Genomic DNA, 288,358 nt, shown 5'->3' with positions numbered 1-288,358 from the left:
TCTACTTGAGGAAATGTGATGTTATAGTATGCCAGTTATCTGTGCTTGATTGATTGAGACACTAAGCATTAAACTCTAGCGTACCAATATCAAAGAAAAAATGTCAATGATGATCATTTTTAAATACAAAATGAAACATAGCAGTGGCTTTTTCATTTACTGTTTGCAACATCATAAAACCATACAGCCTACAGTACAGATTGTTCCAGCTGAGCTTTAGACATACAGCTAAGCCCAGATGACTTTTTACAGTATATGAAATAAAGTAATAGAAATATAAAAAAAATAATCAAATATTTTCTAAATACTTTATCAATAATCAACATCCCTGGCATGCATTATGCTCATTATTTCACCTGACAACCATTAACAACATACGATGAGCTCCCAGTCCCTTCTCTCATAGTGCTCCTCAATGATGCTCTTGCACACATTTCCATTTAATTAGACTGGAAATTTTGTATTTCTCACATAAAGTAGAAGTGATGTCTGTTAACTGCCTTTTTGTTTTACTCCTGTGATGTTTGCCATCTGTTATATCAAACATTTTGAGTATATTTCAAGACTGCAATCCTCAGTGAATAACTCAAGTATTTATATATATATATATATAAAGAGAGAGAGAGAGAGAGAGAGAGAACGCCTAAGAAATTCAAGAGATTTATGATAAGAACACAATATTGTTTCAGTCCAATATGAAATTAGTACAATACAACACACAATGGCCTTTGGATTTAATGGCCATAATGCGATAATTTTGTCTGATTTAAAGTCCCTTATCATTACCTAAGAAACTTAGTGGAGATTAATTCAAATCGCATTAATATTTGCTGCTGGCACACTCTTGATAACTTATATGGTTCCTTTTTACAGTTCATACAATGTATTTTATGAAGAGCAATCCTGGACAATCTGCATCCCAATTATGAGTCTTCCCGCAGACAGAGAAGGATGAAGCTTCATTAAATATCCTTGAAGTGAATGTCACTTTACAGGTATGCATCATTATTACAACTCATTAATCTTAATCTGCAAGTATGCGATAAGACCGTTCATTAAAGAGTGCAAGATTCATTCCAGTGGCTAATTTCAGAGGGAGTGACCATCAGCCTCTTTTGATCACCAGCACTGAAAATTACATCATAATGCAGCGTTAAAAATGGCTTCATCCTGAATTGAATGAGGTTGGTACCTTTAGTGCACTGCCAAATGTTCATCTCTCTTTCTTTCTTTCTTTCTTTCTTTCTTTCTTTCTTTCTTTCTTTCTTTCTTTCTTTCTTTCTTTCTTTCTTTCTTTCTTTCTTTCTTTCTTTCTTTCTTTCTTTCTTTCTTTCTTTCTTTCTTTCTTTCTTTCTTTCTTTCTTTCTTTCTTAATTTTCTTATTTCAAATAAGACTTGTGGTATATTATAAAAAAACCTCTTAAAATGAAACTCCTAACTCACAAAGTCCCAGTGTTGAGTGGCACAAAAGACTCTTGAGTGGACTTTCATATTCTTGAAATTAAGATGAAAAGCTTCTGTGACATCCTTAGTGAGTTGAGCATTGTCTCTATTTTGTGGAAGAAGCGAAATTCAAGGTTTAAGTGAATACACAGAGGCAAGCACCAGATTAATATTATCAAATTACAAAACTATAAATACGTAAGATATTGCTTTCGATCCAGGTAATAGGCTTGCATGTGAAGATGGATTTGTTTTGTCAGCATTTTACAGAGGGATGCGTTACTTCATATTCCCACCTGTAATATTGTTTTATATACTGACAGAAATATGATGATGGGAAAAAAAATCTGCCCTTTAAAAGTCTCAGCAAGACTGCATTCCTCAGGTTTGAAAAAGAAAAAGAAAGCACACCTTATCACACCCATCACTACATAACAAAGAATCACCTGGTCCTCACCAGGTGTTAAATTTGAGTAAATACAAAGAATGAACAACAACGAATGACACAATACACTGTGTTTATGTTTAACACAGACTATGCCAAAATTCAGAAGTGCAATGTGAAAAACTAAGTAAATCCCATGATTTTAATAGATTATAGAACTCTTTTTAGCAGCAATAATATGAAGTATTTGTTTTCTGTATATAGTTATCAGTCTCACATCAGTTATCACATTCTCACATGTGGTGGAACTTTGGCCTGCTCTTCTCTGCAATATTGCTTCAGATCATTGAGGGTTGCAGGCACTCATTCATGCACAGCTCTCTTATGGTCCCACCACATCATTACAATCACGTTGAGATCTGCACTTTAACTTGGCCTTTGCAAGTTAAAGTGCTTTTCTCAATATTTGCTGCTGTGCTTTGGTTCATTGTCCTCTCGCAAGATCCAGTTTCAGCCATACCTCAGCTGTCTGACAGATGGGCACTTTGGCATCCAGAGGATTTCATGGTCTACTCAGTGACTACAAGGTGTCCCGATCAAGCTCAAATCATCAGTCCTCCACCACCGTGCTTGACAGTCAGTATGAAGTGTTTGTGGTGATATCCTGTGTTCGATGGTAGCCTTGTGATTTATGACCAAACATCACTGCTGTTCTTGTCTGTCCACAGGACATTGTTCCAAAGGTCCTGTGTTCATTCAGATGTAACTTTGCAAATGGATTTTGTCTGATCATACTTGTTCAATCTCAGCATTACATGATTTGAAATTGGAGTGAACTTGCTTCGACACCCAATTCAGTGTTTGCCACTCATGAAAAATCTTACTTCCTTTTTTTTGGAAATGGCATTATATGCCTTCAGAGATTTATAGGCAGCAACAATTGCTTCTTTAAGATCATTGCTGATGTCTTTCCTCTGCGGCATTTTGTTGACACATCTAAATGCTCAAGAATAGCAAACTGACAAAACTTTAGCTTTTATAGAGATATTCACATCTGCTAACGATCAATTAATCAAGTGCATTAAGCAGCATCTGGCTTCTGTTCACCCTCTTAATTCCTATGGAGGCAGTGAGACAATAATTAGTTTATTTACACGCTGCTTCTGCTTTTCATTATTTCATTATTCATGAAATGAATAATTTAACACATTTTATTTTTTCAAATGTTGTTAATCTGAGGTTGTATTTCCATCATTTTAAGGCCTGGTAAGAACCATATTTTCTTTTGATAGTCAAACACAACTAAATCCATTTTTATTTAAATGGATTTATCTATTTATTTTTACTGTGACTGTATACTATTCAGATGTACTGGCGACCTGCCCAGGGTGTACCCCGCCTTTTGCCCGATGACTGCTGGGATAGGCTCCAGCCCACCCGCTACCCGATTAACGGATTGACGGTATAGAAGATGGATGGATGTATACTATTCAGAGTTTTATCTAATTCAGTAGATGGGTGTGTTGTGCTTTGTGATTTCACATTGTATTACCTTTTAAAAAAAATAAAAATCAGCAACCTAAAATAGTTTGTATTATAATAGTCTATGATCATCTAAGGTGAGGTTTCCCTGCCTCCATGCCTAGTGGATATAATGAGCTGCATTTTCCAAACAAATATGGAATTTTGACTTTCCCTTCCCTTCGACCCAAAAGGGGTAACGCCTGTAGAGAATCAACTCACTTAGTGCTTGCTGAAAGACTGACAGACCCATCAAAGAAACAGAAAAGAGAAAATTGGCAGCCTGGCGAAACTGAGTGACGCTTATTGAAAGACTGCTGGAGGTGAGGCCTGATTTCTATGACATCTACAAAATAGCGTACAGCCATTGTCTAACTTTTATGTCGAGGACTCAGTGTGACAAAACGTGTGGACATTTCCAAACAATTTCCTGTTTTGTTCTTAAGTTCATGCAACAATAAGAATGTAACAGTCCGCTTTAGGCCAAAGGTCACCTTGCTTTGCCATGAAAATGAAGTAAAACAAAACACAATTCAACATTGAAGCACACCGGTCGTTTGGAGAGAATAATCACTTGGATGGGTGAAAAATTTTTCCTCTCATCATGTAGGCAGGCTATTAATTCCTACTGCATGGTTCGTTGGTGTGAAGAAATGGTTTGTGTAATTAACAGGTATGCATTTAGTCTTGTTGACAGTGATCGAAGAGAAAAATTATGTCGTTTTTTTCTTTTTTTTTATCTCAGCAGAAAGACTGACAGCTTAGGCAAGCAGGGCAAGTGTGTGGGAGGTATTTTTCAGTATAACTTAATATACATTTCTCAGTCAGCACAAACATCTCTACATCAGACTTAAATAACTATTAGTTTAAATGAAAAAGTGCTTGTTGTATGACCTTTGGTACTTTGAAAAGGTTGACGTCTATCAATACATTTAGCAGTATACACTATAGTGCTCTTTAGATAATTTTATTATCTCTTTCTAGATCATCTTCATTTTGATGGAACCTGTGTTGGCTGATGTTTTTGTCCTTGATGTGAAGCGCTACTGTTAATCATTTTTCAGTCCTTAATGGGCAGCAAGCTGAAAATAAATGAGAAGTAGTTCTGTCAGTGTCTCCTACTGCATCAAAGTAGTTATCTTGTGATTAAGGTGTGCACATGAGCTTCACTGACATGTGTGAATGCTGACCATTATCTTTTAATTAGACCAACAAATTAGAACAGTCCCTTGATGGTTCCCTAGAATTGTGATGACCAAGTGATAGATGCGAGACAGAAATTGCCACACAGTCTACTGATGCCAAATTGACTTGACAGTGAATAGGAGAAAATGTGACTGCACACCGAATCTTGTCTTATTAGCTGTCAATTAAATCTTGTTCAAACCTGCTGCAATTGCGGTTAATGTTGTCAACGTGTTGTCATATCCAACAGATGAAATGCTCAGGGAGGTCAAAGTGAGCCAGGGTAGATTTGTTGGAAGAAGTTTTAAACAGAAAATATAACTTATTTAAAACTGTGTGTATTGTTTGTCTTAAAAAAACCCTGAGTGTTAAATGACTTTACAAGAATGCTTATCTGCTTTATCTCCGAGGACTGAGTGACTGTGTGGTTACCTGATCAACTGCTGAAAGTATCCAAATGTGAACCATCAAGTAATCTTTGTTTGCTATCAAGAGAAAGACTGATTACTGTTCTGTAACACTCAATGTCAGACAATGATAGCTGTATGATGCAATGATCAACTTTGCAAATATTAATCTAAAAACTCACTCTAAGAAAATCAACTATTATTTTATATTAATGATAATTTTTTCACCACAAAGTTTATTCTTTTCTTTTTCCATGTTCAGAAACCACCACAGTATCAAAGTCTTGTAGTGGATAATACTTAGGTTGGATGGGGGGTATTTTGAGTAATTGCTTTGCTTTTACTGCGCTGCACTATGAAATTATTGCAGCCCACAGTATTGACAATGGGACCTGGCTTGGGTCGCATACGGTAAGAAAGGTCCCACGTGGGAACTCATTGTTCACCCCAACTCTCTTAATGAGTAGAGTACTAAAGAGGACAAAAAAAGAAAAGAAATAAGCCCATTTGTGCTGAAGACACCTTCATATGCACATTTCCAATAGTTAAGCTATAACTTGAAATACATCATCATCTATAATTACATCATTATCATTTTTGCTTTAGAACCAGTGAAAAGAATCATTACTATTATACTTCTGATCTCTCTCCTCTTGTCTTGCTCTTGTACATTGTACATGACTCAAACAAGTCCTGGCAAACGCAAAAGGTCACTTCTTCAAGTAGCTGAATGAACACACATAGTTATCTTCAGGTGCAATTAAACCATATACAGCCATATGCATGTATATTATAAAAAAAAAAAAACACGTGATCCTGTAATACCAAGGTTTTATTTATCATAATAATAAAAACAATTATCTGGCCCTTATCAAGTCTTAAACTTAATTACAACGACAGCAAGAACAGCAACAAGTGACCTGTTAAGCTGGATCTTTATTAAGAAAAACTAAAGGTAAAATGTAGAAACTGTGAATGTATGTTCTTACCGCTTCCATTGGAATTAAAAGGGTAAGTAGCAGCCAGGTGCTGCTAATAACATGCACTTGAGTTATTGATCATCAGCAACTGATCTATAAAAAGAGACGTTTTGTCAGCTTGCTGGTCTGGAGCATCCAAGTGTGTATTTACACAATGTCCAGGAGGAAAGAAATCATCTGTGATGATGGAGAAGCTATTGTTGCTGCCCATCAATCAAGCCATTTTCACACAATCATGAGTCCATCATTCTACATTGAGAAAGATTATTCACAAGTGAAAAACAGTTGCTGGGAGTGGGCGTCCCACCAAGTTCAACTCAAGGTCAGACTGTGGAATTCTCAGAGAAATAGCAAAAACCCAAGAGCTACATATCAGACTCTGCAGACCTCAGCTAGATTTTGTATATGTTAAAGTTCATGATAGAATAATTAGAAAAAGACCAAACAAGTATGACTTGTTTATAAGGGTTGCCAGGAGAAAGACACATTTTTTTTCTTCATAAAGAAAATGGCTTCACAGCTTAAGTTTGTAAAGTTACATCTGAACAAACCACATGATATATGGAACAATCTCTTTGGAAAATATGAAACCAATTTGGAGATATATGGCCATAATTCACAGTGTAACATTCAACAATAATCAAACAAAAAATATAAGTGTGAACACCTCATACCAATCCTCAAGCACGATGGTGGAAGGGTAATGATTTGGGTTTGTTTTGTAGGCAAGAGATCTCCTCTGTATGTCCAGGTATTCTAGAGTCAAATGTGAGGCCATCTGTCTGTCACCCAAAACTTTGCTGAAATTGGGTCATACCATAGCACAATCATCCCAGGCACAGCAGCAAATCTACAATAGAATGTCTGAAAAAGAAAATAATCAAGGCGTCGCAATGGCTCATTCAAAGTCTAGACCTCAACTCAATTTAAATGCTATGGGAGGACCTCAGGACAGTTATGCATGAACAAACATCATCAACTTTCATTGAACTGAAGCAATGTGTTTCAGAAAGTGAAACGATATTCCTCACCGTGATGTGAGAGTCAGATAATGTCTTACATAAAACTGTTTCTTTAAAATATTGCTGATATGGGTGGTTTTACAATAGAAAAAATGCTACAATTTCAGCATTTTGGCTTAGTTTTTGTTGAATGAATACTGACATATTCTGGAGTTATCATACCTGAATATAAGCCGCACCCTCTAATTTTTAAAAGAAAATCCATTTTGAACATGTATAGGCTGCACCGGATTATAAGCCGCGGGTTTTCACATTGTAGTATGAGATATTTACAGGGAAAGATAAGGTAACATAAACACATACTACAAATGCTTTTTTTCCCGAACAGTGCCCGTAACACCAATGGTTTTAACTTAAATATAGGTAATATATTGCTGAGGCGTAAATGCTTTTTTTCGAACAGTGCCTGTAACACGGCTGGAAAAAAAAAAGACAGTAGCCTACCAGGAAAAGTCATTGATCGCCTTCTTCATCTTCCTCCCGCGCATTAAAACCATCAAAGTCATCTTCTTCAGTGTCCGAATTGAACAGCCTCAGAACTTCGTCACTCACTTCAGTCTCTTCGTTGCTGCTCTCACAATCTCATCTCAGATTGATCGCCTTTCATTTAAAAGCGGCATCATATGGATTTCTTCATTTGTTTTCCATGTTGAGGGTGAGTACAAATGACCGATTTACTATAATTTAGTAGCGTAAGTGTGTTTGATTTATCGTACAATTTCACTTAATTGCAAAATGTTTTTGGTGGCATGAAAAAAGAGGAAAATAACGTATAATAGCTGCACCGTATTATATGCCGCGGTACTCAAAGCCTGGGAAAAAAGTAGCGGCTTATAGTCTGGAATTTACGGTACCTAATTTTATAATTCTACAAGATAATTTTTTTTTTGGATTGAAATAAGGTAAAGTGAGTGACACTCTTTACCTTGTTCCAATGCATTGTTCTACAGAGAAAATCTGCATCCTAGAATTAAAATGGATGTTATTTTGGCATCTACTTAGACCTAATTGCAAAGCAGTTACACTGCCCCAAGTGGCAATAGTCCCGCCCTGCAGTAGCAGCCTCCTAAACTGCAAAACTTTTGTAAGGGCTCAAACAACACGACAAAGAGCCTGAGATGTCCATGTGGCCTTTGGACTCTCGAGATACATACCAATGGAATCTAGATCTGATATCAGATATTGTCCATACTCTGGCTGTTCTTTTTATGATATGAGGAGGACCTGCCCAGTATTTGGTGGCTCTTGATATTGATGGCTAATAAGTGTATGTTACTGTACTGTCAATACCCTGGAAGAACATTGATAAAGATTGAATCATCAATCATAAATTTTCCCCAAATCAAAACTGGTTTGTAAAAACATTAGCAAGTACAGACAGCTGTACTAAAAACATAAACTGTGCACATTGCAAAGCGTTCTTTCTGTTTTTTAAGAGAATGAATAAATAAATCTGTCATGTGCAACATGATGACCACAGGTCTACTGCAATCTATAAAAGCAATTATTTCTATTGCCCAGAGTGCATGCAGCAATTTAGCTGTGAAAAATCCTGAAGAATACTGGTTGAAAATTCCTGTCCTGAAATAAAAACAGTGAAATATTATTTTATTTTTCTTTCACTAAGAGTCTGGGAGCAGTCAGAGTCTCAAGTGTTTTTCTATTTTCTGATAAAACTCCTCTCCTCTGCAGTTTGTCAAGTTTCAGGCATTTTCAATACATAAATCAGATTGATTCCTTATCTGACCTTCTGTACCTTGCAGGTTCTCCAATAATGGGGCGGCACCTTCAATCATCACTATAAAATCCTTTTTTTTCCAAACTGTTGCAGAGAAGTTCAGACATTTCATTCACATATCCGACTTGGTTACAATGGTCAAACAGAGAGACATTTTGCATGCAAACAGTGCTTGGATTATCCAGCTTTCAGTTCATTCCATCTCAATATCTCTGTCTTCCTAATGGAATCTATGCACATGACATTGTTGGTGACAGCCAAGATTTTGGATACAACTGCTGGCTGTTTGGGAGCCAAATTTAGTGTGAGTTCTTTGAGTAGAAATAAGTACTATCATACACTAATGCAAAATTAGAATATGTTTTGATTTAACCTTGGTGGCGAGACAAATCCATGTGACTAAAGATTGGGTAAGCAGGTTTTGGATAAGAACTGGAAAACTGCTAACTCTCCTCCATTGGAACAGGAGACTGTAGATGAATTGAGCATTTGCTTCAGTTTCGCAGGCTCTACTCTGTCACCACATTTTTTTACATATATGCACATTAGCTGGGTTTCCATTGCTATTTGCGATTCACATTTTAAAAAATATGAATAAAGGTGAATGGAAACAGTAAAAAAAATAAGTGTATATGCTCTCTGGTTCAAAGAATCCATGCTCATTAGATGAATAGAAAAAACTGCATCTGACTGGCACAGATTAGAATGACATGTGTCACGAGCTGTTACTGGCCTGAGCCAGGAAAACAATAAACTCAAGTGACTGACAGTCATCCTCCCTGATATGATATAATATCCGAGACATTTCCCAGGAAAAGTACACTAGTTGATGAAGAAGAGCTCTCCACTTCGTCTCTGGTGGACATCAACCCAAGTTGTTCATGTTTTATTTCACTTCAAGGTTTTGTTTCTGACATCAGCTGGTTTTACTCAATTACAACATCTAGCAACTGTAGCCTAAACCAACACCCAATTCCAGTACAACTGTACAAGGGCAGACACCAATTAATTTGTCAACCATAATTCTTTTGCTGACAACAGACGATGACGTTATCTTAAAAGAACAAAAGTCTATATTTCTACACTGGCAGCAATTCCCATGCAGACCATACAAGTCTCGGTCCATATTCTATGCAGGGCAGTATCAAGAGCGCTGCTTCTTATGCTCGGCATGTTGATGATGTGGGACTTTGCCAAGACAGGAAGTGAGCCAAATCCATAAAAGAATAAAAATAGAACACCTTGCTGTGCCCTTAGGTCCTTTGTATAGGGTTTAGAAAGATTTAACTTTGGCTAAAAAGTTAGGAAGTACCAACTTTATTATATTTTAAAAATTCGAAAATTCTGTTTTATGGTATATGTGTCTTGTTCTCTCCTTCGATCATTATATAGAAGCAAAAAAAAAAAAAACACCCATAACATCCTCTATTTCAGGTAACTACCAAGACGTTGCTGCAGGTTGGAATGTGCTACCACACTATGGTATGTGAAAGCAGCATTTTCTGTACTCCATGACAGAAAATATTCCTTTGGAAACAACACAGTTGCAGATTCGACCTACTCTCACAGATATGTTTACCGAGTGGATGGAAGACCCATGTACACTGAGCTGGCAATTGATTACTCAAAACCCAGATCATCATTTTAGCCAATACTGGTTCACAGCCTCCCAGGCTGTAAAAAAAGCTAGAGGGTATGGAGGATTTGAGTAAGGCGTATTCTCAGGACTAACGCTTTGGAAATGTAAATCTAGGTAAACAAAAGCACCTTCAGCCACTAATCCTTACTTCCCAGTTGTCTATATATAAACAACACGTTTTGTCATTTTTAAAATTGAATTAATTAAATCAAGGCAGAGATTATTCACGTCAGCAAAGCTTTTCCAAAATGCAGTCAGTTAATTTACCTGCTGTATCATAGTTCAGCGAGAAATAATGAAAACTCTCTCAATTGAAGACATGGTTAGCTGGATTTTTTAAATTAAGCCTACTTTGAATTAAAAAACATTCACTTCTGTTCTGTAGCTACTACTTACTCTGGCCTGCCAGTCATTATTAAAGCAGGTCAAACTGAAAATCCCCCATCCCTGGCCACCAGCCCAGCAATTGGTGCGTCCCAAACTAAAATGGATCACTATAATGTCTAATCTATACAGCCATTGAGTGATGTTACTATCAGTGTTATAATTGTGTGCAGCAACTATATTGTATAGATAGAAAAATACACTTATTGAAGGTGAATCATAAGATTAAAAGCAAATACTCTGTCCTTTCAACGTGTTTTGTCTAAATACAATCTTGGATCAAAATTTCACTTCCCTAAAACCTACCCAGACCATAATGGATTGCATTGTTACTTTTTTTTTTGGCTGGGACACAGACTTATAATGCCTTAAGATGAGTCAAAATCCTCTTTTAGCTTTCAAGAGGAAATTTCTTTAAACAGGGCGCAGTTTACTTGGTATTATGAATGAACAGAAATGAAAGACAGTGACAGTTCACAGTACAAGTGAAGTCCTTAAACTGGGGTAAGTCAAGCAGGCTGCAGCAGTTTCTTTGACTTGCCAGTTCATTAGGAGTAATTGTTGCAAAGACTCTGCAAACAATCTTACCTTTGTGAAAGTGTTAATTTACTATTTTGGGGGAGTGTTGTTTTGAATTTCCCTAGGGAGTAATAAAGTAGCACAAACACTGATGTCCTAAACGATTTTCTCCCTATTCTTCCTCTCGTTTTTGCTCGTGCCTGATCCTCATATCTAAACGAAGGGACAAATTCATAACATGGTGGAGCCACAGTTCTGAAAAGTGATGTCAGTCCGAAAGATATTTAAGAACCTATATCCAAACAATGTTTGGCTTCACAAGACTCCCATTCAGTGTTGACTTATTTCATGAAATAGCCTATTTAGTTGATTTTTTTTTTTCACAAGTCATAATCATCGAGATAAATACCCTATATTGCCAAAAGTATTTGCTCATCTGCCTTTACACGCATATGAACTTAAATGACATCCCATTCTTAATCCACTGGGTTTAATATGACGTCATCCTACCTTTTGCAGCTATAACAGCTTCAACTCTTCTGGGAAAGCTTTCCACAAGGTTTAGGAGTGTGTTTTTGGGAATTTTTTGACCATTCTTCCAGAAGCACATTTGTGAGATCAGACACTGATGTTGGACAGAAGGCCTGGCTCACAGTCTCTGCTGTAATTCATCCCAAAGGTGTTCTATCGGGTTGAGGTCAGGATTCTGTGCAGGCCAGCCAAGTTCTTCCACACCAAACTCGCTCATCCATATCTTTATGGACCTTGCTTTGTGCACTGGTGCCCAGTCATTTTGGAAAAGGAAGGGTCCATCCCAAAACTGTTTCCACAAAGTTGGGAGCATGAAATTGTCTAAAATCTCTTGGTATGCTGAAGCATCAGAGTCCCGTTCACTGTAACTAAGGCCCAATCCCAGCTCCTGAAGAACAACCCCACATCATAATCCCCCCTCCACCAAACTTTACACTTAGCATAATGCAGTCAGACAAGTACCGTTCTCCTGGCAACTGCCAAACCCAGACTCGTCCATCAGATTGCCAGAAGAAGCGTGATTCGTCACTCCAAATTACGCATCTCCACTGCCCAAGAGTCCAGTGGCGGCATGCTTTAGACCACTGCATCCGCTTTGCATTGCACTTGGTGATGTATGCCTTGGATACAGCTGCTCGACCATGGAAACTCATTCCATGAAGCTCTCTACGCACTGTTCTTGAGCCAATCTGAAGGCTACATGAAGTTTGGAGGTCTGTTGCGATTGACTCTGTAGAAAGTTGTCGACTTCTGCGCACTCTGCCCCTTAGCATCCACTGACCCTGTTCTGTCATTTTTGGTGGCCTATTACTTTGTGGCTGAGTTGCTGTCATTCCCAATCGCTTCCACTTTGTTTTAATACCACTGACAGTTGACTGTGGAATATTTAGTCGTGAGGAAATTTCAGGACTGGACTTGTTGCACAGGTGGCATCCTATCACGGTACCACGCTGGAATTCACTGAGCTCCTGAGAGCGACCTGTTCTTTCACAGATGTTTGTAGAAGCAGTAGAAGCATAATTAAGTGCGCTCCTGTTCTAGTGACTACAACTTCATAATTAGGTAACCTACCAATCACACTTAAAAAGACGAATGTTTGAGGGTGCAACTGACTTGACTGACATATCCGGGAGCGTTTGGGAGTAACTGATGAGCCGTTTGGGGGTGACGGATCAGGATGCTCATTTAATGGTTAACTCATGTTGTGCGCAAATATGTTTTCATTCACAATTATATGTACATATATTATATATACGTATATTATATTGTCAGAATTTGTCATCACAGTAGAGAAAACATTTTCCACATTGTGTTTTGCTGTTATCTGCTTGTTTTATTGTCTTGTTTTTTGTCAAGTCAATTAACTGCCCTTTAACAAGATTTTGTTAACCACAATTTTTATTTCATGTTTCTTTTCTTAAAAGTGTCCCATTTTAAGGAGCATCACATACAGTTTTAGTGTTAGAATGTTACATAGAAGTATAATGTTTTTATAAAGATGAGATGATCGAAGCATTTTACCAACCATGGTAGCAAACTAGGTGAAGTTAACATTAGCATTAATGTTTGGCATCAACATACAAAGCTATCATTGGCCAAATGCCAAACTGAAGACTTGAAAATGGTAGCTCTTGAAAAAATGGAAACATTTATTTTTCACACAGTTTGTTGGGAAAATGTGGTCTGAATGAATGAAGAAAATACAAACTAAAAGTAGGAATACGAGAAAATTAATTGATTGATGATGAAGGAAGGCTACTGCTATGTCTGTGCTAATATCTGGCAGTGAACACTGATATTTTCTGTTTTACATTAATCCCTGCTTGGCAGTCACCTTTGTGGGGGAACCTTGTTAGCACATCCAACAAAGGTGCTGTTACTCCTTACATCTGTACACTCCAAGGTATATTTTGAAAGATGGAATTGGAACAGTGAACAGGGAACGAGAGAGAATCAGCCAGGGAGACAGTAAAAAAGACCTACAATGAAAAATAACTCCAAAGCCAACGCATCGACAGGCTTATCTGTCACAGTGGGGGTTTTGCAGGCACCACAGACAACAGATGCGAAAACAACACTCTGGTCTGGAATAGTGTCACCCTGTGATTGATTTTCCCAGGCCGGCTGATAAGTTTTCTGGGGAAGGCAATCTGTGAAGAAATGAATCAGTTGAGGAGAAAAAAAAACAACAATGTTTGGACCTGATGCATACCAGCCAATACTTTGACGAGTAACATTTGTTCAGGGGTCAGTCACCTTGGAAAGCCAATCTGTAGAGAACAGTTCTGACTATACTGTAAAGCAACTGCACTTACCTCGAGGCTTGCTTTTCCTATGGGGTCCCCAAGAAGCTGCCACTGACACAGATTTTCTTTGTCTGCTTATAATGCTTTCTTTGGAATATCACCATCATGGCACAGAGCCTGGGTTTTTACTGGCAATTCATTACTTGCATGATAATTTTCCATCCAAAAATGTGTCACATTCCCCAGTAAGGATTACCATATTTCACAAATAAATGTTTTAATATCTTCTTACAGTTATTTTGGTGTTCCCAAATGATTTTTCTTTCAAACGAGACAGCCCGCTGCATATGACTTCATTATCAAGACAAGAGGCTTTGGCCTACTTTATAGGGGAACATTGTGAAATGTCTCCTGGTTGATTCACGTTTGTTCCTGACCAGTCAGGGCAAGCCTGTTTGTGGTCAAATAATCCATTCCAGGAAATATTCATCGTTACCTTTTACTAAGTAGGCTATGTCTGTCTACCAAATGCCAGAGACAGATATTCGAAACCCCTGAGAAAACAAGAATAAAATTAGGACTACACTAATGGGCATTCATTTATCACCCCAAATCTAGTAGCAAGGACATGAAGGAATACTTTTCAAAACCACTTGCAATCTTATACCCGTGCTGCAACAACATTAACAGTCACTCATAAAGAGATTTGTATATCACACAATCTTTGAACATGGAAATGGCAGATTGTCCCACAAACAAATACTCACAATTAGGAGACAGACAATGTTGGCAGGGGATGTAAGGTATTCTGAAGTGCTCATTATGGGGATAGGGTGACAAGGCAAGGTGACTGGAGACAGGCGAGGCAGGATAAGTGAACTGAAAAAGTGATAGTGGATGGACCAGGGGATTGGCGGGGTAGGGGATGGCACCAATACTGATTTATTCAGAGGCTCATTAGTGGAGACAGGCAAGGGCACAGGGGAACAGGGAGTTCACCCTCATTGGGGCTCATTACACACTGGCAGGAAACTGACCCAGCTGGGGTTAAAGTGGCACTCATCTGGGTAAAACTGACTCCCCTTACACAGACAGGACCAGACTTGGTTTCAATCTATGTGGGCAGTGGGTAGACTAGTATCTCTCCTTCTGTAACATACACACACATTTTGCCTCCTTTCAGTTATCAACTTTTACTCCATCTCTGTTGGTTTACTGGCATTCACTAAAATGCTGTGATCTTCCTATGTAAACATCACACAAGATGAATTTAAGTACACAAGGCACAGCTGTCGGCATCGGGTCCTACATTAAGTGAAGGAAATGCAGAGTGCGAATAAATTAGCTTTTACTGAGCGAGGGCATGAGGGTATTGGCTTAAAAGGGAGAAACTTTCCTATTTTTTCTTATATTTTTCTTAAGTGTATTGTGGTTGTTTTGGCAGAAAAATAGCTGTTCAGAAAACTGGCTGAGAGACGACCCATGGGCCCTCTGTCCTAGAATTCATGTGCGAGTGATCACGCATCCATAGCGACACACTGTGTACCTGAACAATAGAATTGGCTGGGTGGCTAAAAGGGAGCCAATTATGATGGGGTTGGGGTATCTTGCTGATGGGAGGCGAGCCAATTAAGGTGCCAGAGCTTAGAGCACTGTGTATAGAGAGAAACTGGCAGGGCGTGCTAGCCTCAGGAGCTAAACAGAACCAATAGGGAGCTTGAACTCACTTTAGCCTACTCAAAAACCATGCTGCGGTGTGAAGTGACATCACACAGCTCCAAAAGAATCCTGTAGCTCTGTGACAAAAAAAAAAGAAAAGGAAAAGGAAAGAAATACACAACAACAATGATGCAGTTGCATTCTATCCAGTTTTTATCTGGATATCTCAAGAGCTACTCAAAATCACGAATCTACAACTTGAAAACTAGGCAAGTTGTAAAAGCAAAGAATGTGTGCTTTCCTTGTAACTTGTAGGTTTATGACTACTGGAAACTAACCACAAGCAAGCAAACCTGCATACAAAGAAAAATAGACAGGTCTGCCAGGAATAAGCCAGCGCACATCGCCCAAAGACAACCAGGCTGAAAACATATAAACAGATAGTTATTCTGTAGCTTTTGAAGGAATAAGGAGCAGGTTATTAAAGAGTAGGCCAAGTTCAGCAGTTGGAGTGGCAAGCTGGAGGTTCATGGCTCAAAATGATATCATGAGAAAACAATTTGTGTTGTGTTTGATGTGTTCATGACAAGGGTCCATAGGGATGCCACTTTCTTGTGGTATCAAAAACACTGTGATTTGAAACTTTTTAAGAGCTCAAAATATTTTGAGTGATATGCTCACATGTCCTGTTCAATTTAAAAGAAACAAAAAATGCTTTATTTGCAATGTATTAGATATGGTTTGTGTGTACTGACACCAGCAGCCTATCTGCAAGTCTTGTTGCTGGATGATGGGGGCAGGAGTAAAAACATGGTTTTTCAGTGATAGGTTCCCTTAAACTTTGCCTGTATGGAGTGCTCCCCTCAGAGTGCCAGACAGGCTATTTGTTTTGAAGTTATGGATCGAGTTCTTCGTTAGGTTTGAGGAAAAAAACATTACTTGAAATTAAATACTTTCACATTCTTTATACCATGAGCACACAATGTTTGAGCTTATCCAGGTTGTATTCACCAGACCATCAACTGGAGTTTTTACATGTACTTGTTGGTGAGGGTGCCTGAGGTAGCTTCAATGACTGAATTAATAAAAGAAAAAAAAAAAAAAAACAGGACGAGATCAGCTATGAGCCATTAATTAACTGGATATGCAAGTCCCCTTAAACAAAAGCACCTTGTCTCTCTCCTTTCATCTCACCAGCTGAAATATTTTAGATGTTTCTATGGATGTCTCATCGTCAGATCTATTATTCATCAATTTTTTTCTTTCTTTTCCAGTGACACGATAAGACACCAGTGAAATAGAAAAATGCTCATTAAACTATCAGAAGTTGAAAATAGATTGCACCTTACAGAGATAGTAAGAAAATGGCACAAAAGCGGGAGTGCGAGTGAGGGTGATACTGAGAATGGGAGCTGGGAGTGACTTTGGAGGGGAAGGGAGTTGAGATAGATGAATTGTGTGTGTTAAAGAGAGTAATAGACATATTAGAAAGGCAAGAAGGAAGCCATAAGTGCTAGCCAAGAAAGAATTACCAGTCATTTAGGCCCTGGACATAAAACATGACGCTGGAATTAAAAAAAACACAGCTTTGGAGATTACTGCACAGTCCCTACCATACATCCTTTAATTAATTAGAACCCCTAAATGCAGGAATTGGGGATTAACAATGATGCGCACATGCTTGGCCGGGCTTTCATTCTTCTTCATCTTAGCTTTTCATGCATCTAATCCTTGACGTACTGTAAGAATTCAGGGATCAGTTCGAATTAACCCTTCAACTCATGAATGATTTCTTTTTTTTTTCTTTTGAGGGTTTGTCAACAGGAAATGTCTAATCAATTCCCATCCTGTTCTAAATTCACATGTTTTCATGTGTTGCCTGATTTTCATCTTCTATACTAGGTACAATTATGTTATAGCATAATTCTAGTTTTGCAGATTCTATAAGATGAATTGAGCACGCAAGAGCTGCAAGTTTTCAGCTCACTTGCAGTCAAATTGCTGACCGGTTAATAACAAGTCCGACATCTGATTTCTTGGAGGCCTCTATCGTTTGAATGGGATTATGTGTGGAAGTGGACTGACTCCTTCTTACACAATCAGGTGAAGGGTAAAATATTCTGTCTTTCTCATTTTCTCCTCTCCTTCCAGTTTTCAGGTGAAAAGTGACACCTGACAAAGGTCTGTAGTAACAAAGTGACACACAGTAACTCGGATTTTCAGTTTTTACTTTTACCCACCACATTTTAACACAGATATCTGTACTGTTGATTATTTGCTATGTCAAAAGAGGCTTTACACTCAGGAGGTAAATTGGTCTCTGCATCATTTTGCATGTCAGTAACAATATACATTTTAGCCCTTTTCTCAAGTTCAATCACATGTAAAGCCACAATTGTCTGGGAGTACTTGTAAACACAACAAGCAATCACAGGGAAGGGGGATTATCCTTCCTGACTGCCGGTACTAGTGGAGAGCAAGCACTCAAAGCGACTCTCTGACTGATTCCCAGCGGTTACGTTCCAAAGCACACAAACACATTCACACCTAAGCAAACCTCTACGGAATCACATTTCTCTGTTAATGGCTCGATGCGGTTTATTCACAGACCAGATGTCTCAGTCGAAGACCGATATCTGAGTGACAGTGGATGGGCAGGCGAGAAAAAAATCTTAAAACTGTACAAAATTACATCATAACTGAAGTGTGAAATATGAGGCAGATTTCCTCCAAAAACTAGGAGTTGTGTGAAGCTCAGTTTCATATTGACCTTCATAGTAAGATAGCTTGAACTCTCTCAGCAGTTTACCATGTCAAGGTGATGTGTGCTAATATGACCGAACTACTACCGAAAATCTTCCTTTTCAAGAGGATTTTCGAGATTGCGATGACTTTAGGGGACTATTAAATCCTGGGATGCTCAAGGTACTTACACTTTACTTTAGTGAACAGTTTGAAATCGTTGAATGTAAGTGATTCTTGGCAAATGCACTGTCAGTGTAGATAATTTTCATTTTATTTTCAAATCTAACTCAGTTCTGTGATCTTTTTTCCGTTCTTTTGCTTATTTGAAGCATTTCAATAACTCATATCCATATGGTTAAATATCGCTCACTCGTCTCATTACACATAGACGTAAGTTGCTTTCTACTTTAAAAAATATTCCACATTCGGTTAAGTTTTTATGAAACACGCAATTTTCACGCTTGAAAATATCATTTTCAGGATTTGGTTTAAGCTTTCAGTAAATATTTAGCATCTGTTTTAATGAATCACTGTTGGACGTTTACTTCTGCAGTACTGTGACTATCCTAAATTAAGAAAATAGTTTGACGTAGTATGTCTACTTTCAACAAAAGTATAAGCAGAGGTTGTGTGTACTTTTGCCACATATAAACACATAGCTTTGGTTCAGTAGCTTTATAGTATTCTCATACATATAATCTTCCAATGAATAGCAATAGTTCTGCAAGACAGACTTGGAACTGCAGTGGTTTGCATGCACAAATGATGTGTGTGTGGGCTGACATAAACTAAGTTTCACCCTTGCAACTTCATCTGTAGCCTCAGGCTACATGTATATTATAAAAAGGCCTTTCACTCCTAGACATGGAGATTTATTGATGACAAGCACTTCAATTTCTTTCACTTCACTTTTGCCTTTTTTTACAAGTCAATTAATCATTTGCTTATCAAATTAATTAGTAGACCTAAAATAACCGAAGCATGGACTACAGTATAATCAGTCTGTGTGTGACAGAATTTAAAATGAAATGAGAAAATACATGCCATTCATTATCCTACCATACTAGATTAAATTATGTTTGATTTTGGGTTCAGGTTAAAGCTTTATTGGTAAATATTTTTAACAGTGAATGGCAGCTAGATGTATGTTTGGCTGATGTAGTCCTGAAATTGATTTGAATACATCTTACAGCAGGAGCAACACCAGGATGGATCGCTGGACAGGAGCCAAACCAAAGCGACCCACACATGTAGCTCATGAGTTGATATGTCAGGGCATGCACATTAACTCACCTATATATGATTCAACTTAAGCAGGTGCTGAGGCACATTTCTGAGTGACTCTTTAATTACTTTGATATGGGTGATGCAAGAAACAGTCAAGAACTTAATCATTGGTTTTGAAAATATAAGATTTTTTTTTTTTCTCATTCCGATTTCCCCGTACACACAGCCGACCTCTTACACTAACTGATGTTTGCTTGGGGCTCATTCTTATCTGGTTTCTGACAATGACCCAAATATGCTGTGGAAGACTTGTCTAGATCATTTTAATGTATAATTTCATTTTGTGATTATAGGAGGCAGGTGGGAAATAAAGGTTGAAATGTTTTGTAATGAGTCAGAGACTTGGAGTTACATTTTTCCTCTTAAATTAATTACTGTCAGGGTAAAAAATGATGTATTCTTTGTCTATATACTGTGTGTAAAATTAACATTATTACCAGCAGATTACTGTACACTATGGGGATTGGTTACAAATGATTTAATAAACTTTTGACCAGCTTTACCCACTTTTGAGGCTTCTCAATTTCCTTTATTGTGTGTTTATCAGAAGAAGGACTACGAGTGGAGCTCATAGAACCAAATCTGGACTCCAACAATAAATCACCATTAGATGCCAAGCATTGGTGTTCTGAAAGTATCTTACTGTAGACAATAATAATGGATCACGATAATAATGGATCATGGTTCACACCATTTTAGTTCATGTACCTTTTCTTTTCAAATCATTTTCAGTGTCATCAACCAACTTAAGTGTATTTAAGTATTAAATGTAACAAGTCTCAGCTGAAAAAACTCACCTGTTCAAACTGGCATTCTCTCTATATCTGGATCCTGTGCACTTCACTTGTTTTTATGTGGATGTTCTGTTTTAATGTTGTTTTTATCTTTCATGCTTTTATCTTTTATCCTGTATTTTTTATTGTAAGGTGACCTTGGGTGATTTGAAAGGCGCCTCCAAATAAAATGTATTATTATTATTTTATTATTATTATTTAGAAAAAGGAAAAAATAAATCAGTAAGTTAATGCCATACACTTGATACATGTTGGGATAGAGGTATGTTTATCATTGTTTTATAGCACCCTTCTTTTTTTTATGATGTTTCAATTGTTTGGATATCTCCTCCTCCTGATGCTCATGTTGTTCATTTTTGTTCATTTTTTATAAGCAAAAGATCTGGACTGCATGCAAGTAACGTCTATGAATAAGTAAATTCACGCTCGTGTAAGTCACCTGGAACAAGGCCTGGTATTATCCTGCTGAAATGACAACAGACTTCTAAGGAAAGGATGTTGCCTTGATGGTCATAAATATTTCTCCAATATACACATCTGCCTCAATAGTACCTTTACACCTTTGCATTATCCATGCCACGACTTAAGTAGCATCACAGAAACAGGCTTTTGCACCTTTTGCTGATAACGGCCTTGATGGTCTTTATCATCACTACCATGTAGAAGCCAACATCCATCTCCCCCAAAAGCTATAACGGAAACTTATCTGACCACTGCACGGGCGCTAAACATCTCTCTGTTCAGTTGTATATATATGGCTTCTTTTTTGCATAATAGAGTCTCAGGTTCCATTTCAGAATGCAGTGGCAGATCGTGTTGGGTGTAGGGCTGCCCTCTTATTGTCGACTAAGGTTTAGCCGACAATAAAAATCTTAGTCGGCGCAATTTTTATTGTTTGGTTAATTGTGGCGTGAGGTAGTTGCCAGTACTTCACCAAGAACTTATAGCATATACAAATGTTTTCAGTTTTTATTAGATTGGAAACAACAGAAGACCTTCATTTTCCTCTTTCTCATTCATGTTCACGTGTTTGTCATCTGTTGTCTTGTCGCTTTGTTTATTGAATTGGGTGCTGCGTGCCTGTAATGTACATATACAAAGTAACAGTGAATGACTGTCATACACAGAACATATAAAATTGGCTAAAAAACCCAGCATTCTTTCATATGTAATCATGTATGCTTTCAAAGTGGGAAAATCCCAAATGCAATCCACTTTCTTTACAATGGAAACTAGTTGTTATCTAAGAGAAAAAAGGGGAGGACCATTTTAGTGACACAAGGTTTCCCATCTCAGCAAGGGCTCATGGGTTGATTTTGTTATTGCATTAGCTTAATAATTGCCACATGAATACATACAGTTGCTCATAAATTTTCAAAATAAGAAATCAAACTGAAATAACAGGGGAAGCAAGTCACAAGTGTTGACCATGTCAGTCGCATAATCTTTGTTTTTTGACATCCCTACTTCACCACAAAGGCAACAAGCATACACAACAGTAACGGAAGAAATGGCTTATTCACCACTTCATGTCAGCACAGAATGAAAAGTCTGTTGTTGCTTTAAAGGTGGTTTGCTTATATAACTCAGCGATTAAAAGACTGTACTTGCAGTCTGCACTTCTTGGCTGGGTATTTTCTCAGTAATGAGTGACATGGTTCATCATTAACTGTCTGGCTGATATCAGAGACAGGGGCAGTGCTAGTTATAGTGTAGCCTGGGGTCAAAACTAGCCCCTGCAATGGAGCTGGCACCTGATCATCCATCATCAACTCATTCCTTCTTGTAGTCAATATAGCAAGCCTATTATTTTTCATTCCTTGTTGCACTGCCCCCTCTATGTTGTACCTCCATTGTTGGCGGTAGAAGGGTCATCCGTCCGGATTTTGAGGTTGTTTATGCTGACAGACGTGAAACTTCTCCATCTTTAGCACACAACTAGACAACAACATTAGCGAAACTGACCACTTTATTATAAAACTTATGTGAAGGGTTGCAGCAGGAGAGTGACCGAGTGATCTGTGAAAATTAGCAGTCAGCAAATTTTATGTTTGACTTTAAGCCAACAAAATAATGTTTTTTCTTAAAACTATCAACAACTGAACAAATTCATTTAGCAATGTTTGTTTTTTTCTGAGCTTTTTTTTCTAATATTTTTTCCAGTTTTAGCCTTGGGGTTGCTTGGCAGTTGCAGGATCAATTCTTGTTACTGTAGCAACTGAGGTATCACCTTATGCCATACAGGGTCACAAAGACCTTTACAGTGTAATCATCCACTATTATCTGCATTCTCTTTTTGTAAGAATCATAGAGATATATGCTTAACAGCACAATGTGTGATGGTACGGATGTTTACACCAGGAAAAAAGATCAAATGTAATGGGCTGCAGCTCATCTGACTGTCCAGATGGAGAGCTGTGGTTAGTCACTCCACCTAAGCAGTACTCCTACTGCCACTACTTGTATCTCTCCTCTCCTACCACGACTGCAGCTTCCACCTTTTGGATTGCTATATTTGTGACTGTGTCCATTGATGTGGAAAAAGCCATCATCTGGGCCAGTAAATCTGGAAATAGAGTACTCGCCGAGGTTGGCCGGAGACAAGCCTTGTACTGTGCAGCTCACTCAGCCAAGGGCATAGGGGGCAATGAGTTCCAGCTTGGGAGAGCTGGGGGTCGCTGCTGGCTATTTTCTCGACATTCACTCAGGACCTGAAGTGTTCTAAAGCTAAGACAACACTTCTGACTGAGGACTTTTCAGGCCCCTATTGTTACGACGCTGTGAGCCATGCACAAAAGCACAGCATGCTAGATGCCAACTACTGCCTGAAAATTTGAATTTCTAAATGATTAGATACAGTAGAGGCTGGAGGCTTAAATCAATAAAGCTGGCTCAATGCAAGGCAGCCAGCCAATTAGGCCAACAGGGGGCTTTTGACAAATAATATGAAGGCTTTAAAGGAAACAGAATCAGAAACATATAGATGGTACAGTGGAGTTCATTGTTTACTGTGTTGCATATGATGGCCTCTGATGGAATTTGTAGAATTTGATATAATTTAACGTATTGCATTGAGCTTGATTTGAAAGATCAACCGTGTTACTGACATAGTTATGTGTCCATCAAGCTCACTTACTTGTTTTTTATACCTGCCAGTCTATTTGTTGAGGCTATAAGCTCAAATATAACCACAGGCCTTTTTTTTTAGATTTTACGTGTTTTTTTTCTATTTGGATGTATTTATCAACTGCTGAGATTCTTGAGCGAAATACTCAAAATATCTGTTGGTTTAAACACATTGACCCTTCTCTCACCCCTGCTGAAACAGCTCTCCTGAGACCAGTCTGTTTTGAGGGACGGAGACAGAGCAACTATTCACCCCACCAACGCCCTCCCTTCTCTTCCCGGGGTTGTTGTTGAGAAGCAGTGCTGCTCCTTACCATGACGACAACAGCTGAGCGAGCCGCGGGTGAGGAGGAAAGTTTCCAAACAGGTAGTGGCGAGTAACTATATCAGTTTGAACCGGAGTCAGACCCGGAGAGGTTCAACCATTCAAGGCTTAGACAGGATGTCAGAGAAGGGTTTGATGTGTGTTTGGTCATTGGTTAAAGACACACTGTCATGCTGGATGTTGCAGACATTAGTCTATATCATACATTGTATGCTACCTATCATCAAAACCTGGGCATCCGGTGTGCAATTAAATGCAGTAAGATATTTATAGATATGAAAACTGATGATCCCTCTTTGTAGCACATGTTCTTGGCCAGCACTGAACTACAAAACTTAATTAGTATTGTAAATTTAAACTTGAAACTTTGAATGGCTCTTTAAGTGAGATATTCTCAAGCCACCAAATCAAAGGGTTGTTTTTTTGTCAGTGTTTTTGAGTTGGTAGTGACTCCATACACCCAAATTAGCTCTCAGTCACAAAAAGAAAAAAGAATGTTCCTTATTATGTCCCCTTTAACTACTAAAAAAAGATGACTAGATAACCTTGTTGCTGTTGATGTGGTTGCCTGCATTTAGTTTAGATCAAATAAAAAGATATATCCCACATACTCTTATAACTAACTAAACATAAGGCAAGTAAATCGGTCTTGCCACATTTAATGCAATATGCCATTATTGGATTTTTTCCCCCTATTATCGTAATTACAGGTCCGTTTTAACCCAGTGGATTCATGGGATCGCAGCACTTAGCTCACTGGGGAGTGAGCTAACCTCTCTCCTCCATCCCACTCTGAAATGGCCCTTAGGCCAATACTGTGGCATAGTTAATGGAGTGTGCCTACATGAATTATTAACAGTGCTAACAGTCCCTTTATACTTGCCATAGTATCGATATTCAACCCCTCACAGACTGATGAGTGTGTGGGCGAATTTTTACACATCAGGGCGAATTGCCCTTTTCACATACATGCTGGTTCCTCTCAGATAAATATCTCTTAAAACGCGGAATGAGCAGACTGTCTTGAATAAAACATTTTGCAGGTTTGCAGTGGAAAAAAAAGAAAATACGTTCATCTTTCCCACAGTTACAGTCAACAAATCTGCATTTAAGTGTTGGTGACAACTGCAAATTGTGTCAATACATCACTCTCCGTTCACCGTTTCTTTTACACTGCAGGGGCACCTTGAGATCTACATTATTAAAGCATACTCGGATTTATAACGTCATCTTCCAAGGAGAGTAATCCAAGTGGTAAAATCAATGGCCAAAGTAAATAAATGAATAAATGAATAGCATCCACAAAACACAAAACAGTCACTCTCTTGCGAAGTCTTTGTAAACCTTTTTTGGAATATCCTTGCTGAACTAACTCAGGGAGCTTCACATTAAGCAAAGTTGGAAAGGGCAACCTCCTTGAATTTTTATAGGGGACATAAGGGAATCATAAGGAAGCTATTACATGGACTTCCTCTTCTGTTAGGGGCAGACCTATAATCAGATTGCTGCTAATGCAGTGAATTGCTTACATGTCTAAGAACCAAATTGTAGTGTCCTCCCAAGGTTTCATCATCCTGGTGGCTCAGTCATAACTGGTATCAATGTCTGTGTGTGTGTGTGTGTCTGTGTGTAGGGGTTCGTTTGTGTGTTTGAGATATAGAGACTCTAAAGCAGATGGCAACTCATTTACTACAGGCAAAGAGACAGAAAGCCTTTAAGCCATTTCATGTAAGCACACAGCCTGTAAACAGTCATGAATTAAGGCATTTCCGGAGGTGCCAAAGATGCCACAGCATTGATTATGTAAAATGTGGAGGGGCAGTGACCTATATCAGCCTGTGCTGTGTCCAGTGTGAATTTAGATTTCACCCGTTTGAGAAAAAGGAGGAGGGCAAAATAAATTTTACTCCACAAATCTAAGAAAAAATGTATTCAGTGTAGACTTCGAGAAACCAAAAACGTAATGAGCCCAAATTTATTCCCATACGCTGTAAAAATGAAAGTTTTGCGCTAATTGCAAAAGACCTTTTTCCTTTAATGTAGCATTGTAAATGTGGACGTTTATGCACTGGGTAGATAGCATGGTGATAAAAAATAGCCTTTTCTTGGCCTTAATAGCAGCTCTGAATTGATTTAGGTAATAATTTATAATAATGAAAATTAGTTAAAGCAAATAATCCTTCCCCCACTCCTCACGTCTCTGTATTTCTCCCTTTCCCTCTGTGTTTCCTATCGCTTTAGTCACCTCTCCATTTTTCCTGTCTGTCTCTACCTCACTCTTTCTCTTTCTTCCTGCCTTTCGAAACAGTCTCCTTTTTGTACTGCCAGTCAATGTTTTTTTCTCTTTCTGAGTCACTCAGCTCATCTTCCCCAAGGGCCCGGGGCATGCAGGTTCTTGGTCTTCTTAACCTCTGCAGTTACCTGTCTGGCTGTATGAAAATGAATTTCTGTAAGCTTCTGATAGACTGCCCACTCCTGCACTCCTGTCATCACTCTCTGCCATCACATAGTTGATTGCGAGCAGTGAATATATTGGTCTTTGCGACACACCCTTCTGCTTCTTATAAATTGTAAAATTACTACATTTTCCAGTCTCCAAAAATGTTACATTTACTTTTTTTCGAATTGTAACATGTTTATTATTTTTCATTACTTGAAACTGTGATTAACGTGATATCAGACAACTCTTAGATGTTCAGAAACACTCAGTAGGAGGTGCTGTCTCATCTGACCCCACACTGTCCAAAAACTTTTTCTGCTTTTCCATTTTGCTGGCAGTTGCAGTTGGTGGGGACTAGTTTACTGATGTGGCTTGCATCATGTCATCTGAATGCTATACAAGACAACAGCCAATGAAAAATGTTACCAACTCACAATTTCTGGGCCTTTATTGTCACACTGCTTAGGTCTGGACATAGGTTTGAGTGACTGGGCTGTTTATAAGGCAGCAGATAAAATGACTTCTATGACTTCATCTGTTTCTCAAACTCATTATCACTATTATATTATTACCACCCAAAAAATCGAATTGCACCGGATTTAGTGCACTGGCAAGATGATATTGATTTATCTATTTATTGTTATTCTACTGTCACCACTATGCTTTACTCCTCTTGATGGATATGATCAAGTCTGTGCTTTCTGCTCAGTAATTAACTGGCTATTTTCCCTGCAGTTAGACGACAGTCTTGAAAAACTGATCAGAGGACATTAGCTAACATTGAATCCTTTGGGTTTCCCTCTGCACAGAGCACTTTTTAAGTGCAGTCTTATATAGATGACTTGCACACGGTAGGTCATTACTGTTTAAATAACCAAAAGAATGATTATGAGATGTGTGGCAATGGAAAGTCATATTGCGCATACTATTAACATATTCCTTCTTAGTGAGCCATCAGCAGATAAGATGCTGTTTTGGTGAGTGAAAAGTGCAGTAAGGGAAGTTCTGCAAAGGTTCACTGTAGGCTGTGATGTTTCTCTTTTTCATCAGATGAAAATGTGTGGTTTCCCCTTTTTTTAAAGAGTATAAACTGTCTGGAGCCAAAACTATTCTTAACTCTCAGCAGGGTACAATTGAGCTATTTTTGTGCTTATGCTAATTTGCCAGTAATTGTTGAAGCCACACATTGACGCAGTAATTCAAATGTCTATATCAATATGCCCTTACAGTAATGATTTCTATTCCCAACATGTCAGCACCTCTTGGCAGAAACGGTATCTTTAAGAAAAGCTCTCCTGCCCTTTTTACAATATACAGAGACGCTAAGATAGAAGATCTATTTATTCAGCAAAAACGCATGAAGGGTATACTGAAAAAGTTATCTCACTAAGATTATATAGTGACACTTTGTGTGGAAGGACATTTTCCAAAGAAAAAGCTTTTGTCCAGTCAAATGTTTAAAGATCCCGAATTTCCTTGACATTACATTGACTGATTATTAGAAAAGAATTCAATAGAAACATTCAAACTCTGAGTTGCAGATTCAAGACGATTCTAAACTTTTTTCGAACGTAATTAAAAACTTGATTACATCCGAAACCTCATGAGGTCAATGTCATCTGTGACAAAATGAGCTCTTTGTGAACCTTGGCAGAAGTGCCACCTGAGAGCGCAGGCTAATGCTAGTGTGCCTGATAAAGTGAAACATTCTCCTTTAAAATATGGAACAATTAAGATAATTAACTTTAGTATTTGGATAAAATCTCTCTTACTTCCCGAGAATTATGCATTATTCAATAGGGGCATTAATCTTCAGCAGGTTGAAATGTCCATAGACGTTCACGAGACAATCATTCGGCAGATGATTTCGCTTAAACTGTTCGGATGTGGTGGTGTCATGTGTCCCGGGCGATCCGATCACATATGGAATGTTCAAAGTAAGTGTGCTCTTACTTTGCATTACAACACATTCCCACATGCATCTTGAGTGATCACATTTGATCCGAGCTCATTAATCTGCTCTTTATACAAAAAAACCCACTGCTTATGTTGCACGATCAGCTTTATTGTCAGTAATACCTCCTTAGGCTGTGTATGCCGTCCCTTAACTCACAGGAATTACATTTGAATAAAAGGAATTCAGGATGGCCATCGCTGTCTTTCAGTTGCTTTTTTGCGCATTTTATTTTCTTCACTTACAATGTTCTGCATAATGGACGTTTTATAGCTAATGCACTTGTGTTAACTGACCAATTGATTTGGATTTTGATTATTCCCCTCATTCATTATATTTTTTTCTCTTTCTTTTAACACAAGGCCATAGCATCAGGTCACCAGCAACGTTTGTGTGGCCATTTGAAAGCATTAAAGTGAAAGCATGCAGCTAGACTGATGAATGACTCATTACTTGGCTCATTGTTGTGAATATACAGAGACATCTTAAAATACTTACATGACCTATGCAACATTATCTAAAACGTGACATGGTTAGGCAGAGTTTTCATTTCCGAATAAAATGATGCGTAGTGCAACTTTCTGTTTTGTTTTTTATCTTTTGAATGGTTTTATGCCTTTTAGGCAGAGCAAACAAATTCCCCCGTCGATCTCAATGGTCTGCTGTGCACCAAAGGCATCAAATAGGCTTCAAAGATTATGCAGTGATTATTTCTATGATTTTAGATCCTCACAGGCAAACTAGTTATCTGTTTGCCGAGCAAGCATCCCTCCAGTCATACCACTCAGCAGGTATCCTCATAAGATCTCCTGGCAGTTATTTTGGATGAAAAAAATCATAGTAATGGATAACAAGCCATAAATTAGGGCATAGGTCATTTGGACACTGAAAATACTTGCTCAGGATTTCCAGTGAATTTTTTTTTAAAACTGCTTAAAAAACTTTGTGTCTGTGTCCTGAAATCAGGCTTAAAACGATTTCTCCCTCCGCTATCAAACACGAGCAAGGTTTTCACAACAGCAGCTTCACGTTCAGGTCAATTTAGTGTACTGCGAACGCTATTTCAGGGATTTAGGTGCACACCTTTCTTGGTAATTATATGCATATCTGCAATATCTTATTCTTAAAAGCCGTGCCTGCAATGTCGAAATTTGTCTGTACCCTGCCGACACACAGTTAGAGCTGTTCTGAACCTCAACTAAGATCTTGTGCCAGTGCAATAACTTGCATGTTTGGGTATGTTTCCCCATTTGGCTGTCATAAATCAGCTTTTTTGAAGGGACAAACAGGACACGGCAGATTGTATGAGAGAAATGATGAGCCAGATCTATGGAAACAAGTCTTGGTTGTGATAAAAAGGAACATATATATATATATATATATATATATATATATATATAATATAACTTTTTTTTACTGAACTTTTATTCTTTTTAAGAAATGATCAAGGAACTTTCTGCAGCAACATGCATGGGAAATCATTTTCATCAGAGCTGGAATTTAGGTTCTTTCATTGCAGACAAAGTGAAATTTCAAGTCTTTTTTATTAATTTCCCTTAATCGATCAATAGCCTCTACTACCACTACGATAGGTCTACAGATTACCAGGGAGTTGAAAACGGACTGAGCTGGAAAAGCAACGCTGAAGGACAAACTAGACCTTACTTCTTGAGAAAGCTAAGGTCCTTCATATTTTCTGTAAGTGGGTGGGGGATTAATTCAAATTTGAAGTTTTGCAGCCATCTATTCGGGCAGCAGCATCACAGCCAGTGGCTTAAGGTAAGTGAACAAACGATAAAGAAGGTAAAGACTGATTATGAAAAGTAAAATGTAGAAAAAGTTGCTGAACATGACAACACTGCACACGCTCGACACAACACAGTGATCGAATAATGACACGAGTTTAGTCTTCTTCAGCTCTGCTACAACAAAGAATGTTCCAGGAGGTCATTCATGCCCACACTAATAACTCAAGACAAAGACTTTTTAATAATGATCAATGACTAATAACTGTGCAAAAATCATTGACCTTTTAGGGACTGAGTATTATAAAAGAGAAAAAAAAAAAGAAAAAAATCAGTTTTCATACATTACCCTTAGACACAGGAAAACAGCAAAAGTTATTATTGCAATACAGTAGCTGATTTTGGGCACAGCAGTATTATTTTTGGCTACTTCATGGTAAGTATATTTAGAAGTCATTAGCTGTAGAAGATTCATTCAATCATTATGATTCAGAGAAACTTTAATTGAAGATGAGGATCCTGTCACATGAGTTAACCTGCACTGAACCTGCAGGATCATGATTATTACCATTACTCTAACTGTGGGAGCCTTTGACTTTTCTTTATTTATCTGTAGTTTTTGGGCTTACTAGATAGATTCCCTGTCCTAGAATTCTTGTTTGAAACTGAGATGGGCAGTGACAAAAGGGGGATATGTAACAGATTAGAGCACATACCAAGGCACTGGCCTCAGCTAACATGCTAATGATGATAAAGTGCTTACATTTGTGATTAATAATGATTGTAGCTTTAAAACGTGCAGTTTGAAGCCCTTCTCCTTTTTCCTCACTGACATTTGACGGGGTTCTTTAAGCACACGACTGACAGCATTAACAGTGGGTTTGGGTAAGTCCTGAAGTTGCTGAATAAAAACATAATATTCAATAATATAAATCGGACAGCACAAGAAGTGTTTGAGCTCACTGAGTGGATGTTTTTCACTTGTAGGTTATTTCTACTGGTGTTGTGCTGTCAGACCTTGTCCAAGTTTGCAAAAGAACCATCCAGCTGAGATACATCAACCTATCAGCTCTAAAACAGCAGTCCCCAAACCTTTATTCCATAGTCGATTGTTTGTCATACTACCAATTTTGATGCAGCATCAGGGCGGAGAGAGGGTGGTTGGATCATTGTTCTGATTATTAGGTATTATTAGCAAGAATCATTTCTCTTATGACCACTAAAAAGTTGCACATTCTTGGAACACATCTAGTTTATATGTTTCTGATAAACAGCTGATGGCTAATTTTGGGGAGGAAGGTAGTCTACAATATAAAGTGACTTGTGTGACTTATAAACATCTACTGTTTACAATAAGAAAAAAAATGACAACTTAAAGGAATTTATTCAAGTCAGTAAATATGTTTTTTTTTTCTCTTTTTGGACCACAGTGCATGAAGACACAACACAGTCATGTTCTTAAATATGCAAAAGCCGTGTTGGTCCACAACACAAAGTGCAGCAGTTCACAATTAAGGGAAGAAAAGAATTTGAAGGTTCTAAAACTGTTGTTACTACATTTGCCTAAAAAATGACGACTACTTGCATTACACTTGCAATTGCTAAGAGTAAGTAACTGAAACACTAAAAAAAACATTATTAAAGAATTATGTTTAGTGGTAGGGTTAGAAATTAAAGATGTGCATGGTCTGAATTTGCCATCACACCACATGACTTGTGCTATACAAAGAAAAAATAGGCTACATAGACTGAATCTAAAAAATCTCGTCTTTATTGTGGCACCATGTTTTGTTTTTTTTGCACTGCTGAAAAACTTTCCTACTTTTAATCTCAGCCTCAGCTGCCTTGTTCACATGTTATAAAAATCTCAGTTTTTAGAAGCTGTAGCTGAGAGCTGAATAATTGATCGATCACTTAACCTCTCCAAAACCCAAGAAGTAATCACCCTGCATTTGCAGTCACAAACTGTACAGTCTTGTGAGGTAACTGTGTCACCACAGGTGACAGCAAAAGGAATTTTGTGAGTCCAGGAAATAGCTCAGTGCATGAACCTGTATAGTGCGTCCTTCTTATTTTTCAGTTTCTGTTTTGTGTAAAATGGTAAAAATGACTTGTTTAACGCTGATACAAACAGATAATAGAATCAGGATGGAAATATTGCCCTTTACACTGATTTAAAGCCTATTTTAGTTGATAGCTCCTTCGGGGCAGTGTTAGCAATAACCCTTCAGAAATGATCAACCTTATAAAGGGTATCTTGCGTAAGGGAGAATATCTTTATTCCAACTTCATCAAATTACAATAATAACTCAAAAGAAAACACACATAAAAGAGCAATGACGTATTAATCAGAATCTCCCCACTGGACCCATTTCAGGCGAAATTTTATGAACATTATCTAAGCACATTTTTCTATCACCCCTTTGGATTACTCCATAGACAGAGGTGTGGCTTAATTGCTCTCATATTTCTACCACTTTTTTCTGCTTTTCTAGCTCAGGGAAACGCCACACTTGATCATGCTTTACATGACATCATGACCACACAAGGCTTTGGATCCTACTGAAAATATTTAACCAAGAGGGGATTCATACTGTAAGCAGAGTCACTGCTGCCAGATGGCAATAGGGGAATGGAAAGCAGCTAGTAAAAGCCTCAGGTTACGATTATGTGAGCTGCGGGATGAGGCACACTACTGCAGATTCTTGTTGCATAGTGATCAACAAATGCTGTGCAGGACAGGAGGGATCAATTTCCTCCCAACAGGTCTCAGGGTACTTGAGATAAACGCGGGGGATTTGATAGAGTTAACACAAGTGTATTTGATGACTGCTGAAACCTAACAGAAACAGACTTTAAAGACATCCTTGTAAATTGTGTCAGTAAACATGCCAGCAATCATTACCCTTGACCAGTGCGTTGGTACATAGCTGGTAGAACAACTGGAGCTTTATCTCGAATGGTAAAAACAACACAAACAGAGCTTGCCCTAGAGCAAACTAGAGTCATTTCTCTCATCGTCAGAGTCGGAGAACCTATTTTAGGCAGATGAATGACTGAGCACGAATGAAAGGAGACAGATTGTGAAACAAAGAGAATATTGTTCTGCAAATATAACATGCAGGTCAGCTTGGCTGCTTCTCACTGCAGTTGTTGCCAAGGAGAATAGGAATGCTTTCAATGAAAAAGAAGATAAGTATTTTAATACTACCACCTCCAATGCTCTCAGGGATTTGCTGAGGTATTTTAATTAATACATTAATCCTAAATTATCTAAATTCTTTACACTGTGAAGCAGGAGCCAAGGGCCTCAAAATGAGTATGTGTTCAGCAATACATGTCTAAGCTTGTGTGGGTGTACATATAGAGTTGAAATAAAAATATATATCTTTTTATTTGTTTATTTCTTTTTCTTTTCCTTTTTTGTTCAACTCTGACTTTGGAATAGAGAGAGTAGAATAAACCTGCCGGTTCCCTCCCATTCCTTGCCCTAACTGCCCGCACCAACCTCCCGAGGAGGTGATCGGACGCGTCTGTTTCCTGGAGATAAAGAGCTGCTCACCACATCCCCAGAGCTGGGAGAAGTTGGCACAGAGCATGCTGGCAGTCTGCTCATGTAACAGACCCTGTCACTGACACTGGGAGAGACACACAGAGAGATTCAGCGTTAGGGTGAGACAGAAGGGTTGAATGCAAAGGTTCTGAATCAGAGTGAAACATAGGTAAGCTATTAAAACACTTTCAGGCTCAACTGTGTGGCAATATTGACCAAATTGCATAACTATCTGATGCAGTGTGATGTATTGCAAATATTCATGATAGATACACCGCTCACTCAAACCACTTTGACATTTTTTAGGTTAAAGATGGTGAAAATATTGCTTTTCTAGCCCCTCTGTTCTGAGTAGCTTTTAGCTTTCCTTCACTCATCCGGAATGTTGTATGTCGAATTCCCCGAACAGAGAGCACTCTGACCGCTGTCTCCTGCAGGTAAGACACTGACTACTCATAAACACTTCACACATCCCCTGGTAAAAATGAAATATCCTTTCAAGACTTTTAATGAAAATCCACACAGTTATTGTTAAGGACACCCCATTGCTAAGTAAGTCAACAGTCACTGTTGATGGAGGTAGAAGAGTGTATTTTGTTTAAATGATGTTTCCAGGATTCGAAGGAGAAATTGTTGGAGGTTTTCTCAATTAGCTATAGGCAATGCAGAAAGAACAGAAGGAAAATTCAATATTGATTTCTGAAATAACGTTTAAAGGGCATATAATGCCGCGCTATCAGCTTAATTTCTACACATTAAAGAGTAATATCATTAATCTTTTATTTTGTTTCTCATTTAAAGCTCCTTAAAACCCCTAAGTTTGTTCATTACTTTGCATCTAGCTCTAATATCAGTTCACTGATTAATTCTCTTAGTTGAGCCATCATTTCCATTGCTTCACATGAATGCATTCAGAGGGCACTTGAATCAAAATGAAGATGAATAAACACAAACACACACACACACAAATCACCCACTTGTACATACAGACCCACTGAGACCAGGCTCAATATCAATCTGTGTACAGGCTTTCCACCATAGCCTTTCTGCTTTCATTTTCCCAAATGCAGGCTGTCCTATATGCTTCACCTCGGGGGATATCAATAGACCAACTATAGCATTCAGAGAGATCAATACTGTAGAATATTGTTTCTTTCTCCTCTTTTCTCTTTCTTTCCCTCTATTTCTCCTCTGATCAATAGAGCCTTTTTTCCCCACACAGAGTCACTTTGACACAAATCCTGTGCCTCTATTTCCCAAAACACAAAATTAGAAGTTTGGTGAGCAGTGGCCTGTGTGACCCAATTAAGAAACATGTCTTTGGGCTGAGGCGGCTGGACTTTTCAGCTGAGATTATTAAAAATTAACCATCTTTAGAGCTGTATACCTACCAAGTTCATTTGATTTTTTTTTTTTTTTATCAAAGCAAAGTTAAAGTTGGCATATATGGAAGTAACCACCAGCCCAATCTCATGAAAGCTATAGCTTCCATATGTTGGTCTATAGCTGAAATGTTAGTTTTACAATTAAGGCTCAAGAATTAGATGACTATGTTTTCCTTGTTAATTTCCCTACACAGACACAGGCAAGCATCTCGGCCCGTCTTGCCACATGATGACGTTCATCATCTGTTATGACTCTGATGTGTTTTTTATTTTCTAATTTTATCCTGTCCTGTCCAGCATCGTGGTAAGAAGAATGATGGTCTGACTACAGAGTTATGCCAAACATACTTGCTTTGCTATGGGAACCTGCAGAGATATAGAGCTAAGTACTATTTATTAATTCATTTTGTTTTTGTTAAAATTATATATTAATGCCGAACCTGACAAGATGAACAAAGAAAGCGGGGAAGCAAAGAAAAGAAAAAGGAGACACAAAGGAATAATAGAAGAAAACAATAGTATAAGTAAAACGAGACAAAACCGGACAGCCAGCTTTCGCATCTGTAGAGAGGCTTAACAGAAAACATCCTACGGCCTCTGTGGAGAAACCAGGTGGAGAATCATCAGAAGCACCGACAGGAAGGCAAACAGAGAAAAACTCAACAGCAACAATATCAGCCACAAGTATGTGAAAACATCCCTGTGGATGTCATGATTAAAACCACAGGACGATATAGCAACTGTGCAATAAGCACGAGAGAGGGTGAATGTGTGTGTGTGCACATGCATATGCATGCAAAATATATGGCTTAGGTTTTACATGAATTGTGCTCAATAATAGGTGCAAAGGCCATCGCACATCCATGAATTAGAAGCAGGAAGAAAGGGCCCCAAGACCCCAGCAACCTGCAGCCCCTACGGAGCAGGAAACCCAGACAGTCCACTACATGACTTTGATGTTTAACTTCTTGTTACATGAAGATGTACTGTGACAATGCTGATTTGGCCAAAAATGCTCATAACGTGGGAAAGAGGAGTGGTCAGATGTGTTATTCTGCTAACTCTCCCCCCAAAACAGGAAATGTTCTCTGGTGAGACTGAGCTCAAGCTTTGTTGTCTCATAAAAATATTACAGCATTTTGCACCGAGGATGTTTTAATGTATATTTGGACAGTAAGTACAGTTAAGTTTAAAATTTTGTCAACATTTAAACAGTTAGAAAGACACAATCAAAATGAGTTTGTTTCAAAAAGTTGGGACGGGGGAAACAAGGGGCTGAAAAGTGGTAATAAAAAGGAAGCAACTGGAAGAATATGTTGTGACTCACAGAGTTAAAAAAAGCATAAAAAGAGCACCCCAGAGAGACGGAGTAAAGATGGAAAAAAAAAAGCCTCTGCAAATTTAAGTGCAATTTCAAAACAACAATTTTCAACATATAACAGTGAAGACCCTGAATGTTTCATCATCTTTAGTGCATAATGTCGTCAAAATATGAATAGAATCTGAAGCCATCGCGGTTTACAAGAAACATGGCCAAAAATCAACATTGGATCCCCTCAGGTCCTACTGCATTAAAAACAGACATGATTCTGTCATGCAAATCACTGCATGGGCTCAGGAACACCTCCAGAAATAACAGCTATTCACACAGGAAACCGTAGCATAAAGCACTTTCATGCAGAGAAGAAGTCATATATGAACAGGAGCCACAGGAAATTTAAAATGGACTGAGTCGAAGTGTAAATCTGCTTGGTGGTCAGACATACATGTGAAGGAAATCATGTATGTTGCAGTCCTCTGGACTAAAGAGGAAGGGACCACTCAGCTCATTATCAGCTCTCATTTTAAAAGCCTGCATCTCTAATGGTATGGCGGTGCATTAGTGCCAATGGAAGTGGAAACTTTCACATCTAGAAAGGCACCATCAGCGCTGCAGAGTAAAAAAAAAACACGGTCCCGTCCGGACTTTTATGAGACGTGCTACAACCATTACGATGAACTCATTTTTCACGTGAAATAATAAAATGTTTCACGTTCAAAATTTCATATATTTAAATTTTTTTCTATTGGCAGGGAAATATCTCATGAGATTTGCTAATCATTGCATTCCGTTTTATTTGACACTTTTATGTCAGTTTTTGTTTTATTTGAGTGCAGGTTTGTCATCAGAAGCAAATGGTTCCCCCCTTAGCAGAGCTTTTGTCCCTGTGTGTGTGTGTGTGTGTGTGTTCTGTTTCCTGTTTTATTGTGGCGTCTCGTTCTGTTTCCTGTTTACCACTTCTCTGTCTCTGTCTTTTCTCCCTAATTAATGCTCATTTACCTCACCTGTGTCTCGCTGTTGTCTCTGTGTTTGATATATATATTCTCCCGGTTTTCATTCATTCTTTTCCAGATTGCCACCTCTGCTCCCATAGTGTCCAGCACTCTCTCAGCCTCTGTTGTTCCTCGTGCTCCGTACTTTGTTTGGTGTAAGTTTATTTCTTACTTTGTGTTTATTACTTGTTTCTTTTACAGGCTTTTTTTTTCCTGCCACCGTGTTTTTCTGTTGTTTCTTTGCCAATCAGGTTTCCAGCATCGCTGTGGTTTTTAGTTCCCCCTGTGGACACCTTTAGTTTATTAAATATTCTGAACTTGTACTGTTGTCGTGCATTTGGATTCTCATCCTGTCTGAGTTCTGCCTGAACCCTGACAGCTTTTAGTAGATATTTCACATCAGCAAAATGGAATTCGTCATAATACTCCCATGCAAATTCCTCTCAGTTGCTAACTGTCAGAGGTTAATCTTTTAATCTTGTACAACTATTCCAAAAAAAATGACTTTTTCGCTCTGAAGCAGACAAGAGATGAACTTCAGATACTGGAATAAAAACAAGTTGGTTGATTTAGATCTTATTATGTTTGCATAACAACCAGAATTTGCCATGTTAATAAAAACTGGTTGGAAAAAAAAGTATGATGGCTTAAATTCAAGATAAATCTTCTGCCTTCATAGACACGCATGCAATAGGAAACATCTGCTGCCAACATGATTGCTTTGATCACACACAATAGGTAATATAATCTGGTTCTAATTACAAATGTTTCCTTCTATTGACTTAAATAGTACCTACCTTACATCAGCCAGCACTGACTGTAGACTGTAGGAAAGAAATATACAGTCACTATGACACCACCATAGATTTGTGAATTGCCATTTTGATGCCTTGAGCTCTGCAGTTTTTGTGCCAGAAATGGTCAAATTTGAATTAAAGAATTGAACTGAAAGAATTTTGACACCTAATGTCTTCTCTGTACCTAATTAATGAACTTAATTTTCTAATGAGTTTAAGAAGACAATGTGGACATTGAACAGATGAAGTACCATTCAGTGCTATCATAATGATTTGTGGGAATAGAAATTATTGACCTAATATTTTAAGGGAGAAGTTCATGCTTTTCGAATGGGAGTCTTTTTAGAACACAGCCCCCAGCAAGTATTACTTAATGCATTGGCTTCGCTTGACAGAACCGGTGCCTACATCCATCTTTTGATGTGATATTGACACGTTGTCCAACTCGCATCCAGGGATAATATATATGGGAATGTTAGGAAGAGGAGCAAACCACTGCAAGATTTACAATCTATGTGTTTAAAAAAAAATTCAAACATTGTTTTACATCTGAAAAATTGTGCGTTCAATACAAATTGTTTAAAAAAAAGTCAGCAATTTGCTCAATTGTATTTTTTAATGGGACTTCACGTTGTGAGAAAATATTTTGAATCTCATGGTTTGTTTGTTTTTTTTCATATTGCTTATGAGTGCACAGTACATCAGAGAGAAAAGCTTTGTCTGAATGAGACAAACAATGAGGTCCAGGTGCCATATTGTTCAACACATCATAAATAAGATTGGAAACAAATTAAATTGTAATTGCAGTTAAATCAAAACCTCACAAAGCATAGAGTAGGCATCCACAGGGGCAGCTTTGTCTGCTTTTAATTCAAAGCAACACTGGAGAGGTTTGAATCTGACTTGTTTTAAAGTACACTGACTTGGGGGCTGATATACTTCAGATTGGTTCTTCAGTTTCCAGCCCCACACCACACTGACTTGCTTTACGGTCGCTTCAGATTTTTGTTGGCTTCTGATCGCGTCTTTGTGGCCTTTTCAACATGACAGCAATTCATTGGACAGCTGTACATGTGCAGGTTTGTGGTTTTTATGTCACACAATTGTAGGGGGAGCCAAAAAGCAAATAAATTGCTAAATTGTCGAGAGCTACTTTCACATAAAATTTCTACAAAAAGAACACTTTAGAACTAATCAAATTCTTCATGCAGTATTCACATCATTTAAAGTGTAACATATCATGTAAAATAATCTTGTGTTCTAATACAACTGTTCACATAATACTTGTGACTAAATACAATTTGTGTTTCAGATCTGGATTACAAGGTTAAGAATCAGTCTGAGAGTCTAATCAGCACATTTACATCCTGAGAAGTGAAACCAAAAGTTAATTAAAATAGTAACATTGCTATTGCTTTATAACAAAGCAGTTAATAGATGGATTTGTAGATCACATAACAATAGAAAAACAACACAAAACAATAAGCACACGATGAAAAAAATAATTAGAATGAAAATTAAATGAATGTAAATGGGTGTCGTTGGTGTTCCGTATCCATCTAACTCAACGTCTGCGTATCATTCATTTTGAGCATGATCCTTCAATACGCTGAAGATCAAAGGATCTCTGTGGGGCCTCTGATACAAAGGATACACATCACCCAGCTAATTATTGATTGGCTGCAACACACTCTGTAACTGAGGGTTGTTTGCGCAGAACAGTGAGGATAAGCAATGCACTATTACCAGTATGTATTTAATAATGACTTTGTTATGACATTTCATGAGTTGGTTCCCTCCTTTTTGTTTGTCTTGTTAAACATTTCTTTCTAATGGCCAGTACAGTGTGCCACTTGCTTCTAAACCTTTCATGTCACAACTTCTCAATTAACTTGCAGCTCCGGTTTCAATCAATACCCCATTATTTGAAGTTCATTAGGAACTTATTATTTGACAGTATACTCATTAAAATTGTGACCTGGGTGGATAATTTGATTTCATGAGTGCTATGTAGGGCAATATTTGTTTATCCGTCTTCTGAAGCTGTGCTCGAGAGAGATATTTAATTTCGGTCTGCGTGAACATTACAATTTTTCTTTTTTTTTTTTTTTTTTTTTAAAAGAGCAAATATTCATGTTTCCATGTATCCCTGTATCACTATCATTTTTACTTTATGCTCAATCTTTTTACAATTTTGCTATTCATAAGTAATTTACAGCTTATTTCACTAATTTTGCTTCCTTCTGCAGGTTATTGTGGGAAGAGTTGCCCCCTCAAAATGTCTTGGGTTTGTCCCAAAATCTCTTCCCAGTCAGTCATACCTGGAACATGGACAGGGGAAGGTGCCGAGGCGTCCATCCTTCTCTCTTGGAATGGGGAAAAGCAACAGCCTTTCAGCCTTGAATCTGGGCCACTTGAATCCATAACACATACAGACTTTGGGTAAGAGCCAGAATGAAGACGAAGTTTGAAATGACTCAGGGATTTTTAGTTGCACTCAACTGGGGCTGCTGTTTTACAGTTTTCAAAACACATTAGCAAGTGTGTCTCTTTGATCTATCTGTATATGAACACATATTCATAGACGAGTGCCTGCACCACACCTGCATCCTCATGGATGCAAATGAACTAAAACCTTTGTAAGATTTCAACATCAATTATGATCATTTTGGATAAAATCCAATAACGGGTCATTTGCAATGTATTGTATTTCAGCATCAAAGGTTATACAAATGCACTTAATTGATGCATAATAGATCAAATATTGTTTTTATAAATCTACTGGCTTGCACCAAAATATTGATTAAACTTAAAAGGACACATTTATGATGGAGTCTGGACTATCCTCTAAAATGTCACATGAATAGATAAAGTCTACAGTCCAAGTAGAAGGTTATTTAAGGCTGGGCTATTGGTCTAAAGGAGGGCTGTGACCATGTGACTGGGTGCATGTGGTTTGAGTCTAATTATATTTAATGGACCCAATTAAGCTTTCAGTTAAGAAGTTTGTTTGTAAGTTGATTTATTTTTCTTTTTGTGTGTTGCAACATGCATCTGAGAATAAACACCTTGGGTCAAGGAATACATCTGACTGCTCCCACCTGATTTACCACTCCGGCTTCACAACCATCTTACAATATCTTTCACATCTAAGCAGTTTGGTGCAGTTAAACAGTGCTCTGATAGCCCTATTTGTGCTTTCAATTGGAAACGATCTGAGATCTTCTAATCACGGTCTTCAGTGGCCACTGAGAGCAGAAAGCACTGCTCAGTTTTTTTTACTTTCTTTTTCAGACCTAATTTTATTAACTGATTGTTTTAATCCTTTGTATTTGGTTGAGTGGTTAATAACCCATTTGTCTGATGTGATAAACTCAGACCTTTATTTCTGTTTTACTTGGATTTAAAGATTCTGGCAGACCCATAAAATGAGATTGTAAACCTGTAAGTGAGTTTATTGCAGAGTGCTTAATTATAACCAAACAAAAAAACGCCTGTTCTGACACTCCAGCACGTCATTTGCAGAAAAAAAATAACGCTTATGCTCGTCCTGTGTGAGCTTACGCTGCAATCTAAGCTTCTCCAAGTAATGAGACTTGATTTTGACACCGCTGGGTAAGGTATAGAGGATCATCAGTGCCCACGTACAGAATGCTCTGACTGGCTCTTTCACCAAAAAGGAGCAACAGCAGAAGCATTTTAATCACTCAACCAATTTTAACATGTGACAGCAATTCGAAAAATGGTGGCTGAATGTTCATGGAAAATCCCAAAACATGACAGATACCAAACACGGGAAGTCCTCTGTTTGATTTGGTGGTGTAAATATGTGCAAAGCGCTTCCTATCATACACACGACTGGTGCCTTCTCAGAAATGTTCCCAGCACTAATCATTTCAAATCACAGTGATTGCTCTCAGCAGAAAATTAATCTAATTTTCTGTCAAAGCTGCTGCCAGTTACTTAAGATCTGATCTCTTTCATTATTTCACACACACTCTTTTCCACTCATGCTTTAGGCTGTGCTTAATTAAAATGGAAAGGGAAAGCTTTGCACTCTGTAATTCAGGACAACTTATAGTGGAAGTTAATTATAGAGTCCAGTGAATCATACAAAGAACATTTTGAGTTGAGGAAAAAAAATCAAATATCAAACCTATTAGATGGGCTAAAATGAAAAGACTATTCAAACAAAGTTTAAAGTTGGTATTTCAAAGGAAAAAACAAACAAAAAGAGACTGGGGAAAACAATAAGGATTTAACAGAGAGAGTGAGTGACAAAGTATCAGCTGCATGGCCACGATCCCGTTGGAAAGAAATCAAAATATTCTGTGTGCTAATCAATACATTCTGTATAAAGGCTGTAATTGCACACAGGCTATTGCTATGTTTGGAAATATTCACCTGGAGTGATGTCTGCCTTTAATGGTCAGAGGTAGAGAGTCGGGCAATGCCAACAATATTATGATGAAAGGAGCCAAATACTGGTAAAAGGGGGGGGGGTCCGGATATTTCAAAAAGATTTGTGCCTTTTTTTATTGAAATTTTTCAAAGACTCGCTTTGAAAGCCAAAGTTGCAGAAATAAAAAAAATAAATAAATAATTCCAAACTCTTATCCACAACGATAAGATGTGACGTTTTATAATACTATGACCATATAACACCACTGACGTTGCAGTATGATTTTTTACATTCTGAAGACACATGTTTCCATGTTGACCTTTTTAACCAGCGGCAACTCAAACTTTGCCCAGTTTCTAGGCATAAATTGTGCGAGTGCCTTATAAAACTGCCTTATAAAACTCCTTATAGGTGAGACACAAACAAACAAATTTTATTTTTATTTTTTTGGTCAGGTCAGTCATCAATGTATTGTGTTTTGTCATTCATTTATTTAGATTTACATTTTTTTTTTTTTTCTTATTCACCGAGTAGATGTTGTGTTCAGTTTCAACATATAAACAAATGATGCCAATATTTGAACCTTCCCAATGATAGACAACTGCACCTCCTTGTGAAAAAACAATGATTTTCCATTAAATGTATTATATGGCATCTAATTTTTTACATCAGTGACCATATTGGGATTTGTATCTGTGCTTATGGAGCACTGATGGTTTGTGAAGCAGCTGATGACAAGGTCTCCAACAACAACACTACATCAACTGTAACATGTTGATTCTATGCTCTCCAGAGGTATAAATAGTCTTTTATTTATTTATTTTTTTCCCCCACAGATTCAGCTTTCCACAAAAAGCTACAAAAAACAGTTTGATTTTATTCTGTATTGGTTATAGTACCTTGAAGTGGATATTAACTATTGTTAACATATATTTTCAAATTTATGCTTTTCAAATTTCCATGCTTCTCTTAGTAGACCCAGACTTTAAGCCCATTGTTCACAGCACAAAATCCAATTTGCACCAATTTCATGCAGTGCTGCACTCTACTTACACCTTGCACAATATCTACCTTCAGCATTTGAATCAATTTTACATTTATTGCATTTTCTAGACCTTACATGATGTGCTGCTGGCAGCTGTAATCACTTTTTTTTTTTTTTGACTGTACGTACAGAAAAGTATTGGCATCTTCACATTTTCAAAGCTGGAGTATGAACCTGGCAGATATACTTAATATTTAATTTATAAACCCAGCAGTCAAATAAATTTGTTGCCTCACCAGATTGTATGACGCCATTGCACAGCTTTTTCCAATTATCAGAGCAACACAAGGAATTCAGAGTGAAAGCGAAAGTATGAGGCGAGAGAAGGAAAACAGTAACACAAAAATAAATTTGAATGCCAGCCAGCCATAAAGACAAAAACAAAAAACTTGTAACTGTACATAACACAGTGGGAGATGGAGTTTGTTCAAATAGATTTATTTTGTAGGTATTTTTGCAACAGATGTGTTTCATCCAAAGCATTTAAACTGAGGGCAAAGCCAGGCTTTGAAACCTTACAGCTGAAAGTCCGTCATCCTTCCCCTTCAGAGCTCCTTCCAAAGCCACGCCTCCATGTGTGCACACATCACCACCCTGGTGAGCTGGGTCGAATCAGCCTTTGGCAAACACTAGAAATTGTGGAAATGTCAGTCATGCTAACACACATAGTAACCACATAGTTGTGCTAACTGTATAGTAATTAAACAAACTCCCCACAAAACAAACCAAAGCTTTGCCTTTGTTAGTTCTTAGCCTCTGATTGCTGGAGCTGGAGCCATTGTGGCAAAGCAATCCTTATGTTGACCTCTTTTGACCTATTTCTTTAAACATTGTTTGTATTTGTAGCCTTTTCTAATAGTCTTTCTTTTCCTGGCTTCTGTAGTGGTGCTTGATGTGGAAGGTGTAAGTGGCTGCTCTTTCTGCCATTACTGTGATGTCTGCTCGTCGCTTTCCCTCTCTGTACCTGCAGCGATCTGTAGACTTGCGTGATGCGCAATAAATGCACCGAAATGGCGTGGGCAGGAGTGACAGTAAAAGGAAGAGGAGTTGGACAGTTGTTCAATCATTGCACTCCAGTGAGATGTAAAGCTGAATGCTGACACAAATGGCAAAAAGTGGCTCTTTAGAGGATCCAATTCTGTGCCTTTAACAGAGGCCTAATTATTTCCACAAATTGTATTGTGGCCTGCCATTGTTTTCATCTTCTGTGCACTTGCATTATTAATGCTGCTGAGGTCATTCAGAGGATAATGTCTATTTGAAATTCAATTATTCGTATATGGAAAATCAACAGCACTGTAGAACCTTTCTGCTATCTTTCAGATAATCAGGGCAAGCATTGCCTTCTTAATGAACCTCTGATTCTTGTACCTAAAAGCAACATGGAAGTCAAGTATGAAAGAAAAGCAGATGTGAACTTCTCAAACATGGGGAATCAAATCCAAAAAGATGTTTAGGATCCGTTCATCAGTTCAGGGGAGATGAGCTGATGTTTCACAGCAATGACTCACTCTTTCAGCTTTCATTGATTCATTGAAGACACTGCTTATTGAGGCGGTCGGGGTCCATTAACTGGGATACTTTTCCTGGATGCTTGTTGTGTGGACCATTATTAAACACCAGTTAACAGCTGCAGAGGACCACATTAGCCAAACAGAAATTCTCTGTTCACGACACACTCGCATATCCCAGCACAGCAAGTGCACTAAGAGACTTTCTGCCATTTTAAGGCATCTGCTTTCAAACATTAGGAATGCTTCATAGCCTCTAATGGAGTCTTCAGGGTAAACACATCCATTTCTAAGAAGCATTACATGCTACCTTATTTGCATCTATTCATTCTATTTTCAATTTGCTTAAAGTTGATACAATTATTAGAAATTTGATTTTTGGTCATAATGAAATGATGAAACACACCACAATAAGGACAGAATATTGATGATTTATCTGGCTTTAACAAATGTGACGTGTAAAGTATCTTTTAAGAATGATTTTTTTTGTTTTCTATTGTCAGATTACTTTTACTTGAATTGAAAGAGAGCCTATGCTTCAATGATCAGCCAATATGTGCAATCATCTATATCTACAATACCTGCCAGCAGCAAGAAAAGGTAAGCAAAAACAAAATCAATGTTGTGACGGCAGTATTGTGTGAACATGTGCAGGACTTCTTTCTGTTTCATGATTGCTATTATTGTAAGACCATAACGTGCCAGATAGCCCTGCACTAAATAACTTGAGACTTTTCCTATGATGGGCTTTGTGATCAAAGGACAGAGACTGGATTTACAAGTAGAAGAGGGAGGACAACAGATAAAACATGGCAAATGAGAAGGTGCTGATAGCACTGAAAGGTAGGTTCTGATAAGATTGACCCTTTGGTGAATTGTATTGATCTGAGAAAAAAGAGGGACAATAAATGTGCCTACACATGGCAACAGAAACCACAGGAAAGCATTTCAATTTATTTCTAAGCAAGCATTTGCAGTGGTGCTGTCTGTACTGTAGGTTTCCTTCAGTAGATACTCGTGCTATATGCTATTACAAATACTGTGGGGGAATTAACAGGCTTCAAGCTTACAGACATTACAGGATGTACAGAAAATGTATTTTCATCAAAATCTTTTTGCTGACTGCTTGGACTGCTTTTCCATTTAAACTTGTCAAAAATGACAACATTTCAAAAGCATTTTACATTGTTTTTGATGGGGTTTTTTTTGCATACTTTTGCTCTCCCTTTTTGACAATATCTGCAGCCTAGAGACTGGGCTTAATATGGAAAAGTGTTCACAAAAAGCTTTACATGGTGATTGGTGTTAGCTTGGACTGTTTATATATCCATAACTTTGCCATCCAATATGCCAAGACATGACCAGATCCCAGAACTACTCTTTACAACAGACATTTTCAAGTGAGTCATAAGAAGTCCAGTGTATGATATAAGAAATAAGTGTGTACAAATTCTTAAATTTATATATATGTATGTATGTGTATATATATATATATATATATTTTTTTTTTATTTTTTTTTGCGCTGTTAAAGAGAAAACGTCTTTACATGGTATTAGAGTTTAGTTTTTTAAGATGCAGAGGCCTTGTTAGGTCCTGAGGTGTTGGCCCCTCTACTGACTCTGATATGCAATAACCTTTCACTCTTGGAAAGGGAATCCAATCCATTCAGAATATTCAACATACATTTTTTTGAATATTTTTTCGTTGTTGCTTTTGTGGTGTGCAGTGCTATCACAGTTAACCGCCTTATAATCTGCGCTTTGGAACTTCGGTGTGCCAAACAAACCAAAATGAACACCGTTCTCTCTCTCCTTGTTACCCGTGCATCTCTGTGACGAAGTTGCATTGGGGACCTGTTTATATTGAAAGCCATTTCCTGAGGTCTGTTGTGACAATGTGACACGGAGTCTAATATCTGTGGTGTTTGTTGCAACAATCACATTTCTTACATCTTGTATGAAAAGCTGCATTCAGTATTATTATAATCTACTTTAATATTAAACTCTGTGCCAAAGTAATTGACTGCTTTCAGATTACATTCTATGCGCTAAACATTATTCATCCAAACTCGTATATTCCCATCACATTCACAGACAAGCGTATAAAAATGGCACATAGAGTTGTAGTTTAGAGCTAATAAGTAGACAGCACAAGGTTTAAAAACCTCTTTAACTTCTTTTTTTAATACAACTGGGAAGAGTGCAAGGACTTTCTAGATAAGAGAATTATGCATCAATCAAATTCAGGGGATACATTTTAAGACTAACCTTTAAAGTCACCCTGTTCTGCACAGTTAATTACAGAGCTGGCAAACTCCAGCAAGGCCCGTAATTCTCAAGATCAGGCCACAGGTCACTGGCTTCAAATAGTTGAGCCAGTATCACTTTATGATTGGCCTCTTTAGTCGTAGATGAAAATGTTACTTACATGAGACAATTTGATATAAAACCCTAAAAGCAGATTGAGGGATGTTTTCATATGAACTTGGACACTTGCAGGCTTTGTACGCCTTATATCCTGTGCAGCTACTTGCTTTGTGTAGATGGTCATTAAAAAAAAAAAAAAAACAGACAAGAGGAGCTGATACAGGCATGTGTTGCTAATTTCTCAAAACTGATCGTTAGTTTTAAATGTTATCCTTTCCAGAGTATTAAGTCATTTCTTGCAGCGCAATAACCCAGTGTGACATATTGATGAAATCATGTCAAGGAGTCAGAATGAAGAGGAGGAAACTGCTTCTCCTTCATCTTTAACCAAGGTTACATATAAACCTACGAGGTAAAGTTTTTATCTAAACCAGCTATATTCTTTCAAATCTGCGTAGTTTACACAATTCCTTTTCAACTAGGACATTTCAGGAACCCTTTCACATTTCAGTTTCTGATATGAACATGCATAGTAAGTCCAAAAAGCATTGTTAGTCTAACAATGTTACTTTAATAAATACCCATCTTTTGAATGCACTGCGAATAGAACAGTGTCAAATCTTTTTCATAGAGTTCATATGAAATGTAAGTACTTACGTTTGTATGTAATACCTTGTCCTTGGAGAGACTACAATTAGACCTGATATAAAGCTGTGCAACACTGACTCACTTTATAGTCTTCTCCTGAAAGCACCTTTGAGTGCAGTGGTGCCATAAACAATGTCCGTTATTTCAACGATAAGGGAGGATGGCATGGAAAAAGCAATGTCTCGCAGTGGTTGTGTGCACTTGGGTCTTTTATTAATTCATTTCCGTATAGAAGAAAGCTCCAGGGAGCTGTATGCTTTAAGAATCCATGATTAATGAAAGATTAATCATGAATTTTGTAGAGAAACAGGAAGAGTTGTCACTCTCTATTTGGACCCCTTTGGACTGCGATGGAAGAAGGAGACAGGCAAAAGGGAAACGGGTGGCAGACTGTGTGGTGAGGGAGAAGATTTCAGAGTGGCTGTCAAGGAGCGAGAGGACGGAGTAAGCACAGCCAATGAAAATGACGGGGGAAAAGGTTTTTTGGAATTCATGAGATGTTGACATAGCAAGAAGCCCGCAACACTGCTACAATGCCTTTGTTGTATGACCCCATTAAATCAGCCATCACACCATGCGGGCAGCGCTAATATGGACACGAATGGGATACAAAAAGCCTGCCTTTACATTTAGACCAATAAGGATGTTAGTATAAGGTTAACAGAAGTTACAGTAGACAAAGGGTGAAAATGCTGCAGGCTTAAGATGGTTTCATGATATTTCAAAACAAAGTACAAGGAGCAAGGGGAAATAAACAAGTAACATGCTTGAGCTTGTGCCTTATGAGAGAGAGAATTAACCATTAGCAAGCCAGCATATAGAGGTTAGAGAGTTGGTAATAGTCTATAATAAGTGGCCAGTTCATCATGCCAGATCCAAATATGATTCAAGTGTTAGATCATTGTTTTTTTTTGTTTTTGTTTTTTCTCAAAGGCACTCTGGTTCCAGGCTCCTGGGATGGAGTTCATTTTTAACGATTTTTTTTTTTCTTTGCCAGGTTCAGGAAGCAAAACAGTTTATTCTGCCTTCATGGTTAAGGTTGAGAAAGGATTAGGGTTTGACAAAAAAGAAAATACAGCTTTTTAAAAAATCTCCCACAGCATAATGAAGTATTGTGGTAGACACACGAGGCTCTTTTGATAGAGAATCTGATATTTTATGCAGAGTCCATAATTTCATAAGCCACACGGCAACATTTTACTGTGATTAGGCAGCAGTATCTTTTTTTCTATTCATTGCTTTAAAAAATCTACTTATAAAAAAAGACATTGTATAAAAAAAATACACATTGAATTGCTTGTGTCACCGTCTCCTTGAAATGAATACACTCTGACATCCCTGAATTTGTGCTCTGACTGCATTAATCTCCCAAGTGTACGCCAGTCATAAAGGCTTAAAGAACTACAATGGCACTTGTCATTATTTGTGCCTGGTATAACAACCCGCTCTTGCCTAACTTTCCGCTGAATGCTAAGTGGCCAAATCAAAGTGAGAGACAGGACAAACAGGAGACTTTTCAACAGCTTTGCCTCTGAGGCGCACATTTCAGCGCATAATAGATAGGAGAGGATGGGTGGAGTGAAGAAATACAAAGAAGTAAACATGACAGCTGCTTCTGTTGCGAACTTCAGCGATTTCACAGTTTTTGGCATTTGCCACTGACAATGCCATTGAGTGTTGCTGATAACAGCGGTGAAGGCTGTGAATGAACAACAAAAGTCACCAGTATTAACACTTCACTAATTCAGTCTGCAAACAGTGTATTATGTCCGAGTTGTTCATTCCATAATTAGACCGAGTTCGAGGCTGAATAAACAAATAATAAAGATTAGTTATTTCTATACATGCGGTAGCTGGTATAGCATAAGCACAATAAATCCCCACATTGGGCTGTGCATGAATTCCATTGTTGTCAAGTGTTCATTGATCCCACTTATTATGCTTGGGTATATGGGAACTGAATGGATGTGGCACAAAATGGGTAACTCATCTATGGCAACCCTGGTTCAGATGGGCAAACCCACATGGGTATTTGGATCCTTGTTGGGGTCATTAATTAACAACTGGCAAAAACATATGGTCCCATTTGTGTTAAGGGAATGAAATGAATGGGGGAAACTCATATGGGGCCCCGTTAACACACAGTAAAAACCTGCATAAATCCCAAATTGCCAACATAGCCATGGCAGAACTTGGAGGCAGTAAACATGGGGCCTATTTTCTTACTCATTTATTGCACACACAAGCCTTACAGATACATTCCATTTTGGCTTTTTATTTGGATGAATTTTAGAAAAATGTTCTTAACCATTTAGAAATATTTCACATTGCTCTATTACAATAAAGACATATGACGTTTAAATGCACTTTATAAACACAACAAAACATGCTGCTCAACCTTCTCAAATTCAAATGCAGCATTTGACTTAAGGATTTATACATACATGCATGCACAGACACTTGCACATATTGTAAATTCAATGCACAGTATCACATTGGAAATGTGTTTTTAAAGGCTTTAACCTCATACCTGGTGTGAAATTAAAATCTCTGAAAGTAGTCTTTATCTTGCAAATAAAGTGGAATATAGATACTTTATACATGACTTTCCTTTGGCTCAGTACAGCATTGGTGTTAGGTGAAAGAGAGAACGTGCTGGGCCACCGCGCAGATAGAACCGAGGGTGATCTAATGCTCTTCTGTAGCAATCAAGAGGTGCAGACAGCCTCATGGTGGAATTGATGCAAGGATTGTTGGTGGCATGCACCAAAATGGAATTTTCCTTCCTGTATTCCTGCCATAATTTGCTCCAGGGGCCAGATAGGGTACAAAAGACAAACTGGCCAGGAGAATTAAGTCATTTCCTCTCTCTGCACCAGTCCAGCCCTTTGGCATGGCTCACATCTGACACTTATCCCACATTTGTCAGAGGCTAAAACCTGCCTGGTATTTGATAGAAAATCTCTGGCCAAGTGGAACTCTTGCTATATGGATGGGCTATGTGTAACTGAGCAACATCAAAGACATGACCTCTTCAGTCTTCTTTAACACAACTTAAGAGGCAAGTTATGGGCAATTTTTTGTAAATACTTCATTTGATTTAATAACAATGCAATTTTGACATTAATTCATCAGAAATGGATATGAATAAATGCAAACGTGTCTGGACAGTGGAGTGATCTATTGCAAGTGAAGCATTGTGTCAGTGTATCAAAGGCCCCTCTCATGTTTTATTAGTGGTATTCACAGTCAGATGTATACCCCCTGGTCCCATCAGCAGCCCCGCTCCATCATGTTGCTCCATTTATCAAAAGCTGAAATAATGTGGCAGGGATTTATTATCTTGTTCAAAAGCCAGGCTTCATTTGCACAACAGAGGCCACAATCTTCAATCTGGCATTGATTTCTTTTGATTTATGTAGAACAAGGAGTGTTGGGAGTGCATGTTCATCGAGTCTGTTGCCCCTCCTAGTCCACTTAGTTTCCTATGACAGTGATGTGGACCATAATGACACACTAAGGTAAATAAACATAACACTTCTATTTTATATACAAACGTGCCTCCCTTCCTGTTAGCTTAGCATATGGTTAGCTCAGCGTAATGTAAAACATTAAATGTTTGTTGATCATGATCTGTCCATCCAAGTCTTGCACTGATGTTTCACTGTCTGGCCAAGAGTAAATTCTTTTTATCTTTTATTTCTTTTTTAACTTCTAACTTTTGAATCAAACTCTCATCACGTTTTCCTTAACCATAACCCCGTGGCTGGTCTGTGGAAGTCATCAAGACAGCTTTGCACCAGTAAAGGTTTTAAGCATGGCTTATCCAGAACACCCCAGATCAGGCAATTATGTTGCCTTTCAGTTCCCCCACTTCAATGGCGTCTACATTCAATGAACCGGAAATTGCTGCCCCTTCGATTAGAGGAAAAAATAACTTCAAAAGAAGGCTCTGACCCTACTGTTTACTCTATGTGAATAGGTGTGAACTCTCTCTGATAGTCAGCATTTTATCTCATAGTACCTTCTCCTTTTAAATAAGAAATAAAAGTGGTAGAAGTTAAAGGAGTATAAGAAACATGCCACTGCCAAGCATTTCTGTACCTCCCGAAGACCCAGCAACCAACAAAGCACTCTTTTTCTTAATTTAATACATTACATAAATACTTTGCAAAATCTATTAACTCATATCAATTATTCCCACCAAAAATATTTTGCTTTGCCCAATTTGAAGTACCATAATGTCTGCTCCCACTGTGTTTGTAGCTTTTTTTCTTTTACTCTGTATCTCATACACAGCCTGTGAAGACAGAGGTTAGAATAACAACAGACATCTCCATAAGTTAAACAATTGCTTTTGCTTGTTGAAGTGCATTTCTGTTGGGATCAGGTAATCCTCTTGGTGCATGCGTGGGTGTAGAGATGTTGTTACACCTTATTTGATATGATGGGTTATCCAAAACCTTCTTGCTCCTCCCATGGTGGGTCAAAAGGGTCGGTCTAACTCTATTGTCTTCCTCCCATTCCCCTGCATAGAAGCAGCTGTACTTGTGAGATCACAGCTAACTCTAAGTGGCAACTCTAATTAAAATCACATGTTTAGCATGACTTTTCAATGTGTTCCTGCTGCTTTGATGGTTTAGAGGCCATTTGCTGGGTTTGAATGTATAATTCATTATGCAGTAAGACATTGTAGTTAACATACAGTCGGAGGAAATGTTGGTTGGAACTGCATGCTGATCTAGAATCCCGGCTTTTGAACTTCGTACTGATTTGAGCTGGTGCTGTTGGAGACAAGCTGTTAAGACCCTTGTTGTACAGAGTTTGCCACTGATTGAAATGCTAATATGTGTGGGTGGTGTTGTGGTATATAAGAGGGTTGTAGGGTTGGTAAGAGGGTTGTAGGGTTAGTAAAGTCCTCTACAGTTTGAGTATACATTGCATCTCATGATGCAAGGAGAATGGAAACTCAGTTTATAATCTAATGAGGATAATTTTCATTGTGCAAGATATAATAGTACTGCATAAGCAGCTGTGACCCGTGGGGGATGAAAAAAGGACCTCTGAGGTATTCCTGTTGTGTTTTTGGTTTCTGTGATTTGTAGTGTGGGTATGTGGAGTACATGTTCTGCTGCATGCTCAGGGGTATTCAGATCAGAAGAATGTGGAAGCAAGGTTGTTGTCTTGGGTTCTTTTTCACTTTATATGAGCAACTGTAGGCTTTACAGTGTGGCGGGTTTCATTTTTCTGTAGGAAAGGCCATTTCCATTGGGATTGTACTTTGTATACAAACTGTGTTTATGGATTTATTATTGTTGCCGTGTTAGATGTGTCAAAGTCACATCCACGTGAATGTCAAAAGCAAAGGTTAAACAGAAGAGCATTCATTTTAACATGATGATCAATTCTATTTACGTGTTTTCAAATGTGGTACCACATAATGCACTGGCATTTAAATTAAAAAAACACTTTTAACATAAGAACTAAATTGAAAAAAAATGTTGGAGGAAAGAAAACACTTATCACTACAAATAAAGTTAAGAAAAAAGTGGCAGATGCAGCAAAGTGGCCCAAGGCAATGGCATTGTAGAAAGTGAGGAAGAAGACAAACATGTACAAGCAAGACAAGAGACAAGAATGAATATCGGATTGCATTTTAGTGCTGGAGAGACCTCGAAGAAAAAGAAAAAGATGAAAGATACAGAGTTAGATTCATTGCTGTAACTGATTAGTTCTCTTGTTCTGTTGAGTTGGCTTTGGTAACTGTCAGTGAAGCTGTTGACTTTAAAATTCATGAAAAGAATCTTTCATCATAATCATCATAATATTATGCCTTGAAATTGGACAATAAGCAGCAAAGCTTGCTTGCTGGACCCTGAATACATTACACTGATTACTTTTTCTACCCGGTCTGTTGCCAGGGGTGTGGCAGACGTTATCAGTGGTTGGCCCAATGACTCCAGCTGCCCAACCTTGCTCTCCTTTAAGTTTTAGTGCAGGGTTTCCCTGAATCCTTGTTTTTCTCATTTTTTTTTTTATCTCAGTGCTGAGTACAGATAAAGTCTTTGCAGTGGCTGACTTTAATATTCATGTAGATGTTGAAAATGATACCTAAATATGAACGGTATTTGCTTATAACCCTGTCTTAACTGACCATTTTTGATAACTTTTGAATGTACATTACTTGACAATCAATTAGGGCCGAGACTTTAACGCGTTAATTAAGATTAATTGATTACACAAAAATGAATGTGTTAAAAAAAATTAACCCATTTTAATCACACACCGATTATACTGGAGCACCAACTAACCTTCATGACTTCAGACAGCAACAAACCACAGTGAACAATAGTCAAACATGAACGACAAAGCTGATGAAACCGCTTTGGTTGGCCCGTGGATGGGAAATTTTGTTTTAAAAAACAGACGGTCGGTAGAGTATTGGTGGGTTTTGCAGGCGCCCCATGTGTAGAGGCCACAGTCCTTGCTGCAGTTGGCCCCAGTTCGAATCCCGCATCGGACAGCCTTTTACTGCGTGTCATTCCCCCTCCCTCTGCTCTCTTTTTATCTGTCCTGTGCATTAAAAGACTTTAAAAAAAAACGACGGATGGTTGGAAGCGTCGATAAGAGCACGGTTGGTTAAGTACCACCTTGAAAAAAAAAAATAGTGTTTTGTTGCTTAAGCTTATGTATTCAGTCATTATTCAATGGTATACTAAAATCCATGTGAAAAAAATTGCTTCTCACTGTTCTCAGGTCAAATATCTATATGTGATTAAACATGTGGTTAATTTAGATTAATTACAAAGCCTCTAATTTATTAGATTAATTTTTTTAATCGAGTCTCGGCCGTACAATTAATATCTATATTAGGTGTCTATCAGAGAATGCTGTTGCCAAATTTAAAGAATTAATTCCATTATCATGTCCTTCACTGCCATGTGCAACGACAGAGAACAGGTATCTAAACTTTACTCTCGTAAAACTTGATTGTCTTGTTGACAGTCCTACCCCTCTGGGGTAGTCCTGGTATAATTCACAGCTGTGTGCTATAGAGCAGACTGCAAGAAAGTTGGAAAGAAAATGGCATTCCTCTAACTTAGAGTATCAAATAGTGTGCAAACATAGTCTAATAACGTATAAGAAAGCCATTTGAAAAGCCAGAACTGCTTATTATTCATCATTGATAGAAGAGGATAAGAATAATCCCAGGTTTCTTTTCAGCACTGTAGCCAGGCTGACGAGGAGTCTGAGCTCTGTTTTGCCATGTATTCCTTTAACTCTCAGCAGTGATGATTTCATGAGCTCATTCACGAATGGAATTGTTTCTGTTAGAAAAAGGATTCATGGAATCCTTCCCACTATTATCACAGATGTATCATCAAGTACAGCAGCTTTAGAAGTATCTTTAGAACCTGATTTGTATTTAGACTGTTTTTGTTCAGTCAAACTCTCTGAGCTAACAACAGCAATAGCCTCATTTAAACTATCAGCTTGTATTTTAGACCCAATCACAAACAGACTGTTCAAGTAGGTTTTCCCCTTAATCGACACTTCCATATTGGATTTGATCAATCTGTCTTTGTTGACAGGATATGTGCCACAGTTTTAAAGTTGCTGTAATTAAATCTTTACTTAAAAAAACCTACTCTTGATCCAGGAGTGTTAGCTTATTATCAACCTATATCCATCCTCCCTTTTATGTTCTTGAGAAAACTGTTGCGGCTCAACTTTGTGATCATTTACACAGAAATAATCAGTTTGAAGAGTTTCAGTCAGGATTCAGAGTGCATCATAGCATTGAAACAGCTCTGGTGAACGTTACCAATGATCTCCTCTTAGCTTCTGATTGTGTCTGTGCTTGGACCCATTCTTTTCAGTTTATACATGCTTCCATTAGGTAATCTTACCAGAAACCAGATGAAACCAATAGGTTGATCAGACTACATGCGTGTCTTACAGACATAAAGACCAGATGACTCTGGACTCTGAACTTTTTGTTCCTAAATCCAGACAAACTGAAATTGTTTCCTTTGGACCTGAGCGCTTCAGGGAGAAACGGTCTAGTTATTTACTTACTCTAGATGGCATTTCCATAACTTCTAGTAATACAGTGAGGAACTGTTATTTTTGACCAGAATCTATCCTTTGCCGCGCAGCATATAAAACCGGTTTCTGGGACTGCCTTCTTTCACATTGGACTTCTGTAATTCTTCATCATTGGGCTGTCCAAAAAATTTCTGAAAAGCCTCCAGCTGATCCAAAATGATGCAGCCAGAGATCTGATGAAAACTAGCAAGAGAGATCCTATTTCTCCAGTTTTAGCTTATCTTCATTAACTCCCTGTTAAATTCAGAAAATAATTTATCATGTTTCTCCTCGCATATAAAGCTCTTAATGACCAAGCTCCATATACTTTGAAGATCTCTCAAAAAAAATTGTAAAACAAAACAGAGTACTTTTCTCTCACACTGCAGGTCTACTTGGGGTTCCTAGAGTTTCAAAAAGTAAAATGGGAAGCAGAGCCTTAGCTCTCGTAGCAGGTATATTTTTACATTATTTTAGTACCATTCATTGGCATATTAACTTATACACTGCGTCTGTGTTTGTATGTCTATATATGTATGAACATAAAGATATATGCAGAACATAAAGAGAAATGGACCACCAGTAATGGATGTTACTCTAAATTAATTTCACCTGTACCTGTACCTGTACATGTTGTCTGACTGGAGAGTTACCCGCGGACTCATCAGCTAAGTTGTTACCAAGTAACATAAATGACACCGCAACCCATTCCTGGTGACCTCTAAAGATGTCAATCATCTATATATATATACATCTGCAACACTTCAACTTACTAAATGTTTGTCAGCTGATTTTTATTTTATTTTTACAATTTAGGAATAATAAAATATCATAAGGGGAACTGAATTAAACTGAATTTGAAAGCAACAACCTGATCACGGGTATTTACAGAAGAGCTTTAATAAGGGCAGCTATCTTCCAAGAAGAAGTCCAGTGACCTGGATGACTGAGAATCTACACCAGCATCTGTATGTTATGCTGGTTCCTCATTCTTTTTATACTAAAACAATATATATCGCACTTCAAAGACTTACAAATTAGATATATAGCAAAGTAACGTCTTTAAGTTAACCGAGCTCCTGTAAACACACGCTTAGCAAACACAAGCAACTAACTTGTGTGCAAAAGTGTCAATATTAAGTTGAACAGTTTTAGCATCCCGATAATCCTGCACATCTTGTCCAGATACAGGCCGCATTATCATCAGCATGTTGATGTAGTGCTGTCAGAATACACCGGAACATGGCTCTATTTTTTTTTCTTTTTTTGGCAATGTATTAAAATCGCCTTTCATCATCATGCACTAAAACCGTTGCGGACTTTTTACAAAGTGAACTGGCTGTTATACAGACTTCATACTGCGGATCGTTGGTGGTGGTGCTACATGGCTAATTAGCAGATCAGTACGTATGCCTTTGCTATTTTTCAGCTTCTTTGTCAATGTGTAGTTATCACAACACACAGTATATTCTGCAGTTAATGTGATGATGGAAGAATTGTTTTGATTCATGCTTTGAAACATTTTGTTGTTGTTGTTGTTTGGGACCCTTGCACAAAAAGTTCCATTCATCACAAAAAAAGACATATATATATATAGAGTGCAGGAGTGTTTCTAAGATGGTATTAAAAAATTGGCCTCAAAGGATTTTCTCTCTGTTTTGGCACCGAAGAGTCACATTGATCCTCAGATGACTTATGCATCATACAATTCTGTGGGCACAAAAAGTAGATTAACAGTGCTTATATAACTTATGAAAGAGGTGTGATTAGTACATGTGCATGCATGTGCACTGATACATTCCAGCACTTTAGACCCTACATTTTACAAGCTTGTGGGTCGCCTCCACAAAAGCCAGACCAAAACTGAGATATAGGATTTTCCACACACTTCTTCAAAGAAAAAATAAAAGTTTAGTTTTTCTCTTGACTATCAAAACCAAAAAAGAAAAAAAAAAACTGAAAACAGATTGGTCTTTGTCTTCCTTTTCATTTGTACTAAATCATAGTCAGGGTCATTTTGTTTTTTGTGTTGTCATCTCAAAATAAAAATCCATTTGGTGTCAAGGACATGACCTCCATCTGGCCATACATCTATCCGTTACCTCTCGAACTCTCCAGAATTCAAGAGGAGGATGCCTTTGAAAAGAAATAAGGAAAAAACACTACAGCACAGCACATTTCATGTTATGACAAGTGATAAAATCAGTTATCAACACACTGTAATAAATCTTCTTAACAGCGACCACTGTGTCCAAAGGTAATTACAGGATGATGGCTATCTGAATGCTCTCCATTCCCCAAGATGGACCTGAGGCAGTTGCTCTACTGTCCTCATCAGATCCAACAGAGGACAAGTCAAACAGGAAAAAAAACACAAGAACTATCGTGTGTTTACTTTTTCTATTTTAGAATTTTCAGAATGTGTGCCATTGCTAAAGCAGATAAGTCATGGAAGTTCAGTAACTGCAGATCTAGCTATCGTCTGCTAACAGATACAAATGGTGTCCAGCGTTATAAACTGTGGCAGCTGCTGCACTGCTTGAGTTGACTTGGATTCAATATCAATTTGGATTGAAAGTCTATTTCACATTCAAATTCACAGGTTTAATACATTACTGAATAAAGCAATCAATGTATCAATAGTCAGTTTCTTAAAGCTTCTATCTTTGAAGTACATCTAAACAAAACCCAGTTTTTGGAGAGTAACAAGCAAATGAGGTCAAAATGAATTAAATCAAACTGCTTGACGTCCTTGCTTGTCATATATTTTTGTTGTTTGAACTTTGAAAAGATATCAGAAAAGATGCCAGAATTGCTGAAATGCTCCTATCGGTCCATATTACAAAAGGCTTCCGATTGGAATCAAATCACCCAAGTCCCTAAAGATGCCACCTGAGAACAAAGTCTTAACATTTATAACTCCTTTTTTTCACTGCAACACACACAACAGATGAAAGAAGGCACTAACTTTCAGTGTGAAGGCAAACCTAAAGGACATTGTGTGGATTCCCTGCCACACCTACCAATTCTATTCCTCCTCCTCCTTCCCTGTCTTCAAAGACAGAGGGGAAAAAAACACCAAGTGATCCCGGGAGACCCTCAAAGAACATTCTCCTCATACTGTTCTATGTAGTATATCACAATTTAACCTCTTAGCTTCATAGCTGAATGTGTATTAGACCACATCAGTATCTGAAATACCATGATTACATTTTTTCTAAATGTACATCACTCTTTTCTTTTCCAATTATCATTAACTAGACCATAACGTAAAACGTGGTGTAGCAGGACTCAATGTCTAAGAATCCAGACAACAGCCAGAAAAAAATGTAAAGCGAGTATGTAAAACTGATCAAACACGACTGTCAAGAACGCTTCACTTGACTTCTAGACACATGGGAATCGAGGCTCTGTCAAATCTTGACAATCTTTTTTTGTACCATTATGTCACTTAATTTCATTTTCTCCACAGAGAGGGGAAAATCTACAGTATGCTATTAATAGATGTGACTGTAGTTTGCCGACAGACACATCTGTAAAATTTGTTTCAAATATATTGAATGCATAATTCTCTTTTGTACGACGTCGATGGCTCTTTTGTAAGCCACCAACCTCTCCAAATTGGTTTGAGAGGTCGGTGGCTTTCTGTCTCTTTTTGCTGAAGTGCACTTTGTCGAACAAAACACTTCTCTGCACTATCTTAGGTGTTGCGAGCACAATAACTGCATTCTCTTTAACTAAAACCTCTGATGTACGGTAACTGGAATCTGTTTGGAGCCTCTCTCCCAGTTTGAGGGTCACAGTATTTCCAATAATGGCCTCTGGGACCACTTTGAGTGTCAACGTTCACGTCTCTTCTAGCTTTTACTTCAGCCCCATATCTTCTCATTCTTGTTAATTCTGATGTCACTCTCAGCACGGAAAGAGTCCAAAGTTGGATTGAGCCATAGCTGAGTTGTTCCAGAGTACCTCCTGCAGTTTGTCCCCTTGGCACTTGGACATTTCTAACCCATGCTTGATACATATTTATCCATCCCATCTACATATCCCACCAACTTAATCATTTTCTTTTAGTACACACAATTCCAGGCTGCATGCACAAGCACAACATGCAACTGCTTAATGCAGGACTGTCTCAAGAGCATCTTTTTTTAGCCATGACTGTAGATCCAGACATTTGTGGCAGACCCCTGACACTATTGATCTGGTTCTTGGGGTCTATTCATGCCTGTGTAGGTGTCAGGGAAGCAATCACTGTTGAGTTTCTAAAGAAAGCTGCCAGTGCGACTGTCCTGATCTAAAAGCAGCAAGCCTCATATACTTCAACACGATCATGTTTTCTTTTTCCAAATGTAGCTGTTCGATCCCTGGAACTGTATCCAACACAATCTGCTAGAGGTTTGTAAATGCTGAGTTGTTCAATCCAGACAGCAGTAAAATAAATCAGTGTGGCTGGAAAGGAGGGGTTCACCAGAGGATGTTGAGTTGCAAGTGAATGTGAAGTGCAAACTGTAAAATTCAGAAGTAATTGTATCAACTGAAACTTGGGGAATAGGCTACCATGGACCATAAGCTGAGCCAGAATTGTACATAATTTAACTTAACTTGTGTATGATGCACAGGTGACCAGCTGTTTCCAGGGATGGAGCCTGTGCTTATTTACAACTGTGCAAGATTAGCTCAGTGAGAGGAGCTGTCAGGCACACTGATCGCAAACTTTCATCAACTTGAATGCGCATTTTCTATTTGTACAAGTGTTAATGACCAACATAATGACATCATGGCAGTTCAGGAAATTTTTAAAAAACAAAGTCTATTGAGAGCTGGCACACAATTGTGTATTTTTTTGTGTACGTGAGTTAAAGACAGTACACAAAGAAATACAATCCTGCAGCATTTTGTGAAAGAAGTGTCACACAGTGAGTGTTTACCACTGTCTCAGGGTGAAAAAAGATATCAGGGCTAGTCTCACACCCACAAAACATGTAGGAGAGTCCGTCTCCTGTACAACCCACAGCTTTTTTTTTTCATGTAAAACCACCATCAGCATTAGAAACTACTTGGTAAAGTTTAGAGAAAAAAATAAAAAATGAAATGCAGACACATATGACCCCCCCCCCCCCCCCCCCCCCCCCTCCCAAAATAAATAAATAAATAAAACTATACAAGTTTTGCTTTTATTTTTTGTTTTGTACATATTTCTTGTTTTAAACACAAGCCTGAGTAGTTTTTACATAGATTTATATAAATTCTGGAGCCATTAGGGTGTATGATATCTCTCTAAGCAAACCATTCCCTCTGCTCCTCCGTCTTTACTCATTGAAACAACAGTAGTTTTAATGTATGGAACTAGCAGCCAGAACACTCTGTTTGGTGAATTAGCAAGGAGCTAAGCTACAAGCTACCCATAAGGAGTCTACAGAAGAAGGAATATCTGACATCCAAAATAACTTTACAAAAATCTTAAAGCAGTTTTAGCAAATACTACATTTAGTGAATCATGTATCACTTTTGTATTTGAAGGCTCTCTACGTGGTCACTATTCTATCAACTGTAGACAGTTTGAGTTGCTCCACACTTTTTCACATATGATGGCTGCCAATCTCCTGCAGCTGATCAGTTGAGTCTGTCAAGAGTTGTGTTAGACTTATAATAGACTTATAACACTTATTAATAATTTGATAGTTTGAGTTGTTGGTGGATTTTTAATTAATTTTCACTGTATTGTCTCTTGCAGCTGATTAGCTGTGACTCTTAAAGTCTGCTGGACAAATCCCAAAATTCCAACTACAAAACAATATAACTTAGATAAAATCCTGGAGAGGCCCAAATAATTTCAAACTTTTAAATCTTTGCCTACCTGTCAGATATCCAACAAGTCTGATACAGTTCCTGTTGGGTAGATGATCAGCTGCAAGATAGTTGGACACCCACTGCGCAGGCAAAAGAACAGATCATCACAGAAGTTCTTCCATAGAGAAAAGGTTAAATGTTTTTATTTATTTAAATATTTTTTGATGAAATGTTGATGGGATTACTTCGGATTACTTAGGATGGATGGGATACTTTAAATTTTGAAACAATTTGCTGATTTGGCATCTTTATCATGGTAGATTGAGACATGTCTACAACGTTTTTATTAAAAAAAAAACATAAACGCTAACATTGGTGATCTTAGCCAGGTTTATCATTTGAAACTCAGAAGGCAAAGGCTGTTCTAGTGGGCAGTCAGTAATCGGATCGTGCACAGTTTGATCCTTGTCATTGGAGAGGATTTATAGTCTCTGGTGTAGAACCTGTTCAAAACATTTCTAAAAGCTCCCAGGTCCTTTGGCTGCTTGGTTCTTTAGCTGGACACCTAGTTACTCTGGAACATTGTCCAAAGGAGCAATGGCCAGTGCTTTTATTGTACATTGCAACTTTTATAACTGTTGCATATTTATTGTGTGCTTTTGTGTCTACTCTTTATGTGATATCTTTTGGATGTTTGAAAACCCAGTTGTCCCCCAGGAACAGGAAAGACTTTCCAATCCAGTTTTGTGTTTCAAATATCAGAGCCTCTGTGCTGTCCTTCAGACTGACCTTTTCAAACCACTGAAAGTCATCTGCTAATGATGCAGCTTATGGAAGGCCTTAGTCTTTAATGATATTCTCTTTCTCTTCACATCCTCCGTTGTCCTCTGCTGCTAGTGGGTCTTGTTTAGAAGTGTATCCCATGTGTCCACCTTACCCTTTAATTCATGGATGCTTCCTGTTTTAAGAAGAATAGTAATGCTCAGTTGTGAGAGACACCCTTTTTATCTGGGTGGATACGCACCTCAGCTCGCTGACCACCCTTGAGGGCTGTCTTCTTGGGTTATAATCTTGCCCTATAGTGGACATGTCATGTCAAGCCAAATATTCTTTGTTGTTTAGGTCACTGTCACGTGGCTTTTTGCTGTGGTAACCATGGAAATGTAGGAAGTTGCATAAAGAAGTTGTATGTTGTTCCACATGTAGTTGGCATTTTAAACCTAACAAAGTAGTTTTGTTGTTAAGATTTTGTACCTAAATGTAATTTCCAAAGGGAAATTTGTATGTCACTATCCACTGCAAAAGGAAAACTGAAAAGCAGATCCCAGTGCATCATGCTTTCAAACTGACCTGAAGGGTTTTTGACCAAGTGTCAGGATGTGACAAGTTGAGAAAGAGAATGTTTGATGACAGAAGTTTTCTGTTTAATGTTCAGTGTTAAAGAAATGATGTACAGGGTGATTTTTATTATTTTTTATTTTTTTATTTTTAACAAGAAGTACTTATGCACTGTTTCTTAATTCAGTAAAGTAACATATTCATACCGGCTGCTCAAAAAGTATCTAAATAATGTGAATATTTAGCCAAAGATGAAAGCTGCTTACTCGTTCAGAAGAAAAAGAAGCAGCGTCTTAAATATGGAAATTAGTACAATTCTCTTTTTCCAAAACACCTAATGAAATCTCTCCAAGTATCTGCCCTAATATATATATATATATATATATATTTTTTTTTTGGCATATAACCTGTTTAAAATAGTGTCTCTTAACCACTATAACTGCCCATTTTAAAACTGCACAGTTTTCTGATGTAAATCAAGTGAAATCAAGCTGTGTCCAGACCTACACATTATTATGGGTATAACATCTTTATTTGTCTACATTCATCTAAATGGCACACTGGAATTGACATGGTGTGGAGAAAATAAATCAAAAATGGTAGGAATAAAACTCTACATGATGCTCAGTTTAACTCACAAAGATCACAACACTGAATGAAATCTATTGAAAACTCTCCCCACCCACCATTAGCTTTTATTGAAAAGTGTCTGAAAGAAATGGGTCCAAGTTGTAACATTCTTGCTTGCTCCTATGAAATAGAATTTTGCAAGAAAGTAATTCACGACATGAAAGTCTATAAAAAAAACTCAAATTCATTTATTACCCCAACAGTAACTCACTTGCAGAGAAAGCCCATTTATTCCCTTTATGAATTCTTATACGAAAACTTAAAAGTTTGGGAGCCTACTGTGAAAAGAATATAACTGACTGATTTCTACTCGCCGCAGAAATAACAGGCTAAATCGAGTTTTTATTTCCTTTTATCACCATAAAATGTTAGAAAATGTAAAATATCTTTTGTTTTCTGATCAAACTTTTTCAACACTGTACCTGCCTAATTTTATTATCTGGGTCCATAATACCATCACGATGAAGGAGACTGAGTGAAATAGATGAAGGGCCCCAGCAAGTGTACTGGCAATTGAAGAAAGGGCAGAACAGAATTAGAGGGCACTTACATAAAGCATTTCTGACACTGGTAAATCAGTTTTCCTCAGCAATTATGAAAAGATAGCTTTTATTTCCTCCGAGGAAGCTGAGAGTGGGTTCAGAATTACATTTTTTTAAGCAAATACAAGCAAAGCCTACAGTAAACCTAACCCTCCAGAGTTTTTGAGGATATTTCAATGACCTACCTTGTCCTTTCCATGGTTCACTGTCTAAATATTAGTAGTGGTGGACAAGAGGTTAATGGAAGTGTCACTCAGCTTAAAAATGATTTCCCTTTTTCTATTTTTCTATTACTATTCCTATTAAGAGGAAAAGCATGTATTTGAATATGTCAACTGCACTTGAAACATGGAGATGGCCAGTGAGTATTTCCTTAAGGCACTCTGAGGGGACAACCATCAGGAATTACAGTGAGCAAAATGTTAAAATGGAAAGTTATCAACCTACACACAGTTCTACTCTATCACAAAGAAAGACTTGTTTGTGATGTATTTGCTAATTTGCACAAGGCTTGATGGTGAACATCACTGCACACATATGTTTATCTTAATTGATTATGATATATTGAATTATAATAGAATAATCTAATTAATCTTCTACACTTTAGATTAAAGTATTTTTGCATTGATGGGTTTTGGAGTCATTTGGCTGCCTTTGTGCCTGTGTCTGACCACTCAACTTTTTCAAAGACCAGGTTATTGGAATATTATACGTAAGATTGTATCGTTGTACCTTCTCCCACTGAAACAAAAAATGTTGCAGGATACGGTGCTTTTGAACAGTGTTGCAGAATCGTCTGTATTCTTGACCACATCTGTGCCTTGACGCAATCGTCTCTTGCAAAACAGTTTTCTGGCCTGGTTTTCACTCTGACATACATAACACACTGTATGTCTTAAGTATGGCCAGCAAATTAAATTAGACACAAGTGAACCATAAATCAAGTGGTATTAGGTCTACCTTGGAAGCTATATAGACCAAGAATTATATTGAAGACCTACTGAAAGGGAGTACATAAAAGACCTTCTTAAAGTATTTTCATATTCTACATTCTCTATTGAATGTATTGTGTTGAATATATTTTATGATATAAAAATGAATATATATATATATTATATTCTCCGTACTTATAACTCCCTGGTGTCACAGATCGTGAAGACACAGGACACAGAGTCAGACTGTTTCTTGAAAATAAATACTTGTTTCTCCAGACAGAGCAAAAACAAGAGGCTGTGAAATACCAGAGGCACTCTCCTCAATAACTATGTTTGAGGATGGTGCAACTATGAAAAATATCAAAATCAAAACACTCTCCACTCCAGGAGGAAAACAGAAAAGACTATAACCGATTACAAAATAAACTTATATGCTCTCCTAATGTGGCGGACTTAAGCAGAAGATGCTCACCTGATAAACCGGGCACAATTGTTACAGAACATAAATCTCTCCACTGAGGGAGGTACTATAAAACCTAACTCTTATAACTAGGCTCTCCTTTAACGGAGGCACACAGATCTCTATAAGCAAAACACAAACTCTCCACTAGCGGAAGAACTATGAAACTTTAATGATAACTGAAATGCAACACTCCTCTAACGGAGGTTCTATGAAACATTGACAAAAACCAAAATCCCTCTTAAACGGAGGAACAAAACCGCCTATGAACAGCTTAAGGAATAAATTACAAACAAAGATAGCTCTGTAGGAGGATCGCTCAACTACAGGCTCAAGGTTACATGGCTATGGATTCTGTGATACAAGGCCCTAGAGTGAAGAACATGGAACGGTTGCAACACACTGGCACAAGACAAGTGGGACGCAGACTATTTGAACACATGTGGAGTCAAGGGGAACAGGTGGAAACACTTTGGAATCAGGGAAGACAATCAGACACTTGACACAGGAGGAAGGGCAAGGTACCTGAAATGAGAGGGAAGTCAGTGTTTCGAAATAGTGTTCTGAGGATATTAAATGAAAACAAAGTTTGATCCGTACAAAATTCTCAGTGAATTATAATAGTTCCTTTTATGCCTTTGGAAAGGATAAATATTCTGGGTCATTGGCCGGTTGACTAATTAGTGCAGACTCTTTTCAGAAAGAGGGCTACAGGCTTTGTCAAGCTGAGGGTGAAAATCTTGCAGCTATGTGAACAAATATATATATGTGTGTGTATATATATATATGTATATATATATATAGGATCTAGTAGCTCAACGGTCCTCAGTCCTTTGCATTCCTTGATTTGCCAAATGTTTTCAATCCATGATTTCCAAAAATAATTTTTATTTATTTAAATCTTCTTGGCAGAAAAGCTTCACACTGGGAAGCTGTACAAACAAAAGATTGATTTACTGGAAAAAGAGGTTAAGGTGTAACACAAACACCATCTAACAGGATTGTCTACACCTGCCAAAGAAACCTTTGGCATCCTTCAAACTGGAGCATACTCTTTTACTTTAAAATATGATTAGCCCAGTCACAGTATCAAGACAGACTAAATCCTGAGCATAAGTGCAGTTAAGTAAAGCCAATCAGCTTGACTGCACATTCAGTAGATACATAAAATGAAAAGTAACTCAGTAATCATGTGTAAATTAAAAAGTAAGTAAATCATCAATTCTAGGTAAATAGAATCCAAATGATTCCTTGTAACCAAAGCAGATTGGCATCCACGAGGGTGACAGTTGTGTTGTAAAACAAATGCATTTCAGCCTAAATCGTAATATTTTTCTGAAACTATCTAAATAAAATACTAAATATTTTAGCTTAAACCGAACCACAATGTGAGAAAAGTGTTTTGGTGAAGTGTTACTGTGTTATCAACTGAATGTAAGTAAAACAAATTTGGCCTCTTAAAAGAAACTTTACAGGACATCCTTATGGATTGTATTTCAGGATGTAAGTGATTTATAGGATAGTATCATTTGGAGGACTTGTTGGAATTACTATAAGTACTATAAATAATTCCAAAGGCGCATGGAACATCTTTTTTTTTTTTTTTTCCTTTTTAACAAATCCATCCATGAAACACTTATTAAAGCCCATGTCTTCTTTCTGTGGGATTCCCTTGTAGATTTTAAAGGGATCATTTTCACTGTTCAACGTAAACTTTTTTTTTACTTCTGATCATGATGCACCCATTTATATAACTCATAAAAGTTTAAAGTTGAATTGATGACTGCATATTTAAGCAGCGAAACAAACCCAAACAATAACTTTTCCAGCTCCACAGTTCTTGGAGCGTATAAGAGTCTTCTGCAGAAAAGCTGGATCTTGTCTGCACCGAACACAACTATTCCTACAGCGGACAAAGAACTCTGCCTTTGCTTAGTTTGATAGTCTGTTCTCTGTATTGGCAAACTGAAATTTTGTTTAATGTCCTTTCTTTGACAACAAAATGTATTTACTTTCATTTCAATTAATTTTTGTTTGAACTTATTAATTTTATTTTTTTGTCTTACTTTATTTTATCATTTTATGGACTGCCCCTCATTTAGGTCACATTTGTGATATTCTAGGGGCAACCAGTCCCAGATAGATTGGTTCTTGTTTGAAATGGACACCGTTTGGAGCAGATTTTCCCTTTCAGTGGAATGACTCAGCTCAAACTATATGGAGATTATTTCAAATCTCTAGTTAAACTCATTCACAGCATTTTTTTTGCTTTATTTGTTTACTATTTTTCCTCTGAGGGCCTTCAAGAGCTCTTTAGATCCTGTTATGGTGACAGCATATATTTAAATAGCAAAGAGGACATCAGAGACGAGATGTTGTACATGCAGAGGTGTACTTATTTTCCCGTGTGTCTGTTTTGTTTTACTTGGATTTGAAGTCGTATCGCTGTCTGAGGAGTACAAATCGACATCATTTTGTATGAATTGTAATATGTCCCCAATGCAACAGCTTTTGACTCATCCACTAACAAAGACAGGAAGATAGTTTCAAGACTCTTTGGCTTTTGCTGTCTGCCTGTTAATGAGTTGTTGTTATTTAAATATTTGGTGAAGATATCGCAACAAAAATCCACAGAACGTATTGCAGTTTTAATAAATCATTCACTCATCTTTTGGAGAGTAAACATTGTACTACTTCAATAGATATGTTCAACAACCAAGCCTGAAAGATTTAAGAAGACACCACAGTAAACACAGTTACAACAGAAAACTCTCTGATGGCTTGTTGAATACAGCAAAAGTAAGTGATCATGTTCAACCTACAAAATCCCCACAAATAGATAATCTTATAAACACAAGATAAAATATATAAATAGACAGACAAATTTGCTAGAGAAACTGCAATCGGAGCCAATGATTTATCAGTCTTATGCAGTGTTAGTTGGGGGCTCTTTCACCTACCTGTAGTTTATCTCACAGAGTAGTTTAACCTCATGAGCTCCCACAGATGTAAAAACTTGCCTCTGATGTACTGCAGTTGGAAATTTAAATTTAAAGCAGCATTGCTTGCATATCATTTTATTATGGTCTCCGCTCTTTCTCAAGAGTAATTTGTGTACGAAGGCAAATGCTTAGCTTTGGGCATCTGGGATGCAAAGACGTTGAGGCTCATTCTGCATTTTCAATCAGAACCACTGGCAAAACACTTACAGTAGGTTAACTGAATATTATTAGTGCAGGCTCTTAATGGGCTGAATCGGCATATATGCTTTTTGTGCACATCAGCATTTTACTTTCTTGAAAAAAAATAAATACATTGAGAAAAATGTTTTTTTCCATGTTTACCCGTTGCACTTCCGAATAACACATTCCCTGCAGGGATGTTTCCCTTCTAGATGTACTCAAAGACACATCATATGTCTTTAAAAGAATAAAAATCTGATTATAATTAAAATTCCTGTAAGAAATTCTTGCTGATACCACGGGCAGCTGTTCATAAAGTGACACATTTTTGGTATACCAAATATGATTGGAAAAACACTGGAACAAATTTAGTGCTTTCGCTTATATCTTCCCTTTAGCTGATGGTTTCACATCTCTTTGACAATGAATCCTAGCCTGAAGGCAAGTCCACGGTTCAGAACACTGCTCTTATTTACTGCACACTGTGTCAGGGAAAAGAAGCAGCAGGGCCAATGCATTTAATGAACACGTCTGAGGTTAACGCATCTGATGTAAAACAACATGTACCTATTTCCCTTGCAATACAGAATCCAGCCTGACTTATTCAAAACCCTGTGACCCCCTGAGCTTTCTTGAGGTGCATACTGCTGAGCATTGCTCTTTACCTAACTCCAGATGAGCAAGGCAAACAAATCTACACCACTGTTTTGCATGTTAAAACCTCATTTCCACGGTGCACTGAAGAAGAAATTCAAATGGGGAAGAGTCAAATGACCCAGCCTGCATGAAGCTGTGTGGATTTAAGTGAGTTAGAGGAACTTGTGGCTAAAGAGGTCTATACACTTTGGTTGTGGGAACATTTGGTCAGATTACATGAACAAAAGGACAAGTTTGCAGAGGAATTCTGCAGACTTAGATGTGAACGGGCTGCACAACATAGCGGGATTCTCTGGTTTGTGATAATCATGTGCATAAATTAGTTGTTTCTGGTGGGCTGACATCTACATGTGATTGATTGAACATTATTTTAGGGCTGATCGTGACAACAAAGGCGTTTCTCAGTGTAATCTATCAAACCGTATAAATCCTGAAAAAAGACATGGTGCGCTTGTAGGTACAATTTAGGGATCAGGAAGCAAATTAATAAAGAAAAGGTATGTGTATGACAGTTGTGTTACAAGGAAACTACATTTTTGTCAACGGCAAAGTGGGAAAGAGTGACATCACAGATGTGCTATCGTTCTTCTTCCTGAACCCTGCAGTTTTCTTTTTCTATTTCATGCTGTGCTGCTAGAATTAAACGGAATTTCAAAGCCTAATTATGTTTTAAGTTTATATCCACAAAGTCTGCAGAGTGCTAGCCCACAGAGAGCAATTGATCTAAGATGTAGATGAGACAAGCAGTAAGAAACAGAAGGTTATAGACAGCCAGCTTTGTCTTGAATTTGATGGCAGCAACACATCTATAAAACTTTAGGACGGGGCCATATTTACCTGTGTTGCATCCTCTCCTCTCTTAACAACGGTCCATAAACGTTGCTGGACCTTGGGTAGAGGACATTTTTGGTTGATTTAAGATTTTAAATGCTCAACAGTCTTGGATCTTGATACCATCGGAGAGTCAGGGTTTGCTCAAGCTCAATAATTCTGCTGCTCTCTAAGTTTCAAGGAGGTGGTAGCCATGATTTCCAAGAAGAATTTCAAATTTGATTTAGTCAACTACACAACAGTTTGCCACTTTTCGTAATGACCTTTGGCCCAGAGAAAACAGCATTGTTTCTGGTTTATGCTCAAATATGGCTTATTTTATGCATGATACAGCTTTAACCTGCATTTGTTGATGACACGGTGAACTGTGTTCACAGATAAAGATTTCTGGAAGCGCTCTTGTGCCCATACAGTGATTTCCATGACAGAGGCACGCCTGCTTTAAATGCATTGCTGTCTAAGGGTGCAAAGGTCACGTCAAACCACTATTGATTTTTTTTTTGGGCCTTTGCCCTTGTTCACAGACATGATCCCAGATTCTCCCAGATAGAATGTACTGTAAGTATTCAAAGTATTTGAAATATTCAATTGAGAAACATTATTCTGAAATTCACAATTTGTGGATGCAGTTTTTTTGGCCGATTGCTGCCCACCTTTACTTCTGAGAGACTCTTCTTCATCAAGGTGCTCTTTGTGCACCCAGTCATCTTACTGACAATTATCTTAATTAACTGCAACATGTTCCTCAAGCTGTTTTTTTTTTAAAGACACCTTGCTTTTCCAGCCTTTTGTTGTTCCTCTAGAGACATTTTTGAGAAGTGTTGCTGCCACCGATTTCAAAATTAACAAATATTTTTCATGAAATAGTATAATGTATCAGTTTCAACATTTGATATGTTTTGTAATGTTCTCTTGTGAATAAAATATTGGTGTGTATGATGTGCAAATTATTGCACTCTGTTTGATTTACAATTTATACAGTGTTACTGTATTTCAACCTTTTCCCAGCACCTCACTGTGCTGAAACTTGCTCTGAATATTGAATAATAAATACTAAGACAGCATAAATTATACAGATATCCATCTAGTGCACACTTAAAGCTTGAATTAGTGATTGAAATAAAAAGGACACGCATTTGTCAATTGTTTTTTAAATTTGATTCTCCAGCTCTTTCTCCCTTGCACTGATTCTGTTATTCAAATGGTCTTTTTTAAAATTTTTATATTGCCATGTATTTGAGCTTCTCCAGCTGACTTTCATTTTGTTCCTGCACTCTGCTGGAAGGCAATTTTTTACCCTTTCCTTAGTCTCTCTTCTGATGAATGGAGAGTGGGCCTCTGCTCTGTTTCTGAGCGTTCAACAAATAACGCATAACGAAGAAGCAGGGACAAAACTGCCATCAGGAAAGTGAGCAGAGTCAGCTCGAACACATGATATCAAGTATCAAAGGAGAAAATAATAATCTCAAAAACTCAGAGAACGAATGAGTTTGCACTGATTTCTGTGTGTCTATGTGAGAGTGTGTGTTGGTTTAATTTTTCTATTTTCCTAAAACATTATCACTCATTTTCCATCAAACATTACTTTATGATACTGGAGTGTGTTAGAAACAAATGTAGTGTTAGAAATCAACAAATCAATCAAAACTTTTCCTTTTGCAGCATCTGGAGCTTCTTAAGATTTTTTTGTGTACTTTTGGATAGGAGGTACTCGACACTCTTCAATTGACTGTAAGAGCAGCGTAAGCTTTATAATTAGGAATTTGTCTCTAATGCTTGAGAAGGTTCATAAAATGTTTTTTTATGAACATATTTGCCTTTTAGATGATGTTTATGAAACAAGGCTATGGACCTTCAGTGAAGAGCATGAAGGAAACAGTGTTAATTGGAATGTATAATGATTACAAAACACATTTCTACTGTGCTTTCCATTTGAAACTAGATGAAATGTAAATGAGCATACCACAGCGCCAGGTGTCTCCCAGCTAGTGTCCTTCTGTTTAAATGTACTCTGGAGGAAAATAAGATGACGTCATTCAACCTCGCTTCCAATACCTCACAGCACTGTTTAATTCCATTCATTTAGACCTCTGCTCTTCCACTTTGCGGACTTGATTGGAATGAGAATCTGAGGCATCAGTGCTAGAGATGTGGCATGTCTCGAGAATCATCTGACTGACAAAGATTGAGTGGGTGTCCTTCTGTGAAAGACAATCGGCTGATTTACTAATTTTGAAATACAAATTGAACGTAACACACTGAACCCACACTTGCACACCGGGACATACACACGGCCACAGATAGCAGTGTTTTAGGCCTTTCAGCGTTTCAACAGCGGATGTGCAGGCCCAGGAGAAATAAACAGATATGTCACTTTCTATTTAGCTCAAAAACAGAGTGCCTGTCCATCATCTTAATGTGTCACTTTTGGAGTGTGAAAATGAGACTTTGCACTTCATCTTAAATAAGAAGAGGGAAAATATTTCATGGGTGCAACAAAAAAGTCAAGCTGTGCAGCTACAGCGCAAAAGTAATTTTTTTTCCCCTCATGGCAAAGAGTTTTGCCTCAATAGTTTATTTTTCTTCATACAAAGATATATATTTTCAATAAACAGGTAAACACAGAGTGCATTGAACGTAACTTATATCTTCTAAATGGTATTATTTCTTTCCTATTAATTTAAAATTGGTTCTAAATCTGTTCCCTGTAATTTTTTGGAGCCTTCCTGTTTCAAAGGTCACTTTGTAACCAGACCTAATTGATTAAATCAGTGAAAGCTACTGCTTTGCTGTTCCCTAAGCTTTGACATGCAGACTTGAGAAATTACGTGATAAATATGATTTAGTGCCATTTTGCACTAGAAAAGAAAGTGCTTACTGCCTCAAATAATCCTGTGCCCTGAAACTTGGACTTGCTTGAAAACCCACTCCTTATACTTGCATTCCTATGTTCTGTAATAGCATAATGCTATTCAAAAAGGGAAGAAAAAAAATAAAAGTCTAAGAAAAAGTCTTCTATGTGGTATTCGGTTGCATGTAGATAAACTTCAGGATTTACGCAATATTACACGCAGCGAAAAACAAATACATTTCACAAGATGGCAAGAATATCATTGCTTTACATTAGCCACCAGTATATACATGGGCCAGCCACTCTGTTATCACTTTAAGTGTTCACATAGAGTTGGGTCAAATTTTCTTTTGCTTGGGAGATTCCTAACTCGGAAACCTGTTAGTATCGAAGTGTCAGCCGTGATAAGAGCTGATCAGTTTCTCAAAACATTAAGGAAAGAAGTTCCAGTGCTTCCTTTATTATGTCCTTTACTATAGGAAACCCAAGACCATCCACATCTAAAACATTTATTGGACAACTGTGGTTTCAGCCCTGCAGAAATATACCACAGCTTAGTGCAGGTGTGATCAAATTATCTTTGCCGCATGGTTGTCTTTTCCCAAACCCTTCTCCAACCAGCTTTCCTGAAAGGGGAACTCCGGTATTTTTAAACCTAGACCTTATTTCTGGCACGAAATATCTACTCACCGAGAACAGTTCGGCGAAAGTCGGCGTCCTTCGGAAGCTATTTAGATAACTCCCGATCGGCGTATATCCATATAACGGAGTGAACAGGGCTGGGACGATGCAGCCTCCTAATAAGGCATTATCTGTCTTTATTTCACCAATTCTTTAAGAAGAATGAATGAACGAACGTGTACTATAGCTCTGTTAGCTCATAGGTGCTGTTATGTGGCTATAGGAGAGCTAACGGAGGGATTTCTACACAAGCACTCTACTGGGACCACTTCAGGAACGCATTCTCTCCCTGCACATACATTGCTTCTGAAATGCTTGAGACGCCTCAGTCCTAATAATAGTTTTTTTTCTTCCTTCCCTTTCCTACATCACAATGAAAAATATTTGCATAATACCTGCCTAGCAGCTAGTTTAGCACCCTCAAACAAAGACAGAGCCGCTGCCTGTCACTCGACCATTTACTTATGTATATTTTTTGTAAAGCTTGGTTTTTATTATGGTATTTAAAAAAGGCACAAGATAAGAAGGAAAAAGTGTCGGGAGGAGCAATGCTGAGTGTGAAGAAAATCATTTTCTTTCTTTAATCACCATATCCTGGAGCCTACAAAAACAAAATTTTGCTCTCAGACAACTGCATTTTATTGGCTTTCACTTAACAAGATATATATGTAACATAAAAAAAAGCTAGAAGGTGGAGGCAGTTGGCCACTGCTGCTGATTTTGATTTGTATCACTTTTCTATACAAACGGAACAAGTGCAGTGCTCTTATGAGATTAAACATTTTCTATAAGGTCATTGTTTTGTTTGCTATTCAGTTCACTAACAGCATCTTGTTAGTTATTTAAGGTATACTGCGCTTTGCACCTAAGGAGATATGAGTGTCTTCAGTGGCCTATTGTCTGTTAGGAACAGAAGCATTACAAAACCACTGCATTGTCACCTGATGAGACAGTGTATGTCACAGGAAGTATAGCTACTTTGCGTAGTTTTAACATGCGTGGCAAACAAATTGACTTTGATAGAAGCCACATGACAAGCACTACCATGTACTGAGATGCTCACATGTAATATATCAGTCACATATCAGCTTTTTCTCACAACCACATCAGAACTTTTAACTGTTTTAAATCAGTTATCTCTTGAGAACAGAATGACATTCAGACAAGTTTTATAACTATTCACTTTTGCTGAGATGACCTGAAAATAGAAGTGTGGCTTATTTTCAGACAGAGCTGACTGATTAATTGTTAACTGGGTTATTTGCTCTCTTTTCATTTCAGTTGTCATTTCAACTAAGGATTATGTTCAAAATAGATATAAGGAGGCTCTTAAACCCTGAAAAACATAGTTCCCCGTCTCTCATGTTATTTACAATCATCTCTAGAGGGTTTAACTACACTGTTAAACTGGGCCCTTTAATTCACTTCTATAAATATACTTGGTGTATTTTCTCTGTGTTAGGACAATGTTATACAGAAAATGTTATCGGGGAATTTGTCTGTTCTCTGTAATAGTGCACAAGCAGTATACTGTACAAAGCTGAATGGACAAACTCTCCACTACATCACTCTCTGGTCTGTGGACTGTCATACCTTGATGGCTTTTTGTGTTGGCTTTTTTTAAGTTAAATTACCATATTTGAACAACAGCTGGAGCTGAAGAGTGACCTTAAAAACGGATTGGAGAAAAGTGCCTTCCTTTGGGAACTTATATCTATTCAGTAATAAAATCATTTTTAAATGACCACCAGACCAAGGATGAAAATCTAGCTAATGAGTCCATAATGACTGGTGGGAAAAATGTATGGACTTATCGTTTCATGAGAGAACTTATGAAAACAGCACCTTTTGAAACTTTTGAAACAGCACCCAGTGGCCAACAGTGGTATTGCAACTGAAGTCGCCTAGGCATAGGTTTCCCATCTGATAGTGGATAAATTTGTCAATCATTTAAATAGTCACTTAGTGTCCAAATACTTCAGATATTTAAAAGAAAAAAAACATGTAATCCAGGCTGAAGGTTTAACCTACAAAATAAATGTTAGACATGCAAATGAGTTTTTCCCTGTTTACCTCGTTTACCCTCACTGCTCAACCTTCAAGCGCATAAGCTGCATTGTTATTCTCTTCCCTCACTCATCATGTTCTTTGGCAGAATGCAAATCTGTTATCCTCTGGTTTGGCCGCAGTGGGGTTGTTTTTGTGTGTACTTGTTAGTTGCGCTGATGAAAAGACCACCTGTCAACCACTGGCCCTTTGATTAAATTAGGAGGTCAGAAGGATGGATTACAGTGATATGAAGAAGACTACACCCTAATGCAGTACTTACTTTGTCATTCCAAGAGCTCTGATCAGAATATATCGGGCATGGCTGTATATCATAAATAAATAGTTTTGTCTGATGTCATACATAATAGAACAAAGATTGTAGTGATATACAATATGACTGCCATATTCATAACTCTAAATGATGACATGTTCCTGATATGTAGAAGTCATTTGGGGGGTGTTAAATGAATCTTTGACCTTCTTTATTTTCTGCCTGTGTCTGCCTCTACAATTGCATCCTGAGATTCTCCTTCATTTTTGTCACTTCTTGCCTCATCTTTCACTTACCCTCAAGACACATAATACATAATATTCATATTTAATTTTAAAAATGAAGCATCAAGCAAACTTTCATGGTGTTAATTATAGTAGCTGTGGATTAACAATTTAATGTGGGGAAAGTATGGATAATGAGCGGTGGAGGTGCTTTGAACTGGAAAGCAGCAACAAAGCTGATAAATTGCACAGTTAAACAGCTTTTTGTAAAGAAAAAATAACTAGGCCTACTTTCCAACTTCTTGCTTTGCCGCATTATTTTGGTGAGGATAACACATGTTTTTGCTTTGAACACAGGGTTTCCATTTGTTGAAAGTCTAGGGTAACAAGAGTGGGTGGTTGATTGATAGCCACTCCATGTTTACACAAATACAGTGGTTCCGACATGTCGATGAGATTCTTCAGTGGTAAACAAAAATGTGTTGGGCTAAAATTGGAGTGAGACAATTCACTAAAGCTAATCTCAACCTCCAGAAAAGTGATTCCAACTTCTCTGGTTATTTCAAGATTTTTCCTCAGTCCCAGAATCACACAGGTTATTGAAAATGATTTCCTACAGAAATCTGTCAACATTTGAAAGCTTATCCACCTGAACATGTACTCAGTGACGGGTCTTCAGCTGTGTTATGAATGACACCGACCCCTCATGATATTTAGTTGGAATTCACAAAGCATTGTGTTTTGAACGTTATATACATTGGAATCCTTTTTATAATACCAGTTATACTGCAAAAATAGCTACAGCAGCAGCAACACTTTCCTACTTTGCAATAAGAGCGTGTACATGGCAAAGGAACAGTTACTTAAATTTGTTGACAACATAATTGCATTACAATAATTATTTAACACGATACTTTACAAAAAAATGTCCTGTTTTAATCTTAAGAATCCGACAAACTAAATGCTACTAAATTTTTCTTTTTTTTTCTGTTAAAGGAGTACTAATCTAAAATATATTTGGTCTTTGGGATCCCTAATGCTACCCACACACCAGAAGACTTTGAAAAGACTCTGAAAGACTATCAGCTCACATCTAAAGACTAGTGTTTGGAGTTTTTAGTCCCAGACTAGCCTCAGACTAAAGATTTTACAAAGACTGTGAATCTTGTAGGGTCACTACTTACAAGACTACAACTAGATTTTTTAGAATTTCTTTCCCATAATGCAATTTTTTCCCCATTATGCTCAGCAGAAGTTTTACATAAATGGAGGAGACGCAGCTTTTAGCGACAGCTGCTCTTGTCTGTGTTGTGGTTTGTAGTGAAAAACCCAACAAAAAGAAGATAAAACGCCACAGAATATCGCTTGTTCTTCTATGTCCGCCGACATGTTTATTGACTGTCTGCTTTCCTGTTTCCGATTTTGTCAGTGCTCATCTATTGGTTGTTGATTGTGTTACGTCACTGCGACGTGCGATAATATTAAACACGTTTGATATGATCCCAAGCCCAAAACTAGGGAAAGACTGGTATGAAACTGCAGATTACCACCTTAAATTTAACGATCGAGATGACGGGAGCGCGCCGAGACTCCTGTTAGACTCCTAAAGACTGTCAGTTTTTAGTCTGGGACTGTGAAAATCGTTTGGTGTAAGCCCAGCATTAGCAGTGTCAACGATCCTTCATCTGAGCCCTGCCTCAAGACAGTCGCTAGCCAAATGATATTGTTTCATGCCAAAGATACTAGCAAAGACACCACCAGAAGCCGAAGAAAACGTCAAGCGATAATCTAGGGTAATGTTACAAGACCCGATAAGAAAAATACTGCGTATTTATTACCCACTGATATAGGTAATGAACAAACACGCACACAAAAAGACAAAAGAACAAGCAAAATATTAAAATGTTGTGGTTTATCTGTAATATGGTTAGCTTTTTCTGATTTACATATTTGAAGCATTCCAATATGGCATATGTGTGAAAGCAATACATGAGCAACTTAATTTGCATTGTTAAGCTTACATTGCCTTGTATTACAAGCTAGCAGAGAAGTTTTTGAAAGGTTGCCAGCATCTGAGATTCTGGTATGTGATTTGCAAAAACTGGGACAATATTTTTATGCGAATAGAAATTATTTGCATGCCAGTCTGAAGAAGTGTGACTGACTTGGTCTTGACCTCATCTGTAATGACGGGGAGATAGCCCTGTGTTAGCTAAGATGAAGATAGGAGGTTATAACTTCCATTTCAGTGTCTGATGAATATCATTACAGGGATGATCACACTGCTCGTAAAGCTGTGGATTTCATGTTTACCATGAGAAAAATGGTCTGGAGTACATAAATATAGCGATGCTCCATTTGAATGCATAAACAATGGACTGTAAAAGTTTGATTTTTAATGATATTTCTTTCAACTTTTGTAGGGATTTTAACCTCTTCTGATTCACATCAGCAGAGCAGAGGGAAAACTTATGGAAACCTTTTCCTGTTAAATAGGGGAAAGGTTGACCATTTTACCTACAGTGCCAAGCAATGGATCCTGTTTTTTTTTTCTCTCTCTAGATTCCAGTCTGATGTTTCTTCTTGTCCGTCCTCTTGCTTGTCCACTTTCTCTTTTCTTCGGTTCCTTCAATAGAGATGTCATGATGATGTAGTACCGTGAAGCAAAACAGTATGTTGTCAGGAAGGAAACCAAAGTGGTGAGCAGTGGCTTTTCAGACCCCAGGCACTCTAGGGCAGATTCTGTTTTGGGAATGTCAATAATGAATGTTAATGTGGCATCAAAATGAGCCTAGAGCACATAGTTTTGACGTTCACACACTTCTTGAGCACTGCTTTAAGGTGTTAAAAGAAGAGATTCTGACACTGTAGTGTAGTGTCACACACATACAGATTAAACACATGGTATTCAACTTAATATCAGTGTTATTCCACTTATTTATTTATTTATTTTTAATTAGTTGTCAAGGAATTGGGAGTATAACAAGTGAAAATAACCCCAGAGACTGTAGATCTTGATGGAGATAAAAAAAAAAGATGCACCTTCATGTTATTTCATCTTATTTAAGCTTTTTGGTGCAGATAAAAAATGTTTCTCAGGCACTTTTCAAATCTAATTTGCATTTAAATAGCCTGTTAAGTGTTAAGTCTGTGGCTCTCTGTATAGTAGCCATGTATCATAGTCATAGCCATTTTATTCCATATATGATGTGGTTTTGAATTTTATTTGATCAATGATTTATTGAATTTAAATCATCGATGCTTGGTCTTTACAGCTGCTATGCTTTGCTTTGTATTCTGCTGCTGTGCTATCTTTAGCAGCTCCTTTAGTTTCCTCAGTCTATAATACAATATCTTGAATTAACTATTACACCTACCCCCCCAAAAAAAGAATTAATGAAATAAAATAATGTACATACAAATTCTTTTGTAATGTTTCTTTACATTTCTGGCTGGGAAAGGTGTTTTAAATATACATAGTATGAAGTACATCTGAGCATATTATAGTGTCCTGCATCTTGGCTCCCTGAGTCTGAGAACTGTGGATCTAGTTTAACCCCAATAAAATTGGATATGAATGCAAGCCTTTGTCTTGAATGCTAATGTGGTTTTTATTCAGCCACAAGGATCCCAAAAATTCAGTTCCATCCATAGAACCCCAAAAGGAAAAGAAAAGGCAAAGGTCTTAAATGGCAGGAGGGGAAAGTGCCCTTTTTGTTTATGTCTGTGTTAAATGTAGCTATAGAGGTCTCAGTCCTATTCTCATTCAAATTGAGCTGCTCCCTTTCTGTTTCTCCCATGGCTGCTCTCGTTCCCAGTGTGGGGACCCCAGCCTCGCAGCCCTGCACTCAGCCACCCAGACAGCCAAGGCTGAGAGGCAGAGAGAGATGGCGAGGGAGGAGTCTGGAGCTCTACCCCCTGACTGCTGAGTGAGTGGGAGAGAAAGAGAGAAAGAGGAGGGAGGGGTGGGGGGGCAAGTGAGGGCTGAAGACGCCGAGAATGGATGAGCAATGAGAAACCGTGTGAGCGAGAGAGGAAGAGTGAGCATGTGTATTCTGAGAGTCAGTAGCGAGGACGCAGAAAGTCTACAAGCTCACATCACCAAGAGAGCGCGTGAGGCAGAGCAGACAGCCGGCTACTCTGAAGAGTGACACACAGAAGAAAGAGCCACAGAAAGAGACAAGGAAGAGACAGAATAGGCACAAGAGGAGAAGGACAGAAGACAGACAACCAGCCTTCCACTGGTAAAAGAGGACACCACTAAGGGACTGTAGCGTCGTCCCCCCAGCAGCACAGAGGAGCTCTGTCTCATCTTGTGCATTTCTTTGTGCCTGCCAACTTCAATTTCACACTCGCCTACTGTTTTTTGTAGGTTTTGCCCTCTACACTTCCCAGTTATGATCCCTTGGGTCCTTCTGCTCCTGTGGATCTCCGGACATGGTAAGTTTTCCAGATGAAGTTGCTAATTTATCACATCTTGCGCGCTTGTGATTGCTATGTGACTTGCTGGCTGAAAGCTGTGTCTCTGGATTCATCTTTTGCTGTGATGTCTGAGCTTGTCATACCATCTATGTTTTTGACTGCTTCTTACACATAGGTCCTATGTGCACAGTGATGTTGAGGCAAAAGAGAAATGGGGGAAATTTGAGGAAAAAGCCAGGGTTTGGGAGCCGTGTATAGTTGTAGCTTACACTTTTCTCTGTCTGTAGTATGATGTTGCCTTCTGTACAGACAAGTTTAATGCTTCCTATGCGAGCTTGATATTCCTGTCACACACGCACACACATACACAAACAAAACTCTCTAACCCCAGTCCAGTTCAGTCAAGCATTCACTCCTGAGTCGCATTGTTTTGAACTGACAGCCCGTCCCCAATGGTACCAACAAGGGGGGTTTAGTTAAAAGACTGGAGAGTGAAAAAGTTAACAGTAAAGGGCTTCAGAAGGCAGACTCATGAGTATATCTTGGCAGCTCCATCCCTTTGGACAGTATCTGTTGTTATTTTTATTCCTAGACAGTCTGTTTGTGGATGGGATGAGGATGGATTAGTTGTTTCCCCAGATTGCCACCAGGTGGTTGTCTTTGGAAAACAATAGAAGTGAGTAAAGTACAGCAGAACTCTACCCCCGTGGTGTCAGTGTGATGTATGGGGCGCACAGGGCTGAATCAGGCAGTGGCTGTTTGTCAGTTCGCAGCATCACTCCGGCTCACAGTGAGCGCCCTGGTTTATGCTGTGCGGGGTCAGGGTCAATGACAAAGCCGACACTTCTTTTCAAAGTTTGACCCCGTCAGTCTGGTATACATCCTAAGGAGGGCACCGATTGAGTGAATGTGTCGATGCATATTCGTGTTGTTTAGTTGTTTCCCAGAGGGAGTTGTAACCTTTTGTTTAGAGGAGGCACAGAAAAGGCTAAATTCTGTCTCTTTAACCCTGACGTGTCAGTTTGTTGACGTGTCGCGCGGTAATTGACAGCTCAGAGTTGGCAGCATGCTGACTAAAACAGCGGCAACAAATGAAAATTGGTAAACAAGATCATTTTCCTCGTGGCTGACTTCAGCTGTTCCGCATTTCGATTTAGAGTTGACATAGATTGACATAGATTGCTGCTCATAAAACATTGCAATTTAGCTGTGAATATGCGCTTTCTGCTGTCTCGTTTTTCACGTAGAAACAAATAGAAAATAAAGCTATCAGAAGACATCAGCTTGAAACTGGCTTTGTTGGTGGAGCTCTTACATTTTTCTCAGCATCTCCGGGGCTTTGGCAGGTGTAGATCAGTTGCAGAGAGGCAGTATTTTAAAGCCCGTTTCCCTCATGACTTTGTAGGTTGATGGACAGTGACACAGAGCAGGGGACGCTTTCCCTCTCTCGTTTGTGTTGCGGTACAATGAAAGTACTTGTTTCTGTTGCTGCTGCTCCGGTTGTTTCTGTTTTGCTGTATTCCGTTCCTCTGACTTCATCACCGAGTCTCTCTGAACCAGCTGTGCTTACTGTGCTGCAGAAATCCTTCATCAGTCATTAGTCTCTCCTCTTCCACTGTGTTAAGCATCTGCTAAGTTTTGCACCAACGGCTGACATTGTTATATTAGACTCCAAAACCGCTGCTTTGATTCATTTATATTTCCATATTTTTCTTTGAGTTATTAGCTTCTATCCATCACATTCTCATTCACCTATCATGATAGGTCGAACCACAGTTCTGGGAACAACAAACTTGAATGAAATGGGATTTCTGTGCTTTTCAGCACAGTTGGTTATTACCATAATGTAGAATGCCACTTTCCCTACCAGGTAAACAGGAGATAACAACCAGCCTTCTCTTTGCATGCCCCTGGAGAGAAAGTAGTGCTTCCCCGAAGCTTACTGTTGTACAAATTATGGCTCTGTTTATGTTTCAAGCCAGTGTCAGCAGAAAGCTGTGGAAAAACAATCTTGTTTTTATGAACAGGGGGAAAGAGGGGAATTGTGGTCATACCAGTCATATACTTTGATGCAGCTGCTTTATCCTATGAGACAATCACAGAGGGTGTGAAAATGAGAGAGGGAGTATAAGAGAGAAGAGTTAGTCGAAACGCAGAAGCACTGAAGAGTTTCTTTCTCACAACTTTGAGAAGTAAGTGTTCCAAAACGAACCAGTCAGAGCGGGAGAATAATAAGAGGGAAAGCTGCTGGGGGCTGCTCTCCATCATCCCTGTGCTGTTGGTACATCCAGGGCACCTCTCCTCTTTGCTGTCACCTCTCCAGCTAGTGACAGATGACACAGCACAAGTCAAGGGGATCAGGGAGTCTCAAGCAACACATCCACGACCACGACCGTGTCCTCTCAGCCGTTCTTCCTTCATCTCACCACACATCTCCCTTTTTTCATCCTCACCCCTTACCCTACAGAGATTACCTTTGCTGCTAACTGCCCCACTTTCTATCCCTTCTCTTTTTCTCTTTTTATGTATTCATCTATTTTCTGTGGGTGATTAAGTGTTTTTGTGAGTGAAAGGGTGAAACACGGAACTTTTTCAGAAAAGTTTGTGTTTCGTACCTGTCCTTTTCTCGCTTTCTCTTCTTCATTTCTGTTTTTGCATCATCATGACACAGTGTCATGCAAACTGTCAAAGATTATCAGTTTGCCTTTAAAACAAACTTCTTCCACTAGGGGCAGAGCTGCAACACAATACAGAATCTTCTTAATCTTCTCCTGCCCCTTGCTGCCCCCCGTCACCTTCATTATCTAACCCCCCCCTCCCATCTATCTCCCGTCAGAACCCCTGGCGACACCACCAAGCCTCACTAAGCTGTTTCTTAGTCCTGAACAGCATATCTGCCCCCACCCTCCAAAACCCTTATCTAATTTACTGTTTATCGGATGCCGTGTGATGACTCTAAATCCGCTTTTCGTGGGCAACAGGCTTTGATACATATTTCTCCACCAAATTGTGATTAAATGTCTTTCCAGTGTCACGTTTGAATGTATAGGTTTTTGTGGACAGAGAAGTCATTCTTGGTTCTCCGCAAAGACAAAATGGAGAGAAAGAAATTGTATGTTTCCCAACAGAAATATCCCTTTTCAGGCTCATCATTATGAGCAGTTTGTAAGCACTTCTCTGTAATGGATGAGTTAGTTAAGTTTTTGTATTCTGATGTAGGAGTGTGGTGAAAGACGATTAATATTGACACAACAGTCACACATTAAGTGATGCATGATGCCATCAGGTCATGATAGGGCCTCGTGGCATGCAGTTTGTTTTCTTGTTTGTGCTGCATGTCCCATCAAGGCTAGCCAGCTTAAGTCACCTCAGTCGCTGTGACCCCTGCTCATTTCTGTGCCACGATAGATTTAAGCCCACTGTAATCCTTCTGAGCCGAGCGCCCCGTTGGATATTTATGGTAATAAGTAAACATATGAATAAATAATCTTAGAGGCTGCCGTTGGACAGCTGGAACTTGTAAGTCCCAATATTTGTCAGTGGCTGTGGTTTTCAAAGGAATCCAATTTCAAAGAAAAATCTGTCTCTGATACTGTGTCAGAAAAAGAAAAAAAAAAACTGTTCTATTTAAATGATGACGCTGATCAACAAATAAATGCAGCGATCATCTTATATTATGTGCTAAATGTGTTTAATCTGTGTGATGTACAGTATGTCCAGTGATTGCAGTGCAAATTAAAGCCTTATTTTGAATCTGCCAGGATTCAGGTCACCCAGGAAAGGAAAAATAATTAGTTTGAAGTCTTCTTGGAAAACCAGGCAACGATCTGCCCCTTGCCATCCTCTCAGTCAACAAAACCAAGCTGTTTACTTTTGGGCTTCATTATCTATCTCGAAGACCCTCTTCCTAGCCCCAACAGTTCCCTTTAATACCAACCAATCAACCCTGAGCCTCTCATCTCCTCTCTCTCAGAGACTCTGCTACTGGATCTCATTCCTCTGGGACAAATTTATCCAGATTGGAGCACTCAGCAAAAGGGCATTATCCTGGATTACATGTCTGTTGGGCGGCAGTGTTAAGTAATTCAACCAGATGCCGTTGTGATCACTGGGTCACCTGTGAAGGCAAGGGTAGCAGCTGCAGTTCTTCTTTCAGCTCTTTATTGTCAAATCTCCATCCTTTTAAGAGCCTTGGGAGACAAGAAAAATTACAGTTTTGGTCCTTTTTTTTTAAAAAAGAAAGAAAACACTTACAAGCAGTCCTACTGTTAAATATAGAGAGGGGTGTGGAAGCCCTCTCTAACCCAGCTCAGGATTTTATTTGGTGAGAGATTACGGTTCGGATTACTGGCTTTTAAATTGCAGTTTAATGCACAGGCAACAACATGCTATGTTTGCCCACTACAGCAACTAAAGGCACCTCCACTGGGCTGTGTGTGCTCCATTGTGGGGGTGCTGGAAGCAGAGCATTGGTGGATCATGTATTATTTTTTTTCTTGGAGAGGACAAAACATTGGCACAGCTGGGCTAGAAGAAATATGTTGGTGGTTTTAACACAACTGTGTCTTTTATCCGCTAATCCAGTGTCTTCTCAGCTGAGGGGGATTTTTTTTTTTCTTTTTTTCTTTACTTGACACTGGCATCTGGGATTGTTTGTAGAACACAGGTGCTGCGTGACGTGGGTTCAAACATTGTAATGATAAGAAGTATTTCACTTTCTAGTTGAAATCTTGCTTGGCAAAGCTGAGACACTAATAAGCCTTTGTTCAAGACATTCTGAAATGTTCTTTTTTTTTGTCTCACATTCAACACTATCGTATCATTTAAAGGTCTCAGCACAGGGATGAGTCAACTCCATGTTATATCCTGCATAGATGCATTTAAGCAACCCATTTCTCTGAATAAAGAAGATCCATGAACCGTATTTATTTTTTTAAAACACGGTGTATGTTTTTTTTGCTGGCATGTGTTACTCCAATGAGCTCCACTCAACATTTGTCAGAAGATATAAACCGAAATGAAAAGAAAATCAAGAAATGCGGTGGAAAGTGTTAAATGTGCTAACAAGACGTGTTAAAGAAGCTTATGTGTTGCACGAACAGTTTGCAGTAGGCATATAATTCTTTAGTCCTCTTTAAAATTATGTTTATGTTGATTCAATGGATAACATAGAGCTGTGTTTAGCCTCTGGCAAAATTTGATAAAACTACGAGTTATTTTGTCTGTAGGCTAATTAAAATACCTTAATGATATCAAATTGTAAGGGGAGACTGTAGTGAAACATACTACAGAACAGGAATGTGGGCTGAATACTACTAAGTGCCGACATTGCCACTGAAAAAAATATTTATCAAAAGCTAATTCGGGCAACCGCAACAAGTAAGGACAGCATACTCTGTCATTGATTGCTTGACTGTGAAAAAAATGACAGATTGTAGCTATATATGAAGATGAAATGGGAACAAGACTATTCTGTTTGTGTTGACACTTCACATGCTTTCTATAGCTGTCTGCTTACATGTTGCCTCTGTGGTGTTACAATTACAGCTGCAATTCTTCAACAGCAATATAAATGCAAATGAGCCTTTTAATGTGTATAAGTAATATATAAGAAGGCAGAAGCTTCTGACATATGGGTGAATGAGGAGGTAGCTCTGCCTGCCCTGGGCACAAAATAGCATGCATTTTCATTTGTAAGCAAATATCAGTGCTGTTGTGCATGTCTTGGACTCAAATACAGTAAAGAGCACTCATGGGAACAGTTGCAAAACGTTGTTTAGAACAGTCTCTTGCAGCCATGTGGCTATGGCATTTCATTAGCTCTCAACTTCGGTGTTTTTCCGTTTTAGCATCTAAATTCTGCAAAGCATTGTTTATTGGAAGGGCTGGGTACCTTCTATTTCTTACAGAGATTGGAAAACTCTTCTCTCTGTGGCACCAGACACCAATGGCGAGAGGCTTGGCTTTTTGAAAGGCCATTTGATGTGGCACTGATACCAAAAGATGTTTTATTCAGCAAAACACATCTGACACAATAGGAGCACAAACTTGCTCCTGATCCAAACTAAACTTTTGAAATCTGCCAGGGGATGTGGAACGGTGGGTGGGGGGGGTTGGGGTTTTGAGAACGAAGGATGTAAAATGCTGACACCCTCCCCCAATACACCCATACACTCTATAGGTGGGTATCTTTTCCTCCCTTTTTTTTTAAAACCTAATGCCCAAAAGGGGGCTTTGAGCCACCTGCCTGTTTCACAAAGATAATTAAACAGTTGGGAAGAAAGTTCCATTCACTATTCATTGTAGTATTGAAATAGGGGCTAGAAACTGTCCTTCACACCACCCCTTTACAAAAAAAAACTCTTTTACAACTTCCAATGTTGGCACTCTGCCAACTTCTAATTGTATTTTGTTGTTTGGAAAGTTTGGACAGCCTTAGAAACTATGCGAGTCGGTATGCGCGGAGGGAATTCAGCGTGGCTCTGTGTCATTATAGACGTTTACAAGGCAAAGCTTAATATAGCAGGACCAGTACATAAGCTGTTTTCACACGTTAATGCCACAGATTTTCAGGAGAAAGCGCAGACAATTTGGTCCAAGCTTTTTCCACAGTTGTTGTTCACACACGCGCAACACAGAAGGAAGCTATCTGGTGATGCGCTGGAAATTCAAGCTCTCTACAGCATGCAGGAGGCAGCACTTGGCACAGAAATTAGGCTGTTGAAATAAAGAGTTTCCTTTGCATGTTGAGAATAGCAGGTCATTTTTGTGTTGATATGTGGACGGCATGTATCTGTAGGCATCCACAATTGCTAGAAGTAAGCAGAAGGCAGCACACGGCTTAGCCGAAAGGAAAAACTCTCACCAGCACACACCTATGCTAACTCGTGCAGTGATAGCTAATGCTCCAAAATATTTGCTGACATGTTCATATATTGTCCCAGCTGTTGATGTTCTAAAGATTTTGCCAGGGAGCTGGTGGAAAATATCTGGTTGGGGAATCTCTGCAAGAAGTCCGAAGCTAACGCTAATATACTGCATTCTCACATGCCACCTGCATGTATCATGTATGAAAACAGCCATACACTGCATACCCTCGCGTGCATTACCAAAGGGAAATCTGTTTGATCACAATACCACATGAGAAACTCTGGACTATGTGAGCAATGACACCTGCTTAGCACTGGTAGATTCCATAACCTGATATGAATAAAGTATTGCATTGATTGAAAATGTTGAAATATCCTAATAAAAGAACATAGTGGTATTGATTGCAGTCCTGCTCCTCTGATGTTTTTTTTTCTTTAATATGGTGCTGCTGGGATTCACTCTCCCCCTGCTTTAATACATGTCCTATTTTTACACACAGTGTTAATTTGGTGTCACAGGCAGGATCAGCTAAAGGCAATCCCTATTTTTTTTTCACTACCCTGGGTCTCTGCGTTTGCATACATCTTAAAGTCTTAGCCCCTCTTCCACTGTATCTTAAGTCCTTTTTTTCATCACTTCACTTCTTCAAGTGAATGTCAGAAAACTAAATAAACAAAGTGCATTAATGTATAATTAACGTTTTTAGTGCCCACTTCAATATTCACTTTACTAATTTGGAGGTTCAAGAGCTCTTTTCGCATTATCTGATTTTTATTTTATTTTATCAAGTGCAATTTGATATTTGAGGCACAAAAACAAAATGCTAATGAGCATTGGGGAAAATTTAAATCATTCGTTATCCTTTCAAATCTGTTGGCAGGGGTTTTCGATTGGACTGGTGTCCTGGGGGAACTCACAGTGGTCATTGCTCAATCCCTGGGGGACATTATTGCAAATCACAAAGGCACACAAAAGTCATTTCAGTTTTCCACTTTCTTTTGGCCACAGCCCAATGCTAAATGGCAGAGGACGGGCTCACAGTTGAAGGAGGAGTAAATGCCTTGCCTCTCTGTGTGTAACCTTTTAAACCTGGTTTAATCAAATCAAAATACCACAGCTCAGACCCATTTGAGACAACCTGAAGACAAACAGTTGAAGAGGAACCAGAGAGCCTTGGGGTGAGCCAAGAGCATGGCCATCCATTATTTCCTGTGCAACCAAGAGCACAGGGACACGAAAAATGCCTGCGGTTCATGATGATGAACCGACTCCACAGCAAAGATTAGATTAGAGTGGCAAGAGCAAGAGCGCCCTAAAAGCTATGCCAGTTTATTGAAGCCTCATCTAAAGCTATAATATTACAACAGAGGAGCACGTGTAATGACAGATGAGCGGTCATCTCCCTGAAAAGGAGTGAGATCAGGCAAGATGGCTACAGAGGGTGGGCAGTTCCGCCACGGTTATGGTTTCGTCTTTCAAGAGCAGAAAGTGAAACCGGTCACAATAAAATGGACTGTCAATTGCTGGCACCCTGGTTCCTCTGCACTGTCATCATCACTGTATCCAGATAAGAAGGGCTCAGTGATCAGCTTCACTGCCATTTAGGTCCCATTTCATCACTGATCCATCTTAACATGTCTTCATGTAATTTTGTGTCTTTTCATGAGGGAGTGTTGAGAGCAGCGGTCACATTGCAAACAGTGCAAACAGTTGGAAAAATGATGATTAAATTATTTTGTGAAGTCACTGGAGGAAGGCACTATTTAGGTTAGAGTCCTATTCTTACATTCCTTTATGAGGATGGCTGGAGGAAAAGTTATCTAATAGTAGACAGATGATAGTAATGCCAACACATGCCCTTCAAGGTAAACAAATGTAACTCGCACTTAGGAAAGGGAATGAGAGGAGAATAAAGAGCAACAAAGACGGGAGGGGGGGGGTCTCGAAAGAAGAGAATTCTTGTCAGAAATTAAAACATATCTGTATCTTGCAGACTCTAAGCCTTAATGCCAGCGTATTTGCAGTCTGAGTAGAGCATTTGTTTGTCTGTGCAAACAAGCATAAATGTGATTATTCCTCACTTTGGTCGCACGCTAATTCTATTACTTTACATTGTTTTCCTATCTCACTCCAAACAGCTTTGGCTCAAACTACTTCACAATGGCTTTTCAAAGGAGACTGCTGTTAGCGCTGGGCAGACTGGCAGAGTCACATAACCAAATATGTTTTTTAAAAATACCCTTCCACAACTTTTAAATTATGTTTCATCTCGTTGGTCGCCCGTGTCCCAGTACTGTGTGACACTGGCACAACAGGGCATGAAAAATGCAGCAGTGCATCTTAAGATGATGGTAGCAGCACCAAGTGGGATGTTCAGTGGTCTCAACTAATCCCCCCATCACCTCCAGTGCACGGCCTCTAATCTTTCCCCAGGTTATGCGTATGAATTATTAACAAGGCTTTCATTAAAAAAATGTAATTTGCTCAGAGCAGCTGTACAAACTCTGACACAGCCTCATTTGGAACATGGAGAAACCATCTCATAAATTTTTGTTGGATCGTATGCCGCCTGAAGAATGTCCTCCAGATGGGTGTGCTTCACACTGAGTGTAAAGTTAATGGAGTTTTCTGTCAGTCTTCACTCTTAGACTGTCTGTAGCTCCCTAATGTTTTTTAGATTTTCCCTCTGAATGTGAAATGAGAGGAAAGGTGAAGAAATCAATTTACTGGATTGCTTAAATGTCGTATACATTGGATCCCATCTATAATTCAAAAACCCCCAAAAAATCGATCCACACTTGTTCTTAGTGTTGCATTATCTCAAATACAGAAATGCGATATGTCCAGCTTTAGCTGAAGGACAGTCCTTGTGTGTGTCTGGGAATTGGAACCGCTGTTGTTTACAACAAAACCAGACATCTTTTAGCTTCTCCCTCAGCTCAGACTCTTTTGATCATCACCTCCATATTGGATATAAAATGGAGAATGAACAGCTCTGCGATACAAGTGACTTTTAGAGTTCTGTGACTCTTTGAAGACTGCCAAACAAGTGTCTTTCATCTCGAAAACCAGCAGCTGCCTTGTACAAAAAGAGAACAGGACAAAATGACAGAGGAAGGCAGCATCCTGGGCTTGGAAATGAAAAAGATTTTTTTTTTTTTCAAATATCTTTTTTTGATTGCATTTCCTCTAAGGCCCCATGTGAAAGAAGTGACATGCACTTTGTGTAGCACTGATCGCAGGACATCTGTCAAACAACAGAGCCCGAAGAGGGGTGAGAAATCAAAAAAGCTCAACTGCATTTAGCAAGCAGATTATTAGTGTTCAAGAAGTCTAATTTCATCCATCAGAGTTGAGTTGATGAACCAAAGGTTTGCTAAAGCAGGAGCTATTGTACAATTTCTTTTCACCAATCAGTGTTATGGCCCTCTATTGTAGTGTATCACGCTTTTAGTGCTCTGGTACTGTTGAGTTGCAAATGCATCAAATCAGTTGAGTGGATTTAAACTAGGGATATTGCAATATGCTGGTAGGGGTGATAATCATGACATTAAAACAAGTTTTCTGTTGCCATTGCAATAATGTTATTATTGTTAATGCTTGTGAACTCTCATTTTGTGACAGCCCTTATTTGAACAGTTAAAAAACTCCAATATATGTAGTATATATAAAAGGAATAAGAACAGAGGCTCTTACTTGGAGAATCTGTTATTCTTAAATTAATGGTGGAACAGGAGCAGTGGTGTGCCCCCACTGAGACATGGTCCAGATTTCAACCCAGGGATCCCTGGAGGTGAGGGCCAGCATCTCTCTTACAGGACATCTGGTCCCCGAGCATGGCCACCAGGGGGCCGATGTCGCCACCTTAATTGTAATGTTTCTCTCTTCCACCCTGTACAAAACTAGGGCAGCTTTCCATAAAAGGAGGAGAGGAAAGGGGTAGACACTATTTGCCAGGCCGTGTCGGCATGCCACATCATTTAAGCTGACAGCCCTAATAAATTTGCAGCAACAGATCGCTGTCAACAAACAAAGCTTAATGGAAATAAAGCGCAAATTATCAGCCGCAAAATAAAAGGAAAACAGACTGAAATTAGTGTAGAGAGAGTTGATGAAAGAATGTAAAGCCCACATGGCACAGGCATTAAATGGACAAATAGCCACTGTTAAAGACAGGAAATTTTTTGTTCTATTTATTGCTTCTGTTCAGAATTGAGAATGGTGAAAAATTGCTGAGCAAAACATCCCTCATTCGACTCCTCATACCCGTCCTTCTCTGTTGCGACTCTCTCACCTTTCTCCTTGTTTTGCCTGCCAGGAAATAATAGAAAAAAAGAAATCCTGTAGATCGCTCTGCTCTTTAGGACCCTTGGTCCAATACAGCCAGAGAAAGCCTTGAAGCCTATGTCATTAAAATGCTTAGACATGTGGAAGAGAACAACAAGAGATGGGAGGAGGGGAAATGGTACGTCAGGGGAAACGTTTGTCAGGTGCTATCAGTATGAGAGCTGTCCAACGACAGGCCTTTTGAAGAAAAGCAGGTCAGAGAGGGTCCACTTTGAAAAAAAGCTAATTGCAGATCGAGGTACAAAAATTCTAACTTTAAAATGCAGAAGAGCCCAAAAGTATGCAACAATCCTATCAGAATTGAAATTCTAATGACAGAATGAAAGTTCCCAGCTTCGTAAAGGGAAAGCATTGCCTCTGAGGATGGACAAGAATGAGTTATACCTGTCTGATTGAATGCAGGTAAAGCTAACTGAAGCGGTAGTTTTCTTTAATAATTTGGCACTATGGAGAATCACGATCAATCACAAAGGGTTTACTCTGCCATGTGAAAATATATCTTTCTTTTACTGCCAGTGGTTCTTCTAATATTTCTGGTCCTGCTTTGCTTCTGCTGTGACCATATAAAAGCTTCCTAAATGCACTCCCATTTGTTTTGATATCCAGAAGATTATATTGATAACATTGTTTTGCTTTCAAAGCCATTGTAAGCTTTAATTTAAAAAAAAGGCTCACGGTCCAGATTCAAACAGGTATCAAAGGATGAAAAATGGTGGTAGGACGAGAACCATTTGCCTTTTCTATACAATTATTATATTTTTATCATTTCTGAGGTTCATGGAGTGCTTTAAGATGCCATGAGGGTGTTGTTGTGTGGTTGAATTGAATAGTAAAGCAGTTTATCCATCCAGGGAGGTCTTTAACAACAAGCTGAAATCTTTTTTAACCCACTTTGTTAGCCGGTGTTTTGGACCTGAGCCAAGGTTGGCCCACACCATGGACGTAGAATCCCACTGCTTTTGTAATAAGAGCTGAAAAATAACTTGAGGGGTCGGACACCACAAGACTCAAATGAAAACTAATTAGGAATTTCACTCAATAACCATAAACCAAAAAGAAGAACGGCTACTTCTTTATGCATGTGAACTGCTTGAGGGCGCACTGGAGATGGAACAAGGAGTGTTGTTATGGAAGAGGTGTGTCGGACACAATACATGTGCCTTGGGGATAACGTACGTCCTGCCACGTTTTTTTTTTTTGCATATTTCTGAGTTTGTGTGTTAGCACGCACACCTGTGTGCAAGATCGCTTGCATTGTGTATGGCGTGTACTTAGTGTTGGTGCGTGTGCATGTGTAAGCGTGTGCGTGTGCGTGGTTGTGTGAAGAAACCATGGAAGGCCGTCCAGGGGAGAGCACTGCATTTCGAAAGGTGCCAGAATGAGTTTGTCACAGAGAGCGTAAACTTGAAGAGAAAGGGGACTGTAGAGAGAGAGAGGCTTTCCCCAGGCACCCACAGTCTGTCAGACTGATTAAGTCACACGGCTAGAGTGAGAGTTTAGAAACTGAACCAGAGCATGCATGGGGGTGCGTATGATGACAGCAAAGAAATAAAGAAATAAATAGCAACATGGAAGTATTAAGATGACGGCATATCACGTGTGCACTTACTTATACCTGACCCTAGAGACTCATGCTGGGACACGACATACCAGCCTACATCCCGTCATCCCACCCCACGGCTTCCCCACCCTGCGGCGACATAAAGCAGGTCAGGGCCATCTTAAAGTTCACTAAATGCGACATGACAGGACAACTCTAACATATGCCTGTATGTCAGTGAAGCAAATAGATGACTGATGGCAGAGCTCCGTGTCTTAAGGGGAAGAGAGAACACACAGACTTAATTTTTGTCTTCATTTTTGCTTTTAGTTTCCTCTCAGATTTGCAATAGAAAATGTAGCACACAAGCGGCAACATTGGACTTGACAATGCATGTCTGTCCTTTTTTTTTTTAAACACTAGCACACAAAACATCATCCCACTTGCAGGCTTGGCCTGTCTGTTACTGTTTCTATATGTGGCAGAAATGCCAAGGACCTTCGAACCCTCTAGAAAGGATGGCAGACCATACCGCGTGGCTGTGTCATCCTCCAGACTAAAAGATGAACTCTTGTTCTTTGTCCCAGCGACCCTGGCTGCTCTGAGAAGCCCCAGTTACCCTCAATCTTTCTCTATCAGTCTCTTTTTGGCTCAGTGAAAAGACAACTGACTTGTTGACATACGGCAGATGGGTAAGATCATTAACAGTACTGAGGGCTGCCCACATGGAAAACTTTGGCATGAAGTGCAAATGAGAGTGGATAGGAACTCACTCTCCGTAATGCCCTCAGTAAATCCAGGTATGTGGTAGATACTGCTCACCAGTTAAAATGTTTTAAAAAAGGCTGGTATATAAACTTTATCCTCCCACGACTGGCCACCCCCGTACTGAAATTAACATCACTCGTCCTCTCCTCCACAGGCTCCACAGTCCCATTGCTATAGCAAAGCACAAACTATAGCACCTCCAGCATCAAATGCTAATTGCTAGGTATTCAGAGAGAAAAGCCCTCACTGAATTAGAAGTCATTTAGCAAGAGACTGAGTTCAGCACAACACTGTGATGCCTAAGAGCTAATGTCTCTGCTATCTGGCAGAGAACTCTGTGAATGTAGCGCCAAATGAAAACATGTCTTTATCTGCATTATAATGCAAATTTAAACCTGGGCCTGGCTTTGACAGTAATCACCACGGCAGAACAGAACAGTTTATAGGTTCAAAGTATTTAAACAATAAACAAGAAAACTACTTTTTATGAGCAAATATGGCTTTTGACAGTGTTCAGGGCCCAAAATCGATGCACACAAAACAGCACTTTGGTCAGTGCAAAGATTCTAATTTGTAAGACAAGAATTTAATTCAGTTGTGTTTCTTCCAAAGGGAAATGATATACATAGATTTCTCTGTATTCTGAGCACTGCAGGAAGTACTTTTTTCTGGCGCAAACAATGAGGGCAATGTGCGTCTTTGATCAAGGGCATGTCTATGTTGATGACAATGAGGAATCTGCTGGCTGTCCCAAGAGTCTTGTAACCTTACCTTCAAAGTTTCCTTCCCAACATCCTCTCTACTGCAGCTGCCTTTAGTGTTGTTTATCACATATTTTATTCATCCATTTATCTATTTATTTATTCATCTTGCCAACATTGGAAACTGATCAGCAGAGAACTGCAACGTCTGATTACAAATATGTGTCCAAATTACTGAACAAATAGAACAAAATCCCTAAAGCAGAAGCTTGACATCTGCAATGAAGTAACTCAGTGCAATGTCATTCTGAAAATTTCATAGTGAGTCTATATGTGTCTGTGTTTTTGGTAGCAATGTGATCTGTGTGAGAGGCCAGTTCATCGCTGCCACTCTATCTCCAGTTTTCTTCAGGCCATTCACTGACACTTCATCGTGCCCTCTGTCTGTGCTGTATCAGCAAGACAGGCATAAAGAGCAATCCTCCATGACTGGGACTGACCTCACTGCTGTGGCTGGGTCAAGGTCTGGGCCAGTGGCACCAGCTGGGGTCCCCCTGCCACTTGCAATACATACTTTGATAGCATCACACTAGTGCAGACAGCATGAGCAGGTCATAGTGACAGACACTTGAAGACTACTGTGTGGAGGTCTCTGATCTATTTATTTATGAGGGGCCTTTTAATTAATTTACCATCACATTTATGTGACTGACTAATGCCTGATATATATTATCAGCAATAATGACGCTGATAGTAATGGTAATAATAATAAAAGTAATAGTAACAACAATAATTTTAACAGAAACCTAGACAATTGAATAAATATCATCATTAAAAATGTAATTTAGTTTACCCAAACATCCAGCCTGTAGAGGCTATTATATTTATTAGTAGACAGCATAACTGCATGAATTGTGTACCGAATTCAAAAGAGCCTTACAAGTAACCTGAAGGAAACTCTTTATTATTATCTCCGTTTTCCTCCTTTTTCTGTATATACTTGATGGAAACTTGCTGGATTTTGCAATCTGTTGTGTTGCATTGTTAATAGAAGTTGATGGCTGTGCGAATGGTGCAGCACTTGTGGCAGCCTGCTCCAATAGCTCTAATAATGTTGTCTTTCTTTGCATTTCTTGAGATTTCCCAATTAGCTTTTTATGCTAATAATAGTGATATTGCAATGAGCTCTTCAGATTTAACATCTGTTATGACACTTAACCGTGGAAACTGACTTTTTTTCATGTTAAAGCAGTTGGTGGCGCTTTCCGAAGCCTAAATGATGCCTAGGACAAGACCCTGAAACGAGGCTGACTGAAGAGGAGATGTTGTGTATGCAGAGCTGAAGCATAATGGAGAGAAATAAGGAGGATGTTTCAACTATTTTTTTTCCCTTGATCACAATGGAAAGTGTGAGGTCACAAGCAGATAAAATGGTTGAGATTAGAGCACTGACAAGGACACAATGGGAATATCAGAAAGATATATCGCAATATTTGGTTCACCGACGCATGGCTGCAGGAACAACTCTAATATCTTTCTTCTCAGCTTTCTGACTACGTTGGCACACAGAACGGTAATAGTGAGATTGGAGGAACTGAAGTGTGTTTAACATCAGAAAGTATAGATAGCAGAGTCCACCTTTATTACCTGCCGATGCTGTGTGTGGCTTCCTCAGCTAAGATGTTGGAAAAGCTACAAAAACAACACCCCAAGGCATTCGTAGAGATCTCTGGAGATTTCTATATCAACCATCTCTGCTGCACTTTAACTTTCTTAATGTTTATCAGTGATTTTTTTTATTTTATTTTCATTCAGCCCTTAACAATAGTACATCTTTAATCATAATTTATACTGAAGCAATATCATTTCTCTAGACTCACTGAACACACACACTGCATGGCTAAATATGGCACATTCGATGAATGACCAAAACTTTACTTTAGGCCGTAGACTGTACACTGAACTGTATTTTCATGTTCAGTCTCACTGTCAGCTGGTCAATAAAACAATAAAACACAACAAAGTAATGAAAAGAATATGCCCACTGAGCCAGACATGGAGCCACAGAGCCAGCTCAGACTCTTTAATCCAGCCAACACTTTTTCTTTTGCTTCTTCTTGCAGAGTGCTCTAAACCTGCTGTGAAATTGAATTTTCCACCTCTGTGTGTACGTGAACCAGCCAAGCACCGCATTGTAAGAGTACTCAATTAGCTCCCAAGGCAGAAGCCAAAATGTTTTTCAACTGCAAATATATTCTTCACAGGGCAAGCTCTCATTAGAATAATGCTTATATCGCTATAGCAAAGAGTGAGAATGCCAAGGCTGAAAATAGAAACAATGTGAAGCTTTGATACAAATTAAAGGTTCCCCCATGCCATAACTTATATGTAGAGATAGAATAGCCTTCGCTATATAAGAAATGTTAACCTCTGCTCGAAAGGTCTCATTAGCAATGGTAAACACCCATCAAATCTGGAGAACAAAAGAGATTCTAATGCTTTCTCAAAGTTAAAAAGTGAAAATGAATCATGTTGTTTACCAAATGTGCCGACAGTGAAACGGTTGACTGAAGCATTAGGAATAATCTGCGCTGACAAGTAGCAAAACATTTAGCTGAGAAACTGACACTGAAGTCACACAAGCATACAAACTTTTCTTTTTTATTCCCAGCTGAATTGCTGAAAAGAGGCCAAAATGAAAAGAGAAAAAAAAAAAAGACGCAAACACAAAAGCAAGTTCCAACAGCTGGAGAAAGACAGTGACAACAGCAGCTACCCCTTCAGAACCCACACATTCAGTGTTGTTTGACTAAAGTGGCTCTGTGGCACTAATGCAGTGGATGTAGAACAGACAGGGTCAGGGGGTTGTCATCATTTGCCGGTGACCCACAGTGCCCCCTCACTCTCATTATTGAGGTGCCAGCGACTCCAAATTTAGAGCTCCTATGTTTGCCACCTGCCCTGGGTCTTGTATATCAGCCCTGATAGACACACACACACACACACACACATACACAGGTTTCAAATGAGAAGAGAGGGGTTTGTTAATAGTTTGTGCTAGTGGGATTCACACTCACAGCCCGAGCTAGTGTAAAATATGCTCAGAGTCTTTTACAAGTAGGGCTCTGTCACATATTTTTGTGGACTGTGATTAAAACCGAGATGATGTGTCGCTCTGCAAGATTTATTGTAAGTGGGATTTTGGGCGATATGAGGTGACATGGGTAAAGGTGTTTCTGTGAGTGATTTTGTTTTCCCCGTTCTCCCGTTTCAATTTGAACTCACTTTCCACAGACAATTATCACATTATATTCTTTCAAATTCATTCCAAGACAATCTAATAATGAAACCCCCATTGGTTTTAAATTGAAGCATCTGTTTTATCTTTCACGCATATATTGTGGTTGACGAAACAATGTTTTGTGCTCCTTGCTTAACACACATAGTGTGAAATAGACTGAAAAAGAAAAACACTGTTAGTTAATTAAACTGATTTACTTCATAGTCCTCTCCCTATTCAATTTGATGCTGAAGCAATTACAGGGATGGATAGATTAAAACGAATTAAATTGGCTGTTTCTTTTTATTTTTCCTTACGTAAAAGTCAAGCTTCAAGAACATGGTTTAACTTTAACATGTTGACCATAGAGGATAAAGATCAAGATCATGCATCAATCTATTGTGCCTGTTTCCCTGACAGCTGAAATGACAACTGGTTATGTAAACACAGGTGAGGTTTGATGTGTGTGCGCCTTTAAAGGTAGGCATTTGTGTCTGCTATAATACCTCTGAGTTAACCTTCCTGGGGCTTTTAACAGAGCACACCGATTAGCACACCCTCTGTAAGGCAGAGACTGCACTGGGATTAACCTTGTTTTGAAAATGGCTCGATCTTAGTGTGACGTAGCTTTGGACATGCCATCACACCCAATATAAACTAGCTGTTAATGGACTTAACGGTGCCAAGAACCACCCTCATGACATATGATCACATTTGAGATTTATATTGTTTGCCTTCGACCACTCACTACTTGCTATTGCTTCAAATTAATGCTAATTCATTGGCAAGTCATTTTGTCTCCTTGTCCCTCTCTGAAACAGAATGTATTTTTTCTCAGAATGGCCTCGATTCAATTTTGCGATGTGCACTGACTTCCCCTACCTTAGGAGAACAAGGGAAGTCTGGTTGTGTCACTTAAGGCAAACCATGGTTACATGGCAGATGTTTCATAATGCTGGTATAAACAGTAATGAACTGAGAGTGGACTTCGTCAGGTCATGTCAGGAGAGAGACACGGATGCAACAGAAAAGAGGGAAGATGTACCTTTAATCCTCCCCATTAACAGACTCCATTGCCTGAGATTGTGGCTGTTGGATTCTCTATTTGAGATGAGCTGTATTTCCTGAGAAATTGAAACAGGATGATGGAGATCAGTGACAATACCGGCTGGATAATCGTGCCCAAATCACAGCCATCTGCTCTCAATCTCCACCACGATCTACAGGCGCTAACGTCAATCCGTCCCCCAATAAATCCTTAAATCCCTACAATCTGTAGCACTCAGCTTAGAACCGCTGTTAATCTACCTAGCGAGTCCACATTACTGAACAGGAAGGTACAACATTCCCTGGACCTTTCATCCATCCAGTAGCCGAATTTGGCCCTCTTTATAGCCCACTTCAGAGATTTATTACTGTTTAATAGCCTCTCAAATCAAGCAGATGCAAACTCATTTTTATGTTGTCAAATCTACACTGAATCAGAGCTAAAGGGGGCTTAACCCAATACAGTTACTTAGTTTTTGCCTGTAGAATTTGTTGATTCAACGAAAACTGGAACATTGAGTAGATACCAGCATTACTGAGTAGAAATGCAAAACAAGCAGACTGACCCATTATGAGATGTTTTAACAGCAAATCTTGTATGGGTGGAATACGTTAGGTTTATGAAATCATGTCTACTTTGGATTGTGTAATTCAAGCAGATTTGCCACAAGATGAAAGCAAATACCCAATGCTACAAAATAAGTGACTTGTTTTCATGAAAACAGCCAGATACAGTCAACAAAACAGTACCACTTAACAGTGTTACCACTTAAGACAAAGGGTCCTGACTTTGTGGTTAAAGGGCAATTTCAAAGACCCGAAGTACCAATTGGCTAGCTGTTGAGTTTGATAGGATGAAAAATCTTGATAAATGAGATGTACCTTGACTTTTCGTGATGAATCCACTTGACCGCAAACCTCAACCCCAGTACCCATTATTGCCTGGAATGCCACGATTTGTGATTACTGTGCCCGCCACAGAGGTCAGCACCAAGGTTTTTCTTCTGAGCACTTACATGGCAAAAGTTAAAAGCAAACAGTAAACTTACAACACCTACGTTTAGCATGGAACAATAAAGCAGTTTCTTCTTGACACCCACTGGATTTGGTAATGTTCTTTAGATCTATGTCTTTAAAACCGATCTCTTGATTTGTGGGTCTTGGAACCCTGCAGTGTGATTAATGCCCACGCCAGCCATTATATTTCTGTAAATGTACATATATTGTAAATCTGTGCTTATGAAACGGTTTTCTGTTGCTTTCCTCCTGGGGCCATGTGAAGGTCTTTCTGGTTATATACATGCCATGGCAACAGAAGAATTTCCTCCACCTTTCTTGATATCTTCCTTTAGTGGAGCATTGAGACAGAGGGCAAAGGACGCTTTCTCACATCTATTATTCTGTCACCTTCAGAATAGAAGCACTAATGGGGCTTAATCTTATTCCTAGTGCTTCACATATTTTTATTTTTTTTGTCAGCACTGCTTCTCATCAGACTTTATCAAAACACAACCAAGTAGTTAGACACTACTAAAAATGGAACTGGTTTTGTTTTGTTTACAGCCTCCAGATATATATTTTTGGTCTGTAATTAGGCATTCACAGTATTCGTGATATTTGGCTATTTTTAAGGCTAACATTCTTACATGTAACCAATCAATAGCTTTGTTGGGCTTTGCTGTGTTTAGATATTGACCAAAATAGAAGAGGACCTCTCCAACTTTCCACGGAAAAAAGAAAGAGCAAAATCATAACAATAACTGTGGTGGGAATTGCATTTACTAGAAAAGCAAATGTGAAGTAATCTTTTTTGAAAAGCCGGAAAAAGAGAAATGTGAATCAGATAGCTCTCGGTTTACTGGTTTGAAGCAAACAAAACTGCATTGTGTGGTTTCACAAGAGGGTGGCAGCATTGGTTATATTGCCAGTGTTTCGATTAAGTAGAGGAAGTTGTAATAACAGAAAACAAAAATTGAGGAGAAAAATATATCTATAATAGCAACAACAACTGTGGTGGATGTCTACAAATGGAAAAAAAAACATTCATTCATTGTTAATTGTTTGACTTTTTTTTTCTTTAGCTTAATTTCAAATCCATAGAACTCAAGAACAGACTGTTTACTTTGAGAAGCTGACTGCGAACTGAAGCACCTCAAATTAAACCTCAAATTAAAGGAGCATTCAATGTAGGCTTTGCTGCACTAATTATGACAGTGGAGTCTCAAAGACGCTGGCAAGCCCCTCCTATTACCCTTTCCAAGAGAAGTACCCCAAAAAGGAGCATTGAACTGAAGTAGAAATACACTGCAGACTTAAATCACATTTGTTTTTGTGAGTTCAGCAGCTTGTGTCTGAATTATAGTGAGCTTTCTTCAATCAGAGAACATCAAGGTCCTTTTGTTGCTATGTTGTTTAAGACAGGATCTTCAGCCACGTTATGCTCTTAAAATAATATTTAATAATTGATCAATATGGACATACAGAATATCAGCATGGGAATTAAAAAAAACAAACAATTAAAATAACATAAAGCTTTAATTACTTTTATTGTCTCTCTTTAGATGTTGGATTTGTGCCTGTTAAATATTGACACAATTTAAAGTTGAGTGATAATAATCACATTTATTGCTAACATGGCTGAGTTATCGAAATAATTTTTTAAAAACTGATTCCGAAGTATTAGTTTTTGTCCTTGTAATTGTTTAGCTGCTGTTGTCATTTTTAGTTCGAACTATAACAAATACAAAATGTAATATTCCATTAAACCGTAAAGTAAAAAAAAACTGCTGTAAATAAAAAACGCAAGTTCACAGATGGCTGTCAAAATTCAGGAATGTACAACATTATGATGGCCAAATTGATTAAACTTGGCATGCCACAGCTCTTTGGTACTTATCCTGTAGAGTTGACACAGTCAGATAACACATTGTTACAATACCAGAAAATGCTTTTTGCCATATCAAATAAAAGCTCATTACTTATGTAACTGTCCAACATACTCCCATTTATCTAAAGCATCCCACTCCTTCAAATTCCTAAAGTCTATCACTTTTCTTTACCTGATATTAATAACCTGAGATGACAACCAAAGTCATTTAATATCTTTTGTCTGATTTTCTTCCAGCATTTGGATTTTTTTTATTTTTTTTTATATATATATTTATATATATATATCAATCGCTGTGCATTTCAAAAACACAATCTGTGCATTCCGAAAACACAATCTGCAACATCTGTGTGCTTAAAATGTAAACAAACAGCACCTGCGGGCATCTGTAGGGGATTAGCCTTCGAAAACACGCTAAATGCAGCATTGCATCAGAGTAAAAGTTGGATAACTCTTTGAAGATATGACCCTTAATCTTCCCTTTTTTCTGTTAATCTTACTCTGTGAAAGTTAGATCAAATATCAATAAAAGTTCATTAGTATTCACCATTTATTGTAAGCGTCAGGTATATTTGCTTTCTGAAAAAAAAAAACATTTTGGAACATGAAGAGTCAAAATGCGTGTCTTCACGAACTGTTAATGTCTGGAGCCTTATTTAGGAATTCGGTGGATAAGCACTTGTTTTCCCTTGGTAAATTGTCAAATGCTTATATAAAAAAGAAGACATGAAACCAAAAAGCCTGGACATAGTCTTTACTGTGTAGACATTAAATCTTCACTGTGAGTTGGGAATACTTAGTGTAAGTTGCTATGGCAATAAGCAAAGCAGGCATGTTGTTGGGGGAATTCAATGTGGGGCTCAGTTATGGATGACTAACGTGCTGTGCTCAACTAGCTTTGCAGTTGCAGAGATCATATCTTTATGCAAGATTGAGCTTTCCTCCATTTAGCATTAGCTGGATGAGATGGATGCACACATGCAGCTCCATCTCATTTGATGGTTCTCAGGGGGGTTGTTGCATGAAAAGCATGGAAAAGGAAAGCTAAAAGCAGAAATATCTAATTTATGATGACACATCCATGTAAATCAGTTCCTCTGCTCACAGTATTAAGTACTCAACATCATAAACACCCTGCAGGTTGATACAGTGCAGTCTAGTGCAGCAGGTAGGTAACATTTAGTACTTTTGCTGTTAACGAGCAGGAATGTCAGCGTGAACGGATGGAATTTAAGTAAAAGCATAATCTTCTCTTAATCATAGCCAAGCAGTTCCTGTTCCTAAACCTAACTACCTCAGGTTCCAGAGACAAACTGAAAAGCTTGTTGAAGAATGTTGAAAGAAATGTGCTATCAGGATTTGATTCTCTCAGGTGAATTGAGTTAAAGCAGCTGCCATCTCATGTTAGATTTAACAAAGGATCAAAACAGTTCCAGAACTTTTTCCAATAAATTGTTGGTAAATAATTTGTTTGTTCCCAGCATCTGATTCTGCTTGGGCAGTGTGCCATGGCAGAGGGCCCATTTCTATTTGCACAGATGTATCTGTCTGCATCGCTCTTACCACTTTCTCATATGAGAACGTTTCCATTGCAGGTGGACGGACGGACGGTCCTTTGCTTGATGTGCAGCTCTCCAAAATGCCAACAGTGCATAGGCTGTGGAGATGACGCTATACTTTGGTCGAATGCTGATTAGCTGAAAGTTAGCTGGAGTTGGATTAAGCCGACAACACTCAATTTCGTAATGAAAAGGATGAAGCAACAAAAATCAACAAGAAAGCAACAAAGCTCACTTGCTAACGCTTCAATCCACAATCCAGCACAAAGTAGATCTTTGTCCATGTTCACATATGTCTGTTACACAGCAGAGCAAAGCTAAAGAACCAGCTACAGTGGCAACATAAAAAAGAGCGGTCCACAGCCCTGACTGTCCACATATCTCATAACACTACCACCAAGTGGCAGAAAAATACAATAGTATGTACACATGTGAATGCAAAGCCCCACTTAAGAGCAGGCAGAAGTTGATCTGGGCTCATCGATGACAAAGGATGGTTTGTGTGTTTTCACAGAGGTGCGACTGCCTTTGTGAAACAGCCAGCATTTGATGCCCTAGGAATGACAACTTGGGAATGAGAGCTTTTTTCTGTTTATTTCACTGAAATAATTTGAATTTTTAAAACTAAACGTGGTGTTTAAAACCAATGTCCCTTTGCAAAGAGGCCAAGTTTCATCCAGCATGCAGAAAGGACAGCGACAACAGTGATGGAAAACAAATTCCATTGACGATATGAAAATTGGTGAACACTGATTTTGTACTAGTTTAATGAAATACTGTGTTACTGTATTAGCATATGTAATTATTTTCTTGTACATTCATACAAAAATGATAATAAAGTCATATTATGGGACATGAGTCAATACATTCAACACCATGACAGTTTTGCAGACTACCGCAAGAGTAGAAATAATTATATCAGCGGTGTTAAGATGTATATTTAATCAAGTTTTGCAAAGATATATAGTAAATCACCAAACCACCATAGTAGTGAATATTAAATCAAATTTAAAAGATATGTGATTAGATTATATAAGAACAGAATAATAATGCATATTTAGGTAGAAAACCAAGTGACTTCAATTCTAATAGGTGTGAATTGACTCCTAAATCCTGTTGGCAACATGCATTACGGTATAGTTACAAAGTCAGGAGAGCATTTTAAGTAGAAGAACACCAATGACTGTTCTTCAGTGAAGATTATCTACAACCAGCCCAAGAGCCATCCATTTAAGTGACTTTATCATTACCAGGCACAAAGTATGGATCCACAGAGCGAAATAGAATAGCTGGGAAACTAATGGCACTTGACAGATACTGGTATGAGATAGCATGCTTATCTTTGTATTATGTGAGAAGAAGGCATTTTCCCAGATCACAGTGTGTGTGGTGGAAATGTGGAGGGAGTTGTGGTGGGGGGGTGGGAAAGGATGATGGTAAAGAAAAGGATGGAACAAGACGGAACAACCCACTTTGTCACTTTCAAACCAGTAATTTGTAACGGCCGGTTAAATGCTACTTCCTATTCTCCCCATGTCTCTTCAGAGCAAATGTGAAATGTGAAAGAAATGTTAAAGCCAAGTTTTGGCTTTAGAACATTTTAATAAATCATCTACGTTACGTTCTTGCCCCCCTCTATCGACTCACTTGAAAGCAATCAAACCTTCACAGTGGCACTACTCAGAGCAATAGATTTATCTCTGTAATACTGGTGTGAAATGGAGGAAAGAGTAATAAGGTAGGGCAACAGTTTCAGGAAGCAACAGATGCTCTTATATAAGTCTTATATAAGTATATAATGTGTGCAATTATGCACTACAGTAGATTTAATTAATTGATATTTGCTCCTAAATCTGTTTTATGTGTAATATGACAGATTCATATTCCATTTCTGAAGGTAGGATTCCAGGCTGACAAGCAAGCATCACGCGAAACACCAGAGTTGTGAGCCTCCCCAGTGATATGCACAGTGCTCTCTACAAGGTGGGTGGTTCCACCCCATGATTGCTAATTACAATTAGTTATGATTCAATTACACAAGGTCAGTGACAAAATCAGTCTTTTACGGACCCAGCTCTGTGTCAGATTATTGACTGTGAGGTACCACTCAACATGCCCAGACCTGTAATTTAATATTTACTCATCAGCAGAGAAGCGTATAGAGTTTTTATTGATAGGCATACGTAAAGAAGGCTGTAATGTATAGCCCTTCCTTTCAACATCACCTTGTGAGGTAGCTATTTAGTCATGAATGATGAATTGGAGAGGAGGAGCTTTTTTCTTGTTTTTTTTTTAAAGTCATTTTTTTGGCACTGATCTGAGACTTGACTGAGCAGCACCGGAGATTGCATTACCTCCCCATAGGCTGTTTACACAGCCTAAGTGATAAGAGAAATTACTTAGTAAATAACTAAGACATCCCTGTAAGCTCTCCTCCTCTGTGCAAGTGTGTTTGTGTGTGCGTGTTTCATACACTTATCTACTAAACTGTTCTTAATTAACTGGGTGATTGTTTTCACCAGATTGGCCCCAGTGATTAGAAAGTGGGTCCTGAGCATGTGTGCATTTGTGTGTGTTCTGAACAGTTTGAAGGTTGCTCTGGTGAAGGTCACGCTGGAAGAGAGTCTCATTAGAGCTGTAGGAGATGATATGTAACATATCATATATCTTTCGCTCTGATGCTGTCAGTCTGGCTTTCTGAACACTTGTCATTAAGGGGAAATCTGCTTGTTTACAGACGCAAACTGATCTGACTTGGATATATTTCATATTATAATCTAAAAAAACTCATAAATCTTACATCCATCCATCCATCCATCATCTGCCGCTTATCCGGGGGTCGGGTCGCGGGGGCAGCAGCTTGAGCAGAGAAACCCAGACGTCTCTGTCCCCGGCCACTTCTTCCAGCTCTTCCGGGGGGACCCCGAGGCGTTCCCAGGCCAGCCGAGAGACATAGTCTCTCCAGCGTGTCCTGGGTCTTCCCCGGGGTCTCCTCCCAGTGGGACGTGCCCGGAACACCTCCCCAGGGAGGCGCCCAGGGGGCATCCTAACCAGATGCCCGAGCCACCTCATCTGACTCCTCTCAATGCGGAGGAGCAGCGGTTCTACTCCGAGCCCCTCCCGGATGACTGAGCTTCTCACCCTATCTCTAAGGGAGAGCCCAGACACCCTGCGGAGGAAACCCATTTCGGCCGCTTGTATTCGCGATTTTGTTCTTTCGGTCACTACCCACAACTCGTGACCATAGGTGAGGATGGGAACGTAGATTGACCAGTAAGTAGAGAGCTTCGCCTTCTGGCTCAGCTCCCTCTTCACAACGACGGGTCGGTGCAGAGCCCGCAACACTGCAGACGCCGCACCGATCCGCCCGTCAATCTCCCGCTCCATTCGTCCCTCACTCGTGAACAAGACCCCGAGATACTTGAACTCCTCCACTTGGGGAAGGATCTCATTCCCGACCCGGAGAGAGCATTCCACCCTTTTCCGGCTGAGAACCATAGTCTCGGATTTGGAGGTGCTGATTCTCATCCCAGCCGCTTCACACTCGGCTGCGAATCGCTCCAGTGAGAGCTGAAGGTCACGGCCTGACGACGCTAACAGAACCACATCATCTGCAAAAAGCAGAGACCCGATTCTGAGGTTGCCAAATCGGACACCCTCAACGCCCTGGCTGCGCCTAGAAATTCTGTCCATAAAAGTTAGGAACAGAATCGGTGACAAAGGGCAGCCCTGACGGAGTCCAACTCTCACCGGAAACGTATCCGACTTACTGCCGGCAATGCGGACCAAACTCTGGCACCGGTCATACAGAGACCGAACGGACCCTATCAAGGGGTCCGGCACTCCATATTCCCGGAGCACCCCCCACAGGACTCCACGAGGGACACGGTCGAACGCTTTCTCCAAGTCCACAAAACACATGTAGACTGGTTGGGCGAACTCCCATGCACCCTCCAGGATCCTGCCGAGGGTATAGAGCTGGTCCACTGTTCCACGGCCAGGACGAAAGCCACACTGCATCTCCTGAATCCGAGGCTCGATTATCCGACGGATCCTCCTCTCCAATACCCCCGAATAGACCTTACCAGGGAGGCTGAGGAGTGTGATACCCCTATAGTTGGAACACACCCTCCGGTCCCCCTTTTTAAAGAGGGGGACCACCACCCCAATCTGCCAGTCCAGAGGCACTGTCCCCGATGTCCACGCGATGCTGCAGAGGCGTGTCAGCCAAGACAGCCCTACAACATCCAGAGCCTTGAGAAACTCAGGACGGACCTCATCCACCCCCGGGGCCTTGCCACCGAGGAGCTTTTTGACCACCTCGGCAACCTCAGCCCCAGAAATGGGAGGCCCCGTCTCCGAGCTCTCCGACTCTGCCTCTTCCGAGCACGTGTTGGTAGGATTGAGGAGTTCCTCGAAGTACTCCCCCCACCGACTCACAACATCCCTAGTTGAGGTCAGCAAAGCCCCGTCCCCACTGTAAACAGTGTTGACTGTGAGCCGCTTCCCCCCCCTGAGACGCCGGATGGTGGACCAGAATCTCTTCGAGGCCGTCCGGAAATCGTTCTCCATGGTCTCACCGAACTCCTCCCAGGCCCGAGTTTTTGCCTCAGCAACCGCCGAAGCCGCAGCCCGTCTGGCCTGTCGGTACCTATCAGCTGCTTCCAGGGTCCCACTGGCCAAAAAGGCCCGATAGGACTCCTTCTTCAGCTTGACGGCTTCCCTCACCACTGGTGTCCACCAGCAGGTTCGAGGGTTGCCGCCACGACAGGCACCGACCACCTTACGGCCACAACTCCGATCAGCTGCCTCGGCAATGGAGTCACGGAACATGGCCCATTCGGGCTCAATGTCCCCCACCTCCCCCGGGATATGGTTGAAGCTCTGCCGGAGGTGGGAGTTAAAGCTCCTTCTGACGGGGGATTCTGACAAACGCTCCCAGCAGACCCTCACAATACGTTTGGGCCTGCCAGGTCTGATCGGCATCCTCCCCCACCAGCGGAGCCAACTCACCACCAGGTGGTGATCAGTTGACAGCTCCGCCCCTCTCTTCGCCCGAGTGTCCAGGACATACGGCCGCAAGTCCGATGATACAACCACAAAGTCGATCATCGAACTGCGGCCAAGGGTGTCCTGGTGCCAAGTGCACATATGGACACCCTTATGTCTGAACATGGTGTTCGTTATGGACAGTCCATGACCAGCACAGAAGTCCAACAACATAACACCACTCTGGTTCAGATCAGGGGGGCCGTTCCTCCCAATCACACCCCTCCAGGTCTCACTGTCATTGCCCACGTGAGCATTGAAGTCCCCCAGCAGAACGAGGGAGTCTCCGGTAGGAGCATTCTCCAGTGCCTCCCCCAGAGACTCCAAAAAGGGTGGGTACTCTGAACTGCTGTTTGGCGCATAGGCACAAACCACAGTCAGGACTCGTCCCCCCACCCGAAGGCGGAGGGAGGCTACCCTCTCGTTCACTGGGGTAAACCCCAATGTACTGGCACACAGCTGGGGGGCAATAAGTATGCCCACACCTGCTCTGCGCCTCTCACCACGGGCAACTCCAGAGTGGAAGAGAGTCCAACCCCTCTCAAGAGGACTGGTTCCAGAGCCCAAGCCGTGTGTCGAGGTGAGTCCGACTATATCTAGCCGGAACCGCTCAGCCTCGCGCACCAGCTCCGGCTCCTTCCCCAACAGAGAGGTGACATTCCACGTCCCAAGAGCTAGCTTCAGTAGCCGAGGATCAGACCGCCAAGGCCTCTGCCTTCGGCCGCTACCCAGCTCACATCGCACCCGACCCCCTTGGCCCCTCCCACGGGTGGTGAGCCCGTCGGAAGGGGGACCCACGTCATCATTTCGGGCTATGCCCGACCGAGCCCCATGGGCACAGACCCGGCCACCAGGCGCCCGCTGCCGGGCCCCACCCCCGGGCCTGGCTCCGGGGGGAGGCCCCGGTGTCCCACATCCGGGCAAGGGATCACGAGGTCCAAATTTTTTGTTCATCATAAGGGGTCTTTTGAGCTGTTCTTTGTCTGGTCCCTCATCTAGGATCTGTTTGCCTTGGGTGACCCTACCAGGGGCTTAAAGCCCCGGGCAACATAGCTCCCAGACTCATTGGGGCACGCAAACTCCCCCACCACGATAAGGTGACAGCTCAGGAGGGAGTACATCCATCTATGAGATAGGGCCATTTAAATGCACCGCAGAACATACGGCTAAACATCCCTACAGTAAATGATTTTCAGGCTCTCAGTGTCTGCAATGCATTATGCACCATCCACTACTTCTGCAGCTGCATGTTACTGGTTCTCTAATATAAAGCTATCAAGATTGGTAGTAGATTTCCTGAGTACTTTCAGCCTGACAAAGTGCTTTTGTATCCTCTGCTTGCGACTCGCCTGCATTAATGGTCTCATTGCAATGCTTTTTAATGTCTTAGCTCTCATGGCCATATGGTTGGAGTTTTGTATGTCCCTGAATGGCACAGGACACTTCCACCCATCATTTCCCACTTCCACCGACTCTGTTTCTTTAGAATTTAAAAAGCAGTGTTGTAACACAGCCCAAAAATCAAAGCTCACCTCACTTTTCCTCACTGCACAGATTAATCTGAGGCACTCAGCATGAAATTAAGAATTGATTATTGTAAGACGACCCTGCTTGGTTAACTCGATTCAGTGGCATTCACTCATACGTACTGACACATCATCCTGTCCTCAGGGTGCTGGCATTAATTCTCTTGAATCTGTGCAGGTGACCTCACTGTTTAAAGATTTACACTTGTGAGACTTTGCCCCCGATGTCCTTGCCAATAAGAGCCTCAGAGCTTGCCAGCAACTGCCACAGCTCTTATTGCTTTAATAGATGAAGAACAGAGGAATCGGCTGAGCAGGCTCTCATACATCTCTTCTACAATTACGGCCGTGCTCCCGTCAGGAACATTTTCTTTCCCATCTCAATTTTGTTTAAGATTTGCTCGAGGCATGGGTAATATGAGAAAAATAAACAACTTATATTCTGATGCACTGAATTGTGGTGGCAGACAGCTTGTCAGTGACAGGTATGACAGCAATGTTCTCACGAGTAAATTTTCCAGGGCAAAGCTATTGTGTCTTTGATGAGATGCGATTTGTTCCTGACTGCTGCTGGCTTGAGCTCAGAATTTCTAGCTGAAGCAGATGTTTCAGTTGTGATGAATAACTGCTGTGATGAATAACTGCAATCAATACATCCTTTATGCCCCCCCCCCAAAAAAGCAATGCAGCTAAACTTTGCCTGAAAAAAGTACATCCAGTACACATCGGCGTGGGTGTGCGCTGGGACAACTGCGAGATCGCAGCTCAAAAATGTAGATATGTATGTCGCTCAGCAATTACTGCACTGCATATGTGTGACACTTTGCCCGCCTGTCTGCCTGCCCATCTCACGCACCTTCGTCATAATCCTACACAACATGTGGTCCAGACAAGAGCAACAAGTCTTGAGGTTTATAGATTAACACATAGATCTGATTGGGGAGCCTAAATGGTTTCTCTCTCTCTCCCAGTTCCCTATTTCAGCATTTCCTTAAATAGCCTTCTTTGAACTAATCTGAGGAAAATCTCTCTGTAAATGATGATAATCAGGTTCTACTCTTCAGTAAGGCAAAGCTGATAAGTGCCGCCAAGCTGAAGCTGACTAATAAGAACCACAGAGGGAGAAGGTACTGGGGAAAAGAGTTTGGTAACTATTTTAACTGTGATTCACTGATTAGCTCATCTTTAAACCTTTTAAAGCCATAGATGGCCTTGCCCCGAAATACATCTCAGGCATATTGACCTGGTTTGTTCCCTCTTGACCTCTGAAATTGTCAGACAGTGTACTGTTAACTATTCCCAGGTCAGGGTTTGTAACAAAGAGCCATTTTTTATTCGAGGCCCCATCTTCTGGAACTCTCTGCCCACTGACATCGAGCTCCCCTCAAATCCCTTTGTGAAGCTTTCCACGTTGAGGAAGCCTTTGGCAATGTTTGATACATATATCACACGTTGTATCGTTTACGCATTTGACTCCAACTCACCTTATCAACTCTACTAAAGCACTTTGGGACGTTTCATCTGTAGTCAAGAGAATATTTTACTGGGCAAAAGTCTCCATACTTTGTTGTTTGTGATATGAATCATTCCAGTAGCAGAGTCATAAGGGATAGAGTACATCTGACTAGATGATTTTACTTCAACACATTTAAAGTTTGTCCCTAGTACACTTTCCCTGCCATCTTCCCACGCTCACATGTCATTAAATAACATCCACCAGAATTAAAAGAAATCAAGATGAAAGAAAAAGTGCTTTCATCTTGATTTCTTTTAATTCTGGTGGATGTTATTTAGTCTTTTTTTTGCAGAGGATTCACAAACAATCAATACTAGCAACTAGTGCGTTGTTCATGCATTTTCTGCTCTTTATTTCTTCTATTCCACATGATGATGGAAATATTTGTATTTTTAACCTCCAACCACAGGGTCTGCTTATTGCTCCTGCGCCTGCATCATCTGTAATACTCACTACTCACCTCACCCACCCAGCGCTCTCTCTGTGCCCATCTCCCTACTATGCTTCTCAGATTTGGGTTTGCCTGCGGCCAAATGACCACTCACTTCGCTACTGTCCCTGATACAATAATTCCACCCAATGCACTGGCCTAATATTTGTCAGCTCAAGTGCTGTAAGGGTGCTCAGTCTGTCTATTAGCATGACAGCACTGCATACTTATTTGCCATTCTATTTTGAGGCTTGATTGACGGGCCGACAGGCTTGACATTCTTGCAGGCGTTGTGGAGCCTGTTATTATGCATACATTAACATTCTGATAAACACATGGTTGGGCATTGAAGAAATAATTACATGCCATCACTCTACTGTCTGGAATAACTGCTTTGTTGTGTGTGTGCTTGCATACACATTCATCTGCATGTTTCATCTCATAAATATAATCTCTGTTCCTCTTGTTCCTCCCAACCCATTAATGACTTCAACAGCAGCACCTCTTATTTGGAAAGTACTCTGCCAGAAATCACTGTGTACCACAATCCTCAGGACCCACGCGACAGCTCTAATACTTTTCTTGCATTGTAAAAATACTTCCCAGCAAGATATAAGAGTTTAACAGTGCAAATCGCTCACATTCTTGTGTCCAAAGCTGTTTGTGTCTAAAACAGAGCGGCAGGAAAACAGCACTAATGCTTGTCTGTGACATTTACAGTCATGTCAATAAGAAACTACCTCTGTATCAGGACATATCCGACAGATTATCTTGTCTTGCCAGGTCTTGAAATTATATGAATGAGTATTTGAAAAAATAAGTAGACCCCATGATACAGAAAATTGTAGAACCAGCTTCAGCATTTGAACTAATAATTTTCTGTATGACATTACCACTTGAGGAATTCTGTGTGAATCTTCTTTACTGGTTTGCTTCAGTTAACTGAGGCTGCAGATGTTCACGTATGCACATCTCTCTCAAGGTCGCACCACAACATCTCAATAAAGATGAGGTCTGGATTTCAACTGGGTCACTGACCAGCTTGATGCTTTTATTTTTGACTCATTCTCATTATTTGATGGTGCACTTGAGATTGTTTTCTTGTTGAACCAATTTCAGCCAAGCTTTAACTGTCAAACAGATGGCCTCATATTTTACCCTAGAATACTTTTGTATACAGGGAAGTCTATGACTGCAAGATGCCCAGATCAATGCCCAGTGGCTGCAAAACAAGCCCAAATCATCACCCCTCCACCACTGTGCTTGACAGCTGGTATGAGGTGTTTGTGCTGATAAACTGTGTTTGGTTTTCTCTCACTGCGAAGATATTATGGTCAAACATCTCCACTTTGGTCACATCTGTCCAAATGGCATTGTTCCAGAAGTCTTGTGGTTTGTTTCAAATAAAATTTTGGCATCCTGTTGTCATCCTCCAGACCAGCAAACTATCAAAACCTCTCATTTTCTAGAAATGATCACACATAACATTTATTAGCAGCACCTGGCTGCTATTTCCCCATTTAATTCCTATGGAACCTGTAAACGCATGCTTAGGTTTTTACCAAGGTGCATTTTTTTCTAAAGTAAACAATGGCAAGGTTTAACATGATGCTGTCTGTCTGAGATTTTATTTGCCTAATTTCTGGATCATGTTTTTTCATGTGCTAACATAATAAAACCTTGGAAAAGGGTGTGCTTTCTATTTCACACGAGTGAATGTCTCCAATAGTTTGTTAAAAAAGGGTATCGATACAGCCGTGCAGAAATCTTTCCAATTACTAAAGAAAAAAAAACTACGCTGTCATGTCTGTGGAAAATGAATAAACTAACTCATCAAAGTAAATACAATTACCGATAAAAAAGCACATGGTGTTAATATATGAAAATGATGTCTAATGAATGTAAGTCCATAACATAGAATTTAATCCTCTATGGCATCTTTGCCAAACAATCAGCTTTAAAATTGAGAATTGGAATTAAAGTTGACAGTTGACTCTCAATGTTACCTTGCCCCACCACAAGGGACCCAGTGGGCTAATTATACACTGGCAAGCAACATATTGACCAACTTCCCGAAGGCTCTCAGTCACCACCTCAATCGAATTCTGTTCATAGCACAGTGACACATAGTATCAATCAGGCAGCCTCTATCTCCTGCCACCTCATATGTGATTGATGGGTCATGGCAGTGAATGATCATCAGTGTGTCAGTGGGTTGTCCTCCCTAATCTGCAAAAGTCTGACATTAACTTCTGAATAGGAGGATATAAACAACTCTCCTCATAGGAAGACGAGAAGCAGCACAGTGCATTAGTCTTGAGACTTACATTATGTGTCATGGTTATTACAACCCCACCCCTCCACTCCCCCATTCTCTTGGTCTGCATATATATAAGCAAATGCAGTGTATGCACACCTCTTAAAGTACCCTTATAAAACCACAAAGCACACAATGGACAAAAACAAGTTGCAAGTCTGGCAGAAGGTGTCAAATTGTGCTACAGTCAGCCAAGCTAATTTAGTGATAACTCTAGAATGCTTTAGGCACTTGGACTTGCTAGCATGCACGTGTGTGTGGGTGAAAGTGTTTACAGATGCAAGTATATGTTATAGTGCTTATATATGTTAGTTTGCTGAGACCTTAAGATTTAGCAGAAAGTTTGCCTTAGAATGTTTACCTTTTTTAAATCTACAATGCCCATGAATTCTTATCCTTGCCATTCTGTTTCTGGCAACCAGGACAGCCCTCTGTGGGCCCCTTAGGGAGGAAAACCCCTTCGGTAAAAGTGCAAATGACAACATGAGCAATGTCAAGCTGACAAGTCAGATCTGCATGTCCTGAGGGAGCTTTGTTGGTTAACTGCTGTCAACTAAGCCTAGTATTTGGAGTAGTTTGACTCGCAAGCTTCTTTTATCTTATGGGGCCTCCATCAGTAAATCAAAGCCTGCAAACACTATCTCCCCTTTGTACAGCCAATAGAGTTCAAGCACTCGTGGGAGAAACAGAGATTACGTGTAAGAATACCAAATGCCTGTGTGCCAACAGAGGCCGCTCGGTACTAGAGCGGAAAGTGACTGGAAAAGTGAAAGCAATGTGATGTGATCGTCAAGCTCTTTTAACACGTAGTCCTACTGAGAGTGGGGGTTTCAATTATTCAACCTTTTTCTCTGCCCTTGAAGTGCGCATTTGTCTTATTTCATTCTCCGCATGTTAACAAGCAGTGTCTGGCCTGCTCCTGCAAGGATGCGGCTGTCAGCGCCATTACACTTCATTGGTTTTTTGGAAAGGACAGATATAAAACCAAAGCAGAGTGTTGTCGTCAGCCAACAGTAGCTCTGCTGATGAATAAAATAAGTGGTTGTCTTTTTTTATGACATAGTCATCAAAAACATGGTAACAAACACTTTGATATACAGACTCTCAAGGTTTCAGACAACGGCCAATGCGTTGGCATGATGCGTTTGGTGGGTGAGTGTGTGCACAGATGTAAATGTCTGCTAATGCATAACAATCTCTTGTCGTTTGATCTCTTTTAGACATCTGTATTCTGAATTGTTAGGATTATTATTGCTTCACTCTGAAAGCGGTACTAGATTTCTTATATCGCACAAAAAATATATTTTGTTGATTTTGTCATTGGACGGATTGTGAAAGCGATTTCTATTGCAAAGTTTACAATATTAAGAAAGTTATTAGTGTGAAAACATTTGACTTATCGCTTACGGTCAGCCCTAATTGCACTATATACGAGACCAAAATAACTTGACTGAAGGATTTAGTCTAAACTAAATAATTTTTTTCCTTAATGGGATGTAAATTAAATTCACTTTTCATAAAGAGTGACCGTCACATGCAATGAGGAATTGAAAAAAGCTAAAGTACATCAGAGCTAAACATAAAAAAATAAATAAAAATGGGCTCATGGACTTGTCAAGAACAGACTAATTATACCCCAGCCTACTCCAGCAAGGTTGTACCGCAACACAGCAGAACAAATATTCATCTCATTCAATCAAATTAATTATTTTCTCATTAATAATTCTAATGTCTGTCTGGCATCTCCTTCAAGTATATTTTAGCATCACTTTAGCAGTTATATACGGTGCTTTAATCGTGTTTAAATCACAGCATAGTTCAGCTTATTGCCTTGAGCAACACTTTTTCCTCCTGACCTGGATTTCAACATTGTCTCAAGACTGGGTCTTCAACATGTGCCAGCCAGCACAGCTTGAGTGCTTATATTTAGACAAGACTGCCGTCTGCCCCAAAATTACTCATGCTGCGGCTCCCCTGGGATTCCTGTTAGCTCATCCACAGCTCCTTTCTTCAAAAAAGGCAAAGGGACTGTGACCTTTCCTTGCCGCCTGTGGTGTTTGTCCTTTTGCATGGTGCCATACCTTGACCTTTTCAGGTCTTTCAGATTTCAGCAGGTAATCAATTAGCTGCTACTTAGATTATCACAGTCAAAGGTGAATAAGAGTGTGGTTGTATGCTTTGAGTGAAATATTGTTTTTGATGATTTCTTGTGTTTTCCTTTTACCTTGGGGATGTCAGATGGGCTGCGGTCTGACATGTGTACACAGGACTTTTTCTTTGTGTATGTGAGGACCGGTACAATGTGGTGATTAGATTTGTCCTTGAGGAGACCAGAAAGACAATGCTTTGAGAGATCTTTAGACTGATATCTGACAAAACCCCTTTTGTTTGTCTTCTTTCTAAAGGTTCAAAGAACAGAAGGAACAAGAAGAAATAGTTTATGATGGACATTTCTATTTCACTGTTTTGTTACTTGTCTGACAAATAATTGTGTCACACCTTGCAAAAAACAAGTTTTTCACCTTTGGGTGATATGCTGTACATGCAGCCTTAAATACACTTGAATGGGAGGGGTTTTTGTTTCTCTCCCTGATGTTCTACCCTCTTAATGCATCTGGAGTGTCTCAAAAGATTTTCATGCAAAAATCCTCGGCTTATCTGGAGGATTAAAATACGCCCTCTGATTGGGGAAGCGGACCTCCCAGGTGACAGTCTGTTGGATGAAGCATCGACCTTCAACCTGTAAAGGAGCCTAGGACTCCACTGGGATGATAAAGCAGATGCTCAAGGCACCCTCCTCTTGGGTAGGTTGACCGGGTTGAGGATTTGCCTGTGTTTATTGTCAAGTACGAAAGTGATTTGGCATGAATAATAGTGTTTGGAGGGGGAGGAAGCTCTGGGTGACTCAAAGATTCAGGTTTGGCAGGAGGTAAAACAAAAGCACTGCTGGAGTTGATGTGAGATGAAAGGTAGGTGGAGACTTCAAGTAGCAACCAGCCTGTTGCTGTCTGAAATCACACAGACAAAATGGGATGCCTGTTCGGCTGAGACTTGAGAGGTGTGACAACAGCAGGAGTGATGGGTAATGGCTTGGACCATTACATCTGCCTTTCCACATCATGACCTTGGCGCCAGTGATGAATGGCATCGATTTAGAACTTGTGAAAAGTGCTATTCCAATAGAGCTGATAGTTCATGTCTAAAATTGGCATTAAAGGCTGATACTTCTCAGCAGTTTGGTGGGTTGATGGATTTCTGAATGGACATTTTGAGTCTCCACGGTATGTGATGCAACAATTAGCTGCAACTAGGAAACAGTGGCAAAAGTTTTCCAACAAGTCCTCCCGTCAGTACGACAAAATCTGTAATCTGTCGACACGCATCCTCTTTACACCAGATAGGAGACAAATAAAACTGATACTGATACTTCTACGTCAGAGTGAGTTTTTTTTTCAAAAGCAGCAAAATTGTCTTAAGGAGGAAGGAGGGTGGGGGGATTGTGCAATTACAAGCAATACATTCAACCATTGGGTGAAAGTTTGACACCCAGCTATGACACTTGATTTATCACGTCTGGGTTATGTTCAATCACTAACACAACAGCAATTTAAGAAAACGCTTCTGTCACATTTGTTTGGTTTAGGCAATAACATCAATTGCTTCGGACTAGAAATAATAATAAAAAAAGCCTAATTAGGGTTAGAAAACATCATGGTTAGTAATTGTCACTATCACAGTGAACTATAGTAAATGGAAAAGGTTATGTTCAATGAGGAGACAAGGAGGCCGATGGTCCCTTTTCAGTTTATGCACCTCTCCCATGTTCTTTTTATTGGTAATGTATTTGTAACTCCTTGTTTGAGTTATCTGATGTATGCCACAGTCATAATGTTTCCTATGATGGATGTGGAACAAGTGCTCTGTGATATTATAGCTGGTGTGATGGTTTCTAATCGGTCTGTCAACAAGATTGCACATAAGTACTTAGTGAAATTACATCAAACTTGGAGGAAAGATTGAGCATGTGCCATGCAATAACTGTTTTAAGAGCTGCCAAATGTTATCAGAGCAAGGATGTCCCTCTCTATCATCAAGAAATTCTTCTGAACGCTCATCTCCTCTGAGAGCATCTTTTGTGCCTAACACCTGCAACACACTGACACACCTAACTTGCAGTTACTTTTCCCTCCCTGTTCTACTTGCACTGTGTCCTTTAAATAGATAGATAGCACTTAATGCTTATACCAGGGTTTCTTCTTGCACTGAAGCTTAACCGCTTCCCCACTCATATGCCTGTTGTAAGGCAAGCTCCTCTTCCTCACCTCTGCCTCTGTTTCTCTATCCCCCACCACCACCCCTCTCTCTTATTTTTTTTTCCTTCCCAAGGCTTTTATTTAAGGAGGACACACACCACTTTATCACACTGATGAATCTGGTAGGCTTTTCAAGGAGAGGCTGTCTGCCCGTAATGCAAAGACAAATGCACCCTGTCCCCCCTCAGGTGCTTCTTATGTTTAAGGTGATGCAGAAAGACAGGTTGATTAAAAGAAGGTTAAGAGATGCGCTGGGGTCGTCACTCAGCCGTCATGATGGATTGGTGACAAGAGGGTCAAGGGTGTTACAGCCCAGAGATGGTGGTAGAAGAGGGAAAACGGTCCCCAAAGAACAACCCCCTCACTTACTTAGACAAGCATACAGTGCACATGAACCTTCCTCTGCTACTTTACCCTTGCTCTCACCGTGCCATCGAAGTTCAGCTGAATTTACAATCATACAGGTGTTCACAGACAGACATCTCGGCTATGTTTTAATTAAGCCAGACGTTTGCTCGTGGACAATGGCAAAGTCACATAGCAGGGGAATAGGACTTGCAGGGATGAGGATGTTGACCTTTTTCTGATTGTCTTTCTGTATGATTAAGATACACTATGTATGCTCTATAAAATATGTTAAATCAGGCCAAGACTTACTTTACATAAGCAGAAGTGAATTTCTATGACAAACAAAAAAAAAAAAACCCTGCATAATTAGACAATGAATGTAACAAACAAATGCCATGTTATCATATTAAACACAAAGCCCATTTTCTCACTTATTTTGCTTGACCTTGAATATTCCATGGGTGTGAAAATAGCTTCAGTAAAGTGAGAAAGAGAGAGGAAGTAATTCCTCCTGTGGCCATTCAACCATATCTGAAGCAGAGATCCAAGCTGTGGCTGCAGAATTATGTATGCTGAGAGTCACACATGTGCCCACAAACTTTGGGTATGTACCGTATTAAAAATCATGCAAACATACAAATAACCATTGGCTGTGAAGGAAATTAATCCTAGTGTGTTGTTCAAATTTTTTTCACTCTTCCAGTATGTTTGGTGGTCTGGAGGACCTAAATCTAAATCTAAATTACTAGGTTCTTAAAACAAACAATTATAAAATAAATGTAAAATGACTTAACAGATCTCAGTTACAGCGTTTACAATTTCATATCTGCCATTTCCTTCAGAAAAAAAATCCCATTTATCCACAGAAGTGCAGTTTTGTTTGTTCATTTAGTCTTTTCCAACTGTAGGACATTTCTTAATACTGCCTGTAAAAGCGTCTGTTAACACAAACAGAACTCAAGACAGAAAATCTTGGTTAAACTCAAGAGAATTACACCGCAAAATTGCTTTATTGAGTTTTAGTTTTACAACAATGGCTCAAAAATTGTACAACCACTACGGTTCCATACACTATACTTGACAAAGATACAGATTATGTTTGAATTCATCAGCATATCAACTTGCTCTGTTTCTGTATGTGTTCCTGTTTGATTGTGTCCACTTTTCATGTGTTGCTCGTGTTTACTTGACCACAAGTAGGTTTGAGTGGTTGGGGAAAAGTGTTAATTCATAGATCCTTGACAACCAGCAGTCCTTTCATCCAAGAGATTACTGGTTTGTGGTCTGTCTTGCCCAATGTTTTCAACTGTTATTGTACTTCTTAATCCCCTCCCACTCATGACTCTTTACACTTCTAAAGCACTCTCACCCATGAATGATTAGTATTTTTCTAGTCTTCTCTCTCAGTTCCTTTCATGTCACGTGGAAGCTACCTCACAGAAAACAGACTAGGGATACGTAATCATCTCACAGTTTACTTTCCGACGAGATCTATGATGAGACTGGCCTAAGTAACAGCAGATTAAGGTAAAGGGTGGACAGAGTAGGATACAATATTTAGTAGTTTTCACTGACAGTTTCTTTTTGTTACCATTAGAAACTGGGTCTTTTTTTAGACATTGTAAAAATCTGAGAAATCATTATATGTAAAGTGAATAAATTTGAGGTTCAATTAAACTAAGCAAACTAAAACTTTTTTTTTTCTCATAGGAACTTGATAAAACAGTGTCAGAAATAAACATCTTACATTTTCTAAGGAGTGCATTAAAACTTAAAAAAGAAATTACATGCAAATTGTGAGCTAAGTATTTTAATCTCATCCTCAATACCTGCATTGCAAAGAACTGCACGCTTAAACAAGCAACTGGTTAAGATGCACCGGGCTGTTGCTCGTAGTCTGTGGCTCCAAAGAAAATGAAAGAAAATCTTGAGTATGCAAAGTTAAACACTAAGCCAAAGCAACCAGCAATGGTAGCCTTGTTTTTCTTTCTAAAGCTAATGTTATTATTGTTGGTGATGTTCTTCATCTGTTTCCGTCCTGTCTTCATAATGCATGAGCAAGACTGTGTGCCAGTTATTATTTTGAAAGTGTTGGCCTTGCAACATCAAATACAGCGACTTAAGGGAGAAAGCAGGCAGCACATCCAGCCAGTATAATCTCAGCTGCCATCTGTCTGTCACAGGGCCTCAGGAGAGAAGAGTCAAAGCACACAAAGAGGGATTTCTACTTTTCTGGTCTCCAGTTTAGATTTTTGAATGCACACTCACATCCTTGTTACACACCTGATAACTACACAGCAAAGTTGGTTTGTTGACTGAAAAGAGTTTCATCCAAGATTTCCATGGCTTTTATTTTCACCCTTGTGTTCTTTTTGTGCTATAAAGTTTAGCTCATTCGAAATAAAATTCAAATTCAGAGACAGGCCACAACTATGCTAGGTAGCAAGATTTTAAACGCTTATGGGGATCATGAGGCAATATAGTCTCCAGCTGCCCACCTCCATCTCAAATGACCACAACAGTGTTCAGTGAGCTTGGTTTAGCAACTGTGATGTGGAACCGACTGTTGGTAGATTTACATTTTTCACTCTTGGCAAAGTCTCTCCGTTTCATTTCGAAATAGGGAAATATGGGGGAAAAGATCCATCTTTCTATATCCTTCTTTTCACCAGTGGCATGTGGGGTATGCTTATCTGAAGCAGCAGATGCACAGAACTCATGGGACCTCATCAGAAGGTCCCTGTGAAGGTATGCGTACCTGCTGCCAGTGAACTGTTGCCTCGTTTCCTTCCCCATTCTTTGAGCCCCCCTCCAACCTCAAGCCCTCTGGGCACATGGGCAGGCACACCAATTACTTAAACTCAGGAAGAGGCTAATGTCATATATAGTAAAGTGACAACTTGCCTCATGTGGGAAATGTCCCATCTAGCCTCAATACGTTGTTGCCCAAGACCATCTGCATAGCAATTGGTGCCTCGAGAGAAACGTTACCAGATACTGGGAAAGAGATGGGGGTGGAAGGGCTGCAGTAAGTACTCATTTGAGACCACTCATTTGTAGATGAAGCCAAAAATTAGAAGACTTTTTTCTTTCTTTTCTGTTTTAGACGGGGAAGTGGTGTTGCGGTCAAAGGCTGGTTATTACTTTGACCTTAGAGGGGAGAAATCTGATGAAATGCGGGTCACTGACACCAAAGCTAATGTCAGGAGGAGACACTTGTAAACACATTTGGTTCGCAGTGCATTAAAATTATAACTAAATAGGGATATTTGAATGCAGAATTTGTTGCTCCATTAAAAACAGCAATTACCTTTCGATATACACTTTTCCATCCCACCGTATTAGGCTTAAACTAAAGCCCCCAAATGGGTTAACATGGTCTGGTATAGGCAATGTTGCTGCATACTGCTGATATGTAGTGCCAGGGAGGTCATGTCGAAATTGGAATACTAATCTGCTCAGAAACGCTGCTATAAGAGCTTCAGAGTATCTCATTCATTTATTTTTAAGGAGAACCTTTGGAGTACACACCAAATAGTAGCCTTGAACCAGACTTTATCGATTGTGCAGTTATTTTGATGATCTTGGAAAGCAGAAGACCGTGAACCTAATATAGAATGATGCATAACAGCATAATGAAAGAATGTCATCAGTAATTGGAGTGTATTCATTACCTTGCACACCGCTACATGGCGAGGAACAATGCTTAGTGTAAATTATGTGTTAAGGTTGATTTTTTTCTGTATTCATGCTGTTTAACACATATAACTGCTAACTGGATTCTGCTAATTTTGCTGTGTCAGACAGAGAATTTGATTAGATGTGTCTTTTCATTTCAGCTGTCAGTTACTCTTATATATATATATATATATATATATATATATATATATATATATATATATTTGTAACTTGGTTGAAACAACTCCAAAAGACTCTTTAAACGGTTTCCTCATGTGGAAGTGTTTGACTGTGTTTCAGATCACCTCAGCTGGCAATGTCTTTGAGCAGCCCTCTATCCACTACTCTTCTTTAGGTTTGCATTTTTAATTAGCAAATCATACAAGCTGCCCAGATTATGACACTGCTCACATTATCCCACCTGGTTTAGTTGTGATAAGGAAACGGTGGTTTTGTTTTCTTTGCCACCATTATCACTCTGGGAGCAGATGTGTTCAATAAATCTCTAAAATCTCTCTTCCCTTTATCAGAAAATTGCAGGTATACAGTTCTCACTGTATGTCAGCAAAGGGTGCAGAGTCTCTAAATGCTTTGTTGCATTTATCCAGTGTTTGGACTGAACTTTTTGTTCTCAGCCCACAGCTTCTGAGAGTGCATTACCTTTTCCATTATCTTGAGCAAAGGTGTCCTATAACAAAAAATTGCCATAATTGAACGAAGACAACAATCTAAAAAGCAAACATAAAAGAATAAACTACTGGAAAATAGCTTTTTTCTTTTTTTTTTTATTTATTTTTTAATGCTTTTGTCAAAGAAAATAACCTTTGTCCAAACTGGTCACACAGTAACAGGTGAAATCAGCATGAACACTATCACAGCAGAGCGGTGGTGGCAGGCAATGTGTTGAATTTACTGCCAGCAAAGCCAGGTAGATATGTCGAGGTGAAAACATGAATACGAGCGCACAAATTCCCGTACTTTCCTGAGGTGGTTGAAATACTGACAAAATGACTGGGATTGGGATTGAGTGGAACAATTTCAAAGCCCAGAAGACTGATGTTTAAATTCTGAGTGTTCTTCAGGTTCAAGAGAAACAGCAATAACACCAGATTTCTGCATGACCAAGGCAATAGGGTGGGTGGGTTTGGCTATATCATTTTTATACATTAACTAATGGGGTGTGAAGACGTTGTGGAGATTTTTTTATATAAATCTGTGAAACTTGACAAAATAAAGCTTTCTTTTTTTTGGCAGCTAAGCAGTTGGTTTAGGTTAGTAGCTCAACTAGAGCTGTTTGAGTTAGGAACTCTGCTTCCATTTCATGCTGAACATTTGCTTTATTTAAATGAGCTGCTCTGTTTTCCCCTTTTTTTCCAGCCCTAGTAGTATGGACAAAAAAAAGCTTGTACAGATGACACACCGTGATGCAGAAATGAGCTTCAGTGAGGTGGGGCAGCAGGGGGTCTGCAGTTTGTATTATTTTTCATGCACTTCAATTACATGCTCCACAGTAATTAAAAGTGACCCTGACAGCAACAGTGAGAGCTTATATGAAGTCAAGATTTTTTTCTGGACTGATGGGTGTTGTCGTATAGCCAAGAAGACGATTATTAATCTGTTATTGACTTTCCGTAGCCTTTTCTGATCCAGTGATCTTTACAATCAAAACTTAGTCCTCCTTCCTTTGAGGCCACAACCAAAATGAAGTCTTTCTGCACAGGTTGTGTCTGCTGGCATGTGGAAAAAAGCTAAGAAAGACAAGCACACTACAAAGCAGCGCTGTATGTACTGAAACCAGTAGATGGAATTAATACAACGGAATTCTAACCTAAGGACATTAAAGTTGGAAATTACAATGGATCCCAGCAAGGTCTACATTTGAAAACAGTTGAAACATCTGCGCTCATAATCGTGTAACTGTGTGTGTGTTTGTGTGTCTAATTGTTCCCTTAAGAGCCCTTTCCACTTAGTACAAGCAAGAGTCTTAATTGCTGAAAATGTTGTGCTGGAGTGCACAAGACTTGTTTAGACATCCGGCTTTTCTGGCAGGTGCTAATTGATCAACCGCTAAAAGTTTTTGACTTAATAGAGAGCAGGCAAGAAAGAAAAACTTGTTACTGTTGGAAGTACAAACTTCCTTTAATTAAAATGTAACTTCACTGGAGTTCTACCTTCATTAAAAACAAGTGGTGCTAAACTGTATCTTGTAAATATTGAAATTCGTTCAATTTGTTGAGCTGGAGCGTGAATGGAGTGAAAATTTGACTCACATTCAGTCGCGACAGGATCTTGAAATGCACAGATTCATTCCCCAACGCGCTTCAGCAGAGCTTTCACCTCTGGGCTTTTCTGTGTCAACTACAGTGATTGTCCCCCGGAGAAAAAGTGTGCAATATTGATTGTCATGTGTAATCTTGACATCACTGTAGATTGAAAGCATTATTTTGTGCAAAGTAGCAAGCCCAACTCATACTTTATTTTGTCTCGGATAATAAATGAAAAGTCAGGAGGAGGTCCATTTGTCTTTGACTTACATAAAATCTAGAAGGAAGAAGATGCCTTGTTTTTTCCTAACGAAGACATTTCTTCTCAGTCATTTACCCAACCAGGTCATACAATTGAACGGCCTTTTTTGGCTCAGAACTTGTTAGGCCCTGACTGCCACTGCCAGTGTTTAATCCAGTATAGAGTGTATATTTTTGGAAACAACCAGGGGATTAACAAATCCAGACCATGTAAAGCCCTTGGAAGGTGGACAGCGGTGGAGCTTGCATTTGCAGAAGGTGAAGCTTAATGGAAGCTGGGGAGGAGGAAGTGGAAAAGCTGTACTTGAGATAGGGCCAAGGAGGAGTTGTCAGCTTTGATTTATTAAGTGCAGCTCCTACTCTGACTGCTGGTAACTTGTCAGTCCCCACATAATGGATGGGGCTCACAGCTCACTGCTCCATGATTGGCTTTTTTTTTCCCCCGGACCCTGTCCGTCGGGCCTCTCATCCATTGCTATCTTGCTCCCATTTCTAATTAATTTGTTATTCGCAACCTCCACTACTTTTCCTGTTTGCTGGGGCACAGAGGACCCAGTAGACCTTTTTTTTCTCACTTTTTCTTTCCTGTCAACATCCTTCATTCAGCTTCCTCGCTTGCGTTTGACAATGCCTCCCAGTGGCATCAAAGTTGGCAGATGACTGCTTCTCTAACAGTACCATTCTTGTAGCAAGGTGGAGGCGATACAGCCATGCTCAACATTCACCCACCAGAGGTTCTTGGAAGTTTTTGTTTTCATCCTTCACCAGGGAGTCAGTGATAGAGCTGTGCAGAGCCTTCTCAATAAACGTATCCAATGTGGCAAGTTCATCCAAAAATACGTGAAAAGCTTCCGTAGCTCTTTTATGTTCTAAATGTACCTGCAATGAATCATCCTTTGTCATCTCAAGCACTCTGAATATTTTGAAACATGGACCTAAAGAATGTGATACGCACTGCTTGATGACAGAAAATGTAGTACAAAAAGAGATTGCATAGTGAAAGAATAGCTCTTTTACTGGTTTTGGTTGGTTGAGAATGGATTTGAATAGCCTACATACAAAATACAGTATGAAATGAGGTACTGTACTTATAATAAACACTTCGTAACACTTTATCCCTGAATTTATATGCGAGTCGTTTTTCTGTGAAGCAAGAAAAGACGGCATGACTATTCACTTTTTACACTGCTAAGATTGCAACTCTGTATTTCTCTTATCTTGCTTTTGGCCATAGTTTGTCTTGTTTTGCTCTACACACAGTCTGAAACCATGACAGCAAAGCTGTGAACAGTGTAAACCGTGTTGCCTTTCTCATTTTTCAAGTTTTTTCTCATTGTCAAGCTTTGATGTAGTTAGAAAACACTCCCTCATACAGTCTGACCTGAATTAGTGCGCCAAAAAGACTAGAAAGGGGGTTGGTTTCCAGAATTTGTTTTTTTCATCTTCTCTAATTAGTGTGATTTAATTTCCACAACACCATTCATTGGCAGGTTCACGCTCAAAATTCTAGTCAACTCAAGTAACAGATGTGCATAAACAAATACAAATCAAGCACAAAGATGAGGGAGTGTGGTTGACTTTATTTGGAATGATATTAAACCAGAGCGATAGCAGCAACTGTCCAGGATGACAAATGTTGTTTGTCTTGTAAACAGACCGCAGAAGATCGGCAAAAGCATCCTTTGTGCTCTGCAAAGTAATCACAGCTTGGGGTGGTTTTAGCTTTTAAATCACACACAGAAGAACGTGAGGACGTGTGTCCTACCGCAGCTGAGACAAAAAAAAGCATGCCAAATGTACAAGTTGTAGAGTTTGAGGTAAGCCTCTGTGATGTGTAAGTTATGACCCCCACACTGAGCTCATGATCAAAGTGGCATACACACACACACACACACACATCACACCCAGCATGAGCCTAGCTGCCCTGCGGAGGACCCATCCACCGCAATCCCTCACATCGCCGTCTTCCGTGATTAGCTTTGTCTTTGGACAGATGCGGTGCAGCAGGCCTGGAGGATCTAACACACTGTGCGGAGCTATTACTCAAAAACAATCAGTTGCAACCCAGTCTGATTTCATTTTTCTTTATTCTTTGTACTTCAACCCATTCTCCAGATCTAAGCACAGCAGGATGTCCTGTTTTGAATTTACAAGTGTTTTATTGTTTTGTTTTTTATTCCTCTTTTTTAAGAAAATCAAAAATAAAGGCTAACTTCATGCTTTACATTGCATACTTTGTTTTTGGTCCATGAATCAACTCCTGCTCTCAGTCTGACCTGGATTATCGAAGAAAGTCTGAGCACTTAGAGAGCTGAACCCGTCAGTCCTGTTGAGCTTTTAGCAGTTTCTTACATATATTACATTTAATCATCCAGATTAGAAGCATTATTTATTATGATGATCAAATATTGACTTCAAACTTCAATATGCACTTCAAACTAAGACATTTTATGTTAACCTGTCTCAGTTTAGATCATATGCTAAAATACTATCTAATCATTCAATTTTATGATGCTGCTCCAATTCATTTATTCATTCACTTATCTTCCAAACCTGCTTGATCCTGTCAGCCATTGGGTGACAGCAGTGTAGAGCCTGGGCTGATCACCAGTCCATCAACACAACACAGAAAAATATCAAACAACAAGCAAAAAAGGGAGAAACCCTAAGGCACATAAATCACACGGGAAGGTTCATAGCACATATTTAGAAGGGGGATTTCAAAATTGACAAGGTAAACAGACCAGAAATGTCATCATTTGACAGGTCTGGACCTCAAGCGAAGGAGGTGGATTCCCTTTACAAGACAGTGTTATTGATTTGAATAACTTCACCCTCCACCTTACGGGGTACGCCGTTTGATGGTACTCCACAACATCCGCGATCCATCGCTTATATAAGGTGTGATATGAGGCTGCAAATGATTATGGGTGTGATTTATGAAAAGTTTCTTTGAAAGGATAGTTTGCCATTGACAAGCATCAATTTGGTATAGCAATAGACCTGTCGTTGTAGGTGAAGAAATGGAGAAGACGTAAAGTATGTGGGATGTTTGTATGGAGAAACTTGCAGAATAAAAACTTTTTTAAAAAAAGGATGTGGAAATCAGCAACTTCTTTTGACAGACTAAAAGAGAGCAGGGTGATGTGGCCCAAATTATCTGATATTTTCTTTTTATCAGATCATAATTCTAATCATTTTCTTTTTTATTCATATTCTCTTCTTCGGTCTTCTTGGCAAAAGAGCAGCTTTGCTAAATTCTATCCTTTTTATGGTCTGTCATGCTGCTACTCTTATGTCAACAGATGTTTTACAGTTTTGTTTTGTTTTTTTATCATCATCATCATGTTTTCCCAGTTGTCCCAAAAACAAACTATTTATTTATCATCTGTCAGTGGTATCACTGTAGCCTTTCCATCGGCTGATGTTAGTGAAGCACAAAGGTGAGGGAGCAGGGAACCGTCTGTGCCTACAAATCTCATCCCCTAATTTGAGATTAAGGAATTTCTCAAATGATTCAAAAACAAACATTTGAATTAACTGAATACAGCCCCAGATGAAAGAGATAAAAATGAGGTTTGAGGTGAAGCTGCCTGATCAAATCATCATTAGTGATTTTTTTTGTAGTCAAAAATCCCCTCTAAAATGTGTTAAGGTTATATTTCCTCCTTTTCCTGTCTTAGATGACTTTTTTTTTTTTAAATTACAGCAGCAACCTGAGAAAACAAAACAAAACCAATAAAAACCCCACAAATTCTTACGAGCATATCCATACAGTTTTAGAGACAGAAAAGCATTCCCTCTGATGTAGGCTTTTTGATGTGTGAAGGTCAGTACATGAATTGCAGATTGCACACTGGTTAGCAGCTTTTGAGGGCTGCCAGTAACTTGTTTGGTTTTCTTTCTTTCATTCCAAGCAAAAACTGCCTGGGAACATACTCGCGCACACGCCCAGATGAAGCATAGTATTGTCAGCGTGGGTAGGCATCACAAAAAACGTGGCCGAATCAAATTCATATTCCCTCTGACAACAATAACACTTCTTACCGTTGACCTTAACTGAACCACAGCCTCTCAAGGTATGTCTGCTTTTGACACCAAGAAGCCTGTTCAATTAGTATGTAGTATAGTATAGTATGTTCAACACCCAACAGCGAACCTGTTGAAGTCTTTGTTGATTTTCTTTTTCCTGTGTCTTGCTTCATTAACTGCATAGCTCTAATGCAATGCTTACTGTGCTCACTTTAAGTGAATTTTATGAGATGAGGCATACAGCCACTGCGTATATCTATTAAAAATGTCAGTGTGCATCCTGCTGTAATTATGACATTCTTTCTATTTTCCTGGACAACCTGTTAGCTATAGAGGCAGCATCAGTTCCAGCCCATGTAGTTTTTACCATCCATTATGTTGGTGTATCAGCTGATAAAAGGGAACATCTGTAGGAAATGTAGCCAATGTGATTATTGTTTTTTTTTTTTTTTTTGTCACGGCTGAATTACGTTCAAGCATTGAGGTAAAACAGCTTCTTAATTAAGTGGGAGAGGAAGGTGTGAGTCATGCAGGGTGGAAGGATGTCTCACAGAAAACTTTAAGATTGAAAAGGATTTTTCTTTAGAGGCAAATATACTCCATAAATATTGACAATAACTATTCCTCAACTTGAGGAAATCTCCCTACAAACAGCACATAAAGATATTGTTTGATTTACAAAACGGATGGAATCTTGTCTAGACTACAGGCAAAAGAGATTAGAATGTATTTCAGTGTCTGTTCTGCATCTTTCAGGCTGAGCACATCCATCATACAAATCTTATCAAAATTTTATGTTATAGTTAATTTATCATCAGCGAGACAAAATTGGCGTGCCAAACTTTTGCATTTCATGAATCTTTGCGAGTTTTATTAGGATATTGCCAAAGCTCCTCAAACCGTTTGGTTAACTGATGATGCAACACGACTTTACCCTAGAGGCTCTCACTGAGGGAAAAAAAAAAAAAAAAGCAATAGAAAAATGATTCTTTGCATTTCCACTTCCATGATGCAATAACGATTTTCTTTGACAAATGGTTGAGCTGTCACTTTGTGTTAAAAGTATCAGAATTCCAAGACAAAAAGAATGGTGTAAATATAAAAAATGTTTAAAAGGACAAGAGACATCTCCAAAAACCTAAATGAGAGTTTTCCTACAAAAGATTCCGTCCTTCATATCTCATCAAGTTGTTTCTCTTTGTTGTTGTCTTTTTCAGCCAAATGAATCTCATGTATCAGTTTAAAATCTGACAAGAGTTCAGACAAAGACCGAGTTAATTTCCCCTACCTCTTCACTTGTTCAAGTGCCCTACAGTTCGATTAGGATATGCCACCCAAATCATTTTGTCCCACCTAACTGTTATTTAGTGGCTCTGAAGTCTTCTGAGGGGCCGATATTATAGAAAAGCAGAATTTATTCCCCTCTCTTAAGTGAACTGTCCACTGGCTGTTGAAGTGAAACGACTTTGTTCAAAGACCAGTTGAAGGACATTTAGTTATTTTTCACTCACATAAAAGAATGCATAGATTTCTAAATATGCTGATGTATCTGTACTGCACAAGTTATTCCTAGTTCCATGTGGACACATTGTCTCTTAATGACTTTCCCATTTAAGGGCTCTAATTCTTTTTTTTTAGTCTCATGCCATACTGTCGGGCTGTTACTCCTACGACTAGGTTCAGTTGATGCAATATGCAGCAGAATGAAGGATGACAGCAAACAAATGGCTTTAATGGCGTGGAGGTTAATGTCTGCAAACTCTCTAGGGGCCAGATTCTTCCAACCCTGGCAAAACTTCCATTAACATAGAGGTTGCTGATGACACTGTATCCAGTGTACACTACAGAGGACCTGGAATTAATCAGAGGGGGATAAGACTGACCCACGTGTTATCGCTTGCTGTTTGTCCTTGACCAGACTTCCTGTTCTCCTTGATTGCCTTGTGTTTTCATCAGGCCACTTTTTATTTATCACAGTAATTCAGTCGCATTTTCCCTACACGGTCAGCAACTATAAGCGGAGTAGTGGTGCAGAGCAAATCATTTCAAGTCCTCTTGAATTTTTGCTGGCGTCTGCTGTTATCTAAAATATTTGTTCCCCAGAATTCAGGAAGAAATGCAAGGGAAAAGGCATTCACTTGTGCGAGGAGGGCGACATACTTTCTTTTGTGTTTTTGTGACAAATATCTACCTTCACACCTTGAAATTAATTGGAAATGTATCATACCAAAGTAAAAACCTGCCTCGAGTGGTTGCGTTTTCTATAATAGATGGGCAAGGGTCTTGTTTTTGATGAACAGAAGTTTCTTTGAATTGATTTGACAGCGGTTGAAGTAAAACTAAACTGACATCATCTAAACCTTTTTGTGACAACCCAGGACGTGACTGTGAACGGTGAGAGTCCGACTGCCATCTCTACAATTTCAGTATTCTCTCCTATACATGCCCTTTTGAACTCCTTTTCATCTCTCCTCTTCTTGTGCTCACTTATTTGCCAGCCCTCGTTTATCTCGACAATCCAATAATTTATACTTAGATGCGACAGGGCCAAAGGGAAGCAGTGGAGGGTGAGCCAAAAGAGCTAGCGATAGCAGCTAATTAGCTACAGCTGCTGATGGGACTGCTCCTCGGCGCCTGCCAGAGGAGCCTTGACAAAATTGTTATCAAATGTAATCAGAAAAGACGAGCCATTTTTCACCACATTAGGATCCTGGGCAAATTGGAGATGGTGGGTGGGAGAGGGATGGCAAAAAAGGAGCTCTGTGAGATGTGTGCATTGGTATGTGTGAGTGAGTGCAGACTGAGAAAACTATGTTTTCTGCATCATAAAGTGCAGCAAGGAAGCAGAGGAAGACACATGGGACCTGACAGTGTGAGTACTAACACTATATAGATCGCTGTAGTTTCACAACACCAGCAAGCCATTTTCTTTTTAAATGAGGCAACAGAGCAGAGAAGTGACAAACACTGAAGAGAGCACTTTTCATCGTAGCATCATTGCACTGAAGTTGCTTTAACATTTAACCTCACGTATCTCATCACCATGTCTCAGTGTTTCCTCTGCAGGTGAAGCATCACTCCATCTGCTGTTGGTTTTATTCACATGATATCAGGGTCCAGTCATTCAAACCTAGCTTTAGATGAAAAATTCTGCAGCCCCAGAATTTAAACGTCTCAGAGTGTAGCAAAACTTTCTGTTTCCTGTTCATGTAAGCGTACAACCACTGTCACTAAGAATGTAATGTAAAAAAAGAAGTATAAATTACAGGTGAGGGACACATCAGGGGCTATGTGCTTTTTGTAATGAGGGCTTCTGGAGGTAGATGGCAGACATCCTGTCTACTGCAATGACAGCGAGGCTTCTTCTTTGTGAGACCTGGCTATAAATAAAGTCTTCACATACCGTGACTCAGAAAGTGAAAAAAGGCGCACAGCATGGCACAATAGATAGCAAAACAAGCAGCGTGTTGCTACAGGATGTTGAGCTCTGAGGTGTAGCAAGGTAATGCCACATGTGACAAATTGTGTCAACTAATGTATGCATCTGCAGAGTGTAGGTGTAGCACCACTTATGGTAGCTTTTGTAGTTTCATTTTATGTTAACTGTGGTCAAATGGATTTGTTTCACTCCCACCTCCGCATGAAATATCTGCATCCTCAGTTAATTTAAAATTGAGCTTTTTCAATTCCTGGGGATCGTTTGCAAAGGATGATTTTTAGGAAACCCTGCATGTTTGTGGTGTGCAAATGTGTCCGTGTGTCTCCAGTGTCTTTCCCAGGTGGTCACTCTGGTGTTAGGTTATGGTCTTGGGGGTGGAGGGGGGGGTTACGAAGGCCAGTCTGCTGGCAGCAGCTGGAAAGTGTCAGCAGATGTGAATTGTCAAGCGTTGTGTTTGCTTCATTAGCTGCTCTTCCACTTGCACCAAACACAGCTGTTGCCTAGCCCACAGAGCAAAGGGGAGTGTGTGTGTGATTTTTGCCTAAGTGCAAATGTGTGTGAGAAATAAAAAAAGGGAAATCCATTTGAATTTGTGTGTATTGTGGATGTACGTGTGTTTTTGAAGTCAGGGTTGATACTTGATAAAGTAAAAGATACACTTTTTTTATTGTTTTGCCTTTTTTCACTCTGCCAAAATCCCTTATTTTAAAGAAAAACAGCAAGTGAACAATATGAGTCCATGAATATATATGAAATATATTGTGGTTTGCAAATGAGCAACTGCCAAACAACAACAGCAATAGATGTGCATGGGCAGAAAATGTGGTGGTGGTGGAAACAAATGTTGAGTCTCACTGCATATACTATATGATTAGAAGACAGAGACAGTACACTGACATTGGATCAGTGGATAGAGTTGTTGTCTTCTAACTGATGGTTCAATCCCCAGCCTTTCCAGGTGTTAAACCAGCCCAGGCTTATGAAATCATGAAAACCTGTAAGTGTGTATTTGTTGATATCTAATCCTTAACTTTCACTGTATTTTCATAGGTATCTAAACCTAACCATGTATTTTCTATGCCTAACCCTAACCCACTGTGACTAACAATAAAGTAGTAAAGTTTGGATGGAACTTGAAAGGCCGACGCAGGCATATAAGGATTTTGTAGCCCAGAAAGTGTTGTAATTGAACTTAAAAAAAGAAAATAATTTGTTCAATGCAGCTATTTCACATTCCAGTACAAGGCTGGGTGAAGTGCCATTGGGCATGACATCAAAACCCAGATTCCCCCCATGATATGTTCCTGCTCATCGGAAAGAAATCACTGTACATATGGGGTGCAAATATCCATAATAAAAAAAACACAGTTTCAGTGTTTGTGTGATAGGATAAATAAGAAACACACTGTAAGGCACTTTGTTGACCTTGGTAAAGTAAAGAGGTGCTACAAGTACAAGTGTGTACCATTTGCATCAAATGCGTGCGACTTACCAATGAAATCATTCTCAACTATTGTTTTTTTTTTCCTAACTTGGCAAGTCAATAAGAAAGCTAACCCATTCTACTAAGATATTCAAGGTAATCTGCATTTGTCACATTTTCCGTTTTTAGTAGTAGCTGTGTGGTGGTAAATGAAAGCACACCGATGTGCTACCCACACATGCATTTTCTGCTGTCATTGCTCTCATCTTTTATTTCTAATGTTGTTTACTTGTTCCATATTCTGCCATTGTCCCAACTGACCAGGCCTTGGCCGCGGACAATATGCATTCAGATTGCTGTATCCTCAGAATAAATATTTAGCTGGAGAAAAGGTCTGTAGTAATTAACAGGAAGGCGGCTGGAGGAATTCCATTATGCTTTTCCCTGGAGTCACCGACAGCTCTGTAAGTCTCAGGTCAGCTGGTCTGGTTATAGAGATGTCTCATTCACACATTTAGACACTGTGTGTGCATTATGTAGCGCCATGAATATTTGTGTATCTGCATACATGTGTGGAAATGTTGGCAGAAAGTAGATAGGGTTCAAGTCAGTCAGCAAATGAAGTAACTGAATTAGACTGGTGTTGTCTCTGCCAGGAGTCTAATTGGATGGTAAATCACAGATGCTTTCAGGAGATAATGCTTGGGATGAAGCACCCATTAAAACTATAAAGGCTGGCAACGGTAGCATTTAATGTAGATGACTCCAATGTGAACAACATAGTAAATCTCAAATATGGTATGCATTGCATGGTTGGATGAGAATAACAAAATGTAATTCCCAAATCAGAACTGCTCAGATTGAAAACATTGTTTTCGAAAAAGCAACTTTTAACTCTTTGGACACAGTTACCATAGCATTAAAATGTTCCAACGCTTGCACATACTCCATAAATTTGATTAGAAATAAGCAAAGAAAAGTGTTAAGTTTGAGAGCTGAAAGAGGGAGCACTGAGCTAGTGTCTGGCTGGAGGTACAGCAGTAGCTTCTTAAGTACTGCCAATGCAAATTGTACCCCCCCACACCCCCCCACCCCCACCCCCCCTTGCCTATGTTTTAGTGAAATCCCTCCAGCCTAATTAGGTGAAAAAGCGCAAGATGTTTATGAAGCATTTTAGGCAGCCAGTGACAGCCACTGAAGAGCTATCGACTGCAAAAACGGTGACAGAGTGGATCAACGTGCCCACAGAAGAATCTGCCATGAGGGTATTTACCCTCAACCTGCAGAGCTTGCACAGATGACATCTTAATAAGCTCAACACTATGATACATTTTTAAGTGAGCCCGTCGGTCTCTCAAGACGACTGTGCACCAGTGCCCACATCTAATTGGGTTTTCCCTTCCTCCGGCACCAGTGTAGCATTATGTTAGTGTTTATAGAGTTATATCCTTATTCCCAAGTACTTCACAGAGGACTGGCCAACCATAAAACCTCCTTTCTCTCCTTTCTTCTCAACTACCTTTTATATCTGTACACTATCTAGTCAAGTTTAAATGACATCACTTTCAAAGAGAAAAATAAACCCCTAAACTTTTATTTGGACACTGTCTCATGAACATGGTAATCAAGTCACTGACCAAAACAAAGTGACTTTTTTTTATTGATCAAGTATTCCATGATACATAGGTCTAGACTAATTAATTTTCAGATGTGCGTTACATCCAGTGTCAGCAGTAGCCTATTGAACTAAATTCTTGGCAAATCAGAACAAAAATGTAAAAATGTGTAGCTCATTTTGCATTAACGAGTGCATGAATGGTTCCCACTTAGTAACACAACCCATGACCTATATTGCATTTTACTTTCACGGCAAAGCTTCTGTGAAGATCAACACGTTTGGATCTTTAACATATTCAGTTTGTTTGAGAATCCACATGACAAGTTGTTAATTCAGTGCTGAGATCTGATCAAAAGAGCTGATTATCGATTCAGATTCAAACTGGTGTCGGTTCAAATATTTAACAGATTAAATGCTGAAACGGTGACACTAAATTAACCTGATATTGTGGCCAAATGTGGCAATTAAAATGCCAGCATTTGATCAACATCGAGGCTAAAAGTGATACACTGACAGACTTTTAAGATAATGGTTGAATGGTTACCAATTCTTTCTAAGTTATGTAAGGATCCAACCTTTATTCAGCTTTAAAATGAGAGCTCAGACGTTAATGTTCAGTGCTACTGACTGAAGATGTTGTTTTAGTCTGATTTTGCTGTCTGGGAGAAAAGTCTGTGAAAAGATGGCCCTTTTATCAGATGAGATGATCTCTGAACATAAAGTATTTCGAGGCAGGTTATGTGTTCTGCCAAACCATGTTACCATGGTGATCTAGCCAGGTTAAAAGAGCTCAACATACCTCATTTAGTCATTTATCTCAATTTGCAGTACTGCCCTCAGAATTGTGGAACTAAAGAAGAAATATCAATAGTACGTTAGTACAGTATAATCTCCTCATAAACTAGTCATTAGTGAAAGTTATTTGTTATTTAGTCAAAGAAATATGTGTGCTGCATTTCAATTGCAACAAGCAGTTAAAGGCTTCTATATGAAATTCTTGTTCTGCATGGAGAACAGTAAGTAGGCACATGTTTCTTCACATAACCCTTGTGTAGGAGTCAGCGAGACTTCAACTAAAAGTGTTTAAGAACAAATGAGGGGATGGTGAGTTTGCAGAAATTGGGTAAAAAAGTTGCTTGCAGCAGACAGTAAATGCATCGCTGTATGTTCTAGGACTGCTATCACGATAGAAATGTTTTCTCACCACTCGTTTTCCTCTGAAACATGAGGTGGACCCAGCTTCCCAGAGAATGCCTCTTTATTTGTTCAGCTAACCAGCATTCAAGAGTTTGGGAACCGTGCCAGAGGACTGCTGCCAGTGTCCCTCCCCCAGTGAGCCACAGTGACGAACAGCATAGCCTTGATGTTTTTATTCACACAGCTTTTGTTTACATGTTTACTGTTTCCGGCCACGCACATCCCATCAAAAGAAGCTGCTGTGACAGTCTGCATCAAACGCAGCTGAGGTCAGTGGAAGAGACAGTCAAGCAAAAACAAGTTATCATTATTTTATCATCTATCTCCTTTGGGGCTAAGCAGCACAATGGCGCTCTCCAAGCTTCACCAAATTGCCCACCTTTTGAAGGAGCGGTGTGGGAGTTGGATCTCTGGAGGCCCGCTGGTTAAGGCAGAGAGGGGGAACCATTTTCAGCCTGCATGAGCTGCCAGCAAATCTGTTAATTAAGCATGCTAATGGTTGTAATTGTGGCTGGTGGTGAACCCAGCTGTTGAGGTAAATTCTAGGTTTAGCCCACTGGTTGTCAGGATACAACTTTGTGTGTGTGTGTGCGTGTGTGTGTGTGTGCGCGCGTTAGGTGAAGGCATACATATATATTATGCACCAGTGAGGAAAAAGGGTGGAGGGGGGAGTGAAAGGTTAGCAATTGGAAGAAAGCATAAGGGGAGATAGAGAGGAGAGAGATGAGGTTTTTTTTTAACCTCATGGCTTACTTTCTTCCTCTAAGCATCAGTCGTCACTTCTGCAGTCACTTCCAGGAAAATGTCTGATAGGTGTTTGCCATCTGCCCAGAGCTTAGGGTTCTGAGGCTCGGCTAATGTCAGCTAATCCCACCTATCTTGGCAGTCATTGTGACTGGCAGGTTCACGGACAGGTGTGGAGATAATCATTTTGTTCATCTGTATTGGTCCTATTTTTAGTTATTGGTATACTCAAAGAAACACTTGCTACATTAAAGATATTTAAGATTAATGTGAAACTAAAGTCCATTCTTAAACCTACAAATTTCCAGAAAATGGAAGTATTGTAACTGTCTTCAGTATTTTCTTTTCAGTGACATTTTACAGGATTCCAGGAGATTTCAAGTAACTGTTGGGGTTTATAATTTACCAGTTAATGAAGATATAAGTACCACAAATTGAAGAGCATTATCTTCTATTATAAAAGTTTCACCAAGGATACAAAAGTGCCACTCAAAAGGGGAGAGTCCAATACCAAAAGCATGAATAAGACTGTCCTCAGACCAAATTCATCCCAGTAAGCCCTATACTCATGTTTGAAGAATATGTGTACTCTGGTGGTCAAGAAAACATTTGTAAAAATTATATCCATGAAGGCAACGGTTGTGTTACAAAACAAATGTAATTTAGTCCTAACCATGATATTCTTTAACAACTTTAACTTTAACAAAGTAGTTTTGGATTGTAACCCTAATTGATGTTATTGGCTCAACAAGTTTAATTGTAACCTGCCATGTTTACATGTAAAAAGAGAAAAGGTTGGTGAGGGTCACATCGTAAAAAGAATGTATTTTAACCCTAACTATAGTCATTTTCTAACTCTAAACAAGTAATGTTGTTGCATAAAAACAACTAAGAAGTCACAACATTTTAGTTCTATTATTATCTGATTATAATGAAGTGCTATAATAAAGTATGTATATATATATATATATATATATATATATATATATATATATATATATATATATATATATATATAGATATAGATAGATATATATATATATATAGATATAGATATAGATATAATAAAAGGTTTCCTCACATCAAACAACACTTCTTCTGCTTGTAGCTGTGCACTAAGCAGAAGTAGCTTCCCTGTGATTATTTCTGTGTATTGTACCATTTGATCTAGTTGGGTTATTGTGATAAAGAATAAACCGTGTTAGCCATGTGGCTACGTCAGTAGGCAGATGGTGTCAGTTAGTGCTTGACAGATTCTAGCTTTGGGGGGAAAACTTCAGTTTGTTCTTTTCTCTTTTCAAAATCAATTCAGTACCTTCTGTCAGATGGAAATTAATCTAGAGTTAGAAGACACCTGCTTGATCTTTTTGAATACTGGTCCAATAGTGATGTTTCCCCAGACAGCATAAAGAAACACGTTTGCATTTATACCCAGTTATGAAAGGGAAAATCTGTGTGAGTCTGGATGTCTTGTCTTTGCTGTTCACTCTTTGATAGCTAGTGAATTTATGATAATTTGCCATGGCTGTATCAAACACATGCCGAGTGGATTGGGTTTCATCAGGACATGGAGTTGTGGAGCATTTTGTAAACCTCCTGTGATTGCTGCAAAGAGTCAAATCGAATAGTGATATGTTCTGTAAAATATCTCTTGGAGTTTTAAAACCAAAGTTCAGAAAAATAACAGACTTTCAGCTGCATTACAACATGATTGCGTTTCTCCTGTGGCTTTTTAAAATTCTTAGCTTATTTTAGTTGTGTTGAACATTTGTATCACCCTAATGCCTAAACTGAAATGTAAATACACTGTGTTACGTGTGCTTTCAGTACAGTTCATACTGTCAATGTCACGGCATTGTGTGCAGCACAATGTTCATATGCAAAATAGGAATTATTGCAATCCAGCATGCAGGAGTGAATGTTTTTGTTGGAGAAAAAAAGAACTGGTGTATTGGCTGAAGCATTAACCTGCCACATGCGCTACGGCATGTGGAGGCCTAAGACATAGAAGGCAATGATGTTATAAATAACCTTTGTTCAAGTCAATAACCAATTTTACGTTACTCGTTTGTTAATCAGAGGGGAGTGATCGAGGCAGGGGGAAGAAGGAAAAAGCTGTGTGTTTAGAGGGGAATAGATGGGACTGTGAGCCGGGCAGGTTTGTGTATCAAAGGTAAGAGAGACAGACATAATCTAGCACTCACTGATGGATAGATAGCACTTTAGCTCGCTTGCCCACACACACACTAACACATAGAATGTCCTTCCTCTGTCCTGTTGTCTGCTGGCCTGTTAGACCCTAATCCTTTTTATCTGTCTGCGCTCGGTTTGAGGGTCTTTGTGTTTGTCCGGGCATGTGGGTGTGTGTGGGACTGTCTGTGTCCGACTGAGCGGTCATGTGAGTTTGACTGTATGTGATGAAGATGTCAGAGGGAGCTGATTAGCTGCGCGTTACTTTCTTTCCCAGGAGGCAGGAGGTCTTGCCATGGACAGAGGGTGACAGATGTGGTCTCCAATGTCATTACTGTAGAAAACGAGGTGGAATTCCTTTCTCCAAAGTATTTCTGAGAGATGGAAATAACATTGACTACTGTTCACTTTAACGTGGGTGTCTGTCTGTTTAAAACATTTTTAGTTTTGTTTATTTATGATTCATAAATGCATGCAGAACAAAATAACAACAAAAAAAATCTCTAGGTAGAAATGGAGGTGTATAATATCCATGTGAACTTATGACCTTGATGGTGCTATGAAGCAAAGGTGCTTTATTCACTCGAAAGTCTCAGAGGTACTGAAGGGAGCCGGAGGACATGGCAACAGTATGAGATCAGAATCTATTTTCTTGGCTTCCGGATAGCTTCTGATATTGAGCTTGGAATTACTTTCTTGTAATCCATTCATTCTCATAGCTGATTCCTGGAGGAAGCCCATTCTGACGATTACTCTTGTAATCTCTTTTAAAGGCTTTGGTCTATAAAACAGTCAGCACTGTTCAGTGGTATGGACATTTCTCAGCGCTTCAAGGAAATAAATGATGTTAAAACAGTGTGAACTTCTAATATTACAAATGATGAACATATTTCTTGTTCAGACACCTGAGATTCTTACATTTTCTTTTGATTTAATGTAACGTTTCGAGTTTTTGTCGGTTTGTTATTTCTCGGAATAAGATTTGGCAACCAATTGTCTGGGCCAAACACGTTCTTCGTAAATATATGGCCTGAAGGGTCATGAGACAGTAAGACGAAGAAAAAACGTTTTCCTGTTGCCTCTGACCCCTCAGCACACCCAATCACAAAAAGAGCAAGAGCAAAATGTGCAAGCAAGGATGCATCCCTACAGCTAGCACATCCTTTGACATCGATCTGTGCCATTACTCCTTTCGACACCTGGTTCCATCTGACTAGATGGCCTACAGGCTGGACAACTAAGACAAGGAACAGAATAGGGGCAGCAGATACAAATGACCCTCCTCGGGCCATTCCTTTCATCCGATGGGAATGTGTGTGGGGGATTATAAAGAGGGGGGCAGACAGAGAGAGGCTCAGTAGGGTTCCGTTTTTGTAGGCTAACTACACACCATGTGGAGCCAGTCAGAGGTAGCAACAGTGTTTCAATAATGGCAATGTGATGTGCTTAGCTCTCACAGGAGAATGATGGACCTCTGGAGGGAAGAAAGGGGTGGTTGAAATAGTGGTTTTATCCACACAGGGATTCAGGGACTAGCTATAGGGGTCTACCCTGCTGTTGTGTCTTTGTTTAGCCCTGCAACTCGTTGTTTTTGCATGTGCAAACAGCCCACCTGACGAGCAGCGAAACTCAGAGAGACATCGGTGAGGCAATAGGCTGAGAGAGGACCCGTTAATGGGATTCACTTTGCCTTAGGAAAACAATATGGTAAAAATAGTTTAGTCTTCGTCAAGGTTGTTTACAGTGGCATTCTATAGTAGGTAAGAGGCATTATTGATAAAGTTGGGGTACAGAGTCTTTCATTGAGAGCCGAGTTTTCTCCCTGCAAGCCTACTAAGCATCATTAGCCAGCTGTAGAGAAAGTAGAGAAAGTAACCAGCACAGAAAGCATGAGTGCCGACAAGCCTGTGCAACAAACAGGTGGCTGTTAGAGGAGTGGGCTTTCAAGTGCCAGCGATGGCTTGGCTACTACCATGTCACCACTGTTCCTAAAAAAGAAACGAATGGCCAATTTGCTACCTCTCTCCAACGATGAAAGGTCATTTGTAGAGAGGCAGCACTTTCAGACAAAATGTGGCAGGCTTTATGGTGGCAATGGTGGAAGCACAAACACAGGGGGCATCTGCACAGGTAAAATTTTTACACTGCTTTCCCTATTTTTTCTCCAGCTTGCATAACATTTTCTAAATAACCTCATTTGAAATAGTTGTGTATGTCACAGGTGTTCTTGTGCTGAAAAACACTCCATCGAGCTCTACACTCCAACAAGGGCGGATAAGGAGACTCTGTGAGTGGGAGTGAGGAGATCTTATGTTTTGTTCATTGCAATTATGAATGCGATGACTGGGACATGGCACCCAGGAAATGAATAAACAAAAATGCTGACCTGTTTGTACTCAACAGGAGTCATCATCTCCTTCAATGTAGTTTCATTCCGAAACATTGTGAAGTCATGGGAGGAAGGTTAAATCTGTCAAGGTGTAAGGACACATATTTTAAAAACTAAAGGTGTAATGAAAACGGAACATATAAATGAATAAAACCCTGTAAATATAAGCAGAGATACATTAATTAATTAGCTATTTCTCTCTTTTTCTTTGCCTTTTTGCTTTTATTCCACAGCACAGTAATGACTAGATGCTATTATAAAGCATTTTTACTGTATACATCCTTATATAACCTACTTTTTTATTTTAGCAAGTCATCTAGTCATTAAGGGATCTAAATCAAGGGGAAGCTGCTTACTGAGTTAATGCATTAGGTTTGTCAGGAGCTTCAGCTGCCACCTCCCTTTGGCCATGCTAAAAAGCTGCCTCCAATATAAGACTTGTGCAGGAACAGAACACACAACTGGGGTAGGAAACTCCATCCACGGCCAGTTGCTTAAATGGTAGGTATTAGCCTGATATATTATGGTACGCTTGTGGATGTTAGCCATGGGGGACTTGGAGAGGTCAGATGCTGGAATCATGTCTCAGTATATTCATGACTGGGAAGTTAAAAGAAAAAAGCTGGATAATATGGAAAACCAAAGGGGGCGCATATTTTTTTTGACCTATCTAGTAGTTTTCTCTTAGGAACGCACACAATTACATTTTTGCCAATAACAAATATGCCGATATTTTCCTGCTAACTGCTGATACTGCTACAGACATATGCTCCTTGAGCTTCTTCTGTCGAGGAATTGACATGTAATTATTTCCACTGTTATTGTGACAGCCCCAAATTTACAGTCAACAAAAATAAAGAACATGTTATATTTAAAACTATATATTTGTCTTTATATAACGCTTCATGTTAAACTGCAGATTTTATCCTACTTTAAGAAGCTCGGAGGATCCTTTCCCAGTAGCAAATCTAAAATGATCTACTACATGGTCATTTTTTACCTTTATCTGCATGTCAGTTTTGATTTTGGTGTCTTTGTTATTTAAAGCCTTCAGTGGCCAATGCTGAGACATGCCAACGACACTTCACTTCACTTCTTCACTTTTTATACTTACACATTTAATTTCTTAAACTTATACTGAGTTAAACGTTTCACAATTATACAATCTCTTATCTCCTATTTGCGAGACAAAGTATAACATTCAATAAAACACCTTGATAGAGTCCAAAGAAAAAATAGATTTCTTTGGACTGACAGATTTCTTTGACTCCAAGTTCACTGACTGTTTTTGCTTTGATTACAGTGAGACAAAAGCCTTCATTGCACTGATATTAGCCCACTCAGGAGGCAAGGTATGCGATGACCATGAGTTAATATGTCAATTAAGGATTCATTGGAGCACTCTCATCCCTTTTGAGGCTGCCCTCTGTCAATGTGACAAACCCGATGATAATTTCCTCCCACTGAGAGCTTATTAGTTGACATATCTGGCAGGTATTCTCATTCTTTTTAACACCACGCCATCCATTACAGAGCAGCAAACAGATACAGTGTGGTGGAATGACTACGATAATCACCAATCATTTTGCTGATCTTTATGTGGAAACATAATCTCAGCTTCATATGCAATTATCTCACCTTGTGTACACCAGTAAAGAACCTAGATGTATATGAATGAACATGGTGTTGGTGTTGAGGTACAGAATAGACTGTTTTATGTGGGGCCCAAATTTCTCAAAATTAATGAGGATGAGGGGAGAAGAGGATTTTTGAGGATGAGTGATTCAGAGAGAGACGAGGGCGTTTTTAATCCGGTGTGTCGCCTCTTAAATCCCAGTCACTTAATTTAACCTCCTTTTGTTTAATTAACCTCAGATTTCAGAGCTAATTAGGTTCAGGTATTAAAGGCAGATTATTTTTTTCCCACTCTGGCTGTTGGCAGAAGTGTGAATGCAGTCTTGCATTAAGTTAGATCTGATTAGGCATCAGATTGAACCTTGAGGGAAACTAGAAATGGGAAGAGAACGTACCTGAGCTCAGTGTTGAAGATGCAGCTGTTCTGACAATCCATCATGTCGAAATGCTATACTTTTTGCATGTGCATTCAAAGGCATTCGGGATACCTTGAAAACTGCTAGCACTTCTGGACAATTGTGAGTGAAACAGAACAAAAGCTTATTTTTCATGTGCACGAAAACTAATTAAGAACAGTAAAAAGGATCAAGGCTGTCTGTTCTGTTTCTTTTCAGCTCTTTAGTTGTGACTTTGTGCCTGTGGATGCTTGAAAGGGCAGTTTCCAATTGAGTTTTGACAAAGTGTATCCTTTTATATGACCACACACAAACACACTCACAAATTCAATTCTTTTGCTTTTTCTCTAAATGCGAAGTGTCTGGTTTTTTATTTTTATTTCTGTGGCTTGGCTATGCTGTTAATGAGTGTCTGCATTGAAAATTATGACCTCTGATTTATTTTATTTTTATAAAGGCAACAGCTTTAAAATGACCAGAATGTAGCGACAGAACGTGTCACAAGTGTTGTCCTGTGTGCACATAATCACCAAAAGCTGCCACACCGTGCCTCATTAGCCTTATGGGAGATCCATGGCAAGTAGGGCCCACGCTAACCTCCCGCAGCCAACAAATCAATGTGCTCACTGCAGGGTGTCGCAGGGAGGGAGGGGCAACAAGAACCTCAGTCTGATCTGTTGGACAATCCTGGGGGTTGATCACTGAGGGTGTGATTGCGAATGGTCAAGTCACTTGTGAGAATAGAGCATAAACAAATCAAATTGCAAACAGGTAGTACACAGTGTCTATATTAGGTAACCTGGAGGGCTTCGTCTGATTACAACAATCACTGCATGTGTCTCTCTGCAAGATAAGTGAGGCACATGAAGTGGTTTTAAAGCACAGGCCTGCACATCTATCCTTCCATCCATCAACCCATCCATTGCTTCTGCTTGATCCTCTACTGCCTCTTATCCGTATTTGAAATTACAAAAGCCTCTCTTATGGGTGGCTTATCACCCATGTAATGACAAAGTTCAAATGTGAATCCATCCGCTCAGCTTAGAAAGCCATTGAAGTCCTCTCTAAAAGGTGCCGGTGGCCACGGGAACTACTGTCAGTTTCCAAAGTAAGTGGAGTCTAAAAAATGGATTAAAATACTGCGGCTAAAGATTGAAAATAAGTTCAACACTTAGTTTCAGACACGAAAGCAAAATCAGTTTTGTAGCATGCCTTTTTGATAGGACAGATTGATTTTTTTAATTTCTGTAAGCACACTGGTTTCCAGCATATCCAAGGAGTGGAATAGGCCTTTAAGCTGCATTAATCTATTTTCAGATGTTAAAACGTTTAAAAGAACCAGCGTGCTTTCACAACATGGCCAGAACACATTTTCTACTTCTGTGGTTCCAGCTCAAAAAGGGTCAGCATCATACATTGGTGCACACCAACATTCTAAGCTGAAGGAAAATGCCAAAGTGAAAGAAAAAAGCTAAATCATTCAGTTTGTAGCTTGGTTGAGGTGACTTTTTTCTTGGAAGGGGCTCTTTTGATTTCTTCAACTTTGCCTCTGCTCATCACAGTGATACTTACCATTTCCCACAAGCGGCAGAGGCCCCGAAAAACTTCCCTTGAACCTGCATGAAGAAAGAGATAGGAGCATATTTTTGATCGAAGGTGTTTATATTTTTATGTAGTTTACTTTCATGCCTCACATCACAAATAAAAAAAACAGCCTCCACACACACCCCCAAACACACACACTAATGCACGTGTGCCCCTTCCACATCCTCGCAGCTACCCACTGAAGAATATTCAACATTTGGTGATTCTCGCTGTAGGAGATCTCTGTGATACTGATGTTTCTTAGCCTTCCTTTTTGAGTTGAAACCACCAAGGCAAACACACGCCTCAGAAAATGAACACAGCACAACAACAACAGAAGCGCAGTGAAGGGCCTCTCATCCAGGGGCGCGGTATAATTAACTGGAGCAGCTGAGTTTAGGGATTACTCCAGGAGGGGCGGTGAATTAAAGCTCAGCTAATGAGTTGAAGTTTCTTAATTTGTTCTCCCCCGTAATTCCAGAATGGATTAGCAGTAGCTTTAGTCGCCTCTTTCCAGCGATTAGCATGGCTCGCTCGGATTCAGCATTTAACAGCAGGGTGGAGGGAGAAAAAGAAGGGAGCAACGGAGATGGTTACACAGCTTATGAGTTAATGTGTTCAAAGGTAAATGCTCAGCAGTGTTTAGCAGACTAGGGTATTCACTTTGTAAGGAGTAAGAGACAATGGCGATGCTTACATGGACATTTTTCTTCAATCCGCTTGAAAGAGTTTTGGTTAGAGTTTCAGACATAAGAGTTTATATGGACATAAAATAAAGAGATTGAATAAGTTCACATGTTCAGAGTTCAGTCAGAAAATTCCAAGATTCCTCAGGATCCCAAGGTTTAAGTTTATATTCAATTGTATTAGCAAGAAGACACATTTGGCATGAGAAGGTAGAAAAAATTTATTTGGGTCATAGCATCTACATAGCTCCATCAGCCCCCCCCCCCCCCCCCCCCCCCCCCCCCCCCCCCTCACTCCATGATTCCTTGGCAACACTAGGAAAGTGGACTTAAGACTGTCAATTAGGGTTAAAAGACTCAGAGGGTTGGTGGAGAGCAGTCAAGCATGATGACTGGACCTGGCACAGCACCTGATGCCTCATAATGAAAATTGGCAGGGCTTATTTTTAATTCTCCTGCATCTCTGTATGATATTGCTCAGGAGCAAAATAATGCTGGAGGGTGGAAAGCCACACCTTCAGGCAAGTTTCTCCATTAGCCTTATGCTCCCTTGCATACATGCCGGAGTGCAAGTATGTCAATAGTTTTCCGCTTCCTGAGTGTCAGTCAAAGCCAGCCGGTGGAAATCTCCCTGCTTTGTCAGGGGTGTTATCAGCACCAATGGAGCATTGTGTTTTTCTTTCCACATTTTCCCCTTGAATTAAATGCAGTCTAAGAATAGAAGGAGATGTGATGATATTGGCACTTATAAAATCAACTTCTACATGCTGTCTCTTTTAAATGCCTTCCCTGAAACCTCTAAGCCAAGTTTAAAGGATCAAAAGACAAGGAACATGTCTTCCATATTGCATTTGATGGGTGCAATTCACTTTCCATTGATGCTAGGCTCTTAAGAGGCTGACAGCAACACAGGATGTGTACACAAAGTTATGTTGTCTTGTTGCTGGTAGACCCTCAAGAATAAAATATACTTCATTCCCTGTATACCTTAAGTCATTGGATTAAATCTGGATCTGATTTACTCCATTCACCATCCCATTCAGTAACAGCCCACAGATCATTCGAGCTATGTTAAAATCTAATTTTAGAAGCAGTGCCATTGATTGAAAAAATAAAATACTTACAGAAGATCAAAACATTTGCCTGATTACATGATTACCCTTCTTAGCCTTTTCATTGCACCTTTTAAGAAAGTGAGAGTGTGGCTCAGTGATCAAAAAAACAAAAAAAAAGGGAAACCTTTCAAGGCTGCTGGCAGTATTTAGGCTCTTACGCTGTCAAAACATCCAATAAAGCAGGTGAGAAGGTCCTGTAGCCAATTAGGGAGCCATAAAAGACTTAGGCTCAGGAGAGGTTTTATTGTGAAACTGCATGACTGCAACGTCCTCAAATTATTTTTAGACCCTGCCCCAGAGCGGAGAGGCTTGTGAAAGGTGTGTGAATATGCCCTTGCCTGGGAAATGTCAACATCAAGTGTTGAATTCAGTCCTAGCTTAAGGAATAAAGTCAGAACCACTCTGAGTCTGGTGCTGAACATGTGCACTCTCATTAGGATCTCTTGTATCTGTAGTGGAGGGGGAAAGCAAGGAAATGTGCAGATTCTAAAGCCCAGGGCTGTCAAATTAGTGGGAAGATGTGGAGCTGTAAGCAGGAACAGGCTGCCTGACCGATTAGAGTGACGTATGCATCTCATCGGTGGACAGCTTTCATCAGGAAACTCAATTGCCATGACGACAGCCAAGAGACTCAGGATGGGAACACTGAGTGGGCTTGTGACATACTGTGTCATATTTGCAGGCACTCAAATTGCTTATGCGGCCACTCATGATGATGCTGCTTTTGTTTATGGCAGTTTTATTTTGTTACGGCGCAGTTAGTGGTGATATTTTTTTGAGCGTTTGGGTCTCAGTGCTTCATTAATAAGCACAGTTTTACTAAGTGAAGTTGACCAGATGTTTATGAACCTGCATATCTACCCCATTATGTGTGTGTTAGGAGTTTAGGTGCCAGCCCATGCTGACTGTTGCATATGTGTACGTTTTCACTAAAGAGGAGGTGAAGCAAGTAAGAGTGAAACAGAGACCTCTGTACATGCTATTAAATGAAGAGACCCATTTCTAAGCCAGAGGGTTCGAGCTCTTCTGACCTCTGCTGCAACTACAGTCGTGTTGACAGGCACTGCACTTCACACTTACTCCCCCAGGCCTGATGTGTTCACTATCCTTCAGAGATGAAACCAGGCTATAGCAAGACATATGGAGTGTAGCCTGGACACTGAAACAACACCACTGAGTGGTGCATTACTTGCAAGGCAAAGCCCCCAACAGGCAGAGCCTGCCTCCCTGAGAGCTTCTTTCATCTCAGTTGGTAAGCTCACCTCTGTCAGCGCAGATATGAAAGCCCACACAGAAAAATAGGGAGACTCTATCATTGCGTTTTAAAAAAACATGTCAAATCATTTGTGTTGAACCCCACCGTGATAAAACCAGCTCTTGCTTCATATTTGTTTTAGATGTTAAGGGCGAGGACGAAAACACTATGAGCTCATTTCACATGCTGTGCTGCTTTTTTATTTAATCTTATTATCAGTTTATTATAAATGAATAGTTCAAATGTTATTTCAGCTGAACACAGGTATTTTTAAACTTTTGTTTTGAAATCATTTTGACCAGTAAGTGAATAGGCATTAATTGTGCCAGTCTACAAAGACACCCAGATTTCTCACACATGTGTCAGCTTGACTTTCAGAGTTTGACCAGGATTAATTCCCATATAGTAATTAGGTTGTGGGTTATTATGTTGTATTAGTATTCCTTGTAGTCCAAGGAAAAGGTATCCTACTACCACAAATTTATGTACATGTTCTTATCATGAATTGGAAGTGGCAGTTAATTTTACGGTAATCAAAACCCCATTTTCCCAAGGATCTTCTGAAAGTCATGCCTATTTTCTATCTTCTTATAATTAAAGTTGTTATCAAGGGTTTTCTTGGGTAATTGGCATCTTTCAGTACAGTAAAACCTACCACAGGTGGGCTAATAGGAACAAAAGTCTATGTTCATTGTGAGTCCAAGTCGGCTCTTTTATGGAGTAGGTGGAATATTGCATGACACATTTGACCATGAGACTCTAATAGAAAAAAAAGTCCTCCACAATTTTTCATTATGCAATTTCATAATTCATCAAACAGGCAGAATTTTTCAAGAGGGATCTGTCATCAGCCTAGATTTTTATCGACAATAGACTCCCTTGTAGTTCACTGATTGGTTTCCACACAGGCTCAGCAGCAGATGAGAAACGAACATGAAAAGCCACGTTAGGATACCTGTCAAATTATGTCAGCTTCCCAAAGCCCGTGTGCATGGCTCTCCTTATGATGAATTAATGATTAATCAGGGTTTTGTGAAAAGTCTTAGTGAATGATGGAAGAATAATGAGATTGGCTTTGATCATTTTATGTAAGCTTGCGCCAGTAATTTGTGGTAAGTCATCTGAATTCATCTATTAAGATTCACTGCGAGCAGGTTAAGCCAAAATGTTCCTCGAAATATTCCACGTCAACAAAGCCACCAGTGGAACCCTGACATCCAGCAAGATTTGAGTTACAGCACTCCTGCACTGCAGCAGTCTCTCAGGCTTGCTCAGACATCCGATCCTCGCTGTGGACAAACCATTATTATGTCCATGATTGGACTCCCTGTGTGGGGAATACGCAGTGCTCTCCTCTCTGACTGTGTGAGCCTAATACTGTGTGGCAGGTCCGGCACTGCACTGCCTAAACACATCTGTCATATTTTGTCATAGTGATACAGCAACCAGCCAACTTCCACCTCTGTAGCAGGGTATGCTATATCGCAGTCCCCATACATCTGTGTACATGAAAGCATGCCAAAGAGACTAAGCTGAAGGTTTGGTAATATAACTTAAAACCAAACACCTCCAAGGCAGAGCGTAAACCACATGTATACCTGCCGGGGGGGTGGGGGGGGGCTAGACACATATAAAAGCACACACTTTGAAGCAAAACCAGCATTTCTCAAAAAGCTAAACATGATATTCATATGTGACCAATTTAGCTGTACTGGCTCTACTGTGCTGCTAAAAAAGACTGTACAAAACAAAATTCAATGCACTAACATTAGATACTCTACAAGAAATATGAAACTATCAGAGAAGAAAACAAGAGCTCTCATCCACCTGCAGCACCCTGCAAAACTATTCTCTTTGATTCACTTTTCTCTCAAGTTGCTCAGCCAGAATTGATCTGCAACAGGAATTGATTAGATCTAACCTAGAAAAGTGAAGCAAATCGGTAAAATGTCTGCCAGCTCGAGCAGCTCATGGCTTGCATGCTCATCTGAGTCTCAGTTTTATGTGTTTGTTCTTTTTATTTCTTTTCATGATCATCACGGATTCTCTTTTCTGTTTTTGCTGCTGCCTCCCAGTGACACACATTACATAAGATCGAATGCAAATTCACGATCAATAACTTATATAAAGCAAAGAATGTGGGCAATCACCCTTCAGCTTTTCCTTTCTGGAAAAATCTAAGTCTGACTCAATATTTCTTTCTCTTTAGGTTTGTCCCTGATAAACACACACACACACACACACAAACTCGGAGCGTAATCAAAATGTGAAAACTTTGCACGGTGAAGCTGACGTAAAAGGAGCCCTTCTGATACACAACTTTGTTGTGGTAAAGCTTCCCTGCGGCGCATTCTGCCTGATATTGATGGGCAGCAACCCCATGGATTATCTAAGCTGGGCTACAGTATGTATTGAGTGTCACTTGAGGCGAAAAATGTCATTAGTGGCTCCTGACATGAGCAGCAGACGTTGTTGGTAATGTGTGTGTCCGCATGCTTCTTGAGCTGTTCCAGTTAACCCATCACAGAGTGGAATCCAGAAATATTCATCAATGGATGTCTGAGTGGACAGCAGCGATGTAAAGTGGTGTTTGGTGGAAATGTGCTCCTATTGTCAGGCTCATATTAACATGTTTGTGTGGCAGCTGGTGATGGCATTGAGTGATGTCACTTTCTGGTGGCACAGATCACTTTTTTGATGTGAATATGAGGTTCTGGGTGTGTTTAGCAGAATTCTGCTTTATGATTTTGTGTTATCCCCTTCAAATAGATATCTTTAAAACTAATCCACGCGTTTTGGTTTGGTTGTCACATTCAGAAATGAATTCCGATCTATTTTTGAAGAAACGAATAGAACAGAAATGCAACATTTCACAGTTTGTTGCAAAGATACCGCAGCACTTTTAGTGAGATTGAGCTCCTGGCGGTTCAGCATGGCAGCGAGAAAACACACAGGTGCCGTGGGCACAGAGATTTGATGGTGGACTTAGAATAGCCAGTTTTAGAGAGGTACGGTAGTGATTTCAGTGGGTCTGTTCAAACTGCAGGACTTTGCCTGCAGTCAATGCAAACCTGCTGGCACAGACTATTTTGATCATTGCAGCATCCATGGGGTCATTTGCTTATTCCGTGGTAGCTTGTAGGCTCCTCTTAATGCCAGCATCAGCCACAGTGTCTCTCACATGTACAGGCATTATTCTCCCCTGTCAGCGCTGAGGAGTTACTTTACACAGATGACGAGCTAAGTTGAAACACTTGCTCCCAGTGGTCAGGATGAGTGACGGCGGATGAAGGAATAAAAGCCACTGTCATTCAAGATTTTCTTGCCTGTCATCAGATATGTGGTGCCTGTCATCACATCGAGCAGACGACAGGGCACAGGTGGAGCTAAAAGTGGGAAGCGCTTTGGAGAGAGTTAAGTGCCACTGACAGGAAGAACGGGGCAATTACGATACCTTCCAACCGAGTTTGAGTTCACAAGGGGAGGTATGTGAATGAATTATGTAACTTATGCCATACATTGTTCCTTTAATTCTTTCATTTTAGTCTCTACGTTCTTTTGTGAGGCTTCTTCAGCCACAGGCTTCTTCAGCTTAGCTGGCATAAGGACCAGAGCAGGAAGTCATTCCTGCCTACAATGTCTTTACACTTATTTGGTGTAAGTCATCAATATTCATGACAACACTGCAACAAAATAATATTGTATTCGACTCTAACCATTAGAGGTGTGTGTAATCTTTTTCTCTGTAGATGTTACTCTGTAAATGCAAATTAAGCAATTCATTCATCTGGTTACAAAGTGCCATGAGTGTGAGCCATCCTGTATGTGTGTGTGTAGGTGCTGTATATGCAGAATGAATTTCACATGCCTCTTTAATTGCTCCTTGTTAAGCTAAAATCATCAAAAGGGTCGTGTTCACAGCAACGGCAAATGTCCAAGTGTACAGGCTCGCTAAACAGCAGGAGGCAAACGTGGCCCCTCTCCAGAAGCACAAGATGGCAGAGGCAGATGGCCAATTATGTCCCATAATGCCTAATTGTAAATGATGAGGCAGGTGTTAAGTCAGGCCTACCTACAAATAAAAGGGAATTCATAACACCTGAGGAAAAACACACAAGATTCCATGATTTGTTGGAGAAGTCGAGATTGGTGAGAATTACTGTAACTTTACACAAGAAAAAGACACGTGTTGACAGAATCATGAAAACGTGTCCGTGAGACATATTAGATTTTTCAAACACCCGGTGAATTTCAGCAGCAACTGGTGAATCCAATTACAGATGACAGGTGGTGCACATGCAGCTCACCGAGATTCGTTTCACTCGGAGAGAAGAGGTTGAGGCACAATAGTAAATATCACACCGAGTTCTTGGGGCGCCGTCCTCTGAAAGTACTGATCTCTGCACTGATGCAAATAAAGAGAGGGTGCTGATTTTTGCAATCAATCTTGCACCAGACGAGCAGCGTTTGCAAAGTTTGCTCAGCCTTGTGAGGAAACCAGATTTTTCTTTCAAAGCTGAATATAAGTTTTCCTCATTTTCTGAATTATATATCATCTTTGCTTCGCAGATTCATTTGCCGCGTGTCACTCTGCCCTATGCGGGAATAGATGGTGATTTCGTGTTTGTCTGTTTATACTCTCTTGTGGCCCACACCTGTTGGTCTGACCAACACAGGCTGTACAATGCTGTGCAAATATTTTGAGTCACCTTTTGCTTCTTGATATTTTTCATGAAATGGGCCAGACTTTCTTATAATCTCTTAAAGTGGTCCTGACCAGTAGTTCTTCAGGCTTTCTTACAGTCTTCCAAAGTTTGACTTTGGACCTTCTTTTTTACACATTTTAATTCCAATACTTACACCTGAATAATATAAAAGATAACCCAATTTGAGAGATATTAAATGTTTTTCCCCAACAAGTGATTCCCAAAGAGCTATTAACTAAAAACTTGGCATATCTCAGCATGGTGTGCAATCGATCCTTAAAAATATCCAAGGAAACTGGACATGCGGAGGACAAACAAAGAAGTGCCAGGGCTTAAAAAAAAAAAGATTACCAGTATCTCAAAGTGATCGTCTTCAGAAATTGTTAGTACGTGATACGAGAAGGGAGGACCCAGATGCGGACTTTCAAAAATAAACAGATTTATTTAACAAAAAAGGCACAAGGCTGAACAAAAGACGCGGCTGAGCCGGATTATCAAAAATACCAAACATTAACAAAACAAGACTATGGATAAATAACAAAACGACTATCAAAACAAGACAATGCTTAAACAAGACTATGAAACAGACAAAGCAAGACAAAAACAAGACAAGATTAATAAAACTGTGAACAGCAAGACTATGGCGGCAAAACCTGACCTGAAGAAACAGACAAAAAAAACTGTGCCGTGAATGGTAAGGTGAGGATTTTGCATTTAGTGCTGGAAACCTGGAAATTAGATACTGTTAGGAGGTGATTGGTGCAGCTGTAGAACAGAAAACAGGTGACTAGAGCAGTGTTTCTCAATTCCGGTCCTCATGACCCACTGCCCTGCATGTTTTCGATGTTTCCACACCTGATCAAATGATCAGCTCGTCATCAAGCTCTGCAGTGGCCTGAGAAGGAGCCATTCATTTGAATCAGGTGTGGTGGAGGAGGGAAACATCGAAAACATGCAGGGCAGTGGGTCATGAGGACCGGAATTGAGAAACACTGGACTAGAGTGAGACTAAGTGACAGGGGATAAAACATGACCAGAACCTGAAAACATAACAAAGAACCAGAAAACAAGAATGTCAAAACATAAAACGTGACAGAAATATGAAAATATATATATATATATCATCTGGTCCTTCAGATGATTCATCTACTGTTCACTGAAGCTTCATCAGAAACTCTCCATGAGAGAGTAACTGTCAGGAAGTCATTTTTAAGGAAGGGAAACAGGGATAAAAAGGCTGAAGTATGCCAAATGACACAAGAACTAGACTGAAAGTAGGTGGCAACAGGTCTTATGGAGCGATGAATCCTCCCCAGAGCCCGGACCTCAACATTCATGAAACAGTGTGGGATCATCTTGATAGAGAACAAAACAAAAGGCTGCCAACATCCAAAGAGGAATTTTGGAGTATACTTCAAAGTTCTGGTGAACTATTTCTGAAAATTGCTTTTTTTTTTTTAAAAAAAGGGTTCAGGCTGTGTTGAAGAATAAGTGTGCAATGCCAAATATTAGCTGTCAAGCTCATTGGAACTGTAGAAAACCTGTTTTTGTCATTATATCCTGTCATTTTGTGTATATTTGCATTTCTTTCAATTAATCACTGCACCTGTTTCCCTTTTCCTGATAAGGTGTGTCTGAATACGGTAATTCTCCTAAAACCGTTAGCCATTACTACTCAGCATCCCATACGAACCAGTATGCCACCTTCAGTCTTTATTTCAGAGCTTTGCCACATGCACCGCCGCACTGCACTAGCAAATTTAAAGCTCAATATGCACAATAGCACAACTTTGGCCTTTTTTCAAAACCTCATGAATGATTAAACACTGGTATGCGTCGCATCAGAGATTAGGTGTTTCTCTATTTCTTCTTTTTCTCAGACAAATCCTCATTTGCAATTCTGTTAAACTATCAAGTCCACTAAATTTAAAAGTTTGTTAATTTGTCATGTACAGAAGTACTTTCTCTGAGATCTCGATTGGTATCCTTTCAAATTTGACCTTTCTTTCTTTGCTTTTTCTCGATTAACCCTCCATTCACGAGTCACAGATCTGAGAAATTAAACTGTGTAGCATATTTGCAAAATTTCTTCTTTGAAAAAGAATATACCAAGAAGTTATGAAATGTGTATATTGTGTTATTTTGCCAAAAAAAAAGGTGAAAACTTGAATAGAAAACAGCCTTTCCGTTCCAATCGAATAACTTCTCATACAGTGAAGAACCAAATAACCCCACGTCGTTTTTTTGCAGTCAACACCTTAAGATATAAGCGAGTCACTGAAGGTCTCTGCAACAAGGTCATTCATTGTCGCAATAAGTGAAACAAGTCTGCGTTGCTTTTCCCCTCCTCTCCCCATTTGCTCATCTCTCACCCCTCAGGAGTCACCGTGTCCCTGTTCTCCTTCTCATCTTTCCAAACCTGATTATTGGCTCTCTATCCAGACACAGTCACTTCTGCTAATTAGAACAAACCTTTTAATCATTGAGTGTACATCTGCTCTTTTCAGACGGGCCAAGGCCAGAGCACACTTACCACAGACCATCATTAATTTGAAGCATCTACTCTTTCTTTCTCCTTCCCTCAGCCCATGTCACCTCTCTGTGGTTGCAGCACAGCGTCTGTCCAGAAGCGCTGAGCAGCTAAATAGCCACGACCAACCGTCCAGAACGACCCGGCGGTGAATATTAAAAATCCATCAAGCTGCAAATCAACAAGCCAGTACATGGCAAACACTATTATTTTCATATGGTGTTGCAGTCACCCTTGGCCCCCCCATTAACGCTGCGGTGTTGTAAAGAAAGTGAATCGACGTCATTACAGCATTTGAGAACCAGCAACCTATTAGGGGCTCTTGACCTGCTGGTTCAACATTCCGTCATGGCCATGCGACAGTGACCATGTTGATGCAGAGTCTGCCTGTGTGAGAAAGACAGAAAGGGAGAGAGTAAACAAAATAATCAGCAAACTTTAGGACACCCACAGCCGAGGAGGAATAGAAACACAGGAATTCTGAGAGCTTTGGACAAAGAAAAGGCGTTGATTGCTTGCACTCACAGCCAAAGGTTGTCTCCATAAAAGCTTGCCCTTTCCAGAGCAGCCTGGCCCCTCTCTCTTATGAGCATGCTCATATGCTTTTAACGATGCTCTCCCTGCTCAGCCTTCACCTCAGGAAGATGCTATTCCATTACTCCCCTCCCCCAGATGAAAGCCCAAACGCACCTGATGAAGCGCGCACAGCTTGTTGAGATATGGAGGTGTTTCCTTGCTCAGTCAGGCCTTAGGTGCTGGATGGGGTCAGTCAGGTGAACTTTTGGGTATTTAGCGTGTTAAGTTTAACTACACCAGTTGCATAAAATGATGGCAAACTGAAACAGAACCTGTTTGATGACGTCAGTGCAAAAGTCTGGAGTACTGGTAGTACCAGTGGTACCAGTACAGAAAGGGAGTCTGGTGTGGTAGCCTCACTCGAAAAGCTTGCTGTCCAGCAGGAGAAAGATGGTGGAAACACTCTTGTTTGTGGTGCATGTTGAAAGTTTGTGGATATTTTCAAACTATTCCAACTTCGTTATCTTTAAGACCCATGTTGAATTAGATTCGATTTTTTTTTCTATCAGTCGGCACAATTCTCTACAATGATGAAGCAAAACAGCCCTTTTGATGTATTTTGTTTTGTTTCTTAAAGATAAAGCGCAGAAATATCCCTATTAGTTTTAGTGCACTATAATTATTTTGTCCTTCTTGAGATGCCTCTACAACTTGAATGGAATTCTCAGTCTCCAAATGAATTAGATAATTCACAAGACACACAACTGCCTTAGGTCGCACAGTCGTTGGTATATTAGTGAAAACAAACCAATTTCCGAAGCTTTTAAAGCTCGCAAAAGCAGTGTGCACCTTCAAGCCAAACTGAGATTGGTGAGGCCTGAACAATGACGCTCAGCATCCAAACTGATTGGGCTTGAAAGAACATGATGTGTCATGCATGGAGGATGTTTCTTCGAACAGGACTGAGGCTGCCATTACTTACCGATGCAGCAAGCTTTTTTTCTTCTATCTTAAAGTAAATGAACAAGTCATTCCAGCAACTGGGCCACATTGTGTAGAATGATGTGGAAAATGAGAGAATCCTTTTAAGTTTGAGTGAGAATGACACTTTTAGCAAAAGTGTGACAATGACCATATACTAATCTGTATAAATGAAGTCTGCTTTTAATCACTTCAATAGTATTTAAGCATCTTTTTGCACACAAAGGACATTTGCTAGGGAAGCCATTTGAACTGTCAAGTAGGCTTCAGAAGAGAATCAGATGAACACTAAAAGAACAGGGCTTGTTCTTGAAAGATTTTTCTTTTTCACCTTTAGCCTGTGTATTATCAGAAAGGTCTTGTGAGACAACTTGTTCTGCTGTTGCCATCTGCACTCCTCATTAACCTCTAATTTAGGCATGCTCTCTCTCTCTCTCTCTCTCTCTCTCTCTCTCTCTCTCTCTCTCCAGTATTACTCTCAACTGTTTGGTTGATATGTGCTTAAAATTTCTGCCAGCCTACTCAGTGCAATACACAACAAAGAAACAGCAAACCCCTCGACAGTCATGGGCAAAGATCCTCCTGACCCTTTCCACATGGCCAGCTGAGCGTCCCACATTGCCTGCCCTCTCTGCAGCATATGGAAGCGATGTGTTGCCAATGGTGCAATTGGTGTTTTAAACCCATCTGAGCACAACTGTCGCAGGGTGGCACCTGGGGCACAAGTCTTCTCAAACTAAACTCCACAATTAGGCCATGGGTGCTTTGAGGAGAAACAGCTGCAATATAAGATTTTTTTGTGCCTCCAGCAAGCTTGATAAGCATTACATCTTATCCAATCTCAGGAGACATCTATTAAAAAACAAAACAAAACAAACAAAAAAAATGATAAGACTGAATTGTGTAAATGCAGGGCTTGATATATACTTCCAAGTCTCATAAAAGGGCATAAATTGGATTTTGAAATCATTACCGTATATGTTTTTTGGCACAAGATTCTTTTTTTCAAATGCAAATAAATGAACAGCAATCGCTTTCTCTAATGCTTCTTCTCTTCCTGCCACAGGGCAGACATTAGTGCCATACTCCCATCAATAGAGGCATGTCATAAAAGACACATCAATAACTAGCAACATCTCAATATTCTCCATTATTATTGTTCTTTAATGGTAGCAGAGGAATGATTTAAAGTCTTGCATATTTTTCTCCTGCCTGTCATTGCTTATCTCCGGCGTTTCATTAGCATACAAAGCTCTGTTTTAGTTGTGCAGCGGGGGTGGGAAGGTTGTGGTAGATGGCAGCCAGCCAGTTTAGCTCATCTTACTAACCCCTTTTGTGTTTGTTTCTTGGTAGCAGAGCTCAAGACGATGATTTTGTGGCGCGTTTGGGTGGCTCTGTCACGTTAATCCTCCCCATGCACTGCTTTAAACCCCAGCAGAGCACAGTTCCACTGCAGGGTGGCTCAGATGGCCCCGAAAGACTATAAGCGTTAAAGTTGAAGGCAAACAACATCTGGCAGGGGAAAAAGAGAAGTTGGGCAAAGGTAAAAAGTCATTCAGGCATCTGTGCTTACTCAGCTCAGCTGAGTTTATAAGTGTGTGAGAGAAGGGAAACAGAGATGCAGCAAGAATATAAACTCTGCTTAGATGGGCGGTTTTATTTTTGGGAAATCATTGCATGCCTTTCATAACAGGACTCAGAAGCATCTCCTACTATTCCATCTGGGAATTTGTGCTTCTTTTTTCTTTTGTATGCCAAGCCTGTCATGCGTTCAGGGGCGGCAGTGTAAACTCACTGCCAGGCTTGGCCTGAAAAACACATTGCCATGCAGCGAGCTACCGCCTTCAGCAGCACAGTTGATGTCTGCCCTCATCCCTCCAAGTATCTCAAGCCCCTTCCAGCTGTCTGTTACATAAAATGGAAGCATCTGATTTTAAAGGAGAAATCAGCTGCAGACAACCAATCAACAAGTGACACATTCCCCCCTTGGCCTTGCTATGCCATTATAACAGAGACGGGACATCAAAGGCTTACGCACACAAAATTATGAAGAGCCATAACATATTTCAGAATTTCTCAACTTCTGACTTCATGTTCTCCAAAGTGAAGACAACAATTCTATTCATCCATGCCTCATTTATTTTCTATATCTGTCCCCTCCACTATAGATTAGCCTTAAAGCAGCTCAAGCGAATAAAGCTAAAGCATTGTTCATTCACTGACATTGTTTTTTTTTTGCTGTTACTATAGGAATGAACTGTTGTCACTCTAATCTACCAATACATCAGGTGCTCTGATAGCAGAGGGAGGCTTGTGTTTGTTGTGTGTAAACGTAGGAAGTTTGCACGTTGGAGGGTGCGGTTTGAATAAAACTGCATCCATTAAAATGTGTTACCTAGCTAGGAGGAGGAAGCTATACGAGGTGTTTAATGACACTGAGCCCTTGCACATAACACTGGGAATACATCTAATTACCAGGCAAATCATCAAGGTTGCTGTGGACTGCTTTAAAAAGCATAAGCAAATGCATCAGAGGACACAGGTCACAGGAAAAACTCAATATATTCTATTGTGAGCAATATATGCTTAGATCGATGCCAAATGCATTTGTCACTATTGAGCATGTGCGCACGGCTCACACCCAAACATGCACTGGGCACACTCACACAAAAGGTTCCTCACGGCTTTTGCAGCTGTTTGCTCTAATAACTTGCATCAGACTGAGCACATCCCTAGAGGGTGGTGCTCCAAGATGAAGTGCAACGCTTCAGTTACCTTGGGTCACAGCAGCCTGTCCTCCACGATGGGAAACCAATAGTTGGACATGGAGGGATCTGGGCCACTGTGTGCTCGCCGTTGATCTTATCACACTTGTGTAGATTCTGTTAAACTCTGTAATATTATGCCATTGCTGTCTCAGGACATGAGGTTAGTGTGCAGAAGTAGTGCTGCGGGGTGATGCGTATGTGTGTTCTCGATCTTCGCAGGAAATCTGACAGGCCAGTGTGCCTGTGGATTAGAGGGGGCTCTGTTTGGGTGGCTGCATAATTAGGACAACTGTGCTGACAGTGCTGCAAAATGGCCTGCTTTTTTCAGCATTCCATTTTTTTCTGCTTTATAAGTCTGACCATATTTAAGCCCTTCAAACAAAAGCTACCTAAACTAACTCTTTCATAAATCTTTTTTTTTTTTGACTTGTGTGTTTGACAATCTTTCGTAATCAATCCAAGCAGAGATACATCCCCTATATGTGTGGCTCATCATTTCCTCCTCTGTTGCATCTTTTCATCTTTTTTTTTGCTAATTATTGAATCTGTTTTACCGTTTTATCGGTCATTTCTGCAGGGAATCCTTGTCTTTCTTACCTTAAAGTGCAACAACTTGTCTAATAGAGCAATGCAGCAAAGTGCCATCCTCTTGCCAGAACTGGCCAGGACCAGCTCGATTGAACCATGAGTGGAGACCCACATTTGTGAATATATGTGTGCGCCTGTGGGGGTGAAGTGTAAGATGACGGATCCTCGCCATGCTGGAATCCTCTGTGGCAAGGTCTCTTGGCCTCTAGGTAATAGCTGACATTTCTTTATTTGTGCATCTAATTGCTGATTTACACAGCTTCAAATGGCAAATTAAGTCAGATCCAGACGCCATAATCTAGCCAGAGAATCTAGCCAGAGGTGTCCAAATACTTCACTATCCCTTTCTGTCTCCCCTCCACCACTCTCCCTTTCTGTCTATTCCACTCTCTTGTGGCTGGGTGACATCTTCTCTGCATCCTTTATTTATGCACTCTTTCATCAGTACGGCGTTCTCCTGGCAAAATGCCTAGTCAAATTGTCACTTAAGATCAGAGATGAGTTTATCTCGCTCTCACTCACTTGTTTGAGGTTCTTTTTCTGTCTTCCCAGCTTTCCAATCTCTTCGTGGAATGACTTGTGCAGTCCCTGCATGCAGAGGCTAACAAACGGTTTAGAGATCAGTTGACTGGAAAGAATGGAAAGCAGGCTGGCGGAGAGCGAGTCAATGGCTCGGCTTAAACTGACACTAAGCAAAATCACACTGTACACCATAACTGCATTTTCGCCTTGCATTCAGTGAGGATTGTGGATATCTGGCAGAAGATATGTTTTGTTTATCATTAGGAGAACACAGCAATGCAGAATGATATGAAATGCATAATAAAATTACAGCATTAGTGCCTGCTACCATTCTCCCATGTTTTATGAGCTTGTGAGGTGGAGACAAAGAGATGAAGAGAGGGCTCAACCATTTATTACAGCATAAGGCCCGAGTCATTTCGTGGAAATGAACACACTCGGGTGTGATATATGGGATCCCCTCTTGCATGTAACGGCAATCTAAGTGTCCTTTATGATTTCATTCAAAATCCCTCGTCCTTGTGTGGTGCAACTAAACACATTAAGGCAGGATGACGGATGGCCCCTGTGAGTGTAAGGAAAGCTGGTGGAGGGTACAATATGTATTCTTGGGGATTGGGAGAGTTCTTATTAATTACAATGAAAAGAATTTGCCCTGCTGCCTATTGTTAAGGTACATTGGATGAGTACTGCAATGGTTGTGTGAACATGTGTGAGTGTGTGAAGTGTCCCATTGTGTTATGCCGCTGCTGGACTAAACGAACCTGACTCTAATGGCTGCCTTAATGAAATGCTCAGGCCCTAATTAAGCCCTCTACACATTGTTGGGGACAAGCTAGATTTAGTCCTCTTCTTCTCCTCTAAATTCCCTAAAGGCCTGTTCCATCTCCTTCTCCAGGACATGTTGCCTTGACATCTAAAAGCTTCCCTCTAATGGGTAAATTGTGTCTAGCAAGTCTGTTTGTCTGTGCCAACATATGCTTGGGCAGCGGAGCTTTGATAACACAGAATCCACTGTCAGCTTCTTTCCTCTGGCGGCGCATAATCACTGAACCAGTCCATGTTCAGAATTTCAGACTCATCAGGATATCATTGATTGGTATAATCTTTGGCTTGGCATGTTGTAACTGTCTAGCTTAGAAATATCTCCTTTTTAAAATGGGAGGCAGAGAATCTCTGTAGCTTTGTGGGTTTATAATTTGTTATGTCTGTAGGTGACTCATGCGTTCGACCTTTTGATAAGGGAATGACTTTCCTAAACACATCATGAATATGAGAAGCATGTCGAGCAGGCTGACCTTCTAAATGTTCTTTAGCAATGTGACACAGTGTGGTGACAGACAAAGTGACTTTTTGAGATATTAAAGGTGTCGGACATATGCAGACATACCGGTGATTGATGGCACCACAGTCACAGCTAAGTCATCTTTTCATCTGCTTCAGTGACATGCAGGAAAACATTTCTTTCGCGTATCTTAAAAAACGATTCTGCAACTTCTTGATAATAACAACTGCAAATTAATCATTAAGGATATGGTGGCAAAAATCCCTTAATGATGTTGGGAAAATCGTCAGTAAACATAAAATGGTGTGATAAACAGCCTCAGATATCTGTTTAATTGGCAGCTGTGACCTTCAGCTGTGCTGAAGTGCAAAGCAAACATTTGATAAAATCACTTTGCATAGCTCAATGGTGCTGTTTCTCTTCTTCTCCCCTCTATTTCATTTGGCTCGCTTTAATCATGTTTCCCTGCTTGCTGTCACAAGTAAATAATGAGTAGACTCGAGATGTCTTTGATTTGCAAGGCCTTAGCCGGGTCACAGCTCAACTGGCACAGACAAGGAAAAAATCATCTTGTTTGCTAAGGGCTCATTAAGAGCCTTGCAGCGTGAAGCCAGGGTCACTGGATGATATGGAGTCTTTTTATTGAAAACCCCTTGATCCCCAGAGATCACGGAAATATGCTCCACCATGATGGCAATAGAGAGGGGAACAATTTCTCCAGATGACAAATTATATGCTTTGGGCTGGGTGAAAAAGAGAGACTGATAGAACGAGGAGTGGGAAGGAGGGAGAGGACATAATCTAAATCTATGTGACTTCAAAGTCTGCAGATGAAAGGTAACATCGTGTCAGAGCCAGTTTTGATGCATGCTGCCCACAGATGATGCAGCTGGTAGATATACTGTGGGTAAAAAGGCTTTGGTCAATGCTTCTGGGGCCACATCAAGATAAACGGTGGATCGTCTCTTGTGTCGATATAAAATGCAAATGATTCATTTCTATTTCTGAGAGCAACCTGTGAGAGTGAATACAAACTGACACTTTGTGTGTTGTATTTCCTCTTCTTTTAACAACAGTGCATAAATGTCTGGGCATTGTGGGATTTAGCATTGCCTTGTAGAAAAATACAAGGGTCCTTCTTTGAAAAAGAATTTTGTCTAGATGGAAGAATATGTTCTAAAACCTGTATATACCTTCTTAATGGTGGTGCCTTTCCAGATGTGCAAGTTACCAGTTCATTAGCCCCTAATGAAACCACACATTATCAGAAGCTGTTGAACTAAGAGCTTATCATTAGCAGGATAGTCCCCATCTTCTCTCGTTTGCAGGATGTGGCGTTCAGGATTTTAAAATGATAATAACAATGATAAAAATCATAAAAAACACCGAACAGTTTTCTACATTGCCTTTATATTACACGGTGTCCTAACTTTTTTTGGAATTGGGGTTCCACATGAAATCATTCATTCAGCACAGTTACTTTCAAACTCTCTCTGAACCACCTGATTCTAATCTTGTGCATGAGAACTCAGGTGTTATCCACTTCTCAAGGTTACAGAACGAGCAAAATGAAAAAGTATGATCTCACACCAATAAATCCATACGCACTGTCTGATTTTGTGCATATGCATGTGAACACGAAGCATAAGCTAACAGGATTAATCCTGATCAATGAGTACATCTGCAACAAGGCCTAATAGTGATAACATTCGGTGTATCATTAGGTTCATCATTCTAGCAGCTGCTGAAGAACCCCTGCTGTTTCGACCCAAAAGAGACGTGCACTTACAAAACAATTTGCTGTTTTCACCCTTTCTGAGCTGCTTGCATCAAAATCACACTAACACGTGCTTGGAAAGGCAAAACTATAGATTTCCGATTCTCATCTTCCAGATTTGGATCTCACCTTCCAGAGTTCTTTTCTGCAGAAGCTCAACTTTGTTTGGGTGTATTTTATAAGAAGGCTTCTTTCAAGAAAGTTTCTCCTCATCCTCTTAATAGAATACATGTAGATTTTCAGAGGCCTTAACCTGTAATATTCCAGCACATGTTCGTCCTCTAATACCCATTCACCAGAGATGCACTGATAGCAGCAACAATTACTCATGAAAATATGCACATGTAAATCAATAAAGAGACATCAGACACAGCTTTATTTCATTAATGTGTTTGAAATATTCTTTTCACACAAGGTCACAGAGGTACACAGGTTAAGACCTGCAACATCTTACTAATTTTCAGCACTATTTCAGCCAAGGTTGAATGGGGGTATGAAAGAACAGCGTGGTAATAATTGTGTCACTACAAAGGATATATGTTAATACACTCTACTCATTTCGGTCACAATCTCTGCTGATACAAAGCACTCAAGAATTCTCCTATCAGGCAGACAGTTATTCACTGGTGTATACGTCCCTCTTGTTATTTAACAAGACTTTGGCAGAAGCAATTTGCAATAAACATAAATGATTTTGGACAACTTTATTACATGGGCGTGAGCAGTCATTAATCTCTAACCAGGGAAATGATCCTTTGTATTGTGCAACGTAAAGGCAGCTGGATTTCGGAATGTATCACACGGCATAAATTAATGGTGTTACACACAAGAGTAGACCATGGCTCTGCTGTTTTAATTTGGAGCAGTTATGATGCCTGCTATGAACCTCTACACAATTAGCTGTTGTTATTCAGTCATCTTTGGGGTTTGGCAGCAGTGGGATAAAGCAGTGGGGAGAGGCAGAGAGGCAGAGGAGCAGAGGAAGCGCAGGTCAGAAGGCTCAGGTTGTGACATGTTAATTGCTCCTCTGCAGCCAGGTGCAGCAGTAAGCTATCATCCTGTGGGGTCTTAAACTGCCTGGGAGACATATCTGCACTCTTCTACACTTACACCTGAAGGATAGCACTGACATCAGCAACCACACTCATCTTTGCACACACTCTAGCACCTGCCTGCAAAATGATAACAGTCAGATGTTTATCATCCAAAAGGGCATCATATCAGTTGAACTCACTCCGACATACTGCAACCAAACTAATTGACTGAAATCCGCTTGTACAGAATTTGTAAGCCCACATTTATAAACAACAGTCCATTCTCAGCCTTTTGTAAAAATTCTTGTTTATTATCGCAGGACTTCATGTAGGTTCAGTGAGCTCATGCAGTCCCTTTGTTTTCTACTTCATAAGAAATGAAGAGTCCAGTACAGACTTTTTAAAGCCCCGGGGCAGGCTATTAGGTCACATTTCAAATTATTGCATACATAAAATACATACCTCTGGGCTGTGTAAGTAAGGCATCGTCACAGAGATGCTGCAGGAGAACAGGAGAGAAGTCTCACTGAGAGGACGAGCTCACTAAAGGTCACCCTGTCAGTTCAGGCAGCCATTCTAATCTCACCTGACCTGACCTTTAATAGTGCAACATTATCTCCATTAGTGTCTACAAAAGTGGCACTCCATTTCTATGTCCATATTTATGAGTGCCTGATTGTGTGTACATCTGATAGTGTGCATATGCTTATGTGTGTGTGCCTGAATGAGAGCCCTGCAGAACTTTCCAGCTTGCAGCTGGCTTCCTGCCCCTCAGTGGGACAAAGGCTCTGACAACCTCGGCAATGGCAGCCACGGGTAATAACCATGGGTAACTGCACAAGTGCTGGAGTCACAGAGACAGTTCAGTGACCAGGCGAGCAAAGGCAAGTGCCGACGAGAGCCGGTGAGAGCACAGTTAAAACTGCAGAAGGCCGCGACTGCTTTCTGTTGAGAGAGCTTCTAATTGGTTTAAAACTCATGTCATCACCACTTAAGAGTGGTTGAAGATATGCCTCCACAACCCCGCATCCATGCACACTAAGTGCAGAGGAGGTGAGGACCTATGCTGGATCATGAACAGGTCTAAATGGAAGATCGTTTGATATAATGAGGTATAGCTACTCCCTGGAGAGAACTCCATGGTAGATGGCACAGTTTTTATGACTGCTTTTAATGTGTGGCATTCTGTCTGAAACTGCCTATATTCCCAATGTGCTCTCATTAAAGCAAAGGCAGCACAGGATATTTCCCCACTCTATAACCCACACTAGACCTGCAGTCCACGCTCTCTGTCTATCCTCTTCCTGTTGTTGTTGTTTTTTTCTAGTAGAGCTAAGCTGCAAGTAATAGGCACTGGCACAAACCTGCCTTTTTGGTAATGAGATACAAAGTGTTGAAGGAACTATTGGGTCACTCACTTACCCGCTGCTTGTTGAGCCACAGGGATTTAGCTGGTGAACTTTACACTCTCCACAAAAAGTGACTCAGTAATGTCTGACCACTACTCTTAAACAGCTCAGTGTCACATGTAAGCACATCCTAGCGGGAGCGACTCTTTGCAAAAGAATTATTAGTAAAATCATCACCCAGCTGAGCTGAGAGTGTGGAGGAGCCCTGTCGTATTCTTCTTTCCTTCTTTTTTTCTTTTTTTCAATTCAAAGATTCAGCTACATCTCCCTTAAGTGTTTTACCTGCACAGAAAATTAGAACTGGTGAGAGCAAAGCTGGCATCAAATTGGAAAAATGGAAAAGAGTCATAGAGACCGCGCTGAGCTGGGGCTTGGTTGCATGGGAGGAGCATGGGAGTTTAAAGCTCCGCCACAATCGGCAGCAAGATTATGGCCCCGGGCATTGCTTTTGGCAAAAGAAAGGGGCGGGGGGAAGGAGAGAAAAAGGTTTGGGGAAAAAAAAAAAAAAACTTTACAGAAAAAGCTTTCTTGAGACTTCACAGTCTGGTAACCAGGATGCTGAGTTGAATGTGGCAAAGTGCCCCAGGGGAGGCCAGGAGCACTGAGAGACAGTAACCTGAGATGAGAGGTACCAGAGATTCAGCATCAAACCACTCTTATGATCCACTGGAGGCTATGCTCTCTGAATTTAGTCACCAAGTCCCAGTAAGGGCCGATAGCAGCTGTCCTGACAGTCTGCAGGCTTTGGTTATGTGGCTTCTGGGTTAAAATGCTTCGTTTAAGTCGCACAGAGGAAGATTTATTGCATCTGCTAAAGGCAGACCATTTTCTGAGAAAATGTCTGAGGTGCTGAGGACCTCAGAGAAGCAAAACAGCTCTTTAAATATATGATTCGATTCAAAGTGTTTCAAAATTCTGCAGAGAAATTTTCTTGAAAGTAAAGCATTATCAATTAGTTGAAGGTTTTTTCGCTGACAGTTTCTGGCAAACCTTTTCCTATCATTATCCTCTGGTTTATATTACCACCTTAAGTCTCCTAAATCCTGTGACTACTTCATCTTGCACAGCTGTGCACTTTTATGGCATTTGTTAATGCACTGTAAATGGCATAAAATATGACAAGCGCGGGTTTCTGCCAGCCCTTGCTTTTATATCATTTTTTTACACCATTTTGAATTCCCATTTATTTATTTGAAGGCAGATGTGATTTTATGTCCTCACCATGGCTGTAAAAAGCTACTTTGAAATGCAAATTAAGCTTTGATTGAGGGATTTTCATGAAAAGGGTGTTGTGTACGAGGTGGCAGTATGAAAGGAAGTCCAAAGGGAGATGTTTAGATTTCCCATTTGGTCCTTGGTGATGAATTGCTGAAGAATCGCATAGTCTTGTAGAGGACAGTATAGGACACAGTAAGTCCAAAACTTGCTTATAAAACACGGCAGACAGGCGTCTACTTTGGTGTTCTCACTGTAATTCTCATGAAAGCAGACTTCTCGTTCAAAACACACAACAGCTTTACATCCTTTTTTACCACTTTAGAGACATTGCCTTCGGCTCTCCGGAAATAATGTTTTTTGTCCATTTAAGGGCAGATTTCAAAGAAAGGCTTTGGGAATCCAAATGAAATTACAGGATAGAGTGTCTGCTTAATGCCTTATATGCGCTTAAAGTTAGAGTGTACACTTGAAAAGGTAATGGCTTTTTTGCAGTCAAGTATTATGGTGGCTCCCACACTGAAATGGATCTCTTTACTCTCATCTTGACAGTCCTCTTAGTGAAGGTGTGGCATAATGTAGTTCCTCCTCAGGTCTCTTATCTCATGTCAGTGTTATCCTGCACACCTTGATAAAGCTTCCCTTCCTCCCTTGTCTTGTAACAACATTCCACTCTGTCTGACAGGTTCTGCAGCTAGCTGGAGTCTGACTCTCATCTTTCTGTTTACACACACACACACACACACATTTAAGCAGGGTTCTCCCACTTTCCCAAAAAGCTTTTTTTCCCCTAATGTAGCAGGTTTGGACTTGCAGCAGCTTACATGTATTTGGTTTAATCCAAAGTGTATTACACTCATCCCCATCGCCTGTGTTAATGGGTAGCACCGCTGACACCTTCCAACCTGATAACCAGACAGGAGATAAGTTTGATACTCTCTAATGGTATAACAGAGACTGGCAAGAGAGATGTTTTTGCTAGATGGTGGCAAAGGTGATCTGTTTTTAGAGGTGTTTTGGAATTTGAACCAGGCAGGTTTGGCATACAAAGTGGATATTAAAGAGCCAACTGTGAATTGGAGCGGTTCCACGACGTGTGAAGACGGACGTCGTTAAACGACCTGTTTAAACGACCTGTTTCCAAATCACATAGAAGATAAAATAAGTTATAAATGAAATAAGACATCACCTAAGATAATAACTGACATTTACATGCCACTCACAAACATGCAAATGCAGCCATAAAAAGGCAATACACTTCTAATCCTAGTACACCTCACCAGTTTAATCACAGCTCACTTGACACTGCAACATTTATGAGCATTTATGGTAAAAGCAGAATGCCTGTGTTGCCTGTAATGGCCATGGCTGAGCCACTGACGTTGTGATTTAACCTGGCACTTTGGCAGTAGCGAGCCGCTCCTCCAAATCAAGGCTAAGTGGCGGATTCATCAGTGCCCTGTCGAGATGAAACACTCGCCCGGCGGTGACACGGAGATGAGGCCCTGATTGGGACAAATACGTCTCCCTCCGGTGTCAGCTCTCATTCACCGGTCTGAGCGCGGGCTGAAAGAAAGACAAATGTTTTGATTAGGGGTCTCTTTCAATGTCACAGCAGCCAGTGAAGAAGAATGAGATGAGGCCGTCTCCAAGGGAAGCATTGGCTGGGGACGATGAGAGGAAAATGGATGTCTCCACTGTCTGGAGGGTGTTTAATGGAGATTGTGAAACAGAAAGCTCTTTGAAATCACCTCTTTAATTGAGACGGCATTTCTTTTTCCAGATCTATCCATCTATCCATCTATCCATCCATCCATCCATCCATCCATCCATCCATCCATCGCATTGTAAGCTGTCTTGCTGTCATTTCTTTGAAAGATGTGACTCTGTTATAGAAAACTTCTCTTATAGGTAGCCTCTAGTCTTCCAACCGTTGCTCAACCTGCCTGCTGCTGTATAGTGCAGACATAAGAAAAGGCTTTACATAGCTCCAAATGTTCCCGTGAAGAACACACTGCCGATGCCTGCCTTCAAGAGATTGTGTGAAGCAGAATGCGAGGAACACACAACACAGTTTTGCCAGAGATACTTCAACAGATATAGTTATAACTCTATAAATCTTAACCCGCTCACCCTTTTTCTCCCACGTCACCTCTCAAAAATGTGTTCATTAACAATGTGCAACTAGGTACGCTATATGAACATTTAAATCATAGTCTCATTGTCCCAGCTGGCAATGAATCTGAACTGAATAACTGACAGGTTAAAGAAGGCATGTTAAAACCTTTATATGAGTGGGGCGGCTTTTACCAAACCACCAGAAACATCCCTTTAAGATTTTTTTTTCTCTTTTTTCCAAGTGCTTTGATGTATCTCTTGATTTAATCTCACTCAGCAAGACAGAAATGCTCCAAGTCTTGAAAGTCAAGGTACACTTTTATCTTGTCAGCCCTACAAAATATGAGTTATGGCTGGACAAAAGGCAGTTTAATGCAGCTTTCTGTGCCTCTGACATACCCTGTAATGGAAAAATGGGACTCTGGCTCAGAATATATGATATTCCCCATTGGACTAAGACCCTCTCTACACCCCATCCATCAAGCCAGTCACCTGAGTCTATTTCAAATGTTCATTGTTTCATAATGAATATGGTCAATCCTAATGTCGATCCAGTTGGAATACCTTTAAAGGCTCCTCGTCTGCACGAAAATCTTCCCTCAGTGAATTATCAAGAGTCTTTATGTCCAAACACTCAATAAACTCTGAAGTCTTCATAAGTCAGCAGCAATACAACAGCAAGCCTGGCCTCTTAAAACAAATATTTAAAGAAATACTCTAGTAGCGGAGTGAACTGAAGAGGCAACGTGGACAAAGAAAGGATATAATGACGGGATAGGGAAACAGAAGGGACCCTTCCTGTTCAATCAGGCTCTATCTGAACTCACAAACTCCCTCATTTGCATCTCTTTTATGTCCCCGCTTCCTATCATGCCAAAGTGTATGCTAAAAAAGTAGTCCGGTCTGCACAGTGAATCGCTCTATTTCCACTTTTTAATCAATACCAGCCAGGGAAGGAGGGTTAGGTGGCGTTCACTTGCATTTATGCTAACTAGAATATTTCAACCACTCTCTTTGAACTGAAGTTACCTTGGAAACCATCCCACAGAAGTTGCTGCTTTGTGACAGTAATTGCAATCAGTGGAAAGACTAGGTCTTGTGTTTACAGAACTTCTGAACACAAAATCTCATACACATCCAGCAATTAGATTTCTTTGTGTGCATTGTTGTACTCGGACAGCTTTGAAACTGACAGCGTAGAAGACCTTTGCTCTTCATTAAAGCCCACTCTCCTTTTATCAATCCGTGGAGTATTTATTTGTTTTGGATTTTGAATCCATTCCATGGCTCATGATTCCTTAATGACCTCTGCACCCCCACTGTATGGAAACTGCAGATGAAGCAGCCAAAGAAGGTTTAATAAAGCATTTGAAGCCCCTGATGCTCCTCTTTCTGATGTCCATGAAATCTTGCTTCTTCTGGCCGTGTAGCCGATGATAAAGCGAGTGCCTGGAAGGCCTTCCCGCTGTTGCCATTTGTAATTTTTAGAAGTCGTTGTTGGATGCGATCTGTCTTGATTGTGCCTTGGCAACTGTCATGCTCCACTAATGCACGATGTGAGAGGGGGCATAAATGCAGTGTCTTCCAGCCGCACTGATGTTTATCTTCCCCGCTTGATGAATTTGCATTCCCACCGATAAAATTTGCTCATAATGACAGGCATCATGGCGTGGATGGGCCGAGCGTATTATCAGTCTGGATACAGTGTTTGTTTTACAAGTGGACAGGCAGGAAAAAAGGATTTGAACATTCTGATGAGATTGATAGTCACACATGCCTCCCTTTATGGGCTAGATAGAGCTTTATGAAATATTCATTATTGGTTACCAACATTGGCTGCCTCCGAGGGATTACATTTTTATATTAATGTAGTGGCCCTTGAAACAGAACTGCTCAGCATCGCGTCGTCTCACTGTTTGTGTTTGTGGCAAAAGCAGGCTGGACATCTTTGAATTCCAATGTCGGACAAGAAACAAACAAATCTAATAAAAGTACACCTACCTGGGCAAGCATGATAAATGCAGTGGCAAATATTGGAAGTCTTGCGAGTCCTGCTTTTCCTTTACTCTGAAAGTAGCTGTTTCTTCAGAATATAGAATGCTTTGTGTGTATTTAAATGGTGAACTTTACTTAAACCATATACTGTGCATTGACTAAAAGTGTTACCCTTGTTTCCTTGTAAGACTAGAGACGGTGAAAGACATGTAGTTTTGGAGACTGATGGTCTACGGGTGGTTGATCAATTACGCCAATCTGAATCATTAGGTGACTTCTGAAGTCAAATTATGAATAAATCATACTTTAGTGCAAAGATGACTAAAGTGTGAATTTCAACAGTTAGGTCTGATAATTAGCTGGCACGTTTCTGTCACACATTTGCAATAATGTTACTTTAACACCTCTGAAACTGGGCCTGTTAACTTTTTTGGTGTCCCCTACTTTTAAAAAAGAGACATTTCACTGAATGCATTTATCACCCGTCTGAAACTCATTTTCACAAACACGGAGAAGAGTCTTCGAACCACAGGCAAGGTCTTTTTTTTTCTTTTTTCTTTTTTGTGTTGCTTTCCTGTCAAGTTAATGATTATCCTGCACGGAATTATAAAATCACAGCCATTAGACTCATGGTAAGATTTCCAGAATATTCGGTGGAGTTGTTCGCTTATGAATAATCATTATTGTCTGATTAAGAGAGACAGGGAAACAAGTTTCATTTGGTAGAGATAAAGATTTTGCTGGAGTAATCTATATTGCAGGGGATTTGTGTTTGTTCGGAATCACAGGTCTGAATTAAACACCTATGAAGCCTCATTGCTGGAGTTAAGTAATGATTTACAAAGCTTCAGAGAGGATTTAAAAAGAAAAGCTGGTCATAAAGTTAAAAAAATAACTTTTTTTCCTGCATTGTGCACTATGCACGTGTGGTTTAAACAAATGAAGCAGTTGGAGCTGCGCGGAGCGGAGATGATATTTTTCATGTAACTTACTGCAAGTCCTTCGGGTCATTACAATACAGTCTATAAGAATAAGTTGATTTTGTCCCTATAACCTCACACCTTTAACAAGCAGCCTGTCACCTATGGCAACAACAGTGCATTCGAGGGAGATAAAAAATATCCCCCCACACTCGCACCAGTTCGCTCTCCAGTCCTTCCACTTTCATAGAAACTGAATATGACCAGCAGCAGTGACATAAAACAAAGAAACTGACCATTCGCTACCAAATACCAACACACATATCTGCCTCCTCCACCCCTCCCTATCAGGACACTCTCCTGTGCTTCTAAACTGTTGGTATAAAATGCCAAGGCCAGCGGGGTAATAGTTTTTGATAATGATCACGGGCTAAGCTTTGGTGCTGTGTGGCCGCATGCCGCACAGACAGCATGCTGATTATTCCTCTGAAGTGGGTTGGATGTGTGTCCGTAACGGTAATTTCTGGGCCTGATTGGCAAAGAGCGATGAAATTGGGGGCAGTTAGCACTGAGGGGAAAATAACGCTGGAGAGTGTAGAAATGCAGCAGTCGTCCAATGGTAAACAAATTATCTGAAGTGAAATGACAACATTAGGGAAAGCAAAGTGCTGGTCCACATTATGAATATGGCTTTGGGCTCAGTTTTTTTTTTTTTTTTCAACTTCCTGCTTTTTTTTTTTTTCCACACCATTTGAAACAACTGGGCAGTCCTCATCAAAGATTTCTGACCACACTCTTTCAAATGCTGGGTATTCAATCAAACCCAGCATGAGCCACAGTCTTTGATTCCATGCACATAAACATACTTTTGATGCCAAAGTAGAAAAAAAAAAAAAAAGAAGGGGAATCAAATACACTGATATAGGAAAGCAAAAAACCTACAATATTTTTCACAAACATTTTAAGAAGGTAACTTCTCTGCCCTTGGTAATAAAAACAATTATTTTCTATTGTGTTTAAAGTCTGCCACCTTATTATCCAAATCCTTAGAGTTCCTTTGAGTAAAGGAACCAGTCTGAAAAGCGACTACAATATGTAAACTTTTATTTTTCTCCTTCTTTTTAAGGTCTAGTCACATTGGAGGCCTGTGAAATACCCATACGGCCGTCAGTCAGTGTCTATAGCGACAGACAAAGGGTGTCTGTTTCCGCTTTGTGTGCCCACACATTTAGAGAACCTGAAGTCAAGGCCCATTTGACTCACACCAAATAAGCATGCCTACATTGTTTTCCATTTTATTTTATTTACTTTTTCTTTTTTTTTATGAAACAATCTCTCCAGTAAATCCCATTAGGATGCTTTATAAAGCATCATTAATGTGGATCTCCAACTCTGCGGGCACCTGAACACAATCGCCTTCCCTTCCCTCCTATTACTGTCAGTGATGAAGACTAAAGTGAGGTGTTTGATTCTTAATTGCACTTTTCAGTTATGACAATATTTGTCATCGCTAGGAGAGGGGACAGGTTGTCGTTTCCCCACTTCGTGCCATGCGTGGTGGCGAGTTTTCTTTTCTTTTTTTTGTTGTTTTTACCAACACGCCTAGTGAAGGATAAACCTGACAGATGTGACAGAGATTTATTCATTGCAGGGGGGATGGATAGATGGATGAATGAATGTCGCCACCTTGATGGAGGACCCAGCGCTCTGCTGCAGATCAACCCATTTCTCTGCAGCTCTGTCTCTATGAAGACACTGTTGTTGCAAAACCCAGCCAGGCTTTAAATCGAATGAAGGAGGTCACTTTAAACTGATTAAGTGACAAGTACAAGCGCTTGTCAGTTAACTCTTTGATTCTGTTTGTACCCTAAAAGTCCTTTGAGGACATTTATTGGAATGGAAACAAAGAGTATACTTTTAGAAAATTGCTTTTAAAGAAGACATCGTCGGACATCAGACCAGGTTTTGCATCTCAAAATGTGACATTAAAAGTTTCAGAGGTTGGACTTTTGCTTTCATTTTTGTGTGTGTTCAAATTTAATAGAATTTTGATTTTGGTTGTTTTTGATTTGTCTCCACAATTATAGTGTAATTGATGAGTAAACCATCATGCCGTCATTCAGTTTCAGCGCTACATGGCAGCCGCGCTTCTTGCAGCTCTGTTCAGTTCAGGTCATTCTTTCTCTTGCTCTTAAGTATTCCACTGACATTGTGCCATAGATTTGTTTTAAGTTCCCAGAATGACCTCAGATCAAAAAATGTAAAATCCTCATAAAGCCCATAATTACATCATGAGTTACACCTTCCCTGCCAGTTAGATGCCTTTCAAACACCTTTTATTTCTGGCACAGAGCTTCTCTTGGAGATAAAGGTCACAGATATTCAAAAAGCAAAAAGAGAAGAGAACTTATTTCCTTCCATATCATTCGTACAAAGACTCCTCTGTTCATCAGTTTAGCTCTTCTTCAGACCCGTTATTTTGCTATTTCTTGTTTTTTTGTGGTCCTGCTTCCATTGAGGCTGGGGTCAGCCGAGGAAGCAGCCTTGAAAGGAACACAGAGCAATATGGTTGTTATTGGATAAATGTTTGCTTCTGAAAAACAACGGGTGACATAAAAAAGTTACCATCTCTCAACTTCTGTCACACTACCACATTTTGGAACTGTGACCAGACATACCCATGACACATTTTTTCATTTTTTTCTTTGGGAGACCTGACTGTGAACTCAGCAACACATCTTTCTGTGAAACACGCTTTACTTGAGGGAGAAATTTTTACCTATTAATTCAAACTTTTGCATGTACTGGATTAAAAGTCAAATATTTGTGGACTAAAGTGTGACTGAGAATTTTCATGAAGGCATAGATCAAGTCCCAATCTATGTGTGCAAACACATCACTGAACATACGAAACAGGATGACAACATGCAGCTGCATCACAGGCTTTCTCTCTCTGTTGTTCGATCGGTCCAAAAGACAACGAGCGTGAACACTTTATAAGCATGTGCAGGAGAATGATCCCTCCGGAGTTAAATCACTGATATCACAGGCTGGACTGCTTGATAATATAAGTCATGACCAAGACAATATAGAGGCCCGTCATGTTTAAAATGATTTTGTGAGCAAGGCCTCATATATATATATATATATATATATATATATATATATATATATATATATAACACAGCTGAGATACGCTCCTCATGTGGGAACAGTCAAAGCTGAATAAAGCAGTCTGGGTTTGAAGGGTGATATAAAATGATGTTTTCACCTAGCCGACGTCAGCCACAAAATACATTTTCAAAGTGCATCTTGGTCTCGGGCCACAGAATGATGAAAAGCTCATTATATGGTTAGAGGAAAACCACTTTGTTTCTTAACTGATATTAGTTCTGATGGAAGAGGCAGCGCACAGGATTGTGTATTTCGTGTTGCGCACGGCTAATTCCGGCTGTGGACACAGTGAAGAGACCGCATGAATGTGAGTGAGTTTAGATATAAACTTGTGCCTGCAGCTTCAGTCAGATGGAACAAAGTTCAAGGCTGCAGAAGACGACTTAGAGATTCTGATTTTCCATCTCAATTCAAATCATTTTCTTAAATGACAAGAACCCGTTGATTATTTGGGGTTTGATATATTGAAGGGTGGGTACCTTCATTTGAATATAAAACTAAGCACACAAAGGAGCTGCGTGATACAAAGACGTAAGATGACAACACGCTTTCACAATCCATGCAGTCTTTACCCTCTTATTGTGAATCACTACGTGCTTTGGTCGGCTTTCATTTGCATATGATTAAGGTGAAATAAATGCGCTCGGATGGAGCCATTTCAGCGTAATGGCTACACATGCGCCAGTTTGTGCAGCAGGTGCTTCTGTGTTTGTGTTTCTACACTTATCAAAGAGGCAGGACATTAAATTGAAAAATTGCAAACAATTGAATGTATAAGTTTGAAAATGAGAACAGACTGTGGACAAAAGTGCCTCAGAGTGTGAGTGAGTGAGTTGCATGTTGAAAACCTGCTGCAGCGTGTGCTCCTGGAGCAGGCTGGGGGTGTCGGGGTAAATGCATGTCAGTGTGTGTAGGCTACTTTTGATTGGCAGACTGCTTGTGCATTTAAGTACACTAATCTGTACCCTGCTTTCTGATCTCAGCCCCCCAATCTCAACTCACATACACCTTTAACTGTCACTGTACCCCCTCCCCATTAACGCACCTTCAACAGAGTTCACTCTTCGGCACTTTCTGCTTGAACACACAGCAGAGCAGTGCAGTTAAAAGCAGCTGCACAGTTGGAATACATGGGTGTGAGCTTGAGTTAATGTATGCTGCGAGAGCAGTGTTGGCAGACAAGATTGTGTTGTGTGCTGTGGTGTGTATGGGCCCAGCCCATCTGCACGGTGACATCCTTCATAAAAGAACTAAGCTGAGCTATGATGGCTGTCTCTTAGCCTGCACTTTAAACCTGCTGCTGTACTCTGATCCCAGCAGAGTCTTGTCTCTGTGTCATGAATAGTAAAATGGTGTGCCACATTTGTGTATCACCTTTTTCGGCTTCTTCCAACAAAAGTTGACATGAGGTTTGAGTGAAACTGGAGGAAATTGGAACTTTGTGCACTCTCATTTAGCGTTTGAAAAATTGAAGGCGTCACTTATTCTTCACGTGGATTTTGAACTTCCACATACCTCTTGTGTGGAGTATTTTAGAATCACAAAATGATACAAATAAGTCAGACCTAACATCCACCTTCTTTTCTTTTTTTTTTTCTCCTAAAGGGGCAGAGGCCATGTTTTCCCAGCAGCCACAGGACCTGGTGGTGGTGGCAGGCCAGCCGGTAACATTACCATGCACTATCCCCGGATACCACGGTGTTGTCCTGTGGATTAAAGATGGCCTGGCACTTGGAGTTGGCAGAGACCTTTCCGGTATGATGCAAGATTTATCAGCATTTATTCATCTATTCATTTATTCATATTCAAATGGCTGCTTTTTGTCATCTAACACATGTCAACAGGTTACGCTTTGACAAACACCTGCTATCACTGACAGATGAAAGAAGTCTCATCATAGCCTGTTAAAGAAAGACTACATTACAAGAGAAGTAATTATATCACTCAATTTGACCAAGCAGAATTAAACATTAATTCTGGCCTCAGCTATAAGCAGGCTTCAATCTGTTATACTTTGTGTTTGGCAGAGGAGCAGTGAAATCCAAAGAGATGTGAAATCAGTCGTTTCACTGGTCTTTCCCTGTTGCTTCAGGCTGATAAATGGCATTTTGTAAAGTAGCTCATGTCCACCTAATTAGATTCCACCTCGTGCGTAATTGTCTTAATTGTTTCATTTGGAGTAAAGTGACTACTGCACTGTCATTTAGCAACCTTTTGTTCCTCCAGTCGTGGCTTATGCATATTCATGACATTGCTGGACTTTAAGGAAACTTCCAATAAAAAGTTCAATTGAAATTTATATTGAAAGATAAATTCAATAAACGACAGTTTGAGAGGAATAGAATAGTGTTTATACATATATATATATATATATATATATATATATATATATATATATATATATATATATATATATATGTATACAGAAATTCTCCCAATGCAGATAGCAATTTGAACATACACTCAGCACCCGATAAACAGCAGTATGCAACTTTCTTATTTTAGAGATTTCCATCATATACCTACACACAGTGACCGCTGAGAAATCTGGAGTTAATTGCAATTCAAAGTGCAATCCCACAACTGTGGCCCTTTTTAAAACCCAAATATCTCTTACAGTCATGAATGATTAAATACCGTATGTACTGTAGTAGAGATTGGGGGTTTACTACCCTCTGACCATTGGCAAAGACTTTCCTGTTGCCGACTTGCTTTGTAATTAAACCTCAGTGGCTGACTGAGCCCCAGTAAAGCCATTCTATTCTCAATTCAGGTCCTTATCAGGCCCAAGGGAGGCTGAGAGGTAGCTGTAAACAATAGTCTTGCAGCCTTTGGATCTCCTTTGGAGGAAGAGGAGTTAGACGGAGAGAGTACTTATGATTGCTTGAGACAGAATGAAAGAGAGGGAGAGCACAATTTTATATAGGCTCAGAATTGAGCAGAGATGTTTATCCTCTTATGTTTTTATTGATTTAACATGACAGGATGTTCAAGGTGAAATCTCATTTCAACAACAAGCAAAGTCAGGCGAAGGAATATGAAGAGAAAAAAATAATGCTGGGTCGCAACACTCAAGGAAATGACAGGAGATCACCCTTAAACAACACATCTGGGGAAAGCTTAATAGTCACAGACAGGATTAAGTATTTCTGGCTTTCTGCATAACCATTCTCTTCTAGAAAAGAGCTGGAGTGTTTCAAAAAGGGATGAAAGTGGTTTACGTGAGGAGGAATAGCCACCTACCTGGAAAAGGAAGGTTTCTAAAATCACCAATCTGAGACGGACCAGAGCTGGGTGCCTTCTGTTGAGACAGATGACACTTTCTTTATATCTTAAAAAAAAAAGAAGGGCGCTTCACAGCTGTCCTTTTTCATCTTTCCTGCCTACCTAAATAAGTAATATACGGAGCAGTAAAAGAGTGATGGTACATCAGCACAAGATGTACACAATGAAAGGCAAGTGGCAGATGTATACACAAAAAAAAGCAGTGAATCAAATGTCGCATGGAGCATTTCAATAATATAGGTCTGCTCGGCTATTCATAGAAAGAAGCTGCGCTGGCAGCATGCTCCGCCTGGGACCTGTTTCCATTCACAGGAGCAGTGATTAAACCCAGAGAACTCTTTCACCATTCAGAGCGAGAAATCACAGCACAAAAGCCAATGATTCCTATCTATCCATGAATTTCCTCTCCGTTCCCTTCTGTGTTACGCTTTTCCACTCTAATTAAAGAAAAGTGCGGTGGCCCCACAGCGGCTCAACATACCAATCAAATGCCATGAATATGCATCACGTGAAATGTATCTGCCGCGCATGACGGTGGAGACAATGGACGAGGCAGCTATACGCGAATCCTTCCGGCACTAACATGGTATAAGATGAAGAGGGAAGTGTTTGTATACATTTTGAGAGGAGAGGCTGATTGCAGACCTGTAGAAGCAAGCATGTGTCACTCCTTCCTCTCATGAGAACAAATTGAACACCAGTCACCTGTTCACAGCTGCAGCAAACCTGTCTCTATCCCCTGGTGGTTGAGCTTCGCAAAACGTGTTCTAGGTGAATGCTATAAATCACCAGGCCATGCCTCTAGTGTCTCTATAGTTACACACATGCGTGCACGTACACCATTGATTCAGCCTCAAGACAAATCCATTTCTCCCTGATGGATTCATTACTCCTTAATGGGCCTATTTTACATTGTTTGCTTTGAGTAACACATTGTGTCTTTGAAATGTGCTGAGATCTAAGATCAATGGCCCTTTGTAGGAACACATCACATAGGCAGTGGCGATCAGTCTTCATGTGTGCCAGTGTCATTTCAATCATACTGACAAAATGCGTGATCAAGGTGCTTATAAGGTGGCCAAACTCATTTATGTATTTATATTCTTTAAAAATAAAATGATAACATCATTATCATTTACTATTTATCATAAATGTAAATGGCACATGCATTTGGATCCAGCTAATGCATAAAGATGAAACTGGAAGAGAGCCACATCCTTTTTTCTTAGTTTGCCAGAGGCACAGATGAGTTAACTTGGCAGATCATCTGTTTGTGGGAAAGAAATTGACACGGCTTGTACACTGCTACAATGACGAAAAGCAAAACAAAGTGTGTGAAGTTCCTTCTGTTTTCATGGTTTTCATGGCTGGCACGGTGAAGCAAAGCAGGCAGAGCGGAGTCAAATCAAGTTCACGTCATTGTGATTTGTCCAATGATCATTGCCCTTGTGATCCACAGTTGCATTATTGCTTTGGATCTCATCAGTGAACATAAAACTGAAGTGAAATGCTTCTCTGGGTGACCTTGTGCACAGAATGGTGCTTCCTCAACTTTAGGCGTCATTCGTAGCATGAAAAGGTTTGACAGCTTATTTTCAGTTGGGGGAAGGACGTCTTTAGTTGCGATCAGGTCCCTGTTCACCCTTTAGCCCTGACAACCTGCTTTACTTAAGATCCAATGTTCAATATTGTTGTAGCAAGTAATGTGAAAGTCCAAGAAAATAAACTATCATTACTGCAACTCGTTTCACATCAAAACACCACCTAGCAGATCTTACGTCTTTATTCACTCAAGCTAACTGTTTATCTTTTCAGCAGTTAACAATCTTTGTCAAGGACTTCTTTTGTACTTCGTCCTCCTACTGTATAGACTCTTAACATTAAAGGCTTCACGTAGGAGGATGAAATGCAAAGAGGTTTAATCGGCTGTAACTCACCCCACCAGTCTATAATGAGGCCTACTTCACGCTCTATTAACAGCTACTGGATTCAGTGAAGCAACAATTAGTAATTGGACTAAGAGCATATGATGGCTGTAGACAAATTTGAGGACTTATAGTCTGTCGAGTTGTGAAAAGATATGATCAGAGAAAAACTTAAGTTTTTTTTAAGGGTTATATGAAGTGAGTTGGGGTTAGATGTTATGAAGAAATCAATATTTCACTCCTTAATATTTTATGTAGGCAATAACCTGACAGCTGGATCGGAACTGACAGACTTTTTTGGAGGCAGATTGACAAGCAAGCGAGTCCCCGAGTATGAAGTTTTGTTTCGCTGAACAAAGTACACAGAGTTAGACACTGTGGACAGTCTGGCCTTGTTTCCTGGTAAAGATCTTCAGTTCAATTTTCTGCTCTCCGCACCAATCAGTTACAGAAGGTCAACTTGAAAGAAAGAGGCCTTCTCAGCGTGAACTTCATATTTCTTTTTCAGTGCAGTTTTTACAAACATAAATTCTTATTTCAGTCCTCAAATAGTATCCACAGTCATTTGAAATATAGGAGCAAGCTCAAAAAGAGAAAAAGGATTGAGGAGGATTGAGAGATGAGCAATTCTGAGAATGTGTGAAAAATCCCACCTTGTGCTCTGGTTAGTTCTTCCTGTTTATTTGCCCCCGTGGAGAGATGCACCGCACAGTGCACTCACAATGCAAATTTTGATAATAGTTCAGGGGATATCTTTAAAAACCGTGTAGCTTGACTCGCCCAGGTCTCTTGGATATTCTTTAGCTTTCCTCCCTTATTAAACTATAAATCATTTCACAGAGCAATACTGAACCAAGTCAAACTTGAACTGTTCCTGTTTACTGCTGTATTGAAACATGACTCTCTGGGATGCAACAACCCTCCACAGCAGCTCATTAACACGGCCAGGAGTGCTATAAAAACACGCATGAAAATGTATTGGGTAAATTAATAAATTAACAGTTTTACTATATGCACCAGTAAAGTTATCTACTTCTCTCTTCCCCGTGTTTTAACTGATGTACTTTTGCAGCTCACTTAGTGTGCTCATGTCAGTGCATGGAAATGTGGACACATGCTTGATAATAAACTAAATATTGCCTGTGAAAAGCTTCAAAATCACAAATGTGTGTTGCAGATGAGCAATATTTTGGTTTTGAAGGTGGTTTAGGTTGAATAAATGTGTTTGCACTGCAGGCTATCCACGCTACACAGTGATTGGCGACCACGGTTCAGGGGAGCATCATTTGCGAATCCAGCGTGTCGAGCTGATGGATGACGCAGTGTTTGAGTGCCAGGCTGTCCAGGCTGCCATGAGGTCCCGTCCTGCCAGGCTCACAGTGCTGGGTGAGTCAGAACTGAGCACACACAGACATCAAACAACCCAACATCGCTCTCGCCAATTCTGATCCAATCAGTGCAGCACAAAGCAACTCACGGACAGGCACTGGCTTCACAAGCTATTTTTTTACTCTTTTTTTTTTTACATTTGTCATGCAAGCGTTTCTGAGTTAACAGGCACGGTGACACAATCACAAGAACATGGCTTTGTTATCACTGAGTAGTACGTGATTCGATCTGAGGCAACTTTTGTGTCTTGGATTCGGAATGATGAACAATGCAGTCAGCAGACAAGTAGCCAAAATTCAGCTTTATTGAACCCTAATCATTACTCTGGGCAGAAACTAAGCCTTCAGTTTGTGCCCCTGTTCACTTTCCCAATGCAAACAAACACAGATATTCTTAATGTAAAGCATGATAAACAAAATACACTTTTATTTAAACCATTAGAGAATAATTAAAGACCAACCAGACAATGAGGGTCAGTAAGGCATTTCCATTATAACTTTCTTTCCTCCTCTTCAATTTTTTAAATTACCTTAAGCTTGAGAGGTCACAGGTTCTTAATTAAACTTCAGTGGCTTATCGTTCTGTGTGGCCATTTCTGCTTTGCTGGGTAGCAATCCTCCAACCTGTGGCTCCCGTACATTTCTCAGGCTCTTCAACCCACCCACTTTCTCTCAAAGCCTTCCTCCCGTGATGGTTGCTGAGGAGATACTGTAGCTGGAATCTATGTCAGAGCAACAGAGAAAAAGAGAACCGATGAATAAAAGAGTGGGGAGACTGAGCGGGGGTGTCTGCCTCACCACCAGCGCATGATCCGCCTTATTGATCCAGCCTAATGAAAAGTGAAACTAATGATTTTTAGGGGAGCAGGAAGCAGGGGAAGAAGAGAGAGGAGAAGACAAATTACTGCAAAGCATTTCTCTGGCCGGTGAGCCCCCTGCAAACGGATTTAAGTGAATAGATATGGAGATTCCACAGAAGAAAAAAAAACTTCCCTATATTCTTCTACTATTTCTTTCTTTCTTTCCTTTTCTAAATGTTATCTCCTTTTTCATCATTAAGGGCAGAGCTGAAAAACTTTGAGTGACAAATAAGTTTGAGTCCTAACATTTTATAGATACAGCTACTCAGAATATCCAGATACTTGATGAGAGGGCCATTCTATTGATGCAAGGGCCAAATCCATGGCTGTACCTCCACTTACACTGGTTGGAAACTGGCTGGAAACTGGCTGACATTAAGTAGCGTCATCTCTGATTGTCATCCTCTCTAAGGTGCCCTTGCTATTTTTCATAGAACTGAACATTTAATGTAAAAAAATTTTTTTTTCTTACAATGCCAATTCCAAAAACGTTGGGACTTTGTTTAAAGTGGAAACAAAATTGTGTTTCAATCATTTGCAAATGTCATAAATCAGTATGCTATTCACAATAAAACATTTCAAATGATGAAATTAAGACTTACTGATTTACTGATTTACTGATTCGTCAAAAAAAAAAATTGCTCATCTTGAGTTTGATGGCAGAAAGAACTCTTACAAAAGTTTGCAAATGGCAACAAAAGGCTGGAAAAGTAAATGATACTAAACAAAAATAGCTGGAGGCACATGTTTCTGAACTAAACTAACATTAGGTCAGTAACATACTTTAGCATAAAAACTGCACTTTAGAGAGGCAGAGTCTCTGGGAAGTAAAGGTGAGCCAAGATTTTGCAATCTAAAAAAAATCTGTGTCTGCAAATTGTGGGATCATTTCAGACTAGAATTGTGTAAACTGTGAACATTGCATCATCTGCGGTACATAATATCAGCAAAAGATTCAGAGAATTTGGAGACGTCTCTGTATACAAGGGGGCATGACTGGAACCGGGATTGGATCCCTGTGACCTTCGGACCTTCAAGTGACATGAAAAAAAAAAACAGGCACGATGCAGTCATGGAAATCCCCACATGCGTTCAGGAACATTTCCAGACTTTATTGTCCTACATTTAGGATCAATTTTTTATCTTTTTTTTAAAGTGTCACTGACTATATGAAGTGCCGAACAACAAACATGATTTTCCAATGCTTGACTTTTGATTGATGGTATGATAAAGCAGTGGGAAGTGCTGCAGCACTTATTAGCAGTCCTGTATTTATGCAATTATTCAGCATTGAGAGAGAAGGAAACCTTTCTTACCTATTTGGCTGACAGAGGGTGAGAGAGTTTATAATTCCTACCCAAAAGCTAGAATAGAGGGTGTTTGTTTAATCCCCTGCCAAGCGAGATGATTTCTGAAAGCACTGCCAAGGAGAATTCCAGGCTGATGTACACACAAGGTAATGGAGGTAATATATGCAAGGCCTGTGTCACTGCAAACTCCAAGCTGTCAATTACTTGCCAGCGGTGACAGAGTGTGTCTATCGACTCGGAAGACAGCTACGACCACACACACACACACACACGCGCGCGCACAGTATGCACAGACACAGACAGACATACATAGGCATCTACACAATATACTCTGACACACGCTCACCAGCACACAAACACACAGTCTCCCCTCCTCTGAGCTGACAGCAGAATAAATCTACAGTAAAACTCTCTCCTCCATCCCTCATAACTCCATATCATCCGAAACTCCTTCATGTACCGTATCAGAGGAACCTTTCTCCTCTAGAATTTAATAAGCCAGGAAATTACACAACACAAACATTTACTCACATCATTGCCAGAGAATACAAGTAGCATGTTTTGTAATTTTCTGCTGTTCCTCTCAATGAACCCGTAGCCAAAGTCTTTGTTTCGTCTTCATTCACTCCAGCCAGTTGTAAAAGAGGAAGTGAAATTAGGTAAATGACACTGACACCATCAACCATCCGCTAAGTTGTTTCACCAAAAAGCTCAGGGAAGTCATCGGTCAGTGAACTTAACACATCCAAGTATTTGCATGGCTAGCAGGCCTCACCCTGAGATGCCAAAGGAAAATCAAGGGCTTGTGAATTAGTTATGAAGGAAGAGAATAGAGGGTTTCAGGCCCCAAAAAAGAGACCCTTGAGGCTAATTATATCCTTTGCAGCAAGCTGGCACTTCTCCAGACCTTTGCTTTAATCTTTTTACCTTAGGATAGGAAACACAGGAATGAAAAGGGTGGGGAGATCATCTTTGCATGATTAAGGTCTGCGGCTGAAAAATTCATTCAAATTGAGGTGATTTTTTCAGTTACTTTAATGCAAACATTTTTTTATTCTTTGTCATTTGGAATGTGGTTATGTTCACCACAAATCAAATCAAAATGGTTTTTTTGGTGGGGGGTTGTATCTTGGCGTACATCGGATTTGTTCATCCCTGTTTTATTTTTTCTCTATAACTTACTAAACCCCCCCGAGTTAGTGGAAAGCCATTCACTTGAGTCCTCCCAATTTAAAGTGGTCACAAAAGGAAACGGAACAAACGGGCAATCTTTGTACAAGTGCATGTATGTCTTTACATTGAAGTTTGAATATTGCCCATCAAAGGAAAGTTATTATTTAGAGTTGATCGTTATACTTGCTTTTTGCTTGACAAAAGAAACTGATCTAGTGTCTTTTAAACCAACCTTGTTTATACTGTTGTCGAATGCTTTCATTATTATCCATTAGTCTCTTTCAGCTCTGCCCAGCGCAGCATCATTAGGGTCATATTACAGACTAAGCTACTGAGATCAGGCAGCATTTTTTTTTTGATCCCTTAACCTTACTTGAAGTAAATGGAGAGGGGTTACAAAGCCTGGCATTTATTAAGGAGACAATCTCCTCCCCTTACACAAAAATACATGGTTGTAAGGTTCAAGCTGAGGCAAATTTATGTGTCTATCGCCCTTCCACAAGTAAGCAATTCAAAGTAAGTGCTTAGGGTGAACATGATATATCATAAACAGAAAAAAAACATTTTTAATGTTAGCTTAGATGGTTCCATAAGGTGGAAGATTAAAAGAAATGCAGAAACAAAAGAAAGAAAAGTAAATGAATACATTTTTTTCAAACCTGAATATAGTTGCCCCTGTGGCTGTAGAGGCTCTATGAAAAAAAACAAAAAAAATGAAACGTTACAGGAGATGAAAGTTGTGTGGAGAATTTCTCTCAGATGTGTAGCGAATAAGAATAAAGGGTGATTTGGAATGTCAGCCAGATGACCTGAGATGTCAAGACTGTTGAGGTGTCAGCAGATCAGGGCTTTTGTAAACTAAGATTAGTATTTCAAAATCAGTGATGTTGTCCAAAGAAGTTGTTAGTATGGATCAGAAAGACTGAATATACGTTCAGAATATTTTGAATCTATCATACCTTTCCGGTGCAATTACTATATATAACAACATACGGTTCCCACAATACTTCTCAATACAAATATTGGCATATGCTTTTTAGGATAAAAAAAAAGAAATGGAGCTGTTTTGTCACTATTGTCCTTGTCCTTTAAAGCTTATCATTGCATTTGCCTAAAGGCAGTTTACCAAGTATCTTCTCTTTTCTTTTTTTTCAAACTGAATCAACAATACTGAGCAGTATAGAACAGTCAGTAATTAAAATAAGATTCATGTGCAGTTGTTGCAGGGAGTGAAACTCAAAGACCTTCCACAAGATCTGTCACAATGAGAAGCAGTCACAAACACAATATGATGCTGGTTTTGTGACAAACATAATTGATAGCATGCCATTTGAATGAACCATTGTGTGCAAGATATTTGTTTTCCCTTTTCTGCATTGTTAATGTTTTGGACCCACGCTTCAGCAACAATATTCATGCGCACAAAAGCCCAAGGGTATCTTTTGTTATTGTTGCATCCAACTGCCAAAGCTGAATCAGCCATTCCGGAGGATAAGTCTGAATTCATTATTTCTCAAGGATCACACCGCCATCTTTTTAGTAATGGAAATGAACTTCGAGGGCAGGGTGAATGAGAGGAAGAAAGAAAGAGGATAAAAAAAGAGACAAGAAGCCACTTAGGAATGTAAGTTTACATTCTGAGTAAGGACATTCACCATTGTCCATGAATGTCATTGTCCACGTTGTCTTCGTAAGCTGTTTAACAACTCAGAAGGTATAGATGTGGGATTTTTGAGCGTGTTTAAAAAGTCGCGTTACAGTAGTTGTTCTTTTGCTTTTTATGATAAGATTGTAATGTTTCAGGGTTGTCACACCTGCCATAATTGTAAGTTAGAATGTTAGTTCCCGTGTAATTTAACAGTTAATGTCACCGGTTCACATATAACAGGAGATAACTGTAGTTTATCAGCATAAAAACAAGAAACTGATTTCTCCCTCTCACAGGGAGCTGGCACAGTGGGCATATACATGCCCATTTCAGCACAAAAGTAGTGGTGTTCTAGTAAAACAGATATTAAAGACGCATCTCTTTTTTTTCTTAACCCCTTGTAAATAAATGTTGATAATGTGAAAAAGGGAAGAACCTGCAGCTCTCTTACCACCACATGGTGTAAATCCAAAATACAGAATTATACTGTTAAAATATGGAACAGCAGATGCACTGCAAAATAATACCGATGTCCCTGCTGTCTACTTTACAGTGAATTTATTTACAGAGTTAAAATAGTCACAGAAGAGAATTGAATCACAGCCACGGAAGCTGATACAATAGGCTTCATTGCTGTATGAAACCACAGGAATGCAGTCACAGTTTAACTAGGTGTTTGTTTAGGTTTTAGAAAAGGTATAAAAGTTTAAAAGCAACTATTTCCACCTCATTTAGAATGGTGATCATTTATGAAGTTGGGAAGAGATTTTAAATTAAGATTGTGTTTGGAACTGTATATGATATTAGATATTCTGGTAAATTTAGGATTGTTTTTGAAGAGGATACGCTCTAATGGTGAGAAACACATTTATCAATTAGCCCTGCACTACCCATTGTTTTTGTTGTTAAGCCTCGAGGCCAAATTGATGGGAGGCTGCTAATCTGAAAGATTTTATGTCTAAAGATTGCTCTGACAAAGAATGTACCAAGATTTCATACACAGAGATGGTCCCTCACCGGAAAATGGACAGCAAACAAACAAACAAAAATGTTTCCCAAGATAAAAAGAAAAAAGATGGTTGTGGAGTGTTTTTTACACCATCGATTTGCAGTAAAGGCAAAAGAATGTTCTTTACTTTGTTATGTCGGGTCATAACAGTATACCGTAAATCAGCCAAGTCTATATCCTGAAAAAGTGAGTCACATTTTGAGAAATGCTTATCAAATTTGGAAAACCTCCTGTGCAGGAAACCAATTTGTCTCTTAGAAAAGTTGATTTAAGATGTAGTCAAGCATCTGAGTAGTTAAAGTAGAGATAAGGTGTCTTAAAAAGCAGTCATTCTGGAGGAAAGTCCGTCTGTAACATTCATATTAGACTGCCTTTTCTGCCATTTTGTCTGCAACATGAGCTGGAATGATAAGTACATCTATGATATCAGAGACGCTGCGAACAGGTGCATGATTATGGCTGACAGACTGCGTGTAGGATGTTTTTCTCTTTTTTTTTCTTTGCATTTCAAGCAAAGGAGCGCGAGGGGGGGGGCGGCTGATGTGAATACATCTGTTCACTGTAAAACAACAGCACCAACTGTGTACAGGTGTTGACCCGATTAAAATCCACTGAAAATAATTGTTATTTGGAGACTGATAATTTGCATTAAGAAACTTTCAAAACCCCAAGGGCAAGAAAAAAGCTGTCGAAATCTTACAATAAGAGGTTTCCTATTTTAAAACTCTGATTTGAAATCTGAAAGCCAAAACTGCTGCCTCCCCACTCTCAAATATACACACTCACACACACACACACACACACACACACACACTCACACACACACACACATATAAACTAATACTTATAGCTCACAACTCAGCCGGGTGGTGAGTGGCAATGTCAGCACCCTCCCAATCTGTGGAGAGCAGCTTCAGCGGCTGCACATGGCTGCGCTGTGACGGAGCAAGTGCTGCATGTCTCTGACAGCTCTGGCATCTCCCCACTCCTTATTTCATCTTCATCTTTCCTTCCCTCCTTTTTTACTTGGCACTGTTCGAAGAGAATGTGGCACCATTGCCACTCAAAGCTAACTGTTTTCCAAGGAGCATTTATTAAAAATGTCGTGCATGCTTGAGTCTTTTTATCATCTCTTTCCGTGTTCAATTTGTTTCCAGTTGCTGCTTTCTTTCAACTCCAACTACGTGCTTATCCCATTCTATGTTTGTCCCTCAAGATGTGGCACTGCTGTTTGCACTACCCACTATACCCGCTATAAACTAGTCCTCTGTTTTGTCTTGAGTTTTCCTATTTTTTGGATATTCTCTCTCCTGCCATACTGTTTGTGATTGCCATCCGACATTCTTTAGGAGAGTGAAACACATTTGTGCTACTCTAGCTTTCCTTGTCATTCTTTCTCTCGTTGTTTTCTTCCTGTCTTACGTTTGCCCACACCCAACTGAAGATGCTGCTGCTTTCTGACAGATGTACAATGACAGCTCTCAAAGAAGGCCACGGATTTGGGCCAGTGAGCCACACATGTTTCACATATCCACCTGCGCTGGGTACTCCTCCTTTTTTTTTTTTTTTCCTGATCTATCAGAAACTCTGCAAGCTGTCGCGGTGGGGTGACAGGCGGCCGGTGCGAGCATCCTGCTGAAATAGACAGGACAGTCTGGTAGCTCATTGTTCCTCAGGACACGTTTGCTGAAGCACGGCGCTATGGCTGCGACACATTGCCAGCCATCCCCTCCCCTACATCATCCAGCTACCTTGTGAGGAGCCGTCGCTCATTATTTTCTTTCCAAATTGCATTTCCTCCCTCGTTCACACTCCTGGAAAGCCAGGGTGCACGCAAGATTTCCTTGGCTGCTCTGGAAAAGTATCCTCAATATTTGTTTGGCCCGGAGAACCTCGCAGGTTCACCATCAGCAGCACCGATCTGAAGCAGACTTTTCGGCCAACTATAGTGCATGTACTGCAATCAGCTTTCTCACATAAATTCAGGTTTTATGTGTGTTGGGAAATTTTATGTTTAGTGTTTGGAGAATTCACATGTATCACATGGCAAAAGGCAGCTTTATAACCCCCAGGGTTTATTCAGCCCCCTCTTGGAAGTGGCAGACTTACAGCCTTGCCCTGTTGAGTTAATTACACATCAATATGGCTTGGTCTCATTTATGGATATCTTTGATTTTGCACTAAAAGTAAATGATCACTCTGAAGCCCACACTTTCTGACATCACTGTCCCCTTTTTTTTTTCTTTTTTTTAACCCAAGCCAGGGTTTACAGTGAATATGTTAGTAAGACTGGGTAAGGTATGGGACATCCATGACATTTTACGTGTTATAAGCCAATATAGAGAATGTACCCAATTAAGCGACTGGGACAGGTTAATAAAAGTTTAGACAGCCTAATTTGGATTTCTTCCTCAGACAAAAAAAAAAAAAAGAGACTCCTTGGAACTTGTAACATCACTGAATCAAAAGGCAAATCAAAATCTATAACCCTATTAAAGCGCTTTCAAATGATTCAAGTAATGAACTGCCTTCATCTTAGAGCTGATTCTTCCGTAGCTATAATACACACCTTCCCTCTTTGATTGTTACAGACAGGAACAAAGTCCTTCATGATGGTCTTCAGCGCATCATCTTTGATTCGTATTAAACCTGTAATCACTAAAATACTTAAAAAATAAATATCTGCAGGTGTGCGTGACCACAGTGTCCATGTCTCTGCACGTACCGGAGATGACAATTTGTGAAACTGTTGAAAGGGCTAACATTATTATTCTGGAGACAAAAAGAAAAAGCAGTCAGTGGAGCAGGGTTAGCTGTGACTCAGCCCTGTAATTAAAGAGGAGCGATCAATCTGTACTACTGACCACACTACTTATGCCAAGTCCATCGAATGGCTGCAGTAAAGAGCTAATTTAGAACCATTAGGGACTGCCAAGTTTGCAAACAGCCCAGTAATGATGACGGCTGATTCAAGTTCAAGGCTTGGCCCGTGCAAAACTGTCAGACCTGGCAGTCATGAGACGGGATCAATTAAAGATCACACATGAAGAGAAAGATCTTTTTTAAATAATTTCTTTTCCTCAGTCATCCGCATGTTCAGTGGATGTTGAGCTGGTGATCAAATCTTCCTATTTCCTCAGCTCACACAAAATCTTTCCTCTGTCAGGAAACCCAAAACACGCTTTCAAAAAGTCCCGTTTTTGTTATCCCCATACAGCAGACAACTATTTCAGTTGTCTTGGCTGCCTCAACTGGCACTCTCTGTATAAAACGCTCAAACACAATGAAGGACGGAAAGATACAAAGCTCTGAATGGTGCAGGGTGGAAGCAGCCAAGCATGTCCTTCATCTCCTCGTTGAGCTCGCCATTCGACCTCAGTGTGTTGCTGGCAAGCAGCCCTCCACCTCCGGAGGGACATGACCTGTAAGTGCACCAGTGCTCTCCTTGCCTGTGATTTCCATGTAGCTCCACTATGCATGAAATCTTAAGCTCCTCTAACGTTGGCATCCCTCAATGGCAAGCATAATACTGATAGACAGTAGAAACTCAGATTAAATTCCAGAATGAGGCACACTGCCACTTAATGTAGATTGCCCGTGTAGTTATAACCACATCAATTAATGGTGTTACTTTCTGAAGCTAGCACATATTCACAGACACTGGTATGTGTTAACAAGTGTGAAGTGGGATTGTTTCCTTGGAGAGAATTTTTTTTTTTAAAAACTCTGATTTCACATTTCTTTCACAGTTTTGAGCATTTTGAGGAATAACAGGAAAACCGCCTCACTTTGATGAGTGGTATTCAAGTCTGAGACCTCTCAGTCACATACTGTCAGACTTTTCTATCTAATCTTCCCCGCTCCATATAAAACCTTTTACGGCTGCCTTATATGGTTGACATTTAATTAATGTTTCAGTCATGTGTGGAGGACAGCACTGACAGCAAGCCAATAACACAGGATCTTTGCAATCAACTGTCATGGAGCAATCACCGAGCCTCTCTTCTTCTTCTTTTTTTTTTTTTTTTTTGTCTGGAGAGGCCTGGCTCACAATGCTTTTCTCATGCTCCCTGTCTCATTTGCATTCAATGCAGTAGCTCTATTCTTAGCATAAGAATAAACTAATGTGAGCCTCCTGACCTTGTTTCCAATTGCTGATAAAGGACCAGAAGGTGACCACATTCTCACAGAGATTCTTTCTTACTTGCCTAGATCAGCACACTCTCTTGTCTGATCTGCTTGTGCTGACCTGAGATTCCTCTACCTCTGCCACCCCTCAGCATATTAATGAAGAGCAGATGAAAGGGAGCCCGCCAGAATTAATACAGCATCTCAAGCTCAAGCACATATAGGAACCAGGGAGTGTGATGTCTTTGAAATAGCAGATTTACTGGTCCAGCTGGCCAGAGTTAGAGTAGTCTGGTCTAGTCAGAGTACAGACTTTGTGTTCCCACGCGGGTCTGATTCAGTCATTACTCACTGTAAATGTGTGGTACTGATTGGTGTGGTTTTCTTTTTTTTTTTGATAATTTGTACAAGAAAACATTTTCCTTGTTTTTAATCAATAATGTTATGCAATGCAGATGCATTAGTCATAAGAGCAAAAGAGCAAAATGCCACCCTCATCCACTAATAAACTACAGCAGGTAGAAAAAGATGTGCTTGTCTTTGAGCAAAAAGTGGAGAATTAATGTGATACTCCGCATGTAATCAGCTTATTAAATTAATACTCAGTCTCACTGGAAAAGATGTTATAGGTCAGTTTGTTTGTATGTCCAACACACAGTAGCATCATAGTCCACAGTTAGAAGTTGTAAGATATCAAAGTTTTGGAAGGCTGTTGTTTTGTGTGGAGCAGCGTCAACGTCAGAGGACAGGATCCACGATAAATACGTAATTAAATGTTATATGTAGTAATGTGTATCTTTGTAACCTTAACTGTTTAATTTTGTCAACTACACCAAACCATATGCTATTAACTTCTAACCCTATATCAATTGGAAGTGAGAGCAAAGTACAGAAGTAATGAAAACTGAAAGCACTGTGTAAAATCTACAGCACAAACCTTGCAATCTCTTGCATGAGAGTCGGTGGAGTAATCCCATCTCACGTCCATTCCACCTGGAAGGCATCATCATGCAGTGACATGTGGCCGTTGAACGTTCTTACGATGCAATGCCATGTTGGTCATCTCCTGGAGAAGTAAAGTGAAATGAGTGATGAAAATGTAATTGTAATTGGTACAACTATGGAGCCGTTTTCGTTAAACTGCAATATCTTTAGACCAACAAAGATATCATCAGTTCAGCCTTAAGGTCGTGTTGACCAATTAATCATCTTAAATTAACCTCTTTTTTTTATTAAACAAATATACATGTTAAAGTTGTGGTTCATTGCAACAACACACTCAGTTCCTAAACATTTTTCATTCAGATACACAATAGAAAAATGAAAAAGGATGAGTGAATGGGTGAACACTTCATCCAAAAAAACAAAAAATGCAACTGCCCGTGAGCTACTTTAGAATGGTTTCTCAAGCAACAACAGACCTCAGTGTCTTTAACAGAGGTTGGTTAAAGGTCAGATGTAAGGGTTTAGAGATACAGCTTACATGTACCTCTTTAAAAGAATATTTAGTTTTGTCAGTTGGGGTTGTATCGAAGGCTTATTAGTCTTACTTGTGATAGTACTCAAAGCACTCAGTTTGGAGAAGCAGGTTTCCTGAGGGTCAAGCGAGTATTAAGAACTGCTCAGAAGTTTTCAGAAAAAATTTTTTTTCACCATTCAAGACTCAAAGAGGGTTGAGTGATGGCTATTTTATTGTTTACGATGTCCCCTACCATTTCAACTACAGAACATCCACGTAACAACACAGACCAAAACTGTCCCACCATTAGACCCCTAACCCACTCAGTATGACTGTGACACAAAAGTGAAAAGATTGCTTTCACTCAAAGCATCATGAAACTTTTGAGGTTTCATTTGCTTTAGATTCTCTGGTGGCCTACATTTGAGTAGCTTTTAGCTTAGCTGTCAGGAAACTGACTGCTGTTAACTGTAGGTCAAACAATTATCACTCACATGCACTTCACACAAACTGACTTCTGTATTGTGTTGTGTCTGATCAAAGTACATATATATACCAGAACGACAGGTCAGGATCACCATCATCAGCAGCAATATCTACAAATCATTTGGTGGCAAATTCCCAAAGTGCAAGTTTCTTATCTTGTTGTCAAATTTCTAATGACTGTTGGTACCAGTTAAAATACATTGTATTTCCCGTGCTTGCTTCAGGATAAAAGTATCAGCCTCGTAACCAATTGAATATGTACTTCTCTATCAATTCATGTGAATACTGCCCATCTATAGATGGTTATTTCATCACAAATCTTAAAAAGGTGTTATAAAGAGGAAATTACAGATCAGACACCAACATTAAAACCCACTTGCCTATAATGAAGAGTTTGGAAGTTTGGAGTTTGGTTAAGCTACATGTGTCTGTTTCACGGTGTCACTGATATGAATGCCAGCTGATTTCCCCATGGAACATTGCACTGCAATCAGATCATCTACATCATACATTTCACCTGTCGTTGTCGTGGCTGATCCATGTAAATACGAATCGCTATTGTAGAAAAAATCTCAGCCATAAATGTGAAACCCACGGTGTGATTTTATGCAAAAAAATCGAGCAGACTCTATGAAAAAAAGTGCCATTCACCATCTTCAAACTAAAACCGATTAAAGTTGAAATTATTTTATTTTTCTATTCCAAGCTAATTAATTTCAAGCGCGTGCAACGCAGAATATGATGCACACTTTCATGCCGATATGCCCTTCCTTATATCTGCCATGAAAGAGTACTTTGGTACTCATTGTCATTAAATCTACAAACAGATCGCAAATTACATTTTCTCTCTTTTCTTCCATCTCAGGCCTGTTTGACAACAGAAATCAAACCCATAACAGCCTCCCATAAAATCATTATGCTATTGCAAGGGAATATGGCAGCTGCCTGCAGCCTTTGATTTCATCTTGCCCCAGATCTGCATTGTAATGAGCACTCAGGTCAATCAATAATTCACTGCAGTTTCACTTGTAAAAAAAAAGAGAAAGAGACAAAAAAAAATAGATCGACTCATGGGTAAAACAGAAATAAGACTTTGATCTGTGCCATTAGAGGCGCACGCTCGGTTGTGATGCTCTCTTTCTCTGTTGTATTTGTCAACACAGAGAGGAGTGGAGGAGAGAAATCTACATCTGCCTCTGATCGGGGTTCTGTATTTGACTGACTTACATTCCGCGCTGACATGTACTGTATGCGTCTGCTTTGACTGATGACAGTTGATTGTTATTTTGAGAATCGTGCTGTGTCTTGGTGCTTTCCGTGCCTCAAACCACACAAAATAGTTCTTCTTTAAGTACGGGGTAAACATGCTTTTCGCTGTGAAGTCATCACCTTCCGAGAACAAACTTACAGTAATGTGTCAGGTTTTTTTTTTTTTTTTTTGTTGCTGTTTTTTTCGTCTAAAAAGAAAATAATTTGTCTTCATGAAACAAACATTTTGTTTCCTGTCAAAATCCTTAGCATGCTTATTATGTGGAAACTAACAAGATTAGATTTCATGGAGGTTAGTCTTATTCTAAGTGGCTCATCAGAGATCTTTACTGTCACACAGATGTGGGGAGGCAGTATAAAGACATTCCAATCTGTGCTTATAACAAACACATGCTTATCTTTTTTTTTTGTAACTTTGTGTATCAATAGTTCCTCCAGAGGATCCAGTCATCGGTGGAGGGCCAGTGGTGAGCCTAAGGGCCGGTGACTCTCTTAACCTGACCTGCCATGCTGACAATGCCAAACCTGCAGCCTCAATCATCTGGATCCGCAATGGAGAGGTCCTTAACGGTGCCATGTACTCCAAGGTAAGCATAGAGTTGTGTGTTATACCAGGTCTGCAGACCCACTGGGGGAGGGTTGCAGTGAGCCTGTGTTTTAATTCTCCTGTTCCATTTGTTTCTTTTTCTTTGTTTGCTTTATCCTTTCAAAAAAAATACATAAACTGTAATTAACAGAACAAAAGCATCTGTTAATTTACATTTTTGTATGTATGTCTTTGCTGTAAATAACCACTGTGCAAAGAATCTGTTAAATGCTTTGCACTTTGCCCCAGCCATTGGTGGGTATTTGTCTCAGCATTCAAAATGCTTTTTGAAATGAAAGCCCGTGGAAATCCAGGTTGTGGTTTGATTACAAAATTCTCTGCCCTTTTTGGTGCACAGAGCAAATAGTGAGATCACGGCTGTATCAATAACCTTGAGTCTTTTTCCGGTGTTTAGATATCCTCCTTTAGCAGCTTGTATCATCCCAACCTGTTAGAATATACAGTATCTTGTTATGTGCTGGAATCACCCTGAATCTTTGTGCAGGTGTCACTCCCAACGGCACACTTTTGATTCCAGGGCACTCAAGAGTCACTTCATACCAGTCAGGAGTCGCAGTGACCTGACTGTAGAATCCTGAATGATATTAGCCCTCAAGGCTAATCATCCAATTGAACTCTGATGTGTTCTATTTCTCCTGAAAGAAAGCACACAGAGACCAGGTACTTTGGAGCACTAACACCTCCCTGTCCTCCCTCACTCCCTGTTCTGCCTCATCCCATTATTGGCTTTTTTCAAAGAGCAGATAAATGCCATTGATTAGACTGTGGTACGACACCAGGCCGTTCTGAATGAAGTGATCACTGGAGGTGCTGCTTGCTAATGGTGGGCGGGGAGTGCACCTCCTGCTTTTGCTTCCTCGTCGGAGCTAACGCAGATATGAAGACATTCATTGCTGGTAGTTGATGGATGCTCACATGCCTGCGCTGAGTCCAAGTATGTGCTGTTCCCCTCTTATCTCTATTGCTAAGCATTAAAAAGCAATGGATCCAATTAAAAGAAGATGACTTTTTTGGGTTCGCAGAGCAGCGGGGGGACATTTTGCAAGCATAATCATCTGCTCTGATGGTCTTCTCATATCCCGCAGATGAAGAGGTCTAATGTGAGCAGATGTGGTGGAGGATTCACAGAGATGGCTTTCCTGATGGTGTCATATGTAATGATAGTTCTGACCCACAGATGATTCCCCACCAAACTTCATCTTTGTGACCTCATAGAAAGCGATTTACTGGACCAGTGATTAAAGGAAAAGTGTAAGATTAAAGCGATCATTTGGGAGAAGTGTTAGTTTTTAACCGTAGTACAAAGTTGTTGAAATGATGTATCGCTGATCATTAGTGAGGGTAGCTTTGAAAAAATATAACTAGTATATAATAGAGGAGGCTATAATTAAGAGGTAGAAGTAAAGTGAATATTTCAGATATCAAGATTATCTGGAAATGTCGGCGAGGTGAATTATTGAATAAAGTTCCTTCATTCCTAAAATGCTAAACTCCCATCTGCTCGAGTTGAGCTGCTCAGTAGCAAGCAGCAAATGTTCAGCCTCCAGGTCTGAGCTGTTGCTCGGAGGTTTGCACATTTGCATTGTGACCCCTTTGAACTGCAATGATGTACCAAGTCAGTTGAAACTCACAATGCAGTCTCCAATCAGAAGGTCCTTCTCGTGAATGTGCGACACTGTTTTTCGAAATGCTTTTGTGGCAAGCTGACAGGCGAGAGGGAGGCTGGGAAGGTCTCTTAGTTTTAAGGGGTTTAAAGGATATCACAGAAAATAGTAGACATTTTTATGTGTGTCATAGATGGAATAGTACTTTTTCCAATATACACTTTCTCAGATTTGTGGGAAAATAACGCCACAGTTTAATGGCAGGTAAAATTACTCAAGTATGGATGAAATTAATGGACATAAATTTCAGTAGAGAAAATAGATATCCTCCTTTTACTCCTGGAAGTGTTCAAGGCAGTTGATTTTCTGTCTCCAATGTTCAGTATTTTTTTCTGTAAAGCCTTCTTAAGTTTTTGTGGGATGCATTTTAAGCACGACAGTCTCTGCACAAAAGATAGGACAATAGTTGGCTTATTAAAACTGAGCTGGACAGCATTATATCAGACACAGGTGACATGTTTTGAGTTTACTTTCAACACCACATACATTGTGTAATATGATTTGTTGCTCCAGTTTCGCAAACTTTTTGTTTGTTTTTTTCAAGCCAATTAAATTAAACTCCTTTAGTTACAATTAAAAAGAATATGTGAAAAACATGTCACTTCAAACAATTGGTCTTGATCATACAAAAGAAATAAGACTATTAAATGCATTTTCAGCTCATCTTAGATATATAATATCATGACAAGAGGGATTATTCAAAGAAAACCATGTGTGATGCAAAATTAAAAATGTTTGAAAGTTATGTGAACATAGATACAGGGAGGAGCAGTTTTTTTTAACACTAAACGGTATTTAACAGGGTTTTCTGTGCAGTCAACATGTTGTCAGGACATCATGTTCCTGATTTAAAAAAAAATTTCTCATGAATTCATCCATTTGTGTGTTCATTCTGTGTTCCTCAAGGTTACAATACCCACAACGTTTTGTTAGTCTTTATATTATGGGTCCGCAAAGTAAAAAAGGGGGAAAATTTATTCCTTACATTTACATGTTCTTTATTTTTCTTCCAATCCTTGAATATAATGCAGTCCCACGTGCATACATCACAAAAATAAACTCCATAAATTCAACATCTTTGCTCAGATTCTTCCATCCAGTCTGTTCACTGAAATATCCTCATGTTGTTAGGTCAAAGTTTGGACCAGCAGTTACATCAACTCTAAACATGTAAGGTGATTGTGTTGCCATGGTCGTGTTTTTCTTCTGTCTTTAGCGCAACCCCAAAGTAGACTAAAATGGAAATATGATACTTGATTTCAAGAGGATCCTAAAATTGTTCTTTTATTCCTTTTACTTGCTGGCGGTCAGAAATGAATGCAGCTTCAAATATATCTGTGGAAAAGCTGATCATCCTGTCACAATCTGGCTACTTTTGTGTTTCCTCCTCCGAGCTCGGTCTTCTTCATGTGGGCTTTAAAGTAGTGAATCTGAAAGTTTATCAATTCGTAATGTGGAGAGGTGTTGAATTCCAATTTCTAAGATTAATGGCTGCAGACAGGTCCACAGAAACGAGAGAAACAATCCTGATTGTGTCACACAGAATATTACATTGACATACCCTGCGCCTGACAGCTAATGTGTTCTGCTTTTGAACTAGCTCACGCTCAACTATGAATTTCATCACATGGTTCTTCACAAACAAATGGGCTTCACGAGCACATTAACATACTTTTACTACAAAGTAGTAGTAAAAAGTAATAAATGCTCAGAAATATCTATTTTATTTCACTTCAGTTATATACACTTAAGAGACACATTGAGGATTAGAATATTCCTTTAAAAAAATGTCTTCCATTCTGGTCTCTCAAGTCTTGTGACGTTTTAATTAGACTATTCAGAGTATGGTATCATTAAGCTAGAGGAACTGTACATACTCAGATTGTAGTTTTATTCAACTGAGACTCTTGCATCAAAGTGGAGAAATCAGTGGGTAATGAAGAACGGTTTATACTTTAAAGCGGTGTGACTCAGATAAGGATCAGAGACTATAGGCTACTTAGCTGCTTTCACATTTTGGTAAAGAACCTGACTTAGTTTCAGTCAAGACTAATAAACTTAGCATTTGTGCCATTTTTTGCTGTAGAAGCTGTACATTAATATTGAAACATTCAAAAGATAAGTAAAGGAACATTTGGAAAAGCAGTTGTCTGCATGTGGAAGTGTTAACTGGATGTTGATTTAAAGTTATGAAGTAAAGTTTTTATATATTCACAAATACATATATACGGTATATCTATCTATCTATATATAGATAGATAGATATATATACGATACTTCCCTTGCACAGTCTTCTTCTACATGAAAAACGCACAGCAACACGGGGTCTGCTGTAAAGGATTGCAAGGCAATGCATCTTGACTTTGTGGTTGACCACACTGCGCCCTGTTGCCCACGCAGTTTGTTCTAGTCAGCGACTTTGTTCTGTCCTGCATTGTTTAACATAGACTCCCAGAGCTCTCCTCTGAGCATCTGAGAGACAGTGAGAGCTACTGAGCGCTACCAACCAATTCCAGATGGCTTCCACAATGTAGGGCTCAGAGGATGAGCGCTGAAAAGAAGATTGATTTCCTTTGTGGAATATGACAAGCCATGCACTAGAGCGCAGCTCTCCAGACACACAAAAGGAAGCTCAAAAAACACGTTTTAATTTTTTATTTAGTTTTTTTATACTATATCAGTCTGCTTTGCAGTACAACTCCAGGCTAGGCTGTTCTGATGGTTTGCCTCTGTTTCCCCAAGTGAGCAGATATGTATTCATGAATTTCTGCCATCTTTTTTTGCTGTCTTTTCCTCTATTTAAACAATTTTACACCTTTACCATTAAAGTTTACTTAGCAAATTGTTTCTTCTCCGTTTCTTTCCCATCTGTTTATCAGCTAAACGGTTTATAATTGCAACTTCAATTTGAGGTATTGAGGATACAATCCAATATCTACTGGACTTTAAGGCCCAATCCCTTTTCCGGCTTCCCCTATACACTTTTATTTTGCAGAGATATGGTGGGAGGGACTGGGAATGAACCTAAGAATTTCAGAGTTTGATGGAATTCACGGTTCTGTTCATTTATTGCAAAAATGAAACTCTTAGCTTTCAACTCTCCTCTGCACTTTTGAGGCCTCGCATGTTTATCCATCCATAAGCCTTTACGTTACTCGCTGTTTCTTCGCTCTTTGCAGACTTTGCTCCGGGACGGCAGGAGAGAAAGCACCGTGAGCACACTGTACCTATCACCTTCCAACATCGAGACTGGTCAACAGATCATCTGTAAGGCGTCCAACAAGGCCGTACCCAACGGCAAGGAGACCAGTGTCACAATCGACATTCAGCGTAAGCACACCTCTGCTTTCTTTCATGCCATGTCTTTCAGTGCTCCCACCCCCTATCCAACTATTTTCTTAAAATTTAACTTTTGAAGTGATTTTCTGAGTGCAGAAAGTCTTCATCTGAACAGCATCATTAACTATTTGAGTAGTTTTTCATGTGTAGCGGTATGACACTGCATAGCACACGTGAATTATAGTGTGGGATTTTTTTGTAGGCTCTGACGGGTATTTATAATTGCTTTCCTTTTTGCTTTCATACCATCTAGGTTGATGGATTAGTGATGCATCACAGTTTTCCATTTGCTATGATAAAACATCAAAGGATCTGTCCATCTAAAATGAATTGAGATTCTGTTTTTTGGTCCAGCTACCCTTGCCTGCTGTGACACAACACAAACTCCCTCCACCTCTTTTAGTTCCTCTTTCATGCCATCAGTCTTTTTGATGAGAACATCCGTACTTCCCTCCAAAATAGGTAAAGTAAGCCCAGCGTGTAAAACACATTCAGCCTGAATTGTCAGGGAATCATTTTTTTCGATCAAGAACCAATCATAGCGAGAGAAGGGCTCTGAACAATGGGATTTTACATCACTCACAGCCCCTTCAACGCCATTAAGTATGACTAATAAAGCAGAAAATGCTATTTAGAGAGCCATTATGACTGACGGCTCCATTCTTTTCATTATGTACATTGCAAGAGGCAAGCAATGGCGCGAACGGGCACAGCACAATCAGGCCAACTCAGGCGCGGGAGTAAAAATGATTAACAGTTGTTGGTGTTTTCAGTCCGTGGTGTTTGTCCTCTTCATTTGTTGTTGTTTTTTTGTTGTTGCCATCTAGTCAGTGAGGGAAGTCTGCCCACATGTAAACTGATTTGTCACCATGTATAATGATGTTCCCGTGATACATGCTCACCCAGCTTCATTCTCACTTTTGAATGTATGATTTAACCCTGAAAAATGAGTGGAGCAGATTTCTAATTAGCATTCCAAAATGTCGTCTTTACACAATTAAAGCTCCTGAAAAGATTTTTCACACTGTGAGATCAAACCAAGCGACAGCAGAGACTAATTGTCGAGATTCAAACTGTCTCCCACAAGGCAAAGGCTCTCTATTTCCCTCCCTTGCCCCCACCGACAGATTTGACAGGTAGTGTTGAGCACTGTTCAGCAGAGCCTTTTGGAGTTGCTGCAGGGATTCACTTCCCAAATTAAGTTGCCCCTTGAATTGAATCCCTGCAATTGATATATTTGTGTTGGTTATCAATTTGCTTAATTTCAGGGATTTGAGCTCTAGGTCAGTGACTCAACAACAGCATCTGAAGCACAGATGCAAAAACACAAGCAACAAGGCAGATCCACTCCTCTTTGAACAACTTTTGTGCAAACAAATTCTGTGAACCTGCTGCTCAGACATGCACCTGCACCTCAACACATCAGTGTTTAGTGTTGTACAGGTTCATCGATTTCAGCAGCATTTTACAAATGACATCTAAGGAACAGTGTATAACAATTAATTGACACCTAATACTCAGGCTGCATATCACAGCCATGTCAAACACCCATCATTGATAGGTTAAATGACCTGTTTAGGAACAAACAAGCAACTTCGACGTCACTCCAAAGACCTTTTCTTTTATCTGACGAAGCGATTTGCGACCCATTGCCTGTTCTTGCATTGTGCAATAACCACAAACACTTCTTTCATTTTTCACTCATCTCTGAGCAATACTCTTCTCTTCCCTGCTTTTTATGGTGGTAAAACAGCAGTTTTCACATGTAGACAAACTCACTTGCCAAACAGATGTAAAAGATTCACGCTAAAGTAACAAAAACAAGAAAATGAATTTAGCAAAGCAGTTAGATACAAAATAGAACAACTTGTTTTGATTATGTCATTTATCATGGCCCTTTGTTTGTGTCGCACACTGCCACTTAAAAAGGTAAAAATAGGGGTGTGGCGAGATTAAACTTGACAATATTTCTTGTCGTGTTAAAAATCTGTCTCACGAGATTTGTGAGCTATCCAAACTTCTATTTGTGACCTGTGGGGTCAGTAATGTGTCTTTGCTACATCCAGCCTGCCAGAACCTAAAGAAGGAGAAGAAAAAGAAGAAGAGGAGGAGAAGCAGCAAGCAGCAGCCAGAATAACGTCGGAAAATACCAGTATTACCATTGAAGATGCCCCCGCGACTTTCAAATCGTTGTTTTGCAGCATTTTGGGTACCCGGCAGAAATGATAAATGGCTGTAGAGTGACTGATAAGACACGGACAATATGAAAGCATTGTATGAAAATAATGCCGTACACCGTGGCAATTTAGTTCAAATTTGTGGAAGAAGTTTATTAAAAGCTCATTCTTACATCATGCATACAGTTATAATTAAACATTTCAAAATGCATGTGCAACTCGATTAAATAACAGTCTGTTGGTCCAATTATATGGTAGTTTTCTTAAAATCTCGTCTCGTCTCGTTGTCGTGAACCCAATATCGTGTCTCGTCTCGTCTCGTGAGCTGAGTGTATCGTCACACCCCTAGTAAAAAAGGCATGTGGATGTTTTTGGTCATTTTTGATAATAAGATCACAATTATAGTGATGATATTGTAAATGTGAAAACAACTGGAATGTGTTGGACACAGAAGCTGTGTCCAATAAAGGTAATTTCTTAAAGTAACTAAAGGCCAGCCGCTACCAAATTGAATTATCTGGATAATTCCATTATTTCCAACTTAATTTCAAGGACATTGTCACCAAAAAGCATAAAAACATTAAATGGCAGTGACAAACAACACCCAGAATGATGGTTTTTTTACATTGTTGACGTTAAAGGATTGTTTTTATCATTGACACTTTAAGACTTGACCCAAATGTCTTGGAGCTAACTGTAATTCTCAATTCCCTTGTGAAATAACCACTTCAGGGCACTGTTCAAAGAGTAATGCATTTACAATGGAATGTGATAACAGAAAAAAAAAAAACATAGAAAAAGAAAAGAACAGAAAATGTCCCAGTCATGTTTTCCAGATTCAGAGATTGGACTGGGCAATAATATGACTTTGTCGATAGATTGCTTTTGTGCCTTGAAATCAAAATAGTTTTTTCTCTTTAACTTACTCCAACTTCATACAAGTGGCACCTTTTATCGCTCAAAACAGTGAAGTTTGACTGAGGTCATTTGTAATAATGTGAAAAAGTATTTGGTTTGTTGATGGCATGTTAGATTTGTGTTTGCAAAGTGTTAGAAGACTATTATGTCTTGTTTGTTTTTTTAAAGAAGCATCTTTTCTGAGTTTGTGTTTTGTTGCACTTGCAAAGGGAAATTTGTAAAATTCCTTGATCCCAGACAAGACAGAAATGTATTCATTTTACTGTTTAAACAATATTTATTTATTAATAATTCTTTGATTATATTTTTTTTCTTTGAAGTGAGAAAACAAAACTAATCTGTTAATTTAAAAATAATCTACTTTGATGGCAAAATATGTTTTTTTTTGTCTACATCTCCCAGCTCTATTTGAATTAAAAACATCCCTCAATTTTCCCTCCAAATCACATCTCATATCATTCCAAGATCACGCAGCAAAAATATGTTCATACAACAGCCGAAAACTACTACTGATGATTCATTTTTTGCTGCAAACACGTTATGAGAAACGCTAATGATTGCCAAAAATATATGTTACCAAAAAGTGATTGTCTTATTATCACATTAACATTTTACAGAGTCAGAAGCTTGCACTGCTTTTCACGCACAGCAAAAAGATATCTGACAGAGGAGCACATTGTTGCGTCGTTGCAGCTGGAGAAACCTCATACTTAGCTCCTCTTTACTGCTCTCTCAGCGAGCCTTTCTCAGAAAAGATGAAAGCCATCACACTACTTATCAAGGCAATGGTACCTTCAGGAGATTCTTGTCAGCTTGTGAAATAAATGAAACACTTGACAGATTCGCCTTTGCAATGGTGCTTGGGTGTTCGCTCTTCTTTTATAGCCAGAATCAGTCACATGGAAGTATCCAACAAAGCAGCTTCATAATTGTTGGCAGTGTTAAATGCTGGTCAACAAGAGAGCTCTGATGTACGACATGTTCAGGATTAAATGGTCTTCTTCAAATTGGATTTTGTAAAATGCTGTCAAATGCTTGTGTGGCTTCTTCTACTTCTACAGTAAACTCGACTCTTCTCTCATTCACGGATAAACGTATTTCTGTGCAATTTCAAGCTTTGCGCGGCAGATCATATCACAGTTTGGTCAAAAAGGATCTGGAAAGCTGTAATTACATTTTTGTTTGCTGTACACATGCCATATGTTGAGTGACTGTGAATACCAAAATGCTGCTTACTTCTGTGCTACGGGACATTTGACATACTTTTACTTAGGGTAAGCAACCAACTTGGAAAGAAAAGACATTGGATTAAGATACGAAACATAAATGAATAGTTTACTCTCCAACTGAACTGCAATACTTTAAGTTCCGTTTATATGTTGTGCTCGCATGTGTTTTAGAAATGGAGCCAGCACGTCTCAGCCCAGTACCAAGTATGGGGGGGATTAATGACAGTGTTGGGTGACCAGATGCTACTAATCTAAAAAGGACCCCGTTGACTGCACTCTAGAACCACTTCGGTCTCCCCAGACATCTGTCACTTTGAGCTAAAGCTTTATCCTATTTTTGGTCAGATGCATGAAGTCAAAGGTGAATGAGAGAGTGCAACTTCGTTCACACCAAGTTAGAATTTGCCTCCACCTATTAATCTCACTGATGATTTTGAAGCGTGAGTTTGTGAGAACGAATCAGTCACAGAACCTCAATTTCACCTCAAGCTTCACTTTATTTCCTGGCTGTCAAACACAGGGTTAACGCCTTTCAAATATTTTGCGTCAACACTGGGATTCAGTTATGTATTGACCGTGCACAGATTTGATTGATGCTGTCGTCTCACTTTCTGCGAGATTTCTCCAAATGCTATTGTATTTTCTGAAAATGGGATAATAGCATTTATACTCTGACTAGTGTTGCCTACTGCAGAACTCGTCTTGAATCAGTCCAGCTGTTAATCCATTAATTCATTCAGATTCTCAACTAACTTCCTGTCTACAGTTATTGACCATGTTAGTGAGAAAATGTTAGAAAGAAATAGTATCAAACCATATCAATCCGTCTGCTCTTCTCAACATTTCCTATTCGGCTCATTTCTGTGCCTAGATACCCTTTTTCACGGTGGCTCATTCTCATTACAATCCCAACGAGAGTAATCTAAACACAACCTTGCACATTCCTCTACAGTTTAAACTCTACTTTAAGGCCCAGGGTTTTACACCCACCTCAGCATTTTCATTACCACCGAAGTTCAAACAGAGTTATCTGACCAAGGTTTTCGACAAATTAGCATCTAAATACAGTATGTGCGGGTGATGTTGACAAAATGAGAGGGATTTAGAGCCAACAGAGTTGATTCAGAATTCTGGATAGACTGCTGACTTCAGTTGTCCATACCATTCCATTAGCTGACTGTAATTATTTGATAGCAGATGGGTGGCTCCCCCCCGATGCTGTTTTCACCGGCAGCAAATCTTAACTTGCATTACGCCTTTTGGAGTTAAATCAGTAAACTTCCCCACCGCCTTGTAACGCTGCAGGGAAATATGTTTCGGATGCCACAGTTTCATGTGCTGTTAATTCCCTCTCATCGCATGATTTTAAAATATTCTTCAAATATTTTCCAGTGCAGTTGCATATCTTCAGAGCATTGCCCCACATACAGGCACACTTTGAAATGCATGGAGGGTGCGGGGGGATTAATGCACTGGGGACAAGCAAAGCCAAGGTTCCCTGTGTGTTTGCATTGCAAACAAGCTGAGCCATGTGTGGGGAAAACGAATGCCATTTGTTGAGACTAATTAATAAAGAACATGCAGATGTGCAATTGGGGAGGATTTGTTTTGGGTAACTTGCTCAGCTACATGCTTTCCTTGCTTAATCATGCAGATAATGGCAAATTCATCAGAGAAAGAATCAGAGTTTGAAGGAAAGAGTATTAGGGTAAGAGGGTGAAAAAGGCTCTTGTATTTTTAAGAAAACTTTTGCTCATGAACATATTTCAACACATATGTGCTACAAGGAATGCTGCAGAACATCTGCCTTCATTAAATTGAGTAAATTCTGAATTTACTCAAGTGGATGTCTTATGATCAATATGTTAGACCTCAAGTTGTCTGTCAGTCTGTTCTCCCCTGAAGTAGCCCATTCAAATAGCCACATGACAGTGTGCCCATATTGCTGAGGCTATAATCCACAAGTGAATTGTCCACAAACAGCTTCTACATCCTTCAGAGGCATCCAACACTCCTGTAGTTTGAGGCGGGTCCTGCTGGAGAACAGCTGTCTACAATGACCTGGGGAGATTGGAAATTGAGCTTTAAGAAAGGAAAAAAAAAACATTTGTGCTGGCACAATCTCCAGGAAAGAAAGAAGTTGGAAGATTTTTCCAACAGCACCATCTGGTCTCCACTTTGAACTAACCGATCAAAAGCTGTCAGCCAACTACAACGCCACTCTGCCCAGTTCATTCTGTTGTTTTTACTGAAGCTCCAATCAGTCTTCCGATTCCCCTTGTGCTCTATCTATCCATTCCTCCCCTCCTTTTTGTGTCGTTACAAGATGCCTGAAATTAATTTGGCCAGCAACTTTATACATCAAAGTGGCAAGGGGACTTCTTTATTAAGTAGATATCCATTGCATCATGAGGGTCAAGGGCTGCAGCCCCTATTTTACACAGACTTTTGACAGCTTCAGTATGTCTTTAACTGTGGCTTGGGGAGATGGAACTATCAACGAATGAAACTCTCCATGACATTACCTCTTGCTAAGAGGTACAAAAGGGTTTTCTAAAGGAGGCTCAGTTCAATAATTTGAGTAGAACATTGATTTTGTGGTATATTTGACAGTAATGGGCAATTTTGTCTTTTGAAATCTGTTTTCACAAAGAAAAGAATCAAATGATTGAAAAGTTTTTAAAAAAAGGAGGAGTTTTACTGAAAATGGTTTATGGATTAGCTTGTAGTTTGCTATGTCTGTTAGCACAAACAGAAGCCTCAGAGCTCTCCCCTTGCTTTTTTATGTAAGCCTGTCTCTATTTGCTTGCAGAATTTTTATAGCCACCTCCGCTATTGCCACACCTGTCACTGCCCCTCAGGTCTCCTCTGCCTACATTTTTGTTCATGCAATTAAACGCTCATAATGCGAAAAACACCTACTAAGCAGCTAACCCTATTGCTCAAGGGATGGATACATTTCCCCTTTTGATGTGATGCACACCCATGTCCTCTTCCATATGCCCACAAACAAGCAGCGACACACAGAAATACACAGTCACACACGACTGGCTGCGCAGTACCTGGGGAGACCTGCTGGTTGATTGCAGCCTTCAGGTCTTCCAGAATCCACAGTGTTGTTGTTTTCTTTACTGGCCTGGGGAGAACTGGCACAGGTGGAGCTCGTGGATTTCAAGGTGGTAGAGTGGTTGTTGGTGCAATTGTTGTAGAGCGGGAATTGTTGGTATGCTGATGGGGAATATGGTGTGTGAATGGGATGGAATGTGGCACCTGGACCATGTTTTCTCTAGAGGTTTGTGGCAGCTGAGCCAGCCTGGAGCATCTGCACAGCCACAGGGTAATAAGCAGTGTTCCTACATTTCATGCCCACATGCACACATGCTTACAGAGTCACTCCATAACTATACACATAGTGGCACAGTGTTTGGTCACATTACAGTGGTGTTTGTGTGCATCTTTAATTCTCTGCGGATCTCTGTGCTTACCGCAGTACTCTTCATCCACATCCCTACAACAGCTCCTGGGTAATATGCCAGTGCACTGTAACTGAACAGAGAGCAAATATGTCTTTGAAATGGATGGATCGCTTTAAACCTGAGCAAGTACTCCCATATGACAAGATTGCTATACGGGGTGCATCATCACTTAGCCATGGGTGCCAAAAGGAAAACAGAAAAGGTATACGATACTTAAACCACCACTGGCTTGAATCACTACTAACTTTGCTCCCCCCTTGCTGCTTTTTAGTTTCTGAACAAAATACACACAGCATCTTTTTAGAAAGTCTGACAAATAGCTTTACCTGCTTGAGATTCATCCTCCGAGAGATGAAGCTATTTACTGAGAGGTAAATAGCTGTTTGTTTCACATGGGATAGGATTAATATGGAAATGAACATGTATCTTCAAAAACAATCCCACCTTTGTCAATTAGGATAAATTAAGTTGTTTACTGAATTTGCATAATCTGGATATTTGTAACTGTATGAACTGTTTTAATTGTACTTTTTCACGGAGGTGGTTCATTGTGTTTGCATGGATTACACTATGGACTGCTCTCTATTTGTAAATTACCATTTAGTGAAGCTCATTATCAGTTCCAGTTTTCCTTTGGTTTGCTCCCCATAGCTTCACTAATGAATATATGGGAGTAAAAACAGCATGTTCTACCTCACACCTGTGGAGAACACTACAATGTTACCCAATAACATGGGCTTAGACCCATGGTGGGCAGCAGGGATATTAAAATAAGACTTTGAATCATTCAGGAATAATTGTCCATTATTTGGAAGGTAATCCAGCCACAAACTGAGATAAGTTGTCATAACTACTCTAAGCTCCACCACAATGTACTTTAAAATTATGACAATAACAGCTCGGCTTTTAGTGGATCATAGTCTCCTACAACACAGCATGTGTGGTACTGCCTCATGAAATGCTGCCAGATCCCAACACATTTGGAAAATCTAAGTCTCCTGAATAAGAACTTGTTTTATCCATACAGCTTTCTTTCTTTGCATGTTGCTCAGTTTTTGACACTATTTATAAAACGCCTGTGTTGTCTCCTCTAAATTTGTAAGATGTTTCTCTTTTATGTAGCCACAGACATCTCAGCAACAAAGTGTCTGTCCAAGACTTACAGTTCACTACATCGTGTTTGAGGAGGATGCCAGTCGTGTAATTGGTTGTCTTTGTTTCTCTGTGTTTTTATAGATCTCCCCCTTGTCAATCTCTCAGTGGATTCTCAGCCTGTTCTGGAGGGCAACCTTGTGAAATTCCACTGCTCTGCAAAGGCCAACCCTCCTGTTACTCTCTACAGGTGAGATCATAAAGAAGAAGTGTCTCCAGAGTACACATAAGTCATGCACAAACTGTGAAAGGTTATATAACGTATAGGAGGATGAGAGGCAGAGTTAACTTACAATGAGGTTTTTTCTGATCGATGTAGCTGCCAGATAATCATTTTCTCATACAGTCAAATTCAACGCTCAATATTGGTAACATTAATCATTGTCAGACACCTTCTTATGATGTCTTGACACCATTACTTCTACTCATCCTAAGAAATGATGGAATGGCAAAACAATGAAACACAGCTGAAATGTGGGCAGACGTGGAAACACCACAAAAAAAGAATAATCTTTTGGGAAACCTTGTCATGTTCCACTGGGCTGCAGCAAAGCAATACAGGGCTTTGTTGCATAGCTGTTTGCTTTGTGGTCACATCATCTCCCTTGAACTTTAAATGCCCGTCAGTTTGTCGGAGGAAAGCTGAAAATATAATTTGCGTGAGATTTGAGGAAGATGTCAAACCTACAGAAGACAGGACCTGCCCCAGGGAGGTGGTGGATGAGTTGGAGCTTGTGTTTTCTTTTAGCAACACACTAGTTTCGAGGAGGTGATTAACGTAGAAAATATACAGTCCATTGTACGGAAACAGTATCTCCACACTCCGAATATGTGGTCATTTTACCAAAGCAGCAAAGGAAATTGATTGAAAATGCTCAGTTAACAAATCAGGCTTTACAGAAGGAAGAACAGGCAAAATTCAGACCTCGAGGCACATTTCCCATCTGATAACTAATCCACATTGCACTTACCAAAATGTAAGTGTTTTCGCAATTGCTGCGGAAAGCTATTGGGTGGTGGAGGACAGAGACGTAGCGTGTGCCATTATTGCCTTTTTTTAGAGGTACAAAGACTACAGATTTGGAGAAATGATATGTTTCAAAAATCACCACAAAAACGCAGAGACTCTTCAAAAGCTCATGCAACGCAGCTAAAGCACAGGCTTGACTGCCATTGAATATCACTTGACTGACTAAAAGATTACAGTTTACAATATGAGTGGGCCTCATCTGCTGTTTACTTGATCTTCAATAAGACCATGAACAGTTTCCAGAGTGTGTTTTCAGTGTAGTGTAGTGTGTTTTATATGCAGATTGTATTAAAAATCTCTTTCAGTTCAGACTAGTCCCAACAGTAAAAAGTATGTGAAATAGAATTAGCTTTTCATCATTTCTCTGCTATATCTGTCATTGTGATTAGGCAACTAATGGGCATTTAGTTATGCTCTTGAACTGTTTCACGGCCCTCCACAAGCAGAACACTGAAGTGATTTGTCAAAAGATGGTTTTTTGGCGTGGGAGTTTTTTTTGTTTTTTTTTTAAATCAGGCAAAAAATAAATGGAGTCAAATCGATTGGAAAGGGAATTGGCTGAATCTTGTAATGTTACTGGGAAATGAAATGGAATGGATGTACAGCACACTCCGGGTTGGCAAAACAGAGATGTTGCCTTTTTGATGGATCATGCCCTTTTGAAAAGGAAAAGGTGGAGGAAGAGCAGTGATATTGTGGAAAACAAGGTTTGTATTTGATTGTGTGGGTGCACAGAAGAGACAGAACGTCTATTTCACCTACAAAAGGATTTCACCTATTGTTATGGGAGTGGATCAATGCTAGAATCAGACCTCTCCACAGGGTATCAAGAGCTAAGACTCAGTGGAAGTTGAGACGACATTTTCTTTTAGTTTGACAGTCTACAGAATGAAAAATGGTTAAAGGTTGAAGCTAAAGGGAACCAAAGCAACTCTTTCCCACTCTAATTTATTTTCCTTTTCTCTCTTCCCTGTCACAGCCTCTATGCTGCTGCATTAATCCAGCGTAGGACTAGAATTAAAAAGTCAGACTAATAACTTTTGATGCTTCAAGGCTGAACTCTTCAGCAGAGTTTCATAGTCTCCCATTTAGATTTATCTGCAGTTTATACAGGCACTTCAGGACTCCCATGCACCGCTGGAGTTCAGGACATACTGGAGGGGGGATTTTCAGCCTCATAATGCTTGCCTGAGGGACTTTGTCTGGTGGCCCCAACAAAGTCCCCTCAAGAGAGCAATATCACAGCGGAGCTCAGGAAGCTGGTCAAGCAGTGTGGGGTCATTATTCAGTGCTAATACACTCTGTCTAACCCAGATCAGATAGAGCACAAGGACAGAGTAGTTCTCAGACGGATGGCCTCTTTTCCACTCCCAAGAGAGCCATCCATTTCCAGTGTGCACTGCACCACTTTGCCATCCTCCTATTCAATAGACACTTGAGACACAGACCTCAGATAGTAGGGGGCACTAGTCAAAGGGATGGTGCCTCCTGCTGCCTGTACCCCCTTGTGATTACCACAGTGGTGCAATAAATCAGAGTTAAGACGTGAGAATGGAAATGAGATGTATTTCGACATACACCTGAACTTTTGCCAGATCACAGATCAAGCAAAAAGTAAAGAGGTAAAGTGGAGGTGAGAGAGTTGGAAGTGAAGATGAAAGTGATGCTGAAGTGTCTAAACTAAGTAAGAGTAATAGGCACGTGTTTGAGTCAGCACTCAGGGAGACGACACACTGTGGGTGGGGAAGACATATGGGTTGGAACATCTTCATTACTGTTTATAATGGTAGGAGGAGGAGGAGGAGGAGGAGAGAGAACTTGCAAACATCACAAGCACTCAGCCACCATCTGATGAAGACATAGAAGATTTCCTCAGATCCAAACGAGAACCCACCAGAGAGAAAGGCAAGAATAACAAACAAAGAAAAGCAGGTCTCTCATTTGCACACGACCATAAACATAAGAAAAAGAAAAGAAATAAAAAACTTGGCACCCTGATTAAAAATGTCTGTGAATATTCTATAGAGTGAAATATTTTAGGATCTAATTGCCTAAGGAAGAACTGTGAAAAATGGAGCACTTTTGTTAGATTTCAATCAAGATTCTCTTCTTTTTCATCACCATCTCTGCAGTTTTGAAATATTTTCAAAACATTTTCCAACTTTCCGTTCGTGTTTGGCAGATTTTGACCTCCAGGAGTTTAGTAAAATGCAAGCAAAACGACGTTTGCCGGCATCATGGAAATTGTGGTTTATGCCCTTTTTGCTAGTAATATCTCGTTACCTTTCAGTGGCTGAAGTTTCCATAGCTAATGTCCACACCAAATTGTCTCTCTTTATCTTTCAGTGAGATTTACTGCTACAAGCAGATAATCTGTAGACCTTACCTCAATTTCTTGGGAGCTCATAAAATAGCTCAGTTATTTTGAGCCATGTCAAAATGACTGCATTCTATTGCTTAACCTGCATATCAATTTTATAGCATGCAGAGAGAAGTCATCACTTTCAATATGCATGGAAGGCAGAATAGAACCACACTGTGCTGTGCTTAAGCACACCGATAATAACTGCAGGGCCTGATTTACCGTGAGTCTTGAAGGCGATGGCACAGATACCTGCCTAATTTAATTGCTACTCTTTTATATCCTTAATCACATCGAGCAAATACAATCCCACCTCCCCATCCCACCTTCCACGTCACTTTCATCCTCTGCTTCCGTTAACAGCAGACCTTTTATCTGCCTAAGAGTGTTAGCTTACACACTCATGGTCATGCATAAAAACCCACAATAAACACACGCACACACAGAGTTATTTGATGAAAGAAGCATGAAGCCTTTTAAATGTAATGTTTTACACTTACGCTGCTCTTAAACTTAGGTCTATACATCTCAGATAAACAACAAAGCGTAACGCATTACAATGCGTCATTATTTATCTGACTAAATTAAACCAAAATCCAGAAGCAGTGTGTGAAAAACTGAGTAAACTCCTGATTCAATAGCTTGCTTTGTTTGTTTTTTGCTGTGATGTTGCAACACAGCCATTCTGCTCTTTCCCAGCCACTCTGCTGCAGATTTGCTGATGTGCTTGGGATCCCTTTCCTGTTGACTCAGTTTGGGTCAAGCTTTACTTGTCAGACAATTGGCCTCAGACATGACTCTCAAATACTTTGGTTTGCATGGGAGTTCATGGCTGACTCTATGACTGCAAGGTGCCCAGTTCCCCATCACCCCTCCACCACTGTGCTCGACAGTTGGTATGAATAATGACATAGTATAATGTATGATGTGTTGTTGTTCGCCTGAGGTTGTATTTACCCTATTTTAAGACCTGATAAAGACCAGGTAACCTTTTATGCTCAGACACATTGGGGCAATAAGGATTCACAGCCTTTGTCTGAATGAAATTCCTGAATAGGATACAGCAGCATGGAGTGAGTCAGCTATTGAGTAAGCTTGCTTTGGCCCATCCGCCCTCCCAAAGGGAATGCAGGTGTTTGTGTTACTCCGGGCCAGCTATGTTTAGACACAGGTTTTGGACGAGGCCCAGCACACCAACAGATCTCCCTTGCTCCCTGAGGATGACAGCATTCTGTCTCTGCTCCCTCTAACAATGTCAAGGGCTTCCAAACCTGGCAGCTGTAATCTCCTCTCGGCGGCAGCAGCCAAAAGCCCAAACATCTGGGCTTACCCCGTTACCACTCCTGGTGTTGTGAGCTGATAAAGTTTGAGTGGAAACAGTCACACATTGTTTCACATTTGTCACGACCGACTCAAACTAATGGCAAAGAATGACAGGCAACACAAACATTTTCATTTTTCAGCTTTATCAACTGGATTTTTAAGGGAAATAGTCATGGAGTGTGTCAGTCTGTAAATCATTAGTGATTGCATGTCGAGTGCATGGCTATAAACATCATGGATGAGGTGTTTTGAGACAAAGACAATCCAAGAAGAAATTAAGGTGTGTGATATAAAGGGAAACATGGGTTTTCCTCTCTGAATCCTTTAGGTAAATGGACGGAGAGTCTTTTTATACGGAGAGTACCAGCTCCAGGTGTTCCCAGTGCACAACGACTCGACTACATCTACTGAGAACTGAGAACAAAAACAAGGGCAAATACCAAAAGGGTTGTCATAATTTCTGCCATAAAGACGTTCCAACAGGAACCACAACAACAAATTGTCATCTGTATCATAGCAGTCTTGATTATCAGAGCCACAGCCATCTTATGAAGTCTGTGCAGCAGTTCTGGAACTTTCTGACAGAGCACACGATAATTGTCACCATAGTATCAGTCTCATAAGTGTTGCTGTTTAAACCAAGGGCTGTGACAAACCATTAATGTGGCCATTGTCGCGGTATCTGTAGAAAACTTTGAGGAATAGATATGTATATTGTTATCAGACTGCATTTTTTTTCCACATTTTTTGGCAATTGCATTTTTAAAAAAAAGAGAGGTAATGAACTTAAAAAGTAAATCACGTGAAGAGCGTTATGATCAGCTGAGATCCACTCACAATGTTATAGCACTGCATTAACAATGCGATGTCTCATGATATTGATGTCACTATTATCGTAGACCATCGTAAATGCCCCAGCTCGAACAATGTTTTTTTTTCTATGAGCACGTTTGCACTTTTGTTGAAATATTGAGGAATACAAATCATTTACATGTGGGGGAGTGAGAATTGGCTTTGGTGCGTCTAAGGGCACGAAAATACTTTGTAATTCATCAGCATTCTAACTCCTACAATGGCGTTTGTTGTCAACGTTGTTGTCATCAACAGCATCGTTCTCACCCTCTTATTCATCATCATTATTGTTTTCATCATGATTAAATGTTACAAGTGTGATTAATTGCCTATTCACCGTGTCCATCTTTCTCATCTTAGTCATACAAACTGCCCCAGAAACACTCCTGGTCAGGGACAAAGTTCTATGAACATCAACAGTCACATGGTTTCCACCATTTTTTTTTTTGTCGTCCAATATGTAGCATCGACTTTGTGTTTCTTGTGCTGATATTCTACTTAGATATAATGCAACTAAGACAATTCAACCTTTGGGGAATAAAACATGTATATCACATTCTCCCTCCAAGTTGTTCGGTGTACAAGCACTACTCGATCAGACATGAGGGCAGATGGGCCCGAAACACCCATATGCCCCCATTTCAACATTTTTGGAAACACAGGTGTTGCGAAGCTCTTCCTGTCACACAGGAGCCAAGCTCTGAAAAGATCCACTGCTTAAAATAAATGAGCATGAAAAAAATCCCATGAAGCCCAATTAGAATTCTGCTTCACTTCACTTACTGATTGAATGAGGTAATCTGTTCTCATTTAAATGATAGCATTTCAGTCAAGCATGGGGCCAGCTTAGTCATGGAAAACAAATGAGTTCCCTATCCCATGAAAACTCTTCTCAGTGCTGGCAGGGGTTTTAGAATGGAGACAGCCACCGGTTCTGTTGTCGCCGTTTTCATTTGCCACATCAGCATGAAGCCACATGTCCATTGTGGAGGTTTGCGGCGCGCGTGATTCATTGTGTGTCCCACGGCACCGTCTGAATTTTCCAGACCCAACACATCCGAAGATACCTTTGCTTCATTTTTATAAATGGGCCTTGTCTGTTGCAGCAGCAGAGCACCATCTACCCCATGTAGAGTGAGACGCAGCTGCCCGTGACATCATAAAAGTCTCACCTAAACACGTGCGGAGTGCCACAGAAGCTATCAGTCATAAACACAAACAGATGTTTTTTATACGTGATCCCGAGTCAATTTATTATTGTCAGCTGTTGTGTTTAATACAGTGTGTGTCGGGCAATGTCTTCAAAGCTGGAGGAGCTACCCATTCGTCATTCTGTGATTTGTTTTTCTTAGCCTGCACTCTGTGCTGCACTCCATGTCTGGTGTAATGAGGAACGTGCTGTCTGCTGCGAGTTGCCAGGGAGCTTGTCACAGCATGGAGGGCTGCCATGAAAATACGCTGAAGCCAGCACAGAAAACTTGCCCCAGAATTATGATTTATCCGCACAAAAGAACACTTTTGACACAAGGGGGTGTGAAAACCTGTCTTAATGCTTTTTGCCCTTTCCCTTCATTCTTTTCCATCTCTCCTTCCTTCATTTTGCTGTTCTTATCAGGTGGGCCAAAGGAGGAAGCATGATTAAGGAGGTCTCTGGAGACACATATGAAGTTGTTGTGGACCACTCCTTCTTTACAGAACCAGTTTCCTGTGAGGTTACCAACGCTCTCGGCAGTACCAACATCAGCCGCAATGTTGATGTCCACTGTGAGTGACTTTCAAAGTAATTCTGCATGCCTCTCTATAATGCCAGCAGTGCAATAATGCAAGTCTACGGATGTTTGCTGTCTTTTATATTTTATCACTGAGCTCCAACCTGGAGCCACAACAGCTAACACTTAGTTATGGATATCTTACAGCAAGTTAATCATGTTTCTTTCAATAGTTGGTCCTCGCATGGCTGCAGAGCCACAGTCCTTGCAGGTTGACCTTGGATCTGACGCCGTGTTCAACTGTGCCTGGACAGGAAATCCTTCTCTCACTATAGTGTGGATGAAAAGGGGTTCTGGAGTGGTGAGTATACAGCGTTGCCTATACAAAGTCCATCTTATGCTCAATACAGTAATTTCCTAAAATAATCAAACTGCTTTGATTTGAGAACTTCCAAGGCCCCATGCGAAGTATTTCTGGATTTATTTCATTCTGGTCTTAAATGTCCACTGAATCTAAAAATTTTTGTTCCAACCTCTTGATGACCTGCACTCACATAAGATTCATCTCTTTGATGCACAAATTCACCCAATTCCACCTTTTCTTTTGTCAACATCAAAGGCCAAAGCCTTTTTCTGCTCAGCTCAGACCCCAGATTGGATTTTAATAATTGAGAAGAGCTGCCCTTTAAGGTATTAAATGGTCTATGTGCTGCCTTGGTTTTTCTCTCAGCACTGCTTTTCTGCCATCACAAATGCAAAGGTTCTTTTGCAGTCATTGCATCTGATGATCTCTGACTTCTTTGCCGCAGGTTCTTAGCAACGACAACCTCCTGACACTGAAATCTGTGAGGCAGGAGGATGCTGGGAAATACGTTTGTCGTGCCGTGGTCCCGCGTGTTGGGACAGGGGAGAAGGAAGTCGCTCTTACTGTCAATGGTAAGCTGTGTCACTGATGTCTCTTTCACACTAGGAAATAGTTCTTGATACACCCCCACAAAAAGGTATCAAATGCATATCACATAAAAGCGTGAATCCTGAGGTCTTGGGTCAACAGCAGCAAGAAGAAAGCAATTTGTCACAGGAGTCAGTATTCTGTTTCTCTGAAGGTGACAGAAGCCTTCTGCTGCAAACTTCCAACTCTATATCCTACTCTATTTCTCTGCGGTAGTCCTTTGAATTTTATGTTATTTCCTTGTAGAGACACTTAATTTTGCCAGAACGGAATTGTTACAAAACACAAACCACCACACAAAGGAACAAAGTACAAAACCATCCACACACAAACGAATGTTCCGAACAAAAGTAATGTCATAAAACACAGTCCTTTCACTTGCTTTCGTTATAGTGACGCCTTTGCATGTAAAAAGAGATGGAGTAAATATAATGTAGTCTTTCTCAGGATATGCTCATACATTTCATAAACAGGTGAAATGTGTTTAAATGCTAATTAGATTCTGCGTGAGTCACAGAGAAGCTGCCTTTTCTGAGGCTCTGACTGACTAATGAATACCAGCCTTGGTGGGAGACCTGGCAACTCTCAAACAAATGACTTCATTATCAGTGCTTGATATTCATGGAGCATGCTTCAGTGTGGCAGAGGTTCTCAGTTGTGGGATTTACATGTTTCTTATTTTCACTGTGTCCATCTAAAAGAGGCTTGTGACAGACTGAAAGAGAGAAAGAAACAGAGACGCCGGTAGGATGATGTAGAATTAATGCTCACAGTGTACCACTGCACATTTTCAAAGCTAACAAAAGAGTTTGCCTGTAAGCAACACTCGTGTTGATTTGGGTATGAAGATATATCAAGTAGCAAACGGTGTGTTTAAAGATTTTCTTTTTAAAATCCAAACACTGGCTTTGCATATCAGAGAGAATGGGACACCAGTATTCCCTCCAGCTAAAGATCAGAACCATGACTTTCTATGAACCACCAGGAGCCCCCTCATTCTCAGGCAGGAATTAAGTTGAAATCAAGGCATAAGAGGAAAATTCATGGCTTCTCCCATTGTCTCTTATTCTTTTGATAGCAACCTAGACTGGCATCCTCTTTGCAGCCTTTATATTTACACGGAATATATTATATCCAGCACACCAGTTTATTTTGATGTATCTCTGTTCTGCTCGTGTAACTATGGAGATTGTGTTGTTTTTGAAAATTCTGTCATGGGGGGAAAAGATGATAGACTGTCTTAATAAAGATTACAACACAAGTCAGAGCAAACTGGGAAATGTGTAACAAAGCTGAAATGGCATATTTGTTCAGTCTCTACACATGTTCAAGTGAGTCTGCAATCCTTTCCAATCTTTTCATTTCTTCGTGTTCTTTGTGCATTTCTCTCTCTTTTGTATCTTGCACCTCCATATCTGAAATGTCATTAGATATTCAAAGCTTACCTCCTTTTTTTTACCCTTCTAAATAATTGAAATTCATATTTTTTCAAGCCACACAGTCAGTCTTGAGTTGCTTCTTACCCAAACCTTCAGGCAAATCGGATTGTCAAACTTGTGACTGCGTAAACACCGTGGTTGAAGTGGGGGAATGTTTGAGGCCGTTTTCTGAGGTTCATCGATTGTCCTGTGCCACAATCTCAGCTGCAGATGAACGTGAGCGCCTTCCTTCTCATCAGCCTTTAAGCCCGACATTATTGACAGTCAGATGCACTCAATTGAGTCGAACAGTGAATTACTAAGATAACATGTGAGTGAGGTTTATGCCTTTTTTAAGGGGGGCCACCATCACGCCGTAGCAACGCCGTAGCAACGCCGGCAACGCCGCGTGAATGCCGAGGGTTCATGATGCGACAGCGCCTGCTGCACGTTCGACTGTTTCTGTGCTGTTTGTTTTCCCCGCAGTTATCGCCTCATTCCTTAAAGCCATCATTTAAATTACATGTGTTTATAATTTGTCATTCCCTCTGTCTATCTCCCTCAGTCGTTTTGTGTCACTGGCTCCCACTGTGGCATACCGCATAGACATGAGGGCTTTTTCTTTCCCTGAGGAAGAATGTAATTTAATTACAATCAAACAGCTAGCAGGGGAGGCAGTTTGTGTTCAAGTCACTAATGGATACATATTGCCAACTGTAGTCAAACATCTTTTAGAACGAACAGCTCCTCGGTATTTCATACAAGGTTGTCAAGTGGCCTGCAGAAGCTGGAATGAAGGAAGTTTTCTGATGCGCTTGAAAGGATTTAGCTTTTAACTTAAAGAGAATATATTCAGACTCTACACAATTTTTTTTTATGTGCATGAGAAGACTTCCATTTCTGTTTGTATGCGTCTTTGGGCAAAGGACTACACACAATGACACTCATATAAAGTATTTGGGTAGCCAAAGGAAAGAAAATCCCTGACCACATGAAGGTAGAGAGAGGGCTCGTTTTTTTTTCTTTCGTCATTTTTCGACTGCCTCTAAGTGTCTGGCTAATTAGCGTTCCAGCCTTTTGTCCAAACTGGCAGTGACACCATATAAAATATAAAAGTGCAATTTAATGAAGGAGAAAACTACACTTAAGATGTAGCACATTTTATCTGACCGGCGAAATTTAAGCAATCATAGTGAGATATGATCTGAAAGACTTTCTGGAAGACTTTGAACTCACTTTTTCCATTATGTCTCATTCTCACATATGAGGTCTCTGCACAGTTCAAGCATTATTTATAAGATGTGCAAAATATCTTTGATTTATTCCATTGCTATGTTTAAAAAAGACTCTACCTGTGGGTGGTTCATTTAAAAGTTTTGGCTGTAAATGACTGGTGTGTACCTTCATACTCTTCTTCTTCCAAAAGCATAAAATAACAACACATAGTTAAGCTGTAGTGGCTCCTGTGTGTGAAATGAAGGTGAAGGTGGCAAAGGTACAAAGGATATAGTTGTCAGTGTTGTCCTGAATCTTTATTTCTAATTCTAACCAAGGATTTTCATTGCCTGTCATGGACCAGTGACCTTTCCAGGGTGTACCTTGCCTCTCGCTGGTGTCAGCTGGGATAGGCTCCATCCTCCCTTTGAACCTTAATTGGATAAAGCAGGTTTAGAAAAGGGATAGAGGGATGGAGATCAATTGCATAAAACAAAACCAGGAAGTGGTAAACGTGTCACTGTAATTTGTTCTGATGTTTATGTGTCACCAAGGCAATTTCTAGAAGAAAAAATGCATCAATTAACATGAAGAAAGATTCTAATAGAATTAATCCCTTTTCCAACCTTAATGTTATTAAAACAACTGAACCAGAAGGTTATAAAAGTGTTTTGATAAAGTAACCGTAAGTTAAAAAAATTAAAAAAATGAGTTCATGTCTGACAGAGGAAGACATAGCCTGTGTGGGCATTTACTGCAATACCCCCTGCTGCCTGTAGAGGTGCTAGTGTAGAGGACACACCTGTGGGTCACATTTCAGGGTGTGAACAAATGACCTATAAAGTAGTGTGGATGTGATAACTTGTTAAGTTTTTCAGCAACAACTTAAGTCCTGGCTATAATTATGGTTGTCAAGCAGACACCAGTTCATTGTGTGAACTGGTGTCTGCTTGTCTTGGCTTTTGCAAATACAACATAAGGAGTGAAGGACTTACAGAGCATGACAAAATAGACATACCTCGCTAATAAAACACTTTCACTGTACGTAATTTTACTTTGCAAAATAGATGAGCTCTTGTGCACATTTCTGGGATCAGCGGACCGTTGCTGCTCTAATGCCATACTGACTGATTTGAATATGATGGTACTATGTGTATTATGCACGACAATGTGATATCAAGCTTGAAGTTGAGAGTGGCACTTGAATATGTGTTTAAGATTTCTTCAACTGGAACACTGACACATGTTGGAGACTTGTTCAATCAGTTTCACTCATCACAAATACCTTGAAGTGCTATTTGCTAGATTTTCTTCCATTTTTCCATCACCCTGCTCTTTTTGTGTAACAGTATCATTCCTCCACATTTAATTTACTCGATATATATATAGGCCAGAATGTATATGAAAAGCATTTTTGAATCGGTTTCGGACCAATAGAGCAAGATCAGTGATAATATCGTGAGGATTTTGCATATAATGTTGGAAAGTCATGAACAATACCTCACACAATTGCCCTAACGAGTCAAACATTAGCACTCTTGTAGATATTTCACCATAGAAACAGCAGTATAGCGCCAGCAAGTACTGGTAACTATAGACTGTCACCTATCAAGTAAATAAATAAAGCCTCCATGATGACACCCATTGCAGGGTTTGTAGATTACTGTTTTTAAATCCTTGAGGTACCACTCTACTAAAAGCACTAATTTTCAAAATGATATATGCCATTAAAATGGATGAGTCAGGTTGAGAAGTGAGCTGTACATCATTGGCCAACAGTGTTAAACAAAGCCCTTTGTTTTCTTTGAGTATATATTAGATCATTCACAATGCACTTGTCAATCTTTTCCTCATTCTTAGTATATTTTTGACTAATCTAAAACTCTAATATTAGAAAATGGTTTCCATTAAAACCAGAGTGTCGGCTAATCACTTAAAGACTGATGTCTTTATTTACGATAAAATGGGTGCTTCAGTGCATAATGCAAACAAGAGGCTCTCCACCGCTGAATTATTATCAGCTTTTAAGGCCGAGCCACATTTGTTATGATGATTTTTGCTTTTGATGTCTGCGCAGCGCGGAGTTTTTTTTATAAATACTGTTTTTTTTTGTTTTTTTTTCCCAGTTTTATTTTAACTACTCTGCTTGGAGTGTCTGCAGCCCGTGGTGATGCTGAGTTATCGTTGTGAACTTTTGTCGCTGCGTAAAGTGAGAGCAAATTCAGGTCATGTCGCGTGCAAGAAAAGAAACTGGCAATGTGGAAACACGGCCATGTCCATGCTCTAAAAAAATATCCAGGCAAAGCAGGCTCATGTAGTGAGACTGTGTTCAGGGAATTTGTATCTCTGTTAAAGTTGAACTTGATGGTCACCAAGCTCACCGGGGGGGGGGGGGGGGGGGGGGGGAGCTACGTTGCTACATCCACTTTATCACACTTTCTGCAGTGAGTCTGAGATCAGCTGAAATAAAACAGCATTAGTGACTGCCTAGAGTGACTGATTTAATATAGCAAAGTAATAATGACATACCGGAAATAGAAATATAATTCTATTCAGCTTAACTGAATCTCTTAAACAAACTGACAAACAAATGTGTTGACTACTTCAATATATGGACGGAATCGATTTTTCCCAGAAGAAAATATGGCCATAGGTGAGCAAGTCGGGCAGTTTTCTTCTGTTTCAGTAACCTTGTAGCTGTGTGTGCTCCCTTCTCTCACAAAGAAGAGAAAAGAGTAACACAAAAATACAAAGAGCTGCATTAAGGTACAGTGGAAAAGTAAAGTTGCTGTTAAAAAGCAAACACCTCAGTTTAGGAAGGAAATGTAAGCTCTGGCATTTTGACACCCACACCGCTATTGTGTAATCAGATTGCCATGTCCACTCCAGAGTTAACACCTCCTCAAATGACTTGAGTGAAACATTGCACCCAACATTTTGATTACCTCCCCTGCTGCCAAGCATTGATGTTGTAGTGCCGCCCACCTCCCCGCTTCTAACGTGTTTGTGCTCTGATCACATGCTAGAAGAGGCAAAAACACGTACTTTCGCACACACCAGCATACAAACACACACACGCTCTCAACTCAAGCTGAGCCAGAGAGATAAAGCTATCTAATTATATTCCAAATTTGCAGTTCTGATCCATAGAATAGATTGTGCCCTTCCACTACAACCAGCCTTTTGCAGCCTGCAAGCAATTGATCTTGCTGTGTGCCGACAGTTAGAGCTAACGCTAACAACATACATATATTTTATCTCCATAGCAGGTGCCAAAGCTCTTCATATGGACCATAACATGCGCTCAGTGTGTTAATACAACCGTTGCTTGCTGGTACACCGGGAAAAGAAGGGGAACAGCTTTCAGTACACTCATCTTAAATTGTCCGCAACATTCAGTGTGGAGCAGTAGCAGCAGCCTCTAGTTGCATACCAAGACACCATCTGGCAACGTCTCATTAAAATGCTAATTCATTTTAATAAGAGACAGGTAATAAACTGCAATTATGTATCGTCAGAGAGATGGCAGAGAGCGGGAGTTTGAGGAAGTTGGCGGGGATGTGAGTTGTCTTACTAATCAAGAAGCGACCTCCCTCAACCCCTCCTCCATGCCAAACCCACATTCTTAACATTAACAATATCTTCTAACATTCGCTTTGTACTGCATTTTTAAAGGCTTTTTTTTTTTTACCAAAGAAATAAGAGCCAATTGGAACCTTTATTTGTGGAAGCGTCTGTAAGAACCCAGCTCTTGGCATTTAAGGAAACAGTGTGCGTTCGGATATAACTACATTACTTTAAACCTAATTATGTCCACAATATTACGAGATGACTCAAAATGAGATTCAACCCAAAAAAAGTAAACGCACACAAATAAGATAAAAAAAAAAAAAAACAATATTAAATATCTTCGGTGATGTGAGGGTTCTGTGTCTGTAACGTGAACAAAGTCAGAGCGGCTGATTTGATCTTTGCAGTCCTGCCTGATAATGTCAGCCAGATTGGGCTGCTGCCTTTTGAAGATATCTAAATTTGAAATGTCAGACGGATGGTGGGAAGAGCCAATCAAGAGCCAAAAATAATTCGATAAATAAATAACAAGGATATACATAAGACGAGATAAACAAAAATAGCTTACTTCTCCTCACTAAGTTTTACTTCAGGACCTAAGGGTGAATACACATGAATGATGGAACTGGGTTGTGTGTGAAATCTTGTCCACATATCAGTGCTGTCACCTGGAGTGAGCAGCATCCAGACCAGATGGCGAGCAGACCAGTCGTTTAGGTTGAGCTGCCCGTGTCAGGCAAGATTTTGTAGCCTGACCAGGGTTTAACACACAAGGGCTTGAAGTCGATTTGATGGAGCTAGCCAGATGTTGGCGGTTAGTTATACGAATAAAACCGTTTCACATGGGAGAAACAGAAAATATTCTATTTGTTTTTTTGGCACTTAATACATGCCTGTTTTTGTATCGTTTCGACTTTATTTTTTGCATTGATATAGAGCTGAGGTTTACAATGTTGATGTGGTGACCTATTGGTTCAGGGGTCAACTCTGCTGCACGCAAATTGATTGTGGTGACACCTTGCGGCAAGTAGGTTATCTCCCCACACTGGCATTTTCTCCTTCCATCTGTGCCGTCTTGATTACGCTCCAGAGAACAACGTTTATCTCAGCAGGAGAAATCAGGCGAGCCATAAATCAACAATTTCTTGAGCCAGAGTGAGGTCTAGGTCGCCACTTACATCCTTTGTTCCGTCACAGTGTGTCTTTGGCGAGATTGCGCTCATGGATGAGGCGTGCTCGTATCTCACTGCAATACAGTCAACCACCAGGAGTCCTAAATTACCCCAAGAGTTCAGCTGTCACTGCTTCAAAGAGGACACATTTGGAGTATAATGTAACAACAAGAACTCAGCTGAGCAGGACTGTCATGTGACCTGAAACTGGAAAGTGACTTTGATTATTCATGTTCCAATTTCTGTGACTTTTTCAGGACCACCTACTATTTCCAGCACGCAGACTCAACAAGCTCTACATGGAGAAAAAGGTCAAATCAAATGTTTCATTCGAAGTACACCTCCACCAGACCGTATTGTGAGTACATTTGGATATAATCATGCGCTTTACCCCATATTTGTCTCCTTTGTGTTCTTTTTTTTGGGGGGGGGGGTTTGTACAGCAATCACAAAATGCACGTTCTCTATGACCACACTTTAATCATCATGTAAGAGTTAATGTCTGGTTTGTGTGAGAGAAAAAGAGTGACTTTATTGCTGGAGGTTGAAACGCTTACATAGAGTGCAAAAGGACAAAGGATTTGTGTGCCTCTGTTTTATCAAAGAGTATAGAAAAGTAATTATAATGAAATATTGACATTGAAGAACTGAAAGGTTTATTCGGGTCAAATCTTTACTTTTTACTCAGACATATTAAATCTTCCTTTTTTTCAGTATGTAGGCGTATTTAATAAATTGTATTGAATAAAAACACACTAAAACTGGATATATGGCTTGCTTTTAATGACATGTATGCATGTTATTTTCTGCCTTTCTGTCTTCAGAAATGAATGCAACAAGTATGCAAGATGCTCTAGGTGACTGGTAGAGGCAGCGTCAGGCTAAATGTGACCATTTGTCCAACTTTCCTGATTTAGCGGTCACAGATATCGTCTACAGTGACACAGATCGAATTTTGTTCCGCTGTCATCTTAACTTAAACCAAATACTAACTTAATTTAATGTATCTGAGTTACTTGTTTATATCTTTGAAGTTCAAGGCGATCTGAGTCTGCTAGTGTGCCACCTAGTTAGAGCCCACTGGTCTCAGGGATAGTATAAAAGCAAGTATGTAAACTATTAAGCTAACAAAAATTAAGCACATGGTTAAAATGCAAGTGTATTCTCGGCCTAAGAAATTGGGGTACAGTAGCTTCCTCATTCCAGCTGTACTCTTGTAGGTTACAAGCTATATACTTAAAAAATTTATTATTTTATTTTACCGCCTTATCTGGACCTCTGCAGTCCAAAAACGTAATCATTCACATACTGGTGCAGAACTATGTCAACTGAAAACATCCATCAGATATACAGTACATTTAGAACCACCAGTGAATTTAATCTGTTTGTTTTGGATAGGGTGCGAAATCTGAAGTACCAGGAAAAAAAACCCACACAGGCACAGTGAAAGCATGCAAACTGCAGACACAAAGGCCACAGTGGAGATCCGAGCAGGGAACCTTGGCTTTACAAAGCGACAATGCAAACCCATACACATCTGTGCAGGGTATCTGAGCCCACATCTATCTGTTATCAGTGGTGATTTTGTACTTTTAGAATAAGCAAATCACCACAGGATTCATTGTACCTGAATGACAATTTATTTTTCTGACTGAACATTTCTGAGAACCGTGCCTTTGGGCACAGAAATAAGAAACCTTGTGTCTCTTTGTGTAAAGCACAGTGGAGCTTTGCTCAGTCTACTTTTTCACAGCATGCTTGATTTCATAAGTGGTTGCGTGCCGTCTCCCAACCAAGGCGCGTACTTCCACCACCACAATGAGAAGACAACAACTTCGAAGCACACACAGTTTACAATAATCTATTAGACATTATCTCTGTCTACAGATCCTGGAGCAACGCTGCTCAGCTTGCAGCCAGACAAATAAAAGTAAACAGCAGCAAATATGCCATTAAAAGACTTTTAACACACTTTTTCAACGATAACACAGCATTCAAAAGGGTTTTAACCAGCCACATCAGCGTAGAAATTAAATGAAGTGAAAATGAAATGAAAATGAAATCTTCTTTATTGTCATTATACATGAGTACAATGAAATTATAATATATATTATAGAAAGTAGATCATCCTCAGTCAGCTTCTGTTTGAAATAGTAGCTCTTATCAGGCTCATAGTTGGCTCAGTTAAGTGGCCTTAACTTCAAAAAGCCTAAGATATATTCACTATACTATAAGTAAAGTTCATATATTGCCGCAGCACATTCGCCTCTCAGTGGCACAACGGGCAGTGACTCACTGATGATGACAGCTCCTCGCCAAATGTGGATCTGAGTAACAACACCAACCAAGCAGGCGCACTGTCATATATACTTGTTGAAGTTAACACAGAGACTGAATTAATCCAATGACCCATTGCACTTCTGGGGTCACAGCGTCACCATGGCAACACAAAGGCCGCGCCAAGTAAATCCATACAGAGCATGGATAATATATCAGCTGATATACATAAAGTTTTTTTGAGCAAATCCTTCAGTCAACCCAATTTTAATACGCTTATATGTGGGTTAATGATGAGGTCTGGTATTGTTTCACTACTAACGCGCCACTGATGACTAAAAACGCTCTTTTTTTTCAGGCCTGGTCATGGAAGGAAACAGTACTGGAGTCTGGAACCTCCGGTCGCTACACTGTAGAGACGGTGAACACAGAAGAAGGAGTCATTTCCACGCTGACCATGAGTAACATTGTTCCGGCTGACTTCCAGACCATCTATAACTGCACTGCATGGAACAGCTTTGGCTCTGACACTGAGATCATACGGCTCAAGGAACAAGGTGGGAGCCAAGGTTCCACGGGTTCCACCTTCCTCTTGTTCAGATCACATGCTTGTCGGTTTCTACAAGGAAATAGTGGATAGTGGCCAAGCTGTAGTGTTTTGTGTGCTTAGCTGCAATTGTGCCAGTTCTTGACCAGTGAGTTTGTTTCTGTTGTGCTGCTGTATTGTATTTATGTAAGATAGATAGATATTTTTCAGCTTCTAGCAGAGCTCAATGTATGTCTTAAATGTTTAAATATTTCAAGTTTATTCAATTTCTTCATAGCAGCAGTAAATTTCTCACATAATAGTTTTCGGTTTAACTTGAACCAGGCGTCCTATTAGTTTGAACATTTGACCTTTAGCACACACTGCACCTTTCATATGAAATACATTGTGCCTCATGTTTTGCTCATTTAAAGAGAAAACTCCAGCTTTTATGGGTGACCTTTTCCCCTTTACCACAGGAGGAGCTGCGCTTTCTATCCACTTATCGCAAATGATAAATTATAAGCCGCTTGCACGAAACTGACGTTGATCAATGGGGACATTAAATACACTTTAATTGTGTAGGAAGGGCACTTGTTTGTTTGCATTTGTTTAAGATGCAGGAAGGTCATGAATGTGGGCTGAGAGCTCAGGTTCTCATTAATGAGTTCCTCTTCTTTTGGAGCAGCATTTAGATGTATGCCTGCTGGTTAAGTCTTTTCCTTGATGCAAACATCCGTGCTAAAGCACACAAACATAATTATGCTTAAATTATTGCAGAAACACTCAAACACTACTCAATGAAAATTAAAGCATTCTGAGAAATACTTCCATTAGCCTAAATGAAAGGAAATTAAAAGTTATTAGACTGTAGGATACGGAGAGAATATTAGGAAAACGTTAACCCACACTTTGAATCTGCTGCTGTTTGGACATGTTGGCTTTTTTGTCTGTTGCATTGTGCCAGTGTATTCTCTTAACCTGGCATTGAGCCTGTTGGGATGATGCCAGTGTCACTAAGGGAGATAACATGAAAGCCGTCTTTCCCAAGTTCTTGGTTGCTACAGAGAGTTAAAAGAGAGCAAAGACACGAGAAGATCTCCTGTTTGTGTGTGTGTGTGTGTGTGTGTTGAGGGGTTGCATGGTCTCTATGGACTATTCCCTGCTCTGTTACTCTTCTGTCGTGAATTCAGTGCACATGTGAGACGTTTATGGCATTTTGTTGAAGAAGGACATGCCTTTATGTTGCTCTCCACAGAATCCCTCCCAGTGGCTGTGATCATCGGCATTGCAGTGGGAGCTTTCGTGGCCCTCATTGTCCTAATGGGCACCATCGGCGCATTCTGTTGCACCCGCTCTCAGAGAAGTACGTACCCTTTCTGCACTTACTCAAGCATGCATGCCAAAGTACTTTATTATCCCTAAAACCCCCCAAAAATGTCCATCAGTTCAGCTCTTGTTCTTATTTTGATTCAAACAAATGAAAATAGATGTGTGTGGAGTTCCCTTAAATAAGGGGAATCCACAGCACGAAAACATCAAGACACTGCCTGATGTTATAGGAAACATTTTATCCCTGTTCAATTCTGGCAATTAGTGTCGCATTTAATGAATAATGAATCACTGCTCGAGATGGACATATTTTTGTGGCACAGAGATAGCCAGATTGTTATCAGGGCTCATTTCATGCAATCTCAGTCTGGCTGCTATCGCTTTTGAGGCTATTTACATCCTCCGCTATGTTCACTGCCACCCACCCATAAACCTTGTGACTCAAGTCAGAGACAGTCAGCCCACTGTCTCCATCCAAGAACCACACTGTGCTACTGGTTCCTTCAGCATGTCTATTGTCTGTATACTACAGAGGAAGCGCACCTGGTTATGCCCTCACTGCCCGTCTCCATCTGTGCACACCAGAGAGAACTTGCAAGCAAAATTAAAACAGAAAGTAAGACTTTGTTATATGACAGTTTAACATCAGCATTGTCGCGAACAGAATGAGCCTCCGTTGGGAAACTGTGTGAGATTGCATTTATATAGAGAAAGATAATCTAGTATTGGCCGGAAACAAGTGATTAATTATGCTTTGTGTTGTTTTCGGGGGAAATGGGGGAGCTCTAACAAAGCAAACCCAAGAGCCGCTGCTAAATCTTACATTACCGCAAACTGCATTCTGGGAAAAATACAATATCAACAAATACAGAGCGATGTTTCTACCAGCTTGTTAAGATACGCTGCACGTGTCGTCTGTTTCTGACAGATCTGAAAGGGGTTGTGTCGGCGAAAAACGACATCCGGGTGGAGATTGTACACAAAGACCACAATGCAGCGCGGGAAAATGAAGAACACACCTCCATGAAACAACTGATGGTGAGTGTGAGTGTCACAGCATACTACTTTCCACATCTTCCTGTTTTCAGAAAGTAAAATCTCAGCATTTATTTCTTTGAATTTCTTGCATTCTCTTTTAGAGCTTATGGTTAAGCGATGAACGCATGCTACGGCTGGTATTTGAGGCATGTGTTGTACATCAAAATAATGCTGGCATTCCTGTGAGGACAGCAGACCACAGCACATACACTGATGCAGACTTTGTAATCTGAAAGAAATGTTCTGTATATAAATGTTCTGCCTCCCCGGGCCGACACACATGGAAAATCTTGTGCTTTTTATCCCTACCACTGTTTCTTTGCAGTTTGCTACAGGTCTGGGCTATTTGTAGTCAAAGCTTTGGGATTGTATTTTATTTCAAAATACAAAGCACACTCTGCACTTGATGTTGAAGCGGGAAGATGAGCTGAACTACCTCACAAATCTGCATTTTGTAAAGATAAATAAAAGATATTCATGGATAAATTATTAATGCCACCTGCCAGCCCTGAGTGAAGGTGAAGCATGTTTGAGTGATATTGAAAAAAAGAAGAACAAGTGATAAAGTTAAACCCATTCCTTTCTAAATCTTTTATTTTTTTCTTATTTCAATCTGAGTGGAGGAGCTTTGGAGACTACTCGGGCTCTTAATATACTTTACTTGATGTCTGTGTAGGTTGAACGTGGAGAGTTCCAGCAGGAGTCCGTTCTGAAGCAGCTGGAAGTATTGCAAGAGGAGGAGAAGGAGTATCAGCACATTAAGGTGCGGCTCATGATCAATGGCAGCATGGCAGCATGAGTGCACGAATCTGGGAGAACAAAGGGAAAAGATGGTGGGAGAGCAAGTACCTTTGGGGCAAATGGTGGTGTTCAGCTCTTGGACTAAAATAGCAGAAAAGCATTAATAACCCTTCTCCTGCTCCACGGGTTTTTTCTGAAGACAAGTCCAAGGGCAAAATGAGTCCTGTTATAGGACTGATTTTAATAATTAGTGTCTCATTTAAGCTGGCTCAAGAAATCAGAGATTGGCCGGCCCTTAAGCTGTTATTTCAGTGTTTATTTATACCATAGATGGGAAGATGGGTTGCTTCAAAGAGCATATGGGACGTGGAATAAATGCTCGGTTTTTATTAGCTGCGCTGATTTGACTCTCCCAGCCACATATGCACATCAATTTTCACCATTTGGAATGCACTCAAGCTTTGCAAAAACTTTCTAACACGTTCTTTAAAGGAGTATTCCATTCAGCTTTGTAAATGGGTTATATGATGGATAAAAAAATCATATTTTATTAATTCTTTAATAGCAGTGTGCAGCTCCCACATTGCTCCAGTATTCTATGCATAACTGAACCAGGTTTTATTCACCCATGCCATCGTATTTTCTGAAGTTCTTTCACTTTTCACCTTCCCTGTCACTCATGATCGGCTGGCTTTGGGCATACATGGTAAGGTTGAGAAATAAGAAAGCTATATATCCATTATTTTTTGGGTTCACCATCACGTCATGTGAACACTGCCATATATGAAACATCAGGCAAAATAAAGCCTTAAATAGTTACATTTATTCAAATAATCGTGCTATCTCTTTTTTGTTTTGTCAGCATATTAAAGGGATATTTCACCCGGCTGTCCCAGCATAAATCTGGTCACATGCAGTAATTATATACAGTATTTGAGAAATATATAGACATGATATTACCTCATTCTCAGTACATCCGTGGTAACCTAGCGGGTTATTGTTTTAGCAGCAATCTTTTTAACCATCTCAAGTATGATGCTGATTTGAATCACATCACCACTTAAAAGGCAATGACACTATCTACATGTGAGAAAGATGAGGTGTGATTCACATCTCAGGTTCAGCCCTGCTGGAGGCAGGTAAAAAGAAAAAAAAAGAACAGACCATAATGCTATATTTAGAAGCTTGATATATGAGTCTGACCCCAGGTACTCCATCCCGTGTTTGATCAGTGACATCTACTGTATAGTGTGCGTTCATCCTCTCATATATGTTGCTTCAATTCCTAGTCTTTTTTTGAGCCTATTTTCACATTGATGATGAGCATTTGAAAAATAAAATGCCAATGTGGTCACGGCAAAACCAAGTATATCATATTCCGGAAAGAGTGGACTCGGAGAATGCAATGAAACTGACGCCGGTGCTGTTTATTGTCTTACTTCCTACCCTTTTACGTGGCAATGAAAAGATCAGTCTGCACGGGTCGTGCACTTTGCTTTCATTTCTCCCTTCAAACGAATAGACTCCGGATGAGCTTGAACCTCTGCGATATACAATCCACAGAAGATTTTTCCAGAATGTGACGATTCTGGAATCAAGGCCGTTTTCAGTCAGTGATGGATCAGTTTTGAGTGAACGATGGCTACTGTCTATTTTGGGTATTTTACAGTTTTTTTTCTACTGTTGTAAGTCCACTCTAAAGCTCAACTTTACCCCATAAGATTAGTCGGTTATTCATTGTTTGCCACTGCGTTAATATTGTGGAATGGAACGTTAATTTATTCTCTGTGCTATTTTTGTGTCATGATGATATAATATGTGCCTTGAGTTCTTTATTATGATTGTGTAATGATGCTGTCCTTCTCTGATGTTTTCAAATATAGTCCTACTTGGTGTAGTTAAATCATTATTTCTGCTTTCACGGTAAATATTGTAGACTCGAGGAAAACCTTTCCTCATTCCTCATCCATCTAGTTGTGTGTTGTGATAGATTGTTTTGTGAGTATAATCAGTAATGCGCTGTTCGGTGATGGTTTTTTCTAAAGGGAGATCTTTGAAAAAAACAATTTTTCTTATGCAACTAAAGAAATCTCAGTATGTCTATATGCATCATCTGCTGTTGAATTTATTCAAATATGTGATGAAAATGTTAAAAAACCCCTGGGGGGGAACTCGGTACTATTCATGTAAATGAATCGTTCAACCAAGCACAGCGGATCATCTCAGCAGGTGTTCATCCTACCTCTGACCTGCGCTCTCGTCAGCGAGACTGAAAACAAACTCTCCCCCCGTGCTCAGGTTTTTACCACAGCTCTGAACCTACACGAACAAAGTGCTTTAGGAGTCACTCTCGGCATCTTGCTTGAATCTTCTGTCACCAATTCTGTCCCGCTCATTTGTCCCTTTGTCCATTCGCGTGTTGGCATCGACATCCCTGGAGGATGCTTCTTTTGTTTTCGCCTGCTTACCTACAGCCTCGGGGGGGGGGGGGGGGGGGGGGGCAGATTTTTTTTCTTTTTTTTTTATCCCAGTTAATGATGGTGTGCATGAGGCGGGAGCAGACAGAAGCCCAAACGAGAGATAAAGGCCAGACTCAAACAATCTCCCTGTCTGCTCTCTGATAATGACAAGCATAACGAGGATCCTCTCAGGTTGTCTCTCCCATTATGAGCATTCTTCTTTTTGGATTTGCCACAATACTCACTGTGCTTGACATTCACATCTATTCACACAAGGACAGGAAAAAAAAAAACACACACCTGCCCCAACTGGACCCTTAGCAACAGTGGCTGCAGCCATGCCGAGAAACAAGCGGAACACGGTTCAGACATGGACTCACAGACACTACAATCCATTAAGGTCTAATTAAAGCTGCTATGCAAGTGAACTTTGCAGTGACACACGGATGCCAAACCAAGAAACATCAAGGCTTGCTTAATTAGTGGGAGACATGATATTAAGTTTAGAGTAGGGGCTGACTAAACCCTCACACCAAGCTTCACCCGTGTTTGCCTTGTGATGTACAGAGCACACTGTTCAGCAATTTAAATGGTAATTACTGCCAGTTCAGCCTCAGTCCCTTCCCTGCCTTCGCTTTGAGAAGAATGCAGGCTGTTCTTTTTCTTTTTTATCATCCCTTCTTTTTTTTTTTTTTAAATAAGTTGACAATAAAATCTTATCCACAATAATAATCTTTCTTTCCCGTTTCCTGTTTTCCAATAGGACCCTACAAATGGCTATTACAGTGTCAACACCTTCAAGGAGCATCACACACCCACCATGACAGGAAATCAGACCGCTGAGGTGAGGAATCCTACCAACACAGGTACCTTGGGCAAGCAGCGGGTACCAACAGGCATGTCCTTCACCAACATCTATTCCACTTTGGGGGCTGGCCCCAATCGTCTGTACGACTATGGCCAACGCTTCGTGCTGGGCATGGGCAGCAGCTCCATCGAGCTGTGCGAGCGGGAGTTCCAGCGCGGCTCGCTCAGCGACTCCAGCTCCTTTATTGACACGCAGTGCGACAGCAGCATCAGCAGCTACAGTAAGCCGGACGGCTACGTGCAGTTCGACAAAGACAGCAAGGCATCAGCCTCCTCCTCCTCCCACTATTCCCAGTCCTCTTCACAAAACTCGGACCTCACCCGGCCCCTTCAGAAACGCATGCAGACCCATGTGTGACCTTGTAGGAGAGGAGGGTTTTTGAACGGGGTGCAACAAGCAGCCAGGATTGTAAAACTTCTAAAGAAATCAGCCACCAGAAGCCCCTAAAGTATCAGCGTTACAAAGTGTTTCCTATGGATGCCTGAGGATGCTGGGGCTTCTGGGCCTGACTTGCTTACACTTCTCAATGTCCCAAAAAATAAATGGATCAAGAAGCCTTACATTTCCCTCATGCTTAATTCATCAACCCGCCCTCCTTTTTCAACCCGTCATACATCTGTGCCACATGAAGGTTATTTGCCAACAAAGACACCACACAAGTTTGACTTCACAGTCAGATTGTCAAATAACAGAGGACAGAAACACAAGGCTTTGTGGGACAATCAGATCAGACCAAATTTGCGTTTTGACGATTGTCATTCAGAAGAAACAAGATTGCAGTGAAACACTCAGCACAAACTGCCTGACAATGAGTGGGAGCCAATGTCCTGCTGCTCTCTTGTAGATGGAAGCACAACATAATGAATGTGCATGTGTCTTTTCTTTTTCTCTTTGTTGTTAAAGCGGTAACTTTTCCCCACGTTCCCTTCAAACACTGTGCATTACGCACGGCTTGTTAAAACTCATCCCCCTGTGTAGGAGGAAGAAAACTTTCTCCGTGTGCTCACAGACGTCTCAAACATTGAAAAGAGCGGCAGTCTCTCCTCCTTCCACCCTCTCGGCGGCTGTATCTAAGCCGCAGAGCTGAGCAGATAACAAAAGGGGCTGAGATCTCATTTTAAATCCCTGAGTCATCGTTTTACTTTTGACACCCCGCGATAAAAGAATATCAGTGTACATATGTGACTGCGATTTCTTTTTCAGCATCTAATTTCTGCCTCTGATTTCCCACATGGTTGACTCTAAACGAGACATGAGCGCCTCTTGTTGTCCGTATCTACATTGCCTCGAGGGTCTGTTTGAACTGGGTCAATACAAACTTTGACTAAGTGAGACAGACAAGCGTGACCGGCTCGTTTGTGGACAGGGAGCTGCATCCACGCCAAATCCCCATCCAAGGCGATTTACGACATGTGTTGCACCTGAGTTTCTCCTCCTAACACCACATATCATCATCACCATCTATACTTGAGGGTACCTGCAGAATGACATGTAAGCATTCTATTTTAGCTCCTATTTGTGTGGTTATCTTGTCTCTGTTATGAGTATCGCTGTTGACACTGCAGCTTAGTGCATCCTGACTGTATACCTGTAATAGTACTGGTCATCCAGCAGTATGACAAACAAATTCCGAAACTGTGTTTCAATTTTTGCTCTTTGCTTTTCTTCACACTATCATGAAGCTGATGATGGCAAGCTACTGCTTTTAAAGTGCATTGTTTAGTTTAATTCATTATATGTGACGTATATGAAATTGGATTTATTATGTCATCACTGACGGCATTTGCTTTCGTTGAGAAGTAGAGACAGAGAGTAGGGACTTAACTCACGGCCACACAAAAACGTTTAGATTTCAAGGGAGCCTGCTGGAAAATAATGTCACAATCATGCTCTGTTCAGTGTCGATGTCCAGAGAATTTTGGCTTTTTTGATGAGCACTGGGAGTTTCAAAAAGTTGCCTTCTAGGCTCGTCATGCATTTACAGTCGACGTACAGCTGCCGCTGAATTGTGCGATAAGTCACATTTGATGCGAGTACGCATAAGCCTCGTATATCTGTGGTTTCTCAAGGTTTGCTCCTGCCATACTTTATCGAATCAGATCGGTCGTGATTTGATCAGTTCCTTTAAAAATCAAGAGGAGTTCCCGGAACAACAAATGGTTCAGGCCTGGGAAACGGCAGCTCATTATGTCAGTGTCAACTGTGTTTTGTCAAATCAAACAAACACAAACTATAAGCGGTTACATATCTTCTCTAATCAGGGTTTTTTTTGGGGGGGGGTTTGTTGTTAGAGCAGCAGTCAGTGCACTGGGATGATCCCTTGTGAGCCTGAAAATATTAAATCTGCCTCACAACTCATAAAATACCAAGCACGGTATTTGAACAAAAGCAAGTTGTTGTTGTAAGCACTTTACATATGATTACATTGAAGGCATTTGGATGGGGTTTTCCACTTGACTGGCAGTGGTTTGGACTAATTTTACAAATGGATTGGCGCCTATTGTACAGCTTAAAACAAAAAGCTCTGTTTCAATGCTGATAATCCAGCTTGGCACTTAGCAGACTGTATATAAATCTCTAATGCTGTCTTACTCTGTATATATCTTTTTTTTTTCCTTTTTTCTTTGTTTCTCATTCAGATATCACTACAGTTTATTAGAGCTCAACAAACACATGGCATCAAAACTGCACAGCCAGACAATCATCTTCTCCTTGTTTCCTTTCCAGAAATTTTGCTTGTGTCTACAAATTGCATAGAAGGCTTGTATGAGCAGTTTTCTCTCCCCCTGAGATCTCACAGGGGAAACTGGCTCTCTGTGCACCAAGCACACATGAGGCTATAAGACGAGCTTGGCTGGGACAGCTTTGAAGTGAGCTGCGGTTATTATACTTTCAGCCCCTTCGGAGAGATGCCCAGCAATATATTGCATTTGGCACCATGATGACTGTCAAGGCGTTTTTTTTACATTTATTTCTCAGAAGTCATGATGCCCAAGATTATATTTTTTCCCTCAAAATAAGCAGCATTTGATTGCATCTAATTTGCAGATGCAGACAGATGCGATTTTTATTCATGTTATTTGCAACACCTGAATTCAAAATATCACCGCAATTCAAACTTTCTTACAGTTTTGCTGTCCTGCCCAAAAAGTAAGGTTTCCTCTATTAACCTCAGCCTCTGCGCTGATCCCAACATAATGTTTTTTCCCAGTCCAGGGAGTCTGCAGACTGCACAGCAAGCGGATAAATATTTGATAGACCAGCCGTCTGTCCCATCCACCCCCTAACGGCAACAGCCACAGTGGGCCTGAGAGCACTATGGGATGCGAGTGCCACGTTAGTCTTTGGGAATCGAAGCCCGCGTGGTTTCCCCCCCTCACCTGCGGGCTGGTGTCGGTGCCGCCTGTTTGCCGCCTGGCTGCAAGCACTGCACAGATGCCAGGGCATAACAGATGATTAAACACAGACACCCGCAACAAGAGGTTGCTGGCCTTTCATGATAAGTAAACCTTTTCAGAGCAGAGGATGCAAGGTAGTTTATTATGTGGAGAAGTTAAGGACACGACTGTGATACACTGGCTGAAGGCATTTTTTTTTTTTTTACATGAGAGACAGAAGTTATGAGCTGTGCAAAGTGAAGACTGGCTGGTAGAACTGTATCACGGCCTCTCTTTCAACTCGCTATCTTACCTTCTGCTCACCATAATACACATTTTGTTTGGTCTGAATAAATTGGGAAAAAAAAAAACAAAGAAAAACATAAAGAACTGCTGAACATTAGCTTGCCTATTATCTTACACGCTTTTTAAGGTCTCCCTCTTTGTACGATAGGCGTTCATGCCCATGACGGGCCACACGAGAGCAGGTGCCATTTGCAAAACACTGAATTGATCAACATAAGCCTTTCTTAACAGTGTAAATGCTTTCTCTCTTTCTCTCACTTTTTTTCTTTCCTACCAGTCAATACCTTGTTAGTACTTTAATAACATCCAAGTGTAAGGCCTGGACTAAATAGTATTTGCAAATAATCCTTCAGATTTCACTGTCGCCCTCGGGGCACAATGGTCATTAGTGGGTTTTGGTTTGCAGTGTACTCTGAGTCACACAAGAAAGCTGAAAGCATCGCGGAAAAAACCTTTGAAAGTCAAATGAGTACAGTTCTCACTGATTGGTCGATTTGTTCGGCACTCCAAATAATGCAAATGAGTTGCAAATACTACACAACACAGGTCTGGGAGAAAAGGACTTAAGATAGTCATTTCAACAATTTGTAAAAAAGAAAAATAGTAACCATAAACATACAGTAATTGTAATAAGAAGACGTGTAAATGCTTTTGGGTAAACCACTATTTTCAGGCAGTGGTCCTCTGTATCTAAGAAAAAAAAAAAACGGTTGTATTTTACCTGTACTGGTCTGTGAATCTATGATGCTTTTGCTCTGTATATTTGGAGAATAAAACTGATGTTTGAGTTTGTGTTTATTTGCTCTTGTCTCTGTCGGGGAGAATCACACCGGTTGATTTTTACAGCTGCATGAATAGATGAGTTATCCAGAAGTCCAGTTGAATATTTGAATAATATGACTCCAGTAAGTTATATTAACAATAGTTCAGTTTATGATAACCTGTCCAAGGTGTCCCCTGCCTCTCGTCCAACGTGCAAATATTTGTTCTTTCTGTAGTAGACGGTGACAGTTAAATAAAATATAGTTCCTGGTCAGCCCAGTCTCTTGACATTACTTTGGAGACACTGGAGACTTTGCTTCTTTTTCTTTTGTCAGGTACAGAGCATCATCAAATGAACCGTTAAAACACATTTCAAAACCAGGAAATACCCGTCTGTTCTCATCACCTCACCCTTCAGAAGGATAAATCATTCATAAAATGAATAGAAGTATGAGCCAATTTACCTTGTGTGTATGACTAAAATATTAGAGGATCATTGATTCAATCAAATTTGGATACATCGGTTTGCTCGATTCAACTGGACCTGAATTATACAAAAAAAAAGAACACATTTTGTGCCATTTCAGTTAAATATTGCACCCTAATTTAAATGAAAAGAGATTAAAATAAAAAGTAAAATGACAAAATTCCCAAACCAAAATACAATCTGACAAGGTTTGGACTACACTACGTTCACTGCTGCAGAAACACAGTAAGCAGATGTGTCTCTGCAAGCATCTGTACGATCCATCAAAACCCAGGAAGATAAAACCATTGTGAATGGTGCAAAAACATAGAACACACTTAAAAGATTACACATTATGGAACAAACCCTTTTTTTCTGTTTTAGGGAGCATATGTTATGCATCTGAAGTCACCAGCAAGTGTAAATCTCCCCCAAAACACAACCCTGACATTTCTTTAGTCCCTTTGTTTGAATGTCCCTCATTATAACGAGTCAAGTAAAACAGAGAAATTGTGTGGTTAATGTTTTTTTCACGCATTTTGTTCTTTCTGTACAAGTTCTTCCAAAGCTACTTCAGTGATATCGCAGCTACCGTTGTAGCTTTGGGGACTGTGCTGGCTCTGACCGCTGTTGATCATCTGAGGAATTGTGTTCGACTTATTGGATAGTTGACTGCTTAGCATTTTTTTTTCACAAATTCAGAAGATTGCACTTATTTGGGGTTTTCAAAGTTTTTTCACTAATTTGTTACGATTAAAATGGCCAAACATTTTCAGTAACAACTGATCATCAACAGAATAAAACAAGCTGCTGTTTGTACTGATGGCTAGCGAAACAAGCAGTTAGCCCCTTCTGAGTAGCTGTCAGCTTAGACTGAATTTGAACCTGATTCTCAAATCTGAGCACTCTAAACCGTACACTGCAGATAAGACATTGGCTGTTCATACATAGTTCACACAGCCCAACTAAAAAAAAGAATAAATGAAATATCACCCTGAGGAAAAAGAAGAGAGGGCAGAAAAATAACAATCAAGAAAGGCATAATAACCATTTCCCGTACAGAACACTGATAAACCAGGAATAAAAAAAAAACACATAGAGAAAAGGAGCACTTGCTTCATCTATGATTTTTCTTTCTCTTTATCAAGACATATGTGCAGTTATCAAAATAAACATACACAACCACAGGTATTATATTCATTGTGGCTAACATTTGATCTACACACTGTATGTTAATTGACAGCACTGTTAATTTCCAGTTAAAGGACAGCTTTGTGTTGTTTTCTTTTTATTGCATGATCATAGACGTTGCTCCAAACCGTGCCACTTCTTGTCTTCACACTGATTATATCACAAAAAAATATGGTGGCGAAATTAACAACACAATTCCATTTCTGGCAGCATTCACCAATCTATCTTAACATTGTACAGTCAGCCACTGATTAGCTATTCTATATTTTCTGCCTGGCTTAAGGGGGCTTTTACAGAGTTTGGTAAAAGTCAGCACACTGTTGTTTATTCCCATCTGCTTTCTGCTATTTTCCCAGGAAGTCAGCAGATTCACACCATTGCATTTACATGGAATTCTTTAATCCATTAATAGGACCATTGCAGATTTACTCCAAATTAAATGAACTCACATAAACACCTTAGCTTGTCTCGAGTATTGGCTCCAATCCTACAGAACTGAAACTTAAAAGTGATTTGAATTCCCTCATGCATGGAGTCAATACAATGTAAGGGCAATTACTCTTCAGCTGGATTAATCCACTTACAGACAGCTTGGAGATGCGGTGTTCTACAAGTCAGCATCAGAAACAATTCCCTGATTAGTGAACGCAGCGTGGCTTAGAAAAGGAAGAACTAAGAATTTTACTGTGACACATGAAGCTAGCACCAAGAGCAGAGAAAGGACTCATCGTGCCAGCATAAGGTTACCTCAAAGCAAGTACTACAGCCACTCTTGTCTTGATATTAAGAATCAATTTGCCAACAACGTAATTTATCTAGAAATGCTTTCCATGGCGGATACAAAAAAAGAAGAATTTGTTTGTGTTTTCCAAACGAAACGCAGATAGTGCCATTTGTGATGGATTTGACTAATCACAGAGCTCCGACTCATTACCGAACAGATCTAGGACAGACATTTTCTTACATTATTGCTTTAAACGCTCTCCTTGGAACTAGTTCCTGGAAGGCAACAATCATTCATCCCTGCCTTCTCTGACATAGTAGAAAGCACATAGAGCTCCCTATGGCCCGAACCTCTTCCAAGAGATGCAGCTTTGAAACAAAATGATTCATATATGACTCTACATCCTTTCAGATGAACTGTCACGATGGGCTGTAAACTCCCTTGGCAAGATAATTGCATTGAAATCTAAACTAACAAAAAATCAGAACTACAGAGAAAATGGCAGTCTGTGCACTTTGGTGTGCCAGCACATGGTTGCAACATTTTTTACAGGCAGGTAACTTGGTGTGAAAGAAAATGTGGTACCAGGAGGAGTGTGATCAGACTGACAAACAAATGACTAAAATCCCTCCAACAAAAGTAACTGTTCTTGATGTCATTATTTTGTTGTGTCAGCTGGCATTCATTTTCAGAAAACTGTTCTCGCTTTCTTTCTTTTTTTTTTCCACACACATTCTGATGAGATTGTCAGTCATACTTGTTTTTAGTCCACAATATAGACCATATGGTTTAATAGCAAGTGGAAAAGAAGAATTGAGTGACACCTTGAAGCAAATTTCCGTACTGCTGCTTCCTTGATGCAATTGCCTATGAAATCCCTTCTTCATAGTCATTTGTCCATTAAGGACAGCTGTTTTGGGAGAAATGTCACTGATTAAACATGTGTCTTTTAAAGAAAAATTGAATCTTTAAAAAGTACGCATATGATGTGTCAAAAACTAGTGGAACTCTGTCAGTGAATTAGAGAGAGAGAGAGAGAGAGAGAGAGAGATTAAATAGATGGCTATCAGTCATCAACCATAACATCATTTTAAACATCCATATTGGTATACGCTCTGCATGTCACATACTGACGTTTGGTCACGTGTCCCTTTGGCATAATTAAGTCCAAGGAGCTGACCTTCAGCTTCCTCTTGCTGGGGGAGGACTCAAAATCATTTCTAACCTCATTGTTTGCTGTTCTGCGTGTGGGAATTAGTCACATAACTTAAAATCAGAAGCCCTGACTTAAGAGTCCTGTGACAGGATTGTGGCTGCCGACAGTTACTTTAATTTAATCTGGTGTTTAAGTTTAGAGAGCAGAATCGCTCGGTTTAGTTTGAGGAAATATTTTAATTTTAGGTTAAAACACACCACTGCAGATAGGTTTAACTCCATTTTTAGGTTGCCTTGGTGATGCATCCTGTGCAGCCCAGTCTTTCCAGAAATAGCCTAATACGTATATTCACTGATCCAAAATGTAGCTGTGCCACTATCAGGGATTGTAAACTGTGAGATGGAACATAATCCCAGGGATGTTGTTTTCTGGATGGTTCACATGATTTAATAGTAATCCTGAGGCTTGAATTGAACAATCTTTAATCATGTGGATTTTTGTACCCAACCATGTATTTTTTTAAATTCTAAAAACTATCCATGTACTTTTAACTCCTAGGAAGATGGAGACGTGGGATGTTGATGTGTTGACAGATGAGAACTGAAGCTGTGTATTTGTAAAGAACAGGGAAAGAAAAACATGGTAATTGTAAAAAATGTTTAGCCTTTATTGGGAAGTCTTTCGCACTGTGGACCAAAATAAGAATTTTGTCTTAAAGATGGAGATGTCCTGTGACAGGGACGTCACCAGCAGGCCAGTGGCCTGCATTATGACAAATGGCAGTCAAGGGGTACTCTGGCATTTGAAAGCTGAATAAAGAGGTTCAGACCAAGTATCCATGTGTGATGAGTTGGGGGTGAGAATGAATTGTAATGGGAGCTTTGGATTAAGGTTGCACAGGTCATTTAGGAAAAAGTCCACTTCATACACAGAGTATTGTTTACATTTAATCCTAACCTAAATCTTTTTCCTAATCTAAATCAAAGGCGGATTCCACATTTAGATGATAGTCCATTTACACTCACCATCCACCTCAACCACCTCATACAGTCAGCAATAAGCTAATCCAACTGAATTATAAGGAAATAAATGTGGCAGTTCATTCAGCAACAATTCAAAATAGTTTGTTCTAAATGCTGCCTCTGAACCAGGCGTGAAACAGATCCTGCGCTTGATAGAATTGCATCTTGGAAAACCTAGTTTTTCCCCACACCTTGACATGGCTTTGACTGGCATCCTGGTAAATCTTTCAGACCAGACAAATTTGAAGTGTTTGAGCCCACACGGCCCCTGGATCCCTCCACTCAGCAGGGCTGCATAATTCAAATGAGCAGGGGTGTGGGGCTCCCGTCTGTGAATCAGGCGTCCTGTCCTGTTAGCACTGCATGCGTGAAATAACTTGCAAACTAAATGACACGTATTTGAAAACACTGCAAAGTATGCTATTTTTATTCAAGAGACATTTAATTATAAGAAGCACACAAATCGTTACTCTAGTGTTGTTTTGATAAAATAGCTCCTTCTGCCTATCTCATACAGGGAAAAAAGAAAGCAATAATCTGTAGCTCAACAAATAAAAGCAATAGGCATATGCTGTTTTATAGCTTATGTGTGCAATGCAATAATAAAGTCTTTGCTTTGAATGCCTTTTATTATCCCTGGGTTTGTCTTTATCTGTGGCTTTTCTTAATTTTTCTTTCAATCCTCAAAGTTTCCTTAGTAGATGTTTCACCCGCACATGAGGTACTATTAGAGAGCTGCACCTTGACCGCTCAGGGGTAAATAAAATGGAAAAACCCAGTGGCCTTGTGAGAGCCCGGAAAATCGACCGAAGTGGCGCTGTGTTTTTCCTACCAAAGGGATGTGCATTTAAAGTTGGTTAAGAAAAATAAATCTCCTCTCCTGATTACTAGCTGACTGCAGAGTCAATCCCAGGGAGCATCTTAAATGAATTATTGATCGTCTGACCTTTCTCCGTGTTAAGACTTGCTCTTGTTTGTTCCAGCTCTGTTGACTGGAGTCACAGCACAGGCGATGTGGGTTGATCGAACATCAACATTCCATATCAGACCGTTAGTTATTCTCTTTGTATTTTCTGGGTATAAGTGACTAATCATGCCTCAGCACATGATTGTGTATGTCTGTGTATGTCTGTGTATGTACGCCTGAGCTCCTAATTTCGTGGCCTGTGGTCAGATTTGATGAGTCGTTCCAGTGTCATTTTTTAACAGTGTCTTTGACCTCACGACAAAAGTCAAACAAAGCAAACGCACAATATTTTAGAGTTAGTTTGGAGGAAAATTGATCGGATGCATGGGTAATATTTGACTTCATTATATTCTCCATCATGCACTGTGTGTTTGACAGGACTTGTTGACAGAGGATCATCAGGAGCAGGTCCTGTTGTGACAATTCATTGGAGGGAAATGTCAGCCAGTTAATCTTATGTCAGTTATGATGTGATAGATGAGTCTTCTTTTCAGACACCAGCTTTAATTTAATCTCCAGTATGTTGACATTTTGCATGCAGACAGCCTGAAGTATATAAATTGTTAGAGGGTGGCATAAGAGAAAAAAGGGTTGGGCAGTAGTAAAGCAGATTGAGCGCACATGCTGAGCAATTATCATTTTCCTAATTAAGGTTCAGTTTGCACTTCACTGGTGAGAGCTCTTTCTAATGGTTGGAGCTCTTAAATTGTTTTTCATTTGGAGTGCATTGAAAACAAATGGAACAGCCTGAAGATGTGACATTTGGAGTGTGAGCCTTCTATTGCAAGTCCATTTGTTAGACTCATCCCTTTGAGTCAGATGCATTCAAGAAACTGTTAGTGTGAATGAATATTAATAATGCATGGACAGTGGACACGCTTTCTTAGCAAATAACAAGAGCAGTTGTTTTGGAAGCTTTAGTCTTGGCGATTTGGAACCTAAGCTTATCTAGTTAATGCCTGTAAATCATGATGAAACATTATTCATTGCAGATTGATGAAAGGCAGCGATGACCTTTATTTCGGTTAATCCGCTCGAATAGAAGATATCTTTCCCAAAGCTAAAATACATTAAAAAAAACAAACCTTTGTCTCTGGTGTTATCATGAAATAGGGGCTGGAGGTGTTTCAATGATAAGGAATAAAGGGATGTGTTGTTGTCAGCTGTTGATTAGCTTGAGGGTGACTGGCTGCACAAATATTAGCTCAACTCCAGTGCTTTAATACTTAAATTCATGCTTTCATATACTGTGGAACACAAGTGCTTAAGCGAAGATGCTCTGGCAGACGACGCTGCTGTGACTTTAACAGCATGCCTAACGTATGACAAAGCAGCGCATCTAAGGTGAATATCGTAGCTCCAGAGCTTTATGACAGTTCAAATTGAAATGAGGAAGTGAAAGAATAGAGAAAAAGTCAAAGATGTTCAGCGATAGATCTCACCATGGTTTAATCCTGAATGTATTGGATGAGGTCGTGGATGAGAGACAGGCTCAGAGTGCAAAGTGTCACACACTCTCTTGCAGCTGCGGATGACTGGCAGTAGGCAGATGGCTTCCTTCATGCACAGCCTCAAGAGGAGACGAGTAAAAGAAGGAGACAGAGGAAAGGTGCCCACACACCACCCTTCAACTCCCTGACGATGCTCACTCCGCCCCCTCCAAATGCTTGCCCGGATGAGTGCCCCACATGGTGCCCCGTTGCACAGCTGCTGGCACTGACGTGACTCATGATGCCATGTTTCTGCCTGCTGGATGGAGAGAGCAGAGGGGGCTTAAGTGTGTGAGTGTGTGCATGCCACGATCGTTTGTGTGTTGGTGGAAAAGCGGAGCACATGGGGAGTGTAAAATGGGTCAGGGATAAGAGTAGCCAAGGCTTCACAGTAGGCCGTGACTTACTGAATGAGGGTCAGGAACAGCCTCTCTGCCCCTACAGTTCAACCCAAAGCATGAGGTCCAGCGAAGGGTGTAATAATGCCTTAATTGTGCCATGGATGGGAGTTATTGGGTTATTCACACAAGGGCAGTGGCAGGGGGCCCAGGGGTTGTAGTCAAGGAAGGGATGGAGAAAGAGCAGATAACAGTGAGTCATTTTTCTAATGAGCTGAACATTTCCCTCTAAGTGTCTCTTGGTAAGTCAGATGTAAAGCATTCACATTACAAAACAACATCTTTGATGACATTATGTCAGCTAAAAGTTGTTAATGAGGAATTCAAAAGCAATGCCACTGAGCAACAATACTAATATGGTTTTTATATTTGACTAAATTCTTATTTGTTTTTTTTCTTTCTGAATGGAATGACCCTGTATCAAAGTCTAAACATCTCAACAAGGCTTCAGCAGGTACCAAGGGAAAAAGTGAAAAAGGTACAGTGAATCATGGTAGAGATCGGACTTTTTGACTTGCAGATGTCATGTTAAAAGAGCCTCTTTGTCGTGTGTGTCGGGGATTCTGATTCCATACTGCCCCCTTGTGTTCTCAGGCAATGACAACGTTTTTCTGTCAACAGACAACAAACAGTTTGGGCATTCATTTTTGGTGGATTGGAATGAAAATTAAATGAAAGTGCATTTCACAGCCGCAGTAAAAGAAAACCAGGAATGATTTCACTACTTAAAGTTAGTCATAGTCTGTCAATGTTTTGACAGAATTTCTGAAACGTTCGCAGCCTTATTTGCATGATGAAGAATTGCTCAACTCATTTACACATATGGAGAAAATTTTGACACCCCAGACTGAAATGTCAAATGCAATCAAGGTGCTGGATGAGGTGATTGTAGAACACCTCCCTCTGTGACAACAATTAGAAGTCTGTGGATAAAAAAAAATAAATAAAAAAAAAACTGATGTGGAAGTCAGTTTAAAATCTTCCAGGTGCCTTAAACTACTCCACTTGCAAGTAGTAATTTTCTCCCAAGAATCCACTTAATTATAACTCATTTAATTAACCTTTGATGCCGTAAGTGCATCATTTATCCTAGATGATCAAGCTTATTTTTCAAATCAAAAACATGCTCCTGTAAGTGCTAGAAACTGTTTATCCTGCACAGGGAACAGCTGCGCCGTGATAAACCCTTCTGTGTGCTTAGTGTGTGAATTGATTATTTTCAACCTTTTAGCATTTTCTTTTTTTTCCCCCCGATGTGAGATATAAAAAAAGGGGGCCTGGAAAAGATCCTTAGAAGCAGGTCTAAACACAGTACAAGTACAAGTTCTGTGTGCTCAGTCAGTGGCTGAACCCTTGAGACAGAGACATATGCTATATGCAGAAGACATGCTGAGAATTCAAGTCGAGCAAAAATAACAGTCAGGCCCTGCTCTCACCTGCTGTTAACACGCCCCTTGGGTGCTCCAATCACAAGTGGACAGCTCCAATATTCGATTGCTCAGACTACATTCAGAGGTGGTTCAGGCTGCCTGGCCTCACTGTTTTAGCTGTGTAAGTTCAATGGTGCCTTGGTCCACATTCAAAGAACATATTCGCAGCTGACTTGCCTTCAACCTCTGTGAAGCAGCAACATATCTGATGGCATCCTTCACCAGGTTGGCTATCATTAACCATTTGTTTTGCATAATGTGGTTGGTCAACTGTGCAGGTAAGTAAACAGCATGTTAAAGTGAGTGACTGCATAGTCGTGTATTAAATCACAGGTTTAGGTCAGACATTCCAAGGTGAACGGAGGTATCTTTCAGTTTGATTTTTGAAGTTTTCAAAAGTGATGCCAGACAGCTTTCTTGCACTTAGTCTTCACAAACAGAAATGATAGTCAGGTCGCAGTGTGACTGGAGTTGTGACACACAGCCTTCTGAGGTCCTAGTCTCAGTGAGCAACCTCCAGATGGAAGCGATAAAGAGCACCATATGACAGTACAGCATGTCAGTTATTCAACAAAAACTAGGCTCAGTTTTCCTAACTGTTTTGCAGGAATATTTGACTGATCATCGCAATTATTTGATTCTTTTTCCAGCCATTCTGCTGTAGATTGGATGCTGTGCTTGGGCTCAGTGTCTTGTTGTATAACCCGATTTCAGCCAAGCTTTAGCTGTGGTACAGACGGCTTCGTGTTTGACCTCATGCCCAGGTCCTGCATGACTGCAGAACAAGGCCACAGTCTGACCTCGGGTGAGACACCAAATCATAGGAGAATTGGCAGGTGTTTTGATTGTTTTCCACGTCTGCATAATAAACTAACTCCAAACAAATTGTTTGGAAATTAACTTGAACCAGAAACCAGGAAATTCAGAGAGAGATTCATGAGCAGCAACAATTCCTTCTCTAAGATCACTGCTGATATCTTTCCTCCTTGGCATTGTGTCAACACACATCAACAAACTGACAAAACTTCTGTTTTCATAGAAGAACTCACACCTGCTGATGATGAAGGTAATGAGGTGCATTAGATTATCAGCACCTGACTGCGACTTGCTGTTCTAATTCCAAGTAAGGACGTACTGCTTTTGCATTTCTAGTTTAGTTTTTTTGTCAAATATATCATCACATGGTGTACGATGTTATGTGTCGATCATCTTAAGTTTGTATTTACTTCATTCTGAAATAGGGTATGGACCAGATTCATGAGTAACTTATTCTGTCTTTCTCTTCTGTGTTGAGTACTTGGACACAAAAATAGTGACAGCATTTTGCTAAAATACACAAATAGAGTGATTGCTTGTTTTGAAGGGTAAAAATATCTATATCAGAAGCATAGTGCTGTTACACGTCATCTTCCAGATGACCCACCTTTGTTTCCTTTTATTCTTAGCACTTTTCCCACTTTACTTTGTTTTAAATTTCACATTTTGTTAGATGTTTTTTTTTTTTTTTTACCATGTTCTTCACTGGAACTCTTTAAAAGGGCAGGTATTTGGAATCATCTGCCTGTCTGTCATGAGAGAACTTCAACCAGTCAGATGATCCAAGCAGAGCCACACAGTACCTCTAAGAGGAAGGGAGTTGACTGGTGACTGTTGATTGTCGTCATACCCAAAAGCCTCCCTGTAATTACCAGTGTAGGAGGACAATCAGACCAAACAGTTGTGTTTTGGCCAAAAATAGGTAGTTAAAGCCCCATTGAGTCATCGGCTGAATACATGGGCATGATGCAAGCATGAATGAAACCTCCCACATCCGTCACATTACTTTAAAATGCTCCCTAATACACTGATGTTTATTTTGTAGCTTTGGTGTTTTGCTATGTGAGCTGGTTGACCATCACCATTACGTCACGTATATCTGTGAACTAAATTGAGACACCCATAAACAGCATTGGCCAATGACTTTATAGTAATTTTTTCTTTTCTTCCCCCATTTACGCCTCCACACATACACAATTAGAACATAAAATGTTACTGATAATTGTTATCATGAGTTTGTTTTGTTTTCACATGCCATTTGCTCGGTATTTGCATCTGAAATAACAGCTCACACAAACTAATTGGCCCAGTTGGTTAGCTTGCACTTCCAACTTTCCAACAGCCACTAAACAAAGTTGTTTCATCTGTACACAGGCAATAATATGCAGTTTATTGAAGACGGGAGGAACAGCCTTATCTGTGATATGCTATGCCAGAGTAGAAAACATTCCAATCAGAAGAACACCATAAAAGCAGAGCACAACTTAGAAAACACCAGCCCAGAGGTATCTGTCATCTGCTTCCATGGGACTTGACACCCAATGGCCTTTAGCTGCTTTTACAAATATGTCCATTTGAAAACTGAAAACATAAATTATGTATACCAGGAGTTTCCATTGTAATCTATGTCCTTCCAAAAAGACTAAAGCATTCAGTATCAGTTTAAGAATGGTTTTGCCCTTTACAAAGACATAATTAATTAGTAATTAATGAGTTTTCGGAGCTCAAATTTACTGCTAAAAGTAAGGCTCAAGACAATAGTCTCAGAAATTACAGACACAACGAAAAAGACAAAACACTGTACTTTAATTGACCAGTTTCTTTTTAAAGAAAGAACCATTGTCTGATTAGCATTTTTATTCTAATTGTATTTTTTTTTTTTTGCTCTTAATTTTTTACATTTTAATTTTTTTTACATTAAGATAATCAGATCGCAATAAGTTGATTTTTTTTTTTTTTTTTTGTCTGTGATACTTTCGAACATGTACTCCACAGCTCCTAAGCTCTTTGTGCGGGTTGCAGATTGCAACAGCTGACATGCAACTAAGTTTATTTGGAAAGCATTGTTCGATGTGACAGACACCAATCAGCCATAACATTATGACCACTGACAGGTAAAGTGAGCAACACCTCTCATCTTGATCCAATGCAATATTTTGCTGGGAAAACCTGTCTCCTGGGACACATATGGGCTTCACTTTGATACCTGCCTAAACTTTTCTGCAGACCAATCACCCCCCCCCCCCCCCCCCCCCCCCCCACATCCCTGCAGTATAGCAACATCACTCCCCTAACAACTTTGCAGTTTAGGAAGGGTTAAAAAGCATGTCAAAGAACCTGATGTGTTCCCCTGACCTTTAAACTCTCCAGATACCAGTCTAATGGGATCTGATAGCATCCATGGGAAGCAAGCCCAATACACGAAAAGGATGAGGAGAGCACACTCTATATTAGGCAGGTGGTCATAATATTAGGCTGATCGGTGTATATATGGCTACATTCAACACTTTTGGCCGAAATCGATCTTTTTTGCCCATTTGTGTCTGAACAGCACAAATCTGTTTTTTTTTTTAAAATCAGACCCAGGTCACTTTCACATGTGATCCTAAATCAGATATATCTGATCTTTTCTAAAGTGACCTTTCTCTGAACAGTCATGTCGCAATTCATCTGACTTTTGAACCAAGACGGACGTCAGAATTCTGCGCCAGAGGAGGCGGGACGTGGCAAGATCAAATGCAAGCAACGGATGAAACAAGCATGGCAGCCACCCTTGACGGAGCTCGTCAGAAGAAAGAAAGTGAAGTCTTGAGGTTTTGTCTCCACCAATTGCACAACAACTTCAGAATTGATACACACACACTGACATGAGAAGCATCCATATTTATTTCCTTAAATGCGTGTGACATCTTCTTTGGCGCATGCAGGTCATTTCAGGGCCATAGACTGTTCCCACTGGAGTCTAATGGCAGTCACATTGGAATTAGAATGTGAACAACTGTGCCAAAAGAATTTGGATCTCAGCAAAACATTGGACGTAAAAATAAAGACTGTCAGTGTGAAGTTAGCCTATGTGTCAATGAAACATTTGAAAATAACACAGCATCAATACCAGAATTAGCAAATAGAACGAATAAACCTGTGACGGCAGCTCGGGAATGATAGCATGAAGACATGGTGGTAACACAGCAGAAAAGAACATATTAAAATGCTTTTTAATTATGGGAAAGACAAGAAAATATGAAGAAAAAACAATGTTGAAACATACAGAGACTCTAAGAAAGAAAAACAAATACAAGACATATAGTGCTTTATGTTTCTTTCTCATCACTTTGACTTCATAGGTCAGTTACAATTTCTTTCCCTTTTTTTCATAAAAATGTGATGTTAGAAAAAGTTTCTGAGGCTCATCAATAGTCATAGATTGCCTTTTGCAGACTACCTTTTCGCAACATGTTTTACCTCTGTGACCTTTTTGAAATGAACTTGTATTGTAGCCTCATTGACAAGCCTTACTGTGGGCCAGCAAGGAAGAATGGAAGAGTTATGTCACCAGAGGCAAAGCTCCATTCCTTATTTAACCCACACAAAAAAACAAGAGCCGGTAAACTCAAAAGCTGTTGAATTTACTGTTAGGTAAGAGCAGCAGGCAAATTGGACCATGATCAAATACAACGTTATTGATTGGATTTCTGCGTGGGCCAAGATCCTGACTTTATTTGCACACCGACATGGTGAGCGATATCATGGCGAGCATTCCATTACACAAACAAAACACATGTCCACAGACACACATAGACATATCGCCCCGAGGCAATTCTCTATTACATTTCAGATGTAAGATGTTGAATTTGAGGGAGAAAATCCTACATCTACAGTTAGAGGTGACGGTATCAAACCTGAAGAGTATCCAGTAATTTAAACCTGAGTGCTGTAGGTGCGAGGTGAAGGCATGACGTCTGAGAGCGATACCTGTCGAGCCCAAAGGCCTAAAACTCAATACTGCCAGAGGACTTCTCGCAATCCTATAAAAAAAAAAAATAATAATTAAGAGCTGTTGGAGAGCGAGAAAAAGAGGCAGAAAATGGAATAGGCTGTATCTGAACAAAAATATCTGCAGTACCAAACTTAACAGCATATAGAAATTCATTGAAGAGAGAAGTCAGAGGGGACTGACCAAGAGAGACAGAGGGGTATTCAGGAGGTTTGTAGCTGAACTGCTTTTCTGATGTCATGCTCCCTAGAAAGTACTGGTGCCTTGGTGTTCAGATGTGGATATATCTTTAAGGTTAGCCTTAACTTGATGAATGATTTTGATAAAGCAACTGTCACCGAGCGCTGTCTGCATCCAAAATTAAAATAAAAGAAGATGCTTCCTCATCTCAACAAGGCCCTAAATACAATGCTTGCATTTGATCAGTTCAATAAAGAGAAAGTCATTGAAAAGATGTGACAGACTCTTGTGATGTACACGAGTTGAATTTTGTTTTGCGATAGACTCAGATGTATCATCTCAGTGGAGTGGTGACATGAGCAGAATATGGGGATAGGATAGCGAACCCCCAGAGTTTAGACGAGGTGGCAGAATCCTCTGATTAGGCTCTGGTATCAGGAAGAAGTGGAGTGGGAAAGGAGGCAGGCAACATAGAAGTAAGCTTGAATGGGAATGGTGGAACAGAAGACAGTTTAAAAAATTGAAGATCAGACTGATTGGCTCGAAAAGGCAGTAGGCAAGACCACTGGACCAGAGTGGTGACAGCAGGTTGAACATGAGATGACATGGCAGATCGGAAGGAGCAAAGCCGGATGAAAAGACCAAAGTCTGGTGAGTGGGAACAGATCTTCCTCAACAAACTTACAGATAAGCTTCATTACATTAACTGTATGTTCATGTTTTACCACAATCATTCACGAAGGTCTGCATGTATTCTAATCTTTTCATCGAAAAGTTCCGTTTCAGTTTGATAAGTGAAATGGCTTTTAAAATGAGTCTTCAATATTTTCATGAAATAAGGGTTAGAGCCTACAGGTGAATGATGGAACCCCGTCAGCTGAATCTCCTGGGACACAGTGATGGGGAGATGTGGGAGGTAGAGAGGGTGGCGTGCCAAAGACAGGAGGGATATGATGGTATTCCTGTCTCCTGAAGGCACAATCTTTGATAAAAACTGAGTAAAATGGTAGCGTGACTCACAGAATCCCAGAAATACGTGAAATAGGACAAAAAACATCTTAGTTTCACATCCAGGAGATGATACCATTGATCATGAGTAACTATGACATATATTGGCGTTTCAAAGTAAGTGCTGAGCATGAAAAGGTGCATGCTAACGCTCCACCTATACAACCTTAAAAAACACGAAGCTTTACTTATGGCGAGAGTGAATCTGACCCAAGTCACGATTTTTTCCAACCAGAGCCTCAACAAATGAGGTAGTTTTGGTGCCTAAAGATGACAGCATGAAGTGACCCAGATGTTTCATTCAATAGTTCTGTTTCCAAAGATGTCTTGTCACTATTGCCTTTTATGACTGTTTGCACTTTATTAATGAAGAGGGAGACGCCCACACTTTTTATCGTCTTTTTCCCTTAACTGTTAGAGAAAGACATTGGAAGCCTAAAACGCTTGCCATTAAAGCGTCTTGTGTTTCTTTTCTGATTCTATAAAGGATAAAGGATAGAAAAGCTGTTTGCGCAACGAACATACCTAAAGACAGATTTGAAACAAGGTTCTATTTATATTCCAATAATTACAAAGACTAACACACTGGCTCAAGCATTTGGTTCTCAGCCAGTGAGGTGAAGAATTGCTAGCATTTCACATTATTGATTGCAATCTGCATCGTGAGGAATTAAACAAGAGGAAATTTATTTAATATCAGAGGAAAGATTATCTTATTTGCATATAAGGTCTTAGTGATGCCCTAAAACAAAACTGTATTGGTGTGAATGAAGGCCTTCATGAGGGTGGCGCGAATTCAAAAGACACAATAGAGCCTCATCACTGCAGTCTGTCTTAAGATAAAGCATGACATTTCAAATCATTCAAAAACTTTTGTGCAGGCAAGTTGTTTACTTCAACTCTTTTGATTTGTTCACGGTTAATCAACAGCCACCACAGTTCTTCATCTGACATAAAAAGAAATAAAAAATGACCTTCTGAAGCTGCTTCATTGACAAGGTTGTTCCCATTCAGGGACTTGTCATGTGTTGTTTGCCTGAATTGAATCAAGAATTTGCCACGGCTCATGTGGAATTCTTCATTACAAGAAGACAACAGCAACAAAAAAAAAATCTCAGTTTCACATGCATTGAAGACAAACACGAGGCGCTCATCAAAAAAAAGTTTTTCTTCAAACTACAAAACATAGTAGAGTTTCCCCACTAGACAGCATGTATTTTTTATTTTTTAGACATTTGATTTAATGCAGTGTGTTCGTAAAACGGCAAAAAAAGACGGGGCAGTTCAGGCATACAAGCCCTGATGTGGTCTAAAGACGATAAATAAATTAGCATTACCTGTGGTTGCCGTACCTTGTATTTAGCCAATCAAATAGCAAGCAAGAAAAAAACATGGAAAATGGGGTTTTGTTACTTAAAGAGTGAACAAGCATAACAATTACGCCTCTTTAATCTATTTCATAATCAGAACTAGTTTCCTCTACACACACATATGCACATGTCACAGTCTAAGCTGTTTATAGCTGTATCACCTCCCTCAAATTGCCAGTAGTTGGGAACTCAGAAAGCAGTACGGCACGTTAGAAAAGAGAAGCATCAATAAATAACTAAATCAAGATTTTAAAAAGTAGCTTGAGCAGCTGCTTAAGTTTAAGACACATTGTAATTGTTTAGTTCCTCTGTAAATTAGAACGCCACATCAGTAAGGTCAAAATGTCCCAGAGAGATGCGAGACGCAGCATCTTCAGGCTGACAGATATATATCAGTGTAATTGAGTGAAAATGTCCATTAGACCCATGTTGTGACAAACCAAGGAAATAATGATTAAAACTGAATGTGAGGAAAATCAGTCTTACGCTGCGTGTGAATTTTCTGCGGTGTGGATTACTGTTGTGGATTTGGCATCACTCCACGATGAGGAGAACTGATCCATTTTCCTCACCAGAGGCTGGCTGGGGAAATTCAAAGTTCCACTGCCACCTACCAGACATCTTTGTACAGATGGAAAAAAAAATGGACTTACCTAATTTGAACTAAAAATGTTGGAGCAGTGGCCTGATGGTTGCCATGTTAGCCGACTGGACCGAAATGTTTGAAAGCGATGTTGTCTTGGGCAGACAGACAGAGGAGGGAAATTAAAGGCATGTTAGGGTGATGACAGTGAGCTCACTCTCTTGAGGTGGCAATTAAAAGCCAGGAAGTCATGTAGACTGGCAGATTCTGTCCATATATTTGCAGGTACCCAGCGTGTCAGTGTCACAGTGTTAACAGCACAGTTCCAAGGCTAATTAAAAGAGCCACTTTCTCCTGGTTTACTCTGCCAGCTTCCAACAAGAGGACGCATGATTAAAGTGACACCTGTTCAATCCCATTTGTGGGCCCCTTTACAGCACATTACTGGACTACAATACAGAGGTTCAGCAGTGCCGGAGAACAGACAGGGAAGCGTGTTCAGGGACATCGTGAGGATTCGGCCACGAAGAATGATGGCGGAGGTGTTGTGGAAAGTTACAATCACTGGATAGGCAGCAAAATCATCATTGTTCACAAAGAAACCATCAATTTGTACAAAACACTTGAAATAAAAACTTAAATGTGTATTATCTTAAAATCAATTCAAACTTCTACGTGTCATAAGTTCAAAAACTCTATTTTCAATGTTTTCTTCAACCAAGTTGAATGTATTTAGGAAATGTGAACAAATCTGAAATTTCATTCCACACTCAAAGGGAGCTGGAATAAAGGCATGTTCATTGTGTATCATTGTGTTATCAGCCTTCCTTTTAATCACATTTTTTAATTGAGTCGACTGAAGGTACCCACAGTTGAAGTTTCCAGAGAAACTTGAATGCAGTATTTCCAGCTGCTCAACAGTCTGTGTCAGCGTTTGATTTTCCTCTTCATAATGAGATTTGGACTGCAAGCTGGCCAGTCAAGCATGGACACTTAGTGTTTAAGTAGCCACACCGTTGTAAGTCATGCAGAATGCGATCTGGCATTGTTTACCGAAACAACCAACTACCTCCTGGTCTCTTTGAATTCTAACCTCTCCATCAGTGGTGTTGTCCATATACTGTATGTGCAAGTCATCTTTGGATACAGGTTTACTTTTTGGATGCAGTGTTAAACTGTGAATAGGTTTTTTTCAATGTGGATATGTTGATTATGGTGACATGACAAGTTTCTCATGCAGCGCCACCTGAGGGCTTGTGGTTTCCATCCTTGGCCTTTACATAATGAGATTTTCCTGTATATTCTAAATGTGTTGCTGACATCAAATTTTAAATGTATTTATATTATTTAAACCTTAATGAAGTTTGTCAGTGAACACGCTGAAAATCATTTCTTTGGACCTGTGTCTGTTAAACGGTTAAGGTTCAAGCCAATAAACAAATTACAGATTTTTTTCTTTCCATTTGAAGAAACGTCTCTGCTTTGGAGGTCTGTAAGATATGGGACCAAGAATATTGTTGGTTGCACTGAATGTTCATCACGGGCACATTATTTAAGCATATTTAGATTTTATGCTCAAATCTATAGTCACTAATGACAACTTTGCATCTTCTAAAGAACATTAGTAGAATAGCTATAAATTGTTCCTAGTGAGACTTTATGGTGTCATCTAAAAGGCTTGTACTTTGCTGAATATAAACAGAATATATATGTGATTACATACTCTCACAGCTTTTAAAAGCTGTCTTATTGTGACACCATTCCTTGAGCTTTGCTGTTACTCTTTATCCTGTCTTAATGCAGCAGATTGTGCTTCAGAGGACATCTTACCATTGTGCACATATTTTCGAGTTGGCACTGAAAATACCCTTGATGTTAAGACACGTGCTCTTCATGACAATGGTTCTTGTGTTCTACCAGGGATTTTTTTTGGTGCTGGTAGAGGAAAACTGGGACTCGTGCTGTGCTGTCATTTCTCCCTGGCCCCCAGTGTGCAATATGCCACTCCACTGTGTACAGATTCAGTGATCCAGCCTGATAAAGAGAGACCCTGTGGGAGTCTGTGCCCTTCTCACTACACAACAGGTAATTATCACCATCATCATCCAATAAGTGCTGTATTCAAATGAGGTAAACTGGTCTGTGGATTAGGTGCTGTGCTTGTCACTTCCATATCAATGCCATGCATGTGCGTGTGCACGTATACACGTGTATTTTAGCACACCAAACACAGTTCAAAGGGCTGACACAACTGTCGAGTAGATACTGCGGAACAGAAATGTAGAAGCTCAGACACACAAACACGTTCAAATTTCTTTTTGACACCAGCACATTAGGATGCAGAGAACATCCTGCGGCACTTTTTATTAACATATACCAACACTTCGGGGGGGTCAGCATTCACCAGCACTGCAAAAATTATTTATCATATAAACACTTTCCTTCTTCAGCTCCCATTTCTTTCTGTTCTGCCAATTCCAAGTGCCTCCACTACTCCACAGGAATGCCAATTTAGCAGAAGTTGACTTGTAGGGTGATGCAGCTTCAGCTCTGCAAACAGCACAGCTCATTTACACTGCTGTGCTCTGCTAGTTGTTACTCTGATCAGGCTATAAAGTCTTATGAGTGACATTTTGTAATTGTTCAAGTGACCAAAAATTGGTCGACACTTAACAACCTTCACATGCTTGCCTAAGAGGCACTGTCTCACAGTTGAATGTACAAGGTTGATCATTGGGTGGGTGAAATATAGAACTCTGCCACCAGAGACTGGAGTCTCAATCGTGTCTCCTTTTGATATTCAACACCATTGGTTTTATGTTCCGTGTCAGTGAGATCTTTCCTTTAAACATTTAGTTGCCCTGTTTGGTGACAGATCACAAAAAACCCTAATGAGTCACTTTTTGAATCACTTTGATTTCAGACTTTGGAACATTTCAATAAATTTTCATTTTAAACCTAAAGTTAAAACCTAAGTTATTTCAGAACAGCAGCAGTATTTCTTTTCAGATTTTTTTTATAATCCCTAACAGCATGGGCTGAGTCAGAAACTTTTTTATTTCATGCAAACAAACACCTTTTTTCAACTAAGAAATTAGTTATGGCAATATGTATGTATACATATATACATATATACATCCTGTCTGTCCATAGGTGGATCTACCAGAGCGAAAGTGGGTGGTTCTTTTTTCCAGAGCACCTGGGCCCAGTGCATCTGGCTGATAAAAGCCCCAGCAATCTCTCTCTCTTTCTCATCCCTGGCATGCTTTCTTTCAGTCGATCTTCTGTTTGTTCGACACAACTCGCACCAAATAAGATGGATCACGCATCCACACTTACATTATTGAAATGCTGATCCTCAGTTGCTTATTTAGTCCTAGCCAGGGTTGTGACAGTATGTATACATATATATATATCTTGAGTTTATCATAATCCTGAGTTTGAAAAACATAGCTCACCAATGATTTCACACAGCTCAGGTCTCATTAGATTTGATGTGAAAACAAGAATTGTTTAAGTGCTGTTTCAAGTGGGATGATATGACGGGGCCTTGTTTACCACTGTGTAGCATCCCCTATGAACAACAGTCTGGTCCAGACCTTTGACCTACTATACTGCAGAATATGAGAAAGAAGACCTAGGGCTGTTGAGCTGCTAGAACTCTATAACAGACAAGAATGGGACATTATTCCTTTCTCAACGGTCCAACTTTTAGAATAAGAGGGGAAGAGTGGCAAACATGATGCTGTCAAATCTTTTTTTAAACGTCTTGCTGCCATCAACGTCAAGACCAGCTAATATTTTCACTAAATAGTAAAAAGTCTCACTGTCAAGATTTGATGTTCTTTCTGTTCTTTTTTTTAAATAAGATCTCGGTGTGTGACATTTGCAAATGATTGCATTCTGTTTGTTTCACATGCATTTTACATCAACTTTGTTTGGATTAGTGTTGTACGTGACTAAAGAAACAAAGGCGAAGAAAAAAATGACCAATACTTGATGACTACTCGCACAGATCTGATTTCCTCTCTTACAGCAGTTTGAGAAAATACTGGCAGGATTAGACCATAAAAATCAGTGAGAACTAAAAGGTCTTACTTTGATTACACACACCATTTCTCTATTAACACATTTAGATACTTAATAGAGGCGGTTTGCTCTCCTGATGTCTAAATCTGGCAAGCCAAGAAAAAGAAAAAAAAAGCTTTAATTATATGACATCACAGAATAGATCCAAGGTGGTTCTTCATACCCATATTTAGGTCACAACAGGTGGTCTGTAGTTGTTCTGAATGTGCTCAAATATATCAATTCTCATCCTTAACCAGCTGGCTACCGGGTTTATCAACATAGATAATCCTACTGAACAAATACCAAACAAACATAGCCAGCTGATGATAATCCCTCGATTAGAACTCGATATATACTATCAGTTTAGTCTTTACACTATTATTAACAGATTCTTGCCTAGTTTGACATGCTCATACTCATACTCATACTCATATACAACATCCAAAGATGTATTGGCGTTAAATATTAAGCCCCTTTTGTAGTCCCTTGGATGCAGAATAATAACCTAAATATAAACAATCTAAAATTTGAAAAAATGTTATATTTAGAAAGGTTTACCCGTGGATCCCAATAGAATCAGAATCAGAAATGTTTTATTAATCACCGGGGGGAAATCGTTTCCATCACGGGTGCTCCCACCAGAATTCAAAGGAAATTAGTAATAAGAGCTGTCACACCTGTAATGTCAAGTTGAGTTTTTGTCCCGTCTCCATGTTTGTTTTGTGACTTGCTGTTTTATTTTGAATACTAACTTTATTTTGGATACTAACACTAACTCTCGTTTCAGGTTCCTTGCCCTTTGTGTCACCAGCCTGATTGTCTTCTCTGATTCCTGATTGTGTCCACCTGTTCCCCAGTTCCCTCCATTTGTGCCTATAGTCTGCGTCTCCCTTTGTCCTGGGCCAGTGTGTCATGTCTGTCGTCCTGCACACAAGCCATACTGTCATACTGTCATAGTCTTTCGAGTTCCTCGCAAGAGTTATTTTTGGTTGTTTTTTTGCCTTTTTGTATTTCATAGCTCCTCAGTTTAGTTAGAGCTTTTTCCTGATCATCCCTCTTTTTTGAGGTGCTTTTTGTTCCCGGGATTTCCCTGTTTTTGTCAAAGACTAAAGTTTTGTCCGAGTCCTCTCCGTGAGTTCCCTGCGTGACAAGAGCACAGAAATGTGTGCATGAAGATGCAATGAAAATGAAAGAAAAATATTTTATTTTATTTTATTTGAAAAGTGTAGAATAAATTCAAATAACAAAATAAAATGAACTATGATTATATACAGCAGCAGTACAATCATGTACAGTATACCAGTAAAATATAAATAGTGTATAGTTTAATATATACAGTATAATCATGTATGGCAGAAAGTGTGTATACCAAAGAGTACAGTCTCAGAGGGATAAGTTGAAAAGTCTAATGGCCACAGGCAGGAATTACATGAAATGTATAATACAAAGACGTCACTACTGGTAAATTATCACATTGGTTTCATGAATTTGCAACGTATGCCAGCGTCCACAATCCCCTGGAGAGTCGTTTGTCCACAGAACCCTGAGTAGCTGCCTCTTGGTCATCTGTTTCATCTTCCCCGGGAATGGATGGTGTTTGATCGTGCAATCTGTGTTTGAGTAAAAGTCTTGAAACCCTTTGTCGTCTTGAACAGTAAGCACTGAGTGCAGAGGGCAGCAGTTGGCACATGTATCCAGCTCATAGGACCCTAACAAGGGCTACAGGGACTTGGTAGCCAGGCACGAGACTCATGGGGTGGCTCAGCTCGGGGTCTTCTGTACCTGTCTCCATACCAAAACTAGACAGTTACATCAAAATCTGTCACTTGTCACTTGTATTAATCAGTTTTCAGAGCATGCAACAACGATATCCTAGTATTGGAGAAGAAAAGCATATCCACCTCTGACTGGATTGAAGATGTCTCCATGGAGACCAAGTTGACCATATTCCCCCTCCTCACCTTGTCACTGGCAGGCAAAAAATTAATTAAAGCAGGGCTTCTCTCTCTCTCTCGAGCATATTCTCTAATAAATAGCTCATTGCCCCTCTGACATTTCAGTATGTGTGTGTGTCCTTGTTGGTGTGGATGCGCGTCAGCCGTCTTTTCATAAATAGACACAGAGAAGCTTTTCATTTTATCGTTGTCAAGATCACAGGAACAGAAATAAAGTTCTGCACAAACTTTGAGGCTGATGGAGTCATGCTGACATTAATTCAGCTTTGCAGCACAGGCATACCACACCAGAGTACAAAGAACTCTTACTATAAGTCTTTGAAGTCACAAAATCAATGGAAAATATTTATTGGGAGTGTTGGTTTATGCATTGAAAGAGTTCTACACTTTTCATCGTCTAGAAAAGTACTAACATTAGGGCTGTGTACCTCTATATGGTACACATATGATATGCATCTAGACACCTGAGGTAAGATGCAATTTATGGATGGTGCATTCTGAAAAGGATCGATTCACTTTGAATAGATTTGATGCGGCCTGATACGCTCCTTTAAACATTTCTTTAACATGGACATTCATTTTCCATTGTAAATGGGAACAAGTCATTTTCCAACATCCGTACAAATAATACATAACCAGAGGTGTCAAATAAAAAAACAACAACCTCATAGAATAGAAAAACATGCACTCGACAATTCTTCTTAATTAATTCTTAATTCTTATTCTTTCTTTGATTTGATACTCCGTGCACAAGATTTAATACTCTTGTACACGTACTTTTTCATGACACCAAAGTGCTCACTCAACCAGTACATAAGAATCATGAGAATAAACAAAGATGTGGCTAAGGTATGTTTGAGATAGTCTTCAAAATGGTGGACTTCCCACATATAGCACAGTCAAAGCGCTTTTACACTACAACCACTATCACCCATTCACATACACACTTCGAGAGTGCCACATAGTCTATACAGTTTCACGTGCTATGCAATGATTTTTTGCTATCATAAACACACTCACATGCCAGTGAAAGCATCGGAGGAAAAATGGGCCTCAGTAATGTGCCCAAAGACACTCAACCAACCGAGCCTCTGTTTGGCATTCATTCTTCTTATGTTAGTAGTATGAGCATCCAGCCATTCACATGACGTCTCACCAGGTGAATGTTCAGATCTGTTGTGCCACTGCTGGATTATTGATATTCTACAGATTCTTGTCCAATGTTACTCTCATCTTATGGAATCCAAATGGTTTCCAAACACTAGATCTCATTGGCCGTTTTCCCACATGGACAACGCAGAATTTGCAGACAGTTTGATCCGGTCAGCTGTTGCTGTTCACACAAGTACTTCACCGCAGATAGCTTTTCTGCTGGAGTTGTGATGTCCGGGCTGGAAAATGGAGGTACAGGGGAACTGGTTTCTGGAGCACGCGGGAGGCAGCATGTGATGCAGAAATGACACTATTGAAATTGCTGTTTTTTTGTGTTTAGAATAGCCGATGACGCAGGGAGCGAGTTTTGGAAAGCACCATATAGGTCAGCAGAAAGCACAAACTCTCACCAGCGCACATACACGCCTACTGGCACAGTGGCAGTAAATGAGTGTGTTCTCACATACCACCACTTTGGCCTGCTGAACATTTCAGGACTCTGGTGTGTGTGTGCGTGTGTGTGAAAGCAGCTATGATAAATTTTAAGCTGCGTCAGTATTAGTCAGACTTTTTGTGTTCACCTCACAAGCAAAAGTAGGCTTTGGCTTTTACAAATTATGCCCATGTTCATATTTGTTTTACATCTTCTCAAGCAATTACAACATTTTCAGCTGTTTGCAGGACTTGACAGTTATGTGATTAAATTGGTTCTTAAAGTTGGGAACTCGTTCGCTTTCTTGGAAGTTTCACAATGTTTTTGAATTTTTAAAAAATCTTTTTATAATCCTTTTTGCTACAGTAGTTTGATTATGCTTGTTTACTACTTTAAACGAGACTGACTTGACAAGATCTGAGTGGGTTGGCTGATTTGTCATCTAAATGGTTTTCAGGCTCAGTTCACTCAGCATGTGCTGGCGTGGTGATGCTGCTCACCCACTCCTAACGTTCTGCTCTGATGTGGATGCAATCTTGCTTCGACTCTGTGGCATCTACAGCAGAATTTTACTCAACCAGATTTTTCTGGTTAAATCAGGCCATCTATTAGTTTATGACACACCCCTCTGAATCCAAAGGGTCTCCATGCAAATACACCTTTAACTTTAACTTTAGATTTTTTTATCTTTGCGGTAGTAATTGACATAGACAATTTCATATCAACTCCAACAAGCTGTTGATCAAGAGATCAACTCTCACTCTATAATTCAAAATGAGCACAATTTGGAGCCTCAACCTGATTAAATTTAATATATGAAACTTCAAATGTCAGTTCCCAACACTTTTTCTCTTCTTCAAAAGTAAAACCAAGACACACACACACAGACACACACAAAAGTGGGTGCAGAGGGGCTGTGGTTCCAATACAATGCTCGTGTACATGCATCATTAGCAGCAGTCCAAATAGTGGTGGGTGGTATCTGACGGGAGTGGAGCTTGTTGTCTTCACTTTGCCCGATCAGCAGCAAGCAAAGAAAATAGTCTGACACTCTTTGCAGCTTTCAGCTCTCCGACCGCTAACATATCTCCCCTGGAGAAAAGACAGCTGATGTCAAGTACAAAACTAAATTGTTTTTTTCCCTGACACAGGTTTCACTTTTGTCTTTTTTACAAATAACAGTTCAGTCAGAACAAAAGTATGTTGTTTAGTTTGATTATTTTCTTTTTTCCCAAAGGTCAAAGAACTTTTAACGACTGCAGAGAAAAGCAGAAAAACAAATTATAGGCAAACAATAATGTAATTGAAGTGAAAAAAAGATAGCACTGGCACAACAGTGACACTTCAAATTAAATAACTAAAGCGTAAACACTGGAGTTGCTAAAAGCCTGAAATGTCAAACTACTCAAAACTCCAGTCTTGACAAAACATTAGGAACACAAAATTTAACTTATGTTTTAAATACCTTTACTTTGTTACTATTTTGGTTACATTTGCATTGAATGCTTCATTTCAAATCCTACTACCAGTTTCATGAGTTCAGATTTTTTCCATAAAAATATTTATTACAGGATTTACTGTAATAGCTCATTAAAGGCCTCTAGTTGTAACTGATGAATTACAGTGACTCCAGAATTTGTGCATCAGTTACATAAGGGTCATTTCTATCAACTTACACCGTCAAAACATCAGATGCAGTCTGCTATGCTCTTGCACATGCCCCTCCAGTGCTGTCCCCGCAGGAGTTCCCGCAGACTTTACAGTTCAGTGGTCAGGGCTTGTTCATTGACTCATGTCCTCTGCCATACTGGCACAAACTAGAGGCACAGAAGATGTCACAAGATGTCACATTGGGATGTGTCTCAGAGATGGCGAGCCGAGGGAACAGAGATCATCTGCGCTGCACTGCAATGGTACACTTGAGGAGGTGAAGTGGGAAATATGGGCAGGAGAGTTGGAGGAAAAAGAACAAGTGTGGGATGGATGAATGGAAGATCCATTCGCATCTCTTTAAAACTGTCTGCAAAGGGGGATTTCCATGGCTGAAAAATTACTTGTACAAATGACAAAATATGATTAAAGCTGTTACTGATGGCATCGGCTCTTACGTAGATGCCAGGCATATTCTTTGTGTTCAAACAACTGTATTTATGTATTAAGACTGTATTAAACTTGTCAAACAAATGGACTGAAGTACAGTAATCTGAAATGTTATGGAATAAGTGTAAGATAATACTCAAAGTATGTACATAAGCTCAGTCATTAAATACATTTACATAAATATATTAGATTATAGATGGATGGAAATATATTAGAATAGAAAATAAAAGAAAGGGTGCAAAGAGGTTCCAAGGATTTAGCTTGTTGCCCTGCAAGCCAAGCCATGCATTCCCCAATAGATGAGTGGTGCAAAATTACCCTTCTTCATATCTTTCTTCAAAAGACTGCACTGACCCTAAGGTGGATTTCTATCTGTGACATTTAACAAATCCTTTGTTAATTGTGCCCACACAAGTTCAAACATATACATAATGAGGTCTGTGCTGTATATTTCTCATATTAAATTAAACAAAAACACACAATTGTCAGTGGAAGGTCGACAGGGTTCTTGCAGAAAACAAAAATTATTAAAACGCTAAATGAGATTTGTTTAAATAAATAAAAATAGCTGTTTAAAGTTGTCGGTTTAGAGAAAATACAAATCAAAGCGCTGCCGTTGTTGGCCTGACAGAACGTGATGGTGTACGGTATCTGCTCTTTGAAATATGTTTTCTGAGAATTCATAATTGCAGACAAATGCATTTCCAAGTAAAATGTTCATAATAGCTTAGTAGTATGAAAGTAGCAAGTGATAATGATGCTATATTCCTACTGAATAAATGTGAGATTGTGTTTTTTTCGAAAAAAAAAAAAAAAGTAAGTCAGAAATGGCAGGGGCTGCACTGCATTTTCCTGAAGTAGAAACAGCGAATGGAAGATCGCCAGACAGAAAACCCCCATGGCCAAGAAGAACTCATTAGGCAACACAGAATCGATAGGTGGATTGTTAGTTGGAAGCAAAAGAGAGCGCTGAACCAAGCCAGTCCACAGGCCTACTTTGGATCATCACTTTAAGTCTGTTTTGACTTCTGGCACCTTTTCCCACCTTCACACACACACAGTCCATTCCCCGCCCCATCTTCCTCAACCTTTGCCCACCCATCCGCTTGACGAACCAGCTCGGTGGTATAGACCACGTCTCTTGTTACAGTATCTGAGCACAGGAGAGAAAAGCATCCATGTACAGAGGACGTTTTTATCCACGTTCCCCCCTGCCAATTCCCGCCGCCTTGAGACATCTTTAATAAAAAACCCTGTACACCTTCAAGATGAAAACACGGTGCATGGTGAACCGTAGACTACAAAATTGTTTCTGTCAGGAAAAAATATATATTTCTGCGAATGCTATTTTGGGGAAGGTTTCTTCACCCTGAATGCCTGGATTTCTTTCTTGAAAAACTCTTAACTACTTTTTTGAGGATTCAGGTGTAATAGACAGATGTAAGAAATGAAAGACTCAAATAGCCAAATGTATTACAGCCAAAACCAATAGAAATACCAAAAAGTTAAAACAAGTAAACATGACATTCCCTATTTCATACTCCACTTGCAATCTCATACTTCTTCACCTGCAGTGGCTTCATATGTACCAGCCACCGCTGCCTCAGGCTACGTGCCATTTCAACTCAAGACAGCTCATCTGGATGAGTGGCAAGTGTTGGGAGGTGAACTTTACCAGCAGACGTGGAGCGGAGCAGGACAAACGTGCTTTGTGCTTGTAGATGAAAAGTCGCGTGTCGCTGCTTTTAGGATAGCTTTCAAAGAAGTCTGTCGTTTTAAGTCTGAACACGCCACAAAATCTGTTTCTCTGCGATGAACAACAGGGTTGTTTTGCCATTAAATGTGTGCATCACCACTGATCAAATGCAAGACAGCTCTCACTTTTTCACATGCTGCGGGTCAGATTGCTTAGATTGCTTCAAGTTTCATCATGTAATGGTGTTCACCTTGACTGAGTCTCTTATGGGACTAAGGAGAAATAGCTGTGTTCTGCAGTTAATCATCTGTTGCAAGTGCAGGGCCTGTCTATCATTTATGTCCCTGTTATATGTGATGATTCTCTGTCTCCTCATCTGCAGAATCAGTTTGTTTACTGCGCCAGAAAAGTACCCACCATCCGCTTGACAAAAATAGGATTAATTTGCCAGGCAGGAAGGAGAATAGGTAAGAAAAAGGAGACATGAAAGGATATTAAAAATATAAGGGAGGAGAAAAGGGTGAGAGATGAGAGTGCAAACATGAGCAGGAAGTAAATGAAGAGAGTGGGAGTATGTTGAGGCTTCTGTTGCTGCTAATTACCTTGCATGCCTCATTAGGTATAAGACTTGCACAGAAGTGTTAGAGTGTTGGTGGTAGGACTTCAGCATGTGAATTAGGAGTGTAAACCTTTCTCGCTTCCTTTTCCTTTGTATGAACGAGACATAGCAGCCTCTCTGACACCATGCTGTTTTTTGAGCCGCAACCATTCAGCAAGCCTCCCGGCCTACCGCTTTCTTCTGCGTCCTTTTGGAACTCCTATCCATTAAGTTCAACCGGCCTGTGACCCACACATCAGTGACCCGTGCCGACTGCTAAGCTGCAAACTATACTAAATCCGTGTACAGCATCAAGGCACAGCATTAAACTCAAACTGTATCGTACACAGATGCTATACTATGGCACACATTCAGGCAGCCCTATTGCTTGAACATATGGCGAACCAGTCTTTAGCAATTGACATCAGTCAAAACATTATGATGTAAAACCCCTTTTTGCCTCCATCCACAAATTCTGACATATTGTTTCCACTTAGCTCTGCTTATCAACCAACATGAGTTTAACTGACAGACATTAACACGAGCATTCACATGTACATACTGTGCATCGTTTAACAAAATATATCATGAAAGTGGCTTTACGCAGGCTAACTTCAAAGTAACTTCATTGTCAACAGGTATTATTGGACTTGGTTTCGTCACATGCTCATGCAATGATCAGCCACAACACTGAAATAACTGACGGGTGAAGGTAGCAACACGGCTCCGCTTGTTACAGTGCAATATTCTTCTAGGAAAACCTGCACCAGGACTTGCACACGGATGCTACTTTTATACTTGCCACATACCTAAACATTTAGATAAATGCAACTGCAACAATGCCCCTCAGGTTGCAGCTTTTCCAATTAGGACAGCCGTGGGCAACACAATAAGTGCTTAGGAAGGGTTTAGAGAATACAACCAAGAGTCTGAGGCATTCAACCAGCCTCCAAACTCCCCAGATAACTAGTGTAATGGGACCTGACAGCAGCAAGAACATCCATACTCTGACTGGTCAGAGTTCTTCTGGCAGCACGAGGAAGACCTACACAATATTAGGCAGGTGGTCATAAAGTTTAAGCTCATCATTGTGTTCCAGTTAACTGGATGTTGCGAAACTTGTGGTGAAGTCGCCATATGTTCTTATTCTTTTTGTAAATCTGACCTGGAAAAACCTCTGAGGACCCTTGAGAAGCCTTTCCAGTCTGTAAAAAAAAAAAAAATGAAGCACATATATTCCTTCAACAATTAGTGGCTAAATTCTACAACTGCAGATGTGACATATAAAGGGAGGGGGGGGGGGGGGGTTCCTGCCGGATTAATTCATGCAGACTATGCCAGTTCAGTTTTGGTGCGATACACTAACCCTACAACTGATTTCAGACCAGTGTTACTGTCTAAGCAAAGCCTTTCTAGGCTTGAGAATACACAAAAGCAAACAGCCTATGTCACTGACAAAAACCATCAGCTGCCTTTTTGAAACATCTTCCAAAGGTTTTGACAGGCTCAAAGGTCAAGCATCTCCACTATTAACCGCACATTATCACAGCGGATTTAGTCCCACTCTACAAACTGAATTGAGAAACACCATGTGTTATTTGGAACCTGAGGTATAAAATGATAACTACTGCATTTAGAGGAATATGCTGACGCTCCAGTCAAAGACATTTTGCGCCAGCAGCAACATTTTGTCATCTCTTAAGCGTTGCTGCTGTGGCTTGAACACACTCGAATGTGGATGAGCAAATCACTTTGCAGCCAAACGTCAGCTTGTTGGGTTGCTTTTATTATTATGGTGTATTGGGTGCCACAAGCGGTGCAACTGTCCTTATAAATGACCAAAGACATTCCATAAAATCTTACTCCGATTCTCAGACTTGAATATTTAACTGATACTGCTGATTTGTACCAGGCTCGCCACTAAATATTTAATGTAAACTCTAAACTCTTAGAGGAGGCAGAGAACACCCAGCTAGTGTGGATAAATAACATTGCATTTCATGGCACACACAAAAAAAGGTGATTTGAGGGATCTGGGGAGACTTATTTTCACCAGTCCCTCTCTTCCACGGTATGAAACACACAATTGCTCACATACTCTGGGTGGGGCAGTGACTCCTGACACCGAGGCTACACTCGGGCCAGAGGTGAGATCCAAAAGACTACAGGAAATCATATTAATTCAGTCTTCTTTGTTAAGTGTTGATCATTAAAAGGTTCGGATTCTGAATCACTCACAGATTTGTTTATCTAACCTCTGTGAGTTGTTATCAGATTATGTGACATTTTACTGAACTGAATTAAAGTATAAAAAAAATTAGAGTAATAATTCAGAGTACAATAATGCAAAAAGATGCAATTCAGTTCAACCATTTCCTACCACAGTTTCATAAGAATTGCTGGAGCTTTATGGATCCTTTTCAGACACAATGTGAAAGAAACAGAAGATTAAAAGTTTCATCTATAGAGGTCCAGGTATTTGCTGAAAGCCTGTGGCACTGGATGGCATTACGGAGAACAAAGATTTTTATTTTTGTACTTATTGAATGTTTCAGCCTTGGCCTTTTTATAACATGGCCCAGAGGGTTCACATCTCCCCACATACCTCCTCAATAACACAAAATGAAACTCAGACCACTTTCCTTTAGCTGCACATACCTATTCCTCACCACTTTAAAGTTCTTCCAATGAAATGTTCTTAATTGTTTCAATATTTAATGTTTAATCCTGAATATATTAGCCACGACAAATCCCTTTCCAACTTAAAAACATACTTATACAACTTTTTTTCTGGGATCTTTTTGAAGGTTAAAATGATGGTTTAATGAATGCAGAGTATGTAGCTAAAAAGACATTTTTGTTATAAAGTTTTAAGCATTTTAGGCAGTTGGATGTGTCTGCTGTATAGCTACATTTTGACCAACGGCACCAGAACTTAAACTGCCCGGGGCATTTTGTCCAGGTGCTAAAAGATTATTTCTGTCCTGGTTCTGCATTTCCACTAAAATCAGCTTTACTGAATCAAAATCTGTCCATGTCACTCCCTTTTATAGGGTTTAGGGGGTATTTTTTTTATTAGTGCCTTAAAGCAAAACCACAGTGAAGCAATCCAATATGAATGTTTTATGTTATTTAATGTTTTGCCCTGATATTCATGCTTTCTTCTCACAAGTTCATTTCTGCCTCCTCATTCCTCCTGAAGCTCCGTAAATGAACGGCTGAGTTAGAATGTTTGTTGTTGTTGTTCACAGTTCCAATATTCCTGCGATTTAAAGTCAATAGAATTTATAAGCTCTGGGAACTCTCTACTGATAAGATCCCCACCCCCTAAGGTTCGGGATAGTCTCAAAGATACTATCTTCCTATTGGGGCCTTTTTTAGGACTGAAAGGTCTGCTCCAGAAGACTTTCCAAGTCCTGGCTCCTGCAGTGGAAATGGTGGTGGTGAAGGAAAAGACCCCTGAAAGACGTTGGTTCTGTGGTGGAAATGCAGCTTGAGCTCTTTGAGCAAGGCTAAAAATAGTTGTTCCATTTGGGTAGGATCTTGTATCATTTTGTTCATAAAGTGTGACAGTGTGAGAGCGTGTGACACACATACATTCATACTTTTTAACGCAGTGAAAATCTTTAACTCTTCATATAGAGGATAAACACTATAACCGTTGCTTTTAAGAGACACTATAAAGACAACATCATTGGTGTTATCTCAACTTTCATTGGTAATACAGAGTCATGGAGTTAAAATAAATGGGTGATTTGTAATGTGAGATACAATCAAAGTCCAAAATGAAACATGCAATATCCTGCTTTTATGTGTCTTATTCACTTAAACCATTTCTCCAGTCATATATGTTAATATACGAATAATTTGCAATTGCAAATACCTATGAAATGAGAAGCTGTAATGATTGATATCGACACATTGACATGTTGAAAAAAACGTTAAATATATCATTAAAATGTCCACGCAAATCTTGTTTTATTGATTTCCTGTTTATTGCCTGCCAGAATACCAGATCTCGGAATAATATATTGATCTTTAGCGACATCAGTATAACTAGACTTTAATCACCTGGCCACGGTTTACCAATTGAAAGGTCCACGGTGTGGTCCAATACCAATAGTAAAGTGCACACTGACTTTGACTTTGTTTACTGACATTTGACTGCAACCAAGATGTTTCCCAGCCTTAACCAAAGTGCATTTATTGCCTCAAGCAAAACAGATGAAACTCAGGGAGCTACCCTCAGACTTCGCTCGAAGTGTACTTTCTATAGATATGGATTCAGTTTGACAAACATGCACTCTGCATCGGAAAAAAATAAAAAATACATTTTGTACTTCGGAAACACAAGAGAGTTACAGTGATCAGAGAAACACAAGGCAGCCCGTTACAGAACAGGGCGTGACAAGTCTAAAAAGATGCACTAATAATCTGTAAATGTGGATGAAAAGGAAGCGCATTCACGGTCTGAATAAAATGGGAATTTTGTAGAAAATTATTCATGAGTAACAAATTGGGCTGAGAAGTAAATCTAATAATGGTGAAAACTCATTATGTTAAAGGATTTAAAATGCGATGGTCCTTTTGGGGACTTAGTTAAATCAAATATACTTTTTTTCCCTCCCATTCCAGATAGTGAAAAATGAATTTATTGTAGTGTTTTCAGCAAACTGTGAAGCAGACTGACATTGATGGCTTCTGTGTTCACTGACTCTCTATAAGAGGAGTTGTGGTGATTTTCTCATTCAAGTATGTATCCTCACCCAGGAAAGCGTCACCGTGTCACACTTGTGATTATTTCTCAGGTATACATTTCAAACTGTGAAAATAGAAAATAGAAAAAAAAAACACATCCGTACACTTGTTTATATATTGCTTTCTTAACTTTTATCAGTTTTGTGAGAGTTTAGTTGGTGATAGCCAAGTACTTTCTATTGATGGTTGAGCAAATGAGAATTAATTTCTCGCAGAAATGATGCTTTTGTAAGTTAAAGAGGGGAATGTATTCTGCCATGGCTGACCTGTTGTGCCCCCATGGTTGCGTTTTAACCTTGTACTTGATAGATTTGAGTAACTTATTTTGGTGAGGAAGCATCGTCTGATTGCTTGTATGATCGTTTCTCCCTATTTCTCAGCCGCCCCGTTTCTCAGGGTTGCAACAAAAGCAGCAAATCCAGGAAATAAAATCTAAAACCCCAAATTAGAGTTTCCACGCCTCTGCACAATTCTATCTAACCCCCGAGGGAAGGTGCTGCATTGTTGGATTTTTTGTGAAAAAAAAAAAAAACAGCTCTGTGGACGGAGCCTGCATGTGTGAACAAAGTGGAGGGAATAAACTGAGAGCTGGGTTTTTGTAGTCCTCTGCCAGTGGCTGTTTCTACTCACTATATGCAACAACTATCAAACAAAAAAACATCCTAGTATTTCACTTATCAGTATTATCCTACTAAAAAAGATCCAAATGTGTCATGATCACTGGGTTTTAGTGTTTACTCTGACTTTTGCTTTCTTAGTTTTTTTACGTTATTTCTGGGGTTTTTTTATTGACAGGACGTGATCTTTTGTTCACTACTGTTAGTTTGACCGCTGCTTGTCACACCTGACATCGCTTGCTGATTGCTCACACTTATTGTTCATTTTGTAATTAGTCCCTCAGTATATATTCCTCTGGCTTTCCTTTGCTCCATTTGCTTCCGTTATTGTTGTCTGCCTGTTCCCCAGTTGATTCTTCTTCTTCTTTAATTTGTCCTTGCTTTTTCTGCATTTGAATTCTCATCCTTCATTTTCACACTAAGACCCTGTGATAAAACTATCCAATCCAGCGAAATGTTTTGTCAAAAACACATAATTACATCAGTAAAACTGCATCGGTTAAAACTAGCCAGCAGGTAATATTTAGACATGAAGCCCACCTGCTTAGCTTGTGATTAACAAATGACTTGAGGCTATATCAGCTTCCATGTCTTGGGTATAGGCTACAAAAGACAGCAAGTGTCCTCGCTGAAACAGAAAGACCTGCAAGAGGCAAATAAAAAAACACTCTGCGGTTGCATTTAAGGGCATCCTGTTATGTTCCCCCATGGAAAAGACCATCCTTGAAGTGAAGTGTTTGTGTGCCAGGGCACAAGTTTAAACTAGTTGTCAATATTTTTAGAGTTTTTTAGATCAAAATTACCCAAAGTTTGACCCCCAAAAAAATAAAAAAGTAAGCTCACAGATTTGTTAACTTTATCATTAATATTTCATTCTTATAATGTGCGGTTATCACCAAGTCACAGACACCTGAGCAAAGCCCTTGAAAAACTTGCCTAAAGTATTCATTTTTAAAGAAGAATGTAGGTATGAGATTTGGACTATAACTTTAACAGTGGTCTGACATGTCTTCCAGCACAAAAAGAAAAAAATGGGGAAATAAAATCATCTATATTTTAGTGTTTTCTTGTGTTCAAACATCTGTTACTCTGCGTCACTTAGACTTCTGACTGTTAGGAGGGGAAAAGACAGAAATAAAACATTTACTCCAAACGGTTCAGAACGTACCAGCTCATGAAAACTCTGCATGTCCAAAAGTGACACTTTGGGGATATCCTTGACGTTCAGTATTTCTGTATGCGACAAGTTCGGAGTGAGAACTGTTTGGATAAAACAGATGGTGCCAGGCAGTATTTATGTGCCTTCATATGACATAAATATGATGCCCTCCATATTTCATACACTGACTCAAACCTGTTCAAAGAGAAATCGGCTTTCAGTCGTCACTGCAGCCTAAAAGCGAGACATCGTTTGTGTGAACGAGACAAATTGCTTTTCATGTTCAGAGTAGGATATTTATCAACATCTTTATCAGCTTGGAGACACATCCCACAGAATCTGCAGAGGTTTCTCTGCAAAAAGGATCAAATATGTTTAAATTGACAGAATGAAGTGAAATGTGGAATATCTAATTCAAACTCTTGATCCTCCATTTTGCCATGGGCTGAAAAATCCTCAGAGAAAGCCCTCAGAAAATGCAGCATTTCATCACTTAAATATTTGATCCCAATGGTTGTCAGCCTATGACTTTCCCATAAACCTCTTTTACTCTTGAACACTGTTGAAAAAAAAAACCTCCTTAAAGGGTAAGTATTAGCAACACAGGAACAGAGAACAAGAAAGGGATTTTTTATTTTAAAAAAGAAAGAAAGCGAGAGTAAAAGAACCCTTCGGTGTAGTTTTTATGAAAAAAAGAGCAATTAAGTCTGACAGAGGACAGTATGGCACAGGAATGAGAGGATAGAAGGCTGAGAGGCCCTTCAAAGCATGATTTGTAAGTGATTTCCTCGACTTTAGTCCTGTGCAACAATGTGTAACATACCAATTTCTGCAAGCCCCCTCTCAGTTAGTCTGAAACTACATATAATTGTTGCAAACAAGCCGTGAAAGAATTCCAACATGACATTTTATGGGAATCAAGTACTCCAGAGCTTCTTACTTTGACAAACATGACAGGAGCTATAAAAAAGGCATCTTTCCTCTCTTTAAAGATATGTTGATAGGGGACGGTCTCCACCATTGCCTCTTTGGAGCCCTCTTGGCAGAGTGTGATTTTAATCAGCTGCCTGATTATTACAACCTTGGGAACTGTCTCTGTTCCACGGGATAAATGACTGCAGCCGAAGACTGGTGTTAAGTTTCGTCAACACTCCTCAGAGAAAGTCTAGAATATGTTAATTAACTCATTTTAAAAGCAGAAGTCGAGGTCTCTGGTGTGGGAAGACAAAAAAATAAAGAGAGAAATAAATTGAAATCCTGCGGTGCATATCAATAGCTTACATCACCAGCTTCTGCAAACTGTACTGCTGCACTCCAAGGACACATTTAGAATCTGTTTCTCATTGAAGCACAACATGCAAAATAGACCAACCAAGAGTGCTTTTGCCTCTAAGACTCCTGCATTAATGACTGCAATTACTGGCCACTGTATATGGTACTTGCAAGTCGGGGAAGCACAACAGGGAGTTTTGTTTTTGAATTTGATCATGCAACTGAATTAAACCTTTATGATTCATGCCGTTGCTTGCTTGTGCAAAATGTTGGCCAGTCACGGAGGAGTTTGAGCATTAAACATCTGACCTTTCAGTGAAAGGCTCTGGCATTCACTTTGATTGTCTGAGGAATGTCATGACAGTACCAAGCATGTCATCTCTCCTTTTTTTCTTTTTGTGGCAACAAGATGCATCTTTTCTTTCCATCGCCGCTACAATGTTATCGCCGTCCTTGAACTAGCTCATAGTATCTGAGGAAGCCTATTATGTCAAGCAACTATGGAACTGAAAACTAGATAAAATAGGTCCTTCCCAGCCTATTCCAGAGACTTTGTCTGTCTGTCATGCGGGTGAATGTTCCAGCAATAAAAACTGCAAAATATTCAATATTTTGCACCATATCTAATATGTATGGAAAATCACCAAAGCCACTCTTTGTGGGATCGTTACAAGGCTTATTTGGCTTGTTTGTTTCGGTATGTAAAAACATGCACAGTGGAAGCCAACCGCAGCAGCTGGCAAAGACTCCTTTTTCAACTTTGAACACACTTGAAAATTTTCCTCTCAATCACAACCTTTTGATTAAAGATGTATTAAACTGCTAAGATGTCTCGGAGTCCTCTTGTTGACAATCACCTGATACTGTCGTTTGTATGGTGCCTCTAAATTATGCAAGCGCAGTCTACGTTGGCTAGAATTTCGTGTATGAAGCAGGCGCCGATAAAATGATGACCAGTTCCTGCTCATGCAAAAATGTAGGCACTATGGGAGATGGCAAGAACATGGGGAACAATGGAGTAGCAATTTCTGTGAAAGAGGAAATAAATGGAGTCCCAAATATCTGTGCAAATACTTGGCAACATTCCTGGAGCCAGGAAACAAATCAAGAGTTTGGGAAATTAGGTATAATCAACCTTTTTCATTTGTAGTCGTCGCATAAAATGTAAAAAGGGGGAATTAAAAACAGTCATCAGCCTGCACATTTTATTATTTTTGTGTTATTAAAGCAGGAAAGGGAGGGCCCACATTCCTGCTTATTATCATTGTGTTACGTAAAACAGTGTACATTCACTCCTTACTGGCATGTGTAGGCAATAATAGTATAAAAGCGAGGGAGTTCAATTACACCCGCGCTCCAGAGATTTATTATTATCTATTCTACTCCACTGTATGAATTGGAGGAAGGACAAAGCGAGAAATGGGTTAATACCTCTGAGGAATTTCTCCACAGCAGCAGCTCACAACACGTCAGCCGGAGTAGAAAACAAACAAATGCGCTGCAACGGACAGTTTCCGTTCATGTAGGAGGAGAACAATGGAAAAGGATAAAGTCATTTACGAACATGTCACATTGGCTATTTAGTCACAGAGTACGAACGAGATTAGAATTTTCTTGAAGTTCACTTCTGGCTCAAGGCGCTGGTTTTTGTAGGTACACCGCGTTATATTTATGACAATGTTTATGGTTTGATTTATTGCTCCTTTCCATCTTCTCTATAGTCTCATTTCCCTCTGTTTCCAACATCTTATTAACAGTTCAAACCAGTCAGAATTTTCTTTTCACCAAACAGAATTACACTGAAAACAGCAGCTCGACCACGGCGGCGTTACTCTGTGAAATCAAATCAGCTAAATAAATAAAATGTCAGTTCCTTATGTTATGATGCAAGTGTTGACTGTTGTATTTGTGTTTGTACTGAGCATCACTGATATTCTGTGAGAGGCACACAGAAGCTTTTCCGACATTCAAAGGATGACCTAATCAATACCAAGCTGACAGAACTATCAGAATAAGCACAATCGAAATTACCATCGGATTTTATTCATGTGCAAAAGTGTGTGTGTGTACGGTGTCTGAATATAACTTAGTGTATTACAGATGATAAAGCAGCTGAATGAGTTACTGAGGGTCTTTTGAACTCAGGTTAAAGTGTGTGCTTTCTCTCAGGTGGTGCACATTGTGTGTGTGAGCTCGTGCTCTCTGTATGTACCTGTCAGAGAAATGACTCAGCGAGAGACGTGGAAGAAAAATAACGTAAATGTCATCATGAAAACAAATCCTTTGAGCCACAGCCCTTTTTACCATGTGAAGTAAAGAGACAAGCTGAACACATTTTCTTTTCCACAGCACAAAATCCACTCTGGTAGAGAGAATGTTTTGGAAATGTATTTCCTGCCGCTGTGCACATTTGCACAATGTTCCTCTTTTCATGTTAATAAGCATAAAGCTGAAGATAAGTCGGTGCTTTTCTTTAATATACAGAGCTGCGAGGACGCAAGTGTATTTTTACATGGAGTTGAAAGGAATTACACTCAAGTACACAAAAGTGTTTATACTAGGATGACTTTGACTCAAATAAAGAGCATTCTGAAGGTATTTTAGTAGCGGACTGTGAGGTCCGCATACAGCCCAACACATATAAAACACAGATATAATCAGTACTGGAACATAGTGAGTTTCATGTACAAATCTCTCATCCACAGTGGTACTGGCGGCTCACTTTGTCCATCTGTAAAGAAGCTGCTTTGGCAGCAGCAGCTCAGCAGTGAAGCACCAGCTCCATCTGTTGGAGCAACAGGGGGAAGCACATTTTATTGGGAGCTGTGATTGTTGAAAAGGGAATGTGGTCCGTGATATACTTTATTAATGGGGGGGGGGGGCGCTTCTCTGCTGGTACTTCGCTGACCTGTGATGTTCATTGATACGCTCTTTTGCTTTGTCATCAATGTGTCTGTTGTGTACTATTTGAGTTTTATCCCAGCCATTGACGAATATCTGCCTACAGTTTAATCTTCATCTGCATTATTTTAAGGTTGCAGTCAGTGATGCAGCTACATTGCAGTGCAGTGATGGAATCCAGTTATATCCAAAAAGCTGAATGACACCTGATACTGCTTTCATCATTGATGCCACTTGAATACAGTTGTGGCCCTCGTTCCCAAACCAAGTGGCATGAAAGTAGGGGTGAAAGGCTCTAAATGGAGCTACATATTTCCTAAGTGTTTCCCAGTCTTATAAAGCAGCCCCTATCATCTTAAGTGAAGAAAGGCAAGTGGAAGATCCATACTGCCTGCATTTTATCTTCTCTTTATCTGAGTTTAAAGCACTGCAGAGGAGGTGATCAAGGTCAGACTTTCTATCGTGCTACAGTTACGAAGAAACCCTTTTACGCAGATGTAATAGGCAGGGCAAGTGTTCCCCTGTGCTTTTTTAGAAAGCTGTTGATTTCATTTTGACGTCCCCAGAACCGCAAGTCAGGTTGGTAATCGTTTGAGAATGCCCTGCATGAAAGGCACAATTATCATGACAAGATTTTTATTTTTTTATTTTTTCCCCAGTAAAAACATGGAGCTGCCCAGTGTCACTGATTGTAGGACGTTTGTGGTATACGTGCACTGTAACTTAATTTTAGTGTGGACAGGAAGCTGGAGCGTGTGCCACCAAATGATTTATTTTAACAATTGACCTTTTCATGGAACAAATGAGTAGTTTTACAGGTATTTTTTTTATACTGTTGTTTAGAATCCTATGTGCTTGAATCAGGGTCACTGGACTTCTTTTTCTTGATCCTTGAAGATGCTTCACCTCACATCTAAAAGGCATCCTCAGTTCTGAAGAATCAAGATAAAGGAGTCCAGCTTTCCCATTTCAAGCTCTGAGGATTACCATGACCTGGAGGACTGATGTTACTTTAGAATATTTAGAAATTGGTTGGAAATGGATTTTTTTTTTAAAGCTCTTTTGTTAAGCTCTTCAAAAGTTATATTTTCAGTGAGTTTTGCATCTAAGTGCGCTCTTTCTTTATTTTTTATTGTTTGAAAATGATAAAAAAACGAGAGACTCTAAGATAAAGTCTGACGTCCTACGTGATCAGTCGTAAACAGTCAAAGCTTGTAGACAGTTTTCCTCTTTTAGGTTTTATAACCATGTTTTGCTACTGGATTGTTTTTGGACAATAACCATTGCTGGAATTAAGTCTTCGTGTTATGTTGTTGTACTCATTTGCTGCATTCATTTATTTGTGCTGTTTCAGACCAGTGTTTATTTGTATCTGTTTCAGACCAGTGATGAACAAGTTTCCATTGTGGGAATTAACGAGTCTCTTATCTACCAGTTTCCAAAAAGCATCAGGCTTGTTCAGGTGTTTATTTGCAAAGATCCTGACGTTGAATTTTTGTTTTATTTAAATTTTTTGTGGTGAAGATGCAAGGTCATGCATCTGTTTTTTCAAGAATGAATTCATGAATAATTTTCTCCCTACCTGTGGAAGGATTACAAAATCAGCCTGAATAGTCGGCAGGATTTGAGCTGTTATGGTGAAAGAGGTATCAGTGTAAGCTGTCTGTCTCTCTTTGTTTGTTTGGGAGTTTTTTTCATTGGAAATTCTGCCAATACATCGCAACAAAACACAAACTAAGATTTAACATTTTCGCTTGTGCAGAATTAAAAAATAACTAAAATGCATATAGGCTACCCTGCAGTCACTGGTGTGAGCGGCTAATATAAGATATTAGGGCATAAGACTAAAGGGACTGTGAAGTAATGACTGTGAGAAAGTTTAGCACATTCAACTTCAGATGTGATGTATGTCATATAAAGAAAAATTAAAGCTGCTACAGATCATTTTCAGACCGCGTGGTTCCTTGTAATCATTGACCAATTTTCTGCCAAACTGGTGGCAAAAAGTTTCTCGTTGCCTTGTTTTGTCCTAACTGGTCACAAAGATCCCTTAAGTCACTGCTTCCCTCCACTTTTGAATGCAGCTGCTGAGGAAAGTTACACTTCGGCTGCAAATAAAGTGTTAACAGTGTGTTACGGGTGGAGGAAGACCAAAAAAACATCTCAGCAATCTAATGTTTTCAGGGAATATGTGCTCCTCCTTTTTTCTTTGATTTGAATGAGATGAATTAGTTTAATTTAGAAGCTATCATCAGGTCATTTCATTGTTTATCAAATCCTTAACTTTCTTTTTTCTTTTTATTGAAGACAAAAACGGACTCTGGTTACATTATCCCCTGACTTGAGGCAGACAGACGCTTTACTGCAAGGCTTGTGGTTTTAGGGGATTGTGCGCTGAAAACCACAAGGCAGCTGGCGTTTCAAAATGTTACTCTAATACGTCTCGAACAGCTGAGAGTGGCAAGGGACTGTTTTTTCTCCTCAATGGCCGCTAGATGACAGAGCCACTTTGTGGACCATACGCAGCCTAATTAGTCCTTGTCCTCGTCACCAGCTCTATTAAGTGAAGATAAATGACTGAATGATGGACATTAGAAGTCCCTTATGTGTAACATGAAGTCTGGCCTGTGAACAGGTGAATCTTACCCAATCATTGAGATGAAAATATAACCACTGATTTTCAGTCAGGGGATTTCTATAGATTAGAGCCCAAGAGGGAGTGAAACCACATGCAACCAGTAGATGGCATTACTGAATCATAGCCCAAGTGATACCAGAAACACAAGCAAGTACAACTGTGACTAAATGACAAATCAAAACTCAGGCTGGCTGTATAAATGTCATCATTTGTTACGAGAACAATGTCCTAAAAACAGATTTTAAACTTAGATGTGAAGCAAAAGTTGCAGCTTGTGGGTTCATGCAGGAAGGACAACATAAAAGTAGCCACTATTTTACAGAATATACGTTCATACGTCATTATGTCCATGACAGGCAGTCAATTTGGAATACTATGTGTCGATAATGTTGCGATACAGGGGAAAATTCAATGATAGAGACCACAAGCTGAGTTTAATTGTTTTTAGAAAACAAAAGGAAAAATAGTTCTTTAGAATGTATTAGTCTCACTTTAAATTGGGTAAACCCATCTGCCTAAAGATTATGCAGACACAATTTCCTGTGTGTAAAGATCTGAAAAGCTTCCTATACAGACAATAACTGCTACTGATGAACAATAAAGCCTTCCGTGAGATTGTGTCAGTTGTCAATTTTGTATTTTTGTTTGACGGAGAAAATGAGCTCTGATTTGACAAGAAAGAACAGCCCAACAAAGAGTTGGCACAGATTGTGCCAAAGCCCCTTCAGCATTTGGCGACGCCATCACGCCCAGCCCTCCCCTCGCTGATCAGAGGCAAATTTGCCGACGCCACTGTGTCGCATTCTGGGGATAGCTGCACATAGGGCCGCTGTGATGTGCCACCTGGCTCTTGGCCCCATTGGTGAGAAACTTTCCCTGACCTCTCCATTAAAACTCGTTTACCACTGAAAGCCACATTGGAGAGTCTCGGAGGGCCACTTGCATGCATTCTCCCCACGATGAGGACAGACCCGAGGGAGACTGCCGACACCTATTGGGGAAGCTTCGCCTGCCTCCTCCTCTCAATAGGCTCATGAAGCCGCCTGGCTCTAAGAACTACACAGTTGCAGATCAAAGATTGTCCATTTGGTCGCCAGCCAACAGACCACTCTCTGCCTTCTTACCCCATTACTAATAACCCTAAGCTCTAAAATAGCTGGGTGTCTCATGGATGAAAAGCCAAAAAGACTTCAAAAGGAGTAACTGTTAAAACATTTGATGAATTGCTGAACGTAATGTTTAAGATCGTTGTTGCTTTTTAGTTTATTCTCCATATTCTTATAAAACAGATCACAAGCTTCGAAAGTGTGCTGTGAAATGATTGAAACTTGTTTGTAGAGCTATTTGCGCTTCAGTTTAGAGATTTTAAAAAGTGTCATTACTGTAACACCCTGCTGTCACTTTCGTTCCATAGCATGAAATGGCTCATATGATCTTTATGTTTCGTATGAGAAACTCTTTCTCAGGTAACAGTTCATGAGACGCAGTCACTTTCTATCAAATTCCCAGAATTGCGGAGGGATGTTTGGGCGAAACAGGTGCTTGGTTTGTTTTGCATATCCAGTCACCTTGCCGAGACCCCGACTTGTCCCAGACACAGCATTTACACCCACAATAACATGTGCCGTTAGACCTCACATGTAGTCCACACCATGTATGTCTGAGTGGTCCTCAGCAAAATGATAATATTTTTCCAAAGAGCTGAGAGTAGATGCTAGAAAGCCCCTGACTCTTGCTCGGACTGGGTGGAAAGACACTGTCTCCACCTGTTGAGGGTCAGGGGTTAATGCCTTAAGGTCAAGGGTGGATTCCACATGGCAGGTTTGGTGCTTTTTGCTTTCTTTGGCTGTAACCGTTCCCACCCTGGGTGCTGAATGTTCAAATCAACAGTTGAGACCTATCGATGAGATGTACTGAACTGGCAAGCGAATTAGCAACTGAACTGTCTTAAGGCAAATGTAAATGTCACTGCCTCTTTTAGGGATTTTTATATTAAAGAACTATTAATAAAAATGTCAAGCACTGCCAGGTTTTACACAACTCACATTGTCACATTGTCCTGTAAGCTTACCTGGAGAGACAGTTATGGGCGAGACAATGTAATATGTGGCAGCATATAAGATAAATGGTCCTAACTAACCAACTGTTGTGTTTACGTGGGCTCCCAGAGTACTGGGAGCTATGTTCAACAGAGAAATGTAATGACCATCATACAATACATCCCCAAATACCATGGACTTGTAAGGCTTTTTATAATGATAGCCGGGATGAATGCCACTTTTAGCCACATTTAACTCCTGGATTGTCCACATCAGAGGATTATGTGGTATGGCAAGGGGCTAATTAGCTTGAAAAACAATAGCTCCCTGATCACCATTCCATTGTGCTCCCCTGCATTGTGCTGCGGATCTGATTACAAACTTGTGATAAACAAGGAGCTAAATTAGATGTGCAGTTGTTGCCATTGTCCCTGATTTCTGATACCCAACCCAGCCCCCTGTCCTTTATGAAAAGAATGTTCGAGCCAAAGCGGACGAGCCTGAAAGAGTCACAGGTCCCTGATGGAGTATAAATGTATGGTAACTGACAAGGAGGGAGAGCTGATACAGTTGCTTTGCTCTCTGCGGTCACCTTCGCTTGGCAGGGCCCGAGGTAATTAAGACCATGAATACTGTCCAAGTCGTGGGCTGTTTAAGACACAATATTAATGTAGCTTTGATGGATGGCGTCAACAGTGATTTCTTGCAGCAGAACGTGGGTTGAGAGCCAGCTGGTCTTGGGTCAGAGAGCTGGATGGTGGGCAGATGCTTACAGGCCCTCTTAGCCTCTGCTGATGGAGCACAATTGATTAATGCTCCCCAATTAGGGAAACATTAAAAGCCACGTTTTCCACAGCACAATTCAGTGTCACATAATGCATGTGGGACATTTTGTGTATTCCCGGGCCAACAGAGGATGGGGCAGCTCAGTTTGCATGGAATCCACACTTGGCAAACTTCCACCACATTAACTGCCTGGTATGTGGAGCGTTGATTCTTAATGGTTCAGCTTTTAGGAGCAGCAGTGCAGTGAACATTAAGATATAAAGATAACCATGTCAGCAACACTCAATACATTAATGATATTCTTTGTTTTACATGTGACTTTTTTTTGTTACTGTTTGTTTTGAAGCATTCAACATAAAACGACCGACCACACAAACACTGTTAATTCTAATTAGCTAATTCTAATTAGTAACTTCTGGTTTCTGTTAGACAGTTGTAAACTTTATATTTTCACAAGTATTATCTTAATTTATTAATTCATCTACAGCCTAAATGTCAGCTTGATAAAAGATTAAATTTACAGCTCTTAAAGCATTTTAGAATATAATCAGTCGCACAAGTCATGCCTCCTTTCTTGCTAGCTAGCAAACCAGCTAGCTTTCTTTCAGGAAAAGTCAGTTGCCATCAGTTGGAAACAGTTTTGGTAAGTGGCACAATTGTGCTGATCACGATCTTCCATAATGCAGCTGATGTCTTTTTTTTTTTTTAAGCCTTACATACCCACAGCCTCTCTGAGGACTTGCAAGGAGGAATGTGTCCTTGTTACTCACTGAACAAAATGTGTTATCCTCTTGTAACAAGAAGCCCTGAGCTGGGACATCAACTGGCCTGCCTTTCAGAAATCCTTAGACATTCTCTTGGGAGGAGGAAGCCACAGAATTCTTTTGTTATCATTTGCTGAATCTATCATAATTCATTTCTAAGACAGTTAAGGTTTGTCTTATTTGCTTATTCAGGCTTTATTGGTATCGGTTGATAGCAAATGAGAGCGGTGCCTTTGAATGCATTTCAGTTCCTTCACACCATGTAATGGAAAAGCGGCAGTCGAATAGTATTATTGGGGATATTTTTATAAAATGACTGCATGTAATTGATCACGTCCCTGTGGCTCTCCCTCGTCTAAGCTACATATGCGTCTTAAGACGAGACAGGGTCGAGGCCAGGGACAACTGTAAGGCGCTTGTTAAGTGTGGAAGGCTCGTGCCGTTGGGACCGCTCAGCCATTCCTGGCATCCGGCTCGAACAGGCTCCCTGCAGCACGCCTGGGGGGTCCTGTCCCATGCTGTCCCTCTCATCTATTGGCACAGCCATATTATGTCTAGGCCCCTCCACACTCTGAGCTTAAGAGGCTCTTGATTGTATAGAAACCAAAAATAAACAAATCAACAAAACAAAAGGGGAAGGGTGGACAAAGAAAAGGGGCTGCGTGGAACAGACAGGTTTTTCCATCTGTCCGGAGCTGTCAGTTTTGGAATGATTCCACTTGTGTGTTCCTCTAATACCGTCTAGTAAAAACTTGCTGTGTGCGCCGTGTCTTTTCTGCAGTGATGAGAAACAAATGAGATGGCGAAAGGTAAACTGGAGCAGTCACATGATTTTTATCATCTTGTCGAAATACGTGACTCCCCAGTGATGCGTTGTGGCTTTATCGTTTGCTTGACAACTGTTAAAAGCAAACAGCGAGCGTCCCATAAGAAACGAAGAAGGGAATTTCTGTGTAATGTTTTCATGACACATTATGCAGTACAATGATTTAGAGCAGCGACGCTGGGCTTCATTAGGCTTTTGTGCAAACATTGTGTAATCTGATAAAACTCGTCTGTCCTGGACATCTAAAGCAAGTTTAATGCTGTTCCAGAACATTTAAAATGAAAGAAAAAACAAATGAGAAGCGTATATCCAATAGTGGATAGCATCAAATGATAGATAAGATTGTTGATAAATGTGTTTAGTGCTAACACAGCTGAGTGTTTCATCTCAGCTTGCGCTTTGTGTTACCCACTCTGGGAACAAATGAATTCCATCCCAACAGATGATTATCATGGAACTTGTTATTGAGACGCCGCACTATTATGACTGTATCCATGGAATTGGAGCAAAAATTTTATTCTCACAAAGAAGCTGTAATATTTCAAAACAAAAGTTTATTTTTAGGCAGTTTTGTGCTCCTCTAATGTATTTTATTTTGAAATTTCCCTTTTTAATTACTTGGAAAATAATACATTTACTTCTTTTTTTTCTGGGTTGTTTATCTTTTCCTCTCTTTTTTTTAATCTACCAGCAGGTCAAAGGTGATCGGTATTAGGATGTTAGGCATAAGAACTATCCTTTATGTGGTTTGCGCTCAGGCATTCGAGGCATACAATTTGCCACTTTAATCTCCTGCTGATGGATGCCTTGACATTTAATATTGCATTAAAAAAGCTTTGTTGAGCTCAATCCAGCGCAATGGGCCAACAGAGGATAAAGTATACCAGCCAACTGGGAATTAGTAACTGCATGATTCAAAAGTTTGTGAATGAGGTGATAGCACAAGTTTTTTTTTAATATACTCTTTCATCGAACTTTACTTTGTAACTACACTACATCACTAGCAACGTGTTTAC

General features: G+C 39.9%; 1 protein-coding gene across 4 annotated transcripts; it reads left to right on the top strand.

Annotated features, from left to right (window-relative positions):
- Nucleotides 1–80,628: 80,628 nt before the first annotated feature.
- kirrel3b (kirre like nephrin family adhesion molecule 3b) lies at nt 80,629–240,807 on the top strand. Of its 4 annotated transcripts, none has more exons than XM_072392828.1 (17): nt 80,629–80,872; nt 81,001–81,068; nt 178,597–178,746; nt 183,438–183,587; nt 197,361–197,518; nt 202,382–202,532; nt 211,578–211,683; nt 218,676–218,824; nt 219,003–219,130; nt 219,579–219,705; nt 227,354–227,454; nt 229,732–229,930; nt 231,158–231,265; nt 231,764–231,847; nt 232,160–232,269; nt 232,946–233,032; nt 236,233–240,807. In XM_072392828.1, exons 2-17 carry the CDS (start codon nt 81,026–81,028, stop codon nt 236,692–236,694), a joined length of 2,313 nt encoding a protein of 770 aa, XP_072248929.1. In that variant the 5' UTR covers nt 80,629–80,872; nt 81,001–81,025; the 3' UTR covers nt 236,695–240,807. The 4 variants fall into 4 exon arrangements, with proteins under 4 accessions (XP_072248929.1, XP_072248928.1, XP_072248931.1 ...); XM_072392827.1 differs by having other exon boundaries at nt 232,160–232,275; XM_072392830.1 differs by lacking the exon at nt 231,764–231,847.
- Nucleotides 240,808–288,358: the final 47,551 nt, after the last annotated feature.

Source organism: Leuresthes tenuis, unplaced genomic scaffold (assembly GCF_036924035.1).
Source record: "Leuresthes tenuis unplaced genomic scaffold, fLeuTen1.0.hap1 SCAF_9, whole genome shotgun sequence".
In the NCBI taxonomy this organism is placed as follows: Eukaryota; Metazoa; Chordata; class Actinopteri; order Atheriniformes; family Atherinopsidae; genus Leuresthes; species Leuresthes tenuis.
The sequence above is the reverse complement of the archived record's forward strand: the minus strand, read 5'-3'. Positions and strand labels throughout refer to the sequence as shown.

Coding starts and splice junctions, on each gene's coding strand:
- kirrel3b (XM_072392827.1), top strand. CDS start 81,026: ATGATCCCTTGGGTCCTTCTGCTCCTGTGGATCTCCGGACATG. Junction 219,131..219,578: donor TGAAAAGGGGTTCTGGAGTG/GTGAGTATACAG, acceptor TCTTTGCCGCAG/GTTCTTAGCAACGACAACCT. Junction 227,455..229,731: donor CACCTCCACCAGACCGTATT/GTGAGTACATTT, acceptor CTTTTTTTTCAG/GCCTGGTCATGGAAGGAAAC.